This window comes from Delphinapterus leucas, chromosome 6, assembly GCF_059928025.1.
Source record: "Delphinapterus leucas isolate spDelLeu-1000000601 "Yukka" chromosome 6, BTC_Dleu_Yukka2, whole genome shotgun sequence".
NCBI classification, from domain to species: domain Eukaryota; kingdom Metazoa; phylum Chordata; class Mammalia; order Artiodactyla; family Monodontidae; genus Delphinapterus; species Delphinapterus leucas.
In genome coordinates this window covers 73,294,087-73,573,154 of record NC_143134.1, presented here as the reverse complement: position 1 = coordinate 73,573,154, position 279,068 = coordinate 73,294,087, and the positions used below count along the sequence as shown (strand labels likewise).

The window sequence follows — 279,068 nt, the reverse complement described above, 5'->3', positions numbered from 1 at the left end:
TAGATTTTTCCAACAGATGTGTCATCACAGTGCTGGCTCAGGAACTCCTGTTTCGTGGGCTCAGAGGTTTGCATCTTTAGAGAACCTGGAACTGTGAAAAGAGTGCTGGCAATTCAGGCCAACCTTGGGTGGTAACAGATGCTCTCCCAGTATGGTTCCAGTGCCTCTGGGGCAGAGGGGCCATCCTCCTTCATGACCCATCAAAGTGAGGTCACAGCTACCTGGAGTCATGAGTGTCTCTTTCCCTCCCAGAGCAGATCTGCTAGTTCTGGGATCTGGGCTAAATTTCAGTTCAGATAGTTATGCAAACCCGAGTTCCTTCAGACCTGAAATAGCACAATAAATTAAAGCAGAAGAGTTTGTGTTTGAAGAAAAGTGGGGCTGTGAGTTTTCTGCCCCTTAACGAAATGCACGCCTTTTCAGCAAGGAGGGCTGTATCTCAGGTGGTTTGCAGTCCTGGGAATTTTCTTTGTTCCATTTGAGAAAAGAAGGCATTCATATCATCCGTGCATTAGAAAATGAACTCCTACATCTGCGTGGTGCATTTCGGATTTCTTGTGCTAAGTTTTGCAAAAGAAAATAAGTGCTTGTTTTATTGTGGAATGAGGAATTTAAGGAGCTAACTTCTGGATAGCACATGCTGGCTTGTGCCTTGTTTGCTCTGCTAACTCTGGGCACTTAGAATGCTTTTTATCTTGGGATCTTGGCACACTGTAAAAACCAGTCTGACTCTCCCCATCGGTACAGCTGTGATTTATTGAGGCACAAGTCCTTAAAGGGATTTGTGGTAGGAGGCTTGGGCAAGGTCCCCAAGTGAGGCCAGCATAGGGCTGGAGACTCCTGAGTTTATTTTCCAGCTTAAGTGAAGAGAAGGCTAAACCTTTAAGTGACAGAGAGCCAATTTCCCAGACACCCTTGCCCTGGGAATTTGGAAGCTGAAGGCCAGAATCCTCCCCGAGACAAAAGGAATAGAGCAGTGGGAACTTTGAGACTTCAGTGTTAAAGAAAGTAAAACTGACCACTTGTCCTGCTACCATTATGACTAAATGGACTAAACCCTGTATTTACCCTGGGGGAGGAGGCCTTGCTCTTGGCAGTAGTCCCCCAAATACATGAAGTGTTGGGTCCTTACCTGTAAGCTGCCAATACGCTAATGAGAAGAACAGTGTTATCCCAGACTTTTGTAATACTGAAATACTGCGGATACGTAACAGCCCTTGCAGATACAATCAGGTAAGAAAACGGCTATTTTTTCCCTCAAAGGAAATAACATTTCTAGTGAGTCCTTTCGGGGTGCGCGGAGCCTGCTGCAAGCAGAGATAGTTTTGTTTCTGTGAGGCCTTTGTGTGAGCGATCCTCTTCACAGCATGGGTAAGAATTTCATGAGGGAGCTGCTGAAAAGGCAAATTCTCAGCCCCACCCTGAGGATTCTGATTCTTAAGGTCTGGGAATCTGCATTGTTAACAAGCATCCTGGGTGTTTCTTAATGTGGCCTTTGGTCCACACAGAGAATGTCATTATTCCTGAATTACGAGATGCCATTCCTATGTTCTTTTCCAAACAAGTTAGGTGGGGCGGGGAGAGCTACGACGAAAGAGGAATCATGACATTTAATCATTTATCTTTGCGTGTGTATAGTCTTTGTGTGGCATTTTTCCGTGTTCAGTGACGTGTCTGCATCTCCTGGAGTGGTCATTTCCAGAAGGCCAGGAGTCAGGGCTGCCCTGGATCCATTTTCTGTGTTTATGGGACAGAAGGAGGAGTGGGCGGCTCCGTACATGAGTGACAGCAGTTAAGCAGGCAGCCGGTTCTTGGAGTATTTTCCTAAGTTAATCTTTTCCTTCCCCACTTCCTCGTGAAGCAAGACTATTACCGCACAGGAAGAAGAAGGTCATGGCCTGTTGCTTTGGCTTTGGAATAAGGACCATTTTCTGTTTTCTTTTTTACTGAAAGCACAATTCTTTCTGAGCCCTGGGCCTTAGCCGGAGACTATTTGGTGCTACTTTCTGCCATAAGGAAATTACTAATCATATGTTTACCCTGTACTTACTCAGCATGGCTGTAATTTAGAAGCCAACTGATCATAAAAATATATTTAAAGTACATTCTGTTAAAGACGATCACCGCAAAGCGATGTCGCTGAACCGCTGGTCACAGTGTTCCCGAGCTTACACACACTTGCCCTCCCTCCCCCACAGAGTCATGGCTCTTTCCCATGGGGAGGAGTTGGGAGGTCACATCAGCTCTTTAAGGGTGAAAGATGGGGTTAGTCAGCACTTGTATTGGTGTCCCTGAGATACCTGGGGGCCCCGAGTTCCGGCTTTTGTAGAGAAGCTGGAAAGCAAAGTACCATGTTTTACGGGTGCATGCTTGTACAGATATGTCTGATTTTGAGGATTTTGAGGACATTTGGGGGAAGAGCTGGCATTTAGGAAACCAGCTGCCCCACTGCCTCTCTATTAAGACCTTTGATGATTTCACAGGCAAGGGAATGGAAAAAATCTCCGTAATTTTCAGATAGTGGAAGCTGCGTAAGAAATATTCCTAAGACCAAACGGCAATCTTGTATCTTGGACAAAATAAGTTTCACACTTGTTCCCCATTCCCTAACCCAGAAAGATCCACTTAGCCCAGCCCTAGAGCTACTTGGAAGGGTGAGGCTGCATGATGGGGAAGAAGAGAAAACACCTGAACTGCAGGTGGGCAAGAGCTGCTTTGCCCAGTGGTATCAGGCCGCTCAACGCTGGAAAGGGTGGCTGTCGGGAACCCCATGCCAGCAGGGCGGGCCACTTATTTTTCACGTGCCAGGCAGCAGAGATTCCGGCCCTGATTCCATCTGCTCTGTTATGAAATACGGAATGTGCTTAAATAAACAGATAATAAAGACAATACTCATTAATGAGAGTGAGTCCCTGAGAGTTCAGAGAGTTCACCCCCCCGACGCACCCCAGAAGAGCCAGCCCCCTGACAGGAAGCTTAGTAAGATTGGCGAAGTTCCAGTCCCTGGCTGATAAATCCTAGTTGAGTGAGTGAGTGTGAAATGAATGAGCGTTGGAAGTCAGGGGAGGGTTCCCATTAGGAACAGGGAAGGAGATGCCTGGGAGGGAGCCTGAGCGGGGCTGGGCACCCCTGACAGCAATCCCTCTCCTAGCCTTGACGTAGCTGCCCTGTTATGATCATTCATGAGGCTGTATACTCATGATCTGTGCACTTGCCTGTGGGTATTTTAACTTCAGTATTTTTTCATTTAAAAAAATGAAAACGTTTGTGGAAAAGGTGTCAGTTTTGTTGATCTGAAGGTCAGTAGGAACAAAGAGAGAGTGAATGTAAGACCGAGAGCTCTCGGCCCTGCCAGTTCTTTAATGTAAATACACAGCTTTGCACACGACGAGTATTGTGGCCCAAGCATAACCTGGAATAGGAATCATTCAGGTTGTTTTCAGATCCTCCACTTGTTTTTCTGGGTACTGCCCGTCCACTTTTGAAGTTAGGCTTGACCATGTGACTTGCTTTGCCTATGAAACACTAGTGGAAGTGACATGACATGTGTCCATTCCAGATGGGAGCTTTCAAAGCCAGTGTACAGTTCACCAGGTCCTCTTCCCCCTTCATGGTGATCATGGAACCAAGTGTTGAGATGGAAGTCATCCTGGCTCCCCGAGGGACTGCATGGAACAGGGTTCCACTGCCGACCTGTGTTACAGGTGTGTTATGTACAATACAATAAACCTTTATTACATTGAGTTAGGGAAGTTAGGCTGTGGTTTGTGACCACAGCGTAACTTAGATTTTCTACATTGATACAGAAATTGCTTCCAGGAAGTGATGCTGCTGTAACCAAAGGGCTTAGTAGCTGATGTGTTGACAGCAAGGTTACTGTCATTGGAGAATCAGTCACAGAACACAGGAAACTATTTAAATGGCTCTTTCTTAGTTTTCCCAAAAATGATAAGTACCAGTACCATCCTAGATGCACAGGAGAGAAGGTAATCCACTGCATAGATGCCTTTGGGTACTAAGGACTAAATCTCTTTGGGAAGGAAAGCCCTTTCTTGTGTATCTTGAAAGGCAGATGGCATCTTATAAACTTGTAGTTCTCAAACTTGAGCATGCATCAGAATCCCCAGGACGGATGGTGACGACACATTGCTGGGCCCTACCGAGAGTTTCTGAGGCAGTATGTCTTGGAAGAGGCCCATGAATTGGCATTTCAGGCAAGTTCCCAGGTGATGCTGTTGCCACTGGCCTGGAGGCCACGCTTTTGAGAACCACTGCTCAAGGGAAGGAGTATTATAAGTGGACTTCCCCTTATCTCAACCACAAGTACCTGCTGATGGGACTCCTAGGTGTCTGTAACTCTCTAATCTTTGTGGGGTTTTCTTTGTTTGTTTGTTTGCGGTTTCCAGTGACTAAGCCTTGCAGTTAAGCTGCTCCCTGTGGAACTTTTGCTCCCCAATTTAAAAACTGAATTTTGCAAAGCTGTTACTGTCTAGTGGCAACTCTTTCTTTCTACAGCTTGTATAATAATATCAAGTGTTTATAAATCCTGTATTCATCCAGAGTTGGGTTTTAGAATTTGGTCAGAGGACTTCACTTGAATCACAGCAGTCTTGTAAGAAAAAATGACCCACACATTACGCTTAGAAAGAAATCTTTATTTATGTTAATGCCACTGAGTGTCTCTTTGTGTTGGCTCACTCCCTCATGAATGCTCCTTGAAAAGTCACTGTCTCCTCCCAAAACCCCAGTGAGGCAGGGAAGAGCGGGTGTGCCGTGTTGCCACCTCTCAGCTGCTGCCTCTGAATTCCAGCTCTGTGTTCTTCTTCTGCCATCAGGCAGAGGCATACAATGGTTTCCCTTTACAGAGCCAGGACAGTGGTCATCTAGACACTCATGCCATGGTCTGAGAGACAGTGGCAGTGCTTAGCTTCTCTCATTTCAGTGTGGATCAGAAGCACAGATAAGAATCTGGCAAAGCAAATTAATGAATCCAAGTCTGCTGTGCTCTAGCAATTGCAGGATTATTGGCCTCCTGAGATGGGGGTCCCGAAACTCTGACACATGAAGATAAGTAGAAGTACTCTGTTCTACCTTTTAAAATATTACACAGACTAGAAACATATAGCAGGCTTTTAAGATAGACACCAAACTTCTGACTATTTGGTTACACATTTGGTCATATATTGTGACAGTGACTGAGTGAGGCTTATGGAGGAACTTCATTAGTATTCTTTGGTCATTCAAGGCCTGCCATCAATCAGCGTCAGCAAGTGTACTTTCTGAAAGTGAGTCTTGTCTCTCAGAGATTAATTTATAGATGGGGGAGGATATAAACAAGTTGCCCCCTTTCCCGTGAAACACGGATTTCTCCTCCCTCTTCTTACTCATCTCAATTCAGTCTCTGACCCCAGAGCTATGGACATGCACTAGGTGCCTTTATAGGCAGGGAGATCCTTCAGGTTGGTTCCTGGTCCAATGGGCCCCTGTGGCCTTCCTTCACAGGCACTGCCACTACCCACCAATAAGTCTTACAAAGATGACTTTTCAGTGATCTGTACATATGCTGGCCTCTACATGAAGATGCCAAAATAAGAAATACTAACTGCTACAAACATCCCACCCCATCTGGGTAGGAAAGTCCCATATTATCCAAAGTCTATGGAAATGTAGATAGGTGTCACTTTTCTTGTCTTTGCTGCTCCACCTCTGTTCATTGGAGGCTTAATGAAGAATGACTTTTCACTTCTCGTGCTCATTCTCTGGCTTCTACCAAGATTTAAATGCATCTAGAGTTGAAGACCAGTGAAGGATATTCACCGTGGGGTAATCAGTGCAAGTGAAGAAGCAATCTACAGGAACTCATTTTATTTGAAGGTGAAAGTTGCTTCTAATAATTCTTCAAGGGGTGCATCATTCTCTCATTCCTAAGTTGTTGTGTCAGTTATTTACGGCAACTGTACTGCTGTGTAACACACAGCTCTCAGAGCCTCAGTGGCATACAACAAGAAACAGTTACTGCTCACATATCCAGGCAGATGGTTCTGTTGGCCTTGGCCAGTCTCCCTCACTGCTGTCAGCGGATCAAGTCTGGCTTTGACCAGGCAGCTGAGGCAATTCAGGTCTGTTGCACATGCCTCTGATCTTCCAGCTGGATAGCCCAAGCTTGTTCTCATGGCTGCAACAAAGATGCAAGAAGAACACGTGGACAAGGCTCCTTGAGGCTTAGGCTCAGAACTGGCACGTCATCATTTCCATGGCATTCTTTCAGGCCAAGAAAGTCACAAGGCCAGCCCAGATTCAAGGAGATCGGGAAACAAGTCCTGCCTCTTCTGTGAGATGAACCGAAAAGCCACATGTCCGAGTGTTTGGCTGTCGACAGAAGTAAAGGACTTGGAACCATAAAATGCAATAAATCTTTCACAGTGAGATCCTCCCCCAGTAATAGTTCTGGCCAGGATTTGGGGGTTGCTTAAGAGACGTACTTCTATTACCCTCCTTTTAAATACCTGCGGTAAAGGGTGGAGATAGTCAATCAGGTCTTTTCTTGAGGCCTTATGTAAGTCCTCAGCATACCATTATCACTATCATGATTGTTGCCACAGGGGAGCTCCTAACTAGACTTATTTGCCGCAGAGCATCCAGTGACTGTGAACTTCAGTCGTGGACAGATAACGGTAGCTTGTTGGAAATCATGCTGGGGGTGAGGGGGTGGCCTAAAAGCAGCTGGAAGAGAAGAGTGTTGTCATATAAGAGTCTTGGGAGGGCTTCCCTGGTGGCGCAGTGGTTGAGAGTCCGCCTGCCGATGCAGGGGACACGGGTTTGTGCCCCGGTCCGTGAGCCATGGCCGCTGAGCCTGTGCGTCCGGAGCCTGTGCTCCGCAACGGGAGAGGCCACAACAGTGAGAGGCCCACGTACCGAAAAAAAAAAAGAGTCTTGGGAGCTAGTTGTAAGTATTTTTGAGAAGGATCAGGGTGAGGCACAATTGAGGGAGGAGCTTGTTATCTCCAGTCTGTTCTTACTGGGGAGCCTACACCAGAAAGCAGGATGGGGAGTTTGATCTCCACAGCCTCTGGCTTCCTCCTGGTACAATCAGAGAGGTGACTAGCGTCAGTCATGTTGGAGTCCTTAAGCGCTTAGCTGGCGAGCTTTATTTTCACCACAGGCCTTGGCTACTTCCCATGGCCAACAGGGAACGGCTCCATAATCATTTCTGAATTCTTGTCCATGGGATTGCTCTGAGGCAGTCTTAACCAAGTAAGTCCGGCTCAGCCTCTGGGCACTTACTAAAAGGCATGGCCCTTACCCCTTGATAGCTGATCCCAGCCTAACGTGTCACGTGGAGCGTGGATGTGGGTTGTGCCACGCCGGGGGTGTGAATGTTGAGGTTGGGAGTGAGGCCGTTGGCAGAGACCAGAGCTTTACCACTTGCTAAAGAAGTGAAAGGAACTCCTCATTGCTTAATGGTATATTAACCCTCTGGCTTGCTCTGGATATAAGCTGTCTACTGAATCTACTCAAAATACCGAGGCATTCATTCCTGGTCCCACTGGAAAGGTGGAGCAGACTGCAGTCATCACCGTAACAGTGCTTCTCACACTTGACTGTAGAAGAACAAGGATAAGAACTATGTTAACTATCAAATACAGTGAGAGCCACTGAAGATGATGTGGTTAACCAGCCTGAGGCCTGACCCTCCCGGCGCTTCCAGAGGAAGGCTGAAACACCTGTTGGCCCCTGGCTTCAGACAGACACAGGAGCTGTGCTGGAGCTGAGGTGGCTGTCTTCTCGCACCTGCATCAGGGAGGGAGCCCAGGCCAGGCCGGCTGTCCTCACTGCAGCTGGCTTCACATGCCATGGAGATTTTTCTCTGTGCGTGGGTTCCAGGATCACCAGGGCCAGGCTGTGCTGTTTCTGCTACTTCCCTTCTAGGGACCCCACTTTCCTCACAACCAAAATGGCAAGCAGAACCAGTCTCGTTTGCTGAGGCTATGAGGCGGGTGCCTGGCACAGTGTAGAGTTTCGAACCTGCCCAGTGTGACAGATTCTACAAGGCGTTCACACGAGGTGGTCGGTGACACATCTGAAGGGCAGTTGCGCAGAAAGGGAAGGGAGGAGCTCTGTGCTGCCCCAGGAGGAAGGGCGTCTGAGTACTAAGCCAGAACTCCAAAAACCAGCACACCACATGTTTAAACGGCACCCCCAGGAGAGAGGGAAGAGTTCATTCAATTAAATCGACAAAACAGGTGTTTGTTCAACTAAATAAGGCCTGAACGAGCACTGCTGGTCCTTCTTTGAGGGGGCTTGTTAAGGGGTATGAGAGCTCATGTAGGCATCCTGAGGTCCCCGCCAAGGCTGAGACTGCTTCCTCCACTTCCTCCGAACAACCTGGCCCATCAGCTCCCCCTAGAGGCCAGTGCTGGACACACCCAAGCAGGAGCCAGTCTCCTAAGTGTGTTTTTCAAGCAAGTCATGGATTCCAAAATCAATGTAGCCACAAGCACTTTTTTAAAATTTTAACTTGTTTATTTATTTATTTATGGCTGTGTTGGGGTCTTCGTTTCTGTGCGAGGGCCTTCACCAGTTGTGGCAAGTGGGGGGGCCACTCTTCATTGCGGTGCGCGGGCCTCTCACTGTTGTGGCCTCTCCTGTTGCGGAGCACAGGCTCCGGACGCGCAGGCTCAGCAGCCATGGCTCACGGGCCCAGTTGTTCCGTGGCATGTGGGATCTTCCCAGACCAGGGCTGGAACCCGTGTCCCCTGCATTGGCAGGTAGATTCTCAACGACTGCGCCACCAGGGAAGCCCCTACAAGCACTTTTTAAAGTCAAATAAATCAGAAGTCTCAGGTTGTACCACGTATAGTAATGGTCACTATTATTTCATGAACTTTACATATGTATTTGTGTGTGTGTGTGTGTGTGTGTGTGTATGTGTATGTGCTGGGTCACAAGGTAAGCTGTATTTGTTAGTTGGTAGAGTAGAAGTTTAAAAAGTTTTCAAACATGGTGCAACCAGGTCCTCCATAGTTGTGGTTCCTCATGGCAAGGAACACTGGGAGGAATCATCCTCAAACACCCATTTTGACTCATTCTGAGTCAGGGACTTGTGGGTAGGGAGGGGGTAGCACAAAAGCTGGAGAGGGCACAGTCCTTCCTCATTGAGGAGATAATAACATAGGTGACAAGTAAAAAACAAGCAAGTTATGGTGCAACAGGCACTTGAGAAAGTAGAACCAAGGGGAGGTAGGAAGCCTGGGAAGATTTGTCCAGAGCTGTATCATAAAGAAAACAAAGGGCATGAAAGTGCTAGAGGAAAAGGGATGTTTACCTCATAGCAGGCTGTAGCTGGAAGCCTGGACTAATGTCATCACCACCTTATTTTTTTCCTGGTAACCCATATTTATAGCCTCATGGACTATAAAAGTTTCAAAGTTTAATAGCACGTGTCTGACTCCTTCAAAGTCAGCTTATTTCTCCCACTCTTGATTTTTTTTATTGTGGTAAAATACACATAACATGAAGTTTTCCATTTAACTATTTTTAAGTGTACGATTCAGTGGCATTAAGTTCATTCATGATGTTGAATAATCAGCCCCATCATCCATTACTAAAATGTTTCATCACCCGAAACAGAAACTGTAACCATTGAGAAACAACTACTCATTTCCTATTCACCCTCCCCCTGGTTGCCTCAGTTCTACTTTCTGTCTCTGAATTTGCCTTTCTAGATATCTCATATTAGTGAAATCATGTAATATTTGTCTTTTTGTGGTGGTACATTTATACTTGGAAAAGCAGGTGTGGTACATTTCACTTAACATAATGTCTTCAAGGTTCATCCATGTTGTAGCCTGTGTTAGAACTTCATTCCTGTTTATGGCTGAATAATGGTCCATTGTATGTGATATTTTATTTATTCATTCATCTGTTGATGGACACTTGGGTTGTTAGCATCTCATTTTCAGTGAAGGAACGGAAGCTCTGAGTGGCTCAGGGTTACCCCATTACTTAGTGGAAAGCCTGATCAGGGAGACCGGGTCTTCTGTCTCCCAGGCCAAGACTGTTTATCACTACTCCAAGCTACTGAGCATGACACCCTTTTACTTCACATTCTGCTCTGGTTTCAAATAGTGAAAAATAACAACAAACCCTTATATAGCGCTTAACTACATACCAGGCACTGTTCTGACTGCTTTATGCATGTTAACTCGTTTTCTCCTCACCGTAGACCTGAGAGGTAGTTGTACAACATTACTTTATGCTCTTTACAGATGAGGAAACAGCATATAGAGATTAAGGAACTTGCCCAATATCACACAGCTATTAAGTGACAAAGCCAGGCCAGGAACCAGTGCAGCTCCAGAGTCCCTGCACTTAATCACTGTACCACACTGCCCTCCTTGTAGAGAGAAAAGCAGTCTTCACCGAAGCCGCATATCCCAGTGGGATTATATTTCTAGTGTTAGAGACTCGATTCCAGAGAAGAAATCAATCAAGGTGCCCTTTATCTGAGATTAATTCAGTAAGAAAGTTTATCCCAGAGAAAAGACTGCAAGTTGAGTTACACCTGCCTTTTACACAATGTCCGTGGCTCCAAACTCTGCCTGGGTCTCGTGGGACAGAGCCTCTTTCCCTGACCAGGATGATCTGGGAACTACAGAGCAAATGAAAATCCTTCAGGCTGAGAACTGGTTTCCTAAAACATCCTAGACTCTGCTTATTTAAAGGCACAGAAGTCTGATTCTGGGGATGCCCTGGCTACTGAGAGTGCAGTTAGTTTGCCATGTGCCTCTGAGTGTCACTCTCCAGCCTACCACCACCACTAGAGTTAGGGTCAGGCCAGTAATCTGCAGACCCCAGAAGAGTCACACAAGTACCTGACAGCCCTGCCCAGGTATATTTGTCGTGTGACTCGTTGACTAGGAAGATGGAAACTTCTAGAAAGAAAACCAAAGAGAATCCATAGCTGCTTTCTCCAAGCCTGTTATACTTGGAAAAGCAAGTGATGAAGAAATCACTCCCATCCTAAGGAGGAGGAAAATTGGAGGGAGTCCTGCTGTCTCCAGTAAAACAAACAAGGATGCTTAATTTCCAGGCACTGCCGCGAAGATGCATTATTAGAAAGTCTGAGCCCCAAGGGACTCTGTGTATGTCTTTGCAGCGTGGCTGTCTAAGTTCTCTAGGCTGTGGTCTCAGCCAAGAAGTGGCAGGACTTCAGCTGATGGGCCAACAAGAACAGAACTTACCTGCCACAGCACATGGGGCTGTAGCTTTGGTAAGACTCCATCCAGGTGCCCTCCCAAGGCAACCAGTGGCTGGCTTCTGCCATTTCCTTTGGGGAAGCTACAAGTTGCTAAGCAGCAAGGAAGGGCAAAAGGCCCTGCTATTTTATGTCTGGCCATTTTGAACATTTTCTCTTCAACCTTACCCACCCGCCAGTTTTAACCACCTTCTTCTATATCAGAAGTCAGGTGATACAGTCAAGGAGGGGGAACTGTTTTTCTTGGCCCAGATTGGAGACTACAGCTCCAGAACTGTTCTCTGGAGCTCAATAAAACAGCTTCCAACCCCGGCTCTGTAAGTAACTCCTGTGATCCCCCTCTTGCTCAGAAGTCTTCACAGATGGGCACCCTTGGGTTCTAATGAAGCTGAAGACCCTGTCCAGAGCTGGAGCAAGAAGGAATCCATGGCAGTAGGAAACCAGCAAAACCTGCAGGCTACAGCCCCCTACCAGAAATGGGCAGACCCCAGAAAAGTCACACAAGCACCCACCCCTCCTGCCCTAGTTACAGTCAGGTCACGTGACCTGTTGACCAGGAGGAGAGAAACCTCGAGGACAAAAGCCAAAGAGAACCCACAGCTGCTTTGTCCAAGCCTCTTCTACTTGGAACAGCAAATGATGAGGAAGTCATATGAGATCATGCTTGTGAAAGCATTTCGTAAACTTGCACAGGTGCTCTAGAAGCATTAGCTGTTTTGCTAAAGGTAAGGGAATTTTTTCTTGAGACCAGGTGGTTTTTCATCATTCCAGGTTTCACTCCCAGAGCACACAGGCACTCACACAGAAACAGCATCTTCAGAGTTACCCCAGGAGCATGGACAACAGCTGGGTGGGTGGGAACGGATCAAGCTGTGGATGTCCATGTTCAGATTGGACTGTCCACTGCAGCACTGAACCCAGGCAGGCTGCTCTGACGGAGAAGGGCAAGAAGGTTTTTCTGAGGAATCTGCAACCTGTCTTTGTTGGGTGTGAGGGCGAGGGAATTAGGATCTGCTGTGAGGCAGCGCTGGGGCTTCATTCACTCCAGTGTTTCTTTCAGTGCTGGACTCACTGACTCCGTCACTCCTCCGGGCTGCCCTGTAGCACGTTCAGGGCTCATTCCCATGTATTTCACACTCCCTCCTCTGAAACAGATCCCTCACCTGTGCCTCCATAAATAGCAGCTGTTGTCTGTCAGCTCCCTCCTGTGAGCCTGGTACCGTGCTAAGCACATCACATGCACCACCTCATCAAATCCCATTCGCTAGGGCTTCCCTAGGGTGAAGGGAGTGGTTGAGAGTCCGCCTGCCGATGCAGGGGACACGGGTTCGTGCCCCGGTCCGGGAAGATCCCACATGCCGCGCGGAGCGGCTGGGCCCGTGAGCCATGGCCGCTGAGCCTGCGCGTCCGGAGCCTGTGCTCCGCAACAGGAGAGACCACAACAGTGAGAGGCCCGCGTACCGAAAAAAAAAAAATCCCATTAGCTAGGTGGTCACCAAGCCCACCCGTCCTACCTTCCTCACAGCTCTGTGTCCCTCCCCTTCTCCCACCACTAGTCCCTTAGTTCAGGGCACCACCACCACTCCTGGCTTGCCGTGAGGGTGTCTGAATTGGTATGCCCACCGCCAGCCTTGTCCCTCTGCAGTGTGGTCTTATTATTCCCTGTTTAAAGCCACTGGATGGCTCCCTCACTTCCTGCTTGGTCTGGCTTGATGAAAGTTCCTCAGTAATTTGGGTTCAGCCCCATCACATTCCCCCCACACCCTCCAACTGAGCCAAACCAAACCGCCACAGGGGTTCCTAAACTTAAGCCCTCATGCCATCTACTTTCTTACTCATAACCTCTCCCCAATGTGTCCAACAAAGAGCTGAGGCTCCTTGAGTTCTCTCACTTCTGAACATCAAACGCTGGTCTCTGTTTCAAGGAAATGTGTCTGCATGATGCACAGAAGCATGGCCCCAACAAGGGTTATAATGTGTGGCGTTGTCCACAGCAGGGCAGTACACTCCTAATGTATCTATTCATCTGGAGGGAAGGAAAATGGTCAATGTGGAGGCTTAATCCAGCTTAGTTAAGGGATTCAACACAGGCAAACACCGGCCTCCCTCACTGGTTCTGAGTTACGGGGCAGGAAGGTGTTTCACTTTCCCAGTCCCTCTTCTCTCCATTCTGTGGCTGACAGCTTCAGTCCCTCCATTCTCACTAGACCAGAAGTTTGCCTCTTGCTCTGCTGAGTATTTCTTTTCACTAATGAAACTTAAATGACCAGTAATGTTAGCACACAAAGTAGAATGCTTCAGACTTCATTGTGGTTCATGCTTTGAAAGCATGAGAAAGGCAAAATGGTTTTGTCTTGCAGGTTACCAGACATACCATACTTCATGCCGAGTAAGGTGAGGGCCCAAAGAGGGCTCTCTGGACCAACTAAACTAGATCTAGCTCTTGCTTTGACTTCATTCACTCTGTGTGCAATATCAAGAGATGAGCCTATTGTTGCCTGTAGTTGTAGAAACACAACAAAATTTTGTCTTTGTACTAACATTCTAAAATACTATAAAATTAGAATAAAACATCATCAAAGTAAAGTTCTTTCCTATAAAATGAGGTTATATACCTTTCCTGTTCTACAATTAGAAAGATGTTTTTCACTCCAGTAGAAATAAGGAACAGAGAATTTAAACAGGTCTAATTTCTTTCAAAAGTTAAGTGGGAATTAAAATACTGTTTAATGATAAACTCTTGCAGTGTTTCATCTAAATGACAATACTCTTTTTTTAAAAAAGCAAATTTAATTGAATCTTGACCTCCTACAGTGTTCACACATGTCACTACTCTCATTTTTTTCTCTCCACATTTGTTCTTTATTCTTCAGTTCTCCCTCTGTTTCCTGTAGTGAATTATGAAATATTTATAGTTTGGGTATTTATTTAATAGTTGTACATATTCTTTTCCTAATGTAAAAGAATAAAGGGTTTGTGGCAGTACATATCCTTTCTTAGTTTAAGAGAATGCAGGAAGCAAGAAGCAAGACCCATGCCCAGCCCAGGCCAGGGGACCTGTATGTCCTGTGGTTCTCTGCCACCTTGTGTCTGCATCTGGATACTGCACTGTCCTCAGTATCGTCTGAGAAGGATGGAGACCACCCTCCCTTCTGCCATGTGGCCACCACCGTCACCTACCACCATCACCGTACATCTGTTCCCCAGAGCAACCTCAGTTCTGTGGGATGGGAGAACAGGTGCTCCCAGGCTCCAGGAGGAAAATGCAAGAGCTCTGCAATCAGACCTCACTTAGACTCCTGCTTTCCCCTTCACAGCAGAGACTGTGGACAAGTCAGTTCACCTTTTTGAGCCTTAGTTTCTACATCTATAGAATGTAGGTGATAATATACACCTGCCTCCTGACTTGTGGCTACTGAACTTCTAGCAAGCCAAATGGATGTAATGTTGTAAAGATTAAATGAAAAATTATAAAATTCCTACAGATCATAGACCAATGAATACTTCTGGAACAAATGAAAGAATGAGTAAATAGGTGATGGACAGACCTGGGAAGAAGCTTGAAGCCATCAGTCCAACTTCCTTCCTGATGCTTAAGTCCTCTCTTCTGAGGAACCCAGTGAGATGAGGAATAAGTATGCTAGTTGCTAAGGGTGAGCATGTCTTTCTGACAGTTGCTCTTGGAATCCCACTTCCAAATTCCTAAAGACGAGAAACTGATTGGCCTACCTGGGTTGGGGGCCTGCCCCTGGTCCGGGCAGTTGGCCAGGGGTCTGCTATGTTAGTTAAGGGATACCAAGAAGGGGTGGGTCCTTGTGAGCTGGGTTGACGTTCTGGGGTGTGTTTACTAAACCACAGGCGAGCCTGAGCCAAGTAGCAGTGGCAGCAGGACATTTGTGGGGAAAACCCTCCTGAGACCCAGAGGTAGGTCTTAGAAGCGAAGCAGTGTGAGAGTTAAGAAAGCCCACGTGGCTAGACTTCATACCGTGACCTTCTAGAAAGCCAGATGGGTGTAGATTGATTTATCTCATCCACCTGCTTCTAAAGAATCACCTGATGCCAGTTTCGCTTTTATTCCTACTTCAAATATACAAAAATCAAAACCCAGAGACGTTAGATTCCTTGCTTGATGTCACAGAAACAGTTTTTTCTAAGCCAGAATCTGATTTCTCCACTTTCTGGCCGAGGTTTCTTCCATCACAGCACCATAGCCCTAGGCAGAGGACAGGCTCCAGAGGAAACTTGGTTTTTCTGGGAAGGGCAACCCCCAGGAGGACCTAATGAGCTGGACAGAAGGCATCATTTTCTAGACAGAGCCCTCAGAGACAATGAGTATGTATTTCCACGCTCTTTAATCCTTGATGACCCCTCACCTATTTGAGATAAGGATTCAGGGGTCTTTTTGAAAAAAAAAAAATTGGTCCTATCTTTCCTATTAGCTGTATTGAACACATTTCAACTTTAGGAAACAATTAGAACAGAGCCTAACTTAAGAAATTCTTTTTGTAGAGAAATGCCTCTTAGTCTTTATAAATAATCTTTTTCTCTGTTGTTTTTCAAAGTTTTGAAATATTTTTCAGGTAGTACATTGTCACAGAAACTCTATGTGCACTGTAAATTATTAGCAGAAAGTTAGTGAGGCAGACAGACTCTGTGGCTGCCCCCGTCATCTCTGCTTCCTGATGTTCATGCCTCTGTGATGTCCCTTTCCCTGCAAGTGGGTGGCACCTGTGACTTGCTTCCACCCATACAAGGGCAAAGGTGATAAGGATGTCATCTCTGTGATGATGTTCCATAAGATTATAATGGCTGTCTTGCAAAGAGACTCACTTCCTGGTAGGCTTTGAGGAAGTAAGTGATCATGTTGGGAAGACCCACAGGGCAAGGAGCTGAGGGTGGTCTCTGGCTGACAGCCCGTCTTCTGATCCCACCCACCTCTCCAGCCTTGTCCTTTCCTGCTCAATCACTGCTCTCCTGCCCCTGTTTCCCCTCGGAGCCTTTGCACACGTGGCCATTCTCTCTCATTTGTGCATGTTTAAATCCTACTTATTCCCCCCAAACCATTCACATCTTAAGCTAAATATTCATCAGTCTATCAGCATCCATTGATGAGCCCCAGTGATAAGGTAACCCCTGTGTCCCTGAGCACTTTCTCTTCCGTCTGTAATCACTTTGAGTTATTCCTGCAACAGCTTACTCCTTTTTGCTATTAGCCACAATGCTGTACTGATTGGCTATGTTCTCTGAAATATTTTCCTTAATTAAGATCGTTATAAAAAAACAATCCATTCCAGTACACTCCTCCATATTCCGCAGGATACAGGCTCTTCTCCGCCAGGGAGTAACCATATTGTAAATGCTCTCAGCCAAGAGAGCTCGCACTGCACAGTGAGATGAAAGTGCTTTGCAGTATATGTTACTTACTCTGTTGAAGCCTCTCTTTCTGCCAATTACTTTTGTTTGTGCCTATCATGGCTGAGAAACTATTTGCAAGTATAGCACTGGACCCGCCAGAGAGGGAAGCAGAAGAAGAAGATGTTAAAGTGCAAATTTGACAGTGACTCTAGGTAACTCTATGGGAACGGTTGAGAGAGCAGAGGAAAAAAGATCAACAGGCAATTACAGATTAGTGGAATGGCTTTGACATTGTTAAGAACACTGTAAATTTCGCTGCAGTCCAGAAACACTAACCAGCAACTAGAGGGGTGGCAGGTGACAGCAGTCATGACTGGGAGCTTATCAGTTGTTTGTGGACAAAGCCCCACCAATGTGCATGGCTGCGTTTGCATCTCCTTAGGGATGAGGCCGTGTGGACCACTCATAGGCTGATTAAAACAGCACTCCTATATCGAGGAGTGCATCCTTTATGCAAAACAGTAGTACGTATATAATACTTTCATTTCTATTATCTTGTTTTATTTTCCTTTATCAAATTGTAAGTGTCTTAAAATCTGAATATGTTCTAGATTTACATACTGCTTTGAACGTGGTAGACACTGAGAAAGAGTTCTTCCAGCAACTGAATTCTAATATACCTAGATTGGGTACCTTGCTCTGGATACAGAAGGTGCTTGCAAAACAGTTTTCTTTAAAAGTTTTCTCTTACCCACCGAGGATAACTCCCACAGCTTCTTGTGTTATAGCTCTTGTCACAATATAGTATACATATTGTTTTCTTGTCTGTCTTTTCCACTGTCCTGATTGGGCAGAGCTGTAGGTCAGTCAGGGTCTCAGCAGGAAACAGACGCCACACCCAAACTGGTAAACTCCAGAAAGAGTTAATAAGGGCCAATTTACCAAGTTAGAGGCTGGGTATTGGGACACCACAGGGGATGCTCTAGCATCCAGAGCTAGTAAAGCCAGAGGAGTCATATGCCAGGGCCTCTTGCATTTGAGAGACATGGACAGCCTGACACGCTCATGGGCAGCGGATCAATACCCCTGCCTCACTCCCCTCCCATTCTCCAGTCTCTGCCAGGGCTCCCTATTGGCTAAACCAATGCCAGAGGACGAGGAGCCCGTGGGTGTGGTCCACAGAATCGCCCTTCTGGGCAGAGACCGGGGTAGAGAGGGTGAAGAGTGGATCTGGCTGGGCAAATGGGAGATATCAAGACGGTGTGCGTCCTATATAATATTTATGTCCCTTGGGCCTAGAACAACCCTCACTGAAGATTTACATCCCTAGTGCCCAGGAAAATCCTTGATACTAGGGCAGAAATTATAGTTACATTTCAACGATATAGTCAGGCACTAGAGATATAAACATAAATGTCAATAACCATTTGGCTGGAAGCAGAGCACAAAGGATAAATTAGAGATGAAGGAAGAAAGCTTTTCTGAGACAGGCGTGTCTGGTTAGCGGAAGGGTGCATGTTTGCAGGGCTTCAAACCTCCTCCTGGGGACCGAGTCAGGTGCCCCAAAGGTGAGGGTTGGTTCAGGTGACTGCGGAAGAATATTTAACTCACCATCTTTTTTTTTAAATAGCAGTACGAGTAAAGTCCATCTTCAACTGTCCATGGGTATCAAGGTAGAATGAGTTTCTCCAGATCCTGCACACTTAGCTAGTTAATAGCAGTATCTGTCAGGATAGAATCAGTTATGCTATACCAATAAACAATAAACATAAAAATTTCAGAGGCTTCTTCTGGGTATATACTCACAGAGATAGTTGTATACTCGTGTTCATAGCAGCATGACTCGCAACTGCCAAAGGAAGAAGCAACCTAAATGTCCATCAGTGGATAAACAGATAAACAAAATGTGGCATATAGATACAGTGGAATATTATTCAGCCTTAAGAAGGAAGAAAATGCTATCATGTGCTACAACATGGATGAACCTGGAGGACTCACACCAATTTTGTGTGATACTACTTTTATGAGGTACCTAGCGTAGTCATATGTAGAGGTGCATAAAGTTAAATGGTGGTTGTCAAGGGCAGGGGGAAGGGGAGGCTGAGGTATTGTTGTTTCATGGGTAGAGAGTTTCCGTTTTACAAGATGAAAAGAGTTCTGGAGGTTGCACAAATGTGAGTATACTTAACACTACTGAACTATACACTTAAAAATGGTTAAGATGGTAAATTTTATGTGTATATATTTTACCACAATTAAGAAAAATTTTTAATTAAAATGATTAAGTGACTTTGGGCTTCCCTGGTGGCGCAGTGGTTGAGAGTCCGCCTGCCGCTGCAGGGGACGCGGGTTCGTGCCCCGGTCCGAGAAGATCCCACATGCCGCAGAGCGGCTGGGCCCGTGAGCCATGGCTGCTGAGCCTGCGCGTCCGGAGCCTGTGCTCCACAACGGGAGAGGCCACAACAGTGAGAGGCCCGCGTACCGCAAAAACAAAAACAAAAAAAATTAAGTGACTTAAACCACAAAAATTTATTTCTCACTCCACTACATTTTCATTGAGGGTTAGCTAAGGGCTCTACTCCATGTTAATACTGTCCTCCCTCTGGACCCAGATAATGGAGGAACTACTTTCTGGAACACTGCTGGTTTCCATGGCTAAGGAAAGAGACTAAGGGTGAGTCTTCTCACCCAAACCTAATAAACTCAAGGTGTCCACAGATACATGAGGTCAGAGACATGGGGGCAAGAAACCTAAGAACAAATGAAAATCAAGAAGTATGTCTAGGGCTTCCCTGGTGGCGCAGTGGTTGAGAGTCCGCCTGCCGATGCAGGGGACACGGGATCGTGCCCCAGTCCGGGAAGATCCCACATGCCGCGGAGCGGCTGGGCCCGTGAGCCATGGCCGCTGAGCCTGCGCGTCCAGAGCCTGTGCTCCGCAACGGGAGAGGCCACAGCAGTGAGAGGACCGCGTACCGCAAAAAAAAAAAAAGAAGTATGTCTAGAAAAAAAACATGGCCATGGCTCCTGGCACGAGTAGCTGAGTAGACTCAAATAGATAAAAAGTTGACCATGGTTTTAGAAGAACCACTAGCCTGGCCTAAAAAGCCTGTGACTTCTTGAGATTTTAAATGATCTTTGTTTTCCTCAGCCACCTGTGGGCAACAAGCAGGCCGAGAAAGCTGTTCATCCCCGAGGAGGTCGTTTACTAAGTAAATCCTAGATTTACTAAGTAAATCCTACATTTACTTAATTCTAAATTATCCTATTCAGATAATACTAAGGAAAGTGATGAAAAAGCAAAGTAGAGCCAATGGCCATAGAAAACACAGACAAGGAAACTAAATACCTCCGGGGAGCTGAATCAGGGCCGATTCAAGAAACATACCCTCCCTGCGGGAGTGGAGAAGTGGAGGCCTCTCAGAGAGTCTTCCCACCTTTGGTGTGTTTCAGAACTACTATGGACCTGTCACTGCTGTGTATCTCCTATTTCTCTCTTTCCCAGCGGGAGTGTTTAGCCATTGCATATTGGGGGAGAGGGAAGAGACACGAATAGCTCATTTTCTAGTTCACTGGTTTCCAGATCAAGAGGAGTCATACTCCAGATTGATGAGACTGCACCTCATTCATTAAAGTAGAAACTGTCATGAGATCCTGAACTTTGAGCTTGATACTGAAAATGGATGGGACTTCAGGACTCTAAGGGGACTTGAGAGAGGGATGAGTATGTTTTATGTACAGGAGGAGGGTGAACTGAATGCAGGGTTACCAGACGGGTAGACTGTTGCAGTCTTTAGTGATGTTCACCAAGTATCTCATTCTCTCCTACTCTGGGTACACAGTAAGGTGGCACTTCCTGCCCACGCTGTAGTTGGAAGAGACTGAGAGAGACTAATTCAGTTCTTTGCCTTTTGTTTTCATTGGCACACATGTGTACCAAGAAAGTGGTCTGTGGATCAGCATCTTATTTTTTATTTTTATTTTATTTTGGCCACGCTGCATGGCTGTGGGATGTTAGATCCCTGACCAGGGATTGAATGCAGGCCCACGGCAGTGAAAGTGCTGAATCCTAACCACTGGACACCAAGGAACTCCTGGATCAGCATTTTAGAAACTAAAAATATAGTTTTTGATTAAATGCTCAAAAAAGAAGAGGTAAACAGTAAAAAAAATAAAATAAAATAAAATTTTAAAAAAGAAGAGGTAAACAGAAAGAGATTATTGGTGTAATAAAGGCGTGGAGCAGACAGGAGAGGATATTAAAAGAACGGGGGCCAGAGTTGGCACCAAACAGGAAGAGAGCCACTGTGGCCTCCATGGTTGGTGGCAGACTGAAGGCTGGTGGCCTGAGATGTTTTGGTTCATTTGTCTCCTCAGTATTGGTGACTCCAGCCCATCACTGACTCTCCAGCAACTAGCATGCAGATTATAGAGCAATTACAGCAACAGCTAAGTGCGTTCTTGGGCATGACATTAAGGCTAAGACTTTACGTTTTCCATAACACACGTCTGGTGCCACTAACTCGCTAACTCCAATCTAGCAAGGAATCCCAGACCTGACAGCTTTTCCTAGACCAAAGGTTCCATTAGAAAAATCCATTGGCCAGCACTCAGATTTAATAGATTATGTCGATCCAAACTGTGACAAAAACATTTTATAGGATTTTATAGGAAATCATTTTGAAGCCATTTTAGTCGGGTGGGGAAGGAGGGAGGAAGAGGGAATTATGATAACTTAAGACGGTGGTGACAGCTCCACAGTCACCAAGGATCCCAAAGGAATCTGTCAGGCCAGCACCTTGACCCAGAAAGGCAATAACACTCTCTTCAAGGCCACCCTGCTTCTTCCTTTGGGCAGGTGCCCTGGTTTTCAAGGGGCCATGGAATTCAAAGAGAAAAGGTCTTTGTAATCCAAGAGCCAGAGACCTTAGCAGAGCCCAGAACGAGGCAGCTGGCCTTCTGGATAGGTGCACTTCTTCCTTTCCAGTAAAATGTATCAGCTCAGAGGGTAAGCCTGACGTGAGTCTCGAAAAACAGGAAGTGCTTGGCTTTTCATCTTTGAGTTTCTCCAGTCACACTCTTGTCGAGTCTGTCTCCTTCTCATCTCTGAATCTCTCTATCCCCGCAACACCTGCCTCTGAAGCATACTTTCAGAAGCTGATCTTATTCCAAATGTGATGCCACCACGGAGCAGTACTTATTAGCTGTGTGGCAGCAAATAAATGAATGCGCAGACACCTCGAGATGCTGGTGACCAGCAAGGCTGCCATGGTAGGGGCGCTGGCTCTGTGGCCCGTGCATATGCCCTACAGGCCAGGGCACAGGGCCTAACGTGGGACGACAGATGTGGCCGGTCCCCTCGGCTCCACACTGGGGGGTGCTGGCTTTTCGTGGGCTTTCTGTTGATGGGCACTTTGCGCAGTGGAGGAGCCTCACGGCACAGAGCTACGCTGACACCTGTGAGTCACGGGAAAAGCAGCTGCTCGGGCAAGAGATTTCTGAGTCCAAGAGTGATTGACGCATTTTCTTTTTTATTTCTTTTTAAATTAAATTAAATTTATTTATTTATCTTGGCCACGTGGCATGTGGGATCTTAGTTCCCCAACCAGGGATCAAACCGGCACCCCCAGAAGTGGAAGTGCAGAGTCTTAACCACTGGACCGCCAGGGGAAGTCCCAATGCATTTTCTTTTTTCTTTTTTTTTAAAATTAATTAATTAATTAATTGATTTATTGGCTGCATTGGGTCTTTGTTGCTGTGCGTGGGCTTTCTCTAGCTGTGTAGGGCGGGGGCCACTCTTCGCTGCAGTACGCGGGCTTCTCACTGCGGTGGCTTCTCTCTGTTGCAGAGCACAGGCTCTAGGCACGCGGGCTGCAGTAGTTGTGGCACATGGGCTTAGTTGCTCCGCGGCATGTGGGATCTTCCTGGACCAGGGATCGAACCCATGTCCCCTGCATTGGCAGGTGGATTCTTAACCACTGCGCCACCAGGGAGGTCCCCCAATGCATTTTATATTGTCCTTAATCTTCTCTCATGCCTAGTAACCTGATAAGGCATCAGCTACAGACAATTTTTCAAAACTCTAAAGTCTTGTTCTCCTAATCTCACTTATGTTAAAATTCCAAGGAAGCAGGAGAATTTCCCTGAAGGCAGGGAATAAGGCCCACCCGATACGGCGTGGTCTCTGCAAAGTGCCTTTATTAGTTTGCTAGGGCTGCCTTAGCAAATGACCACTAGCTGGATGCCTTAAAACAAAAGAAATTTATTCTCTCACTCTTCTGGAGGCTGCAAGTCCAAAATCAAGGTGTTGGTGAGGCCATGCTCTCTCTGAAGGCTCTAGGGGAGGATCCTTTCTCATCTCTTCTGGCTTCTGGTGGTTGCCAGCAATCCCTGGATTTCCTTGGCCTGTAGACATGTCACTCCAATCTTTGCCTCTGTCTTCACATGTTCATCTTCCCTCTGCATCTGTGTCATCACAAGGTATTCTCTCTGTGTGTTGGTGTCCACATTTCCCTCTTCTTAGAAGGACACCAGTCATTGAATTAGGGCTCTCCCTAACCCAATATGACCTCACTTAATTAATTACACCCACAAAGACCCTCTTTCCAAATAAGGTCACATTCCGAGGTTTTGGGCGAACGTATATTTGTGGGGGGGAGCTATTAGTCAACCCAGGACAGTGACAAAACACAGGAATGGAAGTCTTTCTGTCTGGGAGTTGGGGGCATGTTCCAGTGTGGCTAGTGAGTCCCCTCTGTCAAGCATACCTTTACCTTAGCTTCTGGTCTGTGACTAGGTAGCAGTAATAGTTGAGCACTTACTCTGGGCCAGGCCTTAAATACTTTTACATGCTCCTTACATTGCTGCAAAAATCCCAAGAGGCCACACTCCCACCATCTTCATTTGACAGACAAGGACACTAAAGGAGCTGAGGGGGTAAGTGAACTGCAGGCAGAACCCCACAGATGCACCAGACCACCTCTGCCCCTGTATCTTTAACCAGGACACTCTGCTGCTCTCGGCGGTAGAACAGATGTATCAGAGCCTTTACGTCTGGACAGGGTTTGCTTTTGTCTGTTTATTTTGCTTTTTGTGGTTCTTGGAAATGTAAAACTGTGATGCAGGCAGAAATACTATATCAAAGTCTGTATTTTTTTAAATAATAAAAATATTTGAAAAGTGAATTAACCAAGATAATTCAAACAACCATCTAGCAATGAGAAAACAAAAGCTACTTATGAAAGAAAGACAGTCAAATCTCTTTAAATTGGCCACACACAGCTAATTTAAACCAAGTCCCAGAGTTAGATACCTTAGGGCTCTGAGTTGGACACCATGTCAAGAAGGCAGTAGATGGACCTTCTCCTTGACTGTGAGAGCAGCCAGTCTCCACGTTCAGGAGCAACCTAGAGGAAGCAACAATGCTGTTGGCCCAAATGACATCCTCTCTAACTGAACATCTGAAATGAATCTTCCATGGGTTGCCTCCCTCCCAGCTGTGCCTGGTGCGTTTGCTCGGGCTATCTCTGGAGAGGCTAAACAACCAGACACTGTAGAGGACCCACATTTACCAACATCACCTCTCACTGCCAGGTAAGCCATAGCTTCCCACCACACCCTAGTGTCCTCGGCACTGCGGCCCTGGGGCCACCCAAACTACTTAGTCATTCGTTCCACAATATTTATTGAGGGCCTACTAGACACTAGGTAGGGAAGGCATGTAGATGTCATGGTGACAAGATGCACAAGTCACTCTCCTCATTCCGGCGGGGAGACAGGCATTAAACAAATTGATGAGCTCACTTCAGAGAGTGAGAAGTACTGAGAAGATAGTAAGGCAGGGTGATGTGATGGGCAGTGGCTTCTAGGTGGGCTTCATGAGTTTGGGGCACTCAAGGAGAGCCTCTTTAAGGAGATGGTGTTTGAACTGAGAGTGGAATCACGGGAAGATAAGTCTTTTTCAGGTTGAGGCAGGCTGAAGAAACAGGAAACTGGTTCATCCATCCTCCCAGCCAACCCAGACCCTGGGGTCTGGCAGATCCCGCCAAGAAAGCGAACTTCTGCTGTCGGTATTCAGTGCCCTGATATGCCTTTCAATCAGTGCTGTTGTAGCAGTGTCATTTAATAGGACAAGTGTAAATTCAATATAACAATTTATTTACAAAGATCTTTCTTTGATTGTAAACAAATGTGTGCAAATAGTTGGATCTCATTTTGTTAACTATTTAGCATTGGGAGGCAAAGTACTCCATCAAGGGAGTGGAGTGGTTTCCTTTAGGAACAACTTCTATTTCAAATTACAATTAAATAATGGGAGCTAGGAAGGAAAATACTCTCTTTAAACCAAAGGCCACTTCTGTCATTCTTCTGTAACTGTTACAGTGAGCCCAGACTGTCCCCGAGTTAAGGCTCCCTGAACCCGGGAAAAGTCTGGATTCCAGGCAATGGCTGGGGTGGAGTTCCCAGAACTGGGGTTCCTGTGGGGTGTTGTCTATCCTATGTTACTGTAGGACTGGGTGATCAGCCTCAACAGTTCTCGTTTTCTACCCCCTCTGCTGTAAAAGGCTGGCTAATGTGTAGAGTCTTTGGGTATCCATAAAGGGACATCAAGTTGATGGCAGATACAAAGGTTGGCTCTCCCAGCATCCATTCCGGTCACCTCTAGCTTACTCCCGTGCTATAGATAGTCTGGAAAGCTAAATTACATTTCTTGGTGTCCTTTGCAGCTAGGGTGCTAGAATGTAATGTGGTTCTACCTAGAGGATCTCTTACAGGAGTTCCTGAGTTGGCAGTGAGCAATGTGAGGCAGCAGCCATGTGCAAGGGAATGAGTTCTTCTGGTAAACACACTAGCAGATGCGTCTGGTTCTTCTGGGGCTGCTGCAGCAGTTTCAGGCATCCAGTTCCCAATTTCACAAGTGCCAAAGAATGGGAAGCAGCAGCCATGGTACTTCTGTTCGAAACATAGTAAGTCAGTGGTTTTCAAACTTCACTGTACATCAGAATCACCTGGAAAACTGGTTAAAACACGGATTGCTGGGCCTCATTCCCAGAGTTTCTTCAGTGGGTCTGGGAAGAGGTCTGAGAATTTGCATTTCTACCAAATGCCCAGGTGATGCCGATGCTACTGGTCTGGGAACACACTTTGAGAAGCACTCTTTTAAGAGCTGATTCCTCATTTCTCCTGGCTGTATTGGTCCTAAGTACAACTTCCAAGCCTGTGTGGCATTCCAGGAGATTCTGTGAATCAGTTAACACCCTTTGGTAAACTCCTTTCTGCATAATCTAGCTTAAGTGGACTCTGTTGTCTGCAACTAAGAACCCCAATCCATATAAGGTCCTTGGTCTTACCTACCAATGCTCTAAACATTCTTGTCATTTTCTGCAAATCCTCCTCTCTCCTCAGTTGGGATCTCCATGTCAATTCTCTATCCTTGGCTCTATTTCTTATAGAAGTCACATGACTCATGCTGACACAAGCCCTGTCCTACCAGATGTTCTTCTGTTTCGCGACCATATCTAAATAACTCCTCCTTGTTCTACAATGTTCTGCATCTCCGACCTTCTCCAAAAATAATCAAACCAGGAATGTTCACTGAAGAACGATGTTAGGGTCTATTGCCTCAAAGGCAAAAATATCTTGAAATTAGCACTGAAGTAGTCCCAGAGAAGAAAAAGTATATAAGAAAGTCTTTTTATCTGCCACAGGAAAAAAAAGCCAAATGCCATATGTCTGCTTCATACTCAGTTTTTTTTTTAATTAATTAATGAATTAATTTTGGGCTGCATTGGGTCTCCGTTGCTTCTCTGTTGCTTCAGGCTTTCTCTAGTTGCGGCGAGCGGAGGCTACTCTTCTTTGCAGTACACGGGCTTCTCATTGTAGTGGCTTCTCTTGTTGCAGAGCACGGGCTCTAGGTGCACTGGCTTCAGTAGTTGTGGAATGCAGGCTCAGTAGTTGTGGCTCGTGGGCTGTAGAGCACAGGTTCAGTAGTTGTGGCACACGGGCTTAGTTGCTCCGTGGCATGTGGGATCTTCCCCAACCAGGGCTCGAACCCGTGTCCCCTGCATTGGCAGGTGGATTTTTAACCACTACGCCACCAGGGAAGTCCCACACTCAGTTTTTTAATATTTGATCTTTTTTGGTAAAGTATCTTAATGTGAAATTTAAAATAAGAACAACCTAAAAGAGCCCTCTTTGAAGAGTATAAGAGTGGATAAGATTGATAAAATGGCATCTTGCTAGACACGTCTATTTAAAAATTGGTTAAAAGATATTATTTACCCAATGAACCATAAGGGCTCAGGGGAAAAAAAGAAACCCAATCACAATAACAGTCTCTCAGGTAAATGCCCCTTCAGACAGTTTTTTAAATGTGTATCATTTATTTGATAAAGCAGAGCAGCCTATCCAGAGAGGAGTTATGGTCTGCTGCATAAATAGGCATTTGGACAGCTTTAAAAATGCATACTCTTTACACCCAAATGCCGAGCAAAAATCACAAAGGGAAGTGGTTATTACGAGCAAAGAGCAACCACTTTTCAAAACCAAGAGGTGATCCAGCCAAATGGTGTATTTAAACTTTTCTTCTCTAAGAGCTACATAAACATCTACTTATTTACTTACTTAAATGACCACTAGTCACTTCTGGGCCTGGATGGAGAGACTTCCCAGTAAGAGTGAACGGACCCTCCCTGAGCTTTAGGCTTTCTCAGTTTTCTCACCTTGTCTGCTCACCAGAATCACCCATCCTAGAGAGGCCTGGACACACAGTGTTCTAAATGCTCCCCAGGCGATTCTGATGTAGTCAGGATTGAGAGCCTCCAGGCTGGATAAAGAATCTGAAGCCCAGAGAGGCCAAGCGACTTGCCCAAGATCACACAGTAAGCCTAGGGTAGTACCCAGGTACCTGGATCCTAGGTTTCACTCTTATTCCTCATATTTTCTCCTTTCCTTTCAGAGTTGTCTTTTTGGTTTACTTTTAATATGATATCATGCTTTCTTTCACTACATCTACTTTTAAAGTATGTAAATTGTATGCAGTAGTTATACAATTACGTTAGCAAACATTTAGAAAACACAAGGGGAAAAATATATTTCCATTCCCCGAATACCAGTTCAATTAGTACTTTTGTACTAATTGTACTTGATTCCCTTAGATCCTACTTTTTCTCTATATATTTTTCCTATTTGTAAAAACAAGTTTATGTATATTCTTAAATTTTATACTCTAAGCAGTCTATTTTACTATAAAATCTCTGTTGGCTTTATGTTAATTTTAAAAGTAACAGATGTTCACTGAATGTAAACATGCAAATGATGGAAAATGGAAGGCCCTAAAACCTTCCCATCCCATTCCAGTTTCTAGAGGAAATCTCTTTTTCTTTCTATACATATTCTGAAATGGGATTGTATGATGGGTGCAGTTCTGTAATATGTTCTTTTTTTTTTTTTTTTTTTTTTCCTTTTTCTACTTAGCAGAATGCTTTGGGCATCTTTCCACATCAGTAAATACTGATCTACCTCATTCATACTACTCCACTGAATGTATAGTCCACAATTCAGTTAACCAATGTCATACAAAATATTTAAAAGCCTTTTCTATCAAAAACAAACACACAAACAACTAACCGAATGAATCTCTGGGCTTCCTAGTCCAGGCTGCCCCTCCAGGGGCACCTCCCCGATGCCAGCATCCCAGTGCACACACTGTTCTCTGAAGATAGAGGGCTGGGGAGGAATCCTGTCATTGACTCCCCGACCCGTGGTAAAAAATGCAGCCCACAAGGAGTGACACTGATAATTCGCCTCATATCCAAGGCAACTCAGGGAACAGGGAGGCCAGGCCCAGGATGCGCCTGATCTAAATGTGCTTTCAGAAATCCCCAGAGCCGCCATAATTCAAGGACTTCAGGGCTCCCATGCAGACTAACCTTTCTTTCTCAGGTCCCTCCTCCTGCTGGCAGCTCAGGGATGGGAGGCAAAGTGAAAATAGAGCCATTCAGCTACAGCAACACAGGTGTCTCGGGTTTTGTTTTTAAACGTCCAGGAAGGAAAGGAAACAGAAATTCATTGCCCAAAAGTGTAATTTTTACAGAAAGCAATTCAGCAACCTAGCCTTTTTAAGGCTCTTGAACCTTTGACCCAGAGCTGCTACTCCTAGGCAACCTAGCCTAATAAAATGATCGGATTCGTACAGAAATACTAAGAGCTCAGACCCTGGAGGCAAAACACTGGGCTTGGAATCCTGAATTTACTCTTACTACCTCTCAGTGCCTGTTCTGTCATCTTTTACGTACAAGTAATACCTGTACCACCTCAGTGGGCTCTTGTGAAGAGGAAGTGAATTAACCAACATAAGCCATTTAGAAAAGGACCTAGAAAGTTTTGTAAATGCTGGTTATTATCGTTTGTAACAGCAAAGATTGATGGGGAACTGGTTAAATAAATAAGGGAATACTATGTAGCCATGAAAAATCACCATGAGCAAATTCACATAACATAATGTTAATTGAGAAAGACAGAATAAAGAACAACTGTATATAAAGTATGATATCAATTGCATAAAAGTGCAGCAAAAGATTAGATATGTCAGGACTGTAAGATTATGTGTATTTTTATGTTTTCATATTAATGATTTATGATCAGGAATAGGTTTTTTTAAAATAAAAAGCATCTTGGGGATATATATAGTATATTAGTATGGTTTGAAATATATATATATATATATATATATATATTATTATATTAGTATACTAATCCAGTTAGAGGGCTGAGGGTTGTCTGCTCTCTGGGTCTGTCCAGTGTGTGTGGCCCTCCTCCACCACTGCTCCCCGCAGTCTTCTCACTTCACTCTTCTCTCCCTTACATGGCTTCCTTTCAAAATAGGATTCTATGAACTTATTCAGGCACAACTTAACTCTAAAAGACCGTTAATGCTTAAAGTGTTATGCTTCCCACGAAAATATGTTTTACCAGGGAACAAAGAAAAGGAATGAAATCCCTAATAGTGGGATTTTAGGCCACATCAACACAATGGAGGAGGGACTTCCCTGGTGGCGCAGTGGTTAGGAATCCACCTGCCATGCAGGGGACACGGGTTCGAGCCCTCGTCTGGGAAGATCGCACATGCCGCGGAGCAACTAAGCCCGTGTGCCACAAATACTGAGCCTGCGCTCTAGAGCCCACGTGCCACAACTACTGAGCCTGCACATCACAACTACTGAAGCCAGTGCGCCTAGAACCCGTGCTCTGCAACGAGAGAAGCCACCGCAATGAGAAGCCCACGCACCGCAATGAAGAGTAGCCCCCGCTCGCCACAACTAGAGAAAGCCTGCATGCAGCAATGAAGACCCAACGCAGCCAAAAATAAATAAATAAATAAACAAATAAATAGATAAATAAAAAGACAATGGAGGAAGCTATTGTATAAGCAGAAAGGAAATAGTTTCCTGATGCCCCTGAAATCAAATCCTGTTGATTCATGAGGCTGGCTCAGCTCAAAACCACAGACAGTTCAAAGTGAAAAATCTTTATCTCTGAGACCTTGATCAAATAAGCAGAAATGGAAAAACCAAGTTGGGGGCAGTATAGAATGGAGCTATAGAAAGGGCTGATTCACCCTGGGGAGACTTTTACTATTTTAAATACAATACAGGTCTTTAATGAGCCTTTATGGTGTCAGGAAGGAGTCCCAGGGTATTATGCCAACTCCTTAGTAATAGCAAGAAAAATACCAGTGACCTCCAAGAACTAGACATGTCTGACTTTCTGCCCACCACAGGTAGAAGGAAGGAAAAATGGATGCCCTTCCCAAGTTCAGAGGGCACTGTACTGGGAAAAAGAAATGATTAGAATTTACATTGTCTGAGCCCAGGTTTGTAACAAAGAAATTGCTTCATAATTTAAAAATTATTCATTCCTGCCTATGCTGTGGCCTCATCCCAGGAAGTAGCAAGTCAACTGTATCCAATGAGGGATTAAAGATAATAAATAAAAGAGTAGCAATTAATTGTGCATCCTCATTTAAGAGGCTGGGCTGCCTGAGTCATGCTTGAGTGGCTTATCAAATTTAGCTCTATTATGACTGTCTTGTATTTCAATTGACGTTTGTGCTCACGTCTGAAGGCACTTGTACCGTGAGGCTTTTCACATATAAAAGAACTTAAATGTATAGATTGTTATAGGATTCTATCATTCTTCCAGCATGAGGGAAAAGTGTTGAAAATGGCAGTTTAATGAGTCATGCAGAGTGGCTCGGTATTCAAAGTCCTGATTCAATTATTTTTCCCCCTGCAAAGGCCATTCGAGGCAGAGTAATATGGTTGTTTTCTAAATGCCATGGTTCTGACTTGCCTTTTTGTAATTCTTGGTAATTTCCTTGCTTATTGAAAAGCAAAGACATTCTAAGAGCCAAAACCTGAGACCAAATTCTGATAACCAGAATCATTTTTGGAGCCCAACAAGAAAAAAAAATAAAGCCCAAGGCGAGGAAATGGGCATGGGGACTTTAGATGCAGTGCTCACAGTGAATCCCACCCCTTCCTGAACTATTGCCAGAGCAGGAGGTGTCAGTGAGTGCAGGAAGGGTCCTTGCTGAAATGCAGGAAACATTCCCTCTTTTCCAGCCAGGTTGGCGTCCTTGGCCGGAGACCTCTGAAGGTGCCCTCAACAGCCCAAACAGGCAATGGCTTCCCTGCTTGGATGACAAATCTAATTTTAACAGTGCTCTAATTCTTTCATTTGCTGCCCTCCGTGTTTTCATCGCCAGGCCATAATTTTATATACCTGCCAGCTCAAGTAAATAGTCTTTAATAGGACAAAGGCTTTGAAAGGTTATACTGTACTTGATTTTGTGCTGAGACTTTATACTTTCATGTTGAGTCCTCAGGAGAGCTTTTGTCATGTAAGCCAAGCAGCAGTCTCCCCTGTGGGTCACCTCCTTGTAGTGGTTGGGAAGGGAAGAGTGGTTAGTTCGGCTCCTTTAAACCATGCCTTCATCCAGATGTGAGTGGACCACAGGGAGATGAATGTCCTCCTTGCTGTCCACCTCTCGTCTCCCTCTGTAATGTCACTGTACCGGGTGATGCAGTGACAGGCTGGGGACAACCAAAGGAAAAGACAACTTAGGAGAGAAGGATTTAAAATTGAACAGGGGGACTTCCCTGGCAGTCCAGTCGTGAGGACTCCGCACTTGCACTGCAGGGGCCCCGGGTTCGATCCCTGGTCAGGGGACTAAGATCCCACATGCCACACAGTGCGGCCAGATAAATGAATGAATGAATAAATAAATGAATAAAATAGAACAGGAATATGACTCTTCCCATTAAAGAAAGGAATAACTCAGGAAAGAAAAGGAACAAAAATTCAAAATCATTATCATGCACTGTACCACACAGAAGTCAAGTGAGAACATGAAAAACCTATCAAAATACAAAGAACTAACCAGGAGCTTAAATTCAGCCTCTGGCTTCATCCAACAGCATTAGATGGGGTGGCGTGACTTGTCTATAATACACCATGGTTGGATCAGGTCAGACCATTTGAGGTCTCAGAAACCCCCCCGGCTTTAATAGTTGGATTTTAGGAAATCTGTAATTTTTTTGTTTGGCAATTTGTAACACTCAGGTCCACAGCCACAAATTGGTTTCATATTAATACTATGTATTTGTGGGCTTAGTAAGGGTTCTTATACATTTTCGAAAGGCACAATTACATTATTTTTGGACTCCTAAACTCATTAGTTAATCAGCAGTCATGGGTATTTGTATTACTTTGCTGGGCTGCATATAAAGTACAACAAAGTGGGTGGCTTAAACAGCAGAACTGTATTGTCTCATAGTTCTGGAGGCTGGAAGTCCAAGATCAAGAGAGGACACACAGAGGCAGGCTTGGTTTCTTCTGAGGGCTGTGAGGGAAGGGTCTGTCCCATTTACTTACCTTCTGGTGGTTTTCTGGAGATCCTTGCTGTTCTTTGGTTTATAGAAGTATCACCTGATCTCTGCTTTCATCTTCATACAGCATTCTCCTTGTGTGCATCTGTATCCTAATTTCCCTTTTTGATAAAGACACCAGTCATATTGGACTAGGGGCCCACCCTACTCCAGTGTGACCTCATCTTAACTAATTACATCTGCAATGACCCCACTTCCACAGAAGGCCACATTTAGAGGCAGTGAGGGTTAGGAATTCAACACATGAATTCTTGAGGGATACAATTCAACTTATAGTAGATATCTTTGCTCTATTTTGAGGACATGTGGCTGGATAGCTCATTGAAACCTGTCATTATGAACCCAGTCTTTGTTCAACACAAAGCTGACTTATAAATAAAGAAAAATAATGTTGGATTTGTTTTTTTAAAAAAACTCTAAATACTAACTAGCTGAGTGACCTTGGGTGAATCCTTTAATCTCTTTGGATTCTGCTTCCTTATCTTTAAAAATGAGGAGTTTGGGATAAGCTTTAAAGTATTAGAAATCCAGTATTAGAAATCCAAGCCCAAACAGCACAGAGGAGAATTTATAATTTGTATTAACAGTAAAATGCAAAATATAGTTTTACAATGGGCTTATGGTCAGATAATAAAGGTATGTCCAAAAAATTTAAAATAGGTGCTATGCAGCTGCTAATACAAGCAGACCTGCTTCTGCAAGTGTTGTGTGCACACAATTATTCAGTGAGTGATCCTAAGTATGCAAAAAATTCTGGCTCTCGTGATGGACACACTTGTTCCCCTGGGCCCTTAGGCATAGCTACCGTGTCAACCAAGCAGCCCCATGGTGACCATGGTCAGGAATAACAAATCTATCAAAGCTAATAATAAATGTGCAGGTCACCTCTGGAGATGGGGGTCAGCTCTCTCACAGGGTGCAAATACTTAGATGATTGCTGAAAATCAGGTTCTTTCTTACAGGTCACATAGTAAGCTCTCTAATAAAATGGTTCTCTAAAACAATCATGTCCACAGGACCATAAAAATAGCGGCATCTGTAGCAGCATTATTTTAAATCATATAACAAAATATGGGCAGACGAGAAAAATAGCTCTTTACTCTTTTCTTCTATTTTTAAGCAAAGCACTGCTAGATTTCCTTGGTTTCCAACGCTGAGTACAGATCAAAGCTCACTAGCTTCAAAATGTTATTCTTCCTGATTCTGTGATAATAGTGTTCCTGATTTTAGCCTTTTTTGAATAAATATAATCCCAGATGGGGAGAAGTTGAGAGACTAGATTACTATGAATGTCTTGCTTAGCTCCCTCATCACTAATCTTGGTCTTAAAATGACAGAATTGTCTAAGCTTGCTTCTCTTTTACCTCATTAAAATGTAAACATACTGTCTGCAAATGAACTTCCTTAAGAGAAGCGAGAAAGTCTATCTTAACTAATTCAAATCAATAAGAACTGGAACCAATAACAATCAAGCAACTTGTTTAAAAGAAGATACTTTTGCCTTAAGTACGTATTGCCACCTGGGGATATTTATTAAGAGGATGCCTTTCATAGGGAAAAGAGTTAAGTAAATTATTAAAGATCAACTTGATGGAATTTTAGTATTGATTTTAAATTATGGTTTTGAAGTCTATGTAATGACACGAGGAAAAGTATATTAATAACGTCACAGGGAAAAATCAGGATGATAAATGTGTTCTTACAAATGTATATACAATGATTAAGAGAATAAAGTCCCATGTGCTTGCCCAGGCCTGCATGATCTGGCCGCCAGCCTGGCTCTCTGACCACATCTCCTCTTTCTGCCCTGGTCCTGTGCTGTGTGCTACAGCCACCCAGCACCTCTTTTGGTTCCTCATACCTCAGTTTGTTTGCACCACAGGGCCTTTGCACATGCTCTTTTCCTGGAATGCTCCTTTCTGTCTCTTCTCATGCTAGCTCCTTCCTGGCAATTCAAGTCATGGCTCAGCATCACCTTCTTGTGAGGCTTTTCCTGAACACTTAATCTAATGAAGAGACCTCATGTCTCCTTATCATCTTGTTCCATTTTCTCCATAGTGCAGGTGATGGACTGAAGTTATCCTTAGTTATTCATTAATTATTTTTCTTTTTACTCTATGATATCAGGAGTTTTGCTTACTGTTTACAATTAGTTCCCCAGATCCCAGGATAGAAGTTGGTCAGGTAATGTCTATTCTATGAATGAATAAAAATATGCATAAGAAAAAGGAAGGCAATACATCAGATTGCCAGCACTTTCAAAAAAAGTACTGGGGTTAAGGGTGATTTTTTCCCCCTACTTTTCTACATTTTTAATGTTTTCTCTAATGTTATTCTATTTTATAATGAAAAAAGAAAAAAAATATTTGCCTTCCAAAATGCCCACATGAATGTAAAAAGGACCGTCCATTGTATACTCCAAACTATGATAAATTCATAATTTGTTCCCTTAGTAAACCAACTCCGTAGATCCCAAAGAAAGTAAGAACACTTGCATCTGCTTTTGGAAAATTTAGATCTAACTCACAGAGAAACTGATCACATGAAATCATTCAAGAGCATTCTATTTTTTATCTTTCTTCTGGAAAACTGTATAATGAAAATTGTGTTTCGAAAGTTTGCCTCAACATAAATCAACCTTTCTGTATATGCTGTAGGCTCATACTTGCATTCAGCTTTCTGGAAAGTGCTTAGTTATTACATCAGTCATACGTAGCTTGTCTTAATTTTAAAAAAAAATCTAACCTCATTAAATAAAGATCATATAAAACTTCCAATCACTATACTGGTGAAATGGGCAGCATATATTTGGTAAAATGGATGGTAGGTGCACATAGAAATGTCTGGAAACCATGAATTTTGACCAGAAATTTTTGAGGGAGAAAAAAATAACGTATTTGAATTGTTCAGTAGGTCTTCTATTAAGGATTTTCCTGGTTCTGTAGTTAAATAATAGGGGGAGGGTTTAAGGAAAGAAAGGAATCCTCAGATCTCAAAAACAATGACGAATAGAAGTTCCTCCTAATGAATGGCCTGTTTATGCCACCTACTGGATTCTTGGTGCACTGCTTAGTCATGTCCTGATTTCAAGGCCCGTTGAGTCTTGTCCTCCGACCATCGATGAATTCTCTAATCTTTTAAATCTCCAGTTAGACTTCCTTACTTCTTTAAAGGCCTGAGACCGTCAACTGATGTTCACTGGATATGAGTTCTGGCTCTATTAGTGAAAAGGACCTTCTGAAAATGGACTCTTCTGAAAGAACTTGCTCAAGGCTCCTGCTCTGCAAAGCCGTATGGGAAGCATCGCAGGTGCAACCCGTCCTGCTGAGTCCTTGCCAGCAAGACAGCTCACTTCACCTTGTGTTGTAAGGGCAGGTGTGTCTGTCTCCCCCTAGCGTGTGGTCCCTGGGGCACACTGTTTCTTCCCACCTGGAGTGCGATAAGCATAGTGCTTATTGAAGCAGAGTTTGTTCAGTGATATGCTCATGTAATCCTCGCGACAACCCTGGGAGTAGATACTATTATCTCTATTTCATAGACGAGGAAACTAAGGTGGGGAAAGGTTAAGTAACTTGTCCAAGGCCACCAAGGGAAGAAGTGGCAGGCAATCAGCTCCATGGCCTGTGCCCGTCTTTGCTATTCTATCAGCCACTCCATGGACACTGAGGTGTCTTGTCTGCTTCATTTGTGAAACTGGCCCTGTGTTGACCTGTGCTGGGGTTAGCACTGCCCTCCAGGCCCCCGTCTTCTCTTCCTCACTCCACTCTGTGCCTGGGATTCTGGCCTCTATGGACTTTCCTCTACATCTCTTCAGAGATGACATTGCCCCAGAGTAGCTTTCCCCAAACACCTTGTGCAAAATATCACTGCTCCATTTTCTAGATTCTTACCTCCTTTCGTTTTCTTCTTAACATGACTTCCTGAAATTATCTCATGTATGTAGTTTGATTGTCTCCTGCTGGCCTCCTCAGTAGAAGGTGCCTCTTCTACCATCTGCCTCCAGTTTGGGTGTGGTCAATGGGAAGCACTCACACAACCTGGGAGAGCAGAAGGGCGAGGAGTATTTCTTCCCTTGGTTTGCACCCTGTTGGGTGGAGGTGCTGGCTTTGGGTCTCTGCCAGGAGGCCCTCTCCAAAGCTGCAGCAAATCTCTTTGGTTCCCGGGACCATTCCTCTCTGTGCCCCTTCAGGCCAGGGTGGCAATGGCTCCCTGCTTATGCCAGCCCTGCGGTGCTGCACCATCCCATACTGGCTTCTCTTAACCCTCCTCACACATCTGTAAACTGTCCTTTTCTTCAGTTCTCCTCCATTCCCCACCTGAGGGTGCCATCCACTTCCTGTTGGTACCCTGACTAATTCAGCCTCCATCACCTTCTCCACCCACTGAAATTTTTCCACCCGCAGAATCCACCATTCAGTCTTGTGAGTTAAGGCTTTATGTCTCCAGGTGTCCTTGTTAACGGGCAAATGCTAGGAATCCCAACCAATAATGACGGTTTATCGGATTGCTTCCCAGCCCTGACCCGGGATAAATAAGTTTTGAAGTGAGGAAGAGGAACAAGGGAGCTGGGAAGAGAAGGGGGAGAGAAGGGGAAAGGGAGATGACATGGTCCCAAGACAAGCTCTGCCCAGGTCCTAAGGACAAATTCAGAGAAGGCTGTCCACTGCAGTGGTTACAGCCAGGCGCTGGAGGAGACGAAGATGGGTAGGAGTCACAGCTCTCTACTTAAAAGCTAGGAGACTTAACCTTCCAGAGCCTCTTTTTTTTTTTTTTTTTTTTTGCGATACGCAGGCCTCTCACTGTTGTGGCCTCTCCCGTTGCGGAGCACAGGCTCCGGACGCGCAGGCTCAGCGGCCATGGCTCACAGGCCCAGCCGCTCCGCGGCATCTTCCCAGACCGGGGCATGAACCCGTGTCCCCTGCATCGGCAGGCGGACTCTCAACCGCTGCGCCACCAGGGAAGCCCTCCAGAGCCTCTTTATTTATAAAAGGTGAGGAGTAGTAGTATATGCTTCATAAGGTTGTTATGAGGATTAGATGAATAATTCAAGGAAAACTGGCTGCAAACTGATGCAGCATCAGCCCAGTGTTCTGTAAACATGAGCAGTTATGGACTCCATTACGGAAGCATTTGGTGTTCCCAGTGGTTTGTGAGGCTTAGCTGAAACCATTTACTTAGTGATCAGTGAGCTACGGGAAGTCCACTGAGGGGAGGTAAGTGCTGTCTGGAAAGCAGAGAGCTCTGAAGTCAGGAAGTCCTGGATTCAAATCTTGATCTTGTCAATTCACAGTTACCTGACCTTGGGCAAGTTTTATTTAAACTTTGTGTCTCAGTTTCCTCATCCGTGAAATGGAGGTGATTATACCTACCTCACAGCGTTACTATGAGGGTTAAATGATAACAGAATGACTATCACATGAGATACTCAATTTCGTTTTCCTCCTTTTACAGCAAGATGATTTTGGAGATTTAAATATAGATGTCACTGAGAGAGAGAGAGAGAGAGAGAGAGAGAGAGAGAGAAAGAAAGAAATAGATGTGTTTTGTTTTTGGCCACACAATTTGTGGGATCTTAGTTCCCCAACCAGGGATTGAACTCAGGCCCTCAGCAGTGAAAGCACAGAGTCATAACCACGGGACCCCTGGGTAATTCCAGGAGAAATAGATTTATTTTAAGGAAGTGGCTAAGGCAACTATGGGGGTTGGTGAGTCTGAAATCTGTAGGGCAGGCCAGCAGACTGGCACTTCCACAGGATTTTTTATTTTTTAATTAATTAATTTTTATTTTTGGCTGTGTTGGGTCTTGTTTCTGTGTGAGGGCTTTCTCTAGTTGCGGCGAGCGGGGGCCACTCTTCACTGCGGTGCGCGGGCCTCTCACTGTCGTGGCCTTTCTTGTTGCGCAGCACAGGCTCCAGACGCACAGGCTTAGTCAGTAGTTGTGGCTCACAGGCCCAGTTGCTCCGCGGCATGTGGCATCTTCCCATACCAGGGCTCGAACCCGTATCCCCTGCATTGGCAGGCAGATTCTCAACCACTGCGCCACCAGGGAAGCCCCCACAGGATTTCTATGTTACAGACTTTAGGCAGAATGCCTTCTTTTTTTAAAATATTTATTTATTTTTAATTAATTATTTTTGGCTGCGTTGGGTCTTTGTTGCTGTGCGTGGGCTTTCTCTAGCTGCGGCAAACGTGGGCTACTCTTCATTGCAGTGCGCGGGCTTCTCATTGTGGTGGCTTCTCTTGTTGCGGAGCATGGGCTCTAGGTGTGTGGGCTTCAGTAGTTGCAGCATGTGTGCTCAGTAGTTGCAGCACATGGGCTCAGTAGTTGCGGCACGCAGGCCCTAGAGTTTGTGGGCTTGAGTAGTTGTGGCATGTGGGCTCAGTAGTTGTGGTGCGTGGGCTCTAGGACACGTGGGCTTTAGTAGTTGTGGCACAGGGGCTCAGTAGTTGTGGCACACGGGCTTAGTTGCTCCATGGCATGTGGGATCTTCCCGGACCAGGGTTAGAACCCGTGTCCCCTGCATTGGCAGGCAGATTCTTAACCCCCGCACCACCAGGGAAGTCCCTTTAATATTTATTTAATTATTTTATTTATTTGGCTGTGCCGGGTCTCAGTTGCAGTACTGGGAATCTTTAGTTGCAGCACGCGGGCTCTAGTTCCCTTACCAGGGATTGAACCCCGGTCCCCTGCATTGGGACCATGGAGTCTTAACCACTGGACCACAAGGGAAGTCCCAGAATGCCTTCTGAGGGAAACCTGTTTGCTTTTATGGCCCTCAACTGACTGGATGAGTCCCATCTACGTTAAGGAGAGCAATCTGAAATTTACAATCAGTTGTGATTATAATTAATCACAGCTACAAAATACTTTCATAGCAATGTATAGACTAGTGTTTGACCAAGCAACTGGGCACCATAGCCTAGCCAAGTTGACACAAAATTAACCAGCACAGTGACCATTTCAATTCCATTCAGTACAAGCCTTTAAAGACCATAGGATGACATATCTCTATGATGTGTGTGTGTGTGTGTGTGTGTGTGTTTTCTCTGCTTCTCATTTAGATAATGAATTCTCAATAGGAGGAGAGATGAAAATTGGTCCTTGGGGGACAAAAAAATCATAGATATTACAATGGTCTGTGGCCCTCCAAAGTCAAACCCTATCTGACAAAATCTTATTCCTTAGGATTTAATTTCTTTCATTAGGAAGAAATGAAATGAAATTATGTATTACACATTTCATATTATAGAATTTAACTTTATTTAGGCTTAATTAACTGGTTTAAATATATTAAAATATTTTCCTGAGTGGGTGATAATGAACAAAAAAGGTGAACACTGTTGTAGATCATTCGGCAGAACATGTTTAAACAACTCTAGCAAGGAAAGGAAGGGCATAAGAACGGTGCTTTGTGTTGCTGTTCCATCTTTAATTTTATGAGTGATAAGAGGAGTTCGTGTTCTTTGGTTTAGCCAATCTTTAAAAAAATGTGGCCATTCAGTTGTAGTAACTCAATATTAAAAGTAATTTCCATAGAAATTTGTCCTGTTGTCAATAGCTGGGGCACTAAGGCAGCATTACTCAATTTCTGACAGCAGAACCTGCACATTCCACAGCGGTGCCTTCGTTTATGTCGCACAGAAGAACCTTATTACAGGTCTCATGAAACAAGTTATATTTATGATGATGACTTACAGTTAAATCTACAGCCAGGACCTCTTCCTCCTGAGCCTCTGTCCTCTTCAAAACGCCATTTATTTTGAGAAACCACTAGTTATTTCTGTTGAGCATCAGATGAGCTGCCAGGCTGCTGCCTAAAATAGAACTGCTTGTTTCTGGGGACCTTTCAAAGTTTCCTTTAAATGTGAGCTACTTAAATAACCAGAGCACAGCATGCAGCTCCATCCCTCTTTAAACTGTGTGACTTGGGCAGGTAACTTGACAACTCAGAGACTTGGTTCCTTCATTGTTTCATGTATACTTGTATATATGTATCTATATAATGTAAATATAGTGTGTGTATATATAGTTGATATATAACATTGTATTAGTTTCAGGTATATAACAATGATTTAATATTTCTATTTATAGCAATGTATATTTCTATATGTTGCAAAATGATCAGTACAATAAGTCTAGTTAACATCCATCACCAAACATATTCACACAATTTTTTTCTTGTGATGAAAACTTTTAAGATCTATTCTCTTAGCAGCTTTCAAATAAACAATACAGGATTGTTAACTATAGTCTCCATGCTGTACATTACCTCCCCACGACTTACTTATTTATAGCTGGTAGCTTGTACTTTTCAACCCCCTTCTCCTCTTTTTCCCACCCTGCTACCCCCTGCCTCTGGCATCCACGAGCTTGGGTTTTTTTGTTTGCTTGGTTGGTTGGTTAGTTTGTTGTCGTTTAGAGTCCACATATAAGTGAGATCATGTGGTATTTGTCTTTCTCTGTCTGACGTATTTCACTTAGCATAATGTCCTCAAGGTCCATCCATGTTGTTGAAAATAGCAAGGTTTCCTTCTTTTTTATGGCTTAATATTCCCCTGAATGTATGTACCACATTTTCCTTATCCATTCATGTATTGATGGACACTCAGGTTGCTTCCATGGTTCCTTCATCTTGAAAGTGGAAATAATGATGCCAGCCTGCCCCACTCCAGGAAATAGTCAACGACAAAGTGCTACCAAATGTCAGGTCTTATCATGTAATAAAGAATAATGAAGGGAGGGGCTTCCCTGGTGGCGCAGTGGTTGAGAGTCCGCCTGCCAATGCAGGGGACACGGGTTTGTGCCCCGGTCCAGGAGGATCCCACATGCCGCAGAGCGGCTGGGCCCGTGAGTCATGGCCGCTGAGCCTGCGCGTCCGGAGCCTGTGCTCCGCAACGGGAGCGGCCACAATAGTGAGAGGCCCGTGTACCGCAAAAAAAAAAAAAAAAAAAAAAAAAAGCACATATTTACTTCAGTGCAGCTCACCATTGTATCTTAAAGGATGATAATTAACCTTAGCGATGGCCAAGTTATCCTCGTAAGTAGCTGGAAAACCACCTCTCTGCTTGGAGAATTTGCCTTGGCTCTATGTTCATCTTTCCAAATTGCTTCCTTCCCAAGGAGTATAATCTCAAGTAGAAAATGGGGTGATAACTGTGAGTGTGAGGCTCCTGTCCGGGCCTCCTCATGACCCTGACCCGACCCCACCCTCATACTCTCCCCTGCATGCATGAACTTCCAGGGTGGGGGAAGCTGAACAAAGGCCTCGGGTTCAAGGGGAGAGCAGGGTACAGAGCAGGGCGAAGAGACGAGGGAGGAGCCTGCCAGTATCTCTGCTGTCTTCATAACTCTGGCTTCCCCTCACCTCTCCTCCCCCAGCCCGAGGCAAGCGTCCAACTGTAGACTTAGATGGGAAAGAGACCCTAGGTCATCAAGTTCCACCTCCTTATTTTTATTTATTTTATTTTAATTTTTAATGAGACAAAGCACAGAGAGGTGAAGGAGCTTCTCTAAGGTCACACAGCAGGTTGGAGGCTGTGCCAGGACTAAAGTTGAGGCCCTTTGGTGCCCATTGCTGTACTAGACCTGTGCCTAGAATGCAGCTCTCTATCTGCTGCTCGGGAGCCCTTCTGTCCCTTCTTCCTCCTCTACCTCGCCTTCCCACCAAGGCATTTTTAAATAACAGTTTTATTGAGGTGTAATTCACATATCAAAACATTTGCCCATTTAAAGTATAGAACGTTTTTGGTATACTGAGTTGTGCAACTACAGCAACTTCAGAACAATTTCATCACCCCCAAAAGAAACCCTGTACCCAGTAGCAGGGTAGCAAAAGCTCCAGTATTTTTTATAAATAGGTTTATTACTAATGAGACACAAGCTGTTCCCTCCAGTTGTCTGTTCTTCTGCACACTCTCAGCCTGACTACTTGGGCCCATCCTTCAGATCTCTGCAGAAAGTTACCGCCTCAGAGAAATCCTCCTTGATCCCCAGCCAGATCAGCCCCTGGTTATCATCTGTCACAGCACCTTTCAATGCACTTCCACTTATAACACTCCTCACCATCTGTATATATACATTTATTTCTGTGATTACGTGTAAAATGTCTGTCTCCGCTCCTGGAACAAAAGTTTCTGAGAGCAAGGTCTTCATCTGCCGTGTTCACAGCCGTCGCTCTAGTGTTCTGCACAGGGCCCGGCCCTCAGTGGGCACTCCACAAATATTTATTAAAAGTGAATAAGCATGGCTATCCCTCTGAAGACTCTGTTTCTCAAAATTTGAAGAAAAAATTTGAAGGGAAAAGCTGGGGTTTATTTTCTCTTCCTCACTTTCCCCAAAGAACCGTTTTTTCTTAAAAAAAAAAAAAATAGAGGAAAGAGAGCGTAACTTGTATTCAGGCATTGTTAAATCTTATCAGACCTTTAGAGACTTCATCAGTGGAAAAGTAATACTCAAGGAACTGCCCTCCATATAATAATTGCAAAAGTTGGGGAAGGGTTGACAGAAGCCCCTCTCTTAAACTACAGTGACCTTGCACTTGGTGACCTGTCTCCTGACAACCGTATCCCTTACCCAGGGCAGGGTGTAGTTTTCCTGAGCATCTCCCCTTGTTCGTGAGTCTTGCTGTTCCTCCTTTTCTTCCCTATTCCCTATTACAACTCCCCTGTCAGGCATTGATCCCTTAGGAGAATGAATTTGGCATCAGTTCAAAACTAAAATATGATACACAAATCCATTTTCATGGGATGATATGTTTTCCCTTGGGAATAGCGTGGACAATCACACAACCATTACCTATGATGAAGCCTCCAGTCTCTGTACAGTACTGTGTTAGGTATTGAGGAAAATGCAGGGGCTGATGCAAGAACCATTAAAAACATGGTTCTTGGCTGACTTCCACTTCCAAAAAATATGGCGGGATAGATACTTTGAACAACTTCCCACAACAAAAGACTTAACAAATTCTGGATCAAAATAATATGAATGTCCTATAAATTAGTAGGTGACAAGAAAATATGGGAAATCCCCAAAGGTCAAAAAGAAGCAGCTAAAAAACTGAGGGGAGGGCTTCCCTGGTGGCGCAGTGGTTGAGAGTCCACCTGCCGATGCAGGGGACACGGGTTCATGTCCCAGTCTGGGAAGATCCCACATGCCGTGGAGCAGCTGGGCCCCATGAGCCACAGCCGCTGAGCCTGCGCGTCTGGAGCCTGTGTTCCACAACGGGAGAGGCCACAACAGTGAGAGGCCTGCATACCGCAAAAAAAAAAAAAAAAAAAAAAAAAAAACCGAGGGGAAGAGAACAGACTCTGTGGGTGCCCTGGTGCGGGCTTCATGTATTTTAGTGCTGAGAGGCTTGGCTTTTAAGACCCTCACAGGGCCAGGAAACAAGACCTATGGCTCCCCCTAAAACTGAATTGGAATTGATGCCCCAATACAAAGCTGGGGCTTTCAAAGGGATACACCTTGAATGAAAGAGTGGACTAGAAAATCACACACCTTGCCAATTTGACAAGGAAGCTTGTCTGCCTGGGCCTTAGTTCTGGGTGCAGGGGTAGAGTGTGGGGAGGAGATCATCCATGAGAATTTCTAACCACAAGCCCGTCCTCACAGAGTCTCAGAGTTTACACTACCTGTGAGGGCTGGGAACCCCTCTGCAGAGTTATTAATATCAAAAGTGGTTGTGGGCTGGTAACACCCTTGGGGGTGTCCGGCAGAAGCAAAGGCAAACATTTCTGGAAGAACATATTCTCAACCCAGGTTGCCTTTCCCACAGAGAGAGCCCCACAAACCTTGAGCCCAGAAACCCAAATTCTAAAACACATGCAAAAACAAAACACGATTTCAGCCATCTTGGAGTTTACAATCATTTAGAAAGACAAGGCACACATTCAACAAAATATTATGCTGAGATCAATTTCACCATGGACTTTGCAGAGCTGTTGCTTCAGAATTTCTCAAAGGCAAAACTCTCAGATACCATAGAGGCTAGAGAAGAAAACTTTTGTATTGGCCAGACGTTTTCTATGCCCCTAAAAATCACTTAGAACTTGTAGATCCCACCGCTAGCTCCCAGCAAGCACCTGAGAACCAAGAGGCTTGTACTTGCACAATCAGACAAGGCTTGCTGAAATTCCAGAACCAGATGTTTAAGTATTGCCCACCATGGAGCGATTGAGTGTGGGCTCTCAACCAGACTACCAGGGTTACAACCCCTGCTTTACCATTTCACTTATCCACTCAGTGCCTCAGTTTCCCCATTTTAAAAACCATGAGAGTAACAGGGCTGACTTCACAGGTGTGATGTGAGGATTAAGTGAGATTCATTCATTGAAAGAATTTAGCCAAGTGCCTGGCATTGAGTGTTCAATTAACGTTAGCTATTATTATTCTCATTATAAACTGATTACCAAATCTAAATGATTTCTCATCAGATTATTTGAATAGATATTTCATCAAAGATGGTTAGGCATCATTAATAAACACATTAAAAGATGCTTAACATCATTTGTCATAGGGAAATGCAAATTAAAATCGCAATGAGATACACTTCACACCCACTAGTGTTGATTTAAAGGAAAGGCTTTTTTGTATTCCCTGGGCAATCCTGTCCCATTCCTTCTAATTGTTTACTTACCTTGCTTTCTTTTTTTTTTTAATAGGCACATAATTGACATATAACATTAGTTTCATGTATACAATACAATGATCCAATATATGTATATATTGCAAAATAATCACATTAGGTCTAGTTAATATCCATCACTACACATGGTTACATGCTTGTGTGTGTGTGTGTTTTATTAAAATGAAAAATTTCCTTAAGGTTTATTTCCTTCTTTTCCCACACACCTACACTGGGACGCGCCAGCACTAGTACGTGTCACTCTGAATAGGTGATCATTTCCCTCGTGACCCTTCCTCCTTGCCTCCCACTCTCCCTGCCGTGACCATCTTCTCTAGTTAGAAAAGGGCCTTTCTAGCTGGTTCCTCTGTCCTTTGCTTCCTGGTTCTTGACTCTTTGCCACATGCCAGGCATCTGTTGAGCTTTGGAGAGACGGTGGTGAACAAAACACGTGGGCTTTCTCAGGGCTTCGGTTAAGGTAAAAATTACAGAGAACCAAATTTGCAGGTAATAATGTTGGAGTTGAAGATCAGCAGGGGTTTTTTGTTTGTTTTTGCCTTCTTCTGGATTTCCTGATCAGAACTGTGAAATCTCTTTCTCTCTCTGGGGTTGATTTGATCCTTTTCCAATTCTTCCTTCTTCAAGTTTCCTTCATTATCTATTTTCCTTAGTTTCCTATTGGCTTCTTTCTTAGCTCTTAGTCTGATAAATTATATTCTAATTTCCTGCTTCTTACATCACCCACACCAGTCCAGATTTAAATACTGAAAAAAAATATGTGTGAAGGTGGTCAAAAGAGACAAGCTTCCACTTAGGAAATAAATAAGTCCTGGGTATGTAATATACAGCATGGGGACTATAGTTAACAATACTATATTGTATATTTGAAAGTTACCAAGAGAGTAGATCTTGAAAGTTCTCATCACAAGAAAAAAAAATTGTGGCGATGAATGTTAGCTAGACTTATTATAGTGATCATTTTGCAATATACAATACGTATAACAGATCATTATGTTGTACACCTGAAACTAATATAATGTTATTTGTTAATTATATCTCAAAAATTTAAATTAAATTAGTTTTTAAATCCGAAGGAAAAAATCATAGGCTAATCTACAGAATGAAAAAGTGGGCTAGGCTATGTCACTTTTAGTTCAGCTACAGAACCAGCAAACTTGACGTCACTGATGGGACATACGTTTGGATGCTTTAACCAACAAATTACCTGGCAGCAAGTAGAAAATATCTCCTCATTATGTTTAACAGAAAGGTGGTCACCTTTGTCCCATCTGCAGTGAGAATTTAGAGCACGTACCAATGAGAACTTTTCAATCCATGAACGGGCCCTGGGCTGTGCGACAAAAGGATTCCGGCCGCTGGAGGAGAGGGGACCTTTTGTGGAGCAACATGTTCACGGTCTTAGCACAGTGCCTTCCCACCCCAGTACACTGGGACTTGAACGTCTAGAAATGAAACATTGAGATACAGACTATGCAGTATGCAAAACCACCTAAGTTGTTTGCAAAAGACCTTTTTTTTTTTTTCTTTTCCCCAAGCAAAGAGATAAATTTAGCAAAAACAAATTTAAAATACAATTGATGGGAGGGGGCAAGAGGGAGCCCTGTGGAGCGCTATAAATGGTCTGTTTCTTGATCTGGATGGCAGTTATAAGGGTCTAGACAAACTTACAAAATTCACGGAGGGGAGCGCTTAGGATTCTTGCACTTTCTATTTTTTATACTTCAATATAAACATTTAAAAATAGAGGTGGGTGGTGGTGATGGTTGAACAACACTGTGAAGGTACTTAATGCCACTGAACTGTACACTTAAAAACGGTTAAAATGGTCCATTTTATGTACATTTTACCACAATTAAAAATGCATATATTGGGGCTTCCCTGGTGGCGCAGTGGTTGAGAGTCCGCCTGCCGATGCAGGGGACATGGGTTCGTGCCCCGGTCTGGGAATATCCCACGTGCCGCGGAGCGGCTGGGCCCGTGAGCCATGGCCGCTGAGCCTGCGCGTCCGGAGCCTGTGCTCCGCAACGGGAGCGGCCACAATAGTGAGAGGCCCGTGTACCGCAAAAAAAAAAAAAAAAAAAAAAAAAAAAGCACATATTTACTTCAGTGCAGCTCACCATTGTATCTTAAAGGATGATAATTAACCTTAGCGATGGCCAAGTTATCCTCGTAAGTAGCTGGAAAACCACCTCTCTGCTTGGAGAATTTGCCTTGGCTCTATGTTCATCTTTCCAAATTGCTTCCTTCCCAAGGAGTATAATCTCAAGTAGAAAATGGGGTGATAACTGTGAGTGTGAGGCTCCTGTCCGGGCCTCCTCATGACCCTGACCCGACCCCACCCTCATACTCTCCCCTGCATGCATGAACTTCCAGGGTGGGGGAAGCTGAACAAAGGCCTCGGGTTCAAGGGGAGAGCAGGGTACAGAGCAGGGCGAAGAGACGAGGGAGGAGCCTGCCAGTATCTCTGCTGTCTTCATAACTCTGGCTTCCCCTCACCTCTCCTCCCCCAGCCCGAGGCAAGCGTCCAACTGTAGACTTAGATGGGAAAGAGACCCTAGGTCATCAAGTTCCACCTCCTTATTTTTATTTATTTTATTTTAATTTTTAATGAGACAAAGCACAGAGAGGTGAAGGGGCTTCTCTAAGGTCACACAGCAGGTTGGAGGCTGTGCCAGGACTAAAGTTGAGGCCCTTTGGTGCCCATTGCTGTACTAGACCTGTGCCTAGAATGCAGCTCTCTATCTGCTGCTCGGGAGCCCTTCTGTCCCTTCTTCCTCCTCTACCTCGCCTTCCCACCAAGGCATTTTTAAATAACAGTTTTATTGAGGTGTAATTCACATATCAAAACATTTGCCCATTTAAAGTATAGAACGTTTTTGGTATACTGAGTTGTGCAACTACAGCAACTTCAGAACAATTTCATCACCCCCAAAAGAAACCCTGTACCCAGTAGCAGCCATTCCCCATTTCCCCCCGATCCCCCAGCCCTAGGAAACCATCAGCCTAGATCTGCTTTTTCTGCATATTTCATATAAATGGAATCATACAATAGGTGGCCCTTTGTGACTGGCTTCTTTCACTTAGCATAATGTTTTCAAGGCCCATCCATGTTCTAGCCCTAGAGATCACTGAGCTGTTCTGGTCACAGTAGGTGGAAAAAAGAGGCAGAAGGAAGAATGGGAAAGAGAATTTGGAGGGTCACAGCACAGCAGCACAATGAAATGAAGGTGAGAATCCCTCCCATGTACCACACACCCAGGCAGGCTGCATCTGCTCATTACTTCCTCTCATTTAACCTTCATAGCCTGGGAGCATCACCATCCCCAGCTCAGATGTGAAAACTGAAGAGGATTTCAGTAGCTTTTCCAAGGGAATGCAAGTCATAAGGGGCAGAACCAGACCATTGTCTTTCATTCCACCAGATCCCATCTGGAGCTGTCATATTCTGAAGGTGGGGATTTTACAACCATTGTGGTGGATGGCTCCTGGCCAATCTTTAAAAGGTGGTGGTCACTTTCTAAAGTCATTAAAAACGTGCTCTTAAGTCATTTCACTTCCTTATCCCCGAGCTTCCGCATTCAACACCCACACATTCCTCACTGCACTGCTACCTGTAAGAGCAAAGGAAGAAAAAGACCTACATGTCCAGTGTAGGGGACTGGATAAAGTGTGGCACGTCGATGCCTCAGCTACGGCTGGAAAATAAACTATCAGGGAGTAATCTCAAGATACATGCAGTGAACAAAAACCATGTACAGGACAGTGTGTATGCTATGCTACCATTTGTATGAAAAGTAGGTGTGTGGGGAGGGAGTGGAGAATAAACACACACACACACACACACATACACACACACACACACGTATTTGCCAGAAATCTCAAAAAATCATAAAACCTGGTTGCCTGTGTGGAGGGGAATTGTGTGACTGAGGCCAGTCGTGGGAAGAAACTTCCTTCAGCTTTTTGAATCTTTTAACTTTTGAACCATGTAACCGTATTACCTATTCAAACACACATATATATTTTAAAACCCACTCCTGCATTCAACAAGTATTAATGAGCCACTAGGCATAGCAGGTGCTGGTCTAGGTGCTGGAAATACAGCTATGAACAAGACCAAACAAAATAATGGAAAAGGCTCTTGTAGATTCACACCCCCTTGTTTCTGAGTGTCTAAAGGACCAGTGCAAAGGCCAGCTTCTCTGACACCAGTCATAACTCCTTTGTGAACAGGAATCTTCCTCTCCTTTGCTCTGATTTTCTTCAGCATTTATAGTCTGCATCACACTTAACAATGAATTACCTGCCCCTTTGTTTTGCTTGCTGTTGCTTCAGGAGTGCTCAACGTTGATCACCCTAATTCAGTTGCTATCACCATTCACATAATTATCCAAGATAGTCCTGGAACCCAAGAAATATCCCACCTCTCCATTCCCATCACCCACTTGTTCCCACTGCCACTATCTGGGGGACAAGAGAAACGCAACCCTACCTGTCTTAGCTGGTTAAGAAAATGAGCCTGGGTCTACCTCCTGCTGTTCTTTTCTTATTTTTCAGATTGGGCAAATCACTTAACCTGGGTGTGTACCTCAAATTTCTCATCTGTAAAATGGGGAAATGACAGGACTATGTCAAGGGCAGTTGTGATAATTAAATGAATTAGTATAGAAAGCACTTCTGACAGTGTTAGGCACATAGAAAGCTCTGCTGAGTTTTGTTAAATGTTGCTATTATCTTGAGTCATTCCTTCCCCACCTGCCATCCCCTGCCCCTCAGGTTCAGCCAAACTTAACTCCTTCATTTCTGGAATACATCATATACTCACAAGCATCTGTACCTTTATCCTCAGGCTGGTCTGAAATAGATGCTCTTGCCTTTCCTGCCTGCTTGGTAAGGCTGGGCTGTCCACATAACTCTCCTGTCCTCCCCAGGCTTAATACACTTCCAGCAAAACACTTTATTTACATGGCTGTCTCCCCTGGTAATCATGAGCTCTGCCAAGAGAGGGCCTATGTCACCTTCATTCTTTAACCCATCAGCCGGAGGGAGGGGGAGTCTGAAGGGGAAAGACAGGACCACCATTTAATTTATTTTTTTAATTAATTAATTATATTTTGGCTCTGTTGGGTCTTCGTTGCTGTGCATGGGCTTTCTCTAGTTGTGGCGAGTGGGGGCTACCTTCGTTGCAGTGTGTGGGCTTCTCATTGCACAGGCTCTAGGCATGCAGGCTTCAGTAGTTGCAGCATGTGGGCTCAGTAGTTGTGGCTCACGGGCTCTAGAGTGCAGGCTCAGTTGTGGTGCAGGGCCTTAGTTGCTCCAAGGCATGTGGGATCTTCCTGGAACAGGGCTCGTACCCATGTGCCCTGCATTGGCAGGCGGATTCTTAACCACTGCGCCACCAGGGTAGTCGGGACCACCATTTTAGAACAAGTCTGCCATTCACAAATGACCTTGGACATACCTCCAAGTGCATTATCCCATTCTGACATATCTTCGTTTAAAAATATATATATATACTGGGGGCCTCAAAAAAATGGAAGTCTACAGCAGGGATCCACATACTTTTAAAAAAAATTGAAGTATAGTTGCTTTATAATATTGTGTTAGTTTCAGATGTACAGTAAAGTGAGTCAGTTGTACATATATTTTTTTTCAGATTCTTTTCCACTAGAATTTATCACAAGATATTATTTCCCTGTGCTATACAGGAAATCCTTGTGGTTTATTTTATATATAGTGGTGTGTATCTGTTAATCCCATACTCCTAATTTATTCCTCCTACCCCCTTCCCCTTTGGTATCCATAAGTTTGTTTTCTACATACTTTTTAAGTAAAGGACCATATAGTAACTATTTTAGGCTGTGTGGGCCTTATGGCCTCTGTTGCAGCTCCCGAACTCTGCCCTTGTATCTCCAACGCAGCTACAAACAGTGCATACAGGACTGGTGTCTCCAGCCAAAGCACGAGGCCAGGTAGGAATCAGGGGACTGTGAAGGCACAAACGGCGACTGGGCCAATTGTAGAAGATCAAATCCCTCGGGTTACTGCACTCAGTGCGCTCCGATTAATCACACACAATACTAAAGGGAAGAAAGGACTTCACGAACAGCTCCGAGGAGAGACGCAGGAAGGTAGGTGTCCTCCAGGCAGGCGGCAGGCACCGGTTCTGGACCTTGGATTCAGCAAGGATTGTGGGGCGGGCTCTCTTGGCAATCGCCTTCTGCTCTGCCAGCCCCCAGGGAAGCTTCCAACACCAGCAGAGTCTGGAGCGCAGGGTGCGCTCCGAAGAGACCCCTCTCGAGCAAGTGCGCTCTGACCCCATCTCTGATGAGGTACAGTCCCTACGGGGTAGCGGTTACAGCCCAAGAATGTGCCTCACCGGCCAGGTGCACCATCTGAACCCTGAGTCTTTCCACGGACCTTTCAAACCAACTTACCTACCTAATTTCACACCCATTACCTTAAGTTACAGACATTTAGAAACAATCCAGACGGGCGCCACGTGGGCCACTGTGACTCCGTCTTGCCTTTCCTATTTCTAACAGGTCATACAGTCTATTCTAAACTCTACGAGCAGGAATCATAATAATCACATCACAACAACTGGGGGTAGATGTGCTCCAATAAAACTTCATTTATGGACACCGAAATTTGCATTTCATGAAAATTTCATATGTCACCAAAATTCTGCTTTTGACTTTTGGTTCACTTTCAACCATTTAAAAATGTAAAACCCATTCTTAGCTCACAGGCCATACAAAAACATATGGTCGGCTGAGTTTGACCTACAGGCCTGTAGCTGAAGGACTTCTGGTGCAAAGGGTTTTCTTCCTGCTTCTAAGGGGACTTGGGGAAATGGTGTTTCCAAGGACCCATAAAATTAGGGTAACCCTTTTTAGCAAGTAAAAGTACAAAACACCTAGTTAAATTTGAATTTCAGATAAACAAGGAGTCATCTTTTTTCATGTATGTTCTGTGTGTATTTTATCCGGCACTCCTACTTCAAAGAGCATAGTACAATTGTCCCCTGGTATCCCCAGGGAACTGGTTCCAGGAGCCCCCGTGGATACCGAAATCCCAGGATGCTCAAGTCCCTTCCATAAAATGGTGCAGTCCAGTGAATACAGGAGGCCCTCCGAATACCTGGATGCCAAACCCACAGGTACAGGGGCCCGACTATACTTTCTAGGTGTAAGAATACCAATCTCACCCTCTACCCCCGCCCCCTCCAGCCTACGGAAGCCAGCCGTAAGAGTACGCATATTCCCGCCTGGAGATGCCTCTGAGCTCGCCGAATGCGTTGGAGAGCGCAGACACTGCCTGTCAATCAGAGGAAGGGGGCGGGTTTTCCGGGTAGGAAATGAGCCTTGAAAGGGGGAAGGGAGAAGACTCCTTGCCCGGCCCAGGGCCCCTCCCACCGGCGCAAAAGGGCAGGATGGCGCCAGTCACCGTGGGGCAAACCTACTGGCTGCCCGGGAAGGGGAGGCACTGGGTAAGGATGGCGTCTACGGTGGTGGGGCAAGCCTGTCTGTGGGATGGGAGGGCCCCAGCACCCTTTTCCTTGAGGTGTCTAGGAAGAGGAATAGGTGATTATACTTGGCAAGCCAGAGCGTGTAGATTCGTGGCAGCCTGATTATTTCCTTGTTGGTTTCCCCAGCTTTTATTAGTGTTTGTAAACAATAATAAAAATACCCTTGTCTCATTAAGGTTCCTGGAAGCAAGAAAGGGCTTCGTATTCCTCCTGAGCCCATGAAAGCAGGAGGAACGCTTCCACTAAGGACAGTGTAGGGCAGCAAGCAATGATGGGGATGGAGGAAATGGGCACCCCAGGGATGAACATTTAAGGACAGAATCGAGGCTGCATTAGTGTCCCCATAATGAGACGGTCCCAGTCGCCCCTTGGGAGATTTAATTCTAGTTTGTATCAGTTTATCGCCCCTTCATGATTTGGTTCATTATTCCAAATACTGCTTTCCTGAAAGCGTGCTTCTTCCAGGAAGCTTCCCTCCCCACTCTCTTCTAAACTCTTGATGTCACTCTTAATGTCACCTTTCAAGTGGCAATGAATCCTGAACTCGAGACATCGGTTGAACTGAACTGTTACTGATGTTCCTCTGGTGAAATATTTAACTCCTTTGTCTTGTTTTCCCAGCACTAGGAACATATGCTTTGTAGTGTTCCTGAAGTCATGTTTGGTTAAGGGTATTGTAGCCCTTCACTTCACATCAGCCGGCCCTAGCAATAACCGTATTATCAACCTGAAGCAATATTTATCAACAGTAGTACAGAAATATATACATGAATGTAATGGTTTTGTCATTTTATGCTTGCAGGTGGTTTTTCAATAATTTGTGTCAGAAATGGCTATGATTACAGTTAGTCTAATTCTTGGCATCAAATACCATAGTCATCCTCACTGTTCTGCTTCTTGACTCATCATTCTTTCTTCTGGAAGTAGATGAATTTTTGTTTTCATAATAGATCTCTAAAACTCAGTGTAGTTTTCTTCCATACCTTGGTAGTAACCTGACAAGGGCTTCTTTAAAAAAAAAAAAAAAATTGATAAAATACATAATAGCTGATATATATGTCTGCTAAAGGTTTCAACTTTTAAACTTTGAATCAGCCACAGAATGTTCATTTTACTATTCCCAACCCTCTACCTCATGTAGATGGCCTATGGTAAATATACAAGCCTACTTACGTTGTTATTTATCCCAGGAGTATTAACACTGCTAAACTATCTGTTTGTCTTGTTTTTGTCCTGTTGACCAACCGAGAAATCAGCAAGTTAGTGGCTGTTGAACCCAATGGGAGATGTATCTGAGCTCCTTTGTTGATATACAGTTTAACTTCCAATTAATTTGAAACTTTTGAATGAAATTTTATTTCAGAATTTGTTTTCACTCTTTCCTCTGTCCTTTTTTATCTATTACAGCACAAGTCACGGGAAAACTCTGGCAAGAGCCTCAGTTTACAAGAGCATCAATTGTATAAGTACTTAAATAAATAGATGGTAATTTGGGTGAATTGTTAAATTTAAAAAGTAATTATCTTTGCTTTTAAATGGCCAGTTAAAATAAGGTATTTGTAAATTATAATCTGAAATAGCAAGCTGACATTTGTTGGCTCTTTACAAATAGCAAACAGTAAATGTATGTTGTTACTTTTTCCCCATCAAATTAAACTTTGTAAAACAAACATTTTTTAACCGGATTTATCGTTGAAATTTTAAGCAGTTGAGCCTACAAGAAAAACTCATGATGGTAAGTCATTTCTTTTTTTTTTTAGGGTAATGGAAAAGGGTCAGTATGCTGCTGATAATTTCAGAACAGCAGTTAATACTGAAAAGTCATCTACAATTATCTTCAAAATACATTTAAAATTTTTCTGGATTATGAGTGCATTTTCTCTAGATCACTTCATTTCACTTGTATCATGTTCAATGATTTTTCTAAATAACTTAAGCTTTCCTCTTTAAATGTCAGAACTTACATTTTAACCATTTTTATTGGGAAAAATTCTAGCATATGTATACTCTTCTTAAACAGAGAGTAAGGAACTGAACATGATTTAATCTTTTGCTGATAACTCACTGAGCATTACTTGTGAAAATCAATCATTGTGTAGTCGTAAAACAGTGATGCTCCCAAGGCCATCTGTAGGCAGCAGACCTGTGCCCTGAGTAACACAGACCAGCCTTCCCTGCCTATGTCTGTGCTGTCTCCTCCCTCCCATCAGCTCTAACCATTGCTGTTCTGCCCATGTGCTGCTTGTGATGTGCCCCCTTATTGTGTCCTTTGGTCTTCCTAAGAGCCTGAGACTGGCTCCAGATACTCAAATAGTGCGAGGATCATATGCTTTGTGACAGATGTTTGCTACTCAGAGGTTCTGTCACTTATTTCCAGGCTCCAGGCTGGGCTCCTAATTACTGTTGTTGGGAACAGTTTACTTGGGAGGAACTAGCAAACTGCCCAGATTCTAAAACCTGCCTCTTTGTTCCCCTCATCTTCTATCTGTGCTTCAAAATTCCTCTGATAGAATTCCAAATCAACAATAGTTCACTCTTAGATGGTGCTTATTCTCTTGCAGGCACTCGCCTAAGCCCTTTACGTATATCAATCATTGCATCTTTACAACACTTCTCAGGTTATTTGCAATTTCCAGATGAAGAAAGGGAGGCACAGAGAGGGTAAGTGACTTGCCCACGGCACACAGCTGGTAAGTGACCAAGCTAGGACTCTATACAGGCAGCCTGACTGTGAGGCCTGCATTCCTTTATACCACACTTTCCAGGATGCTGACTGCCTTCGTCTGTCTGTGTGGATGTTGGTGGGAACTGGAATGTGTAGAGGAAGATTGTCTTGTAATGAGGTTTCACTGCCGCAGCCTCAGGCACAGCCATCTTCCTGAACAGCTAGGTCCCTGCCAGCATTATCTGCTTTCAGATTTCTCCCTCTCTGCCTATCCAAACTGTAGTTAGAATCAGCTGCGAACAATGATCCAGTATTTTCTGTGTGGCAGGCATGGTTCTAGGCATCTTACAAACAGCTCTGATCCCTGTGGTATTGTCAGCTCCTCACAAAGATGGAAGGCTCAGAGACCTTAAGCGGCTTGTTCAAGTCCCACAGTGATTGGCACGCCTGCCACTTTCATTCTTCCGGCACCTCAAGGACAAAAGCCTCCATCATTCTCCATTTGCCTATAGGATAGAAGCCAAATTCCTCACTGGCAGGCAAGGTGCCATGCTATCTTTCCAACCTTATCTCCCACTGGGCTCCAGCTTGACTCCTCTGTTCCAGACTGGCATGTCTGTGCCCTCTCCCCCAACTCACAACCTCACTCCCCATACCCCCGTCATCCATCCTTTGTTTCCACAACTTAGAATGTCTTATTTTCTCCTTTGTGCCTACTCAAGTCCTGTTCAGTCTTCCCTCTCACTGAGGGTCCTCCTATCATGAAATGCTTCAGGCTGTACGAGTCGAGTCTCACTTCTCCCTGATTCCTGCTGTTCAGACCAGCCCCCCGGGAGCAGGGGCAGATCATTCATCCAGGCCAGCTGACTCTCGGGCTGCACACTTGGCAGGCACCTGAGCTAAATATTTTGACTCTATAGTGTCTCGCTTCGTATATACAGTTAGAAGCGCCACAGGGAATTTTCCCCGTGACCTGTTGTACCAAGAACTGGGGCAAAAACTGCTTTGCATGGACAAAATGCAAACTAGATGAAATTTATCCTTGGTGTTTTCTAGTATAGGTCTCCCTCCCTGTAAGTTATTCTAGTATTCTAGTAGGTGGAAGGTTATATGTAGATGTACCCTGCTTTCTCACTACTCTTAAAATTTCAAATATGTAAATAATGAAAATGGCATACATACTACTGTGTGCTACATACTTTTCTAAGCACATCATGAGTATTAACTAAGTTAGTTTTCCCAACAATCCTTTGAGGTGGTTATTATTATTACCCTCCTTTTACAGATGAACTGAGTCACAGAGAGGTTAAGAAAATTGCCTAAGATCACATGGCTGGCATTCAAAGCCAGGCATTTAATTATGGTGCTATACTGCCTCACCAAGAAAATAATGTATTCTTTATTTCTGGTGACAGTAATGCCTAAGTGTTTTTAAAAACTCAGATAATAAACAAAGTATATATGCACCACAGAGCTATGGTAACTGGAAAGCAAAACACATAATAATTTGTTGTGAAACCAGCTTGGGTTCCAATTCTAATGCCAAGAATGCTGGTGGTCTGGGGTTGATCACAGGGCTGACACTGAGTCTGCTAGGCCCAAACTCAGATGTCATTTCTTACCACCCGGCTACAGGGGACGAAACAGGAGGGAGGACACCAGAACATGGGCCTGCTCCCAAACACACATACAAAGTATAAGGAGAAGGGCTTCCCTGGTGGCGCAGTGGTTGAGAGTCCGCCTGCCGATGCAGGGGACACGGGTTCGTGCCCCGGTCCGGGAAGATCCCACATGCCGCGGAGCGGCTGGGCCTGTGAGCCATGGCCGCTGAGCCTGCGCGTCCGGAGTCTGTGCTCCGCAGCGGGAGAGGCCACAACAGTGAGAGGCCCGCGTACCGCAAAAAAAAAAAAAAAGTATAAGGAGAAGATCACCCATAATCCTGTAACTCATAGAGAATTAAATAACCTACTCAAGCAGATATTAATACACATTAGTTCCTATTTCAGAAATGGAACCACGTTGTACATCCTGAGTTTTTTTTTCTTTTAGTTCAAAATTTTAAATAGCTTAATTGAGGTATAATATATAAACTATAACATTCTCTTGTTTTAATCATACCAATAATTTTAGTAAATTTACAGCGTTTTGCAACCATCACCATGATCCAATTTTAGACCATTGCATCACCCCTTCCAAAGATCCCTTAAGCACGTTTGTACTTACTCTCTATTCCCACCCCAACCCTGGCAACTGCTGTTTTCTCTCTATATTAATTTGCCTATTCTGAACATTTCATATGAATGGGAACATAGGAAAGAATCTGGCTTCTTTTACTTAGTATAATGTTTTCAAGTTTCATCCTTACTGTAGCATGTGTCAGTACATCATCCCTTTAATGACTGAATAATACTCCATTTTATGAATATACCATTTTTGTTTATTCATTCAACCATTAGTGGACATTTGCATTGTTTCAAATGGAAAATGCTGCTATGACATTCGCATACAAGTCTTCGTGTGGACATAAAGTTTTCATTTCTCTGTGGTAGGTATCTAGGAATGAAATTGTTTGGTCAGATGGTAAAGTTTTCCAAAATGGCTGTGCCATTTTGCGTTCCTACCACCAATACATGAGAATTCTAGTTTTTGCACATCCTAGCCAATACTTGCTACTGTCTTTGTTTTTGAGTATAGCCATCCTAGTGGGTGTGAAGTGATATCTAATTGTTTTGATTTGCATTTTCCTGATGACTAATGATATCAAGCATCTTTCCATGTGCTTTCTGGCCATTCGAACGTTTTCTTTGGTGCACGACCATTCAAAAATTTGCCCATTTTTCAATTGGGTTATTTGTCTTTTTATTATTGTATCACAAAAGTTCTTTATGTATTCAGATAAAAATCCTTTATCAGATATATGTCTTGTATTTTCACTTTCTTAATGGTGTCTTTAGAAGCACAAAGGTTTTGAATTTTGATGAAGTCAGTTTATCAATTTTTTTCTTTCATCGCTTGTGCTTTTGGTGTCATATCGAAGAAGTCTTTGCCTAACCCCGCTGTGTTCTAGAACTGGACTCCCTTCCTCCTCCCTTATCAGTATGCACTGAACATCTTTCTCCCTCAGTAAATACAGATCTGCATCATCATCCTTCATAGCTTTGTTTTGGAAAGAAGGGAGGGAAGAAAGGAGACAACAGAGCCAAACTACTCAAAATATCCGGGACCACTCTGTTCACCCTGGAGGTCTTCCCACTTTCCTTTTTGATTGTCTCGTGTCTGGTACTTCCTCTGTGGTTTGTGAATAAAAACTTGGTTAGGCTATTAACTTCATTACAACATTTTATGTTTTGATATCTTGGTCACACAGTTTCCTAGCCTCACATTTTCTGTAGGCTTAAGTCCCTCCATCACAGATTCTAGTGAGGGGATGCTCATAACAAACACGTGTTCCCCTGTAATTTGGGATTTGACAGCTGCTGCTTCTGGCATTGACTTCATTCTCTGAAACTGGACTTGGCTTTGGGAATGATGCAGATTTAGTTAATGTATTAAAATGTAAATATGGAAAAAGAAAAGTCAATAGTAGATAACAGCAATTGATTGGTATGTGTGTTTTCATGAAAGTCTTATGGACATTCCTGAACAAAATAGTGGTTCTCATTTAACAAGCTCCAGATTGAGATGAATCGTTGCACCCTGGCCTCTGTCCTAGGTAAAGCTTCGCTGGCTTGATGGGTAGGATATGAGGTACCGTGAAAAGCTAGAAGCTTCTTTAGTAAATAATTTTCAGACTGAGAACACAAATGGAGAAAATCCAGGCTGAGGGAAAGAGCCTGTGAGAGGGGCCTCAGAATAAGAATGGGAAAGGCAGGTTAGAAGACTTTCAGTGCTGAAGATGCTAATCTGCTGAAAGAGAGGGTCAATGGGCAACCATTTTGCTGAGAAGCCGAGTGGGGTGGCCAGGATCCTTTGGGGACTTAACCCCTAGGGTTGGGGCCAAGAATTTGGAACCAGAGTACACTGGGGAAAAGCAAGGAGAGTGAGGGAGAGATGTGAGGGCAGCCCCCTTGGCTGGACAGTGGCCATTGCAAGGTTAGGGACGTGGCATCGAGCAAAGAGGTATGTAAAAGGTCAACAAAGAGCTCCTCCAAGCTAGTAGATAACTATATGAGGCTGAGAAATGCAGAGGGAGGTCATTCAAAGTCCTTTTAAGATGCACCCTCAGGTCTTTAACTTTTGTTTTTCACATGGAAAACAATACCAAGGCACTGCAGGGCGCCAGCTGCTGTGTGCATGGAATATGGAATATACTGGAAGACTAAGAATCAGTGAGACCAGCTGGACGCTACTGCAGAGATTCAGATGTGAGAAGGGTTGGCCTTAGAGGCACACTTGGGTGTGTAGGAAGAAATGATCAGCAGGCCTTAGGGCTGGATTGGCCGTGCAAGTGCAAAGACAGAAGACAAACATGGTTGGGGGTAGAGGTGCAGGGAAGGCTGTAAGAGGATTTGGGTTTTTGGAGGAATAATTAAAATGCACAGATCTTGGGCTTCCCTGGTGGCGCAGTGGTTGAGAGTCCGCCTGCCGATGCAGGGGACACGGACGGGTTCGTGCTCCGGTCCGGGAAGACCCCACATGCCGCGGAGCGGCTGGGCCCGTGAGCCGTGGCCGCTGAGCCTGCGCGTCCGGAGCCTGTGCTCCGCAACGGGAGAGGCCACAACAGTGAGAGGCCCGCGTACCACAAAAAAAAAACAACAAAAAAACCCCCCACAGATCTTAAGTATGGAATGAATTCTGATAAAAGTCTGCATCCCACCCCCACCCCCACAGAGGTTTTTAGAAGACCGAGTTTCCAGTGCCTGCAGGTCCTAAGCGAAGTTGCTTCAAAGGCAAGAAGCTGCATGCCCCTGAAGTAAGAAGCAAGAAGGACTGGAACTCCAGATTTGAAAGTTATCTGGAGCCAGCGGGTGGCAATCTTGTGAGCAAACGAGCACAGGTGCAGGAAGAGGTAACTGGAGAACAGAAAGGCCCAATGTGGGGCGCGCTTAACCCCCTCACACTGAGGAGCTTATTTGCTGTTAGAAGCGCAGAGACTTTTCTCAGGCCTTCCACCTCATACTTAATTCTCTTAAATGAGAAAGAAACCACTTTCTGGCTGGCTTCTTTCAAAGTCTGCCCTGTCGAGCTTGGAAAATGGCGTCACTGGGGGGAAGGGAGCTGGAGGATCCCACAGGGTGGTCTGCCCCTCCTCCATGCAGCCTTCACGACTAAGATGCACAGCAACCTTCTTGAGCTGGGAAGCCCAGCTTCCTCCGTGCAGCGTGCTAGGGCAGCCCGGCCTGGGCACGCTGAGCGTACAGGGATCACACAATCCCCGAGCACCTCTGCTCCGGGTGTGCGTTTGCAGTGGCTCTGCAGCAATGCCCTCGGTGTTTGCAGCCTGTGCAAGCTTGCACGCAGCGGGAGCTCGGTGCCTAGAATTGGGGGGCGGTGGGCGTGGCCGCGCTTCCTCGCGCCTTCTCCCGCGCAGGCAATCCCGGGAACGTTCTGAAAAGTATCCAAAAGTTCTGCGCCGCGCGCGCGCAAAAAGGAAAAAAAAAACAACGGGCACAACCCCCCACCACTCTGGGCGTGCGAGTCCCGACCTCGCCATTCCAGCTGCACCTCCGGCTGCAGCGCGTACGCCTCCTGCGCCTCCTTTTCGGGAGCCTTGCCGTCGGCTGGGTGCTTCCCTTGCAGCCACCGGAGAGTCCCTGCGCATCTCCTTGGGGCACCATGCCCAACGACGACGCATACAGCAAGGCTTCGCCACCGTCGGAGGCCCCGCACGCCCCTGGGTCACCACCGCAGGGCAAGGCCGGGGGCTTCGGCAAATCGGCCGGGGCGCTGCTCGGGACCACGGGCGGCGCGGGCGTCGGGGGTAGCGGCGGCTCAGGCTCGGGGGCGTCGGGCATGGACGCCGCCGCGAGCAAGAAGTCCCCGCGGCTGCCCAAGTGCGCGCGGTGCAGGAACCACGGCTACGCGTCGGCGCTCAAGGGCCACAAACGCTTCTGCATGTGGCGGGAATGCCAGTGCAAGAAATGCAACCTGATCGCAGAGAGACAGCGCGTGATGGCCGCGCAGGTGAGTGCGGGCGCCCCGGAACCGGGGTTCAGCCCTTAACTTTTTGGGTAAAGCCCCTTGGACCAGGCGGGCGCCATGCGGGGCGCGGGTTCGTTGGTGCTTCCCGACAGCCGCGGCGCGCTCGGGGCCCGGGCTCCCAGCCACGCGCCGACGCCGCTCTCGGAGGGCCGATGGAGCAGGGAGGTGCGGGGTTTACTCTGCTCCGGCGGCTCCGGATCCTTGACCCCTCCCTCCAATAGGAGTTGTGGGGCTCGCCCCCTCGTGGGTCTCGGCGGTCCCGGGGGTCCCGAGGATCCCCAGGATGTCTGATTTCCCTTTCAGAGCTGAGAGTTGCGGGGTTCGCACTGCTGGAGAAGGCTCCCCGGGATCTTCGACCCCGCTTCTGGCAGAGAGTTTCGGGGTTTGCGCCTTCGGGGGCCCCCGGGATCTCTGACCTCGCTCTCTGAGCAGAGTTGGGGGGTTTGCCCCCTCGTGGTTCAGTGGGATCCCTGACTCCGCCTCGAGCAGGGAGGTGCGCTTATATTAAGGAGGGTGCCCGCTCTGGCTACTGGTTAGGGCGAAGCGGAGACCCGGCTGGCTGCTGCTTATCCGCAAAACGCGTCGAGAGGCTTTGTTTTTCTGGAAAAGGCGCTGTAACGGACGCCAGGGTGGCGTGGTCCTCGTTGTGCTCTTGGCGCACTTTTCGTATTCGCCCGGGTGGATCCAGGTTGAGTGTCTCAGCCATTTTGAGCACTACGGAAATTTCATTAGCCTTTTAAAATTTGCTGTCTCCACCGAAGTTATTAAAGTACAAATTACTTTGAGTGTGCTTTAAAACACACCTAAGAATTTTTTAAAATCTACGCAGAGGAGTAGATGCAAGAGGTTGAGGTTTTGTCTACCGTTCATGGAGTGTGTTAGTTTTTTAAAGCATCCTAAGCTGGGCAGTAATTTAGCACCTTCACGGAAATGGTTAACGTCGTTGGTATCCTAAAATGATTTTTAGAAGAGAATAATATACATTCTTATCCGCTAAAAGTTGTTTCATCCTTTTAAAACAGGTTATTTAAAATGAAAAGATACCAAAGAAATGCTTACTATGTGCTACTTTCGGTTAGGAATGGGTAAATAGCCCCCATTGAAAATGATTTAGGATCCTTGAACAGGAGTGCACAAATGCTTAGAGATTCTACTTTTTATGTACATCCAATTTTGAAATGTTTTAAACTAGATATATTTTGGCTTCACAGGTTGCGAGCGCACTCATGGATATACAGGTTGTTTTACTGAGTTTCTTTATAGACTTTTATCTTAATCTGTAATGGATGAAAAGAATACACTGAGTGTAGCATTAAAATGCATCACAGTGAGTTTACTGAAAAAAAAAACCTTATGAACATTTAAATTGTATTTGTAGGTAGAAAAGTTTTCTGAACATTTACCTGTTGGCTTTAATATTTAATATGGAGAGTATGCTTGGGAGGGGAATTGTCCTCAAAATAATAAAAATATATATCCAAGTAGGGCCATTAATTTTGAATAAGCTGTATTAATAGGCGTAGTAACTTGGAAGGAGGATGTTTGCTTTGTTAAAAACAAAAGCAACTCAAGATTACTTTTATAGTATGAAACGTCACTATTTTCCACACCAGAAGGCTTGTGCTGTGCTGAATGAAATCCTTTGACATTCATGTAACAGGCATTTTTAGTCATTCTAAAATAGTTTGAAATTGATCTTAGATCTGACTCTAAAACAATTGCATTTTAAATCAATTGCCCCACCTTCCCCATTTAAATAACATTTCCTAAGAACGCTTGAGAGGTCTTTGTAAAAGTGTTTTCAGTTTATGGACTATGTAATACCCTGTATGTTTTGTGCATGCATGGGATCCGTGTAAACCAGGGTCTAAGTTTGCATTGACATACTTCACAAGTTCATGGGTATTCTTTTAAAAAATTTGTGGTCAAATCTTTAATATTCTGTTCCTAAACTTCTTGGTTAATAAGAGAAAATTCAAGAATTAAGCTTAATTATTTAATCTTAATGGATTATTCAAAGATATTTTTAAAGTTGAAGACTCCTCTTGTTATGAGTAAAATTACTTCCAAATTAATCATTTTTCTAAATTTGGACTACGGTATTCCTAAGACAATGTGTACATTGTAGTTGTGTTTCTGGTTTACCGTTTTGATTTCAACTTTCCGCTTTCGGTATTTGGGCCTCTGAGGTACAGGTGCTTCCCTTTCTCATTTCATTATTACCAATGGTCAGTTTCAACAGAAAGTCTCCAGTTTTGTTATTTGTAGTAAGCCACGATACAATTTATTTTCTTGACACCTCTTTTTTCAACCTTAAACAATGTTATTTAAAAGAAGAGGGACGATGAAGAGTGTCTTAGGTACGCTGCGTCCTTTCCAGCCCCCACTTGAATCTCCTTCCCTCCTGCCTGGAATACGGCACGTGTCCTCTCCCTTTCTCTCCACCTCCAGCCTCTCTCTCCTGAGACTTCAGCGCTGTATGCCAGCCCCCTTTTCCCCATTACTTCTGTATGTGCTCCCTCCCCCACAGAGAACAGGGCTCTGCAAGGTTTCCTGAGCAGCCCCTGCCTACCCTGCTCCCTTATTCCGGGTCGTTCTGCCCCTTCATCCTTGCCCGTCAAGCCCCACTCATCCTATTCTTCAAGGCCCTGTTCCAGTACCACCTGCAGCTTATACTTACACTTAAAGCCGTTTTTGCCCCAGTTTCTTCGGGAGGATCTGTGTATGCCTGTCCTGTGGTGTTTACCACGTTTTGTCTGGAGTTGCAGTTGCATGTTTGCCTGTTTCCTGCTTCTCCTTTTAAACAGTGAGTACCTTGGGAACTAATCTAACCTTGCTGTATCTTGCTGGTCGCTGTTTCCGGTACAGCAGCCTTTGACACATCTGTGGAAGGAAAGAGTGAGTGACCCCATTCTCCTTCCTTCCTAGTCTCTCTGTGCTGGCTTCTCCTCACGCTGAATGCCTCTGCTGACTCCGCAGCTTCTCATCCAGCCTTTCCCGCTGCTCTACATACTCACTTGTTTAAGGGACATTTTAGGAGTGCTTTTACTGTGGGCCAGGGACTCTGGCTGGAAACCATTTCTCTGCTTTGGCTGCATCTCAGAGTTACCTGGGTAGCTTTAAAAAGCAAGGAGGGATTCTCAGGCCTCACCCTGGGGTGGGTGGGGCTTCCGTGGCTTTGGCAAAGCTGTACTGAGTGACTCTGGGGTGCTGGAGGGTGACCCACTGCCCTGTGCTTCCAGGTGGCCCTGAGACGGCAGCAGGCCCAGGAGGAGGAATTGGGCATCAGCCACCCCATCCCGCTGCCCAGCGCGGCTGAGCTGCTCGTCAAGAGGGAGAACGACAGCAGCACCCCATGCCTGGTGACTGAGGGCAGCAGCCCCTCGCAGCCCCCGCCGGCCAGCACCCCGACCCCGCCCGCGGCAGCGGCAGGTAAGCCTGTGGCTGGGATGGAGGGATGAAAGGCGTGGCCACAGAAACAGAGTCTCGGGAAGGTCCTGAGCCCCAGAGCACATTCAGAGCTTAGAGGTTTCTTAAAAGATCCTCCCTTCTGAAGGTCTGTTTTTGACGGCCTCACAAAGGAGGTGGGCCTGAATTCTAAAACCAGAAGTTTGACGGCTTCACTTTTCTGTTGGTTATTTGTCAAGGCTGAATCTGGGCAGGGTCAGCATCACAGAATCCCAGAGAAGTGAGAGTCCAGATTTCATCTCAGTCAGCCCCTTCCATTTGTGGGTCCTCTTGGTGGGAGCTAAAGATCCTTGTTTCCTAGAATGAAAGTCCATTTCTCTGGAAAGGACTGAAGTCCATCTGGGGAGACTGTCTAAAAAAGCCAAATCCTATGTGTCAGCTATCAGTGGATACTGGAATTGAGGCAAGGCGTGTCCATTGGCTTCAATTCTCTCCCAGGCACTAAGATTATACCAGTGGCTGCATGTATGCTGATTCATTTCATTTCATTCTTAGAAGAAGGAAGTATTAATCCTATTTTATACCATGGGAAAATTGAGATATAAAAATTTTAAGTGACTGGCTACATCTGAAGAACTAGAACTAGAATTGGTCCATCTGTCTTCAAAGCTCACTATGCCTACTGCACTGGGTCTCCAAATTACCTCAAGAATTAATGGTATTCTAGAGCTGCACTGTCCAGTATGGAAACCCTTAGCCACATTCTGCTATTTAAGTTGATTACAGTGAAATAAAATTAAAATATTCATCGAAAGAAGATATACAAATGGTCAAAAGCCCAAGGAAAGATGCTGGATATCATTAGTCATTAGAGAAGTGCAAATCAAAACTATAATGAGATATCACCTCACACCCATGAGGATGACTACTATCAAAAAAACAGAAAATAACAATATTGGTGGGGATGTGGAGAAATTGGAACTTTTGTGCACAGTTGGTAGGAATGTAAAATGGTGCAGCTGCTGTGGAAAACAGGATGGTGGTTTCTCAAAAATTGAAAATAGAATTATCACGTGATCCAGCCATTCCACTTCTGAGTGCATACCCCAAAGAATTGCAGACAGCGTCTTAAAGAGATCTTTGTATATCCATGTTCATAGCAGCATTATTCACAATAGCTAAAATGTGGAAGCAACTCAAGTGTCCACTGACAGGTGAATGGTAAGCAAAATGTGGTAAAAAACATTACTTAGCCTTGAAAAGGACGGAAATTTTGACACAGGCTACAATGTGGATGAACCTTGAGGACATTATGCTAAGTGAAACAAGTCAGTCACAGACACACGAATACTGTGTGATTCCACTCATACTTAGAGTAGTCAGAATCAGAGAGACAGAAGGTAGAATGGTGGTTGTCAGGGGCTGGGGGCAGGGGGGAATGGAGAGTTATTGTTTAATGAGTACAGGGTTTCAGTTTTCCAAGAGGGAAAGAGCTATGGAGACGGACGGTGGTGGTGGTGGCACAGCATTATGAATGTAGTTAACGCCACTGAGCTGTGCACTTAAAGATGGTTAAGATGGTAAATTTCATGTCGTGTGTAGTTTAACCACAATAAAACATAAAATTAAAAAAAATTAAACATTTAATTCCTCAGTTGCACTAACCGTATTTCAGATGCTCAACAGGCACATATATAGCGGAGGCCTGCCATGCTGGCAAGTGTGCATTTCCCTTTCCCACAAAGCTCTATTTAATGGCACTGGTCTAGAACGCAGGGGCTCTAAGAAATCCACCAGACAAAGATCTGTGACATCCTGTTGGCAAATGCGGGCATATATTTCATGTTAAACACATGTGCCGAGGTTCACAGAACCTTTTGAGCCTTCTAAGCCTCCGTGAAATGAGCCTTGCAGTGCGGTTCCTCTTAAGTAAGCTTTTCATGAGTTATTCAGTTTGCTGCGCTTAACCACCAGGGTAAAGTTGTCAGCTGCCTAGCTGTCATTTAACGAGCTGTGCAACTTTAGACAAGTCACTTTAGCTCTCTGGTCCTATTGTTTCCTCTTCTCAAAAATGAGGGATGAGGTCTTTGAGGCTTTTGAAGATTCTAGGAGCCTTGACCATTATAAAGAAGAAGGTTAGCGGGCATCAAAGAAGGCAGGTGAGAGATAGACTTGTAATCTTTGCTGCAGGTCGGTGTGTCTGTGTATCTGTCCCTGTGTGTGTTACTGGGGCTACAGATTCTGTAGCTAACAAAGGGAATGGTATTATTTTCTTTTAGCTCAGTTGCTCATAATATATATTTACAGCAGTTTCTAAACTTTCCTTTTCTTAAGAAGGAAGGAGTATATCTGTCAGAAATATGATTCCTGCACTTTGGGATTTTAAGCTGTGTGTAAGGTTAATTACCAAATACTACCAGGTCAGGGCAGACCTGGTGGATTCAGCTGGAGGGACTGATAGGGGATGTTCCAGAGGAGTAAAGGGGGGAGTAACTCATTTGATGTTCACACACATCTTATAAAGTAGGAATTATTATTCCTATTTACAGATAAGGAAGCCAGTGGTAAGGAAACTGCCCCAGAATAAAGCTCAATTAAGCTGGGATTCAGCCTAGGTCTGTCTGGTCCCAAAGCCCATGAATTTCTTCACCTGCCTGTGAAGTGAGGCTGTGGGAATAGTTGCCGTGTTTCCTTGGAAAATGGACAGTTACAATTAGAGGTTATGGTTTAATCCTCAGAAGGGATTTAGGGCTGATGGGCAAATAGGAACACTGTTAGGGGCAGCGCCATTCTTGGCTGGCATGGACGGTTGCAGCCACTGGTCTTCACGGGGAGAAATACAGGGACAGGCCCGTGATGGATAAATGTCAATGCTGGGCATTTGGTAGGGAACCACAGGTGAACTTGGTGTAGCCTGCTGTCCCGCATTGCACCTCAGTGGAAGGGGTGTCCGAGTTTGATAGCATACCCCAAGATAGCGAAGCCTTAGAGAAGGATTTCAGGCTAGATGGAGTTCAGAATGACAAAGAAGTTCTCGCAGGGCATTTCAGAGTGGTGATAGGGAAAGTTACAAATAGAAGCAGCAGGGAAGCATGATAGAAAGTTCAGGGTCAAGGAGGATGTGACCAGATTCCCTTCTTTGCTTCTGGAGCTGATAGACCTTGGAGTCCTCTTGGAGTCTTGAACCAACAGTCCAAGGGAGCGCGGAGTGTGGAAGCCAGCAGTATGTGTCGCTCCTGTGCTCACGTATGGGCGGGGAGGCTATGCCTGCCCAAGAAAGATGGGCCAGCTCATCTTGGTGGGGCAGGAGCCTCATCCATCATCATTACTCAGGACTTCCACGAAAGCTCTTGAGTTGGGATCATTAACTTCCGGACTGGGCTGGGACTTGAACAGGAGAAAACCAGAAATGCCAGTAGAATTAAACTGTGTAACGTAAAGAGGGAGAAAGACAGAAAGGGCAGTGAAGGGGAGGGAGGGAGGGGGGAAGAGAGGGGGAGAGAGAGAGAAGCAGTGACAAGACAGATTGACTGAAGAGTGTCCCTCACGTTGTATGCAGCGCAGTGGGCCCAACTTCCTGCATAGTGCGCTGCTAACAAATATGTAGCTTGTATTAAATTTCCAGAGATAAGGATTTCTTTAAAATAACATTGACCTTTATGCAGGTAAACGGTAAACATTTTTAGAGGACAAAACGTATTCAACGAATATATTCCAATCCCAACCTGTAGGGTCTTCTTTTTGTTATCCCAGGATTGATTACAAGCTGCACGTGCAAGCTTGCGTGTCTGTTTATCGTTTTCATACGCGTGTATGTGTATATATAATTTATATATTTAACATAATGGGAGTGTGTATTGTTCCCACCCGTGTGTAGTTTTTATTTTTTTCATTTAAAACTGGAATTTTTTAATGGCCTAGTATTCCGTTATATCGACGTGGAAGGCTTGGATTTGCAGTTACCTCGTGAGAGGTGGAAGTTGTAGCAGTTGTCATGGGATAGAGCAGCCCACCAACCTGGCTTCCACGGGGGCGGGTTGCTCACCTTCTCTTTCACATACCTGATGTTGAGTGTCTGCAAGGGCAGTGGTTTAGTGAAATCCAGCACATGTTTATGTCCTTGAGGCTTCTTCGTTATCTCCTTTTGGCTCCTGAAAGTGCCAAAAGGGAGAGTGAGAAATGCCCGAGAATTATTGCTGAGATTACTGGCTGAGTTCTAAGGCCTCTGTGAAGGAAATTGGGTTTACCAAGCTGTTGTTTGATCTCTTGGAGAGCTGATCCCTCTGAGTAGGATAACACCTTAGAAGAAAGTCTCTACGATCCTTAGCCAGAGATTGGCCAAGATGGATCAAAACACTGCCTGACGATTCCTCCCACCATGGGTATAAAATATTTTTGTTGTTATTTTCATCTGTGATCGCAGGTGTTACTGTGAAGGAACAACCTTTTGAAGAAATGCCCTATTCATTGCTGTCTCTTACACTGGCAGGATCAGATATGCTAATCAGGTGCTCTATCGATTAGCAGATGGTTTCTTCCCAGCCATTTTGGGTCACCTCGAAAACAGGGTGAGCACTTCCGGTTATAAATGACGGTGAATTAATAGCAACTTCAGCATTATTTCCGTGGTTTTACTTTTTAAATTTTAGCTTCCTAGCTATATATTTTTTATTTTGAAAGTTATCAACTGACTTAAAAAATCTCATAGGCATTCCTCCTCTTTGAAATGTGGGCTCCTCGTTTTATTTTATATTCTGCTTTTCCTTCAGCCTCCTATGCAGCAAGTAGAATGCCATTTTATCCAGAGCTCACGCCGAGGTCCGCATGGTTCTCTGCCTCTCCTTTTCCGTGCAGGGCTGTCAGATGAAGGGCTGCATTGTAGAGAATTCGGTTCTGCATACGTGTCCTTTGTAAGTAAGGACCTGAATGTTATCTCCTGGGGCCTCCCTTCTGGAGCACCCTGGGCTTCCACACACACGCACGTTCACACTCCTCCACATCAAGCCGCCTCCTGCCATCTCAGGCCTCCCCACTCCAGCGCCCACGGCCTGCTTTCACTCACCTTTCCCCCGTTGGAAGGGTCAGCCAGGTCTGCATCTGATAATGGCGGGACCCCCTCCTTCACTTCTCTTCTTTAGCAGTAATTCCACTTCAGCACAGAGAGAGAGCTCATGCCGGTAGGGCACACACGCCATCCTGGTTATGTGCCTTCGAAGGGCTTAAGTGCTTTACAAACATGCAGTGTGGTAATTTGAAAATGGAATAATGTCCCCATGCAGTTTTTACCAGTAAGAAATGTGACTGAGGAGCTAACAATTGAAGATGTTGACTTAAGTTTTTTAAAAATAAACTTTAGGGCTTCCCTGGTGGCGCAGTGGTTGAGAGTCTGCCTGCCGATGCAGTGGACGTGGGCTCGTGCCCCGGTCCGGGAGGATCCCACATGCTGCGGAGTGGCTGGGCCCTTGAGCCATGGCTGCTGAGCCTGCGCGTCCGGAGCCTGTGCTCCGCAACGGGAGAGGCCACAACAGTGAGAGGCCCGCATACCACAAAAAAAAAATAAATAAATAAATAAATAAATAAATAAACTTTATTCATTGGAGAAGTTACAGATTTACAGCAAAATTGAGAGGAAGGTACGGAGATTTCCCATACACCCCTGCCCGCACACATGCACACCTCCCCCATTATCAGCATCCCCCGCCAGAGGTACATTTGTTACAATTGATGACCCACATGGACACAGCGTAATCACCCAGAGTCCATAGTTTACATTAGGGTTCACTGTTGGCGTTGTACATTCTGTGAGTTTAGAGAAATTAATGATGACGTGTGTCCATTGTTATAGTAGCATACAGAGTAGTTTTGCTGCCCTGGAATCTTCTGTGGAGTTATTTAAATTTGAAATATTTCAATTTTTATCTTTGCAGTTTTCCATGTTGTACAGAAAGAAGCATTTCAAATGAAACACCAAAACATTTTATCCAGGTTAGTTTGAGAGTTGATATTTGGAGGATCCTAGCTACTTACATGAGATGAGCTCCATTTGATTTTAGACAGAGCTCTCAATTTCAAGTAGAATAGAGGATGTGGAGATTAGGTTTAAAAAGGCCTTCAGATAAAAGCATTCCCCAATTTTACATTCAGAGTCAAAGAAATTTCCAGGATGTTTAGCAAAACAAATCTCCTTAAACTGAAGCAAGAGTTGGAGGCTTAAATGAAAGGAAACACTTAAGATTAATAGTACTGACCATTTTGATAGCCTAGTGTGTTTTGTTTTGTTTTTTTTGTCGTACGTGGGCCTCTAACTGTTGCGGCCTCTCCCGTTGCGGAGCACAGGCTCTGGATGCGCAGGCTCAGCGGCCATGGCTCACGGGCCCAGCCGCTCAGCAGCATGTGGGATCTTCCGGGACCGGGGCACGAACCCGTGTCCCCTGCATCGGCAGGCGGACTCTCAACCACTGCGCCACCAGGGAAGCCCGATAGCCTAGTGTTTTAGATAGCGTCTCAGTCAATTTTATTTATTCCAAGGGAAGTCTCTGCTTATGTGTCAAATGTAACAGTTAACCGACCTGATAGAAATTCTCTGTAGACAGTATTCAGAAGTTAAAACAACAAAGTACGTAGGAAGTAGCCTACTGGTCTACCTTGGCTAGAAAGGAAATTTGGAAAACATCTAGACCCACAAAAAGTAAATACAGGGTTTAAAGTCACAAATTAGTTTTTTTTAATTGAAGTATTGTTGACTTACAATGTATGTATGTGTGTATGTATGTATTTATTTATTTATTTTTGGCTGCTTTGGGTCTTCGTTGCTGTGCACGGCTTTCTCTAGTTGCGGCGAGTGGGGGCTACTCTTCGTTGCAGTGCACAGGCTTCTCATTGCAGTGGCTTCTCTTGTTGTGGAGCACGGGCTCTAAGTGCACAGGCTTCAGTAGTTGCAGCACGCGGGCTCAGTAGTTGTGGCTCACAGGCTCCAGAGCACAGGCTCAGTAGTTGTGGTGCATGGGCCCAGTTGCTCCGCGGCATGTGGGATCTTCCCGGACCAGGTCTTGAACCTGTGTCCCCTGCATTGGCAGGCGGTTTCCTAACCACTGCGCCACCAGGGAAGCCCTTGACTTACAATATTATTAATTTCAGGTGTACAACATATTTTTATAGATTATACTCCATTTAAAGTCATTACAGAATAATGGCTATATTTTCCTCTGCTGTACAATAGCAAGTTAGTTTTATAACAGCATATGTAAAGGACAAAGAAACATTTGCTTGGTTTACACCGCTGTCTGCTTTGTGAAAGTGTAATCTTAAGGGCAGGGATTGCATTTTTTATTCATCATGTACTCATGTGCATAGTACATAGTACGGTACCTGGCTTTGTAGCATGTGGTCAGTAAACCTTTGCTGAATAAATGAATAGTGATGGTTAAATTTGAAGTTGTGTTTTAAAACACTCTGTTAGTGATCATGAACCCACTTGCAGATATCAGAGTAAAATCATTGATGTTCACTCTGCATTTTTTGTGATATTTTTTAAATGTATCTGAATTTTTTAAATGACTAAAATTTCAAATGTAGTTTAACAGCCTAAGGTGAAATTCACATGCTATACACTTCATCTACTTAAAGTGTACAATTCAGTGTTTTCTGGTAAGTTCACAGAGCTGTGCCACCGTCCCTGGAATCTAGCTGTGGAACATTTTTATCTCCTCCTAAAAGAAACTCTGTACCATTAGTAGTCGCTCTCCATCTGCTCCCACACTGGGGTCATAGGCAACCTCTTTAACTTAGCCTCAGGTTTGCAAGGTGTAAACCTGTTGTGGTATGTATTTATTAGTCCTTTTTTAAAACTAAATAATATTCCACTATACGGATAAATCGTATTTTGGTTTTTTTCAGATGATGGAGTTTTGGGTTGCTTATGCTTTTTGGCTATTATGAGTAATGCTTCCATCACATTTTTATACCAGTTTTTATATGGATATATGTTTTATTCTCTTGGGTATATATTAAAGAGTGGAATTGCTGAGTCATACAGTAACACTATGTTTAACCTTTTGAGGAACTGTCACAGTATTTTCCAAAGAGGCTGCACTATTTTACTACATTCCCACCAGCAGTGTGTGAGGGCTCCAGAAGATTCGTACTGAAATTTTTTAGAATTAAAAGGTAAGATGCGGGCTTCCCTGGTGGCGCAGTGGTTCAGAGTCTGCCTGCCAGTGCGAGGGACACAGGTTCGAGCCCTGGTCTCGGAAGATCCCACATGCCGCGGAGCAGCTGGGCCCGTGAGCCACAATTACTGAGCCTGCGCGTCTGAAGCCTGTGCTCCGCAACAACAGAGGCCACGATAGTGAGACGCCCACGCACAGCGATGAAGAGTGGCCCCCGCTTGCCACAACTAGAGAAAGCCCATGCACAGAAACGGAGACCCAACACAGCCATAAATAAATAAATACATTAAAAAAAAAAAAAAGGTAAGATGCCTTCATCCTGTGAAGTTTTTTAAAATTGAACAATAAGATGCCTTCACGCTGGCAAACACTAAAGATATAAAACCCAGTCAGTGTCTCTTTGATGATCAGAAGTTTAGATCATGGAGGGTTTTCTAGGTTTGCATTTTATTATCACTAGAAATATGTTAATATTCAGTCTTTTAAAAATTTCCTCTTTTCCCTCATTATCACATACACTTTGTAATGAAAGGAATAGTGTTTGAGGAATTAAACCATAGAGGGAACCAGTGACAGATTTTCTTTGTTGTGTTTTTGGCCCGTAGAAACGTTGGTTTGTTTCTCAAGGGCTTAAGCAACTTTTTAGACCTTGGGTGACAAGCATTTCCTCAGAACAAGGGAGAAGGAATTCTCTTGCCCTAGAAACTTGGCAAGAATAGTTTTTATCTTTGGATTTCTGAAAATGGAAAACCGCCGTCACTCCTGTGGAAAGTAGAAGAGAACACCCGCGGGCTGATGAGAATAGACAGCTGTTCTTCACGTTGCCAGTTGGAAGAGGGTAGTTCATAGACTGTCTCAGAATTTACTGCCATAGTTATTCATAGCGTTGGAAAACTTTTATAGGTGGTGGGGGACACTAGGTATCATTGTAGTGCTGTACGGCCTTGTGTTTGCTGCCGTAGGAGACATTTGGAATGTCAGAAGGCCCATCTGTGTCGCCAGTTTCTCCTGCCTGCTGCACCGTGTCCCCCTGGAGTCCTTGACCCTTGGGTTCCTGGTTATCTGCTGGTTCAGGGATCCTGTCCATTGACGACCCCCTCAGCCACCCACTACTCTTTGGATCTCGTGGATGCCCTTCTGTCCTATCTGTTGTTTTATTAGCTATCTTATTTTTAAAAGATTTTATTGTGGTAAAATATGCCTAACGTCAAATGGACCATTTTAACCGTTTTTAAGTGTACAGCTCAGTGGCATTAAGTACTTTACAGGGTTGTGCAGCCACCGCCACCTTCCATCTCCGGGACTTGTTTCATCTTCCCAAACTGAAACACTAAACCCGCTGAGTGATAACTCCCCGTTCTCTCCCTCTCATTAACTTTTGGCTAAGGACAGCCTCTTCTGCTAACCCGCCTTTCTTGGCCTTCGGAACCACCTGTAGACTCACATGAGATGATTCCTTTTATCGCTTCAACATCTTGTTTTTTTCCTCTTACTTCTTCCCCCAGGGCCGCAATTTTTGCTTCATTGCTGACTTCTCTCTTTGTTCTATAGGCTGGTCTAATTTGTGCCTCTGAGGACTCTGAAGTTGCTTAAAGGGCTGAGGTTAGTAGGGAAGGGGGCCCAGGGTAAGGCCAGCTGCCACCTGATGTGGGATACTGTGAATTCTGTACCTCTGCCAGGTGATCTGGACTCTGGGCCTAGGAGTGCTCTGTGTTGTGCCATGAAGCCAAGGGAGTGGAGTGAGGGTACCCCTGGGCCCCCTGGGGCTCTGACTGCTGTCTCACTGGTTCTTGACTTGTCAGGGTTCCTTTCGCCTTGGTCACAAGCAACTCTGTAAGTGCAGGTCTGAACTTCTGTCTCAGCCTCAAGGTGTCTTACTTTTCAACTGATAAAAAAATTCCCCCTAAGAAAATTCACATAAATATTGCTCCCTGTTGCTGAACCAGATTACACTGCAAACCCAGTTTCCTCTGGTCTCTTACATCTGTTAGTAGACTTCACAATCACTAACCCAGTCTTAGTGTACGGTACCACTGAGCATGCATTTCAGAAAAAATGCACAAGAAACTCTTAAAGTAGACTATAAACAGCTGGTTTGTAGTCAGAAGAAGATACTGATTCAGTATTCTAGTAATAGCACATTTTCTGATGTTTATTGGCAGTGAGAATTCTCGGGTATTGCTTCAGCCACCCAATGTCAGCTCAGTCCAGTGTATACTAACAGCTGACTCTTCGGTATTGATCTCAGCACTTATAAAACTACTCCCTATTTTTACAGCACCCTTTAACTCTGATCCTGAGGTTGGGGAGTTTATCTGAAATGCAGTATATACATTAGTTCAGGGAAGCAGATTGGATTCATCAAACACTAATAACTGTTTGCTGAACTGAGTTGAATTAATCTTTGCTGGTGAGTCTGCTGTCTGGGCCAGAGTCCCTCCCTCCCTTTTTCCCTTTCTTCCATCTGTGTTTCTATTTTATTTTTTGTTTAGTCAACAAATATTCGTTGTGTGACTGCATTGGGTCAGACCCTTTTCCAGGCATGAGGTATACAGCAGTGCCTAAAACATCTGTCTCATGGATCTTACATGTCCAACAGGGGAGACAGTGGATAATCAGGTGCACCAGTGAGTAAGATGCTTTCAGAAAGTGATGAGCACTGTGGAGACAGAGTGATAAGATACATGTTCTGGAGGGCTCGCGGCTGTTGACATGGAGGTTAGGGAAAGAGGGCCTCTCTAAGGAGATTAAATCTGAGCTAGTCCCAAGGGACAGTGAGCCATTGCAGTCAAGGTCTGGGGGAAGAGCCTTCCAGGGAGGAGGCGCAGCAAGGTGAGACAGTGCTTAGAGCAGGAAGCAGACCAGTGTGATCGGCGCTGTGAGCAAGCGTGACATCACTGGGGGCTGCGACTTGCTGCCTCGCAGGCCAGGGAAGGAGTTGGAATTTTATGGTGAGTGCGACGGAAAGTCATTGGAGTGTTGAAGCAGTGAATGCTGTGATCTGATTTACTCTCTTCAAATGTCTCTGCTGCTGTGTGGAGTGTAGTTTCAAGGGGGAGCAAAGCAAAGACCATACATTTGCCCAGGCAGAGGGGTGCTGCTTGCACTGGGGTGGTGACAGTAGAGATGGAAAGAACTGGTAGGACAGGAGGTCTATCTTAAGGTAATTTGGGTAGATGGTGTCCACGGCACTTCCTCCAGAGAGCTGCTGCCACGGCATTGCCAGTGCTATGGGGGTTGCCATGGGGGCTTTACCAATCTGAAAGGTAAAGCGCTGTACGTGGGTGCGGTCAGCAGAACAATGGCCCCCAGAGAGGGCTACACCCTGGCTCCTGGGGCCTGTGAAGGTGTTACCTTCGTGGCAAAAGGGACTTTGCAGATGTGGTGAAGTCAGGCATCTGGAGGTGGGGAGGTGATCCTGGATTCCACGTGGGCCCATTCTAATGGCCTGAATCCTTGGACGTGGAGAACCTTTCCCAGCTGCCCCAGAGATGTCACAACAGAAGATGCTGGGAAGTTTCAAAGCTGGAAAGACCTGACCACTGTTGCTGGCTTCGAAGATGGAGGAAGGGGGCGCTGAGGCAAAGATTTCAGGAGTTCTCTAGAAGCTTGGAACAGCCCTCTGCCCAGTTAAGCACCTTGATTTTAGCCTGGAGAGACCTGGGTCAGACGATGGGCCAACAAAACTGTAAGATAATAAATTTGCCTTGTTTTAAGCCGCTGGATTTATGGCAATTTGTCATACAGCAGTAGAAAACAAATATGGTTGATATAGTTTATAATCCCCTTTTCCTTTGTTAGTGAGACTGAAATCTTTTCATATGTTAAAGGACCTTTTTTTTTTTTTCTGTGAGCCTTCTGTGTTTGTCCTTTGCTCTTTTTTTTTATTGAATCCCCTCCCCCTATCTTGAAGTTCCTTATTTACTGTGGAGATTGGCCCTTTGTGATATGAGCTGCAGTTCCCCCCCCTCCCCACTATTTGGTATTTCAAGCCAGGAGACTAGCTGAGACTAGCTGGGGACAGGCTGCAGAGACCAGGAGCCCGAGGACTGGCCCTGGTCACTGTCCTCTGTGGACAGGCGGAGGAGCCTGTGGCTTGTCTGGTCCCCCATCAGCAGACCGGAGCCAAGTGGACCTCATGTGTTCTTCACACTCTTCCAACCTCTGTCCTCATTCCAGTATAACCGTGGGCAGAGCTCAGGTTAAGCTAATGGCCTCAATGATTGAACCATTTCACACTCATGTCTGGTGCTGTGGTCTAGAGGTTCCAGTATTACTGTTTGGTATATGATAAGCCAGGTGAGGAATGGGATACACTCTCCATTCAGATATTCTGGTTACTAGAGACTAATCTTATTCTTACCAGTGTTACATGAAATTATCGATAGAATGCACGTTACCCATCAACTCTTTCAAAATGATTTTACTGCTTCTTTGGTAGATGTTGAACACATTCAGGGTTGTGCTTCCGCCAGGGTGAGCGTTAGTTGTTAGTACCGATTTCCAGATTGGTGCCAGATTAGTTAACAGATCAACCAGTCTTATTAGTGCCAAATTTCCCCCTGAGAGAATGGTATGTGATAGTAGAAGCTTGATCAAAGATCTTGAAGATCGAAGACACCTGGAAACAGTTTTGCTTTTATCTGGTTAACTTTATGCCTGGGTAGGAAGCTCCATGTCACTGAAAGAACCTAAAATCTAGAGTCCAAATACCTGCCTGTTACTCATCACCTCTCCGATTTTGAGCAGTTCACTTAATTTCTGTGTCTGTTTCCTCATTTGTGAAATGGATAAAATAATATTGCCTGCTCAGTTTATCTTGCAGAATCAGTGTGGTGCTCAACTAAGATTTTTTTTTTTTTTTTTTTTTTTTTTTCGGTACGCGGGCCTCTCACTGTTGTGGCCTCTCCCGTTGCGGAGCACAGGCTCCGGACGCGCAGGCTCAGCGGCCATGGCTCATGGGCCCAGCCGCTCCGCGGCATGTGGGATCCTCCCGGACCGGGGCACAAACCCGTGTCCCCTGCATCGGCAGGCAGACTCTCAATCACTGCGCCAACAGGGAAGCCCTCAACTAAGATTTTAACGTGAAAATTCTTTGTAAACCATGACGAAGTACAGAAACATGCCATGAAACTCAAGTTTCAGATACTAAAATGAGGAACAGAGGAATGAGTCTGGATATGATCTACCCTATAGCCATAAACTAGGTGTTTTTTTGTTGTTTCTTTCCTTTTTTTTTTTCACCTCAAAAATCAAGCTACGTGACGTAAGAATTGTGTCTCTGGGTAAGGAGTACATAACCCATCACAGTTCCCCTACCCCAGGCCACACACCAGCAGCCAGGAATCTCCAAGACACATCTTAACACTCACACATCAGAGTATGAGTAAGCTTTCCCCTTCTTTTCTCAGCCTTGCTTTTCTTTTTGTTTTATTAATTGTACTGACATGTGTCTTTAGTGTTAGCCATCTCTTATCCTTTCTAAAGGGAGTAGGGAGTGTTGGATAACCACACAGTTACCCAGGACTCCAAGATGAGGAAGTTACCTTCAGCAAAACAGGTAACACACTGTCTGTATCTTGTTGCCCCTCACAGTTTGGACAGAAGGCACACGATTTAGAGACCTTGGGCCCTGCGTGTCGGATGAAGAAGCAGGTGCGTCAGCCCAGACCTGGTGGGGGAGGGGAGGGGAGTCCCAAGGACACGGTTCTAATACCTTCATATCGAATGCAGTGGATGGGGAAGGAATTAACAAGCAGGAGCAATGTGCATGGTGCAGAATTCCTCATTAGCGAGTTGGAGCGTGTCAGTGGCTGTCCCATGGTATCCTACCCCAGGAGCTGCTGCCTCGTGGAGCCCCGGCCTGCACTGGGAGAGGCTGGTGGTCACCTCCCTTATCCCTCTCTCCCTTGTTTTTATCTGAGAGATGGAATTACTGAGTTAGAGGGGAAGAGGAGGAAGAAGCACATCAAAGAATTTTCTGGTGGCTTTTGAATAAGGGGCCTTATTGGCTTTAGGGCTGTTAGCTTTGGGTGTGCTGTTTTCATCATGAAGCACCTGGGGTTTGTTTTTCTCTAAAAGACGTAGATAAACTAGAGAGAACCTAGGGGAAGGGCAACAAAAATGATGTATGGCTTGGAGAGAAGGAGAATAACAGTCTATAAATATTTGAAAGGTAATATACAAAGAGGGAGAGAGATTATTTACAGCAATGGAGAGGAGTTTGACAGGGAACAAAAGCTTGCATCTAGGAGCAGGGGAGAATTGGGTAGAACTGAAGAAACAGGGCATATAGTAAGGGTGATTAAGCAAAGAAATGTAATTCTCACATTAGTTTGCGTTGCCAGGAGCTAGTGTGGCAGGAGTAAGGGATGTTTCTCAAACTGAGGATCCACGCACGATTGTGAATAATATTTTCTAATTCCTGTGTGTGAAGGGAGAGAGCGGGCAGTGCTTTATCCTCTGCCATCTGTGTGTGTAGTTTGTTTAATTCCCAATTCTTTGGCATTATGTTTTCAGAGGAGGTAATGATTGCAGTACTGCTAGCTCTCATTTACTGAGTGTCTGCCTCATGCCAGGTACTGCCTTGGCTGCTTTGTTATTTATATTCTCATTTAATCTCTACAACAACTCTGTAAAATAGGAACTATTTTTCCACTTATAAGGAAGCAGGTTTAATAACATGCTTAAGATCACATGTATTTTAAGTGGTGGAGTTGGGATTCCAACCCGAGTCTGTGACTCACAGCCCATGCTCATGTCTTGTATTGGGCTCCATTACTCTGGTCATGATAGTAAGTTGGGACCCACTAGGTAGCCAGGTTACTAAGCTAGGTGAGCAGTTTGTATCCAGTTACAGAGGTAAGTAAAATAGTTGATGTCCAGAGTTCCTCTTTTTTTTCTTTCCTTGAGATATATTTTCTCAGTGTCAGTAAGTGCTATGTTATTAATATACTACATTTGGTCATTCTGTATTTTCAGTTATACCGTAGGCTTTAACCAGCCTCACAGTTATATAGTGATCTGTTGCATCTCTTGTAAGAAATAAAATTTGGTAAGTCAGGCATTACGCTTGATCTTAAATGCTGGTTGTAGCGGGGTTTCCTTGGCAGTGTGGTGCACTTCCCTTGGCTTTCTGACTCTGATACTTTATAGCGTCCAGTGTATTGATGATTACTAAAAAACAAAACAAAATACACAGAATTAGCTACTTGGAATCTAGGTGAAGAGCTAGGTGTCTGGGTTCTTCCTGTCATTTGCAAGAAGACACCAGACCTGGACTGAGAAGACCTGGGTTTACTCGGGACTCCAGCTCCTACCGTGTTCCTCTGTGTGCAGGGCACCTTTCTAAGCCACAGCCGGCTCCTCTTTCTGGGTCTCAGCCTTGTAGAGTTATTATCGGTAGCCACTGAAAAGTCTATGTAAACTGCGGAATACATGAGATATTACAGTGAAAAGTGAACATCATTTGCATTCACAGCTCTTTTCTTGGCTCTGCTCCTCTTGGTTAAAATCTAGGACAGTTGGTAACAGTTAGGACTTTTCAGGAGGTTGACCTTATTCAAAGGGGGCAATCTCAGATATTTTTGGAGGGTGAAACAGAAAGTGTCAAGTGAGTTTCTGCTAATTCCACAACGGTTGCCTCTCCCTTTTGCCCACGGTGCCATGGAATGGAGACCACACCGAGGTTCCTAGCCAGAGGTGGACAGTATGGGATCCAAAATGTGGCTCAAGCCACTAGCATTTTTCATTTGTACTCTTCGCCTCACCCATCCTAGCCCTTGTTCTCTGCAGCAAGCACCTTCCCTCCGGAGTTGTGTGCCTTCTGAAAATAAAGAGCTTTTTGCTCTCTGTGCCCGTGCTGTTCTCCCAGGAGTGGTCCCTAGTGAATTTCTCTCTGGAGTCATCCCTAGATTACTTTCACTGTAAACTGTAATGATTTTACCCTGGTCATATTTCTCCCAAGGTCTCCTATCTCGGTTACTTGTAAGGCTACTCCTCCCCTCTCTTGTTCCCTTTGATCTTTTATAATTGGCTTAAAACTCTCCATATTTAATCTGCGGTGACTTTGTTTCTCCTCCCTATTTTGGTGTTTTCAGTCCCTGAGAATTTAATAATCTGTTGCTTATTATTTTCTTAGTTTTTCTTAGGGTGTCATATTTCCAGTTGTACTGTTTAATTGTCTTTTCCCCGTGTCTACATATTTGTTTGATTTTAGCTAGTAATGCAAGTCTGCAGGCTGTCTGTATTTTGACTTGCAATAAATAAAGTCCTACACATTCTGGGGCGTTGGTTGGCTTCCTGGTTTCAGACTCAGCTAAACCTGAAGGCACCTCTGTATGGTAATGTCATGAAAAAATGACTCTTCCTACCTTGGAATTAAACAGTTGAGCACCCAGTTAATATAGAATGAATGAATGAATGAATGAATTTGTCGAGTTTTTGAGAGCTTTCCCTCACAAGTTGGCCTCCTAGGACAAATGGCTGTGACTGCTCAACATGTATGAAAGAACAGCTCTGTCACCTGCTCCGTGGTTGACTCTTTGGTGAGTCCTTCCTGTGACAGCATTTGCAGTTATCTTTTCAGTAAGCTCAGTTCTTCAGCTCTGAAATCCTTTTAGTCACAGCACTGTAGTCTCTGCTCAGAAGGTCAACTTTACTACCACTTTGGGGCTGGGTCTAGTCCAGAGATGGAAGAGAACCCCCAGGTGAGTCTCCAGGCTCTGCCTATGTTGTTGTTTCCCTTCTGGGTGTGCGGGGTGGGGACAGACAACTTCATCTCAAAACTTGTGCGTTCATGGGAGTATATGCTTTTTTGTTGGTGGTGTTCAGATAATTACTCTTGCTTTATTGTTGATTAAAAAAAAGTCTTTCTTCTCTGACTTGTCAATCCAGTATTGTTTCTGTGATGGAAGAAACCTTGAGAAGCACGGGTGAGGCTGGTGGCTGATGCGGCCACAGATGACACCCAGTGTTTCCCACAGAGTTGGCCGGCTCCTTTGTCACAGACAGAGGCCCCGTGTTTTAGAGTTTATGTAGTCCCCCCTGTGTGCCACAGGCTGTACCCACGCAGAGATGTTCCTAGGTTCTGTGTTTACTTGGAGAATTGCCAAACAGTTCTTAATACTGGTGACCTTTCTGTGAAATGGAGTTTCTGAGAGCATGTTAGATTTCCAGAGACCCGATGGACAATATCTTCATGACACAGGCCACTGGATGAGGAAAATAAAGATGCACGTGATGCAGCTGTGATTGTAGTTGTAAGAAGCTGGCCACTCATATAGCTTCTGTCATGCTGTTTCTTAGTCACCATGATAACATTTTGGTTGACAGGCCCAGATTGGCTCTTGGTAATCATTTCTTTCAGTTGAGATGCAGCTTTCTTTGTGGTTAGGGTGTTGATTGATATGTAGATACAGATATATCTGTGTGTGTGTATGTGTATGTATGTATATGCATGTGTGTCTACACGTACATGTGTGTATCCCAAGTTGTCAGAGGCTTCAGGGCCTTTCACCTGTTGCTTCTGCCACTCTCAAAAGCCACAGGTTTCTTGGGATTTTCCTGGTGGTCCAGTGGGTAAGACTCTGCACTCCCAGTGCAGGGGGCCTGGGTTCGATCCCTGGTCAGGGAACTAGATCCCGCAAGCATGCCACAACTAAGAAGAAGCCTGCATGCTGCAACTAAAAGACCCCATATGCCGCATCGAAGATCCTGTGTGCTGCAACTAAGACCCGGCGCAGCCAAAATAAATAAATAATCAATCAGTCAATCCATCTTTTTTAAAAAAAGCCACAGGTTTCTGGCTCTAGCCCCCGCCAAAAGGAAAGGGCATTGTTGCAGCTGGAGTCTCACTTGGGAGACCTCATTGGCAGCACTTTTTTCACATGCCTAGGCCTTGACTGCACAGAGGCTGGGAATTCGGGTTCTGGCCCTACATTGGGAGGCAGGAATCATCGCAAGTGTGACATATTTTGCTATGCCTTCCTGTCCCTGTGGTTAGTGACATGTTTGGTGGAGCAGTTAGCTGTGAATAGAGGACAAAGCTTGGAGGCGATCACCTCACCTGGTATGTAGTGACTTGTGTACACACTTTGAGAACAGCACGGCAGCAGCTGGCAACGAGGCCACAGTTGCAGAGCTAAACCAGGACCCAGGGTTGGAGCGAGCTGCTTCAAGGATGAGTCAGAAGAGCCACAAGTTAGGGGCTTTGGGACAGTATGGTGTGCCTTTGGACCAAATCACAACTCACAGCCCCTGCCCTGCCTGACATCTCCCAATGGAAATGTCACCTCCCGTCCTGGTCTCTGTTGTTGGAGTCTGAGAACTGTCTTGACCTTGGTGTTTGATTCACCTCCACGCCAGCATATGCACAGTTAGTAGTCATTTATATTCTTCTCCAGGAAACCATCAGTAGGAACAGATGTCTTTTAACTTAAGCTGTTCATTGGCCACATTTAAGCAGCTTCCTTTACCCCTAATGACACAGCTTGGTGGTGGCGTGTGAGGTCCCTGATGGGGTTCTGCTGCCAGTTGCACACACATCCTTAGATTTACCACCTGAACTTCTCCAGGTATCGAAACAATGGATAACGTTGCTTCTTAGGCCTTCCCTGTTGTCGGATTTGGTGAAAACTGCTAGGTTTGATTCTCTGTCGTTTCCCCTATCTGACTTTGGTAAAAGTGATTGAAAGGTTGGACAATGATTATTTTTAGAATCGACTTCTTTTCATTTCAGAGGAGCTTTACTCAAAAGGAAGCAAGGCAGAAGGGAAATCAGGATGGCACACGTGAAGGGTGTCACCCATCGAGGAGATTCTGGTGGGCGGTCTTGGGTGCAGTGGTAGTTAGTGACTACACAAAAGTGGGTTGGTTTCATTCCCAGCTTTTTGTGTGTGGACATTATAACAGCTTAGAGGCACATCTCCCACCCTCACACCTGAGTGGCGCAGCAGAGAAGACACAGAAATGCCCCCAGATGGCTAAGCATTTCAGCGATCGTGTATAGCTAGCAATCCCCGGCCCCTCTCCTCTTTCCCTGCTAATGTTGAAAAGTGAGGTAAATGTAGGGGGACACTTTGGGCTATGTCACCAAATGTCAGTTCTAGAATTAGTATTTCCAATGCACCTGGAATCCCGAAATCTCATCTTAATAACTGATTTGAACACAGTTCCTCTTTCCACTCAAAAAACACTAAAAGTGGGAGCATATATATTGAATTTAAAAGTTTTAAATTTTTGTAAGTTTTACCCTTTCTCTCTCTTCCCTCTCCTATCTCCACCTTCTCCCAGTAGCAGTCTTTAAAAAGCATGATATAGTTAAACGGCCAAATCCAAGAAAAGGGAGGATAAAGGGCTCCAGATAATTCCCAGTTTGGGTTATCAGCCCTCACATAATGGAGAGTTGATTGTGCTTTATTTTCTTGTTATTTGAGGGGAGGGAAAACTCCATAGAGATGGGAAAGGTACATCTGAAGGAGATCTGAAATACTCCCGATTCGAGATAAGTTTGCCTGTAAACCGTTCTAATGTCGGCTTTGGAATATACCATGCAAAGTACTAAAGGTCAGTAAAGCTTCCTTCACAAATTTAGTAAGAGGGAGCAGTTAGCTGTAACAGTGTGCAGCCCTGGAGGTCATAGACCAAGCTAGGAGAAATAATTATGCATGGTAATGGGCAATTACAGATAATGGCCTTTTGCGGGTGGCAGAAGATACATAGCCCCACAGTCTTGCCTGGAATGAACACTGAAGAGCACATTAACTTTATAGCGAGCTAAAAGTTCAGCCCTGGAACTGCAGCACTCCCGCCGCCCCCCTCCCCAAATAAATAAAATCCCCGTCTCACTTAAGGGAAGCACTGTAGCAGCTACACTTATCAACAGCAGAATTGAATACACGAGGAGGCGGGGATTTGCGGTCGGAAAGGAAGGTCAGTTCTTCTCCACCTGCTGGCTTTGTCTCACAAGTAGAGATGGCTCGGGGCTCAAGGCAGGTACGCGAGTGAAGGGGTTGTTTGCTTTCCGGGCGCCAGGTTTGTGTTTGACGTTTAAAATAGCCTGTCATGATTGCCTTGTGGGAGAAACAGATTGTTCCCGCATTTCCTGATTATGACTCTGGGGAGTGATATCACACCGACTGCATTCAAGGCTACTGTCTGACCTCAGAGAAGGCCAGGAGCGGAGGATTCCGCTCCTTTCCAAGTTCAGTTGTACTCAGGAAGCCCTGCCAGGTGCAGCCCAGGCCTCCTGCGGTCCGTCAAAGATGAGCATTGAGAGCAAGGATACCTTTTTTGGGCAGATAATTTGGTGGCTCTCTTGCTCGATGGCAGAGAATGCTCTCACTGTGTTGTGACAGTGATAACAACAATGGCTAACATTTCTCGAACACTGACCGTGTCAGAGCCTTTTTCGCCCTCTGCGGTGTAAGTAGCAGTATTAACCCCATGTTATATATAGACTCAGGGGCAACGGAGACTTAAGTATTAACGGATCCAAGGTCCCAGGGCTGTGGATTCCAGATCTGATCAAGAATTTGACCTGGGAGCCCGAGGTGGTGCTCTCAACCCAGGGCTCTGTTGCCTGGCCGCATCGTGTAGTGGTGAATGCCTGTTTTACTGAGAGAAATGTCCCTGGCTTAGGGGTGAAGCCAGAGGCGTCCAGTTGGGCCTTTGCTGCTGACTGCTAACTAAGCAGCTCAGTGTGCCAGCTCAGGATGAGACACTGACACCAATTGCTCTGAAATCCGCCCTCCTGGAAAGAGAAGAGCCTGCGATACGGAGGTTCTCAAATTTCTTACACTCTTAAAAAAATTCTTGAGGACCTCAAAGAGCTTTTGTTTGTGTGAATTACATCTATCAGTATTTATTGAATTAGAAACTAAAACTGAGAAATTAAGAATACATTTGTTAATTCCTTGAAAATAATAAATCTATTATTTGTTAACCTAAGTAACATATTTTAATGAAAAATAACTATATTTTCCAAAACAAATTAGTGAGGGAGGGTGGAATTGTTTCACATTTTTACAAATATCTTTTATATGTCTGCCTTATTAATAGAACACAGCTGAGTTCCCATGTGTACTTCATTCAGTCTTCTTTTTTTTTTTTTTTTTTTTCGCGGTACGCAGGCCTCTCACTGTTGTGGCCTCTCCCGCTGCGGAGCACAGACTCCGGACACGCAGGCTCAGCGGCCATGGCTCACGGGCCCAGCCGCTCCGCGGCATGTGGGATCTTCCCGGACCGGGGCACGAACCCGCGTCCCCTGCATCGGCAGGCAGACTCTCAACCACTGGACCGCCAGGGAAGTCCCCAGTCTGTTGTTTTGACTGAAATACATGAAGACAGTTCAGCTTCACATAGATAAATAGTTGGAAAAGGAAGATAAATGCTTGAAGAGTCTTTTGAGATCACTGTGACTATTCTTTGATACTAGACCAAAACTTGACAAGTGATAATTTCTTAAAGATTAGTTGCAGTGTGGATCTGAAGCCATGCTAATGAGGTTTTTGTACTCAGTTAAATTAAAATCCATCTTGCACTTTAAATGGATCTGTCAACCATTCATTATTTTGTAATGTCATGCATGGGTCATTTGGAAAATATTTGTTCACTGAATTGTGCAGATCTTCCAAATGTTGACATTTCATTACGAAATATCAGAGAATCCCACTCATTAATATCACTGATGATTTTGTCAGAATGCTCTTTAAGTTTGGAAAGCTGTCAAGCACATGATGGTGGATGTAAGTTTTCCAAAATTCTGGTTTTTACTCTAAAGCTGAACGTTTTGGCAGTAAATACTTTCAGTTGTTTTCCTTGAAGTGATAGGCTCACTTTTTTCATTTTAAAGAAACTGTCTGCCAAATACCCAAGCCTCAGTAACTGTAGTTTGTTATCAGTCATTCTTTCAAGTAAATGGTGTTCCATTAAAAAAAAAAAAAAAAGCAGTGAGCCTGGCTCTTCATTCAAACATTTACACAAGCGCCTCCTCCAAGGAAAACCTCAGCACAAAGCAGCAGAAGTGCTTTGTGAGTCCTTCCCACTTGGTCACCGTGATAATAAGATGCAGTCAAAGGTAAAGATTTAATCAGTTTTTTTTCCTGCTTCATCAAGGGCATCTTAAGCAAAATTGACGTAAACATTTAAAACTGTTTTACTTCATAGCAGTAGGGAATACAGTGACTCTCAGTACAGTTTGGTGGGACTGCCTTGATTCCTGCTAAGAGACCACGTTTTCCCCACCATTGCTTCTGCATCGTCAGTGCAACTGTCAACACAGAGAGAAAGGCCAAGAGCAGCTTTACGGTATTGTGGAAATACTTTTGACCTCATGGACCCTCGAAAAGGCGGTGTGGGCAGGGGGCCTCAATCACATTTTCAGAGCTGCTGCCGTAGGGTATAAGAGTGGGAGTTCCTGGTGCTGAAACACCAACCTCTGGTGGGTTTAAAGCAGTTGTCACTCTGCTGGTGGAGTCACCCTGGAGGCTCTGAGGACTTCTGATGCCTGGGTCCCCACAGCCAGAGGCTCTAATGTAAAGGGTCTGGGGGGTGGCCTGGTCCTGAGGGATTTTACCCTCCACGCTACCCCGTGCAGCCCAGGGTGAGAGCTGCTGTTTTGGAGGCAGGTTCTGTTCCTGGGGGACCCAGTCCTTCTCAGCAGTTGGTTAAGGTACTGTTCTTGATGACTTGAAACATTTTATAGGACAAATACCCAACTGAAAACCAGGGGTATTAAACTGATCTGGGTATATAATCTTGGCTTGAACAAAAGCCATGTGAAATAATACCAGACATAATGTGGCTTTTTATCTCTTCACATTTACTTAAGGGTCTAGTCCTTCTCTTCAGATCACCACTGGGGACCTGCAGAAGCAAAGACAAACATCAACAATCTTATTTTTATTTTATTTATTTATTTATTTTTAACATCTTTATTGGAGTATAATTGCTTTACAATGGTGTGTTACTTTCTGCTTTATAACACAGTGAATCAGTTATACATATACATATATACCCGTATCGCCTCCCTCTTGCGTCTCCCTCCCTCCCACCCTCCCTATCCCACCCCCCTAGGTGGTCACAAAGCACCGAGCTGATCTCCCTGTGCTATGCGGCTGCTTCCCACTAGCTATCTGTTTTACATTTGGTAGTGTATATATGTCCACGCCACTTTCTCACTTCATCCCAGCTTACCCTTCCTCCCCACACCCCATGTCCTCAAGTCCATTCTCTACGTCTGTGTCTTTATTCCTATCCTGCCCCTTGATTCTTCAGAACCATTTTTTGTTTTGTTTTTTTTAGATTCCATACATATGTGTTAGCATACGGTATTTGTCTTTCTTTTCTTGACTTACTTCACTCTGTATGACAGACTCTAGGTCCATCCACCTCACTAGAAATAACTCAATTTTGTTTCTTTTTATGGCTGAGTAATATTCCATTGTATATATGTGCCACATCTTCTTTATCCATTCATCTATCAGTGGGCACTTAGGTTGTTTCCATGTCCTGACTGTTGTAAATAGAGCTGCAGTGAACATTGTGGTACATGACTCTTTTTGAATTATGGTTTTCTCAGGGTATATGCCCAGTAGTGGGATTGCTGGGTCATATGGTAGTTCTATTTTTAGTCTTTTAAGGAACCTCCATACTGTTCTCCATAGTGGCTGTATTAATTTACATTCCCACCAACAGTGCAAGAGGGTTCCTTTTTCTCCACACCCTCTCCAGCATTTATTGTTTGTAGATTTTTAAAAAAAATTTTTTAACATGTTTATTGGAGTATAATTTCTTTACAATGTGTTTGTAGATGTTTTGATGATAGCCATTCGAACTGGTGTGAGATGATACCTCACTGTAGTTTTGATTTGCATTTCTCTAATGATTAATGATGTTGAGCATTCTTTCATGTGTTTGTTGGCATTCTGTATATCTTCTTTGGAGAAATGTCTATTTAGGTCTTCTGCCCATTTTTGGATTGGGTTGTTTGTTTTGTTATTGAGCTGCATGAGCTGCTTGTAACTTTTGGAGATTAATCCTTTGTCAGTTGCTTCATTTGCAAATATTTTCTCCCATTCTGAGGGTTGTCTTTTGGTCTTGATTATGGTTTCCTTTGCTGTGCAAAAGCTTTGAAGTTTCATTAGGTCCCATTTGTTTATTTTTATTTTTATTTCCATTACTCTAGGAGGTGGGTCAAAAAGGATCTTGCTGTGATTTATGTCATAGAGTGTTCTGCCTATGTTTTCCTCTAAGAGTTTGATAGTTTCTGGCCTTACATTTGGGTCTCTTTAATCCATTTTGAGCTTATTTTTGTGTATGGTGTTAGGGAGTGATCTAATCTCATACTTTTACATGTACCTGTCCAGTTTTCCCAGCACCATTTATTGAAGAGGCTGTCCTTTCTCCACTGTACATTCCTGCCTCCTTTATCAAAGATAAGGTGTCCATATGTGCGTGGGTTTATCTCTGGGCTTCCTATCCTGTTCCATTGATCTATCTTTCTGTTTTTGTGCCAGTATCATACTGTCTTTGATTACTGTAGCTTTGTAGTATAGTCTGAAGTCAGGGAGCCTGATTCCTCCACCTCCGTTTTTCTTTTTCAATATTGCTTTGGCTATTCGGGGTCTTTTGTGTTTCCATACAAACTGTGAAATTTTTTGTTCTACTTCTGTGAAAAATGCCATTGGTAGGGATTGCACTGAATCTGCTTTGGGTAGTATAGTCATTTTCACAATGTTGATTCTTCCAATCCAAGAACATGGTATTATCTCACCATCTATTTGTATCATCTTTAATTTCTTTCATCAGTGTCTTATAGTTTTCTGCATACAGGTCTTTTGTCTCCTTAGGTAGGTTTATTCCTAGATATTTTATTCTTTCTGTTACAATGGTAAATGGGAGTGTTATCTTAATTTCACTTTCAGATTTTTCATCATTAGTGTATAGGAATGCAAGAGATTTCTGTGCATTAATTTTGTATCCTGCTACTTTACCAAATTCATTGATTAGCTTTAGTAGTTTTCTGTAGCATCTTTAGGATTCTCTATGTATAATATCATATCATCTGCCTAGAGTGACAGCTTTACTTCTTCTTTTCCAATTTGGATTCCTTTTATTTCTTTTTCTTCTCTGATTGCTGTGGCTAAAACTTCCAAAATGATGTTGAATAAGAGTGGTGAGAGTGGGCAACCTTGTCTTGTTCCTGATCTTAGTGGAAATGGTTTCAGTTTTTCACCATTGAGGACGATGTTTACTGTGGGTTTGTCATATATGACCTGTATTATGTTGAGGAACGTTCCCTCTATGCCTACTTTCTGGAGGGTTTTTATCATAAATGGTTGTTGAATTTTTTCAAAAGCTTTCTCTGCATCTATTGAGATGATCATATGGTTTTTCTCCTTCAATTTTTTAATATGGTGTATCACATTGATTGATTTGCGTATATTGAAGAATCCTTGCATTCCTGGGCCAAAGCCCACTTGATCATGGTGTATGATCTTTTTAATGTGCTATAGGATTCTGTTTGCTAGTATTTTGTGAAGGATTTTTGCATCTATGCTCATCAGTGATATTGGCCTGTAGTTTTCTTTGTGACATCTTTGTCTGGTTTTGGTATCAGGGTGATGGTGGCCTCGTAGAATGAGTTTGGGAGTGTTCCTCCCTCTGCTATATTTTGAAAGAGTTTGAGAAGGATACGTGTTAGCACTTCTCTAAATGTTCGATAGAATTTGCCTGTGAAGCCATCTGGTCCTGGGCTTTTGTTTGTTGGAAGATTTTTAATCACAGTTTCAAATTTCAGTGCTTGTGATTGGTCTGTTCATATTTTCTATTTCTTCCTGGTTCAGTCTTGGAAGGTTGTGCATTTTTAAGGATTTGTCCATTTCTTCCAGGTTGTCCATTTTATTGGCACAGAGTTGCTTGTAGTACTCTCTCATGATCCTTTGTATTTCTGCAGTGTCAGTTGTTACTTCTCCTTTTTCATTTCTAATTCTATTGATTTGAGTCTTCTCCCGTTTTTTCTTGATGAGTCTGGCTAATGGTTTTTCAATTTTGTTTATCTTCTCAAAGAACCAGCTTTTAGTTTTACTGATCTTTGCTATCGTTTCCTTCATTTCTTTTTCACTTATTTCTGCTGATCTTTATGATTTCTTTACTTCTAACTTTGGGGGTTTTTTGTTCTTCTTTCTCTAATTGCTTTGGGTGTAAGTTTAGGTTGTTTATTTGAGATATTTCTTGTTTCTTAAGGTAGGGTTGTATTGCTATAAACTTTCCTCTTAGAACTGCTTTTGCTGCATCCCATAGGTTTTGGGTCGTCATGTTTTCATTGTCATTTGTTTCTAGGTACTTTTTGATTTCCTCTATGATTTCTTCAGTGATCTCTTGGTTATTAAATAGTGTATTGTTTAACCTCCATGTGTTTGTATTTTTTACAGAATTTTTCCTGTAATAGATATCTAGTCTCATAGCGTTGTGGTCGGAAAAGATATTTGATACGATTTCAGTTTTCTTAAATTTACCAAGGCTTGATTTGTGACCCACATATGATCTATCCTGGAGAATATTCCATGAGCACTTGAGAAGAATGTGTATTCTGTTGTTTTTGGATGGAATGTCCTGTATATATCAATTAAGTCCATCTTGTTTAATGTATCATTTAAAGCTTGTGTTTCCTTATGTATTTTCATTTTGGATGATCTGTCCATTGGTGAAAGTGGGGTGTTAAAGTCCCCTACTGTGATTGTGTTACTGTCGATTTCCCCTTTTATGGCTGTTGGTATTTGCCTTATGTATTGAGGTGCTCCTATGTTGGGTGCATAAATATGTAAAATTGTTGTATCTTCTTCTTGGATTGATCCCTTGATCATTAAGTAGTGTCCTTCTTTGTCTCTTGTAATAGTCTTTGTTTTAAAGTCTATTTTGTCTGATATGAGAATTGCCACTCCAGCTTTGGTTTTGTTTTTTTTTTGCAGTACGCGGGCCTCTCACTGCTGTGGCCTCTCCCGTTGCGGAGCACAGGCTCCGGACGCGCAGGCTCAGTGGCCATGACTCATGGGCCCAGCTGCTCCGCGGCATGTGGGATCTTCCCGGACCGGGGCACGAACCCATGTGCCCTGCATCGGCAGGTGGACTCTCAACCACTGCGCCACCAGGGAAGCCCCCAGCTTTGTTTTGATTTCCATTTGCATGGACTATCTTTTTCCATCCCCTCACTTTCAGTTTGTATGTGTCCCTAGGTCTGAAGTGGGTCTCTTGTAGACAGCATCTGTACGGGTCTTGTTTTTGTATCCATTCACCCAGTCTGTGTCTTTTGGTTGGAGCATTTAATCCATTTCCATTTAAGGTAGTTATTGATATGTATGTTCCTATTACCATTTTCTTAATTGTTTTGGGTTTGTTATTGTAGGTCTTTTCCTTCTCTTGTGCTTCCTGCCTAGAGAAGTTCCTTTAGCGTTTGTTATAAAGCTGGTTTGGTTGTGTTGAATTCTCTTAGCTTTTGCTTGTCTGTAAAGGTTTTAATTTCTCCGTCAAATCTGAATGAGATCCTTTCTGAGTAGAGTAATCTTGGTTGCAGGTTTTTCTTCGTCATCACTTTAAATATGTCCTGCCACTCCCTTCTGGCTTGCAGAGTTTCTGCTGAAAGATCAGCTCTTAACCATATGGGCATTCCCTTGTGTGTTATTTGTTGTTTTCCCTTGCTGCTTTTAATATTTTTTCTTTGTATTTAATTTTTGATAGTTCAATTAGTATGTGTCTTGGCATGTTTCTCCTTGGATTTATCCTGTATGGGACTCTCTGTGCTTCCTGGACTTGAATAACTATTTCCTTTCGCATATTAGGGAAGTTTTCAACTATAATCTCTTCAAATATTTTATCAGTCCCTTTATTTTTCTCTTCTTCTTCTGGGACCCCTATAATTCGAATGTTGATGCGTTTAATGTTGTCCCAGAGGTCTCTGAGATTGTCCTCAATTCTTTTTCATTCTTTTTTCTTTATTCTGCTCTGCAGTAGTTATTTCCACTATTTTATCTTCCAGGTCACTTATCTGTTCTTCTGCTTCAGTTATTGTGCTATTGATCCCTTCCAGAGAGTTTTTAGTTTCATTTATTGTGTTGTTCATCAGTGTTTGTTTGCTCTTGAGTTCTTCTAGGTCCTTGTTAAACGTTTCTTGTATTTTCTCCATTCTATTTCCAAGATTTTGGATCATCTTTACTATCATTATTCTGAATTCTTTTTCAGGTAGACTGCCTATTTCCTCTTTATTTGTTAGGTCTGGTGGGTTTTTACCTTGCTCCTTCATCTGCTGTGTGTTGTTCTGTCTTCTAATTTTGCTTAACTTACTGTGTTTGGGGTCTCCTTTTTGCAGGCTGCAAGTTTGTAGTTCCCGTTGTTTTTGGTGTCTGCCTCCAGTGGGTAAGGTTGGTTCAGTGGGTTGTGTAGGCTTTCTGGTGGAGGGGACTGGTGCCTGTGCTCTGGTGGATGAGGCTGGATCTTGTTTTTCTGGTGGACAGGACTGCATCCGGTTGTGTGTTTTGGCGTGTCTATGGCCTTATTATGATTTTATGCAGCCTCTTTGCTAATGGGTGGGTTTGTGTTCCTGTCTTGCTAGTTGTTTGGCATGGGGTGTCCAGCACTGTAGCTTGCTGGTTGCTGAGTGGAGCTGGGTCTTGGCATTGAGCTGGGGATCTCTGGGAGATTATCGCCGTTTAATATTACGTGGAGCTGGGAGGTCTCTTGTGGACCAGTGTCTTGAACTTGGCTCTCCTACCTCAGAGGCACAGCCCTGACGCCTGGCTGGAGAACCAAGAGCCTGTCATCCACACGGCTCAGAATAAAAGGGAGAAGAGAAGGAAAGAAAGAAGGAAGAAGATAAAATAAAATAAAATAAAATAATTAAAATAAAAAATAATTATTAAAAAATTTTTTTGTAAAGTAATAAAAAAAGAAAGAAGAGAGCAACCAAACCAAAAAACAAATCCACCAATGATAACAAGTGCTAAGAACTGTACTAAAACAAACAAAACAAAAACAGACAGACAGAACCCTAGGACAAATCGTAAATGCAAAGCTATACAGACAAAATCACACACAGAAGCATACACATACACACTCACAAAAAGAGAAAAATGGAAAAATATCTATATATCGTTGCTCCCAAAGTCCACCTCCTCAATTTGGGATGATTCGTTGTCAATTATTCAGGTATTCCACAGATGCAGGGTACATCAAGTTGACTGTGGAGGTTTAATCCGCTGCTCCTGAGGCTGCCCGGAGAATTTTTCTTCTTTGTTTGCACAGCTCCTGGGGTTCAGCTTTGGATTTGGCCCCGCCTCTGCGTGTAGGTCACTTGAGGGTGTCTGTTCTTTGCTCAGACAGGACAGGGTTAAAGGAGCCGCTGATTCGGGGGCTCTGGCTCACTCAGGCCGGGGGGAGGGAGGGGTACGGATGCTAACCTGTGGCGGCAGAGGCCAGCGTGACGTTGCTCCAGCCTGAGGTGTGCCGTGCGTTCTCCCGGGTGAGTTGTCCCTGGATCACAGGACCCTGGCAGTGGCGGGCTGCACAGGCTCCCAGGAAGGGAGGTGTGGACAGTGACCTGTGCTTGCACACAGGCTTCTTGGTGGCGGCAGCAGCAGCCTTAGTTTCTCATGCCCGTCTCTGGGGTCTGCGCTGATAGCCGCGGCCCATGCCCGTCTCTGGAGCTCCTTTAAGCAGCGCTCTTAATCCCCTCTCTTTGTGCACCAGGAAACAAAGAGGGAAGAAAAAGTCTCTTGCCTCTTCGGCAGGTCCAGACTTTTCCCCGGACTCCCTCCTGGCTAGCCGTGGCGCACTAACCCCCTGCAGGCTGTGTTCACGCCGCCAACCCCAGTCCTCTCCCTGGGATCCGACCTCCGAAGCCCGAGCCTCAGCTCCCAGCCCCGCCTGCCCCGGCGGGTGAGCAGACAAGCCTCTCGGGCTGGTGAGTGCCGGTCGGCCCTGATCCTCTGTGCGGGAATCTCCCCGCTTTGTCCTCTGCACCCCTGTTGCTGTGCACTCCTCCGCGACTCTGAAGCTCCCCCCTCCGCCACCCGCAGTCTCTGCCCGCGAAGGGGCTTCCTAGTGTGTGGGAACCTTTCCTCCTTCACAGCTCCCTCCCACTGGTGCAGGTCCTGTCCATATTCTTTTGTCTCTGTTTTATCTTTTTTCTTTTGCCCTACCCAGGTTCGTGGGGAGTTTCTTGCCTTTTGAGAGGTCTGAGGTCTTCTGCCAGCGTTCAGTAGGTGTTCTGTAGCAGTTGTTCCACACGTCGATGTATTTCTGATGTATTTATGGGGAGGAAGGTGATCTCCATGTCTTACTCTTCTGCCATCTTGAAGCCGTATCTTCTACAATCTTATTTTTAAAAGAAAGTTATACAAGCAGAATCTAAGTCCCAAATCTAAAGGGGGCTGGCCTTGAGCAAACTTAAAAACTGACACCCCTCTGTTCAGCACCCTTCCTGCCAAGAAAAAGACCGTGATAAAGGAAGCCCCTACCTTTTAAGTTGTTGGAATACAGTTCAGACCAGACTTCTTTTTTTATGTTTTATTGGAGTACAGTCGATTTACAAAGTTGTGTTACTTTCTGCTGTACAGCACGGTGAACAGAGCAGAGCTTTTCTGTGGAGACCTCAGTATGTGGACACAGTCTATCAAAAATGCTCCTATAGTAAAATTTTCTCAGTGTGAAAAATACTAAGAAGATTGGAGAAGGGATTCCCCGTAAGATCTCTTAGAATAGAACACTGGGTGGAGAGGAAACTCATTGGGCATCATGTCTCTTCTTCCCTCATCCACTCCCAGCAGGAGCTCTGCCGCTGGCCTGTGTGGCCCTGCCCACCCCTCCGGTGTGCCAGGCAGTGTGGACAGAGCCTCAGAGTGACTCTGGCATCTTGCCAATGACAGGAAATTCTGAACTGGCCTGCAGAAGAAAACCTCTTTCTTGGCCACGAGATCAGCCTTCATGGCCATGAGACATTTTCTGGTAAAGTCAGAGATGTGGCATTTTCTCCATATCTGGCGAACCCTTTCCCTCCCGGGTGTTGGGGGAATCCTGCGGCACACAGTGGGGGAGGCAGGGAACTGGGAGCAGAAACTGTGACCAGGAACAATGGTAGGTGCCACGTGTGTGAGCTGGGAGCTGCCGGGATGCCATCAGCTGCTCCCAGGGACCGCACAGCGAAGCCTGCGCTTTACGTGGCAATCTTCAGATCCAGTTAAGATCTTTCCTTGGAGGAGAGTCTAAACTCCATAAGTACTGTGCCAGCAGCACCCTCATTCTCATCCCGTTGGGACCCTGAGCTCCTTCTCTGCTCTGCAGGCTGCTCTGACTTCCCAGAAACTTTTTTCTGTCTCCTTTCGTTGCTTGGAATTCCTTTCTCTCTCCTTCGCTCTCTCCTCCTTTGTTTAAAAGCCTTCTACCAGGAAAACCTTCTCTGATCCCTTAAATTCTCCCTTGCTCATCAACACAGAGAGGAAGCTACTTGAGGGCAGGGTTAGGCTTTTGCTTATATTCTGAGCATTCCCTGCCCAGCACTTTGGGAGCTGCTGCACACAATAGATGTGCTTGTTACTCACTGAGCTTCTCAGTGGCCGCGGGGCAGCATGTTTCAAATCTCGGCAGCTCCCTTGGGAGGCCTGAATTGTTTCATTTTCTCCATCATCCTCTGTATCTCTTGCTTGTTTTCTTTGATCTGGTCATGCTCATCTCTCTTTCTGTCTCTCTCCCTCCCCACCCCCCTTTTGGTCTCCCCCAGATCCCTTTGCATCCCACACTGACTTTCACACACCTTTGAAACAAGCCTCTCTGAGTTTTAAAGGCCAACGTCAGGTTCACTTTGTTATGCAAAGCCTTCACCCTACAAAGAAAAGTGACATTGACGCATTCCTCCAGGACCAAATTCCATTAAAAAAAATATTCCTTGGGAAAGAAGAGAAATGGGCTGTAACATATTCCCGCCTTGTGGTTGAGTGGAGAGTGATGTTAATGAGCCAGCATCAGCAGAACTTGTACTTTGAAGGCTGGACTTAATTTCTCCCTCCTGGCCACACAATTTTTGTGTTTTCCCATAGCCTTAGTCAGTCTCTCCTTCTGTGTGTGTGTTTCAGAATCCCCCCTTACTGCTGGGCCTTGCAGCATCAAGGAGTACGTCTTTGTCCCCCAAAGTGCGGCAGGTTGCCTCGCACACATAGGCGCTCAGTAAGTTTAGTGCTCTGAGAGTGAGTTGTTTCTCCGGAATCAGGGGAAGGTGGCAGCTGTGATGATGCCCCTCGTCCACCATCACGGTCGACCCTTATTGGTGTGAACAATAGGCACGCTGTCGCTTCAGTCATCAGGCCTTTCCTGCGCTAGCTGTGTTTTAGCTCGGAAAACCCACCCAATCCCTTGGTCAGGATGGTGAGCTTTTCTTCTTGGAGTTGGACGACTGCTCCGAGGGGCCAGGCATCAGCTCACAGACCGACTTTTCTCCCCATGTATCAACGTCTCCCTTTGGGTTCTTTCCCTTGTAGGGGAAGAGTCCTGAGGCTGATTTCTCAGTTTTCCCTAAATCTAGGAAATGTCAGGAGCTGGTTAGTCTGGACATAGGGTTGCCCTTTGGTGAAGACTGCTTAAAAACAGGGAGCTGAGGAGGCCGCCTTGTTCCAGCTTGTTCCAGCGAGCGGCACCCCACTGCCTCCTCCAGATTCCATGACATGTCATCAAACAACATTGTCTTTTCTTAAGACCTTAATTTTCCTTAAAAAAAAAAAAAAAAAGAATGGAGACAGTGACTTGTACTTTTGCTGTACCTTCCTACCACTCAGCACAACATGTTAGTAGATGGCGGGTAATTTTGAGATCTTGGTTAACATTCTGCCTGGTTAACACTTAAAACTAGAAGCTAAGTAGGACAGGCACCACGCAAGGGATGGGGTTATGAAGAAAAATAAAACCCGGTACACATAAATCTACCACTTACTTGAGATGGCTGTGAATCATAAATTTTGGTTTCCTATGTGATCTTTCATAGAGAAAACTGGGGGGTTTGGTTTTGTCGTTGAAAAGGGAGTATGGCTTCAGGTTTGCACATAAAGGACACAAAGCGCAACAACTCTGGGAATCTTGACACCAGACAAGAGTGGGAGAAAAAACCTTCACATGCCTCAAAATGAATTACTGGTTAACTACTATTAATATGCCATGGGCCCGGAGACCAGCATATAACACTGCAGGATCAATAAGGGTATTTATCATGTGTGGGTATTGATCTCTCAGGAAGGAGTGAGTCATATTTCACGCTGCATATGTTAGCGCAAAAAAAAAAGTAGCAGAGGGATTGGGAAGCCTTATCAAAGAATGGGACGTGTTGAAGGTAAATAAATGTACAGAGCCACAAATCAGACCATTGCAATAAGAAGACATCGATTCTATAGGCAACGTCTCTGCAAACGTCTCTGTTGGATGATTGCTGCTGGTCATTTTTCCAGATAACATACTTCTCTGGGCACTGCTTCCTTTCTTAGCTGTTGAATCCAGACCTGCTGATCTTTCTTCCTTACAGCAGACATTAGGACTATTTCAGTCGTAAGTAACAACACTTAAAACAGCTGGCTTCGTGCTTTCATTTGCATCTTGGCAGAGGACTTAGGGGTTGATAATTCCTATTAAGGAGCAACCCCATTTTCTTGGAACAGTGCCACTGTACTTTCTCTTATTATGAATATCATTGTTAAGTCACCTTGACCAGTTTTTTTTTTTTTTTCCTGTACGCAGGCCTCTCACTGTTCTGGCCTCTCGCCTTGCGGAGCACAGGCTCTGGATGCGCAGGCTCAGCGGCCATGGCTCACGGGCCCAGCCGCTCCGCGGCATGTGGGATCTTCCCGGACCAAGGCACGAACCCGCGTCCCCTGCATCGGCAGGCGGACTCTCAACCGCTGCGCTACCAGGGAAGCCCAGACCAGTTTTTATTCTAAAAAAATAAAGAGTGAGATCCAGCTTAAGAATTTTCAGCAGACTCATTAAGGTGTTTGCTTTTCAGTATACTGCTCTGGTCTTTGTAGTTAGTCATACTGGCCTTGTGGTTTAAAGCACACACACACACACCCTATTTCAAATTTTGTATGCTTTATATATTTTGTGGCTTGTGAGTTGGAAATCTTTCAGGTTTATAGTCAGTTAATAGTGACACTTAGCATGACTTACCAGCTCAGTGGTGAAGAGACTGTCTCCAGTTACTCTTTGGGGAATTCTGCTGTAGCAGAGGTTGGAGAGATGGCACATCCTGCTTGTATTCTTACTCTGGGCGAGAGCTACATGTTCCTTCTCAAACTGGATTGAGTAAAGCATGATCACTCAGCAGTGGAGCAAGGACCTGGAAGGGGAGCTAGGCGGCATCCCTGGTCCCTGGATGACAGGTGTTAGTAGTGTAATGTGGTTGTTTGAAGGGAATTCCCGGAAAACCAGACATGCCAGTAATTTTCATGTAGTTCCTTTTTTCTCTTTACTGCAGCCTCCCTGTGCGAGCTTATAGTTACCTCATCTGGCCTGGAGAATTTAAAGAGCCTTTCCATTGTAGACTATAGACCACATACATATCTAGAAGAGACTGTTCTAGCCTAGTCTGTTCCCCTGCCTCCTTATTCTAGATCCTTCTTTTGTGCTTGCATCAGACTGATTTTCCTAAAACATTTTTTATGTTACTCCCTTGCCCTGAAAACTCATCGACCCCCTAGAGCTTGAGGGGCAACCAGAAGCCCTTGGCTGGGATTCACATGCAAGGCATTCCACAGTTTGTCCCCAAAGTAAGTTTCCAGTCTCAGCATCCACTGTCCCCTGACGTGACCTCTACACTCCAGCCAGGCTCATCTGGTCACTGTCCCTGGAACACATCTTGTCCTTTTCCTCCTGCATTATCCTGTTGATATTATTCTCCTCTCTTGATTGCCTTGCCACCCTCACCATCTCTGAATCACCTCCATCCTGACTCACGTCTCCACTGCCTTTGCTGATGGTGACATCTGCCTATACTGTCATCGTGGCCATTGGATCATTACTTGTAGGATTCTCGGTCTACACCTAATTTTCCCGAATAGATGGGACCCTCTTAAGAAGAAATGAAACATTTTGAATATTTCTTTGTGCCTTTTACAATGTCTAGAGCAAAGCTTTGGACAGTTGTTACATGATAACTAATGAATTAATCAAATATAAGTACCAAAGTACACCTTAAGGGGATTTCCCTGGCGGTCCAGGCCTTCCAATGCAGGGGGTGCGGGTTCGATCCCTGGTTGGGGAGCTAAGATCTCACATGCCTCGAGGCCAAAAAAAAAACAAAACATATTTAAAACAGGAGCAATACTGTAACAAATTCAATAAAGACTTAAAAAAAAATGGTCCACATAAACAAAAAAATTTTTTAAAAATCGGCCACACCAAACAAAAAAACACCCTAAGATCAAGAGTAAATGATTTGTGCATTACCTGCTCCTCTTGATAGTCCAGAAGCTTTATGAGGAATAGTATTATAGTTTGTCACTATACTAGCACTTGAAAGGGTGACTTAAGCTTTTGTGGTTAGAATAAATGAAGAAAGTCTGGGTGTGAGCCACGAAAATCAGAACCATCTGGCAGCAGTATACACATAGTACCCACAGCTTGTGATCCAAGCTCTGCAGTGATTTCTGTAGAAGCCCGACGTCTTTGGAATTCATTTGTGTGCTCTTACTTGGTAGCCAGTCAGGGCTGTTCACAATAATGCAGCCAGGAGTCACATATTTTTAGGGATAATTTATAGAGCAGTTGCTTTGAATCATTAAACTAGTGGTTCTCCATCTTTTGAGCGCATCAGAACCTACTGAAGTCTTTGTTGTAACTCAGGTTGCTGGGCCAGCCCTCAGAGTTTCTGATTCAGTGGGTCTGGGGTGGGTCCGAGAATGCCCATTGCTACAAATTCCCAGGTGATGCCAATGCTGCTGATTCAAGGACCACACTCTGAGCACCGCTGGATTAGACACATAATTTGATGCATGTTTATCTCAGCCTTGGGAAATTTCCACTTACTGGTAGCACACACATAAAGCCTGGGAGGCATAAAGATGTTTTGAACATTGACCAGGCATTTTAATTTGGAACTTTAAAATACGGTTTGGTGGTTTATAAAATAAGAATTTGGTAGTTCCACATGTCCCTGGAATGGATGCCCTCTCCTAGTGCTTTTTAAAATGTCACTGTTTGAGAGTGCTTAAACATTTTAAGAGTCTAAAATATTTAGGCATTTACTCTCATAAAGCTCACATGATTTTTATTGTTTATTTAAATGCTAGTATGGATCGAAACTTTTCCAGCATATATCTTAATTTATTCTTAAAGGTCATTATAATTTGAAAGAGGGAGTAAAATATGGGTAAGTAGAAAAGTGATCGCATTTTAATTAATTACAGTCATCTGTAGCAAAACAAATCCTTGCTTTGACCTGATGTAGCATTTTATTTGAGGTTTACTCCGAAATGTATTGAAGCCATGCTCTTGGTACTTTGAGGATTATCACTGACAACATTTTGTTTCTGGGTAAACTGAGGCCTGATTAATGGTCCTAACTAAAGTTATGATGTAGAAATTCATGAACCTGTACCCTGATCTGAGAATGCTCGTGTCTTTGGGTTTCTGTTTAATTCTTTGCCTCCTACTGTATTTTGTTTTCTTTATCAAGAAGCTTGCTTTTGAAGGGCAGGCCCTAGGGGTATCCAGTGTTTTTCAACAGCAGGGATGGGAATGAACGTCTAAAATGCCTTCCTAAATGCCTATGACATTGTATACGGATGTCCCACTAATGCTTATGACTGGGTGGTAAGAGTATGTCATTCATTCCTTTTCTGATTTAAATAACTATATAATTTATCATTTTTTGTGAAACTTGTATTGCTTTTGTAATCAGGTTAACATACAGACATGACATTGAAAACAAAAGAGTTAGATACAGAAAACCATCTATTTTGCCACTACATTGGTGTTTAAAATAAGAGATAGACCAGTGGGAAAGTTCAGGAGTAAAGAATTGCAGGTGCCTTCTCCAGACACAGGTAGAGTGATGGAATTGGAACTTCTCATCTCGTTAGCTGGGAAGAGGAGGAGAGAAGAAGAGATGTATAATAAGAGAGTGGCCCTGACAATGCATCGCCAGGAGCCTGAGGTGGACGGACTTGCTATCCTGTCAGAGAAAAGAGACTTCAGTGCTGACTGTACAATGAGGCTGTAGAAACACATTTTGTTGTAGATCTCTCCCAAACCTTCCAGAGCATGCACGTTTAGTCATGCCTTCCCCACATTCAGTCAGAGGACACTTCCTGAGCACCTGCTCTGGGTCACGTGTTGCTAGTCCTGGGAATTTCTCTCCACAGGCTTCTCCCTGCCTACGTGTGTTCAGCCCTTCTCTGTGTTTTAAAAATGAAATAACAATATCTTATTACTCCCTGGAGCTTCTAGTTTTTCCTCGTATTTATTTTGAGGACAGGCTACTTGAAAAAACACTGTTCATTGATCCCTTCTGCAAATATTTACCCCCAGGTGTCCGGCAGTGTGCTCAGCACGGGGGGTGCATGGTGGCGCCGCTCGCTGGGTCGTCCCTTCTGACTAGAGAGCAGGCTCTTCATTGTATTCATCTGTTTCCTCATAGCTCACTTGCTCCTTTATCTCGTGAAGGCTTCTGCTTCTCCAACACTGTGCTAAAAGCACAGGGCCCTAAAGACCCAGCCCTCTATGGGTCTTTTCCAGAACGAATTTTGCTTGATCTCTTAGCAGGGTCGACACTGCAGCCTGCCCCTCTGCCATCCCTGTCGAATTTGTCCCCTGTGGCCTTGCGTTCTCTCCTCTATCCTCCAGGGTTCTGGCCTTGGCGCTCTTTTCTCCTTTCAGAACATACTCTTCCGTAACAGCTCCCTCCTCTTCCCGGATGCAGCCAGCATCTCCCTGAGGTGACTTCTGAATCTCAGCTTCCAACCTCAGCCTCTCCCATGAGTGCAGGTGTCGACTTTCTCGGCCTGGCTCCTCTCCCCCTTGTCCGTGCCCCTCTGGCCCCTTGCGTGATGAAGCCGACTTACCACCTGCACCTCTGCTGCCACCCCAGGCCTCCTGCTCTTCCTCTTTGCCTTTTCCTGCGTCTCGCGTCCTGATGCCCCTCAGTCCTGCAGTTCTCTTGAGCTCATCTCCCCCATGTCTCTGGTATTTGCAGTCTGCTGAGTCTCTCCCTGACGGCTTCAGTGGCTGCCTGGTGGCTCTCCCTGACTCTGGGCTCTCTTTCCTTTGCTTGTCTTAAGAATTGCCATCAGTTGAATCACTCCAAAGCACAGCTCTGATCCTCTGTGCTCCTTGCTCAGATATCCTCAGTGGTTCCCACCACAGCCTGGAAAGAGTTCAGAGAGCTGGTCTGAGGCTTCCCCTCGCCTGGCTGCAGTCCGCCTGTCAGACTGGCCCTCTTTTGCCCTTTTCGCAATTCTTAACCCGACAGCCCTGTCCATCACTCCCAAGGTCCCCTCCCACTTTCCTGCTTCCATCCCTTTGTCTTTGCTGCCCTGTTCTCAGTACTCTCTTTTTCTCATTTTCACCTATTTCCTGCTCCTCTTTTAAAGTACAATGCAGGTGCAGTTTTTTTCTATGACGGTCTCTGTAATTCCTTTCTAGGTTGCATGTCATCTTTCCAGCCTTTGAGTTTCCATAAAAGTTTATGGGTATTCCTGTATGAGAGTCCTTGTTATAATTTGTAATCCCATCGTCCATCCTATACTGTAGACTCCCAGTGGGCAGGGGCAACCTGATACCTTGCAGCCATTTTAGGCACTTGGCCAACTCTTAGAACATTGTTTAATAAATGTCTATTGGAGAGATGACTTAGGAGCCCATTCAGTTGTTTATTGGAATTGACAGCTTAACATCTAGACCCTGGGTCGGCAAACTTCAGCCTGTGGATCACTTTGGCCCACTGCCTGTGTTTGTGAATAAAGTTTTATTGCAACACAACCACGCAACCGCCTGTACATTCTGCAGAGGAATGGCCACAAAGCCTAAAAGAGTTACTAACTTTTACAGAAGTTTGTCTCCCGGGGTCTGTGCCATTGTCCAGACTTCAGGATTCGGTATCAGCAGTTAGAAGGAAGTGAAGGAAACGATGTTTTCTTCAACTCTTAGCCTCTTGCTTTGGCTCTCGGATATATCTGTGTGGACATACACATAGAAAGGGCACTAGGATTTTTTATTACTTTATTTAAAGTGAAATACAGTTAATTTTGTTGTAAGACTGTTGCAGACAGCCAAGTTAACTATATTTGATCTCTAATTTCTTGACATTAGGATAGGAATGTCTAGGTAGAAGTTAGACCTGGTCAGGCTTTATGGGATTAAAATGACCCCTGCCTAAAATGTTTTTGGTATTCTCAGTAAAAATAATCACCAAGGGTCTGCCAGCTGTGCCGCCAGAGTTACGCCAGCCTCAGGAACCCTGCTGTATTCCGACCGCAGGAGCAGTAGCGTGCCCAGGTGCCTTGGTCTAAAGCTCTGCAGATCTTGAGGAGGAAGGCCATACGATGGCAAGGTTTAGAGGTAAAGTTCTGTAGGCCCGCATATTAATACCACGTTGTCTTTTTCTTTCTTTCTGTTTTTTCTTAGTAGAGGGCCGGGTGGCCGTTCAGGATATTCCTGCTGCCACCAGCAGAGGGCACGTGGAGAACACACCTGACCTCGTTTCCGACTCCACCTACTACAGCAGCTTTTACCAGCCGTCTCTGTTCCCTTACTACAACAACCTGTACAACTACCCGCAGTACTCCATGGCCTTAGCCGCTGACTCCCCCTCCGGGGACATGGGAAACCCTCTCGGGGGCTCCCCTGTGAAGAACAGCCTTCGGAGCCTCCCAGCCCCTTACATGCCCGGTCAAGCGACAGGAAACCAGTGGCAGGTAAGATGTTAGCAGAGCGTGAACTGGGTATGTGAAAACCACACACGTAAGCACACGCTCACAGACGCGCACGCCCAACTCAGCACACACGTGTGCCATTATGCATAACGTGTAGAAAGTTTTCACTCTACCCATAACATCATTTAACCCCAGAGGTTGACTGCAAGGAATTGTAAAGAAATCTGGATATATTTGTTTCTGTTTTCAAATTTTACCTTTCTCATCCTTCGATGTCATTTTGCATAAATACCCAGTTGGCCAGAATCAGCTTCACAAGTGGCTTATGTAAGAGGCCACATCTCCTCTAGGCTTATCCCCACTCTTTAGAGCCGCTTAGAAAATGCTGGCTGTGGTCTTCTGGGTGGCAGTAATCCCAGTGATGAATTTTGACCCTGGAAGGGAGATGTGTTCTGATCTGTATGTTTGCATGGAAGGAAGGTGAGAGAAGAACTAGGTCACTGCTGTGCTGGGCCAACTTGAGAGCATTTTCAGCTGGGAATGGAGGTCAGTCTTTCATATGCTAAGTATGTGCTTCTGAAATAGTGTGCCATCAAGAGCTTTTAATATTTGGGATAAAACAAAGCATTTTGCATTATCAGGGAATGTTTATTCAGCACTGTTCTGCTTCCTCAGTTTTCACCATTTCTATCATGCCAGTGTATCAGCAGCAGATTCAAGGCCTGGAAAGCATTCACAGGCTGGATTACCATGTTGTGGGAATGTGCATGCATGAGCACCTAGACTCTGCTCCTCCAAGCACCCCTCCAGCTGTAAGATACCAACTCTGAGAGAACTGGCCTCATTTCGGATGCATTTACTGTGCTTGGGCTTTCCCAGCTAGGCTTTGATTCCAGCACAATGCAACGTATGTATGTGGGAGTTTAGGGTAATTGACCTTCTTATACTCACTTTTAAAAAATGTGCATTGACGTTTTCCTCAGAGCAATTCTATTCCATTTTGCCTTTGTAGATGTGGGGAAGTTGTGGATATTCGCATCGCCGCATTTTTTGGACTCTCACACTAGCCTTAGGGATCTGACTTCCTCAGCGTGTTAACGTGTCAGCTCTAATCCCCTGGGTTAATCATCTTCATAAGTTTTCTGTACATTTTAATTTTAGAATCAGACTTTTAAAAAAGGCGCTGGAATTGACAGGTGATAGGAGTATAGAGGAAATGCGATGATTTATGGATCTTCCGGCTGGACCCCTACAGGCCTTTCAGAGTGCCAGTTGGATTTTATGATTTGGGGCAGGTTTTAGGTTGATTTCTGTTAGAGACTGTCCTCTAAGAAAGGAGAAAGAAGTAGCTTATAGTTCTTAAAAACCAGCTCTCCCTACAGATTCCCATGAGCCAGGGACTACTGCTGGAGTATCCTGGTTTTCTGGCTACTTCTAGGCTTTAAGGAGAAATTAGGGAAGGTCTCTGAACCTGTTGGCTTATGAGGAAAAGGATGAGAAAGAAAATTCTTAAGTGTCTTCCGAAAGAAAAAGAGCTCACAATCAGAAGCATCAGAAATCTTCTAAGTTAATTTACCCCCCACTCTGTCAAGGTCTTTCCAATGGCGTAAGATGGCTGACACACTAATGTTTGTTCTTAACTCCACCTGGAAGACGTGGGGAGGGTGTAGCAGAAGTCTTGGATTTCCTTGGAGGTCTCTTGCCAAGGTCCACCCTCTGGGGGACCAGGGACAGCCAAGAGGAGACATTCTCTTGGGCAGCAGCGTTGCCTGGTTTTGGAGCGCTGCCTCAGCGGCTGTGTACGAGGAGAGATCCCCCTAAGGGCAAGTTCTTGTACCCCTGCTGCCAAGGGTGAGAGGAAAAATGTTACCCAGACTTTCTTAGTCATGTGGGGGGCCTGCAGTTTTGATGCTGTTGGCACCTTCTCTAGAACCACCACTTACTAGACTGGAGAGAGGGGCCCCTGGTTAGAGGCCCAGGAGAGATGCCAAGGCCTCATTTAACATAAGAGCTTGTTTTCAAGGAGGTCTGGGCTCAATCTATTTCCTAGCCAGTTTTCACCATTGGTAATATATTCCCATCTTAACAGATTATTTTGCAGACATTTTACGCGTCTGTGGATTAATCTTGTAACCAGACCTGATCCCGAGCTTGACTTACAAACTTATAGTCACAGCCACAAAAATGATTTCTCTTGGAAATAAACTCTAACGTTAAAAATAGAAGAGCCAACATCCATATAAGCCATCATTTTGCAAAAGGACAGGTGAAAGTCAGTCCAGTAATGGTCAGTCAGTCCAGTGATGGTCAGAGTCGAAATGGATCTTAACAGAGGTCCCTTTCACTGAGATCTGGAGCTGGGGTATCTGCTCAGCACCCAGAGCACCCACAGCTAGTTGATGACAGAGCCTTGTCCAGAAACCAGGCCTGTAGATTTAGGGAAGCAGCACTGTGTGTTTTGAGACACATGGAGTCTGGCGCTTGGAGTTCTATATTCAATTCTAACTTGTGATTTAACTGTTGTGTAGCCTTGAGGAAAATACTTAACCCTCTGAAACTCAGTTGTTTTGTCTGTCAAGTGGGCATAGTACCACCTTCACAGAACTGTTGCATGAATATATAAGGCAGCATAATGACTGAAGTGTATGTGGAAGTTTCTGTGTGTACCAGCAAATGCTATGCTGATATTAACTTCTTGTGAATTTATTTCATTAACCATTATTTTCTCTTGGCCCTACTCTTTTCTGAAATCTATTTAATTTTCAGCCTTTTGCTCATATGTACTTTAGTTAGCTACCTCCGATCCCCTTTGTAATAAGATGGGGTATACATAATGCACATTTTTGTTACTGTTGAAAGACCATGACATGTGAACATGGACCAAGTATGAATGTATATGGAATAATTTTTATCAGGGATGGGGAAGAATTTGATCTACTTAGGAAATTGAAAACTGGAAGCATAGACAAAGATTATGGCATAAAATATGTTTATTAAGGTATATGTGTTATAAAGAAGTATTAAATAGAAAACACCTACAAATAATACTTATAACCAATGTTTAAGGGATAGGAACTGTACAGCTCACTTTTTCACCAAGTCACTATGGCAGAGGTATAGGGAACAGTGATCTGGGGCAGGGCATCCCCGTGACCTTGCTACTCCTATTGTTTCAAGAGGGCGCCCTGGCTCTGCTCTTCAGACAGTGCCTTGCCTCCTTCTGGTGGAAGCCTCCTGGGGAGGGCAGGGGAGGGATCCCCTCTTGGTTGTAGCCATGCTTTCCTGTCTCCTTTTGGAAGGTGCCCCATAGCTGCGCCTGGAGGGCACTGAGCTGGTCTCTCTCACTGGACCTTCCCCGCAACCCGGTCTGACCCCAGCTCTACCTGAAGGGCCTGAATCTTAGGCAACATCTCCTCCATCTACTGTCTTGACTCTGTTGCTAGGACCCGACTTCCCTTCTAACTCTTCACCAGAGCGATAACTTTCATGTTATCCTCCTTCCCTTGGTGCTCTGGGTAACAGTGTGTTTGGGGGGAGCAGCGTGAAAAGTTTTCAGAACAAAGAGCTCCTTTGTGATTCCTAGAAAAAATCGACTCTTGGGGCTTCCCTGGTGGCACAGTGGTTGAGAGTCCGCCTGCCGATGCAGGGGACACGGGTTCGTGCCCCGGTCTGGGAAGATCCCACATGCCGCGGAGCGGCTGGGCCCGTGAGCCATGGCCACTGAGCCTGCGCGTCCGGAGCCTGTGCTCCGCAGCGGTAGAGGCCGCAGTGGTGAGAGACCCGCGTACCGCAAAAAAACAAACAAACAAAAAAAATCGACTCTAGTGGAGATTGTTATAATTTTTTAAAGCCAGACTTCTTAGAGATTAGTGGGGAGGGTACTGAATTATTTACAAAAAGAAATCATTGACTTTTTATTGTCGAGTTGAGATTTCCTGTAAGTCTCCCCATAAAGTCATGCAAGCCACAGATAATTATTGAGCACCTACTAAGTACAAAACCTAGGTAAAGAAAAAGAAACAGCTAGAGCAGTCAACTGGGCCAGCATCCCAGAATCCCAAGACTCTTTCGTGTTGATGCCCTGCGTGCATGCTGAGAGCTGCTTTAATTGCTTTGGGTCTGTCTCCAGCCTCTGGAGATTTGTGGCCCAATCACAGATGCCTGTCATGTTGTGAAACAGGAATAACATTTGTGACACTGGAACAAACTCACGATGAATGGCTGGTTCCACTGACCAGCAGCTCAATTTCACTTCTGCATTTAATTGCCTGCAAAAGCTGTTTATTGCCTGGTGCACTCCTTCAAGGCAACATTACCTCTTAAATAAACATGTTGTACCAGGTTGACAAGGGAGAGGTACATATCAAGTGAGCAGAAATAAATATGGGAGGACTCCGAGCTGTATCTGGGATCTCCTTTCAGTCCCCCTGGTGGGCACCCCCTTGATTGGCTTTTCTGAAGCTTGTGCCACCAGAGGTGGAGACAGCTGTTCCAGCCACAGTTGGGGTGTGGTCACATGGCAGCAGAGGTGATTCCTTCCTTCTGGTCATTCTTTGGGGCTCAGTCTGAAGTGTCTCAAGATACAGTGGCCCGTTTATGATTATGCACCTCACTGGAATGCATTCGATTGTTAGATAAACATGCATCCAGGTCCCACCATGTGATAGGGATCTACCACTGAACCAAATGGACAAAAATGCAAAAAGTAGGTCTTGGGGGAAGGCTGTTATCACCTGGTACATGAGAAGGAGGTTGGGGATCATCTAAGTGCCCTGGCTTTGAAACTGAGACACAGGCAGGCAGGAAGTCAGAATCTGACCTAGGCCTTGGAGCCCAGAGAACGGCGCCCCTTGTGGGCATTACTGGGATGCGGCCCGTCAGGGCACTTGGAAACGCCACCCCTGTTGACTGTGCTGCCTGCCCACTGCTGTTCTCCATCCTGTACGAGCAGCCTGCGGGAGCCCTGGTTTTCACACTGCCTCCTCTTTTTATGAGCGTGGTTCAGTCGAGCCTGTTAGCTCGAAGAGCTAAGAAGTGACTTCTGGCACATGTGCAGTGTGGGCACAGCTGCAGCGCCTCCACGTCTGTGCCCTAGGTTCTCCCAGGAGGGTCCAGAGGTGGGGTGGGGGGATAGGAAGCCAAGGCTTAAACCGGGCTCCCACTCCCAGGGACACAATTATAATAGCCAACTATTAATTAGTTCGTCCATTAATTTTTAATATTTCTAAATTTTAAACGGTACGTCAGGGAGAAGGTAGTAGAATGCAAAATCCACATCAACTTTGATGATGAAGTAGGGGACTTCAGATAAATTTTGTGCTCACCTCAGGCCCGTAAGCTGCACCACCAGGCCCCCGGGGTAACGTGCATATGGTCACCTCAGACTACTGGGTGATGCTGGCTGAGAAAGAGCAAGTGACTCCTTGAGGACCTGGGGCCTTTCTTCTCTGGGTGAGGTGCTCTCTCTACAAACACTCAGGTGATCCACTAGGCTGCCCCTCCAATCCCATCGCCCTCTTTGTCGGCTGAATAAACTAGCCCTGGCTTCCCTTCTTAGAGCAAACTGGTTATTGGCCACTATTTGTTGGTGAGCAGACACTGACAGGCTTTTTCCTCTGGAAAGAAAAAGTTTTCAAGCATGTAGAAGAGGAATTTGTAAGGCTGCGTTCAGTTTAAAGCATGTAAAGGAATCTCTTTCCTCAGGAAAAGGAAATTAAATTAGATGTGGTATTTGTCTTGGGCTATTAAGGCTAACCCTCCCCCAATTTGTTTTTTAAAAGGGAATTACAGAGACATACATTTCTTTTGATGTTGCTATAATGTGGTGTATTTATTTTGTATCCGTCTACTTTTGTGAACTCTGTTAATTCTAATAATTTTATAGGTGCTTATTTTAGGGTTTCTAGATTAGATAGTCATTTCATAGAAAAATATTGATACTGACATTTTTCTTCCCCCTAAATACCTCCAAGTTCTAATTTATGTTCTTAGTGAATTATTCAGTTTAGATACCAGTGGTGGACAGCTGGTGTCATCTTGTTCCTTATTTTATTGGGAATGTGTTTTGCACTTCACTGTCCTGAATGCAGACTGTTACCTGTGCTGGTTTACAGAGAAATGAGGGAAAAAAGGACAAGGGTTTTTTTCTTACAGCTAAATTATTCAATTCAAAAAATTGTTTTTATTGGACCTGTCCCTTTCCAACACTTTTTTAATGAAACGAGGATTTTTTTTTCATAAATGCCCTTACTTGGCAATATAAAAAGTTGGCGACTCTGTTCCTGTCTCCCCTGCCTCCTTTTCAAAAAGTTGTACTAGTGGGCTTCCCCGGTGTCACAGTGGTTGAGAGTCTGCCTGCCGATGCAGGGGACACAGGTTCGTGCCCCGGTCCGGGAAGAGCCTACATGCCGCAGAGCGGCTGGGCCCGTGAGCCATGGCCTCTGAGCCTGCGCGTCCGTAGCCTGTGCTCCGCAACGGGAAAGGCCACAACAGTGAGAGGTCCGCGTACCGCCAAAAAAAAAAAAAAAAAAAAAAGTTGTACTAGTCCGAAGACCAGAGAGAGTCTGCAAGCCAAGGCACTGGCATTGTGTCACCATGACAACAGCGGAATTCTCTGGGGTCTTCAGTGTGCTGTCTTTAGCAGCTGTCTCAACCTCACTCTTTGCAGACAGGGTGTTGCGGTCTTTTCCTATCTTTTAATCTCAGCCCTGTTAACGCCTTTATGCTAGTTCAGCATTTTGTGGGACTCCCTCACATGCACCCCAAGTAGATCCTGCTTTCTGGGACAGTGAGGATACAGGGATTGGGCTTCCCAGCTCAGAAGACCAGTCTTGGAGAATCTTCCATTTAAATGTAAAAGTCATTACAGACCACGGGAAGTTTAAAGACAGTGAAGTGAAGGTGTCAGGCTTCCCAAAGTTTGGGATTGCGTTGCCTCTACTATAAACTTTCCCTTTAACGGCCTGTCAAGTCTTAGCCGCATCTGCAATTTTCTCTTCTGAAACATAATTCCTTATTAGGTTCTTCTCGTTTAAGAAGAGATAATAAACCCAGTTCTCTTGGGCTACACCTGCAGGAGACAAGCTTTGTTGGCCAGGGCGCCAGTGGGCCTGGGTATCCTGGGAAGCCCCCGGAGCTGTGCAGGACAGGAATGCAGCCCTCTCTTTCTGTTTCTAAACGACCTCCTTGTTGACAAGCCCTGTCACAGAGGAATTGCTATTTTGTCACGTTCTAGATGAGTACAAGCCATGGGCACCACAGGCATCATGTGGTTTTTATTACACCTTTCCTGGAAGGAATGGTTGTTTTCTTGCACAGATTATGAAATTTGAATGATTTGCATGCTTTGATCCTGCAAGAGGGCTGTTGTTTGCAAGAACTGGTGCCAGCGATAACAATATTCTTGGTGACTCTTGGTCTGGAACCAAAACTAAGGGAAGTGGTGGGTATTTTAGAAGCTGAACACAGATGGTGAGAGGTGGGGCTGAGGAATGCTCCTTCACTGCAGCAGTGCACACGAGAGTCATTTTTGCAGAGGAGTTTGGTTAAAAATGTGTGGATTACAGAAAAAAATGGAACTGGCCTCTGGAAACCTGGGCACTGGCGGAGGCAGCTCTGACTCAGAGAGGATCTCGGGGAGGGGTTGGGCCCTGGCCCTCCTAAGGGATTCTCAGCCCAACTGAAGCAGTCCAGTAGCATCCCAGGAAATCCAGATGGAGGGTAACCTCGGGTCTTAGGACCCTTTGGGAGACTCCAGTGATTCCTGGGCCGTCCTGCGGGGTCATTTCTATTCTTGCATGAGTTTAGTTTAATCTGGACTGAGTTGGGAAACCCTGGAAGGGGCTGGTCTACTCCAGGGACTACTTCATGATTCAGCTGAAGGCAGAAGGAAGGACATTAAGTCTCCTGTGAGGTCGTTACACAACCCGATCTCTGACACAGTAGCATCAGGTTAGTAAATGATACAGTCATTTGGGGATTCTGTAATCTGCTTGAAAATTAGATAATTAGGTCACAGTTTTTAAAAGCTTTCAGATTTGATTTAGTTAGGCTGCTGGCCAAAATCTGATCTATTTCCATTTGCCTTTTTAGTTTACTTTTTTTCCTAAGTAGATGTGAATATGATATAAAATTTGTTGCTTTTCAGAATGCTTATATGTGTGCATGAGTGAGTCTCAGATTTCTTGGGAGTCCATATTTGTGTGGCCTGGTAAGTGGCCCTCATTTGTTGGATAAAGACCAAAATCAAGGGAATGCATAATAGAGGCGGATTTGCCCTATATTTGGAGATATATTAGGAATATGGTAGTAGAAAAACAAAAAGAATAGGGTTATGAAAAATTTCCATATTACAGAGTGTGCATAAGAAACTCCTTCGTGTATTTATCATTCATACCTCGAGTGCCAGCTCTGTGCCTAGCCCTGCGCTAGACGGTCCCCTCCAGTGCCAGCTCACAGTGGGTGGATGAGAGAAAGGACACATGTAATTCTCTGATCGCTCCTGTGGTCAGAGTCTGGAGGTTTCCAGGGAGCTGTGGTGCTTGTGGAAGGTGAGACCTGTGCAGTGCTGTGCCAGGGGACGAGGCGAGGCGGGGTGAGGACAAGTATTTTATCATTACTGTCGTTTAGAATTGCCACTGCTTGGTGATGATTAGAAGCAGGTTGCCTTAGTGAGTTTTATTATTTTAAAAAGTGCTCTCTCTACTCCCTTACAGCCTGCAGCCAGGACAGGTTGCTGTCAGCGCCCCCTTCTCGGGAGACCCCTGATCCCGAGGGCATCTCCTTGAGATGCACAACCTCCTGGTGGGGGGAGTTCGTAAGAAGATTGAGGAACAGGGAAAAGGGGATTATTTCCTCATTTCATTTTTCATTCCTTTTCACAAACACTCTTTTTGGCAATTCTTAGCCAATACTGAGACGAGGGCAGACATAAAAATTCTATGTATTTGGTAGTGGTATGCAACCAAAAAGGGGGAGGAGCGTTTTCTCTGTCTCTGTCTCTGTCTCTGTCTGTCTCTGTTTGATGGTGTCAGTGTAGTTTCTTGAGTTGGTTTTTAAACTTTATTAAATGTGAAAAGTAGAAACAATTCAGACAATGGATTTTTCTTTCAAATATCAAACATTTATATACTTAAAATAATTTTTGAAGTATATAACGGACAGATTTTTCTGTCTCCCTCTCTATTACTAGGTCCCTGACATACCTGTAAAAGGGCTCAGAGTCATGTGGTAACAAACCCAAAAGAGGGGTCCTTGGGTGTGACCACCGCCCTGCACTGAGGCCACACAGCGGGAAACCCATAGGGGAGGGAGGGGTGTGTCAGGACAGTTACTGGACAGCCTGGTGCTGGGCCTTTCATACCCGCTGCTCCGCTCAGCCCTGAAACACGGCCGTGTCAGGGATTGGTATCCACTTCTGCGGGTGAGGAAACTGAGGCTCAGGGAGGTGAAGTAACCTGCCATATCACAGGCCGGCAAGTGGGGGGCTGGAGCTGGAGCTCGGGTTTACCTGGGTGACTACAGAGGGGGCACGTTTGCCCCCGTCTCTCTGCCCTCCTCGTGGGGCAGCGCACATTTCTTGGTTTTCCTGGTATGAAGCCCTGAGAGGTGTTATATAGTGTTTTCTTACATCTTATGATATTGTAAGATATGACATCTTACAAAATGTTTTCAGAGACTTGACATATTAGATAGGAGGAGAGCCCTAGTCCTGATAGCATTAACCACGTTTAAGTCACACACCCATGCACTTCTGTGTGCTTTAAGGCAACAGATTTTTGGTCATTCTTGTGTCATTTGGTTACTTTGAGGTGGGCTCTCCATCATGGTTTTGGAGTGGGAAGCACCTTTCCATGCTACTAACACACCGTGAATTGAGTGTGATGTGCCCATCAACGGTCACCAGGCTGCATTCCAGTTTTTGATGCCAGTTTGGGTAAAGTACATGTGCGCATGTGCTTATACTTAGCAGGTGGCCCCAGACAGGCTCACCTTGCCCTCTAAGCAGTCTGTCATGTTCAGTACTCATAAGATACCCTTCACACTGCTGATTTATGCTAAAAGTATCCTAATGTTTCTGACAGCTCATGTGTGACATGAATATAATCCATATTTCTTCGAGCGGCTAATCCAAGTGGCTTATTTCCTGATACTGCTGATAGAGCTATATCTCTTGGTGTCTCCGCCATTGAGATTCTGATGGTAACATATTGTTTGTGGGTCACTAGTTTTGTCTAAAACAGTAGGTTGGAACAGCGTAGCAAAGGTTAATTAAATTTGTCCATCAAGATGGGAACAAAAGTGGATGCCTCTGATACTTCTGGTTCTAAAATCAAAGTTCCTGAATGTGTGGTTGCAGGCATCTTTTCTTCTCATTTTCAGACCCCCAATTTGATCTTGGAACAGTGAAAACGTGAAGAGTTGTTAAAATCCAAAAGCAATGACTAGGTCTTTATAATAGGCAGGTGCCTTAATTTAAAATGGGAAAGGTGGCCTGGTTTAGTAGAGAGAAGCTTCTGAGGCTGACTTGCCTTGGCATCCTGCCTTCTCTGCTTAATCCCTTGTGAGCTGAACCAAGGTTTTGATGTCTTGGAGCAGGTTTTCCCAATGTTCAGGATGATTACATTATGAGGACTCAAGTATCTACAGTTTCCTGTCCACCTCCCACCCCCCGACCCCCCTTAGATGTGAGATGTGCAAGGTACATTTTCTCTGGAAAGTGACATTAAGAATGTCACCATTCCCAAAGCTCCCTCCACCTTTCTGCAGAGGTGTAATGTCATGCTCTTAGAGACTTGCACGCTAGAGTGGAGAGTACTATGTCTTGATAGTCATTAACCCAATTTTAACAATACAAACCAGCTCTTTCACCAAAGCTGTTTCCTGTTGGCTTTTACGTGAATCATGCTTGCATTTCTGCCTGGCTCTGTGTGACTTCAGGTGGGAAGTCTGTCACACAGTTGGGTTTGTGTTTCAGATTTGTGAATGAGACAATGGGCTAGTCCCAGAGGCTGTTTCCACATGAACTGCCCCCCTCTCTTTTGTGAACCCTGAAAATGCATAAAACCCTCCCAGGTTCCGGGAAAAGGAACCATTTTCAGAGTTTGGCTTTTTCTTACTGTGTACCTTTTTTTTTTTTTTTTTTTTTTTGCGGTACGCGGGCCTCTCACTGCTGTGGCCTCTCCCGTCGCGGAGCACAGGCTCCAGACACGCAGGCTTAGTGGCCATGGCTCACGGGCCCAGCCACTCCGCAGCATGTGGGATCTTCCCGGACCGGGGCACGAACCCGCATCCCCTGCGTCGGCAGGCGGACTCTCAACCACTGCGCCACCAGGGAAGTCCCCTGCGTACCTAATTTTGAAGGTCCTTACTTCCCTTCACCTGATCCTTACACCAGTGTCTTTCAGACATTTTAGACCAAGACCCACAATGAGAAATATTTTATATTGTGATCCAGTATATTTTATACCTACACATAAACACAAAATTAAAGTTTCATAAAACCGCTCTTACCGTATTGTATACAGTGAATTCTCATATTTCTGTTGAACTCTATTCAGTTTCATTTCATTCATTTCCATACTGTTCTTAAAGGTATATATATTTGCTGATTGCAGCTGCTGAATTACTTTGGGGCCCACTAAAGGGTCACAGTGCTGCATATTGTAAAACTGGCTAGAGGAGTAAGCTGTTCTGTCTGTGCCAGTGATGCCGATGGCGAGAGAACAACCAAGTGACGGAAGTTTTAGGAAGTTAGTTTGGGTTTTTGAAAATGTGGGGCTATTCGCATCTTTTTTTTTTTTAACATTTTATTTGTTTACTTTTGGCTGCGTTGGGTCTTAGTTGTGGCGCACGGGCTCCAGAGTGCATGGGCTCTGTAATTTGTGGCACGCAGACTTTCTAGTTGAGGTGCGTGGGCTCAGTAGTTGTGGTGCGCGGGCTTGGTTGCCCAGTGGCATGTAGGATCTTAGTTCCCCGACCAGGGATGGAACCTGCGTCCTCTGCCCTGGAAGGCAGATTCTTAACCACTGGACCACCAGGGAAGTCCCTATTTGCATCTTAATTTTTACTAAGGACAAGGGAAATGGACCACTAATAAATGCAAGTGCAATCCTGGTATCATATGCCGTTTCCATATTTTAAAGTTTATAAAGTGATGTGAATTCCTATATTATGCCTTCTCCAGAGTCTATGTTTTTTCCCATGGTTCATCTTACGGTGTATTTTGTGTTTTAAAAATCTACTCTGGTATTAGTCCAGCCTGGAATTGAGCTGCTTTTCTTCTATCCTTTTGGAAAAGCTCACCCACACAAGTTTTGTTTTGCTTTCACTTGTGTCACAGGCTCTGAAGCTCTGGGAAACATGGGGCTTGTAATTTTAAACATCTTTGATGTATCATTTCTTAAATTGTTTGTCCTCTCTGCCATAGTGCATGCACATCGTCTTTCTGTCTCCTTTTTCCCCCTCCCACTTCCTCTCAGGAGGAAGAGCACCTCTTGCATTTCTGGACAAACAGCTCCTATGTTCTCCAGCATCTAAGTGCTGACCCTCAAACACAGTTCTTTCCCCCATTGAAGGAGTCCCCCTGGCTCTTCAGGAATCCCTTCCAAGGGCCTGAGTCCTCACAGGCCAGTCTCCCTCTGTTTCCTTTTTCTGGCTCTAGGGAGGGGAGTGGAAGACATTCCATAATATAGCACCTAAGAGAAAGTAAGGTGGGCCCAGCGGAGGAAGTTAACTCCTAACGAAGTTAAGGGAGAAAAAAATAACCTCCGGGGGAACAGAGGGACAGGGAAGGAAGAAGGGAGGGATGGATTGTAGCTGTCGGGAGCCTGCTTGTGGCACATGACTCAGCATTGGGTCTGTTGATGTTTCAGTAATCTCTGAAATGTGTGTATAACAGCAGTCATTAAAAATAACTCCTTCCAGCTGCCATGTGTGGAATCCCAGAGGATGAATGAGGTGCCTATTTAAGGAGGGGGGATGGGCACTTGCCTTTTAGGGAAAGCACCTTGCCCAGGTCTAAGGTCCCTGGGCTAGGAGCATTCTCAGTGTGCCATCAGGTGAGTGTGAGAACAGGCATCCCATTCAAATAGTTTGAAAAGAAGCTTCTTTTAAAACTAAAGAAATTCTTTAATAGGAGTTTTAAAAAGTCAGCCCTAACCTCCACTCTTAAGCTCACCAGAAGATCTAGAATTTCACAGCATGCGAAGAGCCCTGCTTTGTTTTATAAAAAGGTTTCTGGGCTTCCCTGGTGGCACAGTGGTTGGGAGTCCGCCTGCCGATGCGGGGGACGCGGGTTCGTGCCCCGGTCCGGGAGGATCACGCATGCCGCAGAGGGGCTGGGCCCGTGAGCCATGGCCGCTGAGCCTGCGCGTCTGGGGCCTGTGCTCTGCCACGGCAGAGGCCACAACAGTGAGAGGCCCGCGTACCGCAAAAAAGAAAAAAAAGTTTCTGCTCTTAAAACCAAAGTTTTATCCCACATGTGGCTTTTGCAGTTAAAAGCCCATAAGTCACATGTCAGTGCCAGCGGAATCTTCACGCTGTTTGTTTAAACATCAGAGTTTGCAATTAGGAATTTTAGCTTATACAGTCAGTCTTCTTATGAAGACCATCCCCTTTCTTCGCCGACTCTAATTCTGTGGGGCTGAGCTCCGCTTGATATAGACGAGACCAGGACTTGGTTTTCAGGAATCTCTTTTAGCTGTTCCCCGGATGGAGTGTTTGATTCAGTGTGAGACCAGACTCTTCCTATCTGAACTGTTAATAGACCACCAGTGAGTAGTGTTTAGGAATTTTTCTTTAAAGTAAGTGGGGTCTAACATTTTTACATTCTGTTGGGGTTTTATCGTTATTATAAAAAAGGGTGACTGTGGTATATAAGAAGAAAACCTGTGGTTCAGATTCATTGTGCTGTATGTTCTCGACAGTTTAATAAAATAAAACCCAGAGCTCTTAGGTTTTCCTCCAGGGTTAATACTGACACCGCTCATGTTCTCCGCCAGCCCAGCTCCCGCGTAGGTCATGCTCTGGTTCAGAGACTTGGGGTGGGTAATAAGGTATAAAACATGCCTCTTGCTTGCCAGCTACCACATGCTAATAATAATAGTAGTCGTAATGCACTGGAATCCTGGGCTTTTAGGTTTTACTTGGTTTGTTTAATTTAAAGGAATAAAAAATAAAATCTTGAGAAGAAGCAAGGCAGCATTGCATAAAGGAAAGAGAAGTTGTATCCTTTCAGCAGAACTGAATAGTCCCTTCCATTTGGGAGCACCTTTTATCCTTCAGTAGAGCTTTGCTGTTTTAGCTGGAGGTGAGGAGCTGAGCACAAGGGGGTGGTTAGTATTCGGTTGGTTTAAAGCAGGTTTTCTCAAGCTTGGCGCCATCAGAATGTTGGGCTGGACAGTTCTGTGTGGGGCCGCCCTGCGCGTTGGAGGATGCTTGGCAGCGTCCCTGGTCTCTGCTCACCAGATGCCAGTAGCACCCCCCATACACACCTAGTTGTGACAACTAAAAGTGTCTCCAGACTTTGCTAAATGTCCCCAGGGGACAAATTACCCCAAGCTGAGTACTACTGGTTTAAAATATCATACAACAGGACATTTCAAAGGTTTCCTCATTTACCCGTTTTTGTCTCAGCCCAATGTCGCAGGCTGTGATTTTTTTTTTTAAGTTAGAAGGGAGTAAGAAGTGATCTAGAGTTTTAAATCGCATTTTTCCACACCTCTTTCTGGACTTTCTGGGTGAATCACGATTGAGTTTGTTTTTTTTTTTTTGCGGTACGCGGGCCTCTCACTGCTGCGGCCTCTCCTGTCGCGGAGCACAGGCTCCGGACGCTCAGGCCCAGCGGACATGGCTCACGGGCTCAGCTGCTCTGCGGCATGTGGGATCTTCCCGGACCAGGGCACAAACCCGTGTCCCCTGCGTTGGCAGGCGGACTCTCAACCACTGTGCCACCAGGGAAGCGCACGATTCAGTTTTAACTTCATGTTTCAGAGGTTTACACGTGCACTTTGAAATGCATCAAACTGGCCTTCTTTCTTATTTCCAAGTCGTTGTGCGGATGGTTATTTGTAGATTATTCTTCTAGTTGGGAGCCGGTGAAGCGATTGGGGGCCTCAGTAAATTCACATTTTCATAATCTCAGGTGGAGTCTGACCCTTTATATCTTTTTCTTCTTTTGCTGGAGGTCTTCTTTTGCTATAGCTCAGTCATCTAGGGATTCATTAGAGAAGTCGAAAGTCTGAGTTCAGTTAACTCAGTATCTGTTTCCAAATAATCCTTGTTATTTGATGCTTTCTGAAAACAGAAAAGGAATTAAGGAAAAACAAACGTATACATGGATTTGAAATTGTGTTTATTTTCCGGTAAGCTTTAGTTGAAAGACAAAAAAGAACTCTACAGTTTATCTGAATCTCTTTTTAAGTATTATACATATTGGGATTAGCAGCAGTTGACTAGTCTGTTTCTCAGACGTAACCTTTTGCATTTTTTAGTTGATACTGGGGATTTCACACTTCTCCGGGTATGGGAAATATGTAGGTAATCCTAGAACACTGGTTCTTAATCTTGGTGTGACACTGGAATTACCTGGGGAGCTTTGAAAAAACCCAGGGCCCAGGCCACATCCCTGAGCAGTGAAGTCTGATGCTCTAGGGGTGGAGCCCAGGCATCAGTGCTGGGTCCCCACCTCCCTGTATTCTAGTGAGAGTGAAGGTTGAGGACCAGGGTGCATTTTTATAAATAAAGTTTTATTGGAACATAGCTATGTCCATTCATTTTCTGATTTGTCTAGAGACCCTGCGGCTTGTAACGCCTAAGATAATTATTCTTTGGCCGTTTACCAAAACATGTTTGCCAATTCCTACTCTAGACTCACAGTGAAAACTTTTAAAAAGAGGTTTTACATAAAATTCATAGTAAAAGAAAAAAATCCAGTATTTTGCAGAGGCTTGCAGGGTCAGTCCTGTCAGTTTTCTCGTACGTGGGCAAAACGGAAAAGCATTTTTCCTGAAGAACTTACTGGAAGATACTGTCAAACTGAAAGGAGAAGGGCCCAACTCACCACCTAGAGCAGGGAGGCTCCTTGGGTTACATCACGGCGCTTTGTACTTAAAAGTCGACACTTAGCCTCTAGTTCAGCGTTCATTACTTAGACTGTGTGATTGACTTGACAGAGGTCTATAGAGGCAGAAGTGGCTCTTTAATGCAAAGTGTGGCTGAGTTTGTTAGTCCCGCTGCAGCCATGTTAGATGGCAGCAGACCCCTGAAGGATCCTTTAGCTCGGGGGAATCTCATATATAGAAAGAAAAAGAATGAAAAAAATTTAAATGTTTTTTACACCATTTCCACCTTCCCTCAGTTCCGGTGGAAAGTTGATGGTTGTAAAACAGTTGTTCAAAAGAGTTTTTTTAGAAGGTCCTCCTTTGGTCATGGCCCTTAAAGGCTCCAAGTATGGGAGAAAGGATCATTTATTCTAGTCCCTTGAGCAGAATCAGCATCTCCTGATTGAGATGCTGATTGAGAGCATGTCACACTGTGAGGTCCCCACCCCAGACTTGCTGAATCAGGGTCTACTTTTTAACAGGATCCCCTGGCTATTTGAATACACATTAAGAGAGCCCTGGGAAGCACTGGGCTAATTGATAACTGGGTCTGTGCAGTAAACTGACCATTGATCCTCACTTTAAATGATTTCATGGCTCCTTAATGGCTTCTGACTTGGGCTCACTCATTAAAGGCAGATGGTTTTTCCCCTTTGGCTATTTCCAAGTACAGCTTGCCTGCCCTCTTATTTAGTAAAGATTTATATAATGGTAGAAAATGAAAGCGGGGTGATTGAGTTAGAAGGGATAACATTTTATATGCGTCAGAAAAACAAACTAGAAAGGATAAAGGGAACTTGCCAGATAAACTTAACTTGTAAGGAAATAAGTGGAATGGAGTCTTCTTTGCTTCTGCAAGAAGAAATAATCCACCCATTAGAACAGACATCTGTGCTGGGGAGCAGTTGGGAGGGTCAAAAAGGAATCCCTTGAGCTTCTCAGATTAGCACAGAGAAATCAGGGAGTTAGGCCTTTCCACCAAGCAAAGCCATATTACTTAGGCCTATATCACTTGGGAAATTGTCCAGAATTTAGATGTTCATAGTAAATCTCGAGGAAGCCCAGTACCTACTTTTATCCTGCCAGGATCTGTCAAGTTGCTACTATTTTCTTTATCAAGTAGTATTCTAAAGATTTGATTGAAAAACGTGATTTTGAAATTATGCCTTAATTCTTAAACAGAGTTGGTTTATCCTTGAACATTCCCTTATGTTGACTTTTTAAATAAAGTTAATGCCACCTGAATTTAGTTTTTAAAAGGCAGTATACGTACTTGAGTCTAGCTGTTAGTTGAGCTGTTCTTGCTGTGGAGATCTATCTGATCATGTGTTTAGTGCTCACTGTTGTACCAGGGTCCGTGCAGGACTCAGAACAATTCTAATGTTCGTGGAAGTGGCCAGGAAGAGCCAGGAAAGCAAGAGTGGGGACCCCTTTCAAGCCTGGAGTTTCCATCTCCTTAGCCTTGAATGAGAGGTCAGGAAGCTGCGGGAACTGCTCCTTACCTAAAAGCTGCCTGATGGTCCCAAAGCCACGGTCTGATTGCCAGAAAAAGGCATGACTGCCAAATGTCAGCTGCCACTACTGCTGGAGAAGCAGCATGTGCCTCCCTTCTGCCTACCAGATCTCATTTTATGTCCTATTAGCAGAATCCAAATCACCTCCAGAAGCCTGGTGACAGGGGCATCTGGAAGAAGCAGATCCCAGATTTCTGTTCCTTGCTACAGGGAAAAGCATAGGACGGGGTGGGAATGGGCTCTGAGTGACAGTATCCAGCACGGCCTCATGCTGACGACAACAATGACCCTCACACAAGGCTTGCGTGTTTTTTAAAAAAATATTCTCTTGATGTGAACACTGTAAGGTAACCAAGGTGTAAGATGCTCGTTTTACCCAGGAGGAAAGGTGAGGAAGTTAAATAACTTGCTCCTGGTCAAATGTGCTGGTCAATGTTTCAGGGGATTGTGCTGGCTCCTAAGCAGTGCTCTCTGGTCTTTACTGCCCTGTTCTCTTTTGTACTTACTAGTCAAGCATCCTGTGGCCAGATGGAATTAGAGGGGTACTTTAGAGGGGCCTCCAGCATCGAAAAGGCACCTCAGGCTGCACAGTTCTAGTATTTCCAGGGTCTGTGCACTGGAGGGGCATATTCATGGGTGAGGATACTTCCAACTTTAATAAGCTATTCCCTTAATTTAAAGAATTAGGTAATTCTTATAATAGGCAACTTTGGTTTCAACATATTCCTTCTTTTTTCTTAAGCAGATGAAAAACTCGGAGAGCCTCCACGCAGTGAGTTCCCAGTACAGGATGCATTCTTACTACCCGCCTACCTCCTACCTGGGCCAGAGCATGTCCCAGATCTTCACCTTTGAGGACGGCCTCTCTTACTCGGAAGCCAAAGCGAGTGGTAGGTTCCTGGTTACGCAGCCTGGATTTGAGGTGGAGAGAGGCTACCTGCCCAGCACTGGGTCTCTGGTCCTCTCTAATAGCTTACCAGATAGCAGCTGTTGGAAAGGTTGTATAGTATCCTTTAAAGTATTCAGTTATGGAATGATTTTGCTTTGCTAGATTCTTAATATCATGTTTCTCTTTTCTGGACACCCGGAGTGATAAGAATAAGATAGAGACTACCATCAGAAGCCAAAGATGTATTTTCTGGAGGATCAATATGTAATATCAGGGGCACTTTAAATGTGGTTCAAGTCCTGATATTTTTGGTGAAATGAATCTCTGTCTATTGAAGAATCGTTTTCCAAAACTTTTCCAATTTAAAATTGAAGGTGTATTCATCTTTTGCGGGAGGAAATAGAATAACATAATAAAACATTTTTGAATATAATAGATCTCAGAGTTTATGCAGTAGCAATGCAAATAACTCTGATATAATGGCTTTAAAATAAAAAATGACTGTTTAATGAACCAGAGCACTTTGAAATACACAATTCCTCAACTTCAATTTTAACTTTCTCCCCAATGTTTACACTGCGATGATAGGCTGGTCTTTTATGGCTGCTGTGTTTCCAGGCCCTGTTTTTAAGTTCTTTGTATTTAAGCATCATCTTTTGATGTAGGAAAGTGAGAAGCATACGCAACTGAGTGAAAATCAGGGCAATAGTGAGTGAGTTGGTAGAGAAATCGACTACTAGAACTGACTCCACTAGACAAAAGAAGCTGGTTTTCTCAATAACGTGATTCTCTATAAAGAACTGGCCTCTTGGTAAAACGAGTGCTTACAGAGTGAGAATCAGAACCATGCTTTGATTTCCAAATTCAGAACAGTGAAGTCTAAAAAAGCTTTATTTACCATACTAAAATAAACTAAAGGATTTTGTTAATATGGAATACATAGGTCGAGGGAACCTGACCAGTTTGAACTATGGAGAGACTGAAGTACACATTATTGATTGCACTTTGACCCATTCATAATCACTTTTTGCCAGGAACGGACAAACACAATTCTTTATGTAAATATTCATACCATATAATGTTTGCCCACGTGGCCCTTCTTTCATACTGCCTTTGATTCTATATATTTATGTGAATTATAAGCTCCTTAAGGACAGAGAACACATTTTATGTACCTTTTTAGCTGCTGTGATGCCTATTTGTTTTTCATCAGCTGAGTGGATGAATGAAGGAGTGAATGAACAAAGGAATAAATGAGTCAGGTATGATTTTTAAGTAAACTTGCTCGATAAGAAAACACAATCCCGGAAGGTCACACTCCTAACTCATCGTCTCATGGAGCCAGAGTTTAGGGATGGAGCAGTTAAAAAAACATTTGCTCATACAGAAAATTAGGACTGAAACTTACTTTCAGGAAGAAATTGTCTGAGCTCCTTGCTCTAGGAATAGTGGAATATTTTTAGAAGCATTGGCATTCTTGAGACAGAGGTGTAAATTCAGAGCAAGGCAGTGCGACAAAAAGGTAAGAGGAAATTTACTAGAGCAGAGAGGAAGGAATTTGGAGAGGACCAATAGGCATTTGAATTTATGGCAGAAAAGGAAAAGGCTCAGAAGGAGAGACGTTACAGTCCAGGAAAAGAAAGACCAGCCACCCCAGTGTCCATGGTGAGAGACGGGGTGAATTACACCTAGGATTTCCTAAAACTTTTCTGGTGATATGTATGTTTGAAAGAGTGTGTTTGAAAGTGTGGTGTGAGGAGACCTCAGGCTTAACCTCTGATCCTTCTCTAGCTCACTTCAGACATGAGGGAGTGAGCTAGGAAGAAATATAGTGGAATCTCAGTAATATCTACTTTGGAATTGCCATGGAGAAGGAGGATATGGATTAATAGGAAATCCAAACCTTAGCTTATTTTTTAAAGAAATGTGGCTTTACGGCTTCCAAATATATGGTGTCTTGGGCTCCTACATTGCATGACATTTTTACGGAGCAGGTGGGAAGGGGTGGGGAAAGAGAAAGTTGGGGGTCAATAGGAACACCTCAGGATCACCTCCTGGGGCATTGGATCCTCATCTTTATCATCAGCATCGACACAAGTGGGGGCCATTTAGGCCCTCTGGTAAATTGGGCTGAGGCTAGTGGCAGGATGCGGCGATGGGGATGGGGGCATCAGTATAGTCATTTGTGAGAAGGTGGTAGAGGCTGGCTGATAACCAGTTACATTTATCAGTTCTATCAAGTTTGAGTTGAGGTCCTTTGGTTGGTTGCATTAATAAATAAATTACAATTTGTAAGTAGTATATCAGTTATTTTAGGTGGGGATTTGTAAGTAAGTTGAAAAACAGTTTTTTCAGTAGGTTTAATGTTTTCGTTAAAGTCTTACTTAAGTATAAATTTGTCTATTAAGTCATTTTTCTTCAGTTTCTTTAAACATAAACCGTTCTTTACCATCCAAAGAAATGAGTCCAAGTTCAAGGTTTTCCTCTGGTTTTGCTGAAGGTTACAACATGAAAATAGAATGTAGGGGAAAAAGAATTACGGGGAAAGTTTTCCTTTTGCTGTGTTGCTACTGTTTAATGTTTTTCTTTGTAAAAAGGCTAGGAGCCATTCTCTCACTTTTTTTTATGTCTTGAAAAGTGTTAGGACATAGATCAGAGATGGTGGGGCCTGGTTGTGTAAGACTTTGTGAGCCACTGCAAGCACTTTGGCTCTTATCTCAAGTAGGTGGGAAGCCACTGGAGGGTTTCCAGCAAAGGGGTGACATGTCTGCTTGTGGTTTTTAAAGATCACTCTGGCTGCTGTTTAGGAACAGACTGTAGGGGTGCAAGGCGGAGGCAGGGAGACCAGTTAGAAGGCTGTGGCCATAATGCTTGCAAAAGATGGCAGTGGCTTAGTCGGGGTGGGAGTGTGGGAGTGATGGCAGTGTGGGAGGGTTGAATTCTAGATACATTTTGAAGATAGAACCAACAAGATTTGGTGATGAATTTGGGATGGGATGGAAAGGGAGGAGTGAAGGATGACTCCATCATTTTTGATCTGATCAAGTAGAAACATGGAGTTTCCACTTATTCAGATAAAGAAGACCATGAGAAAAACAGGTTTGCAGGAATTGGGAGTTTAATTTTGCATGTGTTAAGTGTGAGATGTACGTGAGCCATCCAAGTGGATCGTCAAGTAGGAGTTGGACGTACGAAGTCTGAAGCTGAGGGGCGATTTCCCTGCTGGAAATAGAAACTTGAGCGTTCAGTGCGTAGATGTCATTTGAAGTTAATGTGGTGGGATCACCTGGAGAGGTGAGTATAGACGGAGAAGAATAAAGGACCAAGGATTGAGCTCTGAGGCCTTCTAACGTTTAGAAGTTTGGTAGATGAGGAAGACCAGCAGGGGAGAGTCAGGTAGGTACCTTCTCCTACCCGTGAGGCAGGAAGAAAACTAAGGAAGGGAAGTACAGAAAGCATTTCAATGAACTAAGCCAAATAATGCTGAGAGGTCAGATGAGCTGAGGACTGGAATTGACCATGGGCTGTTGAAAGGTAGAAGTGATCAGCGGCTTGACGAGCGGCCCCTGTGGTGGGGACGTGGGGGCCATACCCTGACTGTGCGTCCAGGAGCATGTGGGAGAGAAGCATTGGGGCAGTGAGTGTAGACAGCTCTTGAAGGGGTTTTGCTGTAAGGGGAGTAATGAAATGGGGCAGTACCTGGAGGAGGGGGTGAGTTCAAGGAAGCTCCTTTTCTCTTCTTTAAAGAAGGGGGTTATCATAATAGGTTATTATAAAGATTAGCTAATGTGAGGTATGTGTGGGAGCATAATTGTCAGGGACGATAGCATGTCTCTGAGTAAGCGAGGTGGGGTGGGATCCCCTAGGGCACCCGTTGTAGGGCAGTGGTCCCCAGAGTGGGGCTGTGCATGCTTTGTTACTGGTCTAAGAGGAGATAAGCAGAGGAATTCAGAGTAAACAGCAGTTTGACAGAGCAATTCTCTGTTGAATCAATAAAAACTTGGGGCTCGTAGTTTTTGTCTTTCACTTTCCTAGCAATTCATTTTTCTATTGAAGTAAAATCCACCTGACATAAGATTAACCATTAACTACTTTAAAGTGTACAATTCAGTGGCATTTAGTAGGTCACAGTGTTCGGCAGCCATCACCTCTATCTAGTTCCAAGTCATTTCCGTCGCGCCACAAGGAAACCCCATACCCGTGAAGCAGTCACTTTCCGTTCTCCCTTCCACCAGCCCCTGGTAACCACTAATCTGCTTTCTTGTTTCGATGGATTTGCCTAGTGTAGATGTTTTGTGTAAATGGGATCATATAATATGTGGCCTTTTGGACTGTCTTCTTTCAGTTAGCATAATATTTTCAAGGTTCATACAAGTTGTAGCATGTAATCAGTGCTTCATTCCTTATTATAGCCTAATACGATTGCATGTATGGATATACATTTTGTTTATCTGTTCATTAGTTGGTGGACATTTGGGTTCTTTCCACCCTTTTTTGACATTGTTAGTTGTACTACTATGAATATTAATGTACTAGTCTTTGTTTGAATACCTGTTTTTAGTTCTTCTGGGGTATACTTAGGAGTGGAATTGCTGGATCATGTGGTAATTCTGTGTTTAACTTTTTGAAGAGCCTCCAAACTGTTACCCACAGTGGCTGTACCATTTTACATTCCACTACAGTGTATGAGCGTTCCAATTTCTCTAGCCAACACTTGTTATTTTCCATTTTTTGGATTATGATTCTAGTAATTCATTTTTATTGTATTTTATAAAAGCATCAGACTGTGGTGGACTGGAAACTGAAAAAAAAATTTAAACAAAACAGGCCCTTCCTTGCAGGTAGTTTGAGAAACACTGACCTAGTGCCCAAGTGGAAGGCTGGTTTATGTGTGAGTGTGGCCAGGTCATAGTAACAGGTGTAGGCGTTTCAGGAAGTGGTGGTAGGAGCATTCTGGAAATGACGCTTCCTCAACTTGGGATAAGCAGGCAGATTGCACAGCAACACCTCCGTGTCAGTAGATGCACACATGTCTACAGGGAGGTGGCATTTCATGCCTGTAAATAGGCATTTTCTCTACAGGTGAATTCTTGAATAAGTTCTCGGAGTGTATATAGCTGGACAACACTTGCAAAGAGGTTTAGATTTAAAATGGTAAAGGTGAACATGCTTCGATCTTTTTGTCTCTTTATAACGTTTTGTGATAGTTTGAAAGTTAGAAATGGTGCCTCCTGTTTCTTCTGGAGCTTTCGCCGCTTCTAGCTCAGATAAATGGCAGGCTCCTGTGCAAACTCACCCTTCCTTTACATTCAAACTGCTGTTTTTAGGAGACAGAAACACACATCTGGATGCTTATTACCTATCACGAGCTATTTACGTATTAGTCATCTGACACACGTAGGATGTGAGCAGCTCTGAGGCCAGGTGCAGAGTGTTTACATTTTACCCAAAGGTCAGATGGCAAGGTCAGCAGAAGGGTCTCCCTGAGTTGAAGCCCTCATGTTTCTCTGTAATGTCTGGGCAGCTTGTAGAGGCCTCTGTGTTCCCAAATAGGATTTTATGAATGCATTCAGCATTGGCAATTTTGTAGGCCGATGAATCTAGAAGTGCCTGACTTCACTGATGGCATATGCTACCTTCCCCACGGTTGTCACAACTAAATGCAAAGTGGTTGAGCTTTCACCCATGGAATGGGGTTGCTTAATGCTGGGCGTTAGAGTTGGATTTTAGCAAAAGATGATGAGGTCGAACCTCCCAGTTTTGCAGGTGAGAACAGTGAGGTTGTGCTGCCTGTTGGAAGCACCCTCAGGTCTCCTCACTCATGATCCAGGACCCCAAAGCTGCCTTTAATGTGATAGCTGTCCTGAGCGGCTGCGGGGGGCGGGGGTAGGAAAGGGGTAGCTCTGTGCTCAGCACCTGAATGGGAGACATGACTGAGCAGCTGTAGCCCTGGGGGTTTCAGGCTCTTCTCTGGGAGCCTGAGTCTTATCAACTGTTAAAGAAGTGGGAGGAGCTTGGCCCTGTCGAGCCCACACAGGTGTTGTGAGGATGAGCTCGCGTCCCGGGTGTAGACAAGCTCTTTAAATCACACATGCAACAAGAGGGGCAGGGTGATCTTCCTTCCACCATTCCTTTCTGCAAGGGTTGTGTTGATGTTTCAGGCAGTTCTTCTTGTCAGGGAGAAAGCTCTTCTGGAAATGTTTTAGTCTTCCTCAGACAGGTGGGAGAGCAGGCCAAGGAATCTGAGGGCTGCTTCTGGTGTGTATGTTCTGCTTTGAATTGTATGGCAAGCCTGTAGGAGAGAAGAACATTGACCCCTTGCTTTCTCTGCTTTTTAAAGAAAGCTGAATGGGTTTTATGCAACAGTTAGAAAGTGTTGAGTTTAAGCTTTGGCGCTTTAGGAAATGACTTATCTTTTGCTGAATTTCAAAGAAGAGGGCACTTGGCTGGTAAACCTGTTTTCCTTATGTGACCTTCTTATTCTCAGCTTTAGCTTTGAACAGAGAGGTAAGTGCACCATTCATTGGCAGTGACTGTGGAGTCTGATGCGTGCAAAGGAACGGACCCCCCAGGAGGGAAGATCTGGCTCAGATCCCCAGCTCTGAGCTGGATTGTAAGATGCTTGTTTAACCTCTTAGAGCTTTAGATCCCTCATCTGGAAGGTTGAAAAGGGTAATAAGAGCTTTATCTATTTTTATATATGGATCACAAAAAAACTTATGTGAAAGCATGGCAGCAGCTATCAATTCCCTTAATCTCACGTGAAGACCCATCACCATGTCTTATATATCTTTTGATTTCAGCAAGTGCCTGGCACTGGGCCGTACAAATGAGGGTGATCACAGTCATCAAGGAGGCTGTGTTTTTAGCCCTGCAGGGACCCTGCTTGAAATGAACCATATGTGTATTGTGATTCTCGAAACTGGCTAGACGTGCTGGCCTGCTGAGTGAGGAACATGAAGCACACAACTAATTTTAAGCATATGATAAACATGGAGAAATGGCAGCTTTGAAGACTTATTTTTAATATATCACATATACAATATGTTTCCAAAGAAACAACCAGGGAAGAGGAATATATAAGGACACCAGCAGGTCCCTTTATACCTAAAGAATAGTATAGAAGGCAAGCTGAAATGCTGTTGGATGAGGACACACAGGCTTCTGTCTTCTTTTCAAACTTTTTTTCTCCCTCCACGAAAACAGAGAGAGCTGATGGGACTCTGACATGTCCTCTGTGTAACATACTGCCTTTTGACAAGGCCACCATCAGTCTAGAAATAGCAGGCACTTCCCAGGGCCTACCTGAAGGATGTCAGACTCACTCATGGAAGGAAGAAGTTCACTCACTGCAGCATTTCAGCAAGAATTTCCAGGGTGTATTCTCACACATGAAGGGCAGGGATCTCATTCAGTCATCTCTGTAGTCTTCCAGGTGCCTAGCGTGACACCATGTTCTCAGGGGACTCCTGGGATGTTTCATGGTTTCTTGTATGAATAAGAAACTGGCCTCTGGATTCTTTCTGCTGGTGCCTCCCTGGCCCAGAGTTAGGCATTCCGATAAAGCACTTGATGAAATAAATCGGTCATGGAAAAACGTGGGGTGCAACCCCCAGGCTGCAACGTATCCTGGATTTATATCATGTAGAATCTTCCCTTTGAAAAGCTCGAATTTTAAAGACTTAAATCTTTGCCTGTGACGGGTTTTTGATTGATAACACAGCCCTGCATGAGAAGTCAGGAGAAGCTTGATCACTGTTCACGCTAAGAGAGACCGGGTGGAGTTGCAGGCAGGATGCCGTGCCATCTCTGAGCCTGTTTCTAGAGTTGAGGAAGAGGGGCCAGTGTAGGAGCTCAGGTCTCTGAACTGCTTCCCTGGTGTTCTTTCTGCTGGTAAATCCTGTGGTTTCTTCTTCCCTCCCTTTCCTTTTGCTTTTCTCACAAACGTGTACTTCTCACACTGTCTGTAAGACAATGCCCTGTGCACATTGTGGGGATAGCTCATTTGAGTCTTGTCATCATAGTATCATCCGCATTTTGCACGCGAGGACACTGAGGTATGGAGACAATGCCTGTGAAGTAGGGAAGAGAAGGGGGTCCTCGTTTCCTCGTGGCAGGTGGAAAAGCTGAGAACACAGTGCTGACTTAGCTGGTCAAAAACCCCCGAAAGCAGCCTTAAAAAATCCACAGGGGGCTTCCCTGGTGGCGCAGTGGTTGAGAGTCCGCCTGCCGATGCAGGGGATGCGGGTTCGTGCCCCGGTCCGGGAAGATCCCACATGCCCCGGAGCGGCTGGTCCCGTGAGCCATGGCCGCTGAGCCTGCGCGTCCGGAGCCTGTGCTCCGCGGCGGGAGGAGCCACAATGGTGAGAGGCCCGCTTACCGCCAAAAAAAAGAAAAAAAAAAAGAAAAAAAATCCACAGGGTATCAGGTGTGGTATTTACATTACTATTCCCCAAGCTAAATGTAAACTTTAAAACACCTTTATGACTTGATTGACATGGTAAAGTCACTGTTTAATTTTGCGATGATATTTGAATTTTCTTTTTATTTAACAGGAGGGAGTAAAGTGCAAGTGTAATATTTGACAAAGGCAGACATTGCAAAATTAAATGACTAGTTATTAGCTTTGAAATTAAAAGTGCAAATTGAAATGAAACCGCTTTTTAAAAGTTTTTTTTTTCCCTCCATAGACATGGTTGTTATTTTAAAATTAGTGAGAATAAAAGGCCTGTTGAATTTCCCCAGATAATTTTTGAGAGAGACAGTGTTTTACATTCTACTTAGTCTGTCAGTGGCTTATCATGAGGTTGCTTTTACATCTTTAACTTGTTCTTGAAAAACAGGACACCTTTGCTGGGGTTTTCCTTTGGGCTAAAGATTGCAGTCAGGAGGGGACACGGAAAGGGCAGAGCTCTGGAAAGCACACTTTTAGGAACTCCCAAGTGTCCTGAAAGAACCAGATTGAACACAATGACTAGACACTGCTGGCCTGTGTTTTCGGGGCTAATTTTATCTTGATGGGATGCAGGTGTGACGTTAGGCCCCTACCTGCCTGCTCAGTGGAGGGAACCCCATCTATTGTGGACACATGACACACCATCAAATCTGCTTATTCTGTTACTCATTCCATGACGCCCTGTCTTTAAAAATCCTGAAGAGGCAGCACTCACATGGGCATGAACTTGGATGGACAGTGGCCGCTCTGGGCAGAGCGTCCAACATGATCACGCGTGAGATTTCCTCGCTTGATTCTGACTTGAGCCCACAGGGCCTCAGCGGTTTTTCTCAGGCACGGTGCGGAGTAACTCCGGAGTTTATGCTCCCTCCTTGGTTCCTCAGAGGCCCGGCCCAGGCCAAGTACAACTTGAATAACCTTCAGGAAAGCTGTGCTGTCCTTCTGTCTGCCGCTGTCTTTGAAAATTGCCTTCAGAGTTAGTGAGCGGGAACAGTTAAGATTTACAAACAAGGATGAAGCTTGTCATGCACCTTTCACCATCCATCATCCAGGTGCCGTGCCTGGGCGGTGAAGTGTTCTTCATAAAAACCAGCTCAGTGTGAAATACGCCTACTGCTCTGAAGCTCGTCAGCGGCCCTTTGTAGTAAATCCAGACTGCGCTGTGACGTTACAGTATATCATTGCCCGGCGCGTGGGGTTTACACCGAGAATGAGTGTGGTGCACACCAGATGAGGTGTCCAAACTGAGTTATGTCAGAATTTGGCTGTTATATGGGGATAGCTTTTGTTTTCCGAGCACTGGAAGTTAGCTTTATATGTGTTTATATTTATATATAGGCATATACTTCCCATCTTGCACATAGACATGGGTATACAATATATGCTGGGGTTAGGTTCCGGTTTGGCTTCTGTGTAAAGAATGGTGGCCAGCTTTTATGTCCCTTCCAACTGTTGTTCACTAAAATTGGCGTCAACGGAATCTTTTGGGGGAACTGGAGTAGATGGTTATTTCATCATAGAAGTGGGTTTGATTTTGCTGTGTGTAACATGGTCATATTTACCATTCTTTCTTACAAAAAAAAGGGCCCCTCTTTCCTGGGGTTACTATGGTACTGGAATGATCTCTTGGCAGGAGGGCAAAGAGAGGAAACCCCACAGGACTGGCCTCACCTGCTTTTGAGCACCTGGCCTGTTGAGCTGAATACATGCCCTTGGGGGGAGGGCTCAAAAGTCAGTTGCTTATTTATTATTTTTTTAGTGGGTATCAAAAGCCTAGTGCTGCCTCTGTTATCTTGAAAGATGCTGCTTCTAAGAGAACATTGATGGTGTTTTAGCTTAAATCGGCAAAAAAAAAAAAGAACACACTGAGTTTATTGCATGATCAGGTTTATTTACATTCACCCTAAAAGTACCGATATTAAAAATGAGCTCCATAAAAAAATAATATTCAGAGATAACAGCAGGCCCTGCAATCCCATGATCATCTTCTTAACACACGTATTTTTAAATTCTCTTTTCAGTGTAGCAGGGTTATTTGTGGTCTTCACACATCTGGCACTGCACAGAATCCAGGATCTGTCCCCCGTTTACACCAAGTCTAGGGTAGGGGTTCCCCCCACTTCAGCTGCAGAGGTGAATATAGCTTTCCCGCCAGTGCCCTCTGCTCTTTTTCCTGGCTGTGTTTCCTCTTAGTCGCAGTGTCTTCTTACCGGAGGTTGACTGACCGTGCCACGTCTGAGCTTTTGGAAGCGGCACAGGTCGCTGTTGCAGGTGTGCGGTGCTGGCCTCGGGGGTGGGGGGTGGGGGGTGGGACAGGGGCCAGAAGCCTCCCATTGGCCGTGGTGCCCGAGGAGGGAGAATAGCCGTTAGTCAGCCCAACACGACCACTTCGTTAGTGTTGTAAGATCAACACAGGATGGCCAGTTAAAGTTAAATGTCACATAAACCACAAACGTTATTTTAATGTTTAATAAGCATGTTCACGGTATTTTATTATATTAAAAATTATTTGTTTCTGAACTTTAATTCAGCACCTTGGTTTTTTTTGTTGTTTTTTTTTTTCGGTACGCGGGCCTCTCACTGTTGTGGCCTCTCCCGTTGCGGAGCACAGGCTCCGGACGCGCAGGCTCAGCGGCCATGGCTCACGGGCCCAGCCGCTCCGCGGCATGTGGGATCCTCCCGGACCGGGGCACAAACCCGTGTCCCCTGCATTGGCAGGCGGACTCTCAACCACTGCGCCACCAGGGAAGCCCCAGCACCTTGTATTTTTATTTGCTAAATCTGGCAGCCTCGGGCTTCATCCAAGTCCTCTCTGAACCACCGTTTTCGGGCACTGGGGTAGAAGGCAGAAATGAACAGTGGGTGGAGGAGAGCAGTACTTTCGCTAAGCATATTCGGCAGTTTAAGAGTTGCTTCACTGATAGCTCTACAAACATGGTACAAGAGGCAGTGCTGATCATGCTTGGAATGGTTTCCTGTTCTGGTTGAAGCTATTCATGGGTTTCTCTGTGAAAATTTTCTGGCTTATAATTTTTCCTTGCACATGTTAACTCTACTGTGTCTTCCTCTGTTTAGGTAATTTGTAGGTGCAGACATTTCTTTTATCATATATTATAGGTTAGCTGCATTAATATAACAGCATGTAAAAGCTAACCCACTGTTGCTCAGACTCAAAATGGAAACTTACAGTTTTCATGCATTTGCTTCACCAGGCATTACAGTGACTCCTGAAGCTCTTGGGCAAGACCAGCTCCTCTGTCTCTTTCCTGAAGCCTCCCCACCCCCTACCAGGATAGGAACTGATGGCTCAGTCAATAAACAAGTAATAAATTCATTGAGTGCCAATTATGTGTCTGTGGCCCTAGCATTATGCCCAGGAGATGAACCATGGCAGAGAACATGCTGCAGTGATCCCTGAATGTTAGCAGATCTTAGGGACACAAGCCCTTCCCTTCCTGCCACAGAAGAACAGCCTTGCCTCTAAGCCTCTGCAGCGTGTGTGTGAGGGAGTAGCCACGTGCCCCACTGTCTTGCTCTTATTCCAGACTTGGTTGAAGTCTCCGCCATAAACCTAAGGGAGAGTTTCCATCTCCAGTTAGAGAAGTCAGGATCACCAGAGTCTGTGAATAGGTGTTCCAAATTTGCAGCCCTTGTCAGGCATGTTTCCCCTCTGTTACTATATGGCTATAGAGGTGGGATGGCCTTGGTTTGTTTGTTCATAACAACTTTATTGATATATAATTCACATACCATAAAGTTCACCACTTTAAAGTATGCAGTGCAGTTGTCTTTAGTATGTTGACTAAGTTGTGCAACCATTATCACTGTCTAGTTCCAGAATATTTCCATCATCTCCCAAAGAATCCCCATATGCAGTCATTCCTCATTTCCACCTCCCTCTCAGCCCCTGGAAACTACTATTCTACTTGCTGTCTCTATGGATTTGCCTATTTCTGGACATTTCATATGAATGGAATCATATGATATGTAGCCTTTTTACATGTGACTTCTTTCACTTAGCATAATGTTTTCGAGGTTCATTCAAACTGAGGCTTGTAACAGGGCTTCATTCTTTTTTATGGCCAAATAAGATTTCATTATATGAAAAGGCTTGGTTTATTTTTTATTTTTATTTTTTTTGTGGTACGCGGGCCTCTCACTGCCGCGGCCTCTCCCGTTGCGGACGTGCCCAGCCGCTCCGTGGCACGCGGGATCTTCCCGGACCAGGGCACGAACCCGTGTCCCCTGCATCGGCAGGCGGACTCTCAACCACTGCGCCACCAGGGAAGCCCAGGCTTGGTTTATTTTGAGTTCAAAAACTATCGCAGGGGCCAGCAAAACTATTAAGATTAGAATCCTAAGATTCTCAGGGGAAATATGGATTTATCTCATTTTATTAAGTCTTCCATACATGAATGTCTGTAACAAGTAGAACCTACTATATGAAATGAAATGACACCCATAATTGTGGTGCCGAGGCTCCCCACATTCAGCAAGCCAGGGTGTGTGATTTTCCTGTTTTATGCTAATACTATTTACATTAGTTTGCCAGGGCTTCCATAACAAAATAGCACAGGCTGGGAGGCTTAAGAAACAGAAATTCACAGTTCTGGGGTTTAGAAGTCTGAGATCAGGGTGTTGCCAGGTTTGGTTTCCAGTGAGACCCCTTTTCTTTGGCCTTTCCTCTGTATGGTAAGAACACTAGTCCTACCAGGCTAGGACCCTACCCTTAAGACCTCATGTAACCTCATTTATCTCCCTAAAGGCACTGTCTCTACATACAGTCACATTGGAGGCTGGGGCTTCAACTTATTAATTAGGGGTGGGGCAGGGTATAACAGTTCAGTTCAGTAACACTGTTGAAGAGTTTAGTGTCTCTGTATGTCCCCTCTTCTTGCTGAGGTTCTTGGGAAATAGGAGAAGGATGCTGAGGTCGGTCGGGTGGGCCAGTGTGTATAGAATGAATGGAGTATCTTGCCTGGTCTTACTGCCAACTGTCTGGCGTTTGCTGCCCGTTCACTCATATCCCAAGCTCTCCGACACGCTGAGCCCAGCCTGTGGCAGGCCCTCATCTGCAGGCTGGATCCCCAAAGCATGGAGATTTTTAGAGATGGAAAACTCCACGGTCAGGCGCACATCACTCACCCGGACCACTTCTTTTCCAGATTGTTGCCTTTCTTTTTCTCATCCCCACTCCCCCCACCTCCCCCAAATTTGGATTCTTCTTTTTTTCTCTCTCTCTGAATTTCGGGGAAGAATTTCCGATTTCTCGGCATCTTTGCCCTCGAAGTGCTCCATGTAACCATAAACAATTAAACCCTGATGTACTGCTACCAGTTAGAATCTTTGCCACTTTTCCTGGCAAATAAAGCAGGTAAGAATTAGGGCCTTCCCCCATAGGGAAATGAGTGAGAAAGCAGTGCGTTGTTTCCCAGTGTTACTATGAACTAATGCAAAGGTTACTTCACGGTAAACTTATGGTTAGCCTTCATGAACTAGCTAATGTCCCTTACAGATCAACCAAATAGGAAAAATAATATCTTACTTTGAAGCACTTTGACATACATCATCTTGTTTAATCCCAACAACAGTCTTATTAGATAACGAGCCTTTTTCCTCCTGACACCAATTCTGACACCAACTGGGTGTCCTACAATTCAGTTCAGTTTTAATAGTGACTGTCCAAACTTAGCCCAGACCCCATGGGTTAAGGTCTCAGTCTCACAAGACTGCCCCCATCTCAGACACCAGCCATAAATGGGGTGATCAGGTTACCCACATTTCTGCCTGGCCCATTACAAATTTGGGAGTTCCCACAGCCTCTCCTCAGGTTTGATAATTCACTAGAATGACTCACAGAACTCAGGAAAGCACTTTACTTACTATTACTATTACGGGTTTATTATAAAGGAAGAGCCCAATGGAAGGGATGCATAAGGCAGGGTATGGTGAGAGGGTGGAGCGCTTCCAAGTCCTCTTCAGGGCCCCCGCCCTCCTGGCACCTTGATGTGCTCACCAGCCCGGAAGCTCTGAGAACCCCAATTGCTAACGGGTTTTTAGGGAGGTTTCATTACCAGGTATGACAGATTAAATCATTGACCATCGGTGATGAGCTCACTCTCCAGCCCTTCCCTCTCCCTGGAGGTTGGAGGTAAGGCTAGAAGTTCCAAGCTTCTAATCAGGGCCGGGTCTTTCTGGTGCTCAGCCCCTACCCTGCGTCTGTGACTAGCCCCCATCCTGAAACCATCTAGCCCGCCAAGAGTCTGCTTAGAACAAAGAGGCTCCTATCATCCCACTCAGGAAATTCCAAGGGTTTTAGGAGCTCTGTGCCAGGAACAGGGACAAAGTCCAAATATCTTTCCGCGATACCACAGGTTGGTAGAGCAGAAATCCCTGACCCTATTTTAGGGAAAAGGAAATCACTGAATAGAGAGAACAGGTGGCAGCTGGGAGTGGAGCTGGACGGTCTTCTCCCTCCGACTCGATGTCTCTCTGGGACACTCTCCAACCTCAGACTGTCACACGGTATTGAAACCCTTGTCTTCAGCCTGCTGTCTTAGACCTGCACCATCTAGTACAGGAGCGACTGGGCACATGGGGCTATTTATGTTTAATTAAAATAAAAAATCCAGTTCCTCTGTTAAACCGGCCACATTTCAAGCACTCAGTAGCCACATGGGGCTGGTGACTACCGTACTGGGTAGAGCAGAAATAGGATGTTTCCATTCTCAGGCAGTTCTGTTGGACAGCACTGTCTTGGACAGTTAGGTGAAGGCTGTTTTGTTGTGGACTTTTCGAGTGATGGGGTGGGTAGCACAGCGTTTAAACCTGAGACGTAGGAGTACCTCAAGCTCAATAGACACCACTTGAAAAGTCTTTCGTGGGTGCAGCAGCCCTTATTCAAATGGCCTGTCAGGTTGAGGAGGCCTCACTGACTTGGACTCATTGAACACTGGCAAGTGTTAGGTCGATCTTTGGGTCTAACTGTGGTGCACGCTTTTTTTTTTTTTTTTTTTGACTAGCAGATAGAAGTGAGTAAACTAGAACCTGGTTGGTCTCAGTCCAAGAATGATAGTACTTGCCCAGGGTGGAAAACTTGTCTTACGGTCAAGGGGCAGCATGTCAGTCTTGGGCACTTGCTAACGATTGCTTACATTAAAACCAAGAGGGAAAAGTGGCATTGATCCCTCTTCAGATATAGGATTTGTAGATATTTTCCCCATTCTTTGGGTTGCGTTTTCGCTCTGTGCCTCGTGTGCTCTGATGAACAAATTTTTAATTGTGATGAAGTCCAGTTAGTATATTTTTTCTCCCGTCATCTGTGCTTTTGATGTCATATCTAAGAAATCATTGCCAAATCCAGTGTCCTGAAGCTTTTTCCCTGTGTTTTCTTCTAAGAGTTTTCCAGTTTTCCCTCTAACATTGAAGGCTTCGATCCGCTTTGAGTTCATTTTTATATGTGGTGTAAGGTAAGGGTCCAACTTCATCCTTTTGCATGTGGATATCCAGTTTTCCCAACACCATTTATTGAAAAGGCTGCCCTTTCCCCATTGAATAGTCTTGGTACCAGAGGGGGAAAATGGTGGAAGAGTCAGAGTTTGACACTTGCCTGTGGCTTATTTCTGTGATCATCAGAGAACACTAGACGTTGAATGTGGAATCTGTAGCACAAGCCTACCGCGGGCAGTTGATCCACCTGGATCTCTGTGGTGAGTAGATGTCCTAGGGTTGTTTCTTTGTTTACTTGTCTCTCCCTCCTATTTCAGCTGTATCTTTTCCCACTCCTTACAGTTCTGAGATAAAGGGGAATAGGATAACAAGGGAAGGGAATCCTTCCACAGTCCAGATCATAGTAGGTAGAGCTGTGAGGGCAGAAGTGCATGTAAAAGACTGGCTGATTTTCCATTTTTCTGATTGGAAGTACTAGAGTTTTTCTAATAGAAAGGGACAAATGTTAATTTTTAAAATACTCCTTTTTTTTTTTTTTCTTTGCGGTACGCGGGCATCTCACTGTTGTGGCCTCTCCCGTTGCGGAGCACAGGCTCCGGACGCGCAGGCTCAGCGTCCACGGCTCACGGGCCCAGCCGCTCCGCGGCATGTGGGATCTTCCCGGACTGGACCACGAACCCGTGTCCCCTGCATCGGCAGGCGGACTCTCAACCACTGCGCCCCCAGGGAAGCCCTAAAATACTCCATTTTTAAGGGTCCTCTGAAGCTGCTTATCCATGAGAGATGGCAGAACCTCTTTGGGTGAGCCCCAGTGGCAGAGCCATGAAATACTTTTGTGTCCTGTAGGAATATTCCTAACGCAACACGTCTAGAGCTGAGAGCAGATAAGCAAAGACGGTGGATAAGGATGCCTGGCTGGCTGGCTGCAGCCCAAAGTTGTCAATCACCCCTTAATGTTTACAGAAGCGAAAAGTCAATGTGTAGTTGTTTTAATTTGACACACTCTTGGGTTGAGAGAGTGTAATTGCTGGAGGGGACAGTTAAGTGGCTGTGCTCCTCGTCTGCTCGTCTGGGTCTGACTCCTGTGCTGAGCCCTTTTCTGATGAGTAATGAATTGGGTTAAATACCGGCGTAATTGCTTGCTTCCGCATACTAGTCCAGTGATGCCTTGTACTACATTGCTCTCTGCGCTTGCCTGAGGCTGTTAGGGTTTATGCTGCAGAGAGTCCGTATGTGCATTTTCATGAATCAGTGTCGGTTTTTGAAAAGCAGTTGTTACAGCGCTAAGTGGACTGTAATAAATTGCACCCCCTCCAGACCCACTGGAGTAAATCAGAATTGCTTATATCCATGCAAGTGGTCTTTTTAGTGTAAATGACTTTCTGTTTACTTATCAAACCGAATGTTTGTCTCCAAGAAATGGAGGCAAATGATTTGCTCATCTTTTAATCCTGTGAATTACATTTTGCTTCTGTTAAACCAGAGAGGAAACTCTGTGTATACTTAGCTAGGAAAAATGTCTCCCCACACAGTAAGTGAAGTTATTCCAAAGTCATTTTCAGGGCTGGAGACACTTTATTGCAGGAAGTAAACCAACTCTGGGTGTCAACCTTGTCTCCAACCGCTACTTAAAATGTGCCAGAAATGCACTGAGCTCTGAGAAGAGCATGGTTTCTTGCCCAAGAAGTTTCTAAGCAAAGAAACTAGCTTTGGGGTCGTGTATTTCTCTCTTATGTACTTCGACTGCTGAGAGGACACTGTGGACATGGCTGTATTCATTCCTTTTGAGAGTTAAAGTGACCAGAGGTCTGAGCCTCCATGGTTGGTAGGCAGACGTTACAGAGTGTGACTCTGGTGGCTCTATTATCGTGAAATCTGTTTCACATTTAGTGCTAGTTGGAAGAAATATCTCATGATTTTCTTTTTTTTCTCCTTTGGTTGGACCATTGTCTTCTTTCACTTAATTTCCCACGGGGCTTGCCAGGGCACCTTAATGATGTCTCAGTGACGCACTAATAATCTTTTATTTTTATTATACTTTCTCTTTATGCTTAACACATGCAAAACTTGCCATTTTAACCACTTCTAAGTGTAGGATTCAGTGTCAGTAATGACATTTACAGTGCCATGCAGCCACCTGAGGTTTCTCTAGGGTTGAAGGCAGTCACTGGTCGAGGAGGTGGTGGGGTGGCAGGGTTGCCAACCCCAGGGTGCCCTTCTAACCCGCCCACCCCTTCACTCACCATTGCCTCACCCACAGCATTCTAGGGCTACCTCCAAGGTACCAGTGACACCCCGTTCATCCCTTACGTATCTTTTCCCCAAAGAATCCTCTTTGTTTACATGATGCCTGGATCCTGACCTCACCCCTGCCCATCTTCTGTGTGACCTGGCTAGTTCAGCGTCTTCCTTTCCAAAGTGACCCTGGTGCCCAGCCCTCTCTGCTCCAGGGACCACTCACCAGGCCACTGAGGACCTCTTTTTAACTGTCTGCCCGTTCTCTTGAGCTTACTCCCAAGTGGAACAGTATTCCAGAAATAATCTTAACTCCCTGCCTGGTCCCCACAATGTCCCTCATTCATCAAGTCCTCTTCTGTAATCAGGCAGCTCTCAACTCCTCTATTGCCATGTTTTCCAAAATGAATGACGAGAACAGGGTGATTTTTCCCTGGTCCTATTTTGAAATTTGAATCTTCTCCACAAATACTGAGAACAGTTACTTCTATTTTCGGTTGCATATTCTTTCTCCTCATTCATCCTTTGACCTTTACTTTTTTCTTTATTGGCACTCAGCAGACATCACGGTGCCTGAAGAGGGCTTTGCAGTATGCTCTGTGTAACTCTTAGTTCAGTGCTTCATACAGGGTTATTGTTATTATTTTTACAAAAACCAATATACGCTCATTGGGGAAAAATCAAATAAGATAGAAATATATTAAAACCAGAAGTTTCATAGTAAAGTTTTATAATTTCTTTCATATGGATATTACACATTTTGTATTCCTTCCCTCCCCAGTGTACGTTATGCTGATATACATTAATACCTACAAGAATGGTTATTACATTTCTGTCAAATGCCTCTTTTGGCATCTATCAAAATAACCATGTGGTTTTTCTCTTTTTAATGTAGTAAGTCACATTAATGGATTTCCTAATGTCGAACCATCCTTATATCCCTGGAATAAATCTTACTTGGTCATGAGGCGTTATCTTTTTAATACATTGCAGGATTCAGTTTACCTGTATTTATTTAGGACTTTTGTATTTACTCATAAGTGAGTAATGGCCTTTTTTTCCTATTTTGTGGTATCTTTATCATGTTTTTTGTCTCATGGTTATAAGCTCATAGGATGAAACAGAAGTTGTTCATTTTTATTCTCTGAAGAAGTTTAAATGACATAGGAATAATCATGTCTTTGTGTTTGAATGAAATTACTCATGACACCATCTAGGCCTGGGTCTTTTTCAAAATGGGGAATGTCTTGATTAACTCTTCTCTTTTATGGTAATCTATTGGTATCTAATGAACTCTTTTTCTCACTTAATGTTGGCAGTTTTCTTTCTTTGGAGAGAACTATACATTTCACTTTTATTTTCAAACAGTGATATAAAATTGCTATAACTGTGGTTGGAACACTATACCTGTGGTTATATCCACTTTCTCATGTTTAATGCTTTTCTCTTTGTATGCTTATTTTCTGTTAGATTTTCCCAAAGGTTGGTTTGTTTTATTGGTCATTTCATATCACCATCATTTGAGTTTGTTTGTTCATGTATAGATTTTTTTTTTTTTCTTTTTGCGGTACGGGGGCCTCACACCGTTGTGGCCTCTCCCGTTGCGGAGTACAGGCTCCGGACGCGCAGGCTCAGCCGCCATGGCTCACGGGCCCAGCCGCTCCGCGGCATGTGGGATCTTCCCGGACTGGGGCACGAACCCGTGTCCCCTGCATCGGCAGGCGGACTCTAAACCACTGCGCCACCAGGGAGGCCCCATGTATAGATTTTGATTGGCATAACTTAATCTGTTCTTAAAGAGATTTTTGAAATTCTTTATTTCTACATATTTCTTTTAATACCCACTGAAAAAAGTGGATATTTGTGGTGGTAGAGCCAACTGGCTTAAAGAAGTTACTCCCCCAGTGTAGTAAGTAAATGGCAGAACTGGGATTCACACTGAGATCTATCACTTCCTCCCACCCCCCATATTATGCTGCTTCTTGAGGTATAAAGGATGTCTGTGTATCAGCTTGGGGTCTGCTTAGAAGCAGAACTCAAGACAGGACGGACTTGTATGCTGCAGTGTATTGAATGGTAATTCCAAGTAGGAAGAGTGAGGGCAGGAGGAAAATCCAACATCCAGCTGTGTTACAGAAGTCATGGCGGGCAGCAACAGGTGTTAGATCTGGGACCTTCTGGGGAGCTCCTAGAGAGCCTCTCAGAGTCCTCTACCTGAGGATACTACAGCAGGAGAGGCATGTAGCCACAGGCTCCCACTGCCACTGGCTGAGGAATTAAGCCCCCTCACTTCTGATTTGCACATGTGCTTGAAGGAGCATAGTGTCTGTGGCATCAGAGAAGCCTGGGGGCAGGAAGTAAGTGGCCCACGGTCCACTCTGTACAAGGTGCCACCACAGGGAGGTGAGTTGAAACTTACACGGAGGATGCCAATAGGATGTTCCTTGGGCACAAGAGGCATCTTTTACCATCAATTTATAGGAATATCATTGGAACTCACCCGTGACAGTGTGTTTCCCCAACTCTGTTTTCCATGAATGTTAACACACATGGCCACCTACCACTTATACCTTGGATTTGGGGTACTATGAGTTATTTTTATTTCCTTAAAGTCTGAAATTCATTGGGAGAGTGGGATATTATATGGTCCATTTCCAAATGGACTTCCTTTTCATCTGAAACATCTACCAGGGGAAAAGGGGGCCTGGGAGGATTAGTTAAAACTAATGTGTTGAAGATTTTCCAGCAGATTCCAATTTACTGATGAAGTTCCCCATTCTAGAGAAGATTTATTTTGGTTAAGAAAGGCAGAAAAATCACCATAAGAAAGAAGCTGTTTTTACCTTTCTTAACTGAAATATATCTATTTAAAGAAAAGGTGAATTTAAAGGTATGAGAGAATGTGGTTTGCTTTGGGGCCTAAGCACTGATTTGTGTTCAAATTGTTTCGTTTTCCTTTGTATATTTGCATAATGGTTCAGAGCATTGAGTTTGGTGTTTCCCAAACCTGGGTTGTCACTTAGTGCCACATGACCTTGGGCAGGTGTCATCCTCTCTCTAAACCTTAGTTTTTCCATCTGTAAGTTGGAGGTGATAGTATGCATTTCATGAAGTTTCTTTTTAGTGTGAATTAAGTAATGTATATAATGGGCATAGCACTGCATATGGCACATGGTTAGGGCTTAATAAATTGTAGTAACTTGTATCGGTTTTTCATTAATTCCATGGTCTTCTTAATTGAATGTTCCGGATTGGTTTTGAGCCTGCCAGAATTCTTAGAAAGGTTACGGTTGAAAGTGTTCCAGGCAGGACCAATTCCAGGAGTGAAAGGGAATGATCAGTAGTGTTGCACTTTTGTCATTTCTCCTCCAGTATCCTCGCAGTAAGTACACATATACATGTGGACCTTTTCTTACTTCTGTAGCCTACTCCGCTCTTGCCCGTGCCTCTTTTTTTTTTTTTTGCGGTACGCGGGCCTCTCACTGCTGTGGCCTCTCCCGTTGCAGAGCACAGGCTCCGGACGCGCAGGCTCAGTGGCCATGGCTCACGGGCCCAGCCGCTCCGCGGCATGTGGGATCTTCCCGGACCGGGGCACGAACCCGTGTCCCCTGCATCGGCAGGAGGACTCTCAACCACTGCGCCACCAGGGAATCCCTGCCCGTGCCTCTTTTGAGAAAAAACAATTTGATAAATAACATGGTAAAATAATACTGATTTTATGTCTTAGTCCTCCTCAGTATTTGAATTTTAAAAGGACATCAGTTTTTATTCTGAAGAAATGAATCTTTAATGGTGGAATTTCAGATATTTTGGTCCTTGGGTGGCAGGCATATTTTAGGGACAGGATCTCTTTTCCCCTGATTCTCAAATCACTCTTTTGTAAATAACCACCTCTTTTGTATACATGGAACCAAGTCTGCTTCAAGCACCTTGGTTGTTACTGAAGTGCTTTAAATTTGGCTTTATTCCAAATACCATATTTGTGACCCTCTCATAATATCACACACTTATAATAACATGGTATGTGTCACAAAACGTTGCTATTTTATAATGTTTCAAACATAGACATTGTAGTATATTTTTATTCTAGTTGTCAGTTGTTTGCTTTGGAAGGTGTATGACTACTTATTAACAAGATAATTTAGTAAACTAGTGTACATAGTTAGTACATACCCGAAAATGACTAACTTAACCTAAGGAATTGTCCTCTGATAAAGACCTGCTGTATTAAAACAAATTGGGAATAATAATGATACCCACTGCACATTTTATCAGTGAGTTAGATCTTTTGCAAAGTAAAAGTTTCAAAAATCAAAATAGTTTAATTAGTTTAAATGAACAAGATAACTACTGTAGTTAATGTGTGTTTTTTCTTTCATTCTAGTTTGCAGTCAGCCATTTCATACTCCCATCAAGATGAAACTTGCTATACAGCTGTCTTTTGTACTTTGTTCATCTAAAAAGCACTCTTTAAGTCAGAGATTTAAAAGAGAGCGGTCAAAAATAACTTTGGAAAACTGGTTTTTAATAACATGATTCTGAATGTACAGTTAAAATAACTTTTTTTTTCTTAACTGGATAGAGCATTGCTGTTTTGATTCTCTCTGTAATTCCTGACAAGGTTTATTTTTTGAATACACATGCGTATTTTTCCACCAGTTGTAATCTTGGTGTGTGAACTGTGCTATGGCCTACTCTTCCCTTATCTCACTTATTTTAACAATTACATCAAGAGCTAAACTCTTAATATGTCATTTCAGACTTTTTGCTATGAGGATATGTGTTTTTGTAGAAATACATAGTTTGCTTGGCTTTTTAACGTAAGGGGGGGTCATCATAGTGAACAGATGGTTGTTCAGATCTACTTTTTTCAATCAACAGTTGGTCTTAGAGACCTTTCATGTTGGTGCATGTAGATCTACTTTGTTCTTTTTAACTGGCATGTACTATTTCAAGGTTTGGAAGGATCATAGTTTATTGGTTAATTTCCTTCTTTATTGACAATCATGTTTTAAATGCTGCAGTCTCCTTGTACACAGGTGCTGGTGTTTTTCTGGGGAGATGCTAGGAAGGGACATTTCAAAGAAGCCTGCATTTTAGATTGTGTTAAATACTGCCAAATTACCGCCCAAGACTGGCTGGACTGGTTTACGTTCCTGGTGGCAGTGCATGAAAGTACCACTTTCTCCCAAACCTCTGCTACTGTGATATTTGAATATATACATTGTTGTCTATCTGGTGGGTGGACAGTGGAGTCCAGTGCCTCTTATTTCCATCAGGAAGCCAGAGTACCTCTTGAGAGGCCTTGCAGTAAGGGAGGTACCCTCAGCCAGCATCTGGACAGTGCCTGAGATGCCTAGTGGCTGGACCGTTTCGTCCACCACTTCTCCCTCGTCTCCCCACAAACTGAGTACAAGAGCAGGTCACAGGGGTCGCAAGACAAGCCCCTCCAGTGTAGTCCATCCTCCCTAACAGCCAACTTGGGCTGAATCCCAGTCAGTCTCCCTATAAAAACAACGGCTCATATGCACAAGCAGAGGTGCTTGGAAAGACTAACAGTTTTCATCTCTTGTAGCTGAGTTCTCCTTACTAGAGGATCTCGTCTTGGAGAAAACAGACCAAAAAACAGGAGAAGGCAATTCTGCCTGCTTTCTTGTTGACATAGCGTGGGGGACAGTTATATTTCCACTGCTGTCTCCTTTGTAAGAAAAGTTGAAGATGTGTCCTCTGTCTGTAATAGGCGTGTGTCCAGGTCTGCGAGGTCGTATTGGGCAATAGTTCAGATTCACACAAAAAAGCAGTGATTGACACTCTTCTAAGGACTGGATTCATAGACTGAGCCAATCGAGATATCAAATAAATTATAGTGTTAGGAAATTCATTGTGAAAAGTTAGCTAATGATCAGATTTCAGCCAAGTCTCCCAGCAAACTCAGCGATTGATGTGAGGCAGAGGCTGTCACATGTCACCGGAAGGTCCTCTTCTGTATCAGCACAGAGACGGAGGAGGTGAACCTCCTGTTCAGTGGCTGAATCCCAGTGACTGGGAAAAGCTTAGTACATCATTGACAGAGAGAATGTTAATGTCTCCACTAGGGAAGAAAGGTCTCCATATCTTCAGGAGTAATCACTTGATACTGAATTAGTTCTGTGTTGTATTTGATTAATTCTGACTTTAAGTAGGCACTTAAGCCTTTAGAGCTTAAAAGAAATGGAGATTTCAGAAGTCGTTAACACAAAGAATTTTAGTTCTGAGAGAGCAGTTTGAAGCCACTGAGCTCAACCCCCTCGCTTTATAGATGTGGAAACTGAGGCCCCAAACATGACTCGCCCAAGGGACTGTATAGTTTTACAAATTCCGTAGAATCCAGGAGTGTATTACTGACTGCTAGCCGTCCCGACGCTCTGGTTTTAGATTTGAGCCTGAACTGGACTGTGTTAGCTTTGCTGATGGATAGGTTTTCCCGCTGGTGGCCCCAGTCAGGCCCTGTGGCGTTTCTGTTAGATGTATCAGGAGCCCTTGATACTGCTGACCGGGAGGTGCTGGAGCTTGCTGGGGTGACTGGTTCATTTTTCACTGTCTCTATCCTGCCTTCATGGAAGGTCATAGGAGGTGGAATTGGGTAATTACTTATCTACTCTGAAAACTCTCCTGTATGGATCGGCCCAGAATTCAGCCCTCATGTGCCCCTTTGTGCTTAGTGAACGTGAGGCCTATGGGAAGGATCCACCTTGGAGCCCACCTACACCCTGCTGTCCTTCCTCCAGGTGTGCACTTTGCTGAACTCGTCATCATTATCTTAAATCAGATGAAGGGAAAAGTAACACTTTTATATTAGTAGGGGTCTTCTGTGCCCCTTTCTTCTCCTCAGGCCAATGTAACTTGGGAAAAATAAGACCCCCTTTTTAAAAAAACGTTTATTTATTTATTTATTTGGCCACGTCGGGTCTTAGTTGCGGCACATGGGATCTTCATTGCGGCATTGGGATCTTTCAGTTGTGGCATGCGGGATCTTTAGTTGCAGCATGCGGGATCTGGTTCCCTGACCAGACACCGAACCTGGGCCCCCTGCCTTGGGAGCATGGAGTCTTAGCCACTGGACCACCAGGGAAGTCCCTAAGACCCCTTTTTTTGATATCACTCTTTTTGATACCTTGGTGTCTGGTTGCTCTCAGATTCCCAGATCCTATGGTTCTGTTTCCGACTCTCCTAGCAGAGGCCTGGGGGTCTTGGTAGAAGTCAGCATCCCCCCACGGCCCCTGGCAGCCTCCCTGCTGGCCCAGGAGAGACCATCCCTCCTCTGTGCTCTGCTGTTTCGGAGCTCAGAAGGCTCTGCAACAGGGGGTCGCCTTTGAAGAGGCTGCAGGGTTCTCCCAAGTGTCTCCTACTTTACTTTCTGAAACACCTGATAGGCAGCAAATGGATACCTTTCCCCAGCCCTTCACTCCACCGAATTACATGTTGGGTCCCTGAAATCTCTTTTGCTCGGAAAGTAGATTGAAAAGATGTGGGAGTTGGGACCCCCTGGGTAGCTGCTTTCCTGGATTCATTTTCAAAAGGCAAACCTGCAGCTCAGGTGATGCTTGGGCTTCAAAACTGTCTTCTTCAGCAAAATCATGGCTTTCTGGAGGGGAGCTTGGGCAGCAACTTTGTGAATATGAAGAAGCGGAGGGCTCATGGCAGAGGGCTCTCTGGGTCGTGTCAGCAGAGTAGGCTGCGTGAGAAATCAAACCGGCAAACCCATCGTAATGTACCGCGGCATTGTGGTGGACGGTCCCAGGTTCAAGTCCTGAGTACAGAGTCTGGCTCTGACTGTCAGCACTTGTGTGACCTTGGATGTGAATCACCCTCTCTGAGCCTCAATTTTTTTAATTTGCCAAATGAGGATATTAATGCCCACCTCCCCAAAGGGTTTTTGTGGAGATGATAAGTACAATGCCTGGAACATGATAGGGGCTCAGTGAATGATAGCGATGATTATTAATAATTATGCTAATAAATAATGTGGGCTGAACCTCATTTCACAGGCCTGCTTACCTAAGTCAGCACTTAGCAGCTCCTGCTGGGGCCGGTAGTCCATCCTTCCTAAGGAGTCCTGTTTCATTGCCCCAGGGTCTGCCAGCCTGCACTCAATAAAGAAAGCAGTTTACTCCTACAGTGCAGGAGCAGAGAGCTGTGCTCCCGGCGGTGGCCTGTTTTCTTTGATTTCCTTTTATCCTTGCTTTCTGTCTTTTATATCACTTTTTATTACTATGAAAACAGTACATGTTTATTAAAGCAAATGAAAACCTGTGATACCTGATAGTCTGTTTTTTCACAAAAGGTTCTAAGGACTTTTTAAATAAATGGATGACCTTGGTTTAGCACTATAAAAAATTTCCCCCTTAACTACCAACCACATTCATTAGCTAATGCTAATGTTTGTGTCTTTTGTTTTTCTCACAATTTTATCTGGTTCAGTGTCACAAATAGCAATATTTCCCAACGAAAATAATTAGAAGTTCATTTTATTCTCTGCTCTGACACATACAATCCTGGAGCCTCATTGAAGCACTAGAAAACATGAGACTTACTGTTAGCCAAAAATAACTGTCTTATGATGTCAGTTCTTTAAATACCAGTCGTTTTCTGGTTAGCCACCGGACTACATTCTAATTAAGCTCCTGGAAAGCAAGTGGAGGGGAAGCTGATTATCAGCTTGAGATTCTCATACTGGTAGATACTTTGAAAGGCTGTGACACCATTCTAGGGTGGGGATGCAGACCAGGCTGGGACCAGAACCTTACTCAGCAGGGATGCGTCTTTTCCCTAAATTATGGAAACCTGACATAGTAAAAGTAAAACTCTAGGATCCACCCACTTAATAGCAGTACCTTCTGTATGCTGAGTGGTATAGGCAACACTTTAGAAATTTGCTCTGCCCCAAAAGGTGACATCTCTGCAATGTCTAGAAGCCACCGCTTTGAAATGAGGATACCAACAGGAGGTTAGAGCCCAAAGCCTGAGTTCACCTCTTGAGTGAAGTAGTTTAACCGGATGCCTTTCATCAAGAGTAAACTCTTGAGAGAGTAAGCAGTAAACTGAGAGACAAGAACTGTGTCTGGAGGGGTTGGGGGGAGGGGTAAGGTGTCATTTGGCAGAGAGGAGACCAGGGGAGAGGATCAGGGAGCACCGGATACCTAAGAACAGAAAAGAAGTGCACAGAGGTGAGGGAGGCGCAAAGGGTCAGGTAAAAGGGTAACTGAGAAACAATTCACCTTCCTCCTGATTTTGGTTCAGATGGTGCCTGGTGTACCTGTGAAGTACTTAACTGCTCCCTTATTATGGAAAGGGAAAAGCAGAGGAAGGAATAGTGTTGACTGAATATATTTTAGCTGTAATGACTACAGCCCTTAACATTATTGTTTTCCATGAACGAATGTCCAGAACTGAGGTGTATAGTGTTCAGTTATTGCCCACAGTCACATCACCAGTAAGAATCTGCTCCCAGGTGTCTCTGGTTACAGGTGTCCCTGGTTTTTTCCCTATGAGAACAGAGACTTGTTTTATTCATGGCTGTATTCGCTTCATCTACGATAGCGCTGGGCACAGAGCAGATGCTCAAGACATATTCCATGAATTAAGTAACCAGTTGGCACCACACTGCCTTCTTTAATGGTTGAGAAGAGTGTTAAGACATAAAGAGGACCAGCAGTAGTCACTGTGTTCCTGGGTGCTCAGCTCCCTAAGAGGTCTCTTCCAACACCTTGAATATGAAACAAAGCATGTTCTGAAACTTATGCTTTAAAAATTACGGTGTAATCAAAAGGCTAGGCAGCACATAAACTTGACAGTTGATGTAATTTAAATTATGTTTCTGATCCCCAGGAAGCCTGCAGATAACTGTGGAAAGCATTTCCACATGTAAATTTGTCACTTTTCAGATGAGCTGGTGCCTTCTGAAACAAGCAGATTCCTTGAGCTTGAAGGAGCAGAGGTCGCCATTTGGTACTTGATTGCCCTTTGCTCTAAGCTTTGAGGGCGGCCAATAATGCTATGAGTGCCGGACTTTCGCTCTTGTTTTCAAATTAAAGATTTAATTACAGTCTTCACTGAAGATGAACCAAGTGTGAAAATACCTGATCTACTTGGAATGTGGGATCGAGGAGGAGTGTGTGGGTTGGAATCAGTGCCTGGGCTCTTAACTGCTTTCAACAGTAGCACTAAGGGTGCAATCAATTATGTTGTGGCCAAATGCTGGCCTGTTGGTTAGTCAGAGTCAGTGAAATTTATATTCTTCTTTATCATTTTTTTAAAGCTGAAAGGTTTTTTTCTTAGTAGTTACTCTGATAGACTACAGACTTAAATCTGCAAGACTTCAAAGGTTTGAAAGATATGCATCTTTGAAATTTGTGGAGACTTGGCTTTGTAGATCAGTACATGGTCATTTTGTATTAATGTTTCAGGTGTGCTTGAGAAGAATGTGGATTGGCTTATTGTTGGGGCCAGAGTTCTATGTCCATCTGTAGAATCAACCTTATTTATTGTGCTGTCACATCTTCAGTCAGTCAGTCATCAACCAATCAACAATAATGAAAGCCATCTATGCAAAAATCTGTCCAACGACACCATATTACCTATTTTTGTTTAAGGTCGCAGTTTTATAAGCTTCTTTTGTTCTGGAGAAAAAAATGTCTGTATACTGTTCAGTCTTCCAGCTTCTGTCCTTCTGGTATTTCTGTTAGTGTCCAGAGTGAAGTTACATCCATCCAAGGACTGGGTTTAAGGATAGATTCATGAGGTCACATTAACTTGCCATCACTGAACAATGATCTCTTTTGCATAAATGAATTTTCCAAACAACTCATAATTCCTCCCGTGACTGCCAAAGTTCTCTGCCTCCCACTCTCTGATGACAGACGTTTACAAAATGGATTCCCTTCTTTCTCGCCTTCAGTATGCTGAACCTTTCTTGAGGGTTCAGGTTCATTGTCACAGAGATCTATTTTTGTACTCTCAGCTCTTCAGAAGTCTCCATAGGTGTTTATTTATTTATTTATTTATTTATTTATTTTTTTTTTTTGCGGTACGCGGGCCTCTCACTGCTGTGGCCCCTCCCGTCGCGGAGCACAGCCTCCGGACGCGCAGGCTCAGCGGCCATGGCTCACGGGCCCAGCCGCTCCACGGCATGTGGGATCCTCCCGGGCCGGGGCACGAACCCGTGTCCCCTGCATCGGCAGGCGGACTCTCAACCACTGCGCCACCAGGGAAGCCCCATAGGTGTTTATTTAGAAAGAAACATCTTGTTAGAGATATGCTTCTGGAAGAATAACTAACTGGCCATACTGGGATAAATTAAGATGAAGTAGAAAAGACTGGACAGGGCAACCAGATGCTAGCAGATGAGGGTAACCAGAAGGGAGGGAGATGCAGGAGGGCTCTGTGCAGTTCAAGAGAGCGGGACAGAGCAGTGGCTTAGGTTGGGGGGTGGGTCTGAGAGAGCCTGAGCTGCAGGTGATGTGGGCATGCTCAGGACCCAAGAGAGGAGAAGATGGTGGGTTCAGTTCTAAACAGGTGAGGTTCCATTGCAGGAAACTCATCCAGGTGGAGATGTTCAGCCAATATTTCATATACAGAAGTGGTTCTCAGTGAGAACTCGGGGCAAGAGAGAGGAATCGTGAAGTCATTTGCAAGGAGGTGATGTTTAAAGCTTATGTGGATGAGAGGACCAAGTGGAGTAGTTTGGAGAGTCTGTGTTTAGGGCTGGTGTTGGGGAAGGATGGTCCAGGGGGGCAGAAAGCCTGGAGGGCAGCTGAGGGGGATGAAGGGGAGAGGACATGTTAGGTGTCAGTGCTTTTGAGCAAAGAGGGAAAGACTGCAACAGGCCATTGGCTTTGGGGACCATCAGGCTATGGGTGACCTTGAGAAAGCTTTTCTGGGAGTGAAACAGCTACCAGTTTGCCGGGCATAACCCAGTGAGGAGTGGGCAGTGGGCCAGTTCTTCAGTTAAGTTTGGTGATGATAAAACAGAGACTGGGTGGTAGGTCAGGGTTGGGGAAGAGAGGACGCAATGCAGGAAAGGATTAGTGTAAAAGGATCAAAAGACAAAATCCCACACCTCACACCCCTTAGGATGGCTGTTATTAAAAAACAAACAAACAAACAAAAACCCCAGAAAATAACCAGTGTTGCTGAAGATGTGGAGAATCGGAACCCTTTTACATTGCTGGTGGGAATGTAAAATGGTGCCCCTGCTGTGGAGAACTGTATGGTGGTTCCTCAAAAACTTAAAAATAGAATTAACATATGATCCAGCAATTCCACTTCCGGGTATACACACAAAAAAAGCGAAAAGAGGGACTTGAACAGATATTTGAACACCAGGGTTCATAACCAGCATCATCCACAAGAGCCAAAAGGCAGACACAACCCATATGTCCACTGATAAATGCCTGAGTAAACAAAATGTGGGCTGTACTTAGAATGAAATGTTATTCAGCCTGAAGAAGGAGTGAAGTTTTGCCACATGCTGCAACATGGATGAACCTTGGAGACATTATGCTAAGTGTAATAAACCAGTCACAGAAAGACAAATACTGTATGCTTCCACTTTATATGAGGTACCTAGAGTAGTCAGCTTCATAGAACCAGAAAGTAAAAGGGTGGTTACCAGGGGCCGGGCAGAGGGAATGGGGGGAGTTATTGTTTAATAGGTTTGGAAAGGTGACAAAGTTCCGGAGATGGTTGGGTAGTTTCGGTTGCACAACATCGTGAATATATTTAATACTGCTGAACTGTACACTTCACAGTGGTTAAAATGGTAAATTTTACATTATGTGTATTTTACCACAATAAAAAAAAGTTTCCTTAAGCAGAAAACAAAATCCTGAAAGGAGACCAATTTTTTTGACCATTGGGAGGAAGAATTAAATGAAAGTTGTCTTATACTTTGATAAATACCTGCCAGTGTTGGTTTCCTTCATTTAGTTCAGAACTGAGCTTGGTTGACCAGCACCAGCAGGTCCTGCCCAGAAGCTTCTCGCCCAGAGAGAACATGGGTTGTTCTGAGAAGTCCCTAAAAGAAGGCTACAGTTAAGTTTAGTTTCAGACAGGATGTAGTTGGGGGGGGAAGAAGGAAAATCTTTTCTTGAAAGCAAACTAAAATACTTGTCAAGACGTGAGGTCTTCTCTCCTGAAACAATTAAAAAATATCATAAACCCCTGGAGAGGGGAGGGCACACTCACATTCCCTGAATGCCTTATATCACCCCCAGATTAAACCTCTTTAGCACTGAAGTCCTTTCTTGGGATCCAGTTGAACAGAAGGCATTTTAAACAAATAGAAAAATGTTTTACGAAAGACATATATGATTTGTTTTTTTAGCAGTTGGGGTCTTATGCAAAGTGTGTAAATACTCTTTAGGAAAAACATAGTTTGTGCTACTTTCTTGTTTCTCTTCACCCTTAACATGGGCCGTTCCAAAAGAGCGTATTCTTGAGCCTGTAATCTGAACTATCTTACCCACCCATGATGGCTGTGTTGTAATTAGGAGGTAAAACAACCTGTGTGACTGAGTAAGCATGTATTCTCCTGTCTGGAAATGCCTGGAATTTTCTATCCTGATTGATTTCATCTGGTATATGTTATTTAAATGTGTCCTGGTGTTTGCTTCCTTCTTCTGTACCAGAGAAAAATACTAATAATTACTCATTTTAAATTTCCTGTAACCCTAGTTAGCAAGAAAGAGAAGGAAAAGTTGGCATAGTATTAATAGCCAATACTGGTGGAGTTTTGCGTTTGATTTTTTTTTTTTTGAAGAAGGCGTCATCTCCTGATAGTAAAGGTAAAATAATTTACTGGACACAGTCTTCTACCCTGCTACTAGCATATCATTTGGGGCACAGTATTTCTTTTCAAATTATAAGCTGCAACTTTTACACAAGTTCTACTTGTGAAATGGCTTGTGAACTTTCTCTTTTATTCATTTCATTGCAAAGTATCTGAATATTTTTTTAACATCTTTATTGGAGTATAATTGCTTTACAGTGGTGTGTTAGTTTCTGCTTTATAACAAAGTGAAGCAGTTATACATATACATATGTTCCCATATCTCTTCCCTCTTGCGTCTCCCTCCCTCCCACCCTCCCTATCCCACCCCTCTAGGTGGGCACAAAGCACCGAGCTGATCTCCCTGTGCTATGCGGCTGCTTCCCACTAGCTATCTATTTTACGTTTGGTAGTGTATATATGTCCAAGCCACTCTCTCACTTTGTCACAGCTTACCCTTCCCCCTCCCCATATCCTCAAGTCCATGCTCTAGTAGGTCTGTGTCTTTATTCCCGTCCTGCCTCTAGGTTCTTCATAACCTTTTTTTTTTTTTAAGATTCCATATATATGTGTTAGCATACGGTATTTGTTTTTCTCTTTCTGACTTACTTCACTCTGTATGACAGACTCTAGGTCCATCCACCTCACTACCAATAACTCAATTTCATTTTTTTTTATGGCTGAGTAATATTCCATTGTATATATGTGTCACATCTTTATCCATTCACCTGTCGATGGACAGTTAGGTTGCTTCCATGAAAGAGTTCCTCAAAGCCATACGGCTGAAGCAGCACATCTTACATATTTTGTTAAGCAGCGTGTTTTATCAGAGATGGTGTAATTCCACAGTGAAAGGCTGACTGCAGGCTGGTGGATTAGCCGGAAACCGAGTTCATTTCAGGCCCCAGGTGAGAAAGCAGCTGCATTCCCTCTCCTCATGCCTGGCTCTCCTGGCAGTGGTGTTGACTCCAAAACTTTAATCTTTTTTCTTAGTCTTAACTAGAGTCCCATGAAGGTGGAGATTTTCATCACACATTACCCTTTAAGGTTGAAGCATCTGTGATTCTTTCTTCTCAGTGTGAAGGAAGCTCTCAGCAAAGCTACTTTAAAAATGTCTCTTGTTGCAAAATATCTGGACAGAGCCAACCTAGTTTCTAGGCTGGCGAATGCCGCGGCCTGCTTTGTGGGTTTGATTTCTTTTGTATCTGAGAAAACCGCTTTCCCAGAATCAAATGGGAACTCTCTTCCAGAGGTGACTTGTGGAGCCTCTTGTTAGCCTGGTCTGCCTTGGTTTCTGAGATGATCACACACCTGTTTAAACTCTGTTTTCAAATGCAGTTGCACCTGTGACCATCCAGCCGTGGTACCATATGTGGTTTGCGTTTCAGAGTCCCCAAGGAACGTGGTCCTGCGGGCTTGTCCAGAGCCAGGCTCTCTGGCTGAGGTCACGCCTCAGGGTGTGTTTGATGTGGCTTTTCTCCTTGTGTCGGTGCCCAGAGTCCTTCCAATAAACACAGACAAAATTAGACAAAGCCTTTGCACTTTAAAATCGTCAAAACTGGTTTTAGACTTGAGACTCTCTTTGCCAGTGTGTGGGTTAGCCCTGTTTTGTGGTGGCAGCATGTCTTGTGAAGACCACATTCCATGGGCTTTCTCACTCCCCTATCCATTATTAAGCACCTGCTGGGTACACTGCACCGTGCTAGGTAGTGTACAGTAGATGTTCTTGGCCGAATTTCAGTTTACCAGGTGTTAGTGTTTTATCTAATAGACTTTCTGTTTCTTTCTCGAGGAGGTTCCCCTTGCTCTGCTGGTTTAGCCAAGTCCCTTCCCCTTTGGCCCGGCCTCAGGTAATGTCATGTGTACCTGAAGTCCCGGGAGAAAACACAATATAACAGGCTTGGGTTTCAGTTCGGAATTCATCTTTACTTTTAGCCTTCTGCTGTGTAAAGAAGGACGAATAAAGTAAAACTCACCTTTCTCTGAACACTGAAATTGAAATTTGTCTGAAAACATTCAGGGAGGTTTGAGCTGTGTTGACGCTAACTCTTTTTTTTTTTTCTTTCCCAACCAGTGTTTAATAAAAGTCTTACTAATTTCTTGGTCCTGTCTTAGGCAGTGGAGGACACTCCTTCCTTAGGGAAGTGCACAGACTCAGGCCAGGGGAGAGGAGTCTTCACGTTTACAAATGATTTTGTCATTTATCATCTCTTCTATCCTCGGAGCAACTTTATGAAATGCATCATTATTACCTTCTTTTACAGTGAAAGAAATTGATGCTCAGAGGTGTTTACTGAGGTGCCATGTCTGACGGCAGAGCTCATGGTCTTTCCACACTTGTTCTCAGGTGGCCACTGTTGGGAGCTGGGCCCGGGAGCAGGACCCCCTCAGCCTTCCTGCCCTTGTCAGTACACATATGTGGTGGGAAAATGGTCTGCCTCTTCAGAGAGGAGAAGGTGGACCAGAGATGACAAGCACTCAAGAAAGACTAAGCAGGGCAGGATGAGTATAGATGGGGGCAGCTGAGGGGAGTGATGCTAGGAATAGAGCTCAATTCGGACCACATCCAGTGCTGAGGTGCTGTGTCTGTGGGACACACATGTGGGTGACCAAATGGTACAGCTGTGTACAATGGTAGTGTGGGCTTTTCAGATGCATCGGGCTTAATGGGGCCCCAAAGCTCTGTGTGGAACCATCCTAAGTGCTGTACTGTGTCCCCATTGTACAGCTGAGGAGATAGAGGCATGGAGAGGGTAAGGCACTTGCCCAAGGTCTTCGGATAGTAAGAGAGGGTCTTCTGGCAACACCCATACTCCTTGCCCTAGCCCTGCTTTGTCGCCTTGTGACTGAAGGTCAGCTTCTGGTACCCCAGCAAGCCTCATCCCATCAGGGCTCCAGGTACCCAATAGTTGTAGATTAGGAACAATGAGACCCCTACTTCTTTGGGGACATTGAAGCCTGTACCTAGTACTTCCCAGAGTTTTCAACCTTTAGGACAAACTTAGGCTCAAAAGGAAGATTCTTCCTGCTTTCAAATACTGCTGCCTGAAGGAATGGTTGGCTTGATCATTGGATAACAACACTATTTTTGGTCTGGTATGTCCAGAGGTATTCTGCTGCTTCATTTTGATTGGACACCTCTTCTCAAAAAATGAAAAAGCCAGAGCTTATGTAACGAGGGACCTGTTGTCCAAATGAGGACCAGGTCATTTGCCTCCTAGATTTGACACTCTGGCTGTCATGTAGGCCCCAAGTGAAGTAAAATGTGTATCCCTGGTTCCTGGCTCTCTCAAGGCACATTATGTGTGGCCTGGAGGGAACAGATCTTGTACTAAATACCGACTGGATTCTGGCACCTTCAAAGGCAAGGATCTTCTAACGTGAAGACACTGAAATTGAAGACAAAGGAAGTAAAGAAACTACTATGTACTCAGTGATGATCACAGTGACCTGTTGTTAGCCTCATTTTACAGATGAGGAAACTGGTGTTTAAGTTCATTGCCCAGGTAGTTTAGGGGATTTCTTCAAGGTCGGTGTTGTGGTTATTTCAGTGATGAGGAAAATAGAGCAGAATTAGTCAGTGTGAGGATTTATCTCAGAATGTTGTCATGAAAGCGAAGAAAAGGCCACACTATGTTTAGGTTTTGTTACTGAGTATATTTTGGTTAAAACACAGTGAATTAGAGGATCTTTGAATCTGTGGATTGTGTGTTTCATCCAGTGCTGCCTTCATGGATGACACACGTCAGCTGAGCCAGTCATAATGAATTACCCGTCACATACGCACTTGCTCAGTTCAGAAGGAGTGCAAGAAGAAATATCAGTGAGAAAAGGCTCCACAGCTCACGGTGCCACTTTGGGCGTGAGGGAGCACCCAGGAGCATTACCACTGCCAGTAGACAAGAGGGTTCTGGGGAGGTGAGGATTGACGACATGCTCAGGGTGTGAGTCCCTGCCAGGGTAGGGCCGCTGTCACAGGCACATCACTTATTCACGTGCTTGCTTTGAGACTCGAGTAGTTTTGGGGACCCGCCCCCGCCCCCCATGGAATAAACAGGGAGTGTGGGATCCCAGCAGCTGCCCTGCCGTGGTCCAGAAGAATCTGTCGTGGAGGGTGGGGGTGGGGGGAAGAGGAGGAATGCCTGCACCCGAGGTAATCCTGCCTGCGTCCCAGGTGAGGTGGAAGGCTGAACGGGGTCCCTTCTCTTTTCCCTTTTTGTGTGCATTCTTCCCTTCGTGTGTCCATTGAACTCCATAGGTGGTAAGGTGGTAGGTGGGGTGCGTTATCCCCTCGTTCCTTGAGCAGCAGGGTAGCAGTCTGCAGTTCCAGCAGGGCCAGCCTGTGAGCCCCGGTCCTCACACTGTCTCCCAGGGGCTGCCAAAGGAAGCTTGATAGGCTGCTGTTTGTTTTGAGAATTAAGAAGTTCTAGTGTTATCTTGTGTTGTATCTGTGTTACACATGAAATTTAGAGAGAATGAGGCAGTGTTGATAGTGGTTAAATATGTGCTTTCTGTTATCGGTTCACCTTGTCTGTAAGATGGCTTTTCCTAGAGCTTGCCAAGGCTGTGGCAACAGGATCAAGGAGGAAGCACCGATCACGTGCCTCTTTCCATCCACAGGAGCTCTCCTTTATGATGGCTTGGCCACTTCTCCCTACACTGTGCACAGGGCTGAGCTGGCCCCTCTCAAAACTGCTGTTAGATTTTAGACTGGCAATTAAGGTAATGTTTTCAGGGAAAGCGTAATCCTAACCAGACTCTCTCTCTAGCCACTACTCTTTTGATTACACACAGGTGGAAAAAAACACATTTAATTGTTTCAAAGATTATTATATTTTTGGTAAATTTATAGTAAATGGGGGCGATTAATAAAGGGCTATTTTATTCTCAGCTTGTGGTTTCTAATTACATCAGTTACAGCTTAGCCTTCCTCTTCACTAGCGTGCAGGCATGGACTGGAAAAGAATGAGCTAATCCTTGATAGATCAGGTGGAATAAAGATCTCCATTCATATCTTTACCTTTTATCCCTTCTTCTGAGTGCCAAGAATTAATGCTGTTTGAAAGTACAAGCTGAACCTGCCAAGCTTCGGACAGCTAAGATAATCCTAGTTATTTTAAATGTTAGTGAGAAGGGTAGCAGTTCTACTCTGGAAAAGAGTCCTATTGTGAAACATCAGATATCTGCTAAGTGGTATTGATTGGACATGATTTTATTTCCAAACACTATGGTTATCATGAAGCGGAAGAATTCATTGTTTAAGACATTTTCATCAGACTCTTAGGCTTGCAAACTCGAGGAAACCAAAGAGACCTGTCAGTGTCTAGGTGAAGAGTTGCTAACAGTTGAAGAATGCCACTTCCATTTTTTATTTTTAAAATGGTTTCTTAGTGGGAGCTTAATAGTGTTTAACATCTAGAGGAAGAACAATTTTTTCTCAAGCATGAATATCCTGTTTCTCACATCACTGGAAGAGAATTGTTCGTTCCGGTCCACCGACTCCCAACAGATCATTCAAGTTAAAAGTCAGGGGTCTTTGCAGTGTCAAAAGATTTAGCAGTTAGATTGGGCTTTGTTTTGTTTTTTAGAGAGGTGGGCTTGGGGGGTGGGTGCAGTCTATAATATTTTCCAAAAAGAATATTGGTGGTTAGATGGCATCACTGAAATCATCTTTTTTTCCCCCTCAGCACTGGTAAGAGTGATTATGTGTAAGGTTTCTTTGTTTGTTTTAAAATAATAATAAAAGAAAGACCATTTAGCTGCTGTAGACAAATAGGCTAGTAGAGAGAAAACAGATACAGGGTTTGCTGGTTCAAACCAGGGTCAGCCTCAGAGGTTTACCCACCTTTCGTTGTAACAAGAAAAAAGATCAGATGGGCACTTTTTCCTTTTTTTTTTTTTCATTTTCTTGCTTTTAAATCTCTACTTCGGTCTCCAGGAGTCATTTCTTCCATTTCTGTAAATGCTGGGAGCCTAGTGATGATTACAGGGTAGCAAAATCCTGAATTGTCTGTTGCCTGTGAAAGCTTCCTGCCCCCCTCCCCAAACCCCACCCCCACCCCCCAGCGCCGGAGCAAAGCACTCACGTCTTCGCTCATGCAAATAGTGGTGTGTGGAGCATCGCCCGGCCAATTATTCTTTCTTTCTTTGGGTTTATTCCCCAGAGTGGAATTACCAGGTCAGAGGGTATGAACAGTTTTACGGTTCTTATTACATGTCACTAGGCTGCTGTCCAGAAAGATTGAACCAATTTCTAGTGCTACCAACAGCGTATCTTTCCCCACAGTCCCGTGGACAGTAGGCATTAGCATTTTTACAAAATAATGAAGAGGAACCTTTTGAGTTGAAATTAGCCCTTCTGCAGGGCTCATTAGAATCAACACGCAAAAAAAGAGAATTTTGGCTTTTTAATTTTTAATTGGTATAAAATGATTTAAAATGATCGGTTGTTATTCTTCCCCCCAGTAAAGTTTAATGAAGCTGCATTTAAATGAAGAGGGTACCTTCATCTTTAAGGATGATAGTAAAATAAATTTTGGACATTAGTCACTAAGATAAACACTAAATCTTTGATGCACTTGGAACTACTTTTATGAAGTGCTACACAAAATGAGTTAAACAGATACTGTCCCTAACTTCAGCATTCAGAGACAATGCTAAGCCTTTAACAAAAGTGAAATGAACATGGATTTAAATTTTGAGTGGAGAAAAGCTTTAAGAAATACAGGTATTTTGCAAAACAGGTTGAGTTCATTTATTTGGATCTTCTCTGGAGTGCAGTCATGCATTAAGTATGCTTGGAGCCTCCCTAGTCTATGCAGGTGACACCCTCTGCACATCTTCACACCCTCAGGTCAGAGGAACATTTTCCAAGAAAGTACCCACAAGGCAAGTGAGAGCAGAAGGGGGGCTCTCCCCAAGTCCTTTCTTTTGCAGAATTCCCGCCCCTTGCTTTTTCAGTCACAAGTCGGGCCGAATGGGGGAGGCAGGGTGTTTGTGGCTGGGGTGGGAGCATCCCTAGGTCAGCTGTTAACTGTAGGCAGAAGCTCAGAACATGTCTGGAGAACGCTTTGCCTATTCCTTTATAGCCTCTGCATTAAGTTGACAAGGGTCAGTTATTTTACCTCCTCAAACTAATACAGAGATTAGGACAGTTCAGTGGCCAGTGACTAAATGTGACACCCAAGGGTGGGGATGGTGCAGGGGTGAGAACAAGCCAGGAGGTGGGGCTGACCAATGTTGCACTGCCCTTGGCAGCTTCCACAGGGCCTCCTTTGTAAAAACGGGAGAACAATTCTCTCAGTGAATGGTTTGAGGGTTAAATTTACATACTCATTAAAGTAGGTGACATACAAGAAGTAGTAAATGTTCACTCCCTTCTCCATCTCTTCTGTACAGAGAACCTTCTGTCACTGGCTTGAGATGGGGATGAGGGTGGGCAGATTAACTCAGACTCTGGTTGGCCCTTAGTTGGCTCTCCATATCCTTGTATAGTCACAAGATGTCAGAGCAGAGTCTGCTCTCTGTGTAGATACAACATCCTTGGGCGTGTAACACAATTCATAAATTATCTTGGATTTGCAGGGAAATTTAAATCCATATAACAACTCAAATTTAGTAAGAAGCCTTAATGAACAGTGAGAAAATGAAAGCTTTAGGTTTTCTAGGTTCAAATTAGTACTCTTTTTGTTTAACTTAGTAAATCTAAACACATACTGCCAATATCAAAAGTAAATTGTGGGCTTCCCTGGTGGCGCAGTGGTTGGGCGTCCACCTGCCGATGCAGGGGACACGGGTTCGTGCCCTGGTCCGGGAAGATCCCACATGCCGCGGAGCGGCTGGGCCCGTGAGCCATGGCCGCTGGGCCTGCGCGTCCGGAGCCTGTGCTCCGCAACGGGAGAGGCCACCGCAGTGAGAGGCCCGCGTACTGGAAAAAAAAAAAAAAAGTAAATTGCTTGTCAGGAAATTACCTACACTCTTTTCCAAATTTTTTAACTTACTTTCAGAACATTCCTTTCCTAACTGGATATTGAGGTAGCTATCCCAAACTGTCCATCTGTCTGTCTGTCTGTCCATATGTCACATTAGAAGAACGGGGCTTTCTCAGATAATTTGGTCCAGTGGAGTGGTTAAAGATCCGCTTCTTAAATCCCAGCTCTGTTCTTTTATTTCTGTGTGGTTCCACTAGCTGCAGCAAACCTCGAAACCCGTAACAAGCGTAAATAGTGTTCTGTTGTAAAAAGGTCTCTTTTCAGCATGGTAATATACCTTATTAAATTCCAAACATAACAAGTATTGATGGCAAACACATCAGGACCCAGTACAGCTTCCACTATGATTTAGTTCTCTACAAATGACTTCAGCACTCAGCTCCCAATGCATTTTGCTAATTACATCATAGATTTCCCTATTGATGAACACAAGCTGAATTAACACAGGGGCACTAATGTACCCTTTCACCATTATTGTTGTACAAGAAGCCGTGGCAGATGCTGGCAGTTAGTTACACAAACATTAGTATTAACGATTGGCCATTTGGAATTGGTGACAAACTACTGCCCTGTGGAATCCTGAGGCTGAAACCAATCAGGAAGTTAATGAGGAGAGAAATTACCACTGCAGCTTCCCCTTAATTACATTCACACTAGGCAGGAAGGGAGTTCTGGGGGTGGATCTAAACTCAGCTAAGGTTAAGAAGGTCAGGGACCCTTTTGCTTAAATTTTGTATCTACTGTGGCTTGTAAGGTTGCAAAAATTGTTCAACACATTATTACTTTTGCATCCTTCATATTTAATGTCAGATTCCTAGTGGAGTTTTATGTTTATAGGTTTGCTGTTAAAACCTTTACCTGACTTCTGTTTTAGTGTTGTATAATTCAGTTTCTTTTAATTTTGGGATTTTTTTTAAGTTTCCTTCCCATTTACTGATTTTGACTTTTTAAAAGTTAGGTATGCTTTTTAAAAGGTATGTACACCTTCCCCCAAGTGTTTGTTTCCCTCTGTCCAAGAGAACTAACAGGAAAGTTGATAAGCTATCGCTTTCACTTGCTAGCTACTGAGAAACTAGGGTTACCTGTCAAATGGTGGAAATACATGGGTGGGGTCTTGCTTGGGGTAATTTGTCAGATGGATCATTTGACAAGACTCGTCAAACTATTAGCATCGTTTACATAAAGGGGTGGGGCTCAGTGAAGGGTGGAAATAGTATCCCCAAAGAGGGGGGAGAAGACTGTTTTTTGTTTTTAATGAACATAAAATTGAAACTCTGCTACTTAACTTGCCTCTTCAATTAAATAGATAATACTGTGCAGAAATACTATTTTTTATTCTAAAGAAGCACTGGGGATTTTAATGAGTGTCTATGAAAACACTTTCAACTCCGAATAGAAATTGCAGAGCGCCTTTTTCTTTGTTGGAACCTAATTGCACTGTGAATGTAGAAAGACTAGCCACTTTTAACGCACTCTTCTCCCTCTGTCTCTCCCCACTTCCCAGTATTCTCGCCACCCAGCAGTCAAGATTGTGGCTTGGTTTCCCTCTCCACCAGCTCTTCTGTTAGTAACGACAGCTCAAAGGGAGTGCTCGAATGTGAGTCTGCCTCGGAGCCCAGCAGTTTTGCGGTCACTCCCGTCATCGAGGACGACGAATAATCCGGCACCCCGATGCCTTTGGCCATTCACCTGGAGTGGCAGGTTTATTCCGTTTATACACAGGGTTTGTTGTTAACATTTTGCCTTGACTCACACCAACTTAACTGTTGAGAAGATGTTTGGTTTATACTCCTTAGAGCTTAGCCCAGAGGCTAGAAGACATTTGGAATAGTTTACTATCTGTGTCTACCGTCTGCACCAATTAAGTGCTTTGCTCACAAAGTTAAATATTAGTGTCCCTCATTTTTTTATGACACTGGTTTACATGTAGTTTTCAAGAAATACAATAATTCACTCAAGTAAAGCAGTACCTTTGCACCTAAATGTGTCAACTACTTTCAGTTTTAAAATGAAATCTTAGGTGCCTCAGATCTTTTTTTGAATTTTAGTATTTTAATAAAAGTGCTAAACCATAAATTTAGCCACGTTCCTGACTGGTGAGAAGAATAGAGTTAGTGATTATGTTAGAAATCTGCAGAAGGTTAAATAGAAATAGTGTGTGTGTTTGTGTTGCTGTTAGAAAAGCCTAGCCCCGACCCCATCCCCTCAAATCCAAAACGTGACTGAAACAGTCAGAAGGAAAAATTAATGACTTTAAGAATTGCTACCTTTTCTAAAGGGTAGTTTGAAAACAATACAATTTAAAGTAACCCTAGTAATGCAGAGTTCCTGAGTGTTGTTTCTAGAAAAATATAAGAGTTTGTGATGCACATTCTACTATTTAAAAAAATGGATGCAATCTAGATTATTTTGTAACCTTAGGTTGTAATCTGATTTGAAGATAAGTACATCTTTAAAAGTTACCATAGATTTCTGAGTTCATTTTTTGTTAAAAATTGCTAGTGGTGTACTTATGTAACAGAAGCCATCCTGAAATAAAACTAGTCTAAAAAAATTCATTGTTCTGTGTAGTTGCGGCTGTACCTGAAATAAAAATGTTATTGATGACTGAATTTTCTTGTGTGTATATTTGATGAGCGGTATTAAACAGGAAAAAAGAAATTACTTGTATTTTCTTCGCTCTGTGCTTTGAAAACATCTATTTGATTTCACCCCCATCTGTTGTAATCAATAACCTGACCATCTTGTTTTTTATTAAATGCACTTACTCTTAATTTCATCCACCAGTGGTTTTAGAGAGAATAATGTGGAGTTACCTATATAGGTTTGACATTATAAATCACTTCTTGGGGCTGAATCGTATAGCGGTATCGATTGATCCTGATATATCACAGAAATTTACTGTCACTTCTGTTTTCAATTAAAGATACAATCAGTCAGATAATGACTTAATTGGATTTTACAGAAGATTGAGTTTTATTGCCCAGTGCTTTACGAGTTTAGTTAAGGAAGATCATTTTATCACACTTGTCAGGCTGCTGCTACTGCAGCCGTGTGCCCTTCGGGGCGGCTGTAGCTGTAGGTATTGTGACGGCGACTCCGGAGGCTGCCGGGCGCGCCAGGAAGGACTGGGCCGCAGACTCGCCACCTTCAAGGCGTCAGTGGTGGCTTTTTGGAGATGAAGATTCCTTGCTCACCTGCGCACTCGCTGCCCACTGCCTAGGCCCCCTCTATTTCTTTGAATAATCCTGGCTTCTGCGGATCCAGGAGTCTTCCAGTTCCTACTGTTCCAAGATGACCCCAACACACTAATTTTGCCGGGTGTGTTTGATGGAGAAGCTCGGCACGCCCCTTCAACGGGTGTGTGTGCGTGTGTGCCCTCTCCCAGCACAGCTCCCTTCAGTGCCCCTGCGTTTCTGGAAAGCCAGGCGGAGCCCGGAAAAGCGCGCGTGTGTGCTCTCAGAGCCCTGACCGAGCACCCCCTGGGTCCCTGGTGAGCCCGGGCTCCAGTTTCGAAGGCCCTGCGCCTCCCGGCCTCCTACTGCGGCCCGGAGCTCCACTCTGGGCCGTCGGAGCCCTGGGAACCAGTCTTGTCTAGTGGGCCTCCTACGCCCCGAGGGTCCACTGCTTCTCCTGACGCCGAGTTTGGTTCTGAATTCGGGCGCCCGCCGCGCGGGGACTCTTACCGAAGATTCTGCCCAAGAAGGGCTACTCCCAGCGCGAGGACACAGACCCCAGGACCTCAACGGGCCCAGGCGGAGTTGAGGGTAGCTTCGGCTGCTTCTCTCTTCTCCGCCGAATGGCTCCGTTAAAGAGGGACCTGCGGTCTTCCTCCCGCGCCTGGTGGGGTGGAGTGGCCCTGCGACGCTCAGGTTTCCAACAGGAGGCTTATTCTTAACCGCTAGGGAGGAGAGCGCCAGGCAGGCCAGGCCCAAGCGGACTGCGTAAGGAACTTAAAATTCTGAACACAAGGAAGAGCACAGACAGCAAGTCTTGTCTGCTGAATGTTAACACCCGCGTTTGAGGGGCTATAAGTTTCTCAGCTCTGCGCCTTTGAACGGACACCTGTAACAAGGCCGCGTGCCCCTGCGGGCGGCACCCGCAGTGTGTGCGATGTGGAGTGCGCACCACAAGTGTGTGCAGGTGTGGGCGTGTCGGGCGCCCAGTGCTCGTCTCTTGCGGGCGCCGTGGCTCCGGCGCCGAGAGACCGAGGCGGGCTCGCCGGGTCTTCTCCCGGACTCCGGGCAAGCTTCCGCCACGCGACTTGGAGCTGTGGGCAGACGAAGCTCCCCAAGACCGCCTGCGACTCCCGCAGTGGCTGGGGTGAGGGCGAGTTTTCCCCGCTTCCAGCGGACGCGGCTCCCGGGACCTGCGCTCACTCGGGTGTCCCCTTCACCCCACTAGTGTGCTGCAGACCCCGCGCTGCGTAACTAGGGTCTCGGGGAAAGCCGCCTGCGGGGCCCAGGGCGCTCTTGGTGACACTCGCTTCCCCCCAGAGCCCACGCAGGGAACCGCCATTCCGGGCAGGGGCGGGAGCCGGCACTGGCGTCTCCCGGGCACCTCGTGCAAATTAAACTCTCGCCCACGTGTAGAAATCGAGCTCCCGCCCCTCGCTTCACGGTAACCGCACTGCTGAACTGGCTTCACGTGCACACAGACTGCACCGCACCTGACACTTGGCACCAAGTGGTGGTAAAAGCGCTTTACAGAACGCGCTTCGTGTCACAAAGAAATACAGAGGGCAGCCCGTGAAAGGCAGGGGATTTTCCTCGGCTCCCGGACTTGGCCCCGTCCGCCCCGCCGGTTGGGGCCGCCACTGCCTGCCTGCGCGCCGCCGCCGCCCCTTTGGGAGGTTTGCTCCGGCAACTTGCACGGGGCCTCGTCCTCCTTTCTCCCTCCGCGCATACGCACGCGGAGGAGGCCTGAGACCTGTGCTGCGCGCCGGCCGCCCGTAAGCTCAGTCGCCACTCTTGATTCTCGCCTTTAGAAGATGCCTTTCCCCCCTACCCCTCAAAAAACGCGAACGGCCTTTAGTCAGCCAGTTGTTCGTTGAGTACCTTCCCCCACCCTCCGCAAAACAGCCTGCAAACTTCTCAGCAGCTCTAAGCTGCGGTCCGGACAGCTGGGGAGGGTCGTGGGCGAAGGGGCGGGTCGTGGGCGAAGGGGCGGGTCGAGCAGGGCTTGGGGGGCGGGGGCGCAGAGTGGGCGCGGCCTAACTGCTCCGGAAGCCGTCCCGCCCGGGAGGCTCTGGCTTGGGCGTAGTGAGCTGAGTCTTGGCCTGGCTCCCCGGGGTGGGGTGCTTTAGAGTGCCCGCGCAGCGCCTCGGCGTTGCTGCGTCACTGTCTTGCCGGTCTGGTCTCGGTACAAGGAGTTCGCACCCAACTTTCCCTGGGGTGTGGGCAGCGCTGGCCGTTTCCCGCCTTCATTCCCGGGCCCGTCGAATCGAGAAGGGACTTCTTCCTTGGAAGTCCCCACCTCCGCCCACATTCTCCCCAGCAGAGCTTTTTTCCGGGACTGCAGAGGAGCGGGGAGGCGGAAGAGAGTTCCGGAAAGGGGGCTTGTCCTGCGAACTGCACCAGCGCCCCCAGAGCAAACACTTTGGGGAACAGAAACTGTCTTGTTTCTAGAATGTTTCTCTAAATTACCTGAAATTATTTCCTCGGCCTTTTTTGGTTTTTAAAGTCACAGGAGAAAGATTACGTTAAAACTATTTTAAAGGCAGCGCTGCTCTCATTTCATCTCGGAGGGTACATGTTTTACTTTTTCCTTTGGCACGGAAGGTAGACGGGGTCTGCAGACCGCTCAGGCGACCCTCTTCTAAAACCGTGTAGGGACTTGACCGCCGCCTCCAGTCCCCCATGCCCGGCGGGGTGTGCGCGACTCGGCCCAGGAAGCCCCGGGCGCTTGCGGGCCCCGCGGCCCTGGCCCAGTGGGAGCGCTCCGAGGGCGCCCTTTCCCAGTCCCTCCTTTCGACAGCGCGGGGCGGAGGTCGCCGTTCAGGGGCCCCCTCAGATGTTGCAGTGCGGGAGCGACACCCGTGCAGCCACAGCAAAGGATGGGGGCGGGCGCGACCTTGTGTCTAGTCTAGGTCTGAGTAATCTGCACCCGTGGGAGTGCCTACCTCCAGGGTGAGCTGTTGCTGGTCTCGAGAGTTCTAGAATATGAACGACCGCGCAGCCGCGTCTGCAGGGCGCCGCCGGGGTTGAAGGCCGTTTTAGGCCCCGTTTGCTCCGAAAAGCCTCGGCCCCGATGCCAAAATGGTGTGGGGACGTGACCGTCCAGGATGTTCCTTCACACCCGCTGTGTCCCCCCGGCCGCCAGACGCAGGTTCAGTAACTCCCCGGTCGCAAGGTCTCTACCCTCTGTCCTGAGCCCCAGAGGGCGGCTTCGGGGATGCCATGGGGGTGCACACGAGTCTCTCCCAAATGTGGAAGGGCATTATTGTCACCCCAAAAAATCGATTCCTGGTGGCCCCAGCGCCTCGCTAGACATTTGTTCCCCCCTTTCGATGTGAAGTTGGCCAATGAGTGATGCCGAAGAGGCACGCACAGGGTAAGAGCTGAAAAATTCATGCGTGGGGAGAGGGAGCTCGTTTTCCTGCTTTAAAAGGGCTTTCTAAAAAATAAGTAAAATAAAAGGGCTTTCTGCATGCCCCGGCCTCCAGTGTCACCGTGGTCGCGTTTTAAACAGCAGAATAGGAACCTTGACCTCCCCTCCATGAGAATCCAGCAAAGCAGAAAATTTCCTGATGTATTATACATCCGGGACAATATGAAACTGTCCTTTTGATTAAGTGTTGATTGCGGTCATGAGCGTCCAGTCAGGACATCTTCGGTTTCTCAGCACCGGCACCTGCACTCCGACTTATACGTACGTACATATATAGATTGTGTGTGCGTCAAGAGAAAGAGAACCACACATGCACACTATCTTTCACCCTTTCGCTGTTAATACCTATCACAATTCTATCCAGTTAATTGTGGTTTGAACACACACGTGCACATATAGACACACACACCCCACCCAGAGCAGAACGAGAGAGTGGATCCGGTCTAGTGAGGTTACACTTACTTGTAATCCTCCCCCCTCCCTTTCCAGTTTCTTTGATGATTTTTCCCATAAGTGTACAAGCCGCTGGGACTTAGTAGAAGCAGGCTGCTCCTCCTAAATGTGATTCGGACCATATGCTTTCTACATTCATCCCCGCTCCGGCTTTTCTTCTCCGCAGTAACTGCTAACACGTTATAGTCACCTTGAAATTTCCTCTGCTATTTTCCAATTAAAAGCTTAATAGCCCTGGAAACGGAGTTCATGTGGTGAAGTTTACCATAGCCCCTTGTTCTGAAAGGCTTTCTGCTGGGATCCCATTATGTGCTTGAATAAACCCTTTCTGCAAACAGAAATGGGACTCTGGGTTGTCAGGTGTTGGGTTACAATAGACTTTGAGGCAGGGGACATTTTACCAACATAAATACAAACCTGTCCCTATAGGGAGATGTTGTCAAATACTGGGTTATGGAAAACATTCCCATCAAATATGAGAAAAGGATTATTGCGCTATATCAAATGAGTATTTAGATCTCAGCCCCCAATGTGCACTGGAGTGAAACGGGGCCCTGGGACCAAATAATGCAAGACTGCTTGAGTGGCAAAGGGATAGGGTGGCTAGGTGACTGAGGGAGGAGAGTGGGTCGCCTTGGTAGTGGAAATATCCCCCAAACCTGGTGCAGAGCTCTGCTGCTTTCCTTTAAAAAAATTCTTTACTCCCAAGTTCCTTATACTCCCCGGTTTCCCTAACCATTTGGAGAAAATCGGGAGAAATTTGGCTTTGAAAACAGTCTGTGGTCCCCGCATTCCCAAGAGACCTGGAGATTTCAGCGCGAAAGTTCCCAGATTCAGTGTCTTTCTAGGCCCTCTAGGTCTCTCAAGTGAAGTGACTCGCTGTCAACTCCCCACTTCAGGGCCTCTGGCCCGCGGGGCTGCAGGTCACCTAGGCCTCCAGTTTGGAGAGTTTATGAAGTTCCTTACAGTTGTAGTGTTTTTAAGGCTTGTTTTCTTCTTGACGCTTGGGTGGAGAGATCCATGAGGCGGTGGGTTAGGGGCAAGACTAAGGGGTCTGTTCCCGAAGCAGCTTTGGAGGCAGGCCTCCCAGGGTTAGCCCTCTCGGGCTAGGGTTTCCTTATCGTGCCCTACCAGGTCCGCAGGTCTGAAACGGGGGAGGTGGGGGGCAGTCAAGGGCTTCAAGGGAAACACACACAAGCAGGTTCCCTTTTTAACCTGCTCCTCTCCCGGAATCACCCTTCTAAACGGAGGGTTGGCTGCTAGAACTCCTGGTGCTACTTGAATTCACAGCAAACACAGTGGGACGTTTTCGGGTTGCTTGTTTGCTTCCAGGGCAGTGCAGAGAAAAGCTGAGAGGACAAGGGCAGCTGTGCCGCCAAACGGTTGGCCATTGCAGCAAACTCGTATACGCCCCGGTTTCGCATTCGATTCGCCCAGACCGCCAAGAGCTGAGTTCAGAGTGCGCTGTCTGGAGCTTGCCGGCAGACGGCTCCGGGACTGCATTCTACCCCCCTTCGCACTGAGCCATTGTGCTACCCTGCGTCGCTGTAACCACCTGCTTTTTATTTTTGTTTTCTTGCATTGCGGGAGAGACTCCGTGCATTTGTGGTGGTAGTCTGCCTTAGGCCAAATCGGTACTCTTAGGGGTCTAGAAACACGCAAATAACTGTTTCAACAAAGTTTTATGCTGTCATCTTGTGCAAGGGCTCTCCCCCACCCCTACCCAAAGACACTGGGGGGGGGTGTGGCCCCATCCCTTTCCATAACTAGATTGCTGAGTCCGTGGGCATTTGAATTGGGGCACGCGAGACCTCCGTTTATCGCTCAAATGCCGTTGGGCAGGGAGGAGATCATATGCGGTAACTTTGGGGGCGCTAGCGTGATTCCTGCGTCCGCTCTCTGAAAGTTTATAGACCCAATACTTAAGCAAATCCCCCATAAGAGCGCTTCCCGGCTTTTCAGGACAGAGACTTTTTAAAATTAAAACGTGGGGAGGAGGGTAGAGAAATAAACTCTGCACCAGAGAGAGAGGACAGTTTTTTCCTTTGAAATAGCCTGCAAAATGGGTCGTCATCCTTGGGCCAGCAGGTTTTCAAAATCAATCATTTTTTTCTACAGCAGCAAAAGAAAAAAATGTTGCAAAAGGAAATAAAGAAAGCCAACATTTCTCGAACCAACTCCAATGCCCTGCCCCCAACCCCTCCCGCCAGTGGCCGCGGGGCCTGGCTCCCCCCAACTTAAAACCCTCTCGGCTCACTCCGGGAACCGAGTGCACCCGCAGGGCTCTGGTAGGCTCCGGTTCTCGCGGAGCTGTGTTTCTGTGGCCAAGGGTGGGAATGAAAGCGGCCTTGGGCTCGGTACCGCCAAATCAGGCCTGGAGGGAAGGGAAGAGAGCGAAGGGCACCTCCACCCTCACCCGCGCTGGTCCTCCCTTCCCCGCCCCGCGTGCACCGCCGCGTCCCGGAGCGCCGCAGTCCCGCCCGCCGCGGGCAGGGGAAGCGCAGAGAGCTTGGAGGAGGGGGCCTTGAGCGCCCCCGTGAGAGTGGCCCGACGGCGGATGGCAAGGAAGGTGAAGTGCAGGGACTCGAAGGGCCCGAGCGGAAAGGAAGGAGGCAGGCGTGGAGTGGGGTGGGGAGTGCAAGGAGACCTGGACCTCGAGGGTGGGGGTGGGGGTGGCGGTGGGAGGGAGGAGGAGTAGGGGGAGGGCGGCGGAGGAAGTGCCGGGCCCGGCCTGCGCGCGCGGGAGCTGCAGACGAGCTGGCTCAGACCATAATCAGAGCTCTCGCCGGCCCCTGGCAGCCGCCGCAGCGCCTCGGCGAGTGAGGACGTGCCGGCCAAAGCAGCGGCAGGCGGAGACGCGACCGGCGTGAGATTGGTGGGGCGCCAGTCGGGAGGCTGAGGCTGTGAGCGCCGCGGGAGCCGTAAACACGGCTGCAGCCCCTCCGGCCATCCCGGAGCGCACGCGGCCGTGGGGACTGCTGGACCAAAGACTGCGCCGCCCGGAGGCCGCCCCTGAGCGGGCCTCCCAACCCGTCGTCCAGCGCCCCCTGACGCGCTCTCGCCGCCAGCCCGCCAGCTCTTCCGGGAGCCCAGGGCATGAACGGCTACGGCTCTCCCTACCTGTACATGGGCGGCCCCGTGTCGCAGCCGCCGCGGGCGCCCTTGCAGCGCACGCCCAAGTGCGCGCGCTGCCGCAACCACGGCGTGCTGTCCTGGCTCAAGGGCCACAAACGCTACTGCCGCTTCAAAGACTGCACCTGTGAGAAGTGCATCCTTATCATCGAGCGGCAGCGGGTCATGGCGGCGCAGGTGGCGCTGCGCAGGCAGCAGGCCAACGAGAGCCTCGAGAGCCTCATCCCCGACTCGCTGCGCTCCCTGCCGGGACCCCCGCCGCCGGGAGACGCCACCTCTGCCCCGCCGCTGCCGACCTCGCAGCCGTCTCAGGCACCGCCGCCGCCGCCGCGCCCCGCTGTGGAGTTGGCTGCTGCCGCCGCGCTGCGCTGGGCCGCGGAGCCCCAGCCTGGGGCGCTGCAGGCGCAGCTCGCCAAGCCAGGTAAGAGCAGCTGCGGGGCCGGACTGGGCCCTGCGCGTGGGCGAAAACACTTCCAAGCGGCTATTGCTGCTTTGGCTGGGGGGCTCAGAGGCGAATTTTTGGGAAGATGGCCCGGCCTTCCGCCCCAACTCCAGCCGAGCCGGTCCTTACTCTCTCGGCAGAAGCGATCTTCGGTCTGGACCCGGCGAGGCAGGAGGTGAACCCAGGCGCCCACGGGAAAGGCGCCTCGGGCTCGCCAATTGCCTTCCCCAGGTTAAAGGGGGACGGGTAAATAAAGAGGTCGAGGCAGGACCAAATTAAAATCCGCGTGGGCACACACCACCGTGCGGCCAGGCTTTCTTGCCGCAGGCTTTAGAGGGCCTCGCATTTGCAGGTTGGGATGGGTAGGTGCAAGGAAGGAGCCAAGGCCCAAGGCTTGGATGACTCTGGGTGTTTTTCTCGGCCCCCGGGGAATTTGAGCGAACCCGAAGCCTTTCAAGTAGCCTACTGTGGCCTCCAGCCTCTTGCAGTCTGTTGAAAGAAGGCCTATTTAGAAGCAGTAGTAAACAAGGGCCAGAAAGGCCACCACACTGATAGCGGGGACTCAGAATCTAGTGCGCCCAGAGTCAACCAACTCCTTTTGCAGAATTGCTCAGGTCCTTTAACAGCATTCCGCAGGCAGCCCTCAGCAGTCACCGTGGTCTTAAAGAAACAAACAAAACGACCTACAGTGAGGAAGGCCAGCCCTGGAGAGTCCTTTCCCCAGTTCTAGGTGGGCCTGGGCCTCCTCCTGTCCTCTCCTCTCCTCTCCCCTCTCCTCCTCTGCTGTGCTTTAGAGAGCATGGGTCTGCTCTGAGCCCTGGAGGTGGGCAGATTCCTCCCCTCACCTCTCCATCAGGTTCCCTCCTTCAGGCCTCCAAAGCCTTGCAAACCCCAGTGGAGCCTTTCCTCCTGGAGAATGTCTAGTTTACCATCCTGCCCAGCCCGAGTGCTCCTTTGATTTTAAGCTCGTAGAATTCTGTGGACAGGTGTTTGGTCTTTCCCTTTCACTGGGGCAGATGTACAAAGGAAGCGAGGGGGTTGAGGGGTATGCTGGAATTCAGAGATGGAAGGCCCTGGAAGGCCCAAAGCCCTTCTGTGGGCAGAACTAATGGTAGAGCTTCCGCCTACCCCCAGTCTCCCCCCACCCCGAAAAAGACTGTACCTCTGGCTCTTGGAGAGAGGCTTTCAGCAGCACTGCACTGCTGTACGGAGCCAGGGAAACATTTAGGGTGAGTTGGTAGGCAGCCTGGCAGGTGCAGTCCTGCTGCCCTGTTGCTCCATTATGCTCTCCAGACCTGAAGCTCTGAGAACATCTTATGGGAAGAGCAGAACTGGGTATTTTAAGGACAGAAGTGAGTTTACTGAACATGGATTTTGTGGATGTTTAATCCAAGGTAGAATATAAGCATTTCTCTGAGTAATGTCCGCCCACTCCCAGTTGACTCTCTTTTGTCAGTGTGATCTCTTCATACTTATAGGTTTGTCACAGAGGAATAGGAGGGGGGTGGGGAAAGGACATTCTTTTTGTTTTTCTCCTTTAAGTTAGAGCAGGTAACTAGGAGAGTTTTGTCTCAGTTCTCCATGCCAGTAACTTTCCTTAACCTTTCCATTTCCGGTTTCTGTGTCTCCATTTCCCCCAACACTAGGTCGGGAGTTTTGAGTTTGTGACAGTGGTAGCATCTTGCAGTGGCCACCTGCCCAAGCAGCACCCGTGTAATAGTGCTTTGGGTTCTGGGGGTCCCTGTCCAAGAGGGGATTCCTTTCACATTGTGTGCTGTTCTAACCATTCTTTGGGATAGCCGGAGTTCATGCTTTCTATAGAGTCACAAAACCAAAAATAACCCTGGGAGGCGGGGAGGGAGGGGCAGGCAGAAAGGCCAAGCAGCAGCCTCGGTAGCAGAAGGATACATGCTTGGGGAGAATAGGAGAGGGAGACGGCAACTGGACAAACCAGACCTGGTGCTCTCTCTTTTACTCAGAACTAAGTGTTCTGGGATGACCTGAGCCTTTCAAAATGAAAACAAGTAATTACAAAGGAGAATAGGATTTACCACTAGAAAAGGTCAGAGTGATGGCTTTGGGGGCCTAAACTATCAGGGATCAAATGCTCAGGTCCTAATGCATACCTTGCACATTTATTATGTAACTTTTGTTTTCTGCTTTCAATTGGTTCGGGCCCCATAATTCCATTCAACACCAACAAAAAGCCAGTCACCAATCCGATGATGGCGAGAGAGGGCAGGAAAGGAATAGATAATTGTTTTCCATTAGGAAGGCAAGTATACAAGTGGATCGGTTCTATGCAATGCTTTGTACAGAGAAAGCCCATTTGGGTTTTAAGTTAGGGAAAACTGCCTGAATGGGACTGTATGGATTTTTCCTTTTTTGGCAGTTGTTCTTATGATGCATTTGTATGTAACATACCATGCATATTGAGAAGCTTGTCAGATATGGTCCTGGGCAAGTAGCTCACTGTGTAGAGAAGTAAATGAAGCTCTGTTTGAATGGTAGTAAGTTACATGTACAGTAAGTTCACAGACCATTAGGAATCTCTAAATATCTCCTGGTGATTTATGGAGATTTGTTTCTTTGTGATTTCAGTGTCAAAAACATGGTTGGTCTCTTTAGTACATAGCTGTGGAGACATTTGCTTTTTTTGTTGGCTCCAAATGCAAGTGCACAAACACACAGAGTCTTTCCCCCTCTCCAGAAATCCTTGTGAAAAGTACACGCCCTAGAGAAGGGAGTGTTTGCTGGGCACCGCTGGGGAAAAAAACACCCAGTTCAGGGAGCCACATTAATACCAAGACTCAGTTTTGTAGGTGGAAGAAATTTCTTTCCCAAATTCTGCTTCCAATTCTTTAAATGAACAGAGATTGTTTTATCTAACGGTGTATCATGTTTAACATCCCTTTTAATGTGGAGGTGGTTGTAAGGAGAATTTTCATATTCTCAGGTTATTACTTCTAGCAATGGATTAAAGCTTTTTTTTTTTTTTTTTTTTCGTTTTGGGTGTACATTTCCCCTGCTCCTAGATTATCATCTACGACTGGCCTGGAATTACTAGATTTTGATTGAGCCCCAAATTATAGTCTAAGCTCCTTTAAATCTATCCTATTGATGCGTTTCTCTTTCATTTCCTCTTCACTCCCCCCTCCTTTCTGTCAGGAAAATACCTTGGGAAGCTTGAACACCTTTCAGCTCTTAGAGTATCTGAGTCAGCAGCCTCAACCAGCCAAGCCAGCCTTTCAGGGCCTGGGCTGTAGAGCTGAGGAAAGTTAGGGGTCACGACCAAGGTGAGAGGCTGAAGTTACATTCCTCTGTTTGGCTTCCTCCCCCACACCCTACCCTTGCTCCAGCAGAATGGCCTGGGTCTCCTCAGGCTGCCAGAGGAAAGGGCTGTGGCTACAGATTCTTCCTAGGTTTACATCTGCCATCAAATAAATACGTAAACAAATTGTTAAAAAATTTCTTAAAGGAAAAGAAATCTAAAACATCCTATTTGATTAGGAGTAAGAGAGCAGGATTAACTAGGAAATTAGGGTCTCCTTTCTTGTTTATTTCTCCTGAAATGGAGAGAACAAGAGACCTATAGGAAGGGAAGTTGGGAGATTTTGGAAAACTGCCTTTATTTGATTTGACCTCCTGTCCGGCACCTCCTAGCATCTTTATGCTTGCTCTGGGCTTTTCAGCTCCAGCTTGATTAGGTCCTGTCTGGTCAGCTTCCTAGTTTTAAATTTTACTTTAATTTTTTAAAAAAAGAGACACGCACCTGCATGGATGAATGTTGCCAGAACACCGGTCCAGGCCAGGATGGGAAATTCTCCACGGCTAGGGGCTGAAGCAAAGGAAAAGTGGGAGAGACCTCAGAGTCACTCGTGAAGGGTAGCTACGAATTTAAAACAGGGTCTGGGTATTTCAGACGCCTTGATTTGGGCCGAGGGGCCTGACTCAGAGTTGCATTTTAAAAAGCAAAAACCAACCAAACGAAAAGGAAGAAGCGAGACCGCACTGGTCTTCTCCTAAACCTTACCCACGTCTGGCTCTGGAGGGCGGACTCAGGGCTGCTCACGGCTCCGGGCCTTTCCCACCGGCGCCCAGCGAGTTGCCGAGTTACGGACCGGCTTCTTGGGTCCCGGAGCAGCCGAGAGCGCAGCGAGTGGAAGTGCGGGGCGGCGGCTCAGGGACCCCGGGCCGGGTCAGGGATGGATGGGACGCCGGGAGAGGCCCGTGCGGTGGCAGCAGCGCGCTCGCGGCTCCCCTGCGGCCGCCCTGGACCACTGTTCTCTTGCACCCAATCCTCGCGGCACCGCCGCTGCGGCGGCACCTTCCACTCGCGCTCAGCCCCGTGGGCTGGGTTAGACCCCGCCTGTTCGGTTGGTTGCCCGATTTAGCAAAAAGCCTGCAAATAAACACAAAAAAGGGATATCAAATATTGTATGGGGCACACTTGTACTGAAACATTGTGATTTTTGCTAAGTGCAGGTTTAACTGGGCATCCTGCTATTTTATCTGGCAACCCTAGGCCTCCGGGGCGGGCCCAGCCCTAAAGTCCTCGGGGGCGCCCCTCGGGGTGGGCGTAGCTCTGGCGGGTCTCCCAGCCTCTTTCTCCCTGTGGAGCCCGAGCTGCCCCCCCGGCCGGCTCGGAGAGGCGCTGGTGTCCATCTTGTGGATCTGAGCACAGGGTGGACAGGAAAACGGGAGCGTTTTCCACGTCTGGGAACCACAGAGTTCCACTGCCATCCAGGACAGAACCTCCCCCCACCTAACACACCCCTCTGGGTTATAAATCTGGCGGGATAGCCGTGCTCTCGATTTACACAACCAACTCCTCTTTTCCGTGATGGATGAACTCCCGGATTTAACAGATTACAGTAATCACAGGAGGACAGTGTAAATCGAATCTGATAGCAATAACTTTCGGGGAAGGTCAGGCTCAAGTGAAATGTTACCAAGCAACAGGCATTTTGTTTGCGAAATACAATCAAAGAGCATTGATGAGAAATTCTTTGCTGCAGCGAGTCAGCGCTCTCAGCTAACAGCTTTACAGAGGGAAAGGGAGTGAATCTTCATAAATCAACGTCCCCGGAAGACTTGGAGCCCCTTTCTGGAAATGTTGGACGTTTTCCTGACGGGAAGGCAGGCAGAACCCAGTGAACACCTACGTGCCTGCCTGCCTCTCCTTTCCCTTTCCTTGCCTCTTCCGTTTCTCCAGCTTCCCTCCTTTCTTCAGCTTTTTAACCTGTTGCGGCCCCTCAGCCATTAGTCACTCGGGTCCCTGGACCCCCATGTCTAGTGTGATGTGACTCTGGTGGCACAGTGGGCCTTGCACCGGGGTTTACATGGGCGCTGGTGGCAGAGGTTGGGGCCTGAGTGGTGGAACATTGGTCATCGCGGGGCCCATCACCTTGGGATCCTGTCACATCACTTCCAGGAGTCCCCCGTGGCTTTAGTGAGTCACTGCAAACTACTGTTCTCTGAAGAAACTAGGGGAAACTAAAACATAACTAGGAGTGGGTTTTGTTTTGCATTTTATTATACAGTTAAACAGCTATAAAAATAAGCACAATCAACTACTGAGTAACAATATTATGGAAAACTTAACATTCAGAACATCGGTTTTCTACCGAATCTCTCATCTCTTTTGATTGCAGTGACTGGGCAGACTTAAATTTTACAAAGGTGGGATCAGTGTTCTGCTTGTTTCCGCCCACTAAGTATCACTTGTTTCGTTCCGTAAATGTTCCACTCATAGTCTTTATATGTGAATGTTTACAGCAACATTCCCTCCCATGAATACAGCAGTCTGCCCAGCTGCTGGCCTTTGGGTTACTTGCTGTGTTTCAATATAAAATACAACTCACTGCACACATAACTTGGAATTTTTGCAAAATATCCTTTAGTAAACTGTAAGCCTCTCAGTAGCCAAGAGGCAAATGCTTTGATCATCTCTGTGTAATCTTACCTAGCACAGTGCCTGGGCACATAGTGAAAGATTTAATGATTCGTTAAATAGGTGGACGAATAAGTAGCCAGTTGCATTTTTATAACTACAAACACACTTGTAGATTTATAGGTAATTTCCCTCCTGCTTCTTGAAAAGTGCTCCTTTCAGAGTCAAGAAAGAGGTCAAAACTAAATTGTTGCAGGACTTACAAAGTCCACAGTTGCAATCCACACTTCCTTAAGTCTAGCCCTTTCTATATCAATGTCCGCCAAAATATTGGTCCCCAGGAATCATCTTGATTTCTTCATATGTTATTAAGCCAGTGTCATTAATGATTTTAAAAAAGCAAACATGACTATGTATTTTTAGTTTTCATAAGGTCCCACCCCTCAGCCCCCGGAAGAAAAGGGAAGATTTTAGACTGACGTTCATTCCCTGCTGTATGTTGGGTTTTCACCCATTCACTTTTTTATGATTCAGCATTTCTAGTGGGAGATAAGGATAACAGAAAATGTAAAAAGCGTGTCTCCTGTTTGAATTCTGACTGGGCAGGAGTCTTTTCTGGAAGCCCCATCCAGCTGGGGCTCTTCCTGGCCATTGCTATAAGATTTGTGTGCTTTGAAAACGACCCATCAGGGAACAGTTATTGAGAGGTATGTTCCCCAAAGCTCAAGTGAACAGATGAGGGCGTGACAGTCCATGTTTGAAAATGCGTGACGTGATTTCAAAAGGAAACAAAAAAGTCCAGTGACTTTTGCACTAGGAAGCAGCGCTCTTTATGCCAGTGCTTTCGTGGTTTTATTCTGGATGTATGCTCTATTTTATTTTCGTAGATAGAAAGAATGGATAAGACCCCCACGCCTAAGTGAGGAAGATACTCATCTTCGTGTCATGAGCAGAATGTTTTGCATATGTGGCAGGCTTCCTCAACATCTTTCAAATAAATACTTAGGACTTTTTTTTTTAACTGCACTTTCATATGAAAAAAAATCCACTGAAGAAAGTTAAAATTTGCAAACTGTAATTTTAGATTGGAAGTCACTTTTCTGTGGGCGTTCATTCTCTCTCCTTAAAGTCTTGTAGCTATCTCATGGCAGAGCTATATGGTGAAGTTGGAGCATTGTTTTCCATAGCAACAGTGTCCTTCTCAATGGAGCATCTACTTTTTCAAAAAAAAAAATCTTTACCCTTGTGAAGAGTTTATTTCAGGGATGGCTGTGAGTGTTTCTACATCGTGAGAAATATGAAATTGAAGAGTGAACATTTGGTAAGATTTTTTAGATGTCTAGATGTTTAGCCTGAAACATAGAAGATTATATCACTTTCAGTAACTGGTTTGTAATATCAGATGAGAGTGATTTCTTTCTACTTTTAGTGTAGTAGCTTTTGGCTTTTGGCACCTATATACTAGGAGTAAAAATATTATCCACTGAAATATATTCTTACTCTTTAATGTTCTAGGAATTAGGGTGTCCGTTTCAAGGAGAAAGAGGGTAAAACATTTGGGGAGTATTTCCTTTCCTTTTTCATTTTGATACTGGGCAGTTTCACATTTCTATATCTGGAAAGGCCTTTGTGTTTTAAACCAACCGGAACAATTTGTAAAGTTCATTTAGGGAAAAATCTACAGATGTAAAGAAACACCCGTTGTTAAATTACGCTTTATCACTGGGCCCAAAACTCACCCTCTATAATTACTTGTGAAAGTCTGTATTTATGACAGTAATTTACAATACTTCTAGTTTAGGCACAACAACACAACCAGTACTTGACACCGTAAATTTGCAGGGCTCGTATGTTCCGACCTTTAGAAATTATCGCTGGGTAAGGAGTTATTCTTGGTACAAGGTGAGAGGCTAGTCTTCCCTTGCCCGGTTCTGTATCCCCAACAGTCTTGGATGTTGTCTGGGTGCCTGCTTACCTGGCACCCCTTAGCAGGACGTTATGCGTTGCTCAGGTGTGTGGGCACCACGGGTGTGTCCCACTCACTGCTTCATTCAATGGCTTCCGTCTCCCCTTTGAGTACAGTATAAACAGTGCTGAGCTCAGTTGGTTGGAATGTTCTGAATTTGTAGATTTGATTCCTGTGACATCCGGTTAGATTTTCTCACTTTTTGGCCGTAGCCTGCCCACCCCTTTGGAGAGGCTGATCAGCCCAGAAATCTTCAGAGAGAAAGTGTGGGTGAATCAGCACAATCCACCACACTCTCTGAGAAGTCACCAGGAGCTCTTGCTGCACCGGGGATGTCACAGTGGCAGGTGCAAAGGGTAGCACAAGAAAATATGAAAGAGGCCTCATGCAGTCTAGGGGTTCACAATTGGTAAACAAGCTGCCAATCATAGAGGATTCTACTGTGGCCTGCTCTGCAGATCCGGAAACTAGCTTCCAAAGTTAAATTTTGTATTGCCTGATTTAGAGTCCTGCCGTCCAATATCCAGTTGATTGGGACAGTATGTCCTTTACCATCTTGAAAAAAATACTACATTTTCATAATGTTAGATACGTCAGATTAGCCAGAACATCATTTCTTAGTTCCCTTTTGGCTAAACTTCTGCCCTTTGAGTCACTTTCTTCTGGCGTCTAAAGCATTCTGTGGAAGACTAAGCTTGGTAATAGAGCTCGAAGCATTTTCCCCAAATGTCTTCGGTGTTTGCAGCTCATCCAGAGTGGGGAAAAGTTACCTTTTAAAGTGGGAAGGTATTTTTAGGTTCACACATTTCTTTTAAAAATATCACAATCAGAGCTTTTTAGCTGTATTTACATACGTTTTTGTTTCCTAGAAGAACCAGTTGTTCCTTGCTTTAAAAAAAAAACCCAACAACCCACCATCTCCTGTATTGCTATGACACTGTGTATCATATTTCTTTCACTTTTTCATTGTGGTAAAATATACATAACAAAATTTACTATTTTAACCTTTTTTTAGGGACACAATGTAGTGGCTTTAAGTATTTTCATAATGTTGTGTGGCCATCACCACTTTCCATTTTCAGAACTTTTCCATCATCCCTAACTGAAACTCAGTACCCATTAGACAGTGAGTCCCCCTTACCCCCTGCCCTAGCCCCTGGGAATACCATTTTACTTTCTGTCACTATGAGTTTGCCTATTCTAGGTACGTTATATAAGTGGAATCGTAGATATTTGTCCTTTTGTGTCTGCCTTACTTCACTTAGCATGATTCATCCACATTGTAGCATGTGTGAGAATTTCATTCCTTTTTGAGGCTGAATAATATTCCATTATATGAATGGACCACATGTTGTTTATCCATTCATCCATCATTTTTTTTTTTTTTTTTTTTTTTTTTTGGTGGTATGTGGGCCTCTCACTGTGTGGCCTCTCCTGTTGCGGAGCACAGGCTCCAGATGCGCAGGCCCAGCGGCCATGGCTCACAGGCCCAGCCGCTCCGCGGCATGTGGGATCTTCCCGGACCGGGGCACGAACCCGTGTCCCCTGCATCGGCAGGCGGACTCTCAACCACTGCGCCACCAGGGAAGCCCCTGTCATCCATCTTTGATGGACACTTGGTTGCTTCCACTCTTTGGCTCTTGTGGATAATGCTGCTATGAACATTCGTGTTCCATGTGTGCAGATTTGCTGCTTAGCAAATTCTGCCTGGTTGTGTTTGCTTTCCCCCTTGCACATGCGTCTTATTTCCCCAACTTGGTAATAAATTCCACAAGTTAGGGGCCAGTCTTATACATCCTGGTATTTTCCACCCTTTATTCTGTTTTCCTCAGTGGCTTGCAGGTTACAGCAATACAAGTACTTGATGCTGACAATAATAGATAATGAAAGCAAAAGAAATAAGAAAACTGTTTAGAGGAGCACAGTATTGAAAACATTATTTTATGTCCATATTTTCCCCAGGAGAGTATTTGACTTGTTTTCCCAAGCTCCGCTGAGCAGGGGCCAAGATCCAATTGTATGTTGAGTTCAGTGCTGAGTTAGCATACTGTCACCATCTGCTTACTGTCAAGTGTTTAACGATAGCGTAACACCAAGAGGTAGGCGTGGGGTCCTGAGTCAGGAAAATGTAGGCAGGTCTAGCTGATTAGAATATGAAGATATGGAAGCTTTTCTGTTGCTGTTTTTCTCGTTGGGATCAAGGACAAATACCACATTAACCCAGGGGGTGAAAACTGGGATTCCAGTCCTAGGAAGTTGCAGGAGAGGATATGTCAAATTTCTCTTGCAAAAATAGGTGTTTTGTGCATATCCCAGAGTTGTTACAGAAAGCAGAAATGGCTTCATGTGTGTGGGCTGCAAATGATCCCCACGTGGACACTTGATATTTTGTACCGGAAAAAAGAAGCAGTGTAAATAAAATGCAAATTTGGGACAACTACGAATTTGTATCAGATTTATAATTGAAAGTTTCACTGATACAGTTTAAGAATTTCTTAAAGTATTTATTTATGCCTAGGACATATTTATTGCTTTGTGAAGAATCAAAGTTTTGTTTTTCAATTATAATTAAGGTACATCCCATATTAGAAGAATGCTCATAAATGGGCCTTTGTTTAAGGCTTTTTATTTACTTTTAAAAATAAATTAATTTTCTTTATTTCTGGCTGCGTTGGGTCTTTGTTGCTGCGCGCGGGCTTTCTCTGGTTGCGGCGAGCGGGGGCTACTCTTCATTGCGGTGCGCAGGCTTCTCATTGCGGAGGCTTCTCTTGTTGCGGAGCACGGGCTCTAGGCACGCAGGCTTCAGTAGTTGTGGTTCACGGGCTCCAGAGCGCAGGCTCAATGGTTGTGGCGCACGGGCTTAGTTGTTCCACAGCGCGTGGGATCTTCCCGGACCAGGGATCGAACTCAGGTCCCCTGCATTGGCAGGTGGATTCTTAACCACTGCGCCACCAGGGAAGTCCCTGTTTAAGCGTTTTAAAATGAAAAACAACAACAAATAGGAGGAGATGGATTTTAGAAGCTGCTTTGATGAAATTTCACCAGCTGGCTATCTACACATAATCAAGTGTGCCCACTGAGAAGGCGACAATGAGGCTATTCAGGCAGGGCAGTGGATAAAAATCCACTCGCATATAGCTTGTTAATAAAGAATATGTTTCTTTATTATTAAGATCTCTTAAAACCTACTTCTGCAAGCAGACCAATCTTACTTACTTACTCCTTCCTTCCTTCCTTCCTTCCTTCCTTCCTTCCTTCCTTCCTTCCTGCCTGTTTAGCACCGTAATACTAGCCCTTGTGGGGGTGTGATGTCTTAAGTCAAAATGTTAAATTTGCAACTGGTTTACTTCACGGCAAATCTCTGCTTTATTTGGGAAGCTTTTTGTTTTGTTTGGTTTCTCTCTTCTTTTAATATAGTTCAGGAAGGTATCTTGAAGTTCTCTCCATGAACTTTACTAATGAAACAGTTCACGAAAACCTGTCTGCTTCTTGCAGCCCAGGTCCTGGAGTTATGGACGCACTGCTTCACTGGTGGATCTTGCTCCCTGGCAGTTTCACAAGCCTTCTCCAGCCATTTCCTTCTTTCTCTCTGTAGCCTGTCCCACGTCCAGATTTCACAGCTGGTTTTGCTTACCCTGTAGTGTGGATTATAGGCAACCAAGTCTGCCAGGACCTTGAGTGGGCTTTTAAGAAAAATTTCAATGTATAGAGGCTGCCTGTTTCACTTTGGCAATCATATCGACTAGTTATTGTACATGGTGTCCTGATGAAACATACTGACGACTAGTTCACAGGACATTTGACACAAAATCTGCCTATGGGAAAATGGATTTAAAATATTAAAATTTCCCACATACGACGGTATATGCGTCGTGCACCGGCTGTTAATGTCCTTGAATGACACCGGCCACCTCATTTGCAGAAGAGGGACCAGAAGACAAGCCTGGGTTCATTTTCCTGTTCTTCCCTGGATGGTGTTTATCCCCAGCCTGGCCCCTATTTAGATTGTTAGCGCTAGACAGCCACATCTGTGGTTGTAGGTATCGTGTTTCCATTCTGTGTTGAAGGCAAGCTTCCCTGCACACACCATTCTGAGAAATCACTCCGATTTCTAGATCTTTATTTTCAGGTATTTTTTCCCCATTTGCCAGTGACACACTGGATATTTTTAAGGCTTGCAGTATGTTATAACCCACAAGGAAGCAGTTCCCCTTGCAGAAAGCCCATGTAGGGCCCTCTCCTGAGCACATCTGTTCCCCTTTACACACACCAGGAAAGGGTTAACCCAGCTGTTCCCTGCTTTTCAGATTTGACTGAAGAACGACTCGGGGACAGCAGCACAGCGGACACCGCTGAGACCTTCAGTGACAAAGATACGGACCAGAGGAGCTCCCCGGACGTGGCCAAAAGTAAGGGCTGCTTCACGCCAGAGAGCCCCGAGATAGTGTCGGTGGACGAAGGGGGGTATGCGGTCCAGAAGAACGGAGGCAGCTCCGAGAGCCGACCCGACAGCCCCAAGTACCCCGGGGAGCAGAATCACCTCCTGATCGAGGGCCCCTCGGGGACCGTGTCTCTGCCCTTCAGCTTGAAAGCCAACAGACCGCCCCTGGAAGTGTTAAAAAAAATATTCCCCAACCAGAAGCCCACGGTGCTGGAGCTGATCCTGAAGGGCTGCGGGGGCGACCTGGTGAGCGCCGTGGAGGTCCTGCTCTCCAGCCGCACCTCCAGCTTGGCCGCGGACCGAACTGCGGCAGAGCCCGAGGGCCTGGTGCTGCCCTCCAGCGGGCACATCTTTGAACACACCTTGAGCTCCTACCCCATCTCCTCTTCCAAATGGTCCGTGGGCTCGGCCTTCAGAGTCCCAGACACGTTGAGGTTTTCCGCCGACTCCAGTAACGTGGTCCCCAACCCCCTGGCCGTGCCCCTGCAGCACCCGTTCCCCCAGCCCCCCCGGTACCCTCTGATGCTGAGGAATACTTTGGCGAGAAACCAGTCGAGCCCCTTTCTTCCCAACGATGTCACCCTGTGGAACACCATGACGTTGCAGCAACAGTACCAGCTGAGGTCCCAGTACGTCAGCCCTTTCCCCACTAACTCTACAAGCGTCTTCAGAAGCTCACCTGTCCTCCCCGCCCGCGTCCCCGAAGACCCTCGGATACCCATCCCTGACGATGGGTGTCCCATCGTGTCAAAGCAGTCCATTTACGCTGAGGACGACTATGATGAGAGGTCTGACTCCTCAGACTCTAGAATACTCAACACTTCATCTTAAAGTGCTACCCGATGGGTGGTGACCAGGTGACATTGTCTGTGCATTTGAACCCTGGCCCCCCCTTGAGGAGAGGCCACATCCTGTGTATACCTTTTCCTTCTGTTTCACAAAGTGACTGTGCTTGATTCTATACCTTAGCAATAAAAACATAACTTATTTAATTTCTTGCACTTCACTGGAAAATGCCAAATAGCTCTGCTCTGTGGCTTTAGTGCTGAATGTTCGTTGTAAAAGAGAATAGTCTTGGGAAAGCCTGGGGCCCATGGAAGATTTATTTGGGGATGTAGAGCTGAAGGTCAGCCTTGCCCCTAAACTCAGCCTGGAATGTTCAATAAAATAGTATACTTGAATGAAATTTTTTTTTTTTTTTTTGCGGTACACGGGCCTCTCCCGTTGCGGAGCACAGGCTGTGGACGCGCAGGCTCAGCGACCATGGCTCACGGGCCCAGCCGCTCCGCGGCATGTGGGATCTTCCCGGACCGGGGCACGAACCGGTGTCCCCTGCATCGGCAGGCGGACTCTCAACCACTGCGTCACCAGAGAAACCCCTTGAATGAAATTTTGTAAAAGAGGATTCCTTAGGATATGTGAAACCTAAAGGCAGTGGTTCGGTTGCAAACGGACTATAAACAGGGACCTTATACTCCTATGCTAAAAATCCTTGCATTTTAAAGAGAGACTGCACTTAATAGAGTGAACTGCTCACATGCTTATTTAAGCTTGGACAGTTTTCAGAGACAAACTCCATTAAGAATTATTCTTTTCACATGGCTGAATCGAAACGTGTAATGTCAATGTAAAGCCAATCACAGCTGTGAACTGCATGAAATGTATTGTGAAATGAACACAAGATTAAGCTTTGTGAGGTTAATGTAGCATGCTAAGGACTCTAGAAAAAAATAAACTAAGGAGATGATCTTGGTTTATGTCATTTCTACTTGTGGAAAGAGGATCTCTAAAAATAGAAACTTGATATAAAAGCTACTTACCAGTGCATGGATCAAGGCTTCAGTTAAATGTGATGTCCCTGAGAAATATGAATGGCAAAGTTTGGGGGCTGCGTTCAGAAAGACAGAATTTATTTTTCAAGAATAGACTTAATTCAGTCCCTCCATCCGTTTATTTGTTTCTTCAGCAGATAATTATTGAGTGCCTATTACGTGTAAGAGGATGCTCTTTGTATGTTATTGTCCGAGTTACCTGCCCGTTGAGTCCAAGACAGCAGGGATTATATGATGGAGAATCTCATTAAAAACAAAGTAAAAATGAAAACATCTACAGTGTGGAAAGTAAGCAAAGTGCATAGCACGGTACCTGACACAGAGAAAGTACTCCATCCATGAGAGCAGTTACTCCTGTTAAGTTCAGTATATACTCCTATTTGCATTCAGGATGAAGAAGTGGATTCCCTCATTCTCACTTGGAGAAGATGCCATTCTGGCTTTGGGGGATGACCGCAGCAAAACTTCAGGGCTTTTCCCCTTCATTTAAAAAGCATTTTGGGGGGGCTACTGTATATGGCAAACTTCTTGCTCAGGTATTTTTAACAGTGAGTTTTAGAACAACAATGTGCACTGGTGCCCACACCAACCACTTCTTACTCCTTTCTTCAGAATGCTGGAGAGGAAAGATGACTGCCCAGGTCAGACAATAAACTTATGAATGTGGAAGGGAGAGAAAATAAGTGAAAGCCTCTACGTGACAAGGATGCAGAGAGAGCTCCCAGCACAAGAATAAGTCTTGAAGGGATCTTCATTCTGGGAGGAAGAAGGGCAGATCCTCTCGGCCTGAGATGCTCCTCCCTCAGTGGGAACAGGAGCTGATGTCAGCTGCCCACCACCCTTGCATGGGTCCCAGGAGGAAAACATATTTCAAACAAACAAACAAAATCTCATTTTTATTTCTACTGGGCACCTTTGGAAGGAGAAATCATTGAGGGGAAAAATTCCTTATATTAGTTGGACTAATGTGTATCTAGTTGACATGGTTACATACCAGAGTGTTTAAAAGTAAATATGATTTGTTGTTAAGGTTATATTTTAGTGAGGGGCTGGAGAGGAGAATAATGTGACCCCTGATTCTAAAAATACATGTGCAGGACATTTTATATGGTAGTGATGGGCTAATGTCTGGGCCTACCTAGCAAAAATGTATTTTCAAAGGTATCTTCAAAAGTTTATATTTATCTAACAACAATGATAACAGATTCTATATGAGATGACAGTGCTATAAAATCTGTCATATCTTCAGGTTGAGTGACCTGGATTGAGCAAAACAGCTTAAGACACGGTATCCTGACAGTTTGATTTTGCCCACAGATCATCAAAGTCCTTGCCCTCTTTTCCCAATGGCCAGCAAAATGGAACTGCCTATAAGACAGCTTATTTCTGGGCTACTACAGGTATGTTTGATCCTCAGTGTACTTCTGAAGCAAGATATGTTTGTTCCGGTGCGGTAAGTGTGGTACGGGGTCGGAGGGAAAAATTGTGCGTTAAGATCCTATGTCCTGCTTCCTGCATTCAGTTTTGCTTCCTCTGCAGTCCTGACAGCTGAGGCCCCTCTGGTTAAAGTGGCAAAACCTCTTAGATTCTAGCTCAGCTCTCAAAGACCATCCTGCTACGGTTGGCATGTAAGAATTCAAGGGCAATGGACACTCCTCTGCCCATGGGCGCTCAGTCACTCTTTCACAGGAAACTCAACACCTGGATGAAAAGAGGAAAACAACATCAACCGGTTCCTAGTTAAATCCCATCTGTCACGCACAATATCTGGGTCCTCGGCTGTACACTTGCGGTTGAGTCAGGCCAGGCTTATAGAGAGTTAATTCCTATTAAACCACAGTGCCCCTTTCCCCCTGCTAGTCTTACAGTAAATGCTTTGTTCATCTTTGATGTGATGGCGGGTGGGCTGCTCGTGTTGTCCTGCAGCAGTTTGTCTCAAAGTGTGGTCCAGGCACCTGATACTTAGTCTCTAGTTTAGATTCCTGGGCCCCACTTGTTGAGTGCAGAATCCCTGTAGCCTAAGCTCCTACATTTTTACCATCCTCTCCAGGTAATTCTTTTTTATTTATTTATTTATTTATTTTTGGCTGCGTTGGGTCTTTGTTGCTGCGTGCGGTCTTTCTCTAGTTGTGGCGAGCGGGGGCTACTCTCATTGCGGTGCGCGGGCTTCTCATTGCAGTGGCTTCTCTTGTTGCACAGCACGGGCTCTAGGCGCGTGGGCTTCAGTAGTTGTGGCACACGGGCTCAGTAGTTGTGGCGCACGGGCTTAGTTGCTCCACGGCATGTGGGATCTTCCTGGACCAGGGCTCGAACCCGTGTCCCCTGCATTGGCAGGCGGATTCTTAACCACTGCGCCACTGGGGAAGTCCCTCCACGTAATTCTTAAACTCACTAAGATTTGAGACCTGCCTCACTCTGCATCACATCCTTAGGTTTCCTTCTTAGATCTATGCCAAGTAAAAGAGCTGAGGGATACAAACCGTGATGCTGGGGATTTCAAGATCCCCATTCCACTCACATCTACTTTCCTACGGCAAGAGTAAAGTTCACTGTGTACGCAGCCTTAATTCACGCCCTAGAGCCAGTTCAAATAATGGTAGTGTCAGTGTTAATGATTAGATCGAGTACACGTTTGGGATCAGAAATGCCTGTTTCTGGAAGCTTGGGTTTGGTAAAGGACCAGATATTAGCATAAACATGCTATCCTTTCCCCTAAGGGGACTGCTGCCAGTTTTTCAGTTGTTCCGTGATTCCTGGCTTACTCGTGACACCTGGAAATAGGTTTTGCCCTGGAGCTTTGGGTTCTAAGAAATATCAACAAACCTTTCCCTTTCTCCAGCTTTATTGAGATATAATTGACATGTAGCATTGTTAAAGATGTATAATGTGCTGATTTGATATGTGTATATGTTGCAAAATGATTTCCATAATAAGGTTAGTTAACACATCCATCACCTCACATAATTACTTCTTTTTGTGGTTTAAATCTGTTCTCTCAGCAACTTTCAAGTATACAATACAGTATTGTTAACCATAATCACCATACATTAGATGCCCAGGACTTATTCATCTTGTAATTGGAAGTTTGTACACTTTGACCAACATCTCCTCATTTCCCCCACGCTTTAGCCCCTGGCGACCACCAGTCTACTCTCTGTTTCTGTGAGTTTGGCTTTTTTAGATTCCACATATAAGTGAGATCATATATAGTACTTGTCTTTTTGTGGCTGGCTTATTTCACTTAGGATGTAACATTTTCTTTATCTATTTACGCATTGATGGACACTTAGGTTGTTTCCATATGTTGTGAATAATGCTGCAATGTACATGGAGTGCAGATATCTCTTTGAGATAGTATTTTCATTTTCTTCGGATATATTCCCAGAATTGGAATTGTTGGATCATATGGTAGTTCTATTTTTAGGTTTTTGAGGAACCTCCATACTGTTCTCCATAGTGGCCGCCCCAATTTACATTCCCAACAACAGTGCAAGAGGGTTCCCTTTTCTCCACACCCTCTCCAGCACTTGCCTCTTGTCTTTTTGGTGATAGCCATTCTAACAGGTGTGAGGCGATATCTCACTGTGAAATATCAACAGTTTTCTTTTCTGTTTCTTGTTTTTATTTTTGGTTTTGTTTTGTCCTTTTTAGATCACTTGATTTTATTCTGCTGTCCATGTTTAACATTAGCTGTTTGGTGATAATATAATCTGAGTATAAAGCAGTAAGTTTTTTAAAAGAGATGTTGCTCTTAACTGAATTTTAGTGAATAAGAGTGAGTTTAAAATAGACTTACAAACATGCCAGTCCTGCAGAAGAAAAAAATTAACATAGTAATTTGCTGTATACTTCCATAATTCCATAGTGGAATCTCCAGAAATAATATGTAGAAACAGAAGTTAATTGTAAGTGAATTTCAGTTGCTGGCTCCCAAATGTGTTTTAAAGTTGCTATATAGCACCTGGGCTAGATTGCAGGAAATACACAGTGAAAAGTAGAAGCATTTCTATTATATCTGTATTATCTCAACACTCTTGATGATGGGAAAACCAGAAGTAGTTTCACAAACGTCTTGAGAAGCAAGGCATTTGTAAGCCAGGTGTATGGCTGTCGTTGAAATTAATAGAAGAGCAACCTGGAAAGGGGACAGGTACCAGGGAAAAGGGGCAGTGATTGTAGACCTCTGGTCTAGGCTCTTACAGTTAATTGGCCAGCTTCTAAGAGCCTAAGAACATTTAAAATTTATGAAAAGAATAGGACCAGAGGAGGGGATCCTATTCAGTGCAGTGTAGCAGTCATATATTATGGGGTTTGCTCTTCAGGGACTCATCTTCCAGGGTCCCCAGGTTGCCCTGTGGCTGGATCTGTGGGAGACGATGGTAGGGGAGGCATCCTGGGAACATTTGTTGAGTGCCCAGAAAACAGGCACTGACTGCATTTGAACTGACGTATTTGAAAAATGAACTTGATTTCATTGCATACTGTTTCAGTGATTCATTCTTTATATGTGCGTTTACTCAGCAGAAGTGAGTTCAAAATAAGATGGATGCTACATTTATATGTTAATTTTAATATTGAAGCTATCCTGTATTTGAAGAATAAGATCAATGCTTCAATTTCACTTTTTATGTGGTACTGAATGTTGTCATTCCCGGGGAAAAAAATCATTTCCGAAGGCATCTTGCCCAAATCCCAATCTTAGAGGGCAAGAGGAGTCTTAGAAGAGGCAATTTTCCCTTTTGCTCATGTTCTTTTCAGTGATATCCTTCATTGTTCCCACAGTATCATTTACTATTTCGGTGTGAAGGGCAAATAGCAAGGGCAGTGTTTTTTTCTTACATTACAATGGAGTTTATTTACTAAGTGGATTCTGAGAGTTTGCTGGGGTTGTTTGGCTGTGTCAAGCGTTTCATATATCCCACGGGCAAAGCTACTGGACTTAACCGAAAGTAAACTCAGCGGTTGTTCAGAAAAGTCCCTCCAGAGGACTTGAGTCACTGCTTAGTGGTTTTAGATATGACCTCATACTTGCACTGTGGTTTGAATGAAAGACTCCAAATGTCTGTGGAAAACAAAGCTGATGAATGAATGAAAATACCAGCAAACACTGAGGCACTATGAACCAGCCTGCCAAAGCATCTCCACTACAGTAATAGCTGTGGTTCACCGCAGACCCTGAACCTTCAAGAAACATTATATCTAATGTGGTTTAGTGTTAGAGATATTTTATTCTATAGAGATTTTTGAAAATTGGCAATTGGGTATGATGCACACGTAGCTCCCTATTACATGGAGTATCTGATTTGCCAAAGGCCCTGTATGTATCTGTCAGAAACATGTTCTATATATTCCTGTTTATACCTACCCTAGACAAAATCTTGTTAATCCAACACTGACTTATTCAAATCAGCAATTCCAGGCACCTGTTAGATATTATTAATTATTTTAAAAGATCTGTCTGGGTCCAACCCAAATGAAAATTATTAAAAATCAGCGCTATCCCGAATCTGGCATTTTCCAAAAATGGTTTGGAGTTATTTGTGACTCAAGGAGCAGTCATTTAGAAAGCACTTACTCTGTGCTAGCCATTCTTCTACACGATTTACATCTAGTAACTCATTTCATCTCTCCTCAGTCACTTAAGGTGGGTAGTATTACTCTTCCCCTTTGATAGATAAGGAAGCAAAGAAGTAACCTACCCAAAGGCAATCCCTGGAGGTGGTGGATGTGGGTTTCCATCTCAGCAGTTTGGGTCATCGTATGGGCTTAGAATTCACAGGGTGTTTTAGAAGTCCTGTGCCTTTGTTTGCCCAGACCCCTGGTTTTCTCCGAGGTCCGGATATGCCTCCATCAGAAGTGGGAAATGCGGCCATGGCTGTAGAATCCTGAGCATTCAGAGCTCTCCCTGTCTTCCCTTTCCGTCAGCGAGCCAGTCACTACGGACGGACAGACGTTAATGAATGTTTCTCCTGGCTCTGCTGCCCCCTAGAGGTCGGTAGGGGTAAAGTGGATGAAGTCAGCATTTTCCCTGGGCTCCTTGGTCATAGTTAATCCCTTGACGAAACAAGAAAGGTGTGAGTCTTTCAAAGGCATATTTGCTACGTTCTGTTTCACTCAAGTTCTAGGATCTCTCCTCCAGGACAGTTGTGGCTGTGGACCAAGACATTCACACCCACCAGCCCTGTGACACTGGACCTGCCAGGGACTCCTGAGAAGCCCCAGCCTACCGAGGAATGAATTCCCACTGAGCAAGTATCGGTGTCACAGATGGCTGTGCTGTTGACCACAGATTCCCGAAGAAGGGGTCTTGGGTAAATGGACAATACTGTGGCTCCCAGATAAAATTCAAATATGAATTGTCTAAAACCACCAGGAAGGAAATAAAACTTTAAGTCGCAACTTTATTAAATCTACTAGACAAATAATAGAAAACAAGGAAGATCATTGAATCCAAAGTTTCTCCAAGTGTTGTCTGCGAATCACTGGATTTGGAAGACCCTGAGATGTCAGTTAACAATCTAGATCCTGGATCCCCCTCAAACCGTCTAAATCAAAACCTCTGGGAGGAGACATTCCCCCTCTTCCACAAGAATCTACAGTGGCAACAAGAACCACCAAAATCTACTCCTGTCTGGAGAACAGTCTTCTAGAGCCCAATCCAGCCCTCTAGTAAGGGAGGAAAAGACAAATCTACTGGTCATAATATTTGAGAAGAGATTGCTCATCCTTTTTTTTTTGCCGTATGCGGGCCTCTCACTGTTGTGGCCTCTCCCGTTGCGGAGCACAGGCTCCGGACGCGCAGGCTCAGTGGCCATAGCTCACGGGCCCAGCCGCTCTGCGGCATAGTGGGATCTTCCCGGACCGGGGCACGAACCCATGTCCCCTGCATCGGCAGGCGGACTCTCAACCACTGAGCCACCAGGGAAGCTCGAGATTGCTCATCTTTACGTTACCCACTCAGGTGAATAAAAGACTCTCTCAGGGTCCAAATCGCTGTAAGGAGGCTCCCAGGTTGGAGGTGGTTAACACCAGTGTTCAGAAGTAACTAGTGACATTAAGTAAATCACCCCCATAGGGCTGGGGGTGAGAGGACAATTCTTTACCCTTCACAGTTATGGATTGGTTTGATTAATTACAAGAAAAATTACTCAAGGAGAATTTTTCCCCCTAAACTTAGGGTTTGACGCAGTCAGTAAGGGTTTTGAAATGTAGGTGAAGGAGCCAGTGCCTTACAGGAGGGGCTCCTTGTGAGTGGGCTGAAGGAGCGGACAAAGAGGCAGTGAAGGTGGAGATGCCCTCGGGGGCAGAGCAGGGCTTCCGCCAGGCCTAGTTGTGTAGTTCAGCACCTGCTCGATTTTGGGAGGTTCACAGGCTGTGCATGAGTTTGGGGATGGTGGTGGTAGTGTCTGGGCCTCCGCATGGCTTCCTGGCCAACAGGAATATCCACCACAGCCCCACATGAAGCACCGTGGGGAAGCGGATCAGAATATGTTACCCCACAATAGGCCACTTTGGCACAAAGACTGTTTTGAGTTGAAGGAAACTGAGACTCAGCAGATGCAGGAAGAGTTCTCTGCCCTCCTCATATCTGCCTAAAAGCAGGGCATAAATTTCCCTTTGAAGAAGGTACCAGCCCTGTACCAGGGAGAGAAGAGCGACTCTTATCATTGCAGATGGGGAGTCAACACTAAGACGAGTTTGCATAAACAGACCTTACTAAAATAGCCCTATCTTCCATTAGTTCCTCCCCATATATTTCCTAGTCACTTCCCCACAATTTATCACCTTTTGAAGCTCAAACCCTTTGCTTTGTTAAAAAGATAGAGAGGACCTTCAAGATGGCAGAGGAGTAAGACGTGATCACCTTCCTCCCTACAAATACATCAAAAATACATCGATGTGGGCTTCCCTGGTGGCGCAGTGGTTGAGAGTCTGCCTGCCGATGCAGGGGACGCAGGTTCGTGCCCCGGTCCGGGAAGATCCCACAAGCCGCGGAGCCGCTGGGCCCGTGAGCCATGGCCGCTGAGCCTGTGCGTCCGGAGCCTGTGCTCCGCAACGGGAGAGACCACAACAGTGAGAGGCCCATGTACCGCACAAAAAAAAAAAAAAAAAAATACAGCGACGTGTGGAACAACTCCTACAGAACACCTACTGAATGCTGACAGAAGACCTCAGACCTCGCAAAAGGCAATAAACTCGCCACGTACTTGGGTAGGGCAAAAGAGAAAAGAATAAACAGAGACAAAAGAATAGGGACAGGACCTGCACCTCTAGGAGGGAGCTGTGAAGGAGGAAAGGTTTCCACACACTAGGAAGCCCCTTCGCGGGCGGAGACTGTGGGTGGCGGAGGGGGAAGCTTCGGAGCCGCGGAGGAGAGCACAGCAACAGGGGTGCGGAGGGCAAAGCGGGGAGATTCCCGCACAGAGGATCAGGGCCGACCGGCACTCACCAGCCCGAGAGGCTTGTCTGCTCACCCGCCGGGGTGGGCGGGGCTGGGAGCTGAGGCTCGGGCTTCGGTCGGATCCCAGGGAGAGGACTGGGGTTGGCAGCGTGAACACAGCCTGAAGGGGCTAGTGTGCCACAGCTACGCGGGAGGGAGTCCGGGAAAAAGTCTGGAACTGCCTAAGTGGCAAGAGACCATTGTTTCGGGGTGCGCGAGGAGAGGGGATTCAGAGGACCGCCTAAACGAGCTCCAAAGACGGGCGCGAGCCGCGGCTATCAGCGCGGACCCCAGAGACGGGCATGAGACGCTAAGGCCGCTGCTGCAGCCAACAAGAAGCCTGTGTGCGAGCACAGGTCACTGTCCACACCTCCCCTCCCGGGAGCCTGTGCAGCCCGCCATTGCCAGGGTGCCGGGTTCCAGGGACAACTCCCCCCGGGAGAACGCACGGCGCGCCTCAGGCTGGTGCAACGTCACGCCAGCCTGTGCCGCCGCAGGCTCGACCCGCATCCGTGCCGCTGCCTCGCCCCGGGCTGAGTGAGCCAGAGCTCCCGAATCAGCGGCTCCTTTAACCCCGTCCTGTCTGAGCGAAGAACAGACGCCCTCAGGCGACCTACACGCAGAGGCGGCTCCAAATCCAAAGCTGAACCCCGGGAGCTGTGTGAACAAAGAAGAGAAAGGGAAATCTCTCCCAGCAGCCTCAGGAGCAGTGGATTAAATCTCCACAATCAACTTGATGTACCCTGCATCTGTGGAATACCTGAATAGACAACGAATCATCCCAAATTGAGGAGGTGGACTTTGGGAGCAACTGTAGACTTGGGGTTTGCTGTATGCTACTGACCAGTTTCTGATTTTTATGTTTATCTTAGTTTTTAACGCTTGTTATCATTGGTGGATTTGTTTATTGGTTTTGTTGTTCTCTTTTTTTAATTACTTAAAAAAATTTTAATTTAATAATTCTTTAAAATTTTTATTTTAATAACTATATTTATTTTAATTAATTTCTTTTAATTTCTTTTTGTTTCTCCCTTTTCTTCTGAGCCGTGTGGGTGACAGGGTCTTGGTGCTCTGGCTGGGTGTGAGGCCTGTGCCTCTGAGATGGGAGAGCCAAGTTCAGGATATTGGTCCACCAGAGACCTCCCCGCTCCACGTAAGATCAAATGACGAAAATCTCCCAGAGATCTCCATCTCAGTGCTAAGACCCAGCTCCACTCAGTGACCAGCAAGCTACAGTGCTGGACACCTTATGCCAAACAACTAGCAAGACAGGAACACAACCCCACCCATTAGCAGAGAGGCTGCCTAAAATCATAAGGTTGTAGACAACCAAAACCACACCACTGGACGCAGTCCTGCCCATCAGAAAGACAAGATCCAGCCTCATCCACCAGAACACAGACACCACTCCCCTCCACCAGGAAGCATACACAACCCATTGAACCAACCTTACCCACTGGGGGCAGACACCAAAAACAAAAGGAAGTACGAATCTGCAGCCTGTGAAGACCAGACCCCAAACACAGTAAGTTAAGCAAAATGGGAAGAGAGAGAAATACACAGCAGATGAAGGAGCAAGGGAAAAACCCACCAGACCTAACAAATGGAGAGGAAATAGGCAGCCTACCTGAAAAAGAATTCAGAATAATGATAGTAAAGATGATCCAAAATCTTGGAAATAGAATGGAGAAAATACAAGAAACGTTTAACAAGGACCTAGAAGAACTAAAGAGCAAACAATGATGAACAACACAATAAATGAAATTAAAAATTCTGTAGAAGGGATCAATAGCAGAATAACTGAGGCAGAAGAACAGATAAGTGACCTGGAAGATAAAATAGTGGAAATAACTCCCACAGAGCAGAATAAAGAAAAAGGAATAAAAAGAATTGAGGACAGTCTCAGAGACCTCTGGGACAACATTAAACACACCAACATTCGAATTATAGGCGTCCCAGAAGAAGAAGAGAAAAAGAAAGGGACTGAGAAAATATTTGAAGAGATTATAGTTGAAAATTTCCCTAATATGGGAAAGGAAATAGTCAATCAAGTCCAGGAAGTGCAGAGAGTCCCATACAGGATAAATGCAAGGAGAAACATGCCAAGACACATATTAATCAAACTATCAAAAATTAAATACAAAGAAAAAATATTGAAAGCAGCAGGGAAAGCAACAAATAACATACAAGGGAATCCCCATAAGGTTAACAGCTGATCTTTCAGCAGAAACTCTGCAAGCCATAAGGGACTGGCAGGACATATTTAAAGTGATGAAAGGGAAAAACCTACAACCAAGATTACCCAGCAAGGATCTCATTCAGATTCGATGGAGAAATTAGAACTTTTTTTTTTTTTTGCGGTATGCGGGCCTCTCACTGTTGTGGCCTCTCCCGTTGTGGAGCACAGGCTCCGGACGCGCAGGCTCAGCGGCCATGGCTCACGGGCCCAGCCACTCTACGGCATGTGGGATCTTCCCGTGCCGGGGCACGAACCCGCGTCCCTTGCATCGGCAGGCGGACTCTCAACCACTGCACCACCAGGGAAGCCCCGAGAAATTAGAACTTTTACAGACAGGCAAAAGCTAAGAGAATTCACCACCACCAAACCAGCTTTACAATGAATGCTAAAGGAACTTCTCTAGGCAGGAAACACAAGAGAAGGAAAATCCCTGCAATAACAAGCCCAAAACAATTAAGAAAATGGTAATAGGAACATACATATCGATCATTACCTTAAATGTAGATGGATTAAATGCTCCAACCAAAAGACATAGACTGAATGGATTCAAAAACAAGACCCACATATATGCTGTCTACAAGAGACCCACTTCAGACCTAGGTACACATACAGACTGAAAGTGAGGGTACGGAAAAAGATATTCCGTGGAAATGGAAATCAAAAGAAAGCTGGAGTAGCAATTCTCATATCAGAGAAAATAGACTTTAAAATAAAGATTATTACAGAGGCAAAGAAGGACACTACAGAATGATCAAATTATCAATCCACGAAGATAAAACAATTGTAAATATTTTTGCACCCAACATAGGAGCACCTCAATACATAAGGCAAATGCTAACAGCCATAAAAGGGGAAATTGACAGTAACACAATCATAGTAGGGGACTTTAACAACCCACTTTCACCAATGGACAGATCATCCAAAATGAAAATACATAAGGAAACACAAGCTTTAAATGACACATTAAACAAGATGGAGTTAAATGATATTTATAGGACATTCCATCCAAAAACAACAGAATACACTTTCTTCTCAAGTGCTCATGGAACATTCTCCAGTATAGATCATATCTTGGGTCACAAATCAAGCCTTGGTAAATTTAACAAAACTGAAATCGTATCAAGTATCTTTTCTGACCACAATGCTATGAGACTAGATACCAATTACAGGAAAAAAACTGGAAAAAATACAAACACATGTAGGCCAAACTATATGCTGCTAAATAAGCAAGAGATCACTGAAGAAATCAAAGAGGAAATCAAAAGATACCTAGAAACAAATGACAATGAAAACACGATGACCCAAAACCTATGGGATGCAGCAAAAGCAGTTCTAAGAGGGAAGTTTATATCAATACAATCCTACCTCAAGAAACAAGAAACATCTCAAATAAACAACCTAACCTTACATCTAAAGCAATTAGAGAAAGAAGAGCAAAAAATCCCCAAATTTAGCAGAAGGAAAGTAATCATAAAGATCAGATCAGAAATAAATGAAGGAAACAATAGCAAAGATCAATTAAACTAAAAGCTGGTTCTTTGAGAAGATAAACAAAATTGATAAACCCTTAGTCAAACTTATCAAGAAAAAAAGAGCACTCAGATCAACAGAATTAGAAATGAAAAAGTAGAAGTAACATCACACACTGCAGAAATACAAAGGATCGTGAGAGATTACTACAAGCAACTATATGCTAATAAAATGGACAACCTGGAAGAAATGGACAAATTCTTAGAAAAGCACAACATTCTGAGACTGAACCAGGAAGAAATAGAAAATATAAACAGACCAATCACAAGCACTGAAATTGAAACTGTGATTAGAAATCTTCCAACAAACAAAAGCCAAGGACCAGCTGGCTTCACAGGTGAATTCTATCAAACATTTAGAGAAGAGCTAACACCTATTCTTCTCAAATTCTTCCAAAATATACCAGAGGGAGGAACATTCCCAAACTCATTCTACGAGGCCACCATCCCCCTGATACGAAAACCAAAGATGTCACAAAAAAGAAAACTACAGGCCAATATCACTGATGAACATAGATGCAAAAATCCTCAACAAAATACTAGCAAACAGAATCCAACAGCACGTTAAAAGGATTATACACCATGATAAGTGGGATTTATCCCAGGCGTGCAAGGATTCTTCAGTATATGCAAATCAACCAATGTGATACACCATATTAACAAATTGAAGGATACAGTCCATATGATCATCTCAATAGATGCAGAAAAAGCTTTTGAGAAAATTCAACATCCATTTTTGATAAAAACACTCCAGAAAATAGACATAGAGGGAACTTACCTCAACATAGTAAAGGCCATGTATGACAAACTCACAGCCAACATCGTTCTCAGTGGTGAAAAACTGAAACCATTTCCACTAAGATAAGGAACAAGACAAGGTAGCCCACTCTCATCACTATTATTCAACGTAGTTTTGGAAGTTTTAGCTACAGCAGTCAGAGAAGAAAAAGAAATAAAAGAAATCCAAATTGGAAAAGAAGAAGTAAAACCGTCACTGTTTGCAGATGACATGATACTACACATAGAGAATCCTAAAGATGCTATCAGAAAACTACTAGAGCAATGAATTGGGTAAAGTAGCAGGATACCAAATTAATGCACAGAAATCTCTTGCTTTCCTATACACTAATGATGAAAAATCTGAAAGAGAAATTAAGGAAACACTTCCATTTACCATTGCAACAAAATGAATAAAATACCTAGGAATAAACCTACGTACGGAGAGAAAAGACCTGTATGCAGAAAACTATAAGACACTGATGAAAGAAATTAAAGATGATACAAACAGATGGAGAGATATACCATGTTCTTTGATTGGAAGAATCAACATTGTGAAATAACTATACTACCCAAAGCAATCTACAGATTCAATGCAATCCCAATCAAAACTACCAATGGCATTTTTCACAGAACTAGAACAAAACATGTCACAGTTTGAATGGAAACACAGAAGACACCAAATAGCCAAAGCAATCTTGAGAAAGAAAGACGGAGCTGGGGGAATCAGGCTCCCAGACTTCAGACTATATTACAGAGCTACAGTAATCAAGACAGTATGGTACTGGCATAAAAACAGAAATATAGATCAATGGAACAGGTTAGAAAGCCCAGAGATAAACCCACACACATATGATTACCTTATCTTTTTTTTTTTTTGCGGTATGCGGGCCTCTCACTGTTGTGGCCTCTCCCGTTGCGGAGCACAGGCTCCGGACGCGCAGGCTCAGTGGCCATGGCTCACGGGCCCAGCTGCTCCACGGCATGTGGGATCTTCCTGGACCGGGGCACGAACCCGTGTCCCCTGCATCGGCAGGTGGACTCTCAACCACTGCGCCACCAGGGAAGTCCTGATTACCTTATCTTTGATAAAGGAGGCAAGAATATACAATGGAGAAAAGACTGCCTCTTCTATAAGTAACGCTGGGAAAACTGGACAGGTACATGTAAAAGAAGGAAATTAGAACACTCTCTAACACCATACAGAAAAATAAACTCAAAATGGATTAAAGACGTAAATGTAAGGCCAGACACTATAAAACTTTTAGAGGAAAACGTAGGCAGAACACTCTATGACATGAATCACAGCGAGATCCTTTTTGACCCACCTCCTAGAGAAATGGAAATCAAAACAAAAATAAACAAATGGGACCTAATGAAACAAAAGCTTTTGCACAGCAGGGGAAACCATAAACAAGACCAAAAGACAACCCTCAGAATGGGAGAAAATATTTGCAAGCGAAGCAACTGACAAAGGATTAATCTCCAAAATATACAAGCAGCTCATGCAGCTCAATATCAAAAAAACGACCCAATCCAAAAATGGGCAGGGGACCTAAATAGACATTTCTTCAAAGCAGATATACAGATTGGCAGCAAACACATGAAAGAATGGTCAACATTCTAATCAGTAGAGAAATGCAAATCAAAACTACAATGATGTATTACCTCACCCCAGTCAGAATGGCCATCATCAAAAAATCTACACACAATAAATGCTGGAGAGGGTGTGGAGAAAAGGGAACCCTCTTGCACTGTTGGTGGGAATGTAAATTGATACAGCCACTATGGAGAACAGTATGGAGGTTCCTTAAAAAACTAAAAATAGAACTACCATATGACCAAGCAATCCCACTACTGGGCATATACCCTGAGAAAACCATAATTCAAAAAGAGTCATGTACCAAAATGTTCATTGCAGCTCTATTTACAATAGCCAGGACATGGAAGCAACCTAAGTGTCAACAGATGAATGGATAAAGAAGATGTGGCACATATATACAATGGAATATTACTCAGCCATAAAAAGAAAGGAAATTAAGTTATTTGTAGTGAGGTGGATGGACCTAGAGTCTGTCATACAGAGTGATGTAAGTCAGAAAGAGAAAAACAAATACCGTATGCTAACACATATATCTGGAGTCTAAAAAAAAAGGTTCTGATGAACCTAGGGGCAGGATAGGAATAAAGACGCAGACATAAAGAATGGACTTGAGGATACAGGGAGAGGGAAGGGTAAGCTGGGAGGAAGTGAGAAAGTGGCATGGACATATATACAGTACCAAATGTAAAATAGATAGCTAGTGGGAAGCAGCCACATAGCACAGGGAGATCAGTTCCGTGCTTTTTGTTCACCTAGACGGGTTGGATAGGGAGGGTGGGAGTGAGACGCAAGAGGGAGGGGACATGGGAATATACGTATGCATATAGCTGATTCACTTTGTTATAGAGCAGAAACTAACACAATATTGTAAAGCAATTATACTCCAATAAAGATGTTGAGAAAAAAAGAGATATATAAGCCCCTGAGTGTAACTACTTCTTTGAGTTTCACTTCTTTTCTGTAAACCCATATGCCTATAAGTATTAATGAAAATTGTGTGCCTTTTCTCCTGTTCATCTGTCTTTTGTTAGTTTAATTTGCAGGTCCCCAGGTACTTAACATAAGAGCATAGAGGAAAAGCTGTTCCTTCCTGACATGGACAATGTCGCACAGTGAAGTCCACCACCGTAAGGAGGATGGTGGTATCTGGGCTGGCCTCCTCTCACAGGGGGTGGGTGGGGGACACCCAGCAGAGCTCCACAAGCCCCCAGCCCCCAGGACCCACGGGCAGGATGAGTGTTCAGAGGGCGGTGGAGGTGAGCAAACCTGTGCCCTGGGATGCCGAGCATCCTGCTGAGTCCTCACGGCAGAGACAGCAATGGCTATGGTTGCCAGTGCAGCCTGCAGAGAGTCAACCCCTGGGCAGTGGGCCGCGCCCCCAGGGGGTCAAAGGGATGGGGAAAGTAACGTGTATTCCCACTGTGGCCTGAGGACTGCCCCCGGGGTAACCAGCCTGCATAGGGGTACCTGAACTGACAGCCACTTCCCGTGGCTCAGAGCCCCCTTGCCCATGGAGTGCCTCTCTCTGTGGGTGGGATGGAGTTTACTCCTTCCTGCACTGCCCCAGGCAGTCATTCACACTACAGAGCTTTGATGACTTGCTCTGAGCCTGCTTGGCTTCAAACACCCCTGGTTTCCAGATTTCTTGGCTAACTGAGGCTGAAGAAAGAAGAGCTCACTAATGAGCTGCCTTGGTCAGGAGCCAGATACAATACACCAGCTGAACTTGAATTTCAGATAAATAGTGAATAATTTTTTAGTGTATGTCCCAGAAAATATTTATATCAGCACCTGTGTATATATGTATAAGTATTTATACAGTATGTATAAGTGTAACCCAGGCAATATTTATAAAATTATTCATTACTTCAATATAAGTATTTATATAAGTATAATACTTCAATATAAGTATTACCTATACATACTTACACTAAAAAAAATTACTCATTTTTTACCTGAATTTAACTGGGTATCCTGTGCTTTAATTTGCTAAATCTGGCAACTCTACCAGAACAATGCTTTTGTGGCCTGACTGTGGCCATGGCTGTGGTCATACCCCTATAGTCAAGGAAACAGGAGAGCTGAAGTTTTATATTGGGCTGAAGGACTCATCCAGCCCTCAGATGTATTTTGTTTGCCCAGTATGGAGTTTTAATTTTCATTTTCAAATGATTGCCAACATTTAAAAATTGGGAGGCCTCACATATAACAAGGTTTTGGGGCTATTCTAGAAAAAGTGGGATATCTGGCAGTATTGCACGGAGACAGATTGGTTGGTGCCTGCCTTGGTCTCATTCATTTGTGCCTGGTTCCTGCAGCTGAGTTTGGGACCGGCTTACCCAGAGCATTTAGTTTCCTAAATCTTGCCCTCGAGCAGGGAGGCATTTTCTTTGGTCCTGAAAGCCCAGGGTGACTGCTGACCCTGACCAGGTGGATCTAAGTTGTGAGGGCTCCGTATCTCCTACTCTCTGCTCTGACCTGGGAACTCGCTCCTCGTGAGGGCTTAGGTGTGATGTGGGACTAGGCCCCACAATTCCCTCTGAGTCTGTTATTATCTCTAAAAGGAGAGGGAAGCAAATCTATGTTTCCCAACATTATGTTTTTCGTTTTTGGTGCCAAAAGTTGTGGGTTTTTTTCTCTTTTTTTGCGGTACACGGGCCTCTCACTGTTGTGGCCTCTCCCGTTGTGGAGCACAGGCTCCGGACGTGCAGGCTGAGCAGCCATGGCTCACGGGCCCAGCCGCTCCGTGGCATGTGGGATCTTCCCGGACCGGGGCACGAACCCGTGTCTCCTGCATCGGCAGGTGGACTCTCAACCACTGCGCCACCAGGGAAGCCCCAAAAGTTGTGTTTTAACAACCTCATGTCACTGTGGAGCTAATATCTTGAAAGATCTTGTTTACCTGAGCAGATGACATGTACTACAAGCAGCCTGTGAATTCTGGGCAGCCTGAAAGCTAACCAATGTCACCACACCTCATTGATCAAATTCCCTGTAAAAGCAAAAACATTCCGTGAGCTCATGTAACCTGACTGAAAATACATGTAGGTGCCCCAGGCTACCTTTAGAGCCCCTAGGGGTTGGGGGCCATATCAGTCAGCTTAGTCTAAGCCATGCTGAAGTAAGAGACAAACTCCAACATGTTGGTGGCTTACCACATAAAAGTTCAAGCCCATGCAGTTGTGCCAGGGATTCGGCAGCTCTGTAGGTTCTGACAGGAGGATTCCGTTTCCTCCTCCCCTATGGCTCTGCCATCTCAACATGGGGCTTTTGTGTTGGGAGAAGAGAGAGCTTTTTAGGGCCCCTCCTCTGCTCGTATTTCATTGGCAGGATCTGGTCTCATGGCCTCACTTAAGGACAAGGGGCTGGGAATTACAGTTTTCTGTGTGCCTGGGAAGCAGCAGAGACATGCATATAGTGAGCTAAAAGGGACTACCCCAGGGACATCTGGTGACCCAGGGGGCCACTTTCAGCCCCCAGGTCCTACATCCTGTCCTTCAGAGTGGTCACAGGGTGTGGTGTAGTATACACATACACCTGTTCACCCTTTATGGTGCCTGACAGCCAGCAAGCAGAACACATGCTACAGATACTCTGATCTTTATGTGTTTCCAAGTCCCATCTTTTTCTTCCTGATAATGATAGCTAAGCTTTATTTTAGCTCTTACTATATGCGTGTATTGACCCGTTTATCTTCACAACAGCCCTACCAGGTAGATACTTTTTTTTTCTATTTCTATTTCTTTCTTTTTTTTTTTTTTTTTTACTGGTACATGTTTTATGGATTTAAAAAACAGTTGCTGTCTGTATTTGAACTGTCATGTTTGAAAAATGACCTGGATTCCACCGCACACGGTTTCATTGTTTCCTTCTTTGTATGTGCATTTACTCAGCGGAAGGGTCTACAGTCACTGGAGTCACTTGCTGGAGGGTCACACAGCTGGCTGGGGGGTAGGGCTGGGCTTCCTGAGAGCTGCGTTGCAGAGCCTGGACCCTAGCAGCTTTGCTGGCACTCGGATCGTTAGGCTTTGGGCCTTGGACAAGTCCAGCTAGCTTCCACAGCCCCTTCCCCAGGATTTCAGAGACCTTCATCCTTGGAGACTCCATCCTGAGCACAAGATGAAACTGGCATTCGTTTGACCAACTATTGTGACTTGGCTTTAATTTGATTTAAAATGGATTATACATTACCCCTATAGGGGCTTGAAATGGATTTTGTTCTTTACACTGCCTGGTGGCCCATGTTCCAGCAGGGATGTTTTCTAGCTCTCTGGGGCTCTAGTCCAGCCCAGCCCTGAATCTAAATAACTATTGTTTCTCTATAAGCTTGGTCTCAGAGTCAACTGAAGCCTTTTTGTTTGTTATTAGGAAATTATTATCTTTACTTTTTGAACAGGTGATACATTTACAGAGTTTAAAAGTCAAGAGAGGGCTTCCCTGGTGGCGCCGGGGTTGAGAATCCGCCAGCCAATGCAGGGGACACAGGTTCGATCCCCGGTCCAGGGAGATCCCACATGCCACAGAGTAACTAAGCCCATGCGCCACAACTACTGAGCCTGTGCTCTAGAGCCTGCAAGCCACGATTACTGAGCCCATGTGCCGCAACTACTGAAGCCCGTGCACTTAGAGCCCGTGCTCCGCAACAAGAGAAGCCACCACAATGAGAAGCTGGCACACCGCAACTACTGAGCCTGTGCTCTAGAACCTGCAAGCCACAACTACTGAGCCCATGTGCCGCAACTACTGAAGCCCGTGCACTTAGAGCTCTGCTCTGCAACAAGAGAAGCCACCACAATGAGAAGCCCGTGCACGGCAACTACTGAGCCTGCGCTCTAGAGCCCGTGAGCCACAACTACTGAGCCCACATGCCACAACTACTGAAGACCGTGCACCTAGAACCCGTGCTCTGCAACAAGAGCAGCCACTGCAGTGAGAAACCTGCGCACCACAATGAAGGGTAGCCCCACTCGCCACAACTAGAAAAGGCCTGCGTGCAGCAACAAAGACCCGACACAACCAAAAATAAATAAAATAAATAAATTTATTAAAAAAAAAAAAGGTCAAGAGAAAATTCTCCCTCCTCTCAGCTACATGAAGGTGACCAGTCTTAATACAGTTTAATGTGTTTTGGGCATCCTCCCAGAAGTATTTTATGCACACATGAGCAGAGGTATTCTTTATTTCCTGTTCTACAGAAATGATTGCATACTATATACACAGTTGTTTTATCTAGCTTTTTTTCTCACTTAATACGTTTTGTAGACAGTTTGATATGATTTCTTCATTTTAAAAAAGTTACATAGTATTCCATTGTGTGTAGCTGTTCTATAATTTATTTAGCGGTCCTCTTCTGATAGGTATTTACAGTTTCCAGTCATCTATTACGTGTAATGCGGCAATGCGTAACTTTAGACAAATGTGGATTGAGTTGGTGGCAAGTGTAAAGTGGATAAATTCATAGAAGAGGAATTCCTGGGCCAAAGGGCATATGCATTTGTAATTTTACTAGGTGCTGCAAATTGTCCCCCATAGGTATTGTTCCAGTTTATACTCCCACTACTGAAGTCTGAGAATATCCATTTCCCTGTCTTTGGCAAGTGTGTTTTCAATGGTCCTGATTTTCCACAACCTGAACATCTCAGTGTGTTTAACTCGCATTCTCTTATTATGAGTGGGAGTGAGCCTCTTTCATGTTTTAGAGCCGTCAGCATCAGTGAGCATTTCTTTCTCAGAGTTCTGGGGGTACAGGTGGCTTTGAGCAGGTCCCTGACCTAAGCTCAAAGCTGGCAGAACTCGCTGCCAACCACCCAGATTCATAGGTGAATGCCTTAGGGAGCAAGTTGCTTGCAGTGCGTTCCGCTGAAGTGCTTGGAGGTGCAGAATCTAGTGCTAACCAGGCTGAGGGCGCCATTTGTTCTGAGATGGATAAATGCGATGCAGTTTGATAAGGGGGACATTTGGGTCCTGGCTTAACACAGATGGAGCTCTATTGTCGGCCCTGGGTGTGTCCCATCAAAGCTGAAAATGACCTCACTGATCTACTGAATTTTCTTTTGTCCCACCCAATATCATGGAAGTGGGCATGCCTTTTTACTTTTTGATTATTAAAAAATCTTTTTATTATGAAACAAAAAAACATGTATAGAGAATAGTAAAGTGAACCCCAGTACACACATCACCAAAATTAAGCCATGATGAAGATTATACCACACTTGATTCATATATCCCATTTCGTCCTCCTTTTGATTCAGATTTTAAGGCAAATAATGTCATTTTACTCTTATATACTTCAGTCAACATCTCTAAAAGATGGATGTTTTCATACATCAGATACATCAGTGGAATGCCATTACCATATCTGACGAAATTAACGGTAATTCCTTGGTATCATCAGATACCTAGATCTTGTAAAAATTCCCCAATTTGTCTCACATCTCTCTCTCCCTTTACCGTCAGTTTGTTGGATTCAGAGTCCACATACTGCATTTGGTTCTTATGTTTCTTAAAGACTCTGTCCTAGAGCAGACCCTTTCTCCCTTTGCGAGGAAACCGCGTCCACTGCCAGCCATTATTCAGCAGAGTGCCTCCGTTCTGAATCTGCATATTTGCTTCCTGTGGAGTCATTACTTGGTTCCTGTATCCTCTATATTTCCTGCAGAGTAGAAGCGACGTCTAGAAGCTAATTTGATATGGGTTCAGATATTTGGGTGAGAGTCCGGAGGACATACTGGGTACCTCTTCCTGCATCATTTCAGAAAACACACGGTGGGTCTTTCATCCCACTAAGCAAGGTCAGTGGGGTCAAGTGATGCCCGCCAGGCCTCTCCACTGCAAACGTCTTCTTCAGTCTTTCCCCTCAACCTTTCACACAGTGTTTTCCTCTACCAACTGTGTTGCCTGAATCAGGTATTTCATTAGGGGTTGAAAAATGGAGGTTTTCAAGTTATATCATTCCTTTCACATTTATTAGCTAGTTTTTTTCTTCTTTTCTTAATATGAAGAAAACTAGGGCTATTTGGTCACCCTGGAATAGTTTATACCAGTCTTAAAATGGCCAATGATTTTCTCAGGTTTTTCTTTCTTTTTTTTTTGGTAACAAGTATTTATTTCAATAAAGAATTCACCATAGGATAACATTAAATAACTAGCTTTCCAAGTGCACTTACATAAAATATCTTTAAGAACACTGCCATTATGTCAATAGAAAGTGAGCTAATATTTAAGCTGAATATACAATGACTCTGTAGGGGAAAGAGTGCTTGGCTATTCTCAGGTGTCTTTGCTTCTTAATTAGTCTGTCCTTTCCCACTTGAGAAATAAATAAATAGGACCATATCATGTTCAGACCATGAAACGAGCCTAGGAGAGAGCTTTCTTCTTAGCTTTTCTCATTTGCATTGAATGTTCAGCACCAAGTGTGTGTGTAATTTCATAATTCCTAATTGATTCTTTTTAATCGCTGGTCTTATCCTTTCTTCTTGCCTTTTGTTTTCTCCTCAGGGTCTGTCTCCTTGAATAGGCAAAGTATTGCGATATAAGCAAGCATGAAGTCTGAAATATCATCACTGAATATCCCTTTAGACCCAAAGCCAAACACTTCTTGTTTAGATAATATACCACAGTGACCATCAGTCATATATACTTTAGTGAGAATGAATGCAACCAGCTTACTTTCCATTTCACAGATTAGTTTACTGAGGGAAAGTAAATTGATTTGGGAGTTGGTGAGGAGAAATAGGCCTGGGAAGGAAGCAGAGGGAGTTTAGTTACTGGTTGCCTAGGTGGTTGTGAGAAGGCTGAGCTTGGGGGTAATAGAGGCAGCTGAGGACATTTCGTGCTATAAAGAAGCACTAGGAAGGAGAGAAAGGTAAAGATGTGCCAGGGAATTTTTACTGCTCAAGAACAGGTTAGGTGCCTCTGTTATGGGCAGCTAGAGTACCTATTCTTCCCCTATCACACTGTGTCATGAAAGGTGCTTTTTGCTGAAAGTCAAGAATACCAGACTAAGAAAGACTACTGTGTGGACATGTTCATTTGTGAATGAATATTGATTGGGAAGTTAATATAGCACAGTGGTTAGGTTCACAGGATTTGGGGACATATCAAACTGAGTTCAAGTCTTAGCTTCATCATTTGGACAAGCTGCTTTAATAGCTTCAACCCTCAGTTTCCCCACCTGTAAAATGGGGATAATAATAGGGCCATAGGGCTGTTAGAAAGATAAGTGAAAAATGACTTCAAGCACTAAACACATTTCCATTTACACAAGCCCTCAATACATAATAACTTTGAAAAGCAGTTTAAATCAAAAAAAGTTTTGTTTTTCACTTCACAAAAGGATTCTACTACTGTTTGTAGAAAAAGATTTCATTTTCACTAATCCAGTGGGCACACAACCCCTCCAGGGATCTTTCTGTCGTGTAAACAAGAGTGACCCGGATGCCCCTTAGACATTGCTAGATTGTTTCGGATGCAAAGGTTCCTGGCTAGATGAAAAGCAGCTTCTAGCAGCCCTGATTTTGCACTGCTATCGTTTTCAATCCACCTGCTTAAGGATTAGTCCCTGAAGTAGGGCTGAAACAAAATCCACACCGCACCGTTACAGACATCTTATGTTCCTCGAGCCAATGGCGCCATCTTCTGGTGGAATTCCGCTAACACAGTTTGGCACCGATCCCAGGTTTTGCATCCACTCTCAGCTTTACCACAAGTGTTCCCAAGAATCCCTGTTTTTGTGATCGCACCTTGTCTTTCACACTTAATAAAGTGCAGTCAGGTGCCTCGGTTCCATCGGCTCCAGAGATGATGGCAACTTTGCTCACTGTTCCTCACTCTCTGGCTTCACCTCGCCCCTGTGCCTCTCATTGCAGCTCACTGGGGCCACATGGGCAATGCCGTTTCTACTTGTGTGGCCCTATACATGCTTGAGAGAAGTGATGACAAATGCCAGGTACCCGGGTAAAAACAACTTAAGTCTGTTCTGAGGTAGGATTTAAGGGGATGCTTCTAACTCTTCTTTAAAAAAATTTTATTTTTGGCTGCATCGGGTCTTCGCTGCTGCATGTGGGCTTTCTCTAGTTGTGGAGAGCCGGGGCTACTCATCGTTGTGGTGCGTGGGCTTCTCATTGCGGTGGCTTCTCTTGTTGCGGATCACAGGCTCTAGGTGCACAGGCTTCAGTAGTTATGGCAAGAGGGCTCAGTAGTTGTGGTTTGCGGGCTCTAGAGCGCAGGCTCAGTAGTTGTGGCGCACGAGCTTAGTTGCTCTGCGGCATGTGGGATCTTCCCGGACCAGGGCTCAAACCCATGTCCCCTGCATTGGCAGGTGGATTCTTAACCACTGCGCCACCAGGGAAGTCCCGCTTCTAACTCTTATACGTCCTTCTTTGAACCCTAAGTATTTGAGAACTTAGTCTCTGAAATTAGAACTCACTGCCACCCAAGTCTGGAGCACTTTCAAAAAGGAACAGTCTATATACATGACTGTATGTTGCTTCAGGCAGGGTGTCTGTGCACTGAGAGGGTGGACGAGGCCACTGTGTGTCTGAGGACATGAGGGGCCAAGACTGTCCAGGCAAGATTATTAGCTAAGTTAATTCCAGAAGCTTGCTACAAGGTGTGGTCCAAGGACCACCACCAGCAGAAGCATTGGAAGCTCGTTAGTAGTGCAGACTGTTGAGCGACAACCCAGACCTTTTGACTCAGACTCCGAATTTTAAGTAGACCCTCAGTAATGTGTATGCACTTTAAAATTGGAAAAGCACTGAGTTATAGCAGCCTTTCTCAACTTTTGCTCATGTTAGAATAACCCGGGAGTTTTTAAAGATCCTGATACGCAGGGCTCACCCCAGACTAATTTCATTAGATTCTCTGGGAGTAAGACACAAATTTAGAAAGAGGTTGACCACTTAAAATAGGTCCATACAGGGCTTCCCTGGTGGCACAGTGGTTGAGAGTCCGCCTGCCAATGCAGGGGACACGGGTTCGTGCCCCGGTCCGGGAGGATCCCATATGCCGCGGAGCGGCTGGGCCCGTGAGCCATGGCCGCTGAGCCTGCGCGTCCGGAGCCTGTGCTCCGCAACGGGAGAGGCCACAACAGTGAGAGCCCTGCGTACCGCAAAATAAACAAACAAATAAATAAATAAATAAAAATAATAAAAATAAAATAGGTCCATACAATTATCCAGAGCTGGACTTCCCCATAAATACGGTTCAAGAAAGCTGGGCCACAGACTCTTCCTTCTTGAAGACCTCACAAAAAAGTGTCAAAACCAAGCAAAAATGCTCCATAGCAAACAAACTAAGGAAGAGGTACAAATTCTAGCAAGAGTCTTTAAAACTTTAAAATGTGGTGGACAAGAAAATAAATAGAAGACTCTTGTGTAGAACAGAGAAGACCTACCTACCCAAACTTCTACCAGACGGTGTTTCAAGGAAAGGAGGCTGGTAAGAAAATCCTGAGAATTCTCACTACTATCCACCAATATAAAGGGGAAAAAAAAGCCCTGGAGAGTAAGTAGGCAGCGTAAAGGAAAAGTGAAGAGTATTGTGAGTTCTTGAGACCTCAGCAGAGGCAAGAAAACCAGCAGATCGGCTGTTTCCCAGTGACCCATCGAAACCTGGTGAGTGCCCCCCTGCAGGTACCCGCTCACGGAAGTAAGATTCATCTCCGGGTACAGGATGTGTATAAAACCTCACGTCGACAGGGGAGCCGAGGACCTTCAATAAAAACCTCCATGGCCCTATCAGAACTCTCTGTGCCTTTAGGCTGGGAAAATTGGGTAGTACACACTCTACAGCCTTCCAACAGCAGTTTGGACTATGGACAACCAGATCACAGGTATTATAAATATAACTGCCTACAGGGGCCAGGCAGGTGCTATAAATAAGTGATGCTGGTTAGGTGTAAGGCCATAGGGAGCGGTGTGGTCCACGGTAACCTAGAGAGCAGAAGCTTCACCTTAATCAGCGGGTCTTAAAGTGTGGGCCCCAGCAACATCAGCATCAGCTGGAAACTTGTTAGAAATACAAATTTCTTAAACTCTGTGGGGGGAAAAACTGTTTTAACAAGCTCCCCAGAAGGGTCTGATGCTCACTAAAGATTAAGAGCTGCCAGTGTAAAGAGTCTCTGGCTGATTGTTGCTACCTGAGAAGGTAAGTTCAGTGTTGTCATGTCTTATGATTTTTTTTTCAAGAGAAACTAAAACTGTGGAATTTCATGTGGAACCTCCTAATTTTTAAATGTTAGTAACAGATTTGCATTTTGTAGAAATACCAAGTGGACCAAACAAAATACATGATTGTTTCACAGGGTGCAAGTCTGTTTGATGTAGAACATCTGGATGAAATTGCCCATGTTAAGCATGGAAAAGATGAAAAGAAATGACATGGTAAATGTATAAAATACTACAGGAAAGGAAAGGAAAGGAATGAGAGAGACAGAGCATGTAAAGATAAATGAACAACTCAGTCTAGAAGGAAAAAATACCCAAAGGAAAAGGGAACTCAAAAATGAGATGATAAAATGGCAAGAAAATGGATCCATTATACTTTGAGGAGATTTGAGATATATCCCTGATCTTAAACCCATCAATGGATCAACAACACGGGAATTCAGGGAACAGGCTTTTACAAGCCAACCATTGGGTGGGTGCTGTCGCCTGCCTTTGGAAAGTTGGCCAAGCAGAGAGGGACTCGCTCCAATAAACACACCTCTGGGGGCTTCCCTGGTGGTGCAGTGGTTAAGAATCCACCTGCCAATGCAGGGGACACAGGTTCGAGCCCTGGTCCGGGAAGATCCCACATGCTGTGGAGCAACTAAGCCCATGAGCCACAACCCTTGAGCCTGCGCTCTAGAGCCTGCGAGCCGCAACTACTGAGCCTTCGAGCCACAACTACCGAGTCCGCACACCACAACTACTGAAGCCCGCGCGCCTAGAGCCTGTCCTCAGCAACAAGAGAAGCCAGTGCAATTAGAAGCCCGCGCACCACAAGGGAGAATAGCCCCTGCTCACTGCAACTAGAGAAAGCCCACGTGCAGCGATGAAGACCCAAAGCAGCCAAAAATAAATAAATACATACATTTATTAAAAAAAAAACACACCTCTGAGTGCCAACCAATCAACAACTGTCTCACCCAATGATGTCATCCAGGTATGTCCCTTAGCTCCACCTTCCCCCAACCCCTAGGTGAGATCAAGGGTCTGGTCTGCTGGGAGAGACCCTAATACAGCGATCGCTCCAGGTATGTCTTTTTTATTTCAAATATTGAATGATGGTCTCATGCTTTGACGAATTCAGGAATGAAAAAGTTGAATGAAAAAGAAATCGGTGGTGAGGAGTGAATGATTCAAACTGGAACAAATAGGACAACCATGAAGTTGTGATTATTGAATAGGATGTAAATGTTATAAAATGACAAAGTAAAATATAACTAACAACAACAACAAAAACAGAAGGTTGGGGGAGGGAGGTGGAGGAAATTTAAGATGTTTAATTTCCTGAATGTTTTACTTGTATCATTTGGCTGTAATATCTAAAATTCAACCAGTGTTAAAAAATGATTCCAATATATTAACCTTCCCACCAATGTCTTTAAAATTATTTTTATTATAACATAATTTAAATATGTATTAACATGACTAGATATTATCGTCCTATTCTCATAGTTCTTTTTTCTTTTTAACATCTTTATTAGTGTATAATTGCTTTACAGTGGTGTGGTAATTTCTGCTTTATAACAAAGTGAATCAGCTATACATATACATATATCCCCATATATCCTCCCTCTTGCATCTCCCTCCCACCCTCCCTATCCCACCCCTCTATGTGGTCACAAAGCACTGAGCTGATCTCCCTGTGCTTTGTGGTTGCTTCCCACTATTTTACATTTGGTAGTGTATATATGTCCATGCCACTCTGTCACTTCGTCCCAGCTTACCCTTCCCCCTCCCCATGTCCTCAAGTCCATTCTCTACTTCTGTGTCTTTATTCCTGTCCTGCCCCTAGGTTCACCAGAACCATTTTTTTAGATTCCATATATATGTGTTAGCATACAGTATTTGTTTTTCTCTTTCTGGCTTACATCACTCTGTATGACAGACTCTAGGTCCATCCACCTCACTACAAATAACTCAGTTTTGTTTCTTTTTATGGCTGAGTAATATTCCATTGTATATATGTGCCACATCTTCTTTATCCATTCATCTGTCGATGGACACTTAGGTTGCTTCCATGTCCTGGCTATTGTAAATAGACCTGCAATGAACATTGTGGTACATGACTCTTTTTGAATTATCGTTTTCTCAGGGTATACACCCAGTAGTGGGATTGCTGGGTCGTATGGTAGTTCTATTTTTAGTGTTTTAAGGAACCTCCATACTGTTCTCCATAGTGGCTGTATCAATTTACATTCCCACCAACAGTGCAAGAGGGTTCCCTTTTCTCCACACCCTCTCCAGCATTTATTGTTTGTAGATTTTTTGATGATAGCCATTCTGACTGGTGTGAGATGATATCTCATTGTAGTTTTGATTTGCATTTCTCTAATGATTAATGATGTTGAGCATTCTTTTTTTTTTTTTTTTTTGTGGTACGCGGGCCTCTCACTGTTGTGGCCTCTCCTGTTGCGGAGCACAGGCTCCAGACACGCAGGCTCAGCGGCCATAGCTCACGGGCCCAGCTGCTCCGCGGCATGTGGGATCTTCCTGGACCGGGGCACAAACCCGTGTCCCCTGCGTTGGCAGGCGGACTCTCAACCACTGCGCCACCAGGGAAGCCCCGAGCATTCTTTCATGTGTTTGTTGGCAATCTGTATATCTTCTTTGGAGAAATGGCTACTTAGGTGTTCTGCCCATTTTTGGATTAGGTTGTTTGTTTTTTTGATATTGAGCTGCATGAGCTGCTTCTATATTTTGGAGATTAATCCTTTGTCAGTTGCTTCGCTTGCAAATATTTTCTCCCATTCTGAGGGTTGTCTTTTCATCTTGCTTATGGTTTCCTTTGCTGTGCTAAAGCTTTTAAGTTTCATTAGGTCCCATTTGTTTATTTTTATTTCCATTTCTCTAGGAGGTGGGTCAAAAAGGACCTTGCTGTGATTTATGTCATAGAGTGTTCTGCCTACGTTTTCCTCTAAGAGTTTAATAGTGTCTGGCCTTACATTTACATCTTTAATCCATTTTGAGTTTATTTTTGTATATGGTATTAGAGAGTGTTCTAAATTCATTCTTTTACATGTAGCTGTCCAGCACCACTTATTGAAGAGGCTGTCTTTTCTCCATTGTATATTCTTGCCTCCTTTATCAAAGATAAGGTGACCATATGTGCGTGGGTTTATCTCTGGGCTTTCTAACCTGTTCCATTGATCTATATTTCTTTTTTTGTGCCAGTACCATACTGTCTTGATTACTGTAGCTTTGTAGTATAGTCTGAAGTCTGGGAGCCTGATGCCTCCAGCTCCATTTTTCTTTCTCAAGATTGCTTTGGCTATTCGGGGTCTTTTGTGTTTCCAAATTGAGAAATTTTTTGTTCTGTGAAAAATGACATTGGTAGTTTGGTAGGGATTGCACTGAATCTGTAGATTGCTTTGGATAGTATAGTCATTTTCACAATGTTCATTCTTCCAATCGAAGAACATGGTGTATCTCTCCATCTGTTTATTTCATATTTAATTTCTTTCATCAGTGTCTTATAGTTTTCTGCATACAGATCTTTTGTCTCCCTAGGTAGGTTTATTCCTAGGTATTTTATTCTTTTTGTTGCAATGGTAAATGGGAGTGTTTCCTTAATTTCTCTTTCAGATTTTTCATCATTAATGTATAGGAATGCAAGATATTTCTGTGCATTAATTTGGTATCCTGCAACTTTACCAAATTCATTGATTAGCTCTAGTAGTTTTCTGATAGCATTTTTAGGATTCTCTATGTATAGTATCATGTCATCTGCAAACAGTGACAGCGTTACTTCTTTTACAATTTGGATTCCTCTTATTTCTTTTTCTTCTCTGATTGCTAAAACTTCCAAAACTATGTTGAATAATAGTGGTGAGAGTGGACAACCTTGTCTTGTTCCTGATTTTAGAGGAAATGGTTTCAGTTTTTCACCATTGAGAACGATGTTGGCTGTGGGGTTGTCATATATGGCCTTTATTATGTTGAGGTAAGTTCCCTCTATGCCTACTTTTTGGAGGGTTTTTATCATAAACCGGTGTTGAATTTTGTCGAAAGCTTTTTCTGCACCTATTGAGATTATCATATGGATTTTATTCTTCAGTTTGTTAATGTGGTTTATCACATTGATTGATTTGCGTATGCTGAAGAATCCTTGCATTCCTGGGATAAACCCCACTTAATCATGGTGTATGATCCTTTTAATGTGCTGTTGGATTCTGTTTGCTAGTATTTTGTTGAGGATTTTTGCATCTATGTTCATCAGTGATATTGGCCTGTAGTTTTCTTTCTTTGTGACATCTTTGTCTGGTTTTGGTATCAGGGTGATTGTGGCCTCCTAGTATGTATTTGGGAGTGTTCATCCCTCTGCTATATTTTGGAAGAGTTTGAGAAGAATAGGTGTTAGCTCTTCTCTAAATGTTTGATAGAATTTGCCTGTGAAGCCATCTGGTCCTGGGCTTTTGTTTACAGGAAGATTTCTAATTACAGTCTCAATTTCAGTGCCTGTGATTGGTCTATTTATATTTTCTATTTCTTCCTTGTTCAGTTTTGGAAAATTGTGCTTTTCTAAGAATTTGTCCATTTCTTCCAGGTTGTCCATTTTATTGGCATATAGTTTCTTGTAGTAGTCTCTCATGATCCTTTGTATTTCTAGTGTCAGTTGTTACTTCTCCTTTTTCATTTCTAATACTATTGATTTGAGTCTTCTTTTTTTTCTTGATGAGTTTATCAATTGATGTTTATCAATTTCTTGATGATGGTTTATCAATTTTGTTTATCTTCTCAAAGAACCAGCTTTTAGTTTTATTGATCTTTGCTATTGTTTCCTTCATTTCTTTTTCATTTATTTCTGATCTGATCTTTATGATTTCTTTCCCTCTGCTAACTTTGGGTTTTTTATTTTTTGTTGTTGTTGTTGTTCTTTCTCTAATTGCTTTAAGTGTAAGTTTAGGTTGTTTATTTGAGATGTTTCTTATTTCTTGAGGTAAGATTGTATTGCTATAAACTTCCTTTTTAGAACTGCTTTTGCTGCATCCCATAGGTTTGGGGTCGTCATGTTTTCATTGTCATTTGGTTTTAGGTATCTTTTGATTTCCTCTTTGATATATTCAGTCATCTGTTGGTTATTTAGTAGTGTGTTGTTTAGCCTCCATGTGTTTGTATTTTTTACAGACATTTTCCTGTAGTTGATATCTAGTCTCATAGCGTTGTGGTCGGAAAAGATACTTGATACGATTTCAGTTTTCTTAAATTTACCAAGGCTTGATTTGTGACACAAGATGTGATCTATCCTGGAGAATATTCCATGAGCACTTGAGAAGAATGTGTATTCTGTTGTTTGGGGATGGAATGTCCTATAAATATCAATTAAGTCCATCTTGTTTAATGTGTCATTTAAAGCTTGTGTTTCCTTATTTCTTTTCATTTTGGATGGTGCGTCCATTGGCGAAAGTGGGGTGTTAAAGTCCCCTACTATGATTGTGTTATTGTCGATTTCCCCTTTTATGGCTGTTAGCATTTGCCTTATGTATCAAGGTGTTCCTATGTTGGGGGCATAAATATTTACATTTGTTATATCTTCTTCTTGAATTGATCCCTTGATCATTATGTACTGTCCTTCTTTGTCTCTTGTAATAGTCTTTATTTTAAAGTCTCTTTTGTCTGATATGAGAATTGCTACTCCAGCTATCTTTTGATTTCCATTTGCATGGAATATCTTTTTCCATCCTTTTACTTTCAGTCTGTATGTGTCCCTAAGTCTGAAGTGGGTCTCTTGTAGACAGCATATATATGGGTCTTGTTTTTGTATCCATTCAGCCAGTCTGTGTCTTTTGGTTGGAGCATTTAATCCATTTCCATTTAAGGTAGTTACTGATATGTATGTTCCTATTACCATTTTCTTAATTGTTTTGGGTTTGTTATTGTAGGTCTTTTCCTTCTCTTGTGTTTCCTGCCTAGAGAAGTTCCTTTAGCATTTGTTGTAGCTGGTTTGGTGGTGCTGAATTCTCTTAGCTTTTGCTTGTCTGTAAAGGTTCTTATTTCTCTGTCGAATCTGAATGAAATACTTGCTGGGTAGAGTATTCTTGGTTGTAGGTTTCTCCCTTTCATCACTTTAAATATGTCCTGCCACTCCTTTATGGCTTGCAGAGTTTCTGCTGAAAGATCAGCTGTTAACCTTATGGGGATTCCCTTGTATGTTATTTGTTGTTTTTCCCTTGCTGCTTTTAATATTCTTTCTTTGTACTTAATTTTTGATAGTTTGATTAATATGTGTCTTGGCATGTTTCTCCTTGGATTTATCCTGTATGGGACTCTCTGCATTTCCTGGACTTGATTGACTTATTCCTTTCCCATATTAGGGAAGTTTTCAACTATAATCTCTTCAAATATTTTCTCAGTCCCTTTCTTTTTCTCTTCTTCTTCTGGAACCCCTATAATTCGAATGTTGGTGCATTTAATGTTGTCCCAGAGGTCTCTGAGACTGTCCTCAGTTCTTTTCATTCTTTTTTCTTTATTCTGCTCTGCAGTAGTTATTTCCACTATTTTATCTTCCAGGTCATTTATCCGTTCTTCTGCCTCAGTTATTCTGCTATTGATTCCTTCTAGAGTGTTTTTAATTTCATTTATTGTGTTGTTCATCAGTGTTTGTTTGCTCTTTAGTTCTTCTAGGTCCTTGTTAAACGTTTCTTGTATTTTCTCCTATCTATTTCCAAGATTTTGGATCAGCTTTACTGTCATTACTCTGAATTCTTTTTCAGGTAGACTGCCTATTTCCTCTTCATTTGTTAAGTCTGGTGGGTTTTTACCCTCCTCCTTCATCTGCTGTGTGTTTCTCTGTCTTCTCATTTTGCTTAACTTACTATGTTTGGGGTCTCCTTTTTGCAGGCTGCAGGTTCGAAGTTCCTTTTGTTTTTGATGTCTGCCTCCAGTGGGTAAGGTTGGTTCAATGGGTTGTGTAGGCTTTCTGGTGGAGGGGTCTGGTGCCTGTGTTCTGGTGGATGAGGGTGGATCTTGTCTTTCTGGTGGGCAGGACTGCGTCCGGTGGTGTGTTTTGGGGTGTGTTTGACCTTATTATGATTTTAGGCAGCCTCTGCTGATGGGTGGGTTGTGTTCCTGTCTTGCTAGTTGTTTGGCTTGTGGTGTCCAGCACTGTAGCTTGCTGGCTGTTGTGTGGAGCTGGGTCTTAGCACTGAGATGGAGATCTCTGGGAGAGCTTTCGCCTTTTGATATTACATGGAGCCAGGAGGTTTCTGGTGGACCAATGTCCTGAGCTTGGCTCTCCCATCTCAGAGGCACAGGCCTCACACCCAGCCAGAGCACCAAGACCCTATCTGCCACACAGCTCAGAAGAAAAGGGAGAAAAAAAAAAGAAAAAATTAATTAATTAAAATTAAGTTATTACAATTAAAAAATGTATTAAAATAAAATTTTTTAAAGTAATAAAAAAAAAAAAAAGAAGAGAGCAACCAAACCAATAAACAAATCCACCAATGATAACAAGCATTAAAAACTAAACTAAGATAAACATAAAAATCAGAAACTGGTCAGTAGCATACAGCAAACCCCAAGTCTACAGTTGCTCCCAAAGTCCACCTCCTCAATTTGGGATGATTTGTTGTCTATTCAGGTATTCCACAGATGCAGGGTACATCAAGTTGATTGTGGAGATTTAATCCACTGCTCCTGAGGCTGCTGGGAGAGATTTCCCTTTCTCTTCTTAGTTCGCTCAGCTCCCAGGGGCTCAGCTTTGGATTTGGACCCGCCTCTGCGTGTAGGTCGCCTGAGGGCGTCTGTTCTTCGCTCAGACAGGACGGGGTTAATGGAGCCGCTGATTCGGGGGCTCCGGCTCACTCAGGCCGCGGGGAGGGAGGGGTACGGATGTGGGCCGAGCCTGCGGCGGCAGAGGCCAGCAGGACGTTGCGCCAGCCTGAGGCGCGCCATGCGTTCTCCCGGGGAAGTTGTCCCTGGATCCTGGGACCCTGGCAGTGGCGGGCTGCACAGGCTCCCTGGAAGGGGTGTGTGGATAGTGACCTGTGCTCGCACACAGGCTTCTTGGAGGCGGCAGCAGCAGCCTTAGCGTCTCATGCCTGTCTCTGGGGTCCACGCTTTTAGCCGCGGCTCGCGCCCGTCTCTGGAGCTCCTTTAAGCGGCGCTTTTAATCCCCTCTCCTCGCGCACCAGGAAACAAAGAGGCAAGAAAAAGTCTCTTGCCTCTTCGGCAGCTCCGGACTTTTTCCCGGACTCCCTCCCGGCTATCCGTGGCGCACTAGCCCGGTGCAGGCTGTGTTCACGCCGCCAACCCCAGTCCTCTCCCTGGGATCCGACCTCCGAAGCCCGAGCCTCAGCTCCCAGCCCCGCCCGTCCCGGCGGGTGAGCAGACAAGCCTCTCGGGCTGGTGAGTGCCGGTCGGCCCTGATCCTCTGTGCGGGAATCTCCCTGCTTTGCCCTCCGCACCCCTGTTGCTGTGCACTCCTCCGCGGTGCCGAAGCTCCCCCCTCCGCCACCTGCAGTCTCCGCCCGCGAAGGGGCTTCCTAGTGTGTGGCAACCTTTCCTCCTTCACAGCTCCCTCCCGCTGGTGCAGGTCCCGTCCGTATTCTTTTGTCTCTGTTTATTCTTTTTTCTTTTGCCCTACCCAGGTACGTGGGGAGTTTCTTGCCTTTTGGGAGGTCTGAGGTCTTCTGCCAGCGTTCAGTAGGTGTTCTGTAGCAGTTGTTCCACACGTCGATGTATTTCTGATGTATTTGTGGGGAGGAAGGTGATTTCCACGTCTAACTCCTCTGCCATCTTGAAGGTCTCCGTTCCTCATAGTTCTTATACAAACTAAACACAGACAAAACTAGTAAAATCTAGCAACAATAAGTTAAAAATAGATTTTGAGTATAACATCTGTACAGAAAAGAGCACAGATCACTGTATAGCAAAATGAATTTTCACAAGATGAACACACTCATTGTCAGCACCTGGATCAAGACCTAAAACATTTTTCGTCCGTACGATCATCAGCTCCCCCAGCAAAGGTAACTCCAAGTCTGACTTCTAACACTAGCTTCGTTTTGCCTTGTTTGAACTTTATAAAGATGGAACCATAACAGTGTGCTCTCTTTTGTGACTGGCTCCTTTCACTCAATGTTAGACTCTGTGACGTTCATCCATGTTGTTAGTTTATTTTACGTAGTATTCTATTGTATGAATATACCATAGTTTATCCATTCTGTGGTTAATGGACTTTGAGCGATTTCTGGATTTTGGCTACTAGGAACAGGGCTTCTGTGAACATTCTTACATATGTCTTTTGGTGAACATATGTGCATTTATCTGTTACATATATTCCTAGAAGTGGAGTTGCTCGGGCAGAGTATACACATGTTCAGTTTAAGCAGATGCTGCCAAACAGTTATCCAAAGGAGTTGTAGCAATTTGTAGTTCCACCAGCAGTGCATGGAACTTGCAGGTGTTCCGTATACTTGCCAACAGTTGGTACTGTCAGTCTTTCTAATTTTAGCCATTCTGTTGGGTGTTCAGTGATTATCTCACTGCAATTTTATGTGCATTTCGCTGACAACTAATGATGCTGAGCACTTTTTCACATGTTTATTAACCATCTGGATATTCCTTTTTATGTAGTGCCTATTCACAGTGTTTTTCATTACAATTGGATTATCTGTCGTTTTCCTTACTGATTTGTAGTTTTTATATGTTGTGAATTCAAGTCTATTATTGGATGTATTATATAACAGAAGTGCTTAATTTTAGTGAAGTCTAAGGTGATGTAGGTATTCTGTGTTTTCATCTAGGAGCTTTATTGTTTTCCATTTCATATTTAGATTTACAATTCATCTGGAACTGATTTTTGTGTATGGGATGAGGTAGGGGTCAAGATTCATTTTTTTTCTTCATATAGGTTTCCAGTTGACCCAGCACCACTTATTGAAAAGGCTGTCTTTTTTTTTTGTTGTTGTTGTTGTACGCAGGGCTCTCACTGTTGTGGCCCCTCCCGTTGCGGAGCACAGGCTCCGGACGCGCAGGCTCAGCGGCCATGGCTCACGGGCCCAGCCGCTCCGCGGCATGTGGGATCTTCCCAAACCGGGGCACGAACCCGCGTCTCCTGCATCGGCAGGCGGACTCTCAACCACTGTGCCACCAGGGAAGCCCGAAAAGGGTGTCTTTTCTTCCTTGCACTACCATTCGATCACGAATCACGTGACTGTGTGAACGTTTGTTTCTGGACTACTTTTAGGTCCTTTGGTCAATCTGTTTATCCCTTTGTCAGTATTACATTCTCTGAATTACTATAGCTTTACAGTCTTGATATCTTGCCATAGAATTCCTTTAGTTTTATTCTTTAAGATTTTATTGCTTTTTCATGGTCATTTGTATTTCCATATAAATTTTAGCTTTAGATTGTCAACTTCTTCAGGGGAAAAAAAAAGCCTGTTGGGGTTTTGATTGGGAATAAATTGAATCTATAGATCATGTTGGGGGGAATTGGTATCTTTACAATCTTGAGTCTTCCAACTCAGGATGTATCCCTCCATTTATTTAAGTCTTTTCTAATTACACTCAGTAATATTTTGTAGTTTTCTGTATAAAGGTCTCACATATATTTTGATGGATTTATTCCCAGACATTTGATATTGTGATGCTATTGCAAATGGTCAAGTAATAAATATTTCATTAAAAATTTTTTTCTAAGTGATATATAGAAATACAATTGGTTTTTGTACCTTGGTCTTTTATCCATGTACCTTGCTAACTAAATTCACCTATTAATTCTAATAGTTTATCTGTTGATTCTTCTGTTTTTTGTTTGTCCGTTTGTTTTTTAACTACAGCAATCATGTGATCTTATTCTGTCAGACAGATGGGCTAGGGGTGCATTACGTTATCCAATCTGGATTTGAGCTAATTAGAAGCTCCATTTATGTATTTGTGAGAGCTGGCTTATTCCCATTGTCCTTAATCCTAGAGTAGATGCTTTCAGGGGTCCTAACAAAAGCTGGGGTGTTTCACAGGGTCTCTCCTCCTAAACCCCAGTTTTGTCTCCCCAGCTCCAGAAACCCTGTTTAGCTTCTCAGCCTCTTGGTCACCAATTATGTATTGGAAAACGCCTGAGGGGAGAAGTAGAGCTGAATGTCAGGCTCACTTCTCCATGCCTCTCTTCCTTCTGGGTACTTGGCTCCAGAAATCTCCATTTCCTTTCCATTATTATTTTTTAAATTATAGCCATCATAGTGGATGTGAAGTGGTATTTTATTGTGACTTTGATTTTCATTTATTTAATGGCTAATCACACTGAGCATCTTTTCATGTGCTTTTTGGTCATTTGTATGTCTCCTTTGAAGAAATGACCACTCAGAGCCTTTGTTTATTTATTTATTTTGAATTTTATTTCATTTTTTTATACAGCAGGTTCTTATTAGTTATCTATTTTATACATATTAGTGTGTACATGTCAATCCCAATCTCCCAATTCATCCCACCCCACCCTCCACTGCTCTCCCCCCTTGGTGTCCTCACATTTGTTCTCTACATCTGTGTCTCTATTTCTGCCTTGCAAACTGGTTCATCTGTACCATTTTCCTAGATTCCACATATATGCATTAATATACGATATTTGTTTTTCTCTTTCTGACTTACTTCATGCCATATGACAGTCCCTAGGTCCATCCACGTTTCTACAAATGACCCAATTTCGTTCCTTTTTATGGCCGAGTAATATTCCATTCTATATATGCACCACATCTTCTTTATCCATTCATCTGTTGATGGACATTTAAGTTGCTTCCATGACCTGGCTATTGTAAATAGTGCTGTAATGAACACTGGGGTGCATGTGTCTTTTTGAATTATGGTTTTCTCTGGGTATATGCCTTTGTTTATATTAAAATTGTGTCATCTTTTTATTACTGAGTTGTAAGAGCTCTTCATGTATTCTGGGTACCGGTCTCTTATCAGATATACAATTTGCAAATATCTTCTCCCATCCTGTGGGCTGTCTTTTCAAGTTCTTGATGGTATTGTTTGCAGCACTAAAGTTTTTAATTTTGATGAAGTCCAATATATTTATCTTTCCTTTTATTGCTTGTGCTTTTGGTGTTGTATCTAAGAAGGCTTGGCCTAATGCAAGGTCACAGAGGTTTTCTCCTCAGGGTTTTATAGTCTTAGCTCTTACATTTCATTCTCCATTTAGGTCTGTGATTCATTTTGTGTTAATATTGGTGTGTGGTGTAAGGAAGGGGCCCGCCTTCATTCTTCTGCACGTGGTTATCCAGTTGTCCCAGCACTGTTTGTCCCACATCCTTCTAAATAGTCCCTTCCCTTCATCAAGTTCTTCTCAATCACCCCAGGACCCTCAGTTCTACATGCCCTCATGCCTACCCATGGCCTGCTGATTCCTGGGACATTTCCTTTGTGTTGGTATTGGCTCTTACCCCTTTCTTCCCCAGGACCTGGATTAGGTTAGAGGTGACTTCAAGAATGTTAGGCTTTGCTGTCTTCATGACTTAGTACAGAGGAAGGAGTGTAAGAGTTTGGTGTGATATACGTATAATTTCGTGGAAGACTGGGGTGGGCAGTGGTCAGGCTACTGCATTACAAAAGAGACCCACCCCAGTTTTCTATGGTGGAAGGAAACACCTGGTCTGGCAGTTAGAGACTGCTCTGCTCCAACACCTGCAGTGTTGCTCTTTCTACTGAAGCCTTGCCATCCAAACCAGTTCCCTCGTGGGGGGTTCTGACGGGGTGCTGACTCTTGCCACTCTGGTCATTAAAGCAAAATGACTTCTTCTTTCCCCAAAAGGAACATCATAAATGCAACTGAATGCCCGACGATTTCCTGGGTGTCCAATGCTCATCCACCACTCGGCCTGCTTTTTAATACTCTTTAGAACTTACCATGTCACTTTGGGCATGCCACTTCTATTTCTTCTTCTGGAAAATGGGGGTTTGTAATCTCTGTCTTTAAGCATAAAGACAAAAATACCACTACCCTCCTGAAATTTGGGATGAATCCCTAAATCTGGACACTGTTCATGAAGTGCATCGAGATATCTGGATGATAACCTGGTGAATATAAAGGACTATGTACCTGTGGTTTTTGGTCTTGTCCCAGTGTTCAACAATCACTTACAATTTGTAAATGGCTTTTCCTCTGGAAAATTTACAGAAACTCCTGATTTAATCCACCTTCTTACCATACTCTCCCCACGTTAAAAAGCAGAAAGCAGAACCAGCGCTAGGAGGGAGTGTTTAGCCAGCAGAGGGAAGACTTTCCGGCAAGAATCTCTGATATTCTGAAGGCTCAGAGCTGCATCAGATGTGTCAGCTGAGTAGTGGAGCCGATGATCACATGTTTCTATGTCTCTGAAGAATACAAAAGGAAAAATAAGAAATTAAGAGAAATCATGTGTAACAAGTTGAGAAAATGTGGCTGAATTGTCCCTTTCACTGAATGATTCCGTATCAAGCATCTTAACTGGTCTTGAGCTGCCAGTGAAGGTTTGTACTTATTCAGTTACTGATTCACTCAACAAATATTTATTGTATACCCACTGTATACCAGGCATGGTGCCTGGGCTTGCAAGGAACAAAAGAGTTCAGCTGCCATGGAATTTATAATCCAGTGAGGAAGTCTGGAAATAGATAGAAATCTGGAAATAAATATAAATACAGATAAACTACAAACTGATAACTATTACGCAGAAAGAAAATTAAAGGGTCCAACAAGATAGGATAGCAAAGAGCCTGATTAATTGGGGGAAGGCTTTTCTGAGTGTGACGGTTAATTTTTCTGTGTCAACTTAACTGGGCTAAGGGATGCCCAGGTAGTTGGTAAAACAGTATTTCTGGGTGTGTCTGTGAGGGTGTTTCTGGAAGAGATTAACATTTGAATTGGTGAACTGAGCCCTCCAGGAGGTAGATAGACATATCCCAGTCCCTTGAGGTCGTGAATAGAACAAAAAGGCAGAGAAAGATGTTGGCTGTGGGTTTGTCATATATGGCCTTTATTATGTTGAGGAAAGTTCCCTCTATGCCTACTTTCTGGAGGATTTTTATCATAAATGGGTGTTAAATTTTGTCGAGAGCTTTCCCTGCATCTATTGAGATGACCATATGGTTTTTCTCCTTCAATTTGTTAATGTGGTGTATCACGTTGATTGATTTGCGTATACTGAAGAATCCTTGCCTTCCTGGAATAAACCCCACTTGATCATGGCGTATGATCCTTTTAATGTGCTGTTGGATTCTGTTTGCTAGTATTTTGTGGAGGATTTTTGCATCAATATTGATCAGTAATATTGGCCTGTAGTTTTCTTTCTTTGTGACATCCTTGTCTGGTTTTGGTATCAGGGTGATGGTGGCCTCGTAGAATGTGTTTGGAAGTGTTCCTCCCTCTGCTGTATTTTGGAAGAGTTTGAGAAGGATAGGTGTTAGCTCTTCTCTAAATGTTTGATAGAATTCGCCTGTGAAGCCATCCGGTCCTGGGCTTTTGTTTGTTGGACGATTTTTAATCACAGTTTCAATTTCAGTGCTTGTGATTGGTCTGTTCATATTTTCTATTTCTTCCTGATTCAGTCTTGGCAGGTTGTGCATTTCTAAGAATTTGTCCATTTCTTCCAGGTTGTCCATTTTATTGGCATAGAGTTGCCTGTAGTAATCTCTCATGATGCTTTGTATTTTTGCAGTGTCAGTTGTTACTTCTCCTTTTTCATTTCTAATTCTATTGATTTGAGTCTTCTCCCTTTTTTTCTTGATGAGTCTGGCTAAACAACTGACAAAGGATTAATCTCCAAAATTTACAAGCAGCTCATGCAGCTCAATAACAAAAAAACAAACAACCCAATCCAAAAATGGGCAGAAGACCTAAATAGACATTTCTCCAAAGAAGATATACAGACTGCCAACAAACACATCAAAGAATGCTCAACATCACTAATCATTAGAGAAATGCAAATCAAAACTACAATGAGATATCACCTCACACCAGTCAGAATGGCCATCATCAAAAAATCTACAAACAATAAATGCTGGAGAGGGTGTGGAGAAAAGGGAACCCTCTTGCACTGTTGGTGGGAATGTAAATTGATACAGCCGCTATGGAGAACAGTATGGAGGTTCCTTAAAAAACTACAAATGGAACTACCATATGACCCAGCAATCCCACTACTGGGCATACACCCTGAGAAAACGATAATTCAAAAAGAGTCATGTACCAAAATGTTCATTGCAGCTCTATTTACAATAGCCCGGAGATGGAAACAACCTAAGTGTCCATCATCGGATGAATGGATAAAGAAGATGTGGCACATACATACAATGGAATATTACTCAGCCATAAAAAGAAACGAAATTGAGCTATTTGTAATGAGGTGGATGGACCTAGAGCCTGTCATACAGAGTGAAGTAAGTCAGAAAGAGAAAGACAAATACTGTATGCTAACACATATGTATGGAATTTAAGGGAAAAAAATGTCATGAGGAACCTAGGGGTAAGACAGGAATAAAGACACAGACCTACTAGAAAATGGACTTGAGGATACGGGGAGGGGGAAGGGTGAGCTGTGACAAAGTGAGAGAGTGGCATGGACATATATACACTACCAAATGTAAAATAGATAGCTAGTGGGAAGGAGCTGCATAGCACAGGGAGATCAGCTAGGTGGTTTGTGACCACCTAGAGGGGTGGGATAGGGAGAGTGGGAGGGAGGGAGACGCAAGAGGGAAGAGATATGGGGACATATGTATATGTATAACTGATTCACTTTGTTATAAAGCAGAAACTAACACACCATTGTAAAGCAATTATACTCCAATAAAGATGTAAAAAAAAAAAAAAAAAGGTAGAGGAAGGGTGAATTCACACTTTTCTCTGCTTGATCTGAGGCATCCATCTACTGCTTTTGGACAGGAGTGATGGTGGTTCTCGAGCTTTTGGACTCAGGCGTAGGCTATCAGCCCCTGGCTCTCAGGCTCTAGGACTCAGACTGAATTACACCACCTTTCTGGCTCCCCCAGCTCAGCAGACAGCAGTTCATGGGACTCTGGCCTCTGTAACCTTGAGAGCCAATTCCTGTAATAAATCTTATATGGTTCTGTTCCTCTGGATAACTCTAATACACTGACTATGTGACAGACTTGAAGGAGGAATAGTGGGAGGAAGAAGGTTCTAGGAAGAGGGAACAGCAGATGCTAAGGGCCTGGGGTCGGAATGAACTTGGTATATTTGAGGAAGTGAAGAAGCCCTCCCTGCCCCTGCCCCATGTGCCTGGGTGAACATGCAGGGAGTGATGGATGAGATGAGACTAAAAGACTTAGTGGGATGTGCTACATGTTTTGACTTTCTATCCTGAGTGCAGTGGGAAACCGTTCTAGGGCTTTCAGAAGGGGACTGATATAATCAGATTTATATGCACATTTTGAGTGTCTCTATGAAGACAGTAAGCTCTTCAAAGCAGGGCCAGAGTCTTATGTTTGTTTGTCTGCTTCAGTGCCAGCATTGTGCTGTGCACGTCACCAGGGCCTGGCAGGGTGAGTTGTGATATTGATTCACGTAGGATTGCATTTAACTTGAAGTTTAAAAGTTTGTTTGTTGCACTACATAAAAGAATATCTGTGTTCCCTGTAACGCAGTCAGGGAAAACTAGGGTTATTTTAGTGTACTAAAAGGATAGATGCCTTTCTCTACATATGTACACACACACATATATGTAGTCATATATATAAATATGTATATATATATGTGTGTATATATATGTGTGTGTGTATATATATATAATTCTTTTCAAGTGAAACCATTTCTTACCTGGAAATCCATAAATGATTTATTACTTTTCCTAACTCCTCTCTATTTCTAGTTAGAGACTGTTGCTTTTTTAAGTTCGCCTAAAAATATTGTCCAGCTAATAAATAGGTTCAAAGGCAGACAAAAGGAGCTTCCACAGGTTATGAGAAAATGCTGGGCTCTTGAAAGACCTCCACGGATACAAAAACGTAAATCTCAGAAAGCTCTTTTGAAATGTCATTCAGCTTCCTGTCTCATAGGAAATCAGGGCCCAGAGAGAAATTAACTAACGTTACAGTTCATCTGGACCGAGTTACTCAAACCAGGATAAGGATGGTAGAAGAGGATGGACCCAGCAGAAGCAAATCCATTTGGAGTTTTATAGTTTCCCATTAAAAGAAAACCCCAAACCTCTTGAGCTTTCTGGTAAGACAAATGTATTTATCCAACATTCAGCACCTGGAAAATATCATTCATTGATGACAATCCAAAGAGTTATCTATTAACCAGTGTTAGAATGGCAGACCAACAATATAGGAAAAAAAGTCTTCATTTGGTGCTGAAGCAGCAGGGCCTCTAAGAAGATGTAAAGCCATCAAGGATGTTTTAACATCGTGAAGCATGAGGTCTTAGCAGGCTGCGGAAGTTTGCTTCTAAATATCATTTCTGGTTACTGTCATTAGTATTTTTTTTATTGGGGTATAGTTGCTTGACATTAGTATTTTAAGAAAATATGGATTCATTCATTTCTTCACTCATTTTTCCCTCCCTCCTTCCCTTCCTCCTTCTCTTCCTTCTTTCTTTCCTTCTTTTCATCCATCAAATATGTTCTGTTACTAATGTATAGTAGATGCTGAGGTGGATACACAGAGGTTTAAGCAGGGTCCCTGCCTTCATGGAGTTTTCATTCTAGTGGGAAACAAAAAATATACAATGTGTGCATGACTGTGTCTGAAAAGTACCCCAGGATTGTAAACCTCAGGTTGGAGGGAAGGAGGCTGTTAAGGGTAATTAGGTAGCTGTGATTCAAGTTGTGTAATGATGCCTGGCACTGAGATTAACCTCCCTTGGTCCTGCCCTTAGGGATTAGCTGAGGAGGAGCTTCAAATGCTCCTGCAAAAGTGAGCACCAAGTTTCTTTTCTCATTTTCCTGCTTAGTTCCTCTGCACACAAAGGAGTCACCAGTTGCCACCTCTATCACATGGGCTGTTTTCTGCACCCTGGGCATGTGGTAGACCTTTCCTTTCTCACAGTTTGTTCTCGAGTGTTTTTTCATGCCCCTTGTTGAATGAACTAGTTTGGAGCTCAATATGTGGTCCAGGTATGTGTTGCCTTTACCAGACACACAAATCCGCTTTCTTATGACCTCCAGCCAGGCAAGGGATGGGGAGGGGCTTTCAGAGGTTATTTGAATCCATTCTCCTGTTCCTGTGAGCAGAGTTGCCCATTCTTTTTCAGAAACTCTTCTCAGCAGGAAAATCTATTTATCCCTGTTGGGCGGTGTCCCTGCTCTACCACCTAGAGCTACTCAGTGCTGCTTCTGTCCCTAGGAGATCTTTTTAATTCTGGGAACTTAAAGTCTCTGGGACCAAAACATGATCCTGCTCCAAGAGGCAGTACCGCAAGATGGTTAAGGAAGCAGGATTCCTGGAGCCACACTGCCTGTGTCCAAATCCTCGTTCTGCCACTTACCAGCTGAGTCGCTTACTAGGCGAGGCATCCTCTCTGCACCTCAGTTTCATCAACTACGAGGGTAATACTAGTATGTACCTCACAGGCTTCTGAGAGGATTAAATACCTGAAGTGTCCAGAAAGGGCACTGGCAAAGAATAAACATCATATAACTTTTCTCTATTATTATTTCACCTTGGATAATAGGAAAAAAATCTATTCGTAGACTAAATTCTCATTAGCTACATTTTTTTTGTCTTTCTTATTCGGTAAGAAGTGTTTGATAAGGAATATCGATGCATATTTCTACAGCCAAAGAGATAAATAGATTGAGACTCACTGACTTTTAAAAAAAATTTTACTTTATTTGTTTATTTATTTTTTGGCTGTGTTGGGTCTTCATTGCTGTGTGCAGTCTTTCTCTAGTTGCGGCGAGCGGGGGTTACTCTTCGTGGCAGTACGTGGGCTTCTCATTTTGGTGCTTCTCTTGTTGCGGAGCATGGGCTCTAGGCGCGTAGGCTTCAGTAGTTGTGGCACATGGGCTCAGTAGTTGTGGCTTATGGGCTCTAGAGCACAGGCTCAGTAGCTGTGGTGCACGGGCTTAGTTGCTCTACAGCATGTGGAATCTTCCCGGACCAGGGCTCGAACCTATGTCTCCTGCATTGGCAGGCGCATTCTTAACCAGTGCACCACCAGGGAAGCCCAGGAATCACTGAGTTTCTTATGTCCCTTCCCAGTCAATCACTCCCAAGCCCAGCCCCATGCAACCACTATCCTGCCTCTGTCACTGTACATTCCATTTGTCTTTCTAGCGTCATGTAAATAGAAGCATATGGTATGGAGTCTTCTGTGTCTGACTTAGTTTATTGGGCATCATGTTTTTCAGGTTCAACTATGTTGTCCTGTGTATTAGTTCATTTCTTTGCACTGCTGAGCAGTATTCCATGGTGGAGACATATCCATATCACACTTTGTTTATCCATCCGCCTATTGATGAACGTTTGTTTTATTTCCAATTTGGGCTATTATGAATAAGGTTGCTACGAGCATTCATGTAGATGTCTTTATGTAGACACGTTTTCATTTCTCTTGAGTAAATACCCAGAAGTAGAATTGCTGGGTGCTATGGCCAGTAGATGATTTACTTTATAAGCAACTTCCAAAATGATTTCCAAAATGTTACCATTTTTCATCCTTACCGGTGAGAGTTTCAGTTACTCCACATCACCAACACTTGGTATCGTCAAATTTAAAAAATTAGCTACTCTAATAGGTATATGATGATATTTCATTATGGTTTTCATTTTCATTTCACTCATGACTAACCACATTAAGCATCATTTCAAGTGCTCATTAGGAATTTGTATATCTTCTTTGGTGACGTGTCTGTTAAAATCTTTTACTCATTTTTCTTTAAATTGAATTACTTGTCTTTTTATTACTGAGTTGTAAGAGTTCTTTACATATTTTAGTTACAAGTCCATTGTCAAATATTTGTCTTATGATTATTTTCTTCCAAGCTCATTTTTAAAACTTTTGCTCCTTCCAAGCTATATCAGGTATTGTTCAAGAGTTAACTTACCCTCAAGTAGTCCCAAACCAGGGCATCTCTTAAAGAAGCACCAAGTAATTGCTTGCCACTGGAACCTGGTATTTCTTCCATTCTTGGAGCTAAATGTTTACATTTGGAGTTGAAAAGACACCCTGTGTGAGCCTAGAAACAGCATTCCATCTAATGCTGTCAGAAAAAACAGCTCTCAGACCCAGCATTCCCAAATTTGCAAGATGGAACAAACAGATGTTTTGTTCATCACAGGAGGGGGTCTATCACATTTCTGAAAAGTTGTCTCTTTCTTCTGCACCATCCTGGCTTTTATTAGTGAGCAGTCTGACCAGATGGGCCATCTCTGGCCTCTTCGATTCCCTTCTGACAGAGTGAAGTCACCCAAGATGGGCAAAGTATGTCCTCTAGGCTTAGAGGATGGCCGCTGGAGGCCACTCTGACCCCACAGGAGAAGGACCCAGGAGGCCAGGAAGATAACCTCTAAGCCGAAAGCAAGTGAAGGAGAAAATGGTGGTTTAGGCAGTCAGGAAACTTCTAATTTCCGTCATTCTCTAACAGGTAGTAAAACAACAAAACTACCGTCTAATGTTAATCAGGTGTTTGCTAGCTGCCAGACACCATGCTAAGCAGTTCACACAGATCTTCTCCTTGAATCTTCATAAGGACCCAAGGAGGAAGGCACTTTTGTTATCCCCATTTCAGATAAGGAAACTGAGGCTTAGAGAGATTACATAACCAATAACGGCAGAGCTGGGACATTAACTCATGTCTGACACCAAACTGTGCCTTGAGATACCTCAGAAAATGTTATCCCTCACAGACAAGGGGTTGGTCTTTGTTGTTAGCTTACACTTTCCTTTTCCTTTCTGGCTGCCTTTTCTTTGCTGATCTCACAAGTTCCCAGAGGAAGGCATGGGGCCCATTGCTTTTCTGACTCCTTTGCTTAGGACAGAATTCCTGACTTGGTGGGACCTCTGCATGCCGACTTACTGACTGATCCCTGCAGACTGCACTGTGAACACAGCTCCTAGAACCAAATCTATTATTCCCAGCTGTGCTAAGGATATAGTTCCTGGTTGCTTTATGATAGTGAGAGAGAAGGCTGACCCATGACATTCTGCAGATTCATTCCAAGACCTTCACGAGAGGCCCATGTGTATCAGTTTGCTTCCTTCTTCCATAAAACACATTCTAGATTTTGAGAAGAGAGCCACACGGCTGAGCTGAGGTGCCCCACTGGGTGCTCAGCTGAGCCTACTCACCATAATTAAGGGGCTCGCTTCCATACCAGCTGTGCAGTGAGTCTGATTCAAGTTGCCCACCCCCCAAACACAATTGTCCACAAGTCCTGACCTTCAAGATTCCTTAGAGAGCTGGAACCGTGAATGTCAAAACTGGGAATGCCAGCAGTCCACAGTATTTAATCCAGGATAGCCCTTGATTTCTGTGCCAAATAGCTTTGTCCACATCCTTGGATATTAAATTAAGGAATTAGGAAAGTTCTTTTCAAAAGTAAAAGGGAAAAATGCCCAAAGTCATATGGGAGCAGAAGTTCAGGAAGGCCTCACCGTATCCGTAGACACGTCTCAGCAGAACCTTTAGGGGAGGCTGGGCTTTTCAGCAGTGAGGACCACGGAGGAGGTAAGACAGAGACAAACCAGAGAAGGAGAGTGCACGTCTGTGCCCGCAGGCTCACGCTCCAGCCGCGCGGGCGGGCGGGTGGGCGGGTGGGAGGAGTGGCTGAGGGCACTGCAGATGACACCTCAGTCCTCTCTGTGCTCTGTGACCCTGCCGGACCCTGGCATGACTGAAGGGGTTTGGAATATGAGGAAACCCACTTCAGGAGCACTGCTCAGTGGCCTGGAATAGTGGGAAGCTGCTACGCTGTGGCATAGCTCAGCTTGACAATGTTTTTTTTTTTTAATTGAAGTACGGTTGATTTACAATGTTGTGTTAGTTTCAGGTATACAGCAAAGTGATTTAGTTATATATATAAGTAGTTACATATATATATAAAATCTGAAAAGGTATGTATGTATATATATATACATACATACCTTTTCAGATTCTTTTCCCTCATAGGTTATTATAAAATATTGAGTATAGTTCCCTGTGCTATACAGTAGGACCTTGTTGGTTATCTATTGATGTTTTATATATAGTCATGTGTATCTCTTGATCCCAAACTCCTAATTTATCCTGCTCACCTTTCTCATTTGGTCACCATGAGTTTGTTTTCTATGTCTGTGAATCTGTTTCCGTTTTATAAATAAGTTCACTTGTATCAGTTTTTTTTTCCTTTTTGAGATTCCACATATAGGCGATATCATATGATATTTGCCTTTCTCTGTCTGATTTACTTCACTTAGCATGTTGAGGCTTTTGATCAGTGGCCACACCAAAAGCTGTTAACAAGTTCTTTTACCAACGCTGAGCAGTGGATAGAAGTTTCGTTTTGGTTTAGATTGGCTTAGTGGTTCTGAGGCTTTTGGGGAGGACAAAAACACAATTATTTTCTTAAAAAAATTAGGTCAGTACCTAGATTAGTACCTGTTTATTTTTGATTTTGAAGAAGAGGAGGAGGGAGAGGTAAGGAGTTTGATGCTGGGAAGGAACGTGGCACCTGGACCCAGTATAGCAAAACGTGAAGTCAGCGCAAAAATGTGTTGCCTGAGCCCTGCTCCTAATCGTCACCACAACATCCCCCATCCTTCAGGCATTAGTTTCTCCCTCATTTTCTTTTTCTTTTTTTTGGTACACCGTCCTCTCACTGCTGTGGCCTCTCCCGTTGCGGAACACAGGCTCCGGATGGACAGGCTCAGCGGCCACGGCTCACGGGCCCAGCCGCTCTGCGGCATGTGGGATCTTCCCGGACTGGGGTACGAACCTGTGTCCCCTGCATCGGCAGGCGGACCCTCATTTTCAAATTGCTTCCAGGAAGGGCTCTGTATACCAGCCATCTACCCATGTGTAGATTTTGGTGGGTAGTCTCTTTCTAAGGAGGCAGGGTGGTGTAGTGGTTAATATGCTAGAGCCAGCCTGCCTGTGTCCAAATCCCATAATAAATGAATGCATTTACTTAGCTTTTCTTGCCTTGTTACTCGTTTTAGTTTGCTTCCAACTTCTTCCCATGTTACACGATGACACCACACATATATTTGTATATAGAATTTTTCATTCCTACAGGTTCATTTATTCCTAGAAGTGGGATCGCTGGGTCAAAAGGCAACCCATTAGTGTGTAAACTTGAGAAGTGACTTGATATCTCTATGTTTAAGTTTCCTCATGTGTAAAGTGGGATTGAGCATAATAGTACTTTCCTCACAGGTTTGTTGTGAGAATTAAATGAGTTACCGTACGAAGAACACTTAGAATAATATCTGGCACGTAGCAAGTAGTATAGTAATACTTAATTTAGTGTTATTATGTCTGCCAGGGGTATCAATTTTAAGCCTTACCTCTAATTGTGAAATGAAGGATTATCTCCTATTGAAAAAATATCTTAGCTCTTAGGGAGTGTTGGGGAAGTGGCTTCTTTAGAGGGGGGCATCTTAACTGATTCCTTCATTCACAGCCAGGAGCAGCCCTCTCTGCCAGGGAGATGGGTGCTGCTCTCAGAGGCCAGTGGCAAGTGGTGTAGCCGGAAGAGCTCTCTTTGGCCAGCTCAGGGAACCCAGCAGCCCAGGGTCCCCAGGTGGGTCGTCTTCCTTGCCCACGGCTTGCTTCCCTCCCACCACACTCAATGTTCCCTGACTTTCTTCCTGGACAGTGAGTGGGGCCTCCAAAGACCTGGGGGTGCAGTGACGGGCACTTAATAAGGGAATGCGTTTGAGGAAAGGAGTCCCATTGGGGGGCAAAGTCATTTCATCGGTTTCTGCCTGTCACTTCTGCTGCCCCCCAAGACCCAGGTGTCATGTAAACATTTATAAGGGATCTCTGAAGGCAAGTGGTTGCTTAGGTCCAGGGGCTCCATACACTTAAGTTCAAGTTCTTAAAGCAGTAGACTGTGAATTCTGCTCTAATGGGAGCCCTTCACGTAGCTGTCTCCCGTGATTTTCCCAAGGCTCACATCCAGATGCCCTAAATAGTTAAGTAGACCTCAAGGACAATTGCCATCAGTTTCCTTGATAGTCACACTGGGCACTTTATTTAAAAGTTTCTTTTATTTCATTTTATTTTTATTTGTTTCCAGCTTTATTGAGATATAATTCACATATAACACTGTGTAAGTTTAAAGTGTACAATGCATTGATTTGAAAACACTTAATATATTGCAAAATAATCACCATCATAGCATTTGCTCACACCTCCAACACATCACGTCTTTTTTTGTGGTGAGAGTATTGAAGATCTACTCTCTTAGCAACTCTCAAGTATATAATACAGTATTATTAACTATAATCACCATGCTGTACATCAGATCCCCAGAACTTGTTCATCTTCTAACTGCAAGTTGGTACCCTTTCACCAGCATCTCCCCATTTCCCTCACTCCCCACCCCGGTAACCATCATTGTACTCTCTATTTCAATGAGTTCAGCTTTTTTAGATTCTACATGTGAGATCGTACAGTATTTGTCTTTCTCTGTCTTGTTTCACTTAACCTAATGCCCTCAAGGTTCATCCATGTCATCACAAACAGCAGAATTTCCTTCTTTCTCATGGCTGAATAATATTCCACTGTGTGCATATGCCACATAATCTTTATCCATTCATCTGTTGACGGGCAGTTAGGTTGTTCCCATATCTTGGTTACTGTGAATAATGCTGCAATGAACATGGGGGTGCAGATACCTTTTCGAGTTAGTGTTTTCATTTTCTTCAGATAAATACCCAGAAGTGGAATTGTTGGATCATATAGTATTTCTACTTTTAACTTTTTGAGGAACCTTCATACTGTTTTCCATAATGGCTGTATCAATTTACATTCCCAATAACAGTGCACAGTGGTTCCTTTTCCTCTACATTCTGGCCAACATGTGTTATCTTTTATCTTTTTGATGATAGCCTTTCTAACTGTACACTGGGCATTTTATTCCCTGATGATTTGGGAGTGATATATCAATACATGCCTATACATGGTCCATGCTATACATGGTCCACCAAAGACTGACATTTCTTGATTTAAAGGGAGCAAATCTAAATGTATATTCTATCTCTCTTATCTGTTATTGATTATCCTTAGAATTTAACACTGGGAAAGGATTCACTAGCACATCGAGGGTGATTAATAAATGCTTGTTGAATAAATGAATGGATGAACATATTATGGTTTTCTTAGCTGTTTCCTATCGTTGGGCTTTTAGGTTGCTTCCTTTTAAAAAAATTATAAATGTTACTTTGAGTATATTTGTGTGTATATAGCTTTTCCTTTCTTTTGGGTTATTTACTCTTTTAGAAGTGAGATTTCTGTATCAATGCGAATGAATAATTTTATGGCATTTGATGTGCAATTCTAAACTTCTTTGCCCAAGATTTGTACCAATTTCTAATGCTCCCAGCAATGTTTGAGTGCCAGTTTCACACTACCCTTACTGGCTTTGGGTGCTAACATAAAATTTTTTTTGCTACTTTACCAGATAAATATGGTATCTTGATATTTTAATTTTGGATTTTTTTGGATTTCCAATGACTATTTTTCTGTTTTTGATTACTGGTTGAATTTATTATTTTGTGAGTTTGTTCCCTACTGTGTTGTATTATCAATGAAATGACACTTATATCTTACAAAGTTATTAGCCCTTTACCCTATTTGCTGTAAATGTTTTCCCTAGTCTGTTATTTTTAAGAGTTTCCTCTCTCTTTCTCCTTCCTGCCTACCCTCCTTCCTTTTTTCCTTCTATTGTTTTATTTTTATTTATTTTTAAAAATAGATTTATTTTATTTATTTATTTTTGCCTGTGTTGGGTCTTTCTTGCTGCGCGCGGGGTTTCTCTAGTTGCCGCGAGCAGGGGCTACTCTTGCGGTGCGTGGGCTTCTTACTGCGGTGGCTTCTCTTGTTGCAGAGCACAGGCTCTAGGCACGCGGGCTTCAGTAGTTGCAGCACATGGGCTCAGTAGTTGTGGCTCGCGGGCTGTAGAGCGCAGGCTCAGTAGTTGTGGTGCACGGGCTTAGCTGCTCCACAGCATGTGGGATCTTCCCGGACCAGGGCTTGAACCCGTGTCCCTTACATTGGCAGGCAGATTCTTAACCACTGCACCACAAGGGAAACCCCCTTCTATTTTAATATCCAGGTGGTCAAATCTGTTGAACTTTCCTTTGACTTTTAAATTTATAAGCCATAAGAACGTGAATACTAGTAACAGAGGGGAAAGACAGGCACCTAATACACGAGGTGGGAAGATTTCTCCTGTTTTGTGTTGCTGGCTAGTTTACACTTCTCTCCATATTTACTTTAGAGAATTTTTCAGTCATATGATTAGTTCATAGTGTGAAGGGTATGATGTAGTTCCAACACTTTTGGTGTCGCACCTTTGTCCTATGGGATTGAGCAACAAACAGGCAGAAGGCTCACTCTGCTTCTTCCTCCCTCCATGCTCCCTCTGTGAAGACTCTGAAGACAGTAGGGGAGGAGAAAGGTAGCTGATGTGAATGCTGGAGGAAGAAGGGGTTGTTACGATAGTGAAATGCACTTCACTGCCTTCTCAGTGAAAAGTGTGGGAAAGAGAAGGCCGGAGTCAGTGTATTTTGGCTCGTGCAAAGCTGGCTCTCAGGGTTGAATTAGGGGGCCTGTGCACAGTGGGAATGTTTGTGCTGGCCCCGGTGTGCAACTGCATTACACCAAAGGGAATAAAATTAGCCCTTAAGTGAGATGGAAATGTTAGGTCAGGCCTCCTCTGGGTATATCCGAAAATCAGAATATTGAGGCTTCAAAAGACTAGTTCCATGGAAGATCTGAAGGGCCTCCCTCTCCAGGGTTTCCCATCTGGGTTTTCAATATCTTCTGTGTTTCCCGTGGTGGCTGTGTGTGGGGCAGGGATGGTGCTAGTTGTTACATAACCAAACAGAGCATGTGTCCCAACTTGCCAGTGCTGGGAACTACTGTCCGGACAGTTCACGTGGGAATGAGGGGGGCCATAAACATCCTCTTTCTCAGTGGGCGAGTCCTACTTTTCCATGTGTAGTTTAAGCATTAAGCTTTCATTGCCCTGTGGCCTGACCATAGCATGTGGCTTGTGTGCTGTATTTTAGCAAAAAACAATTACTTGATAAACTAACATAATTGACCTAAAAAGCCTTTGAGATTTAACCATTCGTACTTCCCCCCTTAGTTATGCAGTGAACACAGTGCACTTAGAGCAATTAGTAATTGTAATGAGAGGTGAGTATAAGAAGTTACATAATTTTGATCTCAGTGTAGTGTGAAACTCAAAATGGGAGATTTATGAAGGATTAATGACACAACAGAGGAATTCTGTGCTTCATGTACGATTCAGTAACGTCTGATTCTAAGCGTGGCCCCTATCAGCCCCCGTCATTACCAATAAATATTAGTGCTCTCCAGGCATACATATGATCAACTACTGAAAAACAAGCCACTAGGCAAACTTGAATGCCTGACGGAAGGACAGCTGCCTTTCAGGGGATTCTCCTTTTGGCTGGTGACGTCAGGAGGTAATTGTTTTTGCTTCCTGTCTCTCTAACGTATGTGTCGTTTAGCCCTACCTGATCTTCCTCTGTCCGAGCTGGCCCACAGTAGACCCTCGGGGTGGGGGGCTGGCGCTTGCCTTGCTGACTGAAGGAGGGAGCGGCAAGGGAAGAGTGGGTGCTCTCCTGCTATTCCTTGCTTGAGGGCAGCTGAGGTTGCTCATAGATCCGGAGAACCCCCTCTGAGATAGTATGTTCATTTAGGAAGCGCCTGGGGTCTTCCTGGTATGGTCTTTATTTAGAAGCAGTGGCTCTGACCTCTTAGAACTGACAATACAACAGCCAATATTTAATGGATTCTAGGCACCATACTGAAATCCTTAGGGTACTGATTCTCCAAGTGTGAGCTCTGAACCAACCATATCATCACCACCTAGGAATTTGCTAGAAATGCAAACTCAGGCCTCACCCGGAAACTTGTTAGAAATGTACATTCTCAGACCACAACTGAGACCTATTGAATTGGAAACTTTGGGGATAAGGCCCAGCCATCTATGTCTTAGCAAGCCCTGTAGGGGACCCTGATGCTCACGGAAGAGTGTCACTGTTGTAGAGAGTACTAAGTAAGTTAATTAATCCACACGATAGCCCTATGGAGTAGAATCTCTTTTTTTTTTTTCTTTTGCAGTACGTGGGCCTCTCACTGTTGTGGCCTCTCCCGTTGTGGAGCACAGGCTCCGGACGCGCAGGCTCAGCGGCCATGGCTCACGGGCCCAGCCGCTCTGTGGCATGTGGGATCCTCCCGGACTGGGGCACGAACCCGTGTCCCCTGCATCGGCAGGTGGACTCTCAACCACTGCGCCACCAGGGAAGCCCTAGAACCTCTTTGAAAAAGTCTCAATTTTGTAGACAAGGAAAGACAAAGGAATTCACCCAGGATTTCATACTAGCAGAGCTAGGATTTGAACCAGATATGCTGACTTAGGGTCCCAGATCTTCACCACTACCCTGAGATGTGGGGACAGTAACAGAAAGGAGAGGAGAACAAACTTTGCAGATAATAAGAAACAGGGGTGATTTTTATTTAGTTGTATTTATCCAGCTTCTAACGGTGTGCTGGCACCTGTTCCTACCAGCTTGTGAGAACCAGTTGTGAACATCTCTTCCCAACTTGGAGTTCAGGGATATCAGATTGGTTGCTCGAAATTCGTTTATGGTGGGAATATTTACACCCCAGAAACTATCAGGCATTGCAAATCGGGGCTCCCCCCACCCCAGCCAGTTGTTAAACCTTTGCCAGCACACCACTGCCCAAATGTGTGTGTGTGTGTGTATAGTCTATATTCTTAGTAGATATTACATACCAATTATACAGCATAATTTAAAGCCAGCACCATTCATGGATTCATTGATATTTTAGCCACAGCTGTATTTTCCTCATGTCTACAAAATTGCTTTGACAACATTAAGACGCTGGAAACTTAGAGTGAGAAGGGAACTTGGCATTTATCTTCTCAAAGTACTCTACATTTAAAAAAAAAAAAAAAAAGGACAGTAATGTCACCTGCTTCAGAGGAGCTCCAGGATTTGAGACATCCTGTCTGGGCCCTTTTGGTACCTATTGGGCTGAGGTGGGAGTAGATACAGCTGGTCCAGGCCTGAGAGGCAGCAGCTGGTGGAAAAAATGGTGAGATGGAGGGCAGAGTGGGAGTTCCGTTCTCTGTGGCCTGGCAAGGGTGTGGGAGAGATGGCGTTGAGGGTTCCCTGCTTCTGGAACAGGGTAATGAATTGAAATGTCAACACAGAGCCTTCTGTGAACTTCTGTCCCGGAGGGGTTCATGTGGGAACAACTGAGGATCTGAGATTTCAGGGTTTCCAGGCCGGGGGGAGCTGGGGCTTTCTGTAGCTTCCCGCCAGCCCCTCATTGCACGTCTGTCTTGGATGACGGGTTACACCACTCCCTGGCCGATGGGGTGTCCCTCTCCCCAGACGGTATCAGGAATGAATTAGCATGTTTTCCTCTGGTAAGTGATCCTCTTTTTTGAGTAAACATCCCCTGGGTTTCTGTGATGTGTAACTAATAGAGTGCTAAACTCTCAGGGCTGGTTTAAGACTCAGAGCGCACACGTGTTGCCAATCCATCACACTCCTAATACTAATGAACATAGCAGGGACACAAGAAAGCCACAGATCCTACACACATTACCCGGCTCAGGTTACACTCTCATAACAACCCCACTGTTGACCCAAGGAGAGCACACGTTGGGAAAAGGAGCTCCGGCCCCTTCTCCCTGGGCTAGGCCTGCCCCACCGCATACAGAATGCTGTCGCGCATCATTGTAACTGTGGTGCCCACTGTCCCCTTGGTGTTTAGGCTTCAGGGATGGTGCCTGAGTTCACAGAGCTGGGGTGGGGCTCCCCAGCTGTGCCTGACTGGGACTGTGTCTCTAACACATGGGGCTACTGTTCAGACTGGGAATGGGCCCTGCCTGGTTCACAGCTCTTAAGCAGGCCTCTCAGGATGATTTTCTGACTGAAAACTGGCTTACCTGCATACTGCCAAAGGCATTTATCCCTCACCCCAAAGTCAGCCACACAGATAGGCATCTATATCTTGATTGGGGTGTTAGTACACGGGTACACACCTTTATAAAAAAATCATTGGATTGTACACTTAATGCTTATGCATTTCACTGTATATAAATTCTCCCTCAATTAAAAAGTTCTAAAAATTACTCTTGGCAGCTACCTGTCTGAATGGATCAGGAGTTTCTGAGTGTCTTATAGTCAAAACAAGTTATAGAAACAGATGCTGAAGTTAATACAATAGGCGTCCATCACCTTGTCACATCTTGTGATCATTATTCTCTAATGACATTATTCTCATTAATTTAAGTGACTTTGGATGTAAACTTAAAAAATAAATTATTCAAAGAAATAAAAGGAAGGGCATGTTCAAAGCATATCATGGTGGAGCCTCATAAAATAATTCCTGCTTTAGAAGCCTCTCATAAAGGGGCGATTGATCCAAGGGAAACATGAGAAAGCATTTGTAGTCTGGTGTTGAAATGCTCACATAATATAGCATCCAGCTAAGCCTCCCTTTCCCCAGTTTCTGTGATTTAGGGACTGCCACGCTGGGCTGGGCTGGGGGAACTGGAGAAGAAGAGACAGACAGGGTCCCCATTCCTGTTTCAATGAGGGTAGCTCAGAATTTAACTGTTTCATGTTGGGGCCTTGTAGGGTGCTTTCTTTTGCAGAAAGGTTCGTAAGCTGAAGTATGTTTGAAAATCATGAGCAAATGATTCCAGCTGTCAATTTGATATATTTATCATTCTGTGGCATAATTAGAGGAGCTATTTGCATAAGCATACATTATCACGTGAGATGTTCTTTGTTATCTTTCCAGAGTCAGCATATCTTTTATGTTGAAGTATGTCTAACATGTAATGGGCAAAAGTAATAGTTACGCATAATGTAAGATATTATATGCACTTAAGAGTTCCATGAAATCACATACATATATATGTATATGTGATATATACATATACTTAATAGTTCCATGAAATAGAAAATAACTACGCATAATCTAGGATATTGTAATATTTAAAATATTATATGTCAGAAATTGTTCCATAAAAATAGGAGGAAAAGCAAAAGTAACTTTAAGAGTTGTATTGCATGGAGAGAGAAAGATGACCTAAAAATAGTTTGCTTGTGCCCCTCCCTGCCTAAATATTTTTAAAGATCAGGTTGTTGGTAGATGATAACTTCTATTTCACATGCTCTTAGCCTAGGATTTGCTTATATAAGTGTTGAACACGTAGGCACATGATGAGAATAATATAAGTCAACATAAGCCTTGGGAAAAAAGACAAAAACAATCAAACAATGTCACGTTGTCAGGCTCAAGAAAAATCACAGGAAGAAGCTAAAAGCTCATAAAGGAGGCAGTAGACAGCAGTTAAATAAACCATTAGATTAGGAAGAAGAGTAGTGTCAGCACAGCTGTAAATTAGCTAACTGTTGATGACTTTGCTCCACCTGCAGGATTACCCTAAAATATAACTGCATTAACCATGATAGCTTGATAAACCACCTGGTAAGTTAAATGTATGCTTCCTTTTAAATATTAGCATTATTAGGGAAGTTAATAAATGTTATAAATACTGGGCTTTTTCTGTTGAGATCTCATTTTGAATATTCCGATGGTTAAGTGGAGACTAGATGGATTTTTACCTGCTAACTATCAATTTTGATGTTTCTTGCAATTTCATTTCTTTTTTGGATCAGGTAGGATGTCTTTCTCTAGCACGATATTCTCCCACTTAACTCTTATATAAAGTGTGCTGTTTCATCTGCACATCCGTGGTAGTCATCGCTAATTGAACTCTGCTCTTTGCTGCCCAGCCTCAGACTCCTTTGCCTGGTGCAATGCTCTTGGCAGCTGCAAACTGGCAATCTGAGTTGGTTCTAGAACTGAAGCCCATTTGCCATCCTGCCTCTGCCCACCCCTGCTTTCTGATTTGAGGATCCACTGGGCCAGTGGGTCTCTCTCTTTGTAGTAACAACACTTCCTGCACACTTTTTGCTTGTTAGAGTACCCCTCAATAGCTCCTCCTTTTACATATGCAGGTCCAAATCCAGAGTCTAGAAGTGTATCTGACTGACACATGTTTTATGATTCTGAAATAGAAAAAAAGAGAATTTGTTGGCTAGATATTTGCCAAGTAAGCCTTTCAGTTACTAAGTCAGAGCTGGACCAAGTCCCTGGATATCATGGGTCTAACAGACTATTTGAGACCCTGGGTCAGTGATTCTTAATTTTGATGGCCATAAAAGTGCCTGGTTCCTGATTCAGCACCTGCAGGGGTGCTGGCCTGGGCACTTTTTTGGGGATGAGGGAAAGCCAAAATTTCGCAGGTGGTTTCCATCTATTCTGGGAGTTGAGAGCTTCTACCGTCAGGATAGGTGCAGTATTTGCCCCTTTGGGTGTTGTTGAGGCCAATGGAGAGGCTTCATTCAGTAAGAGGACACTGGGGCCTGGATGCTGAGGAGTTCGAAGTACTGGACTTTAGCTCTCAAGCCTCCATGCACTGTAGTTCCATGAGAGAATCGCTAGTAATAATGTTAATGGCAGTTAACTTATCATTTATTTATGTAGTATCACTTGCCAAGAGTCTATATCCAGATTCTCAAATGTTAGCAATACTAAAAGCACTCATATAGATGACATTGACCATTTATATACAAGTCATCTGTATTCAAGTATAATGTATATTTGAGACTTCTTCAGTTTCCACCAACAATGGTTAAAGGAATGGGCTCTGGAGTTAGATCTATCTGGAGTTGAATTCTAGGCCCACCGAGAATTGATCAGATGTGTGACCATGGGAAAGTTTCTTAAACTCTGTATGTCTACAAAATGGACATATTGCTCAACTCAGAGGAATTAATTAGATAATCTGTTAATGCACCTGGCCTTAGGTGGGTGCTCTATAAATGTAGCAGCGATTTTATTTTACACAAATAGCCTGAGTGTTGGTCTGATTTTAGACACTGGCATTCATGCTTAAATGACACAAACTGCTTTAATGCTTTACACTTCTGTTTATTTGAGTTCCCCATCTTCCTCACAGTGAAAGCCCAGGTTCTATATGATCTGTCCCTCCCCACTTCTCAAACACTCCGTTCACCATCACTGTCTCCCTTACTCTGATACAGTTGCATTTGTGCCGCTTCTTGTTCATTGAACACGCCAAGCATGTTCCTACCTCAGGGCCGTTGTCATTTTCTCTGGCTGGAATGTTCTTCCATCAGATAGCAACACCTCTTTAGGTCTCTGTTCAAATGTCCCTTATCAGTGAAGCCACTCTGTATAAAATAGCACCCCTTCCAGACACTCCTTATTCCTCTTACTTGGGGTTTTTTGTTTGTTTGTTTTGTTTTTGCTTAAACAACAGACATTCATTTTCTCACAGTTCTGGAGTCTGGAAGTCCTTGATCAGGGTGCCAGAATGGTTAGGTTCTGGTGAGGGCTCTCGTCCTGATTTGCAGACAGTCACCTTCTCCCTGTGTCCTTGCTGTGTCCCTCAGAGCATGTGTGCAGAGAGACAGTGATCAATCTCACTTCTTATAAGTCTACCAATCCTATCAGCTAGGACCCTACCCTCATGTTCTCATTTAACCTTCATCACCTCCTAAAAGCCCTGTCTCCAAGTACAGTCACATTGGGGGTTAGCGCTTCAATATATGAATTTTGAGAGGGCTTTTTTTTTTTCATGGCACTTATCACCATCTGACATATTATATACTTTCTTATATGTTTGTAATTGTCTGTCTTCCTTCCATAAGGCCAGGGGATTTTGTCTGTTTTGTTCACTGCTGTGTCTCCAGAGCTTAGAACTGGGCTTAACACATAAGTACTCAATAAGTATCTGTTATATTAATGAATGAAAGACCTTTATTTTCCACTCACAAACTAGTGACCTAATCACTTAATCAGCAAATATCCACTGACCACGTATGTTCTTTAAGGTGTTGTTCTAGGTGATATTGGGAACACGAGTTTTAAGATATGGTCCCTATTCTTAAGGAGCCTGCAGCCTAGATTTAGAAAAATGACTTACCAAAATGATAAAAAGTAAATAAAACAATATAAAAATAACTAAAAATACAAGGTAGAGTATAAAGAGCATAGATGTTGAGATAAATCAGAGGTCAAAGGATGGGGTAGGCAGAGAAGGTTTCATAAAATGTGAACCAATCCTTAAGAGATGGTGGATTGTGATTGGTGGAGTACTGAGGGGCTGGTAGCAGTGGACAGATAGAGAGGAGGTGTCAGTAAAGACCTGTGGGTACAATAGAGGGTATTGGGCAGCCCAGTGTGGGTGGGTTCTCATAGACAGATGCGGAAATTGAGGTTGTGGATGGCTTTGCGTGCTAGACGAGAGTTAGGGCTGGCGGCACTGGCCTGGGGCACTGAGCAGGGAGTGATATAGTTGGAGGATGGACCACAGTGATGTCTTCAGATGACGCACCTGCTGATGTAAAGGAGGACTGAATTTGGAGAGGCTTGCCAACAGAGGAGGCTGTGGAGACAGGCCAGGCTGAGGGCATGGGAGACTGAGCCACACACCAGACAGGAAGGCTGGCCTTGAAAATAAACTCTTGATTACACAGAGGCTGGTTAGAGAGCATGGGGATTATCCAGGCCTATTGTCCCATTTTATTTTTCTTATATTAACACTTAGTTTTTTGGTCATTTCATAGCTCATTGGCCCCAGATAATAAGGATGAGACTTAGCTGTTTAAAACTTTTCTCAACCGCAGTTTCAAAATTAGTTTGCAGAGGGCCGGAGACTTGGGTCCAGGGCTTTTATGAATATTTAAAAAATAAACATTACAGGGGAATTCCCTGGCGATCCAGTGGTTAGGACTCCGTGCTTTCACTGACGAGGGCGCTGGTTCAATCCCCGGTCAGGGAACTAAGATCCCACCAGCCGTGCAACGTGTCCAGGAAAAAAAAAACAAACCATTATGAGCGTTAAATTTAATGTTTTACAAAGATTAATTACATCAGGCTGCTTGTTTATCAAGATAGTTACCATCCCCTGCCCACCCCCAGTCCCACAAGCCCAAGATGGCAATGAGGACTCTCTCCTATAAACTGTTTCGGCTGTCTTACCACAGTGCTCACAAGTGGGTTTTGCTTAGAAACTGCTTCACTGGCAAGGCGTACCACTCTGACACTTGTCAGCGTCAGACAAGGGTTTTGCTGGTCTCTGAGGCCCTGTCAGGTCAATGGACTGCTGCTTATGCCTGTAAGAATTATCTGCTCATTTCTATTTGGAGACATGGCCTGCTCCCCCTTCCCCAAACCCAAATGATCGAGGCAGAGCAGTTTCAGTCTCAGAATTACTTAGCTTGTTGCCACTACTGTCTTCTGGGTGTTCTTTTGCTAACAGCCTATGTGATGGATGTGAATTTAACTTCTCAAACACATTAGAATGATCTAATTATGACTTGGAATCTTGGAGAGTCATCAAATATGGACTTATAATTCTTCTTACAATTTCATTGACAGTTGAATTAAAAAGAAAAAAACCTCATTGCCTACAGAGGAAGGAAGCTCCTTCAGTGTTTTGAACCTAAGTGAGAGTGAAAAAAATGCATTCATAGAAATGCCTTTTAAAGCCCATTAAGATCTGCTTTCCCAGAGGCAGTGAATGGTACAATGAAAGCTATTACGTGTAGCTTTCCCCTCCATTCTGGGTTTTCTGTAAGGGGCTGCCCCAAACTTCAGCATGGCTCTACTGAAACTTAGTAGGACTGACTCAGATTGAGATTAATTGTCTCTTGATTGGATGAGATTCAAACTGAAGATAGGACTGGGACCCAGGTCCCTGGGGATGGTTATCAAATAACACAGCAGCATAAAGCAAGCAGCATCGCATGAAAAATCCCTCGCCTGTCACTCCTGAACAACTCTATTGCACATGATAAATCCCAAATTCTTTCGTTAGAATATTGTAATTATTGAGTAATTTAAAAGTAGCCTATTCTGGCTGTTTTCATTTCAAGATGTGCAAGCAGTTAACAAGAAATAGAAATGAAATGGTTGGCCCTACTGAGTTGTCTCCTTTCCTAAACTAGGCAGCACAGACTTTGAATTTTTCATATCAGTTTAATTAGTTTTATAGTTTTTAGAGAAACTAATTTTACAACAGAAGTAAAAGCTAAATTGTACTTTTAGAAAGCTTTTAAATTCTATTTCTAATTTGTATCAAGTATGAAAAATTTGGTTAATAAAACTATAACAGACACACAGACAAAAACAAACTAGGGTTAATCTCATTATGATGTAAATTTATCAACATTTCTAGATAAAATTCCACACTTAATATCCTCACAGAAAGTGTATAGACAAAGTAGATTTTTAAGTGAATATTCTAAATTTCCTGAAACTTATTTTGTTCTTCTGTGTACCATACAGAATAATCAGTTTCTTTTGCTTTTTTTTTTTAATAGAGGAGTTGTTAAAAGCTTTTTGCTTTTTTTCCCTTTGCTTTGTTTTTTAGATCGAGTAGTTGTTTAAAAAGACCAACAAAAACCTTTCCTGTAGCAGTGATAACAAAATTACCGTTATTTATCTGAGCCTACCAAATATGTGTACTCATGTAGCACTGAATGCTCATAATTATGGAACTTTAGAAAAATAGAAATCATTCTGTCCTGCTGTAGAATCTGTAATGTAAAATAGTTATAAAAACACTTTTGCTTTTACTAAGAGTTTGGTAACTTCCAAAAGACTCAAGAGTCTTTCTCCTCACAGGCTAAATGCATGGGTTTTTCTCTTTAAATTTTTAATTATCAACATGCTCAAAGCTAGGTTTAAAAACTAGTGTATATGTTACCTCCCTAAAATAATTAAGAATTGGTTTTCTCAAATTTTGTTTGAAAAAAGTCACTGGTTGAGCTGAGTTTATGCATGAAAAATTTCTCCCCAGAAGGATAATATTTTTGGAAAGGAGAGAAAACAGGGCTTTGAATGGAAGCGTGTGTGTAACTGGAAGAGGAGGGAAAAAGGTTGTAAGTGACAGTTCCCTCCCGTGGTGCAGAAGTCACCGTTACAGTAACATTAAGCTACACTCAATGAGGCAGTTACTCTACTTGTGTCTTGCCTTGAAAACCATTTGAAATTCAGAAACCGTGATCTTGTAGCCAGAAAGGAAAATTAGAACGTGTTAATTGAAGAAGTTCGTTGATTTTTAAAATGTTTTATCTTCAGTCAGGAACAGACATGTTAGAAAGACTTTTAAAAAATGTCTTAAAACACAACAAGCCACAGGGACAAATTCAAAAAAAAAAAAAAAGGAAAACACTACAATGAAATTCTGCATCTGGTTGACATTTAAATAAAGCTGCCAGAGTACAAACAAATTTCAGGACAACAACTTTAGCAACACATTTTTAAAAGACAGTGCAGAAAAAAAAAACATTTGGCTGGGCAGATCTTAACACCACATGTAAGGGAACCATCAATATTTATTACATTATAGATTTGCCAAATGACAGGGAGCATCTGGCAATACTATAGGGAATGCTGTAACTGGAACTTGATTACGTGTTTTCATACACTGGACTGTGTACTGAGGCCAGTTCTAGTGCTTTTGGAAAAGATAAGCCAAGTCTACTGACTTGTAACTCTTAAGTAGATGAAAGTTAAGTGTACAGATGTCTGCATGCACTGTGCAAACCAGGATAAAGAAAAACCATAGAAAAGAAAACAGTGACAACAAAACTCCTGTTCTTGGAGCTCCAGGGAGGTTTTAATGTAAATGTGAGACAGTTGAAGATGTCTTAGGCCGGGCTCAAGGTGTGTCTTGGGCAAAAAGTAAAATTCTCTCGAGTGTAGGGAGTCCAACAGGTTCATAGATCTACACCCAGGGCTAGGGTAAACTCTGCTAAAGGAACTAATTCCAGGCCTGTACAGTATAAGAATCCTAAACCTTTTGAAGGAGTAATTAATTACTGTGTGTTTTGGTTAGAAAAGGCTGCACTAGAAAAGAAGGAATTCAGTTTCTAGAATCTAGAGCCATGATTCACTTCTGCCACCTGTGTCTCTGGTTCCAGTCCATTGGCATATAAAGCCAATTGCTCAAACAATGAGTATTTTGCTGGAATGATTTATCACAAGGTTGTGAATTCAAAGAGATATCAGATCTGAGGCCCAAGAAATTCTATCCAATTACTGTAATTAAATCTTACCAACTCAGTCAGTGGGGCTGCAGCTTTAATCGACAGAAATGCAGTAGACCTTCTAAAGTATTCTTCTGAGAAAGGAGGGACAGAAAGAATGGCCCAGGACAACTGTTAAATCTGGCTAACGGTTATATAGATATTGTGTATCCATATGGATATATGAATAGCATGGATATTATACTATTGGATTATGCTAATGGACATTACACTATTTGGCCTGCTTTTGTATATTGTTTAACATTTCCATTATTAAAAGTATAAGAAAAAGAAAAGGCTGGAAACCAGCCTTAGCAGACTGAGGTAAGAGAGTTAAAGATGAATCTGTTCTACCCTGCATAATGACACAAAGTTATTTTTTGGAGGAGAAATGGAAAGCCTTTTGGTCGATCCGTTTATGTAGCAAGGTTTTTTAACTTTCTGCATCCCTCTTGCTTTTCAAAGTGAGAATAATATTTCCTTCTCAATGCTTCCACAGGGTTAAAGAAATCTATGTAAGCATTCCAAAGCTTTAAGCACTGAAGTTTTAATTTGGCTAATGAAGGAACATAATGGCAGCTTCATTTCTGAGAAGGGTATTGCTTGAACAATCATTAATAAAACAGCACAGTATTCCCCTCTGTGGCCTTTCACAGCCATCATTTTATTTGATCTTATCAACTTGCTACACAGGGCATGATGTTCCTGATTTATCAAAATAAGACAAGGGAGACCTCATTAATACCTTATGTTCAGAATGCTTTATAATTTCCAAAGAATTCTAGTTTTTTTTTTTTTCTATTTTGAACTTAGGAAACCGCTGGTATTGGCAAGGAAAAGTATTTATTATCCTCATCTTACAAAGGAGTAACTGAAACATAGAGAGGTCACGTGACTTGTCCAAAACTTCTCAGGAGCCTCAGAAATGATTTGGGGTCTTCTATGCTTTCAGAGCCCAGGCTGGTTTACACAGCTTCCTGTAATCTTTGCATTGTGCGGATTTGTCTTGGGTCATTTCCTAACTTCGGGGTTTGGGGGATTGGTTTCCTGCAGAAGCAGCTGGGACTTAGGTCTAAGTAACTACTGGTGGGAAGCATGCTGGAATGGGAGGCTTCAAATTCGGATCTGGTTTCTGTTGTCCTAGCCCTGTACCCTGGACAGCACAGCCTCTTGGAACCTGCATCTTGAACTGTAAAATGAAAAGCTGTGACGAGTTGATAACACCAAGTTGGAAGGGTCTGGCATGGAATCTGACAAACGAATCTGACAAACGGTGGGCCGTCAATAACTGTGATTCCTTCTTCTCCTTTCCGTCCGGGGAAAAGTAATCCAAGAATCAGCGCAAGAAAGCTCCCTCTCCAAGTAGACGCTTAAAAGACTAGAAGGAGTAGGATTCAGAAGCCCCCAGACAAGCAAATGACCCCTACGGTCTCTCCCTCCTTCGCCGATGACCCTTCAGACTTCCAATCGATCACTGTTCACCACTGACCGCCGACCCCACCTAGAAAAGAGGGCGGGAGGGCGCGAGGATTTCACGCGGCTGGTGCGCGGTGCTGCTCGGGTTCCGAGGCCGCGGGACCCCGGCGCCTCTGGGTCTCCGCCGTGTCTATCGAGTGCTGGTTGGCGCGCCCCCACGCGGCTTCTTGCCGCAGGGAGGATGCACCCACCGCTGGTTTTGGGGAAGCTGGATCCTTGGGCAGTGGCCCCGCCCAGGGGGTCCCTGGCATTTGGCAATGCAATCCGCTGGGGACCACTAGACACTGTGGGAGGATCAAAGCATTCTTGCGGGGTCCGAAGCACCCGGGGTTGCAGTTTTGTTAGCCTGGCCTCACCTCGCCAATAAATCTTCTGCAAAAGAAGGGGTAGGGGTGGAGGGCTGGGGGCGGGGGCGGGGGGTTGGTGGCCAGGATGTGAGGACAGGAGTTTCTTGCACCTGCACTCTCATCCCGTTAAATCAGTTTGAAGCAAGTGACATCTCCCCTTTGCCTGCCCCCTTCGAACTCCTCATCTCTTCTCCCTTAGAACACCCTCCTGCTGGCTGGGGTCAGCGTTTTCAAAGAGAATATTTCCTCATGGCTCTTAAAGTTTATGTAGCACTTTGTTATAAGGGGTGCGCCCTCAAGCTGAGCTTTCTTCTTTCCCTGTCCCCTCTCTCTCCTTCCCACACACCTCCATGGAGAAACCTTCACACAAGCCTTTTTCATTTTCTCACTCCATCCAAAAGTATTTTTAAAAATATGGGAAAGACCTTTAGACGTAATTTGGTTCGTCTTTCATTTTGCAGAGTAGCCAATTGAAGCCTAAAGGAGTGATGGTGAGTAAATTGGCCCAAGGTCAAGGGTTACTTTAGTTGGCAAAACAAGGGCTAGAACAGAATCCCTGGAGAGTCTTCTACTTTTCTTCACTAATTATTTCATAGAGGGAGAGAATCTCAAAACTCAGGCAGGTCAAGTACTATGTATACAGAAGTGTCTGTGTTTTGGCCGATTGGCTTCCAGACCTGTGATCACACTTCAGTCGCTTGGATATATGGATGGTCGCTTGCTATCCAGGTGAAAGCAAAGACAGAGCCCAGTATGGTTTGATCTTCTCTTCTTAGCCATTCCTACCTCCCCCCAATCCATCATGATGGACATTGTGGAGCATCTGTGTTGTGCATATCACACTGCTGGAATCTTCTACTAGGTTGGGGTGAAGCTTGACCATAGGGATGCTTCTGATGGAAATTGAGAGGAATTCCTCTGGCTGGCAAGGACACATTTCAGGGAGACTTCTGGGCTAACAGCAAAGGAAATGTTTGGCCTTCTCCGGAGCCCAAACTCAGACCCCAGAGGGAGCATATCACACAGGACAGGGCTAGGGAGGCCTGTTTGAGTGGTCTGGTAACTTTTTTGCTTAAAATCCGGCCATACGGACCTAATCTAGAAGTCACAAGATCATAGAACCTTGATGACATGTGAGAACCCTCTAAGAGTCACTTGAATGAGTCTGCATTGGATCTGGGCTCTGGGGACCTGCATCTTTTGTGAAACTATTGCATGTCCCCATCTTTCACTAGTTGACATTTTTGGGTTTCATTATCACATTTTTAACTAGGATTTTGATTAGGATCAACAACGGAAGTATGGAGGAGCAGAACTGTCACCAAAATCAACACCGAAGTTGGTTTGTTTCTAATTCTTTTTCCTCCCTCCTCTTCTTCTTGTCCTTCTTGGACTTGCTTCATGCCTCGAACTTATTATCTGAATCATGATAACCATCACATGGTAGTTAGCCTTTGTTATTGATGTTAATGTCTAAGAAAGAACTTGGAAACCACTGAAATTTACTGCTCACTTTCGTCAAGGAACCTGAGGCCCAGGAAGGTGAAGAGGTTTGCCCAATGGCTCCTGCCATGGATGAGTTAAATTTTCACCATAGTGCCTGCCCCGCAAACACCTTGCTTTCCTCCTCCTTTCTACTTGGTAGTTGGATTGTTGGGAAAATATGGAAAGTCATTTGAGTGTGGTTAAAATCTGCCCCCTAGAAACATGAAGGCCCCATATGGGATGGGAGTAGGGGTGGACAGTTCTCAGGGTTAAGGGTTCACCGTTAGGTGATCATGAGGCCTCCTAGGGGCTGCAGAGAGGCCCCAAGCAGGAGCTCTCTGTGCCTCCTGATGTGGCAACAAGCAAGGACACCGCCCCTGCGATGGAACCCAGGCCTCAGCTACAACCCTGAGTCTCTACCTCCCCTGACGACCATTTGGACCGGGTACTACGAAGTCAAGGAGGTCTGCGGTTGCTTCATCTCCTAGCTGCTACTTGACCCCCAAGTGAATTGAGCCACATTTCCCAGCACGGAGGATGGAAGCTGCCTGGGGGTTGGGGCGGGTTGGCTGGCGGATGCTTGAATGTTCTAGGATTGCTTCACACAGCCGGCATCTGACTCCGCATCCCGCCGCAAAGGGCACATTTTTGTTTGAATGGTGTGAAGACATTGAGGTGGAGGGGGGGAGTTACTTGGCCTCTTTGGTCCCACACAGTCACTATGGAGCTATGCGTCTCCCTGGCAAGTGCCGTGAACTTCTGTAAACTCAATTTTCCTTTCCGTTTGTAAAACAAGGAGGCGTGGACTAAGCGCGTCCCTTTCTGTCATAAATACCGGTGATTTAAACCTTGCTTCCACGGAGGAGGGATGAGAGCCCAGATCGCATTGTCCTTTTCTATTAAGCTTTTTTTTTGGACACACCGAGCAGGGAAAGGGAGAGTTCTCGGAGAACGGTTATCTTCCGCAAGCTGCCTCATCCCCCAACGCGCCCCCCGGCCCCCCCCACTCCCCCATTGCTTGTGACAGGTCGTATATTTGATTACGCAAAGCAGATTGGGAAATCGTATCTCCGCAATCGCATCTGGGATTATTTATTTAGCCCGGTCCACAGCCGGTCAAAGTTGTGAGACGATACAACATGAAGAGTAACTTTCCGCGAGAGGCGGTGGATTCGAGGTTGCCTTCTGGAAAGAAAACAGCCGTAGCCAGCCCCAGCAAAGCACTCCTGCCATGCCCAGGTGTTTCCAAAAACCATTCATCTCCCCGGGCGCTCGCGGCAGGTTGATGTAGGGAGGCCACTCAGCCTGGCGGTGCGGCGCAGGCCTCACAGGGCCTCGGAGGCTGGGAAGTCGGGCGAGGTCCGAGGAAATCGGCCTCGAATTTCCCGGCCTCGGGCTCTCCGCAGGCCAGTTCCTTGAGTTACAATGATACAACTAATAATAAAAAAAAAAAAAACACCAAAAAAAACCCAAACAACTCCCAAGTACTGAGTGCTCAGTCTGGGCGGGTCACCGTGCCAGGGGGGGTCTACACACACCACCTCCAGTAGGGTTAACTTCATTTTGCAGTTGTGGAGTGAGGTGCCGAGGCAGTTTAGGATACTCCTCGCTCTCCCGCAGCCGAGGAGCAGCAGATCTGGCATCTTAACCCCCGTGAGCCTGCTCCGAAACCCTGACGCTCAGCCTCCAAGCCGGACTGCCTGCGTGGAGCCTGGGCCCAGAAACCCCGCTGCATTCCCGCGGCCCGGCCCTCAGTGATCGGGTGGGAGGTGGCCGGGCCAGGTTGGGAAGCTAGACGCCCTGGAGTCAGATCCCAGCCGGCGTGGCCACTCAGAGGAAGGCGGCGGCCGGACCCGCTGGGATTCGTAGCAAGGAATTGATGGGTGAGCGGGGGCCAATCTGAAACACGCTTCTCCCCCCGCTCTTTTTTTGAGAGTAGAAAAGAACCGCCACACACACACATTTAGAAAGAGGAGAGAGGGAGACTCCCCGTCCCCCTTTTCCTGCTTTTTTCCTTCAGGTTCCCTTGCTTGACTCGGTGGGGGAGGCGGGCGCTTAGGACCGCGAGTGTCCGAGCTGCATGAGAAGGTGAAGGGGTGCGGGGTGAGAGAGAATTGGGGGAAAGGGAGAGGGAAGAGAGGGGGTCCCTCAGCGACGGCCAGCTCTGAGAGACGCAACCCCCGAAGCCGCCCCCACCAGGGGGGACTGGCAGAGTCAGTGGCGGCCCGCTGCTTTGTAATTTACAAGCAGGAAGCCCCAATTGCACTTCGTAATTTGGTGTCGGTTTACAAGCCCAAAGGACTTCTGTTTCCTCACCTAACAGGTCCTCAGTCACGGCCTGACCCCTTTTAAGACAGGGACCTGGAGGAAGGAGCTGGATTCTTTGCGCCCTTGCCTTTCAGTCAAGCTTGGGAGGCATGCCGTGGCCCGGCCCTCCTGGGGCTGCATGGGCTACCACAGCGGGCTAAGCAAACGTTTACTGAGCTCTACGATGTGAAGACTATCCTCATTATTACCGTCTTCACAGCCACGACAGGCCAAAGAAGGGCATTCTTCCCATTTTGCAGATGAGGCAACTGAGGCCCAGGGAGTTAATCAACCAAATCAGGTAGTGGGTGGAACAACCAACAACCAGCCTGGAGCCCAGGCTCTCTGACTCCTGTTGCCTCTGAATATTTAGTTTACTAATCAGTTTGTGCAGTCATAAATCCCCCTCCCCAGATTATCCAGACGATTTCTTATTTAATATTAGAGTTCCTCAGGCTTCCCGAGACTCGTCCCAATAGAAAAACCTCTCTTTCCCCACCCGACTCCCACACCATTTCACCTCTCAGCAATTGGTGGGATTGTGATTTTCTGGAGCGTTCAGGGCCAGGGAATGGAGTGTAATTCAACTGGATCACGATTACAGCTGCATGCCCGCAAGTACCGCAGATGGGGTGCAAGGAGAATAGGACGAGATGGGGGGGGTATCTGGAGATGGGCAGGGAAGCCTGGAGGAAGCAGTGAGGCTGTAGTGTAGATTTTTGATGGGGGGGATGAGTGTGCAGTGAAGGGATTGGTCCTGGGCCCACCCACCTGGATCCAGGGAGCCCCACCCCTCCAGTAAGTTCCTGGGCACTGCTTTCCCTAAGTCCAGCCGGACACTGCGCAGGGGAAGGCACAACTGGCTCTGACTTCTGAGGGCCTTGCTCTCGCCATAGGCTTCCAGGAGCCGCCCTCCCCCCAACTCCTATCCCCTGTCCTGTCTTCAGCCCGCACAGTTTACTGTACGCAAATCCCACTTGTTTTCTCCTTATGTGGCAGCTTTTATCACTCGAAGTAGTTCAAGGGCTGGCCGTCTTGTTTATTTTCTGTTTAGGAAACAGCCTCTTTCCCCTCCCATTCCCTCCTGGTTCCCCTTCCCCTCAATCTAGCGACCCCAAATTTGCTCACCTACTTTTTTGTGCCCCTCCCCCTTCCATCTCCCCTAGGGTAACCACTAGTTTAGCAAACTTACTTTCTTGATTTTGTTTCTTAATATTCAAGATAACTAGTGAAGGGCTAACGATTTCCTGTCCTCCGCCTCTCCGTGCCCCTCGCCCCGCCGTAAAAACAATAAATAAAATAAAAACCCAGCCTGCCAACAGCTTGCACACGCAGCGGCAGTGGAGGGGGTTTGTAGTTTTCTTGCGCGTCGCGGGGGTAGAAGCATTGAGATGCCTGTTTGCAAAGGTAAAAAAGCTACAGGGGGAGACGCAGAAGGGGAGGTCATGATGCCAGGTACCAAAATCAGAAAAAAGTGCAGGGGAATAAAATAAAAAACACGAACCCATTGTGAGTTTTTCTGGCGTGGAGCGAAGGGGTCGTCAAAGTTTGAGACTTCAGAGCAGAGGCCGACCTAGGACCTGGGTGCTCACCAGTCCATTGCCCTCCCATTTCGTGACCCAGGGCTCCTCTTTCAATTTCAGTTTCATCGTTGGAAAACGGGGGAAAATAACACACTTCTGCTGCGCTCAAGAATTCAAATGCTCTAACATAGGTGAACAAATGCACATTGATGAATATAAGAAACTACGCAAAAGGTAAAACTCACTGGTGTTATTAGGTGGTGCCAAACGGGAGGCACGAACAGGTCTGCTTGATTCTTTGTCCTGTGTTTGAGGGCACACAGCTCCCAAGCCACCCTCCCAGACGCCCAGAGCCACTGAGCATCCAACAGGAGTATAAAGAACTGTTTCTGCACTTCCTTCGCTGGGCATCGAAAGCGGCTCTGGGGAGAAGAACCCGCACAAAGGGAAATCCCAGTGCCTGGTAACTAGGGAAGAACTTTCCACATCGCCAAAGGATTTGGAATACCTGTGCCTGCGGCACATCGCGTTAATTTCACAGTAGTAATTCCTAAGCTTCCTCGTTCCCGCCGCTCCGAGCCTGGTTAATTTCTAACTTTCAGTAATTTCCTTCGTTTAACAAATATATAGGGGGCCTACTATGTGCTCAGTGCATTGGTACTCAATTTTCTAATCTGTCTCCTAAACAGATCTTAAGAGGCACTGATTATTTAAAGGTGTAAGTAGAAAAGCCTCTAAGTAACTTTAAATTTAGTTCAAGAAATAAAATGCAGCGTTGAACTAGAAGACTAATTTCCTCTTTCAGGATATTGGAAACATAACTGTTACTAAACATTTATGTAAGAGATTAATGAAGAAGCCCCTTTTCCCCCTTATAAATACATTCATGAATACCAAAAAGTCCTCTTTAAAAAAGAGCTTCGTTTTAAAAAATGCTTAGAGTGAATATATTGTCCTTAAGTCTCTTAATGGCATGTATTTCCGTTCTCCCCCAGATCAACTCATAGGAATTCATATAGAAAAATATAAGTGACGTAGGTGACTTGGTGACCTGCCTGTCTCACGGGCGTAGTGAAAATTAACGAGGAACCACTTTGCACCTTGAAGATGAGTGGCGATAGCCACAAAAGTATCTACAGTTCGTAAGTCCTCTAAGCCGGTGCTGTGGTGCAAGGTAACCATTGATTTATTCTCGCAGGAGAAAGTAGGATGCCGCCGTGCACTTCTCTTATTTCCGCATCTAGCTTTGGGTTAATGATTGAGTCCCAGATACACCGGTGATGCTGATGACGTAGCTTTTCCGATCTCTGCCTTGTCGTCTGTTACTTTCTCTTGAGGACAACGCGATTCGTAAGCGTGTGTCTCTGCTATTTTTTTAGCCCGCGAGATAAATGGCGACTCCCGCCGGCGCCGTCACACTTCGGTTTTAACCTCAGGACAGCCTTCCCGGCTGCACCGAAGGCCGCGCGGCAGGATTCTGGCGGAGCGCGGCAGGAGGGGCCCGGCGGACGCGAGGAGGCGGGGAGCGCCGGGCCAAAGCGCCTCAGCCAATCAGCGTGCACACCGCCTGACACCCGGCCAATCAGCGGGCGCAGAGCTCGGGGGCCCGAGCGGATAATACTAGGAAAGGGAGCGGAGGCTGGCGACTACTGTGAGGGGCGCTGCGTCGCACGCTACTGCGTACGCCCGCCTGCCACGGGAGCTTGCGACCTGAACCTGGTCAAGGCGGCCCAACGTTCCCGCCCAGCTAGGGACAGAGGAAGCCAAAAGCAGCCTCAGCGAGGTGAAGCGCCCGGGGCTGCTGAGGACAGATCAGAACTTTGCAGAGTCCGGGATGTGCGGGGCGAGGTCGCTGAGGATTTGACTCACCTTCTCCATGCCCCTTCTCCTCTACTCCTCATCCACTGGGCTCCGGGCCTCCAGCTGTCAACCCCCGATTTCGTGACAGGGTGTGGCAACCCCGATTTCTGTTTGCAAGCACAGCCAGCAGCCCAAGAGCAAGGTCCCAAGGCTGGATATCTTTTGCCTCGGCTGCTTAGCCGGGGCCTCAGAGTCTTGGTGAGTGCTGTGATGTAGCTGGGGTGTCAGAGAGGGCGAAGGGCGTGAATCACCTTTCCTATTTTACTTGTATGTCTTGCTTTAAAGTGCAAACCGTGCCCGATGTACAAGAGAGCCCACGTGGCTTAGCTCTGCGGGGCTGAGACACTGTCCATTCTGGACGGGGGCGTTTGCAGCTCCGTGCCCAGTGTCCCTATGGGGCTCTATTGGCAGCAGAACAATTTTGGCTTTTAGTTGACTAAAACTGCGGTGTGCTGGGGTGGGGGGATTGGGGGAGGATGAGAGAACCTCTCCAAGCCCAAGAGGGGCTCCTTGTAGTGGTGCAGGAGGATGAGAGGCGTGTGGGAGTTGTAGGGTGGTACCTCGCAGGGTCCGAAGGGCCCTTGTGATCAGAAGGAAAACAGTTCTTCCATTGACATTTTTATATTCAGCATGACCATACTAGTTGGGTATGGGTAAACCTGATAAGTGGCCAAGGCCAGCCTAGTTGGACACAATACTTCTGTGTGTGGTCAGTGCGTTTACCGAGGGCCTTGTCCCCAAAGCGTGTGTAAAGCCAAAGAGGGCTGTGGTTAAAGGTCAGGCCTAAAGATTCAAGAAATGCACGTGTGGTCTGGATGTGAAAGACATGTAGAGAAGTGGGCTCCTCGAGGGGTCGGAGGCGGGCAGACCAGGAGTTCTGGGCCCAAGGCCCGGGAACGGTGCCTGACGGCGGCGGTCGGTGGGTCTCTGGTTCTTTTCCTGTCTCTCCATAGCGCAGGGGACTCAGCGTAGGCCCGGGCGAAGCGTGCTGCGCCATGGCGGTCCGGCAGCCGGTTCCCGCAGTGGACTGGGAGATCGACGTGGAGAGCCTGGGGCTGGAGGAGGACGGCCGCGAGGCGCCGCCGCCCACGCCGCCCGGGCCCAGCCCGCCGCCGGCCGACAGGGACGGCGAGGATGACGACGACGCGGAGGACGAGGACGACGACGACGCGGAGGACGAGGGCGATGGCGAGGAGGCGGGCGCGTCCCCGGGCGTGCCGGGCCGGCCGGAGCAGCAGGATACCCTGGCGCCGAGGCCGCCTCCGGCGCCGCAGGCCTCGTCGGCGCCGGCCGGGCCCCCAGAGCGCGGCGCGAACGCGGGCGGCGGCGGCGGCGGCGCGGAGCCGCGCAAGCTCAGTCGCACGCCCAAGTGCGCGCGCTGCCGCAACCACGGTGTGGTGTCCTGCCTCAAGGGCCACAAGCGCTTCTGCCGCTGGCGTGACTGCCAGTGCGCCAACTGTCTGCTGGTGGTAGAGCGGCAGCGCGTCATGGCCGCCCAGGTGGCGCTCCGGAGGCAGCAGGCCACCGAGGTGCGTACCTGCCGGCCCGGCTCGCCCCCGCCGGGCTGTCTGGGGACGCCGTGGGGGTCGGGAGTCGGAGGGGCGCGCTCCGCACACACCCGGGCCCGGGGACTCGAGGCTTCTGGCACTTTCTCAGAAGGATGGTGAAGACACCTCTGCCAACGCTGGCCTGCAGGGTCGGGAGGGAGGAAGCCGTGGCCATCGTTGGGGAACTTGGCAGAGAAGATTTTGTATTAAGAAGCAGGCAGAGAGGCCTTTAAAGTGGTTAGTCCCGTTCGGTACATTATGGGAAAGGTATTTTATATATTTTAACGTTTACTCTGATGGTGTTGGGGGGAAGAGGACAGAGGTTGATGCAGTGCACGACGTCCATTGCCGTATTACCCGTGCTGATCGCGAAAAAGAACCACTTAGCACGTAGTGCTCACGGCGCTTCCGCAGTCACGGGCCATTTAGGAGAGAGAGAGATACGTGTCCTGCCCATTTTACAGAGGAGACCAAAAGTGACGTGGGAATTTAGAAGAAACTTCTAGCCTCGAGAACTACCTAAGAACCAGTTGACGGTTCTCTGTCATCTCTCACCGCGGGTCTACGGCTGTGAGGAGAGCCTGAATCTTCTTTAAGAGAGAGGTTTTTCTTGAACCTGGCACTGAATGTTTCCTTGTGTCCCTGCACAAGCGCGCTCACAGGAGGGAGGCTGCGCGGGCCTGCTCGCACTCAGGGCGCGGGAGGAGTTTTGATTTTTACTTTTTGTCGAGAAGGTGCTGGGGAGTGGATCACCGTGCCCGCCGCAGGCAGTGAGTGACCCTCATGGGAAACCTCCCAAGGGCCTCGGAGAGCGCAGCGCCCTGGACGCCTGAGGTGCCCCGACCCTGGGCTGGGGCGCGGCCCCCTCCCGTGTCCCCGCGTGTGTTGCACCGAGGGCTCTGAGTTCCCTCGCGCTCCCTGCGACCTGCTGGGCGGGACGCGGGTGTAGAAGGGCCCAGAATTCCACCGACCGGGCGGTGACAGAGCGTGCGCCCGTCTCCTGCGGACTCTGAAGGTTTTGTTCGCCTTCAGGCGTCCCAGTCCCCCAGTGAAGCAATCCGGAGTTTTGGCCAGGCCCGAAAACTTCTGAGTTTTCTCCGTCAACCCCGTTCCCGGTCCCATCCGCCCTACTGCGGGGAGAAACCGGCCCCACATCTCTGGCCAATGTCAGGTCCCTGGCGTCTTCGGCCCCGAGTCTGGGCTCCGAGGATGCAGCGGCCCGCCGCAGCTCTCTCAGGGCCAGGCTCCTAGCATCTCATCCACTGTGGATTTCACTTCCTCCCAGGCTGGGCCCCCACTTCTCGCTGCAGGCTGAGTCTGGGCCGACTCTAGCAACGCGGCCCCAGGGAAAGCCGGGGCCCTGCTCACCAGTTGGAGGCTTCGGACAGAGCTTTTAGCTCATTGTCCTGGAATTAAGCGGTGCTGATATTAATTCCTTTAGAATTAATTTCACATGGGATGGGAAAATAAATACATTTAGAATGAGGAGAGTTGCTGATGCCTCTCCCTTGTCTCCCACGTTTTTTTCAGGGCATTATTGATTATGTTTCTTGTGTTTACAGGACAAGAAGGGGCTTTCCGGGAAACAGAATAATTTCGAGCGCAAAGCCATGTATCAGAGGCAAGTCAGGGCACCCAGTTTGCTGGCCAAAAGCATTTTAGAAGGTAAAGAAAGCAACGCAAAATTATTCTTTAGCCTTTTAAACCATGTTCTGAGTGATTCTCATTATTCAGGCACATGGCATTTCCATTTACATGTGAAGGAGCATTCTGAGGGGGAAATGCTTTTTTATTGGAAACTTTTGCAAGGATATCAGGATGTGAGAAAATGAATCTCACATACCTCCTGAGGTTTTTATCACTGATAATTTTTTCTGCTTAGTAGTTAATGGGTTAACATGGAGTGCATATGATATTTGCCCTAATGTGAGGGAGGTACAGATACACTGCCAAATGATCCCAGAGCAGATGTCCTGAAAGGAAATAAATTTTTAAAAAAGAAATCTTTAGTTGTATTTGGAGCTAAATAGAGTGAGTCAAGTGAAGAGTTTAACAGCTACCCACACCAATAAAGGCCTTTAGTCTGGGCGATCCAGCCTTTAATCCCACTCTTTTTAATTGTATTCTTTTCCTCTCTGGATTATCTACTTAAATTGCAGTTATTCCACACTTCATTTTACCATTTTGACAGTCGAGATCATAGAATCTGGAAGAGGTTTTGAATACACAAGAGAAATGGAGGTTGAATTTGAATAGAGTGAAGTCTTCATGTGTTCACTTTCTCTAAAGCCTGGGAATACATTAATTTTTCTTAAAATATTACTGATTTTTTAAAAGCATCTCTGTTTGGGTATGGAATTTATTTATTGACATAATAAATAACATTGACTATCTTTCACCGTTTAGAGAAAAGGAAAGTTTATATTTGCTCTAATCACTGCCATTTTATGCGTCAGGTTGAAAAGCAGATTTTTTTTGGTTTGTTTTGAAGTAGACATTTGTATTCTGTTTTTTCTTATGTGGCTTCTGAATTGAGTTGTTTCTGGACAGGTTTAAAAGTTTGTTCATGTCTTACCCTGTGCTGTATACTTCTGACCTTAGAATGGCTTCTCGTGCATTCAGAATGAGTTTGGTTACAAACTGGGTAAACAGATTTATAACCATAGGGACCACACTGATAAATTGAAATTGTGCCAAAGCAACTTGAGAAGTGAGAGGACTAAGTGGAATAGAACATTCAAGTAAATAACTTCCTGGCAAAAACTTACCATAGAAGTGTACACATTAATTTTCAAATTTTATTTTATTTGCAAATGAGTATGATGGGTTTGTCACTATGTAAACACAAATATCACAGTGGATCCTTCAAACAAATTTGATGGTGGTGAGTGCTTGGGGATGGTGAAATAAAGTATTTTATGCTGCCAGGAATTCTATTTATGTTATACTAATCTTTGTTTTTGACTTTGTCCCTATTTATAAAATGTATAATGACTTAATCTAGGTTCTAGTGATTGCTTGTTCAACCATTTTGGTATCTGGCCAACGTGATTGGTACTGGTGAAAAATGTTTTAGACCAGTTATTTTCAGTATAGCAGGGGATCCCCCCCACTTTGTTTGTTTGTACTGATAGTCAGAGGTAGGGGTAGGGGCCTGGTTAAATTGTTCACTGCAGAGTCTGTTTAACTAGTTACCAGCTCTTTTCAGTTTTCTGTGCTTTTCTGTTTCCTGAAGTCTTTCCTCTTTATCTCTTCACTAATCTGCTTTAACTTTCTCTTTTTTCCTAGTTCTCCTTGGATTATTCTACAACTGTAACAATGTGTACATAATGATCCAACTTTAGAAAATAAAAGTGACATCAGCTCTAGGTATAGATATCTTTTTTTAATAATTGAAAAAGATGACATGGATAGTAATAAAGCATTGATTGAAGCGACATGAGCAGCCTTGTCTCTTAATGTATAGGAGCTTGGGGAGAATATTAAAATTTCAGCCAGTAAAGTATGCCTGTCAAAGTAAACAAACCTATCACAACAAAAACAACAACAATAAAAAGTTACAGTATGGATATCCTTCCCTGTGAAGGGATCTATTCTAAATTGAACCCATACTTTTGCTTTCTGTATAAAAATACTAGTGATGTGGAACTGTAAATAACTGTCCTGCTGATTTGCAGTGTTTCTGTTACCTTCTGGATTCCCAGATTTTTCCTCATCAGATGTTAATGTCTTTCATGTGCAATGCTTGCTTATTTTAGGCTACCGCCCCATTCCATCAGAGACTTATGTGGGAGGGAGTTTACCTCTACCTCCCCCAGTAAGTGACCGGATGAGGAAAAGGCGGGCCTTTGCTGATAAAGAGTTGGAGAACATTATGCTGGAGAGAGAATATAAAGAGAGGGAGATGTTGGAAGCTTCCCAAGCTGCTGCCTTATTCCTGCCCAATCGCATGGTACATGGTTCTGAGTACAACTCCTACAAAAGTGGCTACAGTCCCACGCCAGTGGAACCACCAAGCAAAGACTTCTGCAACTTTTTGCCCACGTGCCTTGACCTCACCATGCAGTATTCAGGGTCTGGGAATATGGAACTAATTTCTTCCAATGTCAGTGTGGCCACGACCTACAGGCAGTATCCCCTGTCCTCGAGATTTTTAGTTTGGCCCAAGTGTGGCCCCATTAGTGACACCCTCCTCTACCAGCAATGCCTGCTGAATGCTACCACGTCAGTTCAGGCCCTGAAGCCTGGGGCCAGCTGGGACCTGAAGGGAGTACGACTGCACGATGGACTCGGAACAGATCATGATATAATGCCACCGAAATTGGAAGGCTCTCTGGTGCCGCCTCACACTCCTGAGGGCCAGATCTCAAGAAGTGACCTTCAGGGTCACCAGGCCGTCCCCGAGAGGTCTGCGTTCTCTCCACCCCGACGGAATTTTTTGCCCGTTGTTGACACGGACTCCCTGGCAGCTCAAGGGCACGTCTTAACCAAGATCAGCAAAGAAAGCACCAGGCACCCTCTGCCACTTAAACATAATCCATTCCACTCATTATTCCAGCAAACTCTTAATGACAAATCAGGTCCCGAGTTGAAAACATCATCTGTCAAAGAGGCCTTTGAAGAGGCCCCTAAGAAACCCAGAGAGTGTTTAGTCAAGGAGAACCAGAAGTACACATTTACAATAGATAGATGTGCAAAAGACCTTTTCGTAGCCAAACAAGTTGGAACAAGACTCTCAGTGAATGAACCGCTGTCATTTTCTGTTGAGTCTATTCTTAAGAGGCCTTCGTCTGCCATCACTCATGTCTCTCAGTGAAAGGCTGCTTAAATGGGAAGCTGGATTTTCTGCAGTCTCAGAGGATTCTTACCAGTCACTAATTTTTTTTCAAAGAAAAAAGTTGAGATGCTTGTATAAAGAAATTTCTAATGTAAATGATGATGATTTTAAAAAATTCTATATATTCTTAATGCATGTACTTTCCCTTACCACATAAATATATTTAAACTTAAAGATGGATATTGCTGATGTGCAAATTGTGAAGTTTCAGGCTTTACATAGCATTTCAAAAAGCAATAAAATTGACACTGTCTTCTAAAAGACCCAGAATTTGCTGAAGTAAATAGTTTCTCTGTCTAGGTGAAAAAGCTAGTGTCCGTGAAATGTGTTCTTTATTTTTCTACGATTCTGTGTATTTTCAAGTGCTCTTAATGGTTGCTGGGGGCCATAGGAGAACACTTATAATGCCTTAGTTGTGCATTTTGGAGGACATGTAAATGTAGGTATTCAAGACTGAGGCAAAAATAGCTGTAAGGAGAACATAGGGAAGATTTTTATGTTTATAGAATCTTCATTTCATGTGGTTGGACAAAGTTGAATTGAAGAGCAATCAAGTTTAATATCTCATTTATACGACGACATGGGTTCTTGGAATGAGTCCCAGTTTCCTTCCCTGATGGGGATGTGTACGTGGGGCCTCAGGCTTCCTTTCTAGGTTGAACATTCATTCTGTGATTTTCAGGTTGCTGGGGGCCACAGAGCAGCTTCCCCAGCACATGGTTGAACCCCCTCTCAGTTCTGTGTTACTTTGCTCTTCCCTGGGGTCTGGTGACAGCAGGCAGTTAGCAGCAGGCCGAGTCACGACTCTCAGCTGGTCTGGGAGTCTCAGCTTTATGTGTCCCACATTTTCACCAGTGTCAAAGGTTATCAGTGTCACTCTCTTCTGAGATAAAAACATTTACTCTTCAAACTGCTTCAGCAGACAGTTGCCCAAGCCTGCAGATGTTTATCACAGCATAAGGGCGGCTTCTTTTTTAAGTTCATTATTACCCCCTCGTTTTGCTCAACAAAATGTTAACTATTGTTCTATATGATTGATAAAACAAGAGTAAGACATTTATGAAGGTATGAAATTCCTCCCTGAAGATCTCACCTGTGGACCTCAAATCAAGTTCTGAGATGTTATGGTCATTTCAACACAGGAAATCACGAGCCAGATATCCCACCCACCTCTAATTTTGCCATGGAGTGAGGTTTTACTTCCAACTCTGCTCTCATTTGGGTAACAAGAACATGAGGTGGGCGTGTGGGGTGTGCCAAGACATTCGGCAGTTTTAAAGAGTTTCTTTCTTCCTCTGGAAAACATTAACAATTATTTTTAAAATGACTTTTTTTGCTACTGATGAGCTCATGTAAGCCTCAAGGGGTTCCTCTGAATTGTTGCTTAAAATTAGCATCAATTGCAAAAACACCAAGCCAAACCTTAGATTGATTTTCAGTTTGTACTTGTAAAATAATACTTGGTTTTGTTGAGTCAGATTTACTTATTTTTACTATTGCAAAAGCCAGAGCGAATGGAAGTTTGCCAGAGAAAAAGAAAATGAAAGTGGGCAGAGATCCCAATAACTGTTGAAGATTCTCATTAAGTGGAAAAATGTTTTCCAGCCATGAAGCCCTGGTGTCAGAGACTGCAGTTGCCCCTCTGTCCCCAACCCCCAGTCATCTTTGTTTTATCTATACAGCTATTAATTTTTATCTTCTTACTATGAATTTATTTTTTGTGTTAAGTGTAAACTTGGCATTGAAACTAACTGCTGCAAAGGTATCAGGGGAGAGCACATTAGAGTAAACCCACATTAAAAAATCCCATTGAGAAGGCCTTCTCAATCCAAACATGGATTTTTCTCTTTCTTACTCTAATATTTGGAATACATACATTAGTCAAATGTCTTACCCTTTTGTGTTCAATGGACGTTTGGGGATATCTTTTCTGTCCTCTCTGTATATCATTTTAATCTCATTAAGTGAATCCAGTTGGCTGTGGGTATTAAGTGGTTTTTCTCACATTACCAGTGACCAAAATTTTATTGTTCTTGAACATTTATGCGGGTCAGTACTCTCCCTGGCGAATGTATTATACCATGCATTAGTTCTTCTGTAATGATGAGTTCTTCTTGGAATTTCAAACCTACCAAATCTACCATCAGCCCGTCAGGGAGAGCTTTGTGCTTGGCACTTTGCTTCTTTTAATCATTTCACTTGCATAAAAGCTACTATTTGGCTATATACAGTCTTCAGAGAACACTGTCATCTACATATTGAATTACAATTGTGGTTTAAGCATTTTTTATGTTCAAGACAATAAATGGATTTGGCTTTAATCATTTTTAAGAACTTAAGGAATAGTAAAACATGGACCCTTCCCTCAATTTCACTCACAGTACAATAATGCAACTTTAATAACCTATTTTCCTTCCATCTCAGCTGATCAAGCAGTTCTGAATAGTTTGCAACAGTGCTTCTCAAGCTTTGAGAATGGACAGTGAACCACCTGGGAATCTTGATAAATGCACATGCTGATTCTGTAGGTATGGGATGGGCCTGAGCTTCTGCATTTCTAACAAACTCCTCCCAGGGCATGCCGATGCTGCTGGTCTTCAGACCACACTTTGAGTAGCAAATATTTACAACATTTCTGTTATTTTAATATACATTTAATACACTCTTTCGTGGATTTTGGGTTCTAATGCAATAGAGTTATCATGAATAATTTAATATATATGAATAATTTAAAAAAACCATTTCCCTCCAAACCCATAGAAAGTACACCACCAAGAGTGAACCATAGTGTAAACTCTGGACTTTGGGTGATTATGATGTGACAGTGAAGATTCTTCAGTTATGACAAATGGACCAGTCTAGTGGGAGGGTCCACTAGAGGCTATGCATGTGTCAGGTAGGGGGACATGGGAAATCTCTGTACTCTGTACTCTGTCCCCTCAATTTTGCTGTGAACCTAAAACTATTCTAAAAAAATAAAGTCAGTTAAAAAAGTTTGCTTTCTTTCTAAACCTTTAGTGGCAGGAGTAGAAGACCTAGGCAAAGTCATGAAGTAAACAAGTTGCTTCTGTTCTCTCTTTTTTTAAGCCTAGAAGTTCTTCCAATTTGGTATTTTTAGTTATGATAAAATACACATAGCATAAAATTCACGATTTAAAGTGTACAGTGGTATTTAAGTATGTTCACATATGTACAGCTGTAACCACCATCCCTCTCCAGAACTCTTTTCATCTAGCAAAACTGAAACTCTGTTACCCATTAAACAATGACTCCTTGCTCCTCCCAGCCTTGGCAACCACCATCGTACTGTCTGTTTCTATGAATCTGACTACTCTAGGTACCTCATACGAGTGGAATCATACTGTATTTGTCCCATTGTGACTGGCTTGTTTCACTTAGAATATTGCCTGCAAGGTTCATTTCATGTTGTAGTATACGTCAGAATTTCCTTCTTTTATAAGACAGTAATATTCCATTGTATGCATATGCCACATCTTGCTTATCCATTCATCTGTTGATGGACACCTGGGTTGCTTCTACCTTTTGGCTATTGTGAATAATGCTGCTGTGAGCATGTGTGTATAACTATCTCTTTACCCTGTCCTCACTTCCTGATTTCACCTTCTTCCCATCTTCAGGAACTCAGTTTTCTCAAGTGTTACACCCATCCCACATTGCCCCTCCCCCAGCACGTGAACCATCTCCATTCTTCACCAGCCCTGCTCTGCCCAGAGAGGCTCCAATGTCAGTCGTGCACCTTTTAGTGTGAGTTTAAGTGAGTGTGTTATCACATCATCTTCATTTAAAAGCTTAATTCTAATTGTGGAATCAAAGACTTGCATTAACTTGTATTAAGAAATTTTCTGGAATGTCTTCTGGGACGTCTCAGCAGTGCCAAAGAGCAAAGAAATGGCTGAAGGTCAAGATGAAGTAAGAAGGAAAGTTCACCATTCCCTGTAGAATAGTAAAGACATCACTTAGTATTGAGTGATGGATTTTCAATTGGGACTAGAATTCTTGCCCTCCTGATTTTACTTATTTTTGGATTAACATTCTTTTTTTCCTATTCTAGGTCTGTAAGCTTAGGCTTATTTCCTTCTGGGGTCCAATTTGTAAGGCTGTTAGTTCTTGAGATGGCTGGATTCTACAGTTTATAAACTTTGATTTGTGGCACTAATATTTAATGATTGTACCAAGCTTTTATCATACTCTACCACCCTTAGTTATGTTGTTTTTTTAGCTTGCTATATCTAAACATGTTTAGAGCAGTTTTCTTTCACTCTCTATCTCTCTATTTTTTGTTTCAATCAGAGCTTTTAAAATGAAACTTGTAGATTCAGGAGTTCCCTGCAGGCAAGCAGAATAGGCTTAGCCTCAGTTCCCCCAGTTTGCTGTGAAACTCAGGCTTGATGACAGTAACCATGAAATCAACAAAGGACCATCATTCTCCAACCCACACACTAAAACAATGAAGAACCCAGTGCGATCCACAAGCCAGAAAGCACCTAAACATTTGCCATTGAATGATGACTTTGCATGAACGATGGGCAAAATCTCAGTGAAAAACAAACACAAAATACCCAGCACTGTCTTCTGAGATAATGCATCTGCAGACTTAGGGCAGGCAGAGAACAGACGATAGAGCTATGTGGTTTTGTGATTGTTTATGAAATTAAGTTCAGTTTAATGAACATCTATTGAGAACTTTCTCTGTGCTAGATACATGCTGGTAAGTGAGCCTATGTTATTTAGGTTCTTTTAAGTAGAAAAAAAGAAGACAGAGGACTACTCAAGTTATTTACAAAAAAAGATTTTATTTTAAGGTGAGATAAGGAAATAAGGAAGATGGAAATCTCGACACTTAGCAGGTCTCCCAAAGACTGGAATATGGTCTGGGCACTAGAAGGTTGTTCAGCTCAGGTCTAGCAACCTTACTTCCTTGTTGTTCCCTTGGCAACTAGATGCATGACCTAGGAAAAGTACCAGAAACTGGTAGTTGTCTCTGCAATAGCTATTCTCCTCTTCTTTAGTAGCAGAGCCCTGGATTTATTTGGACTGGCGACATGCCCAGCTAAAAGGCTGCATTTCCAGCCTGGTTTGCATCTAGATGTGGCCATGATGAGGTGGGTGGACTTCAGGACATCTCTCTAACAGGGACTGAAACAACAAGGATGAGCACATTTGGATTTTTTCTCTTTTGCGTTCTTTCTTCCTGGAATTTGGAAGCATCCTGTAGCATTTTATGACCTTGAGGTTGGCAGCCATGTCCAAAGGAGGTTGGAGCAGAGAAATCAGAAAAGCCTAGATGCCTGTTCACTTTGAGGATCTGCTATAGCAGCCCTGGATTGCTTTCCTCTGTTCGTTCATCTTTTATGGGAGATAATGACTGTTTATGCACATGAGCCATTGTCACTGGCTCTTGGTTACAAACAGCTACATGTAATTCCTCCTGATAAAGGGGGGGCTCCTCTGTTGAAGCACCTTCTGGTTGTGTCTGCTTTTCCTCTAGTTCCCACTCTTTTTTCTCTGTTTTCCTTCCCATGGGGGCTTCTCTTTACTATTATGTCTACGTGCATCTTTTGGCTTCTTTCTCTACCATCTATTGTTCCGTCCTACTGTAAGCCCTTCCTTCAAACCTAAGAGTGGGATCTGATGAGTTCAGTTAATTCTTGTTGTCTTCTTTCAGCCAGGCCTTATGGGTAAGGTACCTGTACTTGGTCTCTGTGAGGAGTCAAGTGGTATAAGCCATGGTGATCTTCCTTAGGAAACCCCTCAGTGCACGCCTGGATGTAGTGGGCTCTGACACTTTGCAAGCATTATTTCATTTAATCCACACAAAGTTTAACTTGTGAAGTAGGTATAATTGTTATCTTCCTTTTACATATAAGAACACAGGCTTAGAGAAGTGAAGCAACTTGCCCAGGACCGTACATTAGGGACATGACTGTGTAGGGAAGAATCCCAGGTCATTGGAATTTCAGAGACTGTACTCCTAACCACTGTCTTACACGACCTCACAGAAATGAAAAATGGCTCCTTTCCCACTTCCACATCTTGGTGTAGGAGGAAGGATAGAGAGGTGGAAGACCTGAGTTCTGATTCAGTGCTTCCTCTTTCTGTCCTTTTGCTTCTCCGGGTCTCAGATTTTTTTCCATCTGTAAAACAAGAGTTGATAAAATGGGCCTGGAAGACTTGGCTGTTGAAAGGCAGAGTGTGAATCCTGGCTGAACCACATGCTTTGCACGTGGCAGGAAGACTCAACAGAACCACTGAGCTCTGGTGGCTCTGGCCGATCTGTTAAGCCTGAGCTCTATCTGTAGCATTAATCCTCTGGAAAGAGACTCTTTAAAATCCACTTTATGTGGAATAAAGCTAAATTGTCCAGGGGGACATCTGAGGCATGAAGCAGAGGATGTGTTTAAGCTTTTACCCTGATGCCGAAAAGCCTCCAACAGGAAGCAGACATGGCTCATAGTCACTAAGTCAGCTCTAGTCTGCCTTTTATATGGCATTTCCCTTCCTTTCCCCACTCACTTAAATGACCAATATTCTTAATATGAACCTGTTCCCTTCGATTACTTCCAGGAGGCAGCATGGCAAACTGGAATGCATACAGGCTTGGAGTCAGGTTAAAGCTGGGTTTAAAATTTAGGTCTTCCTTGGCAAGTCATCTCACTTCTCTGAGCTTCCTTTTTTTCTTCTGTGCAATGGAGACAATAACAGCACAGAGAACTGTTAAGAGGATTAAGTAGTATAATGTATATAAAGGGCCTGATCCATAATCAAGTTGCTCTCCCCACCTTTGACCCATGATATTCCCTAGAAGGTATTTCCCTTCACCAAGAGCCTGTAACTTCACACAGCCTACAAGGAGAACTGCATGGTTTTAAAGACTAATTATTAACATGGAAAAATGTAGCCTCAAGATTCTGCAGAACTGCAGACTGTGTCATTTAATTTTATAACATTACAGTAAACATAAAATTATTATAAAAGCAAACACATGCAGGTGGAAATACACTATAATAAAAACTAGCCATTTTTGTACCCACTTGTAATATGGACCTCTTTTCTAGATTTTAAATTATTAAAAAAATAGGTGAAGAATGCACATGGTACAAGACTGTGAAGGGTATACAAGTGCAAAGTAAGCTCCTATATCCCCTCTGCGGAGTCAACTACTATTGCTCATTCATCACACATTTTTCCAGAGATAGTCTATGAATACGATGCCTGAATGGGAGATTACATGTGCATAGTTCTTCACCTTGCCTTTTCACTTAGTACTGTATCTTGGGACACATTCCATGCCAATTCATATTGAGCTGCCGTAATGTTGACTTAACGTGGACTCTGTCTTGGACTAGGTTCTTAGAGATGCCTTAATACAGTCAGCTCTCTGTATCCGTGGATTTGGCATTCACAGATTCAACCAGTGATCTGCTGTTTGGTTGAATTCGGAACCCGTGGATACGAGGGCCAACTGCACTCACTGTACTGCACCATTTTATATAAAGGACCTGAGCTCCACGGATTTTGGTATCTGCCGGGGTTCCTGGAACCAATCTCTCCATCCTGCCCCTTGGATACAGAGTGAGGACTGTATAAGATTTCACTGTGCAGATGCGGACACTGTGGCTTACAAGAGTGTGAATTGTTCAAGGTTGCAGGTCCCTTGATTTTCATTCCAGCGAGCTTTCCTTGTCACCAGGCTGTGTATGAGTGTAGGTGTATGCACACACATGTGTGAGCATATTGGCCAGTGAGTTAGCTGGTATCTACTACTTATGGTGTGCTAACTTCCATTTAAAAGTCATAATAAGAGTTATAGATACAAGACGGAGGGTGAGGCTTGAGTAGTTAAAGAATCTGCCCAAGGTTTCTGGTTCTCGCAGGCTCTAAAATCCATACCCTTAGGCACTGTTCCTGACTTTCTCTCTCCCTCTTGGAAGTGACAGGATCGGGAAAGTAGGGACAAAGGATGCAAAGTGGTGTCAAGTGGTTAGACATTGATTAAACGTAAAGTACTTCCAATAAAACAAACGACTTCGTTGAATCTTGAGGGGAAAGCACATTGTGTTGTATTGGCAGAGGCGAGGGTGGCTGGTCTTTAGGAAATATGGGTCAAAGCTGCAGGTGTGGTGAGGACATTATTGCTTCATGATGCCGGCCCAGTCATGTAGGTGTCCTCAAAATGACACTGCTAACTGACTTCGCATCCATAAGAACCAAACCTGTCAGCCAACCTGGCCAGCATCCCACTTCCTTTTTTTTAAACTGTGGAATGTGCCTCCCAGTTTCAATTGTGGCTTCTCAGCTTGTTGTGAAACCTTCCCCCTTCCCTCTGGAAAGTGCTCCCTTGTCAGACTTGCAGGAGAAAGTCATCTGAGCCATCCTCACTCACAGTGAAAACATCACTGTATTTCTCATCTATGTTATAGGTTCTGACTCCTGCAGGGGCTGCTTGCAAGACTGAATGCACAGTGGATCCTAAGGCTGTGTCCATGACAGAGTAGATTATGAACAGTAGATGACGCAGTAATGTGGCCACGGCCACGGCGGCCAGCTACCTCTGGCTGGGATCTCCCTTTTTCTGACAAGTTGAAAGGCCCTCCCTGCTCACAGGTAGTGTCATGAATATTTCCTCCCTATTTTGCAGTGAATATGTGTGCCTATGTGAGTGTGTGTGTATAATCTTTGTTTCCTTTCCTCTCTCGTTCCCTCATCATGTAACATAAGATGTATTAATTTTATTTTTATTTTTTTTATTTTTAAAACGTTTTTTCTTTAGTGGTTTGAGAGATGACAATTTTTAAAAAATTAATTAATTAATTTATTTTTGGCTGCATTGGGTCTTCGTTGCTGCGCTCGGGCTTTCTCTAGTTGTGGCGAGATGGGGCTACTCTTAGTTGTGGTGCACGGGCTTCTCATTACGATGGCTTCTTTTGTTGTGGAGCACAGGTTCTAGGCGCAAGGGCTTCAGTAGTTGTGGCACGTTGGCTCTAGAGTGCAGGCTCAGTAGTTATGGCTTATGGGCTTAGTTGCTCTGAGGCATGTGAGATCTTCCTGGACCAGGGATTGAACCCGTGTCCCCTGCATTGGCAGGCAGATTCTTAACCACTGTGCCACTAGGGCAGTCCTAGATGTATTAATTTTATATCACAGTATTTACGTTTTGTTCAATTTACATCATAGTCTATAAGTTATGGGATATCAAGAAGAGTAAACATGACTCGAGGACTTTACCTCCTGTTCTGAGGAAGGGGTTAGTGTGATTTCAGCATGCACAAGGTAGTGATATCACGTTAGGCAGAATTATGACCTTATTACTGCTTTATTTAAAGATTATGTATGGTTTAAGAAGATGCATGTGGATGTCAGATTGACAGGGGGTTAATCTTATGTGTCAACTTGGCCAGGCCACAGGGTGCCCAGTTTAAACATGATTTCTGGGTGTGTCTGAGAGGGTGTTTCCCAATGAGATCAGCATTTGAATTGGTGGACTCTGTAAAGTAGATTGTCCTCCCCAGTGTGGGTGGGCATCATCCAGTCCACTGAGGGCCTGAATAGAACAAAAGGCAGAGGAAGGAGAAATGTGCCCCTTTTTCCTGCCTCACTGTGTGACCTGAGACATCTTATCTCATCTTCTGCCTTTGGACTGAGATTTACACTTGGCTCCCCTGGTTCTCAGGCCTTTGGACTCAGACTAATTTACACCACTGGCTATCCTGGGTCTTCAGCTGGCAGATGGCAGATGGCAGATGGCAGGATTTTTCAACCTCCATAATCTCATGAACCAATTCCTCGTCACTCACAACTCTTGCTGCATTCCCACTGAAAAATCATTGGGTTGGAGTTTATAAATTTAACTTCAGAGCTCTGCTTGCCTTTTGGTTCATTTGCTACCAGATCGTAGTGATTAGTTATGGTCTCACGGATCAGATAGCTCCTGAGAAAGCATGGATTAACATACTTTTCCATCCATCTAAGGGAACATTTTTCATAAACCTCTCGTTGGGATGTACACAGTTTCTATATAATTTTGTGTAAGCTACAAATATTCTATGCCTTTTTGTTCCTGTCCATAAAGTGGAAATACTTATATACGCGTTACTGGGATGTCACGCAGATTTAAATTAGGTCCTATATTGTGTGCACTCAATAAATATAAGTTAACTTTGAATAGTTGTTATTTTCCATGTTTGTAGTTTTCCAAAAATGGATTTCCCTGGTAGCTATATTCTATGTTCTAACCTGCCTTTTTTATTTGTGGAAAATCCTTTTAGCTTGCAACCCACCTTTGTGATCAAGGAAGATTTTTATAATGTGGATGTCCATAGCCAGTAGGCTCACAGCTCACTCCCAAACACACTGCTGACCTTTAAACAAGCCATATTTTCCTAGACTATACTATTTTGAAACACTTAACCAGAACCCAACACTCTTTCTGAGAAAATATAGGAAGCAAAATTTTCATAATTCATCACTAGAAAACCTTGGATATTTAGAAGCAAAGAATAACTCAATTTTTTTCAGTACCTAACTTTCTGCTAATGAATTAATGATTGAAAATGGATTACACTCAAGGTGAAGCCTACTGAGGAAGAGAATGCCAGGTATTAGGTGTTGCCAAATCAGGACAGGATAGAAATGTTCCTCTTTCCAGACTCCTACTGTAATCCTTAGGTCTTCTATACATAGGAGAACTAAACACTAAATAATACAGAATAAAGGACACTGAAATGAAGGTAGGGGCAGGGGTATGAGGAAGGCATATTCATGATTCATTCATGCTTGTTCTCAAAATTCAGTCTATCTTGAATAACTTTGACTATGTATTCTGCAGATTTAGGGCAACTTTACTCACTACCATGGTATAGATTGGATTTCAGGTTTGCAGAAATACCACTGCCCTCCATAAACTGATATGTGCCTGGGAGAAGAATATCCACTCACCAACTCCTGCTTATAGGATTGTGTATTGGGTGATGTGTTAGAATACTTTGTGTTGCTAGTGACAGAAATCTAACCCTTAAGCATTTAGTTTAAGCAGGAATGGAGACTTTTTGGAATACAAGGGTTTCTTATATAATTGAAGGATTTATAAATAAAACCTCAGAAAAAGCAAGGAAGCATTCAGGCTTTAGGAACAACTGGAACTGGGACATTTATCTCTGTGCAGGATTCTCTCATGTCCGTCATCTGTCATGGCTTCTTCTTGCTGCATTTCTCCTCCATTCTCTCTCTTTGCAGACCAGGTCCCTCCCAAGCATCATATTTCATAACTCTCACCCCTGAGAATACTGAATTCCTGCCTTTGTTCCAGTTAAAAGTCCTGGGAAAAACTCTGATTGGTCAGGCTTGGGTAAA

General features: G+C 44.6%; 3 protein-coding genes across 4 annotated transcripts; all 3 read left to right on the top strand.

Annotated features, from left to right (window-relative positions):
• The first annotated feature begins 38,191 nt into the window (after positions 1-38,191).
• DMRT1 (doublesex and mab-3 related transcription factor 1) lies at positions 38,192-166,066 on the top strand. 2 transcript variants are annotated; one of them, XM_089913270.1, is made up of 5 exons: positions 38,192-61,522; positions 64,783-64,972; positions 104,767-105,056; positions 123,374-123,518; positions 164,959-166,066. In XM_089913270.1, exons 1-5 carry the CDS (start codon positions 61,175-61,177, stop codon positions 165,111-165,113), a joined length of 1,128 nt encoding a protein of 375 aa, XP_089769396.1. In that variant the 5' UTR covers positions 38,192-61,174; the 3' UTR covers positions 165,114-166,066. The 2 variants fall into 2 exon arrangements, with proteins under 2 accessions (XP_089769396.1, XP_089769395.1); XM_089913269.1 differs by having other exon boundaries at positions 123,371-123,518.
• Positions 166,067-172,687: 6,621 nt separating this feature from the next.
• Positions 172,688-188,663, top strand: DMRT3 (doublesex and mab-3 related transcription factor 3). Its single transcript, XM_022573435.2, has 2 exons — positions 172,688-174,069; positions 186,257-188,663. The coding sequence occupies exons 1-2, from the start codon at positions 173,613-173,615 to the stop codon at positions 187,219-187,221; spliced, it is 1,422 nt and encodes a 473-aa protein (XP_022429143.2). The 5' UTR covers positions 172,688-173,612; the 3' UTR covers positions 187,222-188,663.
• Positions 188,664-262,288: 73,625 nt separating this feature from the next.
• DMRT2 (doublesex and mab-3 related transcription factor 2) lies at positions 262,289-271,034 on the top strand. The gene is made up of 3 exons (XM_089913259.1): positions 262,289-262,843; positions 264,424-264,526; positions 266,620-271,034. Exons 1-3 carry the CDS (start codon positions 262,310-262,312, stop codon positions 267,675-267,677), a joined length of 1,695 nt encoding a protein of 564 aa, XP_089769385.1. The 5' UTR covers positions 262,289-262,309; the 3' UTR covers positions 267,678-271,034.
• Positions 271,035-279,068: the final 8,034 nt, after the last annotated feature.

Coding starts and splice junctions, on each gene's coding strand:
- DMRT3 (XM_022573435.2), top strand. CDS start 173,613: ATGAACGGCTACGGCTCTCCCTACCTGTACATGGGCGGCCCCGTGTCG. Junction 174,070..186,256: donor GGCGCAGCTCGCCAAGCCAG/GTAAGAGCAGCT, acceptor CCTGCTTTTCAG/ATTTGACTGAAGAACGACTC.
- DMRT2 (XM_089913259.1), top strand. CDS start 262,310: ATGGCGGTCCGGCAGCCGGTTCCCGCAGTGGACTGGGAGATCGACGTG. Junction 262,844..264,423: donor GGAGGCAGCAGGCCACCGAG/GTGCGTACCTGC, acceptor TTGTGTTTACAG/GACAAGAAGGGGCTTTCCGG. Junction 264,527..266,619: donor GGCCAAAAGCATTTTAGAAG/GTAAAGAAAGCA, acceptor TGCTTATTTTAG/GCTACCGCCCCATTCCATCA.
- DMRT1 (XM_089913269.1), top strand. CDS start 61,175: ATGCCCAACGACGACGCATACAGCAAGGCTTCGCCACCGTCGGAGGCC. Junction 64,973..104,766: donor CCCGCCCGCGGCAGCGGCAG/GTAAGCCTGTGG, acceptor GTTTTTTCTTAG/TAGAGGGCCGGGTGGCCGTT. Junction 105,057..123,370: donor CGACAGGAAACCAGTGGCAG/GTAAGATGTTAG, acceptor TTTTTTCTTAAG/CAGATGAAAAACTCGGAGAG.